General features: G+C 40.6%; 2 protein-coding genes across 9 annotated transcripts; both read right to left on the bottom strand.

Annotated features, from left to right (window-relative positions):
• Positions 1–203: 203 nt before the first annotated feature.
• On the bottom strand, positions 204–38,216 carry aldh8a1 (aldehyde dehydrogenase 8 family, member A1). 2 transcript variants are annotated; one of them, XM_048531822.2, is made up of 7 exons: positions 38,015–38,216; positions 17,351–17,498; positions 13,171–13,326; positions 8,433–8,582; positions 7,705–7,961; positions 4,223–4,384; positions 204–1,169 (listed from the first exon to the last, which is right to left on the bottom strand). In XM_048531822.2, the coding sequence occupies exons 1-7, from the start codon at positions 38,159–38,161 to the stop codon at positions 717–719; spliced, it is 1,473 nt and encodes a 490-aa protein (XP_048387779.1). In that variant the 5' UTR covers positions 38,162–38,216; the 3' UTR covers positions 204–716. The 2 variants fall into 2 exon arrangements, with proteins under 2 accessions (XP_048387779.1, XP_048387780.1); XM_048531823.2 differs by lacking the exon at positions 13,171–13,326.
• A 28,998-nt stretch (positions 38,217–67,214) lies between these two features.
• hbs1l (HBS1-like translational GTPase) lies at positions 67,215–234,283 on the bottom strand. Of its 7 annotated transcripts, XM_059645309.1 has the most exons (20): positions 234,135–234,283; positions 219,668–219,733; positions 213,345–213,488; positions 202,944–203,138; positions 195,381–195,692; positions 177,724–177,735; positions 106,635–106,737; positions 102,110–102,354; positions 97,388–97,553; positions 89,315–89,432; positions 86,163–86,309; positions 85,970–86,044; positions 85,106–85,223; positions 84,907–84,975; positions 82,924–83,028; positions 78,628–78,718; positions 72,769–72,877; positions 71,561–71,661; positions 69,270–69,414; positions 67,215–67,913 (listed from the first exon to the last, which is right to left on the bottom strand). In XM_059645309.1, exons 1-20 carry the CDS (start codon positions 234,175–234,177, stop codon positions 67,902–67,904), a joined length of 2,376 nt encoding a protein of 791 aa, XP_059501292.1. In that variant the 5' UTR covers positions 234,178–234,283; the 3' UTR covers positions 67,215–67,901. The 7 variants fall into 7 exon arrangements, with proteins under 7 accessions (XP_059501292.1, XP_048386830.1, XP_048386829.1 ...); XM_048530873.2 differs by lacking the exons at positions 177,724–177,735; positions 195,381–195,692 and adding an exon at positions 214,865–214,962 and having other exon boundaries at positions 234,135–234,166; XM_048530872.2 differs by lacking the exons at positions 177,724–177,735; positions 195,381–195,692.
• Between the last annotated feature and the right edge of the window lie 54,075 nt (positions 234,284–288,358).

The raw sequence follows: 288,358 nt of genomic DNA on the forward strand, positions 1-288,358 counted from the left end.
GTGTACAGAATCATATATGATTTCATTGCCAGCAAAGAGATAAGTTTCATCAAGTTATCTATCATAACAGCAAAGAAGAGAAATGCTGTATGTCACTTCTTTTTAGATAACTGACTGGACCCTCAAATTAAAAAAAAAGCCAGGAGACTTTAATTCATAATTTATTTTATTTTTCAAATTTACATTTTATATATTAACATATTCAGATTACTTAGGTGTTCAGCTGATACACAATTTAATATACACTTAAGGCTTTGCCTCTGTTACAATGTACGGACGATACTGCAGATAAAGTACCACATGATCAGAAGGCTCGATTTGTTCCTGAACAATCACATAACATCATGCTGATAAACTACTACTACTACTAGTTAGGAACTTTTGTTTCAAGGAATTTGAATCCCTAACCTTTGACTACCTTTCTGTCTCCTTCAGGTGGCTCAGAGGGCAAGATGTCAGCTTATTTTCTTGATGGCTTATACCTCTCAAAATTTTGATATAAGTAAACATATCTGAGTTCCACGCACTGAAGCAGTGGCATTTCTGTGCCCGTCGCCTGGTGTGAAGCATGTTACCATCATCAAACACACTGGGTAGCACTTCATTCTATATAATTATAATTGATGAACAGAATTCAAAGAACATTTCCCAATGTTTTGTCAACCAAAACAATAAGTTTGTGTTTTTTAATGTACTACTCCGTGTGTAGTGAAGAGTCAGTGTTTTATTGTAATAGTTTTGACCTCTGTGAAAAACTCAAATGAATCTTTACCACCTTCCCTGCCAACTCCAGAGGCTTTCATGCCACCAAATGGCAAATTCAGGTCACGAATAAGCCAGCAATTGGTCCATACCATTCCGGTATGAAGTTTCTTGGCAACCCGGTGTATCCGGCCCACATCACGTGACCACACAGTAGAGGCCAAACCATACTTCACATTATTTGCTCGTTGAATGACCTCCTCCTCCGTTTCAAAGGGAACTACACAGGTCACTGGGCCAAAGATTTCCTCTTGCATACAGCGTGAACTGTCCTTTACTTCTGTGATTACTGTGGGCAATAAAAAATAGCCCATTTTGTTTTTATCAGGAATTTCCAGGGAATCAATTCCTTCACCACAGAGGATTTTAGCTCCTTCATTCTTGGCTAGGTTGATGTAGCCCTTTACCTGTTCATAGAAACAATCGATTTATTATTGTCGAAAGGATTCATTTCATTATTGATATACAATTGATCTACTGAAGCCTACCATTTTATTTGCAAGTATATAGTGCCCTCACCACAGTAAAATGTTCTGCCAGTATTTCACAAGAGCAAGAATGCTTGCTGTGTACTTATACTTTTCGTGGAAGGGACCGAAGACATGGCCGAAGAAGTGCGTTTCTGGGAAGCTTCTGGAGGGATGGAGAGATGGCAAAGCAGAAGGGTTTGGGGGAGAGGTCCAGTGTATGTGACAGAAATGACTGACAGCTTAGTCAACAAAAGGTGGAGTGGAGTGGAGGGAGGAGTACAAAAGAGGGCATAGCTGGAATAAAGGTTACAGTGGTGTCAGGTTCAAATGAGGGGAGACATTTATGAAAAGGATTGTTATGGATTTTGTACCAGTAATAGAGCCTGGGTTGAGTAAAGCAAGACTTGAAGCCAGAGCTACTGCCTCAGACAGGATGCCACCTACTAAGCTACAAGCTGCCCAGTGAATGCTGAACCCCAAGCATTGGTCTTTTATGGACAAGATTAAATACTTCCTTTCAGTTCAAGTACATTATCCCTACTCTTTGCCTTCTACTGCTAACTATCTTCCCTTCTACTTCTTCTCTAGATAACATGCTTGGTTGTGAAAGGGATGCCAAAATATGGCTGATGCAATGATTTTACTGGTAGTAAGGTGAGGAAGAATGCTCTAAATCCACCTCAGCTGTAACAGGAAGCAAACCACCCTCTGGCCATCTAGCTAACCGTACCCCCAGCTGCCAACCTGCCAACCAGCTCAGCAATTCTATTGATTCCTAGACTTTTGAACCAATTGGCTCTTGTTTCGGAGGCATAAGGCCCTCATCCACTGATGCAACAACCTTGTTTGAGTGGTTCCATCTCGGAAAAAAAAACAATGTGCAATCATCTAAGAAACGGAGGATCCAGGTCAGAGACTTTTCCAAGGATCCTGCTGCAGGTCCAACAGCTGGACAGGAAGTAAGCTGCAAGGTTCCAGGAAATTCGGGAGGGTCCTTGTTTTTAACAAACAAAATCAGCTTGAATCCAAAGCATTTTAAAATGTTGTTGAACATCAAAGGAATGATCAAAAGTAGGAAATTAAATTCTTCAAAAATAGTGGGAACTGCAGATGTGGAGAATCCAAGGTAACAAAGTGTGGATAATAAAGTGTGTAGCTGGATGAACACAGCAGGCCAAGCAGCATCTCAGGAGCACAAAAGCTGACGTTTCGGGCCTAGACCCTTTATCAGAGAGGGGGATGGGGTGAGGGTTCTGGAATAAATAGGGAGAGGGGGAGGCAGAACGAAGATGGAGAGAAAAGAAGATAGGTGGAGAGGAGAGTATAGGTGGGGAGGTAGGGAGGGGATAGGTCAGTCCAGGGAAGGCAGACAGGTCAAGGAGATGGGATGAGGTTAGTAGGTAGGAAATGGAGGTGCGGCTTCGGGTAGGAGGAAGGGATGGGAGAGAGGAAGAACAGGTTAGGGAGGCAGAGACAGACTGGGCTGGTTTTGGGATGCAGTGGGTGGAGGGGAAGAGCTGGGCTGGTTGTGTGATGCAGTGGGGGGAGGGGGACGAACTGGGCTGGTTTTGGGATGCGGTTGGGGAAGGGGAGATTTTGAAGCTGGTGAAGTCCACATTGATACCATTGGGCTGCAGGGTTCCCAAGCGGAATACGAGTTGCTGTTCCTGCAACCTTCGGGTGGCATCATTGTGACACTGCAGGAGGCCTATGATGGACATGTCATCTAAAAGAATGGGAGGGGGAGTGGAAATGGTTCATGGCTGGGAGGGCAGTTGTTTATTGTGGGCCGAGCGGAGGTGTTCTGCAAAGCGGTCCCCAAGCCTCCACTCGGTTTCCCCAGTGTAGAGGATGCACACCGGGTACAATGGATACAGTATAGCACATTAAGCAGAGGTTCACCTGCACATCTGCCAATGTGGAAAGTCATCTTGGGGCCTGGGATAGGGGTGAGGGAGGAGGTGTGGGGGCAAGTGTAGCACTTCCTGCGGTTGCAGGGGAAGGTGCCAGGTGTGGTTGGTTTGGAGGACAGTGTGGAGCGAACAAGGGAGTCACGGAGAGAGTGGTCTCTCCGGAAAGCAGACAAGGGTGGGGATGGAAAAATGTCTTGGGTGGTGGGGTCGGATTGTAGATGACAGAAGTGTCGGAGGGTGATGCGTTGTATCCGGAGGTTGGTGGGGTGGTGTGTGAGAATGAGGGGGATCCTCTTTGGGCGGTTGTGGCGGGGGCTGGGTGTGAGGGATGTGTTGCGGGAAATGCGGTCAAGGGCGTTCTCGACCACTGCGGGGGGGAAAGTTGTGGTCCTTGAAGAACTTGGACATCTAGGATGTGCGGGAGTGGAATGCCTCATCCTGGGAGCACGTGTGGCGGAGGCGGAGGAATTGGGAATAGGGGATGGAATTTTTGCAGGAGGGTGGGTGGGAGGAGGTGTATTCTAGGTAGCTGTGGGAGTCAGTGGGCTTGAAATGGACATCAGTTTCTAGCTGGTTACCTGAGATGGAGACTGAGAGGTCCAGGAAGGTGAGGGATGTGTTGGAGATGGCCCAGGTGAACTTGAGGTTGGGGTGGAAGGTTTTGGTGAAGTGGATGAACTGTTCGAGCTCCTCTGGGGAGCACGAGGCGGCGCCGATACAGTCATCAATGTAACGGAGGAAGAGGTAGGGTTTGGGGCCTGTGTAGGTGCGGAAGAGGGACTGTTCCACGTAACCTACAGAGAGGCAGGCATAGCTTGGGCCCATGCGGGTACCCATGGCCACCCCCTTTGTCTGTAGGAAGTGGGAGGAATCGAAAGAGAAGTTGTTGAAGGTGAGGACAAGTTAGGCTAGGCAAATGAGGGTGTCGGTGGAGGGTGACTGGTCACGCCTGTGGGGCAGAAAGAAGCAGAGGACCTTGAGGCCATCTGCATGAGGAATTAACTTCTTCAAGTTTTTTTTGTTTAAATTCACATTTCTGTTTGATGGAAGCCCCAATGTACAAAGACGTTTACAAACCTTTTCAAGATGTTCTTTACTAATAAGAGCACCCATGTTGGCAGTTGGGTCCGAGGGAATGCCAACCTTCCATTTCCTGGCATTCTCTACAAACTTCTCCAAAAACTCGGTGTAAATGCCCTTTTGTACAAAAATCCTGCTTGTACACAGGCAGACTTCACCCTGTCAAAAAGGAGAAAATAATCAATCAGCTATATCCCAATTCAGGGAGGGAAAGTGGGAGGTAAAAAAGAAAGAAACAGAGTAATTTTAATCCGCTGAAAACTGCATTAAGCACAGCTTGGCTTATCCATGATCATTGTGAGAGGAAGTCAGGTGCAAACTAACAATCGTGTCTCTGCAGAAACATTTCATGTGGTGGTACAGAATCACAGTGGACTGGTACCATATGATCAGAGGTAATCAGTCATTAAGTTTTATTGCTTACATTGGCAATGCTAGGTATTACGAATAATTAATATCTTTTAAATGTTTAAATATCTGAAGACAGAAGAAGTGCATAGGGAACTATGTTGCACACAATGCACCACAACTAAAGGTGCAGAGAAAATGCGACCATAAATTATCTGTCTCCAGTTTAAACTTGTCTTGAGTATCTTATCCTCTTATTTGAGTTTGCTCATCTCCAGTGACACTCTGGTGGCATCACTTTGAGAGAGGAGCTGACACTATCTTCCCAGGGGAAAACTGAAAGCCAGTCTGGAATCTCCTGACTGCAGAAACAAATTGGCTGGTCCAATCAAGCTGGTGCAAAGCAGTGTTCCTGTTTAAAATGAATGCATGCATTCATCAATTCATGTTTGCCTTTATAATCCATGCTCGCTGATACTATTAGTGACAATTCGTCCCTACCTGCTGTGTGCAAAGACACGTGGAGGTTACAGGGCGTGGGTGCGGTGTCTACTCCACTTCCCAAAGCTAGCAAGATGGCAATAAGCTCTGGAAAACCATGGAAATTTCCCTGAGGTAGTGCCTGCCCTCATTATACAAGCATACAAGGGTCACATGTCGACTCCCTCCAATTTCAATCCTGCAGATTTCACTCTGCCATTTCCAGGGGTCCAAAAAAAACAGCTGTGAATGCCTGATTTCTTCTTCACACGCAGCAGTAGTAGTTCCTGTGTAACCCCATCCCATATAGATAGTAACTGGCCTGCTTGATAATGGAAATCTCACAGGAAGGCTAGTACAGTTACACTGGGCCAAACGTCCTCTTTCTCCACTGTAAAAATTCTTTGAATCTGGAAAATTTGTTATGCACTGAAAATAACTCGGGGAACTGGGTTAGGGTGGTTGTAGAATTATAACAGAGGGCAGAAGTCTAACCCCCCGTGAATCTGTACTGACTGAAGTGAATCCAAACCAGGCAAGTTTCCTGCTCAATAATATTACATCTGGTTGGGCATCCAAAGTGAGGAAATATGACATTTTAGGTTATTTTCAAGATTTCCTTTCAATTAAGCATTGCAGGAGTAACATGAATAATTCACATGTGTTGGTGGAATTATGGAGGGAGCTGAGCAACATGGGCCGTGGAGAGAAACATGGCAAAATATTCCAACAGGTCCACCAAATCCTTTCTTAATACAATAAGCTCACTGTATATTTTAACAATGTTTCAGGTGTTGAGATGAGATTCTCACTAGACAGCGGCAAGTTGCCTATTAAGAGTGATCAGTGCTTGTTAACTACTGTATTAATATGAATTTTCCTATCCTTATAGACCAGCTAGCCTGGCTTGGTCATTGTTGAGATTTCAGAGTTCATTATTAAGTTTGAGATTATGGAGTATGTAGAGAGCACGATAAACATAGGGCTGAGCCAGCACGGCTTTGTCAAGGGGTGGGCATTCCTGACAAATCTGTTAGAATTTTTTGAGGAGGTAATCACCAACTTATTAGACAAAGGAGATCCAGAAATCTTTTGACAGTGTGCCGCACAGGAAGATAAGAGCCCATGCTGTTAGGGGCAAAGTATTGGCATGGACAGAGGATTGGCTGACTGGCAAAAGGCAGTGAGTGAGGAGAAAGGGGTCTTTTTCAGGACGGTACCCAGTGACTAGTGGAGTTCAGCAAAGATCAGTGTTGGGACCACAACTATTCACAATAACCATCAATGATCTGGGTGAAAGAAATTAGCATTGTTGCTAAGTTTGCAGATGGCACAAAGATAGGTGCGGGGGAAATAGAATTGAGGAACTAGGGACTTGAGCAGTTCAGGACAGAGGGCAAAGAAAAGATAGATGGATTACTATGTGGGAAAGTGAGAGGTTATGCAATTTGGTTGGAAGAAATGAGACACACTACTTTCTAAATGGGGGACGGCTTTGGAAGTCTAAAGCACAAAGACACTTGGGAATCATAGTTCAAGATTCTCTGAAGGTTAACATGCAGGGTCAAGGAAGGTAAATGCAATTTTGGCATTCATGTCAAGATGGCTAGAATGGAACAGATGGATATACTGCTGAGATCGTATAAGGCTCTAGCCAGACCACATTTGGAATATTGTGAGCAGTATTGGGTTCCCTGTCTAACAAAAAATGTGCTGGCCTTGTAGAAATTCCAGAGAAGGTTTACAAGAATGATCCTGGGAATGAAGGTTCTGTCATATAAGGAGCAATGAGTACAGACCCAAGGTGCTCAATGGAGTTTTGAAAGATAAGGGGAGATCTCATTGAAACTTACAGAATACAGAGAGACCTGATAGAGTAGACAAGAAGATGATTCCAGTAAGAAAGACTAGGATCAAAGGGACAACCTCAGAGTGAAGGGATGACTCTTCAAAACTGAGATGAGGAATTGCAGTCAATAGATGGTTAATCTGTGAAACTCATTGCTGGAGAAGGCCATGGAGGCCAAGTCACTGTGTGTATTAAGAGAGAGATAGTTAGTTCTTGTTTAGAAGGGGAACAAGGGTTATGGGAAAAATGCAGGAGAATGGATTTGAGAAACATATCAGTCATGATGAAATAGTAGAGCAGACTCGCTGGGCTAAATGGCCTAGTTCCACTCCTGTATCTCATGGTCTTGTGGACAGAACCAGGTAAGAGGATACCACAGGGCTGGGTAGTAGCTAAAGAGGTGAGTTTGGTAATATACAGTGAAAGATCTTGCCAGGTCATCTGGTGAAAATCCCTCCAAAAAAGCAAAACTGAGACTTGGGCAGAAAAAAAGAGGATTAAGATTTCAAACTGTACTTCATATTTTAATGCTCCCCGAATTAGCCTAGCAGGCCACTCAGGAATTGGGGTAACTAGAAAGGTGTGTATATGCAATAAATATGGTCTTGACTACATCGTCAGAATAAATTCAAGCAAAAATAAAGATACAAATGAAAAGTAGCATTAAACTTCCCTCTGTGGAGTAAAATCTGGGAATGGTCCGAACTCATTCAGAACAAGAGCATTTCACAAACGTTTAATCTTGAAACATTGCTGTTGTGTAGAGGATGAATTGGTACCTGAATTCCAATAAATTTCTTACCTGGTTAGTAAAGCTGGATCGCACGGTGGTGGGAATGCATTCGTCAAGGTTGGCATCATCAAAGATGATGGCTGGATTTTTCCCTCCAAGCTCCAGAGAGAGTTTCTTACAGAATGGAGCACTCTTCTCTCGGATGTGCTGGGCAGTGACTGTGCTCCCAGTAAAGGATATTAGCGGCACATCAGGGTGAGAGACAATTGCCTCCCCAGCCTTTGGGCCAGTACCAAACACTATGTTCACAACTCCAGGTGGAACACCTAGGAGATCAGTGAGAAATGATTTCTAAATAGCAATAAATTATAGAACAGAATGATTTACTTTGAAACATTGCAAAGATATGATGCTTCATATTTGTATAAGGGAAATTACATCCAAACAATGATGCCCAACATTTGCATGAAATCAATAATATCAAGATAAACTTTATAAAAGGAACAATTCCCAACGTCATCATGTTCACCAGAAATCCATCAGCCTTTGACAAATACGAAAGACAAAGTCAGCAATTCTGACCACAGTCGTAGCAAAATGTAATTTGTGCAAAGAATGGGCAAACACTTGAACATCAGCACGAAGCAAATTGTTCTTCATAAGAAATGTTGGGAGAAAACAGTTCTCACAAAGACATTCTGCATCTGTCACCTTGAAGAAGTCATATTTTGGCCTGGAAACATTAAAGCTGTTTCTCCCTCCATAGGTGCTACATCCATCAGTTGGCATCACTCTACCTGCTTCATCGAAGAGCTTGCACATCATCCAGGCAGTGACTGATGTCATTTCACTGGGTTTGGCAACCACAGTGTTGCCTGTGGCAATGGCTGGAGCTATCTTCCAGGTCAATAGATACAATGGTAAATTCCAAGGACTGATCAGGCCAGCTAAAGAGATACAGTAAGAAATTTGCATTAGTCACTCCACATTATGTGGAACTATAGCAAGATAAAAGAAAAAAAAAGTCCTTCCCATAGCTACAGTACAGATCTCAAACACACACAAAATTGTTTATATACAATCTTTTTTTCTCCTTTCCTACATTACTCATGACTCATGTCATTGAGCAAACTCAGAATCTGGCTCTCAGCTTTCTTCTATTTTCTATGTAGTTACAAGGGGAGCTACAGAGACAGCTTGGAATAACTTTCCTTGCAATGTTCATTCCTGTTTGGTGGAATTGTTTTTATTCCAAACTTTCTGTAATGGCTTTCTGGAGACTGGAAAGGGAAGAGGTGCTGCATACGGCTTCACACAGCAGTGTACAGAACCAACCTGCTACATTTCTTGACTTTCCGTACCACTGTAAGTTCATGATTCCTTCAATTGTGCTATTGACAGGAGTTAGGAGAATAAAAGTAGTCTATTCAGCCCATCGAGCCTTTTCCACCATTCAATGAGATCATGGCTGATCTGTGGCCTAACTCTGAATGCCTGCTTTCAGCCCATATCCTTTAACATATTTACTTAACAAAAATTCATGCATCTCAGATTTAAAACTAACGATTGAAACAGCATCCACTGCCATTTTTGCACAGTCTGGCCCTAATTCTTAGGCTATTTTGACATTGTTAACCATCAGAGAATAGAATATACTCCTTAAAGTTTTGAAGCAGGCCATTCAGCCCATCCAGTCAATAGTGACCCTCCAAACAGCAGCCCACCCAGACCCATCTCCCTACCCTATCCCTGTTACTCTGCACTTCCCACGGCTAATCCACCCAGCCTGCACATTCACGGACATGATTAGCAACTTAGCATGGCCAATTCACCTAAACTATATATCTGTGGACTGTGGGTGGAAACCCATGCAGACACAGGGAGAATGTGCAAACTCCACACAGACAGATGCCTAAGGCTGGAATCGAACCTGCGTCTCTGGAGCTGTGAGGCAGCAGTGCTAACTACTGAGTCACCATTAAACATATCAGGAAATCAATAACTTGATATAATGATATCAATGAAATCAATAATGATATACACAAACTAGATGATTATATTAATCAATAAAGTACTAATATGGGAACCATGCAAAAATTGTCACCTCACTCCTTTTTGCTGGATTTCCTGAAGGACTTGCGTCCACTCCCTCACTATTCAACATCGATGTTTACCTGAAGTGAGTTACCTGAAACAGTTTCACAATTCATTTACAGTGATGGCATGCTGGCCAACATCCCAATACAAAGTAAAAAACTACTATCTTCACACAGCTGAAGTTATTGTCCAAATACATTCAGTTCCAACAGCTCTTCCCCATGCCTCCTGAACCTCAGTTATAGCCTTCTACCTAAATAACAAAATTGCCAATGAACAACATTGATATCACACTTTCACTTAGATCCAAGATGAGCACGCTCTTTGGAAGGGTCTAGGACCGAAACGTCAGCTTTTGTGTTCCTAAGATGCGTGCTTGGCCTGCTAGTTTCATCCAGCTCCACACTTTGTTATATTTAATTGTAAGCTTGGACAGACATGTGATTTTTAAAATTCATCTGGGAAAGACTGTGTGAAAAGGAAAAATAAGCAGTGTTGACATATTCCTATTAATCCATACCGTCTTCAAAATCTGGTGACTGGTTCTCTCTGCTGTTTTAGTCATCAGTGTTGAGAGCTGATGATAGGTTTTCTTCCTGAACTCTTACTCCTTTGCATCTGATTTTTCTCCAAGCCTTTGTCAATACATAACAAAGGCAGATAAAGTGAGATGGCAGGACATCTTGCAAAGGGTGTGATGAGCCACTAGTGAAAACCAATGTTCAGAAGGGTCTGAGATAATGGGAACAGCAGATGCTGGAGAATCCAAGATAACAAAGTGTGGAGCTGGATGAACACAGCAGGCCAAGCAACATCTTAGGAGCACAAAAGCTGACATTTCGGGCCGGGACCCTTCATCAGAAAATGGGCCATGCTCATAATGGACTATGTGATGTACTGTTTAATTGCTGTGCATAAAAGGCTATGTGGTGGGTTGTGTAATGAACTATGCAATAGGATATGTAATGGTTTCTGTGTAAATAGCAGTCCATTACGTTGTGCGATGAGCTATGTCATGGATTGTATAGCAGACTCTAAAATGGGTTGTGTATTAGTCTGCGTGATGGATCGCGTAATTGGAAGGTGTAATAGGCTGTGCGTTGAACTGTGTGCAGAGCTGTGTTTTGGGTTGTAGGAAAGGCTATATGATTGGCTTGTCATTGTCCACTCCAAATATCTTGACATAAAATCTCAGCATTCAATACTCAATTCTTGGAGTGAAATAACAGTTAAAGGGATTTTGTAAAACTGCATGAAGCAATTGTGTCTCACAAAATTCCAAACGTTTGTGTGCATTTGTTTTGTGCTACACCTCATTCTTGTTCAAGGATAAAGGTAGGAACGTACCCCAATTCTAAATCTCTCTGAATGACTGTCTAACACTACATACTGCACTAGACAGCACGGTGAGAACGGTGACCACATATGTATTAATTGCCACCAAACAGTACCACAGTACCACACTCTGGTGTGCCAACAGATGAGCTTTTGATCTTTGTTTTGTAGCTAAATTTATACTGGTTCCCTGAAATTACGCTTGTTCTGTGCAACATGAAGAAACCATCCCTCAGTGCCTCACAGGGAGTGTCTGACATCCTGTTCACTCTGAGAGCCTGCTCTGAGAGAGCTGGATCAGTGGCAAGGACTCAAATAAAAGCTGACTTGATGATGGGACACTGGCCTGTGTGGAGCTATTTCAGCAAGCAGCTATTTTTTCATAACCCCTGAAAATTACCACTTGCTTTATCTTTAGTCAGCACCAGCGTAAGATAAGGATCTAATTTGTCAAAGGACCTGTCAAAATGAAAGTAGCAGAGAGACCTGCATTTACATGTTCCCACGACTAGGGCCATGTTCCCATCACTAGGTTAGAGTCCATTCAACAGTGTGATAACAGCCGGAAAGAAGCTGTTCCTGAACCTGTATGTGTGTGTGTGTTCAGGCTTCTGTATCTTCTGCCTGACAGAAGAGGTTATAGGAGGTCATTACCAGGGTGCGGTGGGTCTTTGATGATGTTGGCCACCTTTCTGTAGCAGTGAGCCATGTAAATGTAGTCCATGGATGGAAGGTTGGCTTCGCTGATGGTGTGGGCCATGCACACCACCTTCTGTAATTTCTTAACAGTCCTGGGCAGAGCAGTTGCCATACCAGGCCCATACCTACCTGGACAGAATGCTTTCAATGGTGCATCTGTAGAAGTTGGTGATTACTTTATGGACATGCCAAATTTCCTGAGCTGTCTGAACAAGAACAGGCATTGCTGTGCCTTCTTCTGGGACAGGTCATCAGGTATCATCACTCCGAGGAATTTGATGCTCTTCACCAGCCTCCACCACTTCCTCTGGCAGCTTGTTCCATACACACACCACCCTCTGCATGAAAATGTTGCTCTTTAGGTTCCTTTTATAGCTTTCCCCTCTCACCTTAACCCTATGCCCTCTAGTTTTAGTCCTCCTCAACCACATTTACTGTATCCACACTCCTCATGATCTTATAAACCTCTAAGGTCAGCCCTCAACCTCCGATACTCCAGGGAAAATAGCCCCAGCCTATTCAGCCTCTTCCAATAGCTCAAACTTTCCAACCATGGCAACATCCTTGTAAATCTTTTCCGAACCCTTTCAAGTTTCACATCCTCTCTCTAGCAGGGAGGCCAGAAATGCACTGCAGTATTTCCAATAGTGGCTCAACCGCTGTCCTGTACAGCCGTAACATGACCTCCCAACTACTAGACTCGATGCACTAACCAATAAAGGCAAGCTTACCAAACACCTTCATCACCATCCTATCTACCTGCAACTCCACTTTCAGGGAACTACGCACCTGCACTCCAAGATCTCTTTGTTCAGCAAGACATCCAATAACCTTACCATTAAGTATATAAGTCCTGCCCTGATTTGCCTTTCCAAAACTTCCATGAACTCGGAGATTGAGTGTCTGTCCATCACACATCCACCTCTTCATCATCCACAAAAACGTAACCACAAAGCAGGTCGGAAGAAGAGGAAAGCCAAGGCTGACAAGTAACCAAATTCCAACTCCCACTTCCATGTGAATTCTGAGGCCAGCAAACAGTGCGCATCACCAGAGGTGAACTAAGCACAATGTTAGTTAACCCCAACTCCTTAGATCAGCCTCAGTCTTGCCTGGTGACCAGGACCTGGGGCACAGTCTGTCTTAAAGATTTGATTAGTTAGCCTATTGCTTTGCACTTTTAATGGCTATGTTTATTAATTATTCATTTATTTAAATTAGCAAGTTATTTCTTTATGATTACTTTTCCTAAAACTTATGTTTATTGTTGTGCCAAAAGTTACCTTCTGAAATTTGCTCACTAGCCCCTTGACTGAAAGAAAAGTTGAAGTGCAGCCCCCCCTCAATTTGAAAAGGTTTGACAACCCCGTTATAAACCTTCAATACTGACATCTGTTGCCTCACCTACTCCCACTGGAGTCCTCGTGGTGAAGTTTGTGCATCCCATATGGTCCATCTCTGCACATTGTGTTGTGTAATGGAGGATAATTGAGGCAAAGAAACGGAAGTTATAAACCGCTCGAGGTATTTCCATGCTTCGGGCCGCAGTTATTGTTTTACCTGAAATTTGAAAACGTAAAAGGTAGAACCTGAGAAATTATTTAATTGGGCCTGTTTGTGAAACTATATTCACAGCTTAGAAATCTGTCTACATCTGTCCCTAAATTGGTTAGCATGACACATTGAAAATGTCCAAAACTTCACTATTCTATTCATACACAATTTGTTTCATTGATGAAAATATGCTAACTGTGTACTGAAAACCAGCATGTGAGCATGCTAGGCACTCTACTGATGGGCTGTCAGAACATCCATTATTTAAAAAAAAATCACTGTTTACTTTCTAATCAACAAATATCTGATAAAGAAAGATGTCCAGCCAAATCCTATTGATTGGGAAATGAGGGATAGAGAAGAATACAATCCTCTAATATTTCTAAAATACACCACAAATACTTGGTCTTTTTTGAGGCACATGTCTTGAAATACATTTACAATACAAACTATTTACATTGCTATAATGTCATAATCTTGTAAGTTGTCTAGGTTCTGTGGTTACTGATGATACTGAGCATTATATACCTGACTGAATGCACTACACTGACTCCATTATATGGAAACAGTGACTGAAAGGAACCTTTTATATGAGATGTCATATCTGTAATGCTATTAAACTATCCGAAATGTGCTTTATATGTCTGGTCTGGAATCTGGGAATATCACTGAGAGACATAACCTGTTAGTCTGCTGATCCTTGGCTTCAATCTCTGAAATTCCTTCAGGTCAACCCCCAAGGGAACAAGGATGTTAAGTCCATAGAGATTTAGTCCAGGGACAATGGGCTAACTGGCCTTCTGTTATGCTGCAGCCATTCTGTGATTCTCTGATTTCCTCTATTGAAAGGAAAATTGGATGCAAGTGCAAGACTTTTTTCAATTTTCACTGCTGCATGCATATATTTGCATAGTAGGGTGCAGATGGAGGCTTGTCTGCAGATAAATAGTGAACTCTGATCAAACACTGACAATGTTGTAAATGCAAAAATATTTGAGAATGTAGTATGATGGCAATAATAGGCTAAGCCAATGTTTTGGCATGACCTAACACCTACGCTTAGTGGTCAGTTCTGCTAGAAAACAGTACTAAGGCAAAAAGAAGGTAATAAAAATAAAAACACAACAGGAGTAAAGTTCTTCCTGTCTAGCAATCCTAGTTTTTTGTATAATTTTACCATTTCTCTCCACATTTGGCTTTCCTCTTCTGTCGATTTCATATTTGAAAAGTCCTCTCTGAACTATCATCTTATTTGTTAACTTTTCTACCTCATTGATCCAGATCTTTTTATCTCAATGAATTTTCTTCAACTTTTTTTAGTTGAACACTTTTATCTTTAGCCATCCATTATGGTAAACTTAAGTTGAACCTACAACTGTTGTGACTATTCTTTCCTGACTGTATTCCCACTTTCACATCAGCTGCTTGTCAGAAACAGATTAAGCAAAGCCTCCTTGCTCAAAATCAGTCTTCAATTTGTTATGGATCTTAACCGATCTGTCTCATCATCTCAGGAAATGTTTTTAAAAATTTTCCCAAAACCATAAACAAATGAATTGAAATAACCAAGTTTTCAAATCGAGCTCGTTAACATTTGGCTTTTAGGTGTTTAGCTGGTTTTAGGCTTCGGAGGCAAATCAGCACAAGACTCTCGTGTCTACGTGAAACTGGAAGACATCTTTAAAGTGGGTTTTGTACTACCGGCATCTGCAAACATGGTACCTAAAGCCTGTTCATGCCTCTACTCCACATTTGCCTGGACAGAGCTGCCAACTCTAACCATTGTGTAAATCAAACAGTCAAACATTTATCATTATCACTGTTGCTCCTCGACCCCAACTCTGCCACCCAGGCCCAGAGCCACAAGTCTGATCTCCTTCCCAACTGTAGGCCAAGCAGCATCTCCTGAGATGCTGCTTGGCCTGCTGTGTTCATCCAGCTCCACACTTTGTTATCTTGGATTCTCCAGCATCTGCAGTTCCCATTATCACTCCTTCCCAACTGGGTTACTTGACCCTCAATTTCTCAGTTTTGATCAGCCAACCACTCCTCCAAGTCTCCTGCTCTACCCTGTACCCATTTCTCATCTGTCTCCTTGTCACTCCCTTTCCCCCACCTCAGTGGTCCTGATTTCAAGCCATGATCCAGCCTTCCTGATCCAAGGGCTGGATTTAATCAGCTTGATGGGGACCTTGCCAAGCAGCCAGAGAATTGGCAGGGGCCTTCAGGCCACCATTGGGTCTTCAGGATCCCAGCGAAGGTAGTTCATAAATGTTCAGAGGTGCTGACCAAGTAAAAGGTGGCAGCCTCTCTTGCCGTCAGTACCCCCAGGGAGCAGTGGCAGGTATCTGCACCCATTAAGGGACTCACTGCTTGTAGAGGTGTTATTGGCAGGAACGCTCACAATATTTAATTATTATTTAGATGTGCACTTGCAACGCCAAAGCTAATAAGGCTATGAGCCAGGTGCTGGAAAATGGGATTAGAATAGTTAGGTGGTTGATTTTGCCCAGCGCAGACATGATGGGCTGAAGGGCTTCTTTCTGTGCTGCAGATCCTACTCCACTTTACTGCCCACTTTCTATATCCCTTTATTCTTGGAGATCAAAAATCTTTCTATCTCAAATACATTCAACACTGGAGAACTCACAAACCTGGAGGATGGAGCCTTCTAAAGACTCTCAACATTCTGAGTGAAGAAATTTCTCATCTCACTCCTAAATTAACGATCCATAATTCTGAGGTTGTACACGAAGTTCTAGATTCCTCAATAATGACAAACAACCTCTAAGTTTTTACGATCTGCTGAATACATTCATGCTGCACTCCATTGATGTTACAATGTTCGCGTGTAATTCAATTAAGGTGTTTAAGATGATGAAAGGAATCAATAGGGTAAACTGAGAGAAACTATTCCCCACATTGGACATTTCAGAAAAAGGGCACATTATTTATACAAGATAATAAAATGTGAGGCTGGATGAACACAGCAGGCCAAGCAGCATCTCAGGAGCACAAAAGCTGACGTTTCGGGCCTAGACCCTTCATCAGAGATATTTATACATACAACTAGGCCAATAAGCAGCAATGTCAGCAGTTACTTCTTGACACAGAAGAGTTATGGAAATCTGCAAATCTGTCCCGGTAAAAGGAATGGGGGCCAAAGTCAGCAGAATATTTTAAAACTCATAGAACATAGAACATGGAACATTACAGCGCAGTACAGGCCCTTCGGCAGATTAATAGCAATTTGGTAATGCACAGCTATAGATATTAAATGTTTTGAAACTAAGGGTGGCCAATGTTGGAATTATGACACAGATCAGGGTGATCTAACTGAATGCAGATAATAGGTTTGAGGGTCTGAAGGTCCTATTCATATGATTCTGATAGTTGGATAGCAGACCTACGATCCACTCTGATATCAGTAACTTGTAGCAGCACCTCTGCAGTCCCTCACCACAGTGCAATCTGTCTCGCAATAAGGACCGAATCCCAAAATCCAAAGTACCCCAGATCTGTGCATGTCTGTGAGAGAGTGTGTGTGTGTGTGTGTGTGTGTGTGTGTGTGTGTGTGTGTGTGTGTGTGTGTGTGTGTGTGTGTGTGTGTGTGTGTGTGTATCTGTGAGAGTGTGCATGTGTGTGTGCGCGCGCGCGCGAGTGAGTGAGAGAGACAGAGAACATGGTGGAAGAATATGAGGCCAGGAATTGCCGTCCACCCCAGCAGTGTCAGTGCACAATTTAAATCACTGTGGTCTCGTTCAAGTTTCATATGTTCTTGGCTTCAAAGAATTCACAGAATCAAACAAGTGCTCAGGGTTGCATACAAGTTGAAGGGTGCAAGGCAAATAGGAGTGTTTTTACAACAACATTCCAATTTAAGAGACAAGTACACTGTGCCATCAAGTGATTTCTTGATCAGAGTATCCCATCAGTTCACCTGTGATTGTACAGATGCTATGGGATAGGTCCCAGCCACATCTCCAACACTTTCAACATGCTCACAAGAACAATCAGCTACTTTGATTACCCTGATCCTTCGATTCTGCTTGAGCAAATTCCTCCAGGTGGGCCTCTATCAGATCTGCCAGTTTATGAAGTACTTGGGAACGTTGCAAAGGACTTTTCGCTGACCATGTAGGGTAGGCATCTTTGGCAGCATTTACAGCAGCATCCACCTTCAGAAAAAGAAAGTTTAAAACCAACAAGATCACAATATTGCAAATGTTTTCCATTTCTTCCACAGACTTATTCCACAATCTTCAATTAGTCAGTGGTTTTATTCTGTTTGATTGCAGCTGGATCAATGCAATCCTGCTTTTCTGAACAATGTGTGTGCACGATCAACTGGTTAATGAAAAGCACATTCTTTTGACACTTGAAAACTCAGTGTGCCCATTTCACTGAGATGTGTCGATGACAAATTGCACTACATTTACTTGTGAATCAGGCAAACGCAATTTAAACACGGTAATGTGCTGGAAATCTGAAAGAAACACAGAAAATGCAGGAAATACACAGCAGGTCAGGGAGCATATATGACGTGAGATACACAGATTATCATTCAAGTCAAAGGTCTTTCATTAGAGCTGGGAGAAGTTAGAGAATATAATGGGGTTTGAGCGAGGGATAAGTGGGACAAGGAAAAAAAGAAATTACGTGACAGGTTGGAAGACAGGAGAGATTAAATGTCTGAAAAGTTAACTTCTAGAGCCAAAGGGAATTTGGAGTCAGGCTCTCTGCCACATTTGGCTCGAACTGAACATTTGCTGACTCCAAAAGTCTTCATCCCTGTGTAGATTGATATATAAGTAGATTTTCTATAACGCGACAGTTGCATTCTTGTGTCACCTCACGCAATAGAAAATCGCCGTAGAAAGGCACGTTATAGGGATACCACTACACATTAAAAATAAAATTGCTGTACCTATACAGCAGAAAGTTTGCATTATCGAAACAGCGTCCACTATTCATCAATCGCGTTCCAGCCAATTAATGTTAACAAACATGGATTATAGTGAAACTAACCGTACATTAGTAAATGCCACTATTACATTATTGGTGATAATAGGAACTGCAGATCTGGAGAATCCGAGATAACAAGGTGTGGAGCTGGATGAACACAGCAGGCCAAGCAGCATCTTAGGAACAGGAAAGCTGACAATTCAGGCCTGGACCCTTCATCTGTTGAAGGGGCTAGGCCCAAAACATCAGCTTTCCTGCTAAGATGCTGCTCGGTCTGGTCTGTTCATCCAGCTCCATACCTTGTTATCTTATTTTACATTATTGGTACAGTTTTTCACATGACCTGCTGATTTAGTGTTTCCTTTGTTTCTGAAACCAGACTATCGGATCATTGCTGCTTTTCATACTAAAAATATAAACTTTCCTCCAGACACTGAACTCTAGGGCACTTCATGTGGTGCAGCCTTTTTTCTACTCCTGAAGAAAATAAGACATTCCGCTGTAAGCCTTTCTCATATCTTTCCAAATTTAAGCTTTACTCATTATCTAGGTCTGTTGGTAGTTTATGCAGTGCTGAAGAAATTTATTGAAGAAGAGAATATGTCTCGCAAGCATGCTGTACCCAGCCAGCAATTTCCAGGCAGACACCCACATATTTGAAAAACAGAAATATTGAGATTGGGAAAATGTTACACTAATGTAAACAGACCTCGAGCCAGCTTCACATACAAACAAGGCATATCTAGCAATATTAAATGTCACAGTTGTATTTGGCTTTGTGTGTTAGAATTATTTCAAGGTGCAGGTGTAAGTGAAATATACATGCGGATGTGGGATGCGTGTCACGATTGCATTGTTTGCTCAAGTCATCTAGTTTGTTTGTTTCCACGCTGAATACCAATTGTAGCCCAAGTAGATGTGTACTCAAAGGAAATTAGGGATGGGCGATTGCTGTCAACCTTTCCAGCACTGCTCAAATGCCATGAAGGAATAAAGAAAAGTTACACGATTTACAAAATGACAATCTTCCCTAAGTATGTAAGGCTCCACAGTATGGCACTATTATCCATCAATACTCAAGAGCTCAAAAGGCGACAATTCAGAACTAAACATGCCCTAATCTATTTTACTACACAGCTGTTGAATTAAGTTTTCGCAGCTTACGGGTCAAAGAAGAGCAATGAATTCAACTCAAACACAAAAATCGGATTTGTTCATGGCTATATTTGATTGAAAGCTCATTTTAAACTCAACAGACCTTTAATGAATGATATGCTTGAACTCTGTATAAATAAAAGGTCAACAGATGTTACCTGAGTGTTGCCAATGTTTTCTGGTTATGTTTAGATTTTCAGCTGTAGTTGACTTTTAGGTCCTTTCTTTGATCTAGGTTAAATGTCTTTGGAAAGCATTTCTTATTCTGGCTGATGCAAACTGATCAGATTTATTGAATTCTTTGGAGTGGCTTCATATTTCCGGGATAGCAAGTAAAGAAGCTGACGTGTAGGAATATATCATGGTCAACAGTAGACATGACTGTTAATTCCTACTTACTTGATTAAAAATATAAGAGATTATTAACAACGCCAAAATCTATTGTGTTACTGTCATTCATTCATCCTTTACTGTTTTGGCATTTGTAGCTGAAATCACAGTCAATTGTAGAGTCACTCTGCCACCTTCTGGAATCGAGGAATTGCATGAAAGCTTCATACAGGCAATAATATTTACCCAGATTTCTGGGAAAGTGGAACCCTTATCTGAGACACAAAGCAAAAGCTAATTTAACTGACAGCCCAAAACAGATCCAAAGTATAAAGAAGGATGGGCACGGTGTTAAAAATCTCAAACACAATCTCTACCCATTCAATCTCCAGCACTCGCTTGACCTTTGAATCCTCCACAATCTCCAGCCCCCATCAGCTCCCTGGTTTTGGGCAGCCTACCAGACCCCGCCACCTCACAACCCCAACCAATCACCATTCCATTCTCTCTGCCTCCTTCAAACTCCAGCTCCACACCCTAATTACTTGCCTGATCTGCTTTCTCTGACACTGTCTTGACTAGTCACTTATATATGAGCCAGGAGGATGTCAGCTCTCATTACAATTGCCTCCTGCTCTTGTATCTCCCAGCACACACCTCCCACCATCCGACTCTTACCCCCAAATTAACCAAAAGGGGGAAGTGATGGCCGGTCTAGAAATCCTGAGCTCCACGTACCCAGCTTGTCCCTGCCTCACTAACCGGTCCTTCCCCCTACCTATCCCCTCCTCGCACTTCAAGCCCCACCCTCATCTCCTACCTACGAGCCTCATCTCGCCTGCTTGACCTGTCCATCCTCCCTGGACTGACCTATCCCCTCCCTAACACCCCACCTACACTCACCTTTACTGGCTCCATCCCTGCCTCTTTGACCTGTCTGTCTCCTCTTCACCTATCTTCTCTTCTATCCATCTTCCATCTGCCTCTCCCTATTTATTTCAGAACCCCCTTCCCCTCCCCCATTTCTGAAGAAGGGTCTCGGCCTGAAATATCAGCCTTCCTGCTCCTCTGATGCTGCTTGGCCTGCTGTGTTTATCCAGCTCTACACCTTGTTGTCTCCTGCGTTCTGGGGATCTGTGTTTGAATCCCGCTATGGCAGATGGTGGAACTTGAATTCAATTGTGAAGAAAATCTAGAATTAAAACCCTAATGGTGACCATGAAACAATTGTCGAGTGTCAGGAAAAACCCATCTCGTTCAATGATGATCTTCAGTGGACATTAGGACCTTAAAAAATATTACCTGGTCTAGTTTGCAGCAACATGGTTGACCCTTGAATTGCCCTCTGAAATGGTCTGGCATGACACTCACTTGTACCAACCGCTTAAAAGTCTCAAACAAGGAATGAAATTGGATGGACCACTTGGCATCGACCAGAAATAACAACAGCAAAAACAGCCCCATGAATCCTGCAAAGACCTCCTTACTAATATCTGGGGGCTAGTGCCAAAGTTGGGGTAGCTGTCTCACAGACTAGTCAGGCAACAGCATGTGCATGAAATCATACATGACATACAACATCCCAGACATCACCAATGCCTGCCCCACTGGCAGGACAGGCCTAACAGAGTTAGTGGCACAGTGGTATTCAGTCAGGAAGGAGCTGCCCTGGGAGTCCTCAACATTGACTCCAGACCCCTTGAAGCTTGAGGTATCAGGTAAAACATGGGCAAAGAATCCTGCTGCTGATTAGCATGTACTGCCCTGTCTCGGCTGATGATTTTGTGCTCCTCCTTATTGAGCAACACTTGAAGGAAGCACTGAAGGTGGATTACACTCTGAGAGGGGGATTTCACTGTCCATCATTGACAGTGGCTCAGCAACAGCACTTCTGATTGAGCTGGTCAGGTCCTAAAAGGACATGGCTAGAGACCGAGTCTGCAGCAGATGGTGAGGGCACCAACAAGAGCGATAAACATATCTGACCTCACCCTTGCCAATCTGCTGGCTGTAGATGCATCTGTCCATCACACTATCAGTAAGAGCGACCTCTGCACACACTTCCGCATTCATACTGAAAATACCTTACTGCGTGCCGAATCACACTATCACCCCGCTAAACAGGACTGTCTTTGAACAGATCTAGTAACTCAAGGCTGGGTATCCATGAGGCACTGTGGGTTACCAGCAATAGCAGAATCATACTCCAAGCAAACTGCACTCTCATGGCCCAGCATATTCCCCACACTACCATTACCATCTAGCCAGAGGATCAAACACAGAGAATGTCGGGGAAGCTCAGCAGGTCTGGCAGCATCTATCGAGACAGAAACAGAAACAGAGCTAATATTTCAAGCCTTGTATGACTCTTCTTCAGAAGTGATTTTCCGAGTTTCATCAGCAGTTTCTGTGTTTATTTCAGATTTCCAGCATCAGCACTATTTTTCTCTTGATTAAGCCAGGGAATCAATCCTGGTTCAATAGAGGGTGCAGGAGGGCCCACCAGGAGCAGCACCAGCTATATCTAGATATGAAGTATCCCCGACCTACAGACGCCACCGAACAGAATTACTTTCATGCCAAACAACATAAGCTACAAGTGATAGACAGAGCTGAGCAATCCCACAAACAACGGATTAGATGTAAGTTCTGCTGTTTTGCTGCATCTAGTTGTTAATGGTGATGGACAATTAAACAACTCACTGGAGAAGAAGTCTCTACACATATCTCCATCCTCAATATTGTAACATCCCAAATGTCGGCGGAAAAGATAAGGCTGAGCATTTGCAACAATCTTCAACCAGATGTGCCATGTGGATGATCCATCTTGGGCTCCCCCAGAAGTCCACAGCATCACAGATACCTGTCTTCAAGCAATTTCATTCACTCCACATGATATGAAAAAACAGTTGGAAGCACTAGATGTGGAAAAGGCTTTGGGCCCTGACTTCATTCTGGCAAAAGTACTGAAGATTTGAGCTCCAGATCTTACCACATCCTTTGCCAAGATATTCTAGTACAGCTATAAAACTTGCATCGACCCAACAATGTGGAAAATTTTTACACGCTATATAACTCCTTCAGTGTTCACTCCCTCCACTTTGACATACAGTGGTAGCAGAGTGTAAAGTCCTACTGGACCATAGGTCTGCACTCCCGTTAGACAGTCAGGAATGACTGGTCATTGTTTAATCTGAGGGTGACCACACCTCAGGCATGGGGAGAATTTTATAAGGGGAATCCTTCATGGTAACTTCAGCCAATGCAGGAACTGAACCCAAGCTGTTTGCTTCACACTGCATCACACCAGCCATATCACCAGTAGTTACAGTGAAAAATCTTCCTAAGACTCTATACACAGCACGTGACAAAGCTGCAACCCCTACCACCTAGGACAACAAGGGCTGCAGTTACTTGGAAACATCACCATTCCAAAGCATGGACAACCCTGATTTGGAATGGAATCTACAACTGTTCCTACTACATTGCTCGATCTTACTTCCGAAATTCCCTCTTTAATAGCTCTGTTTGTCTATCCACAGCACATGGACTGCAGCAGCTGAAGAAGGCAGCTCACCAACTGCTTCTTCAGGGCACATAAGAATGGGAAAAGAAAGTGGGACCAGCGAGTGATGCCCACATCCTGTGAATGAATTTCTTTTAAAAACGCGATGCTTGGTGCTGGTGACCATTCACTTTGGACCTGGCTGCCTTGTGTAGTGCCCTAGAATAACATTTCTGTCCAGCACCTCAACCTCAGTATGTACATTTACTCCTCCAGATATGATCAACTCCTGTTTTAACTACTTGTCTTCATATACTATAGGTTTATCTTCTGTATAAAACCAAGCTTTTCCTGTAAAAAAAAGACTTCGAGTTTTCGAGATAACAAGGTGTAGAGCTGGATGAACACAGCAGGCCGAGCAGCAAGGCTGACGTTTTGGGCCTAGGCCCTTCTTCAGAAATGGGAGGAGAGAGGGGGAGGTGCATAGAAGATGGATAGAGGAGAAGATAGGTGGAGAAGAGACAGACTGGTCAAAGGGGTGGGGATGGAGCCAGTAAAGGCGAGTGTAGGTAGGGAGTTAGGGAGGGGGTAGGTCAGTCCAGGGAGGACGGACAGGTCAAGGGGGCGGGATGAGGTTAGTAGGTAGGAAATGGGGTGGGGATTGAGGTGGGAGGAGGGGATAGGTGAGAGGAAGGACAGGTTAGGGAGGTGGGGATAGGCTGGGCTGGTTTTGGGACTTCGAGTTTTCATGTTTTTCATGCTGTCATTGTTGGGATAAGATTAATACGACTGTGAACAGATTAGTCCATGCTGCAGTTTGCGATTGTATTTAGCTCTATAAAGGTAAAGCTACTATAGTGCCAGTGGACTTCTAAGGCTACTTTTGTTTCTCTCTAATAAGACAGCGACGACTCTCTGGAGTTTAACCTGAGGATCACCATTCCTTAGGTGGAGGGGCAAAGTTGAGAAGATGGTACCTTTATGGTAATCTCATCTAGTGTAGAAATTGAACCTGAGCTGTTGGCATTACTCTGCGTTGCCAACCAGCAGACCAGCCAGCTGAGCTAACTGAACCCTATAAACTAGGCCTATAGGCGGAAAAATATAACTTGTTACATTTATAAAGACACATTATATTCAGAATTATATTTTGAGGCAATAGAAATTTTTAAAATCTCAACTGGACAATACTCACTTGCAATTTAGGGGCTCCTTAACTCTCAGCTCCTGACAGTTAATTTTTGGTCACGATCCTAAACTATTACTCTTCTATCTCAGGGGCTAAGTTATAGCACAGCCTATGTGCAGATAGAAATAATGGTCAGTAGCTTCAGGCTTTCCACCTTAATCTGTGCTGGTGCTGAATTCTCAAGTTGCTGTCAGATTCAGATAAACATTCGCAGTAACCCACATTGGCCACAATGAACACAACAAACACAGTGACACAGATATGAAACATTCATTCGTGATAGTCACTGTTGTGACATTATCAGGAATTTAACTTTTAAGACTTGCTCACAGTGGGGTAGCTGGCAGTGGATCAGGATTCACGGACATCAGTATTGTGCTTTTAGATTTTCCTGATTGATTTGAGCAATGGGTGTGATCATGACATACACCTACCTACTGAAGCTCCCTTAAATTAAAGATGACAGACAGAGTGGTACCATCCTACAACTGGCAGGGTGTAGAGACAAGTGGGTGAAACAGAGAGAACAAGGAGCAGCAGGTGGTTATTTGCAACTCAGGCTTGCTCTGGTATCCAATAACGCCACGTCCATTCCGATTGTAATCACAAATCCACATTCCCATCTGTAGTGATTGGAACCAGGTGGACCTTGTTGACTATGAGGTTCTTGGTTGGGGTTGTTAACCTGGGCCAATCAGAAAGCCTTGGCTGACCAATATAACCAGGTGATTAGCATCTCCTCAGAGGAGGGCTAATTTTGAGCTGGCTTGCCACAGCCAGTATACTGTGACCTAGTAAATAAAAGGGGAGGGGAAAAAACTTGGTGATGGGAACTGGCCTCTGTGTGGTTATTTCATATTTATTCTGTCACTACTTAAGAGTTTTCCACTAAGTGAGAAACAAATTCCAATTTTGTCTTTCATTTCCACTGCAGTAGGGAGAAGAAAATTGCACAGCCATTTGGACTCACCCAGTAACTCAAAGTTGCACATAGTTTTATTTTCAATTCCTCCAGAAAAAGAAGATAAATATAGCTAGGATTAGAATCTCCTCAGTTAAGGACTGACTCCGAGCTGGCTGGCCACAGTCAGTGTGCAGTACACCAGTAAATAAAGGGGAACTTGGTTGTGGGATATCAGCCTCCATGCAGTTACTTCAGTAGTGACAAGAGTGGGATTGGTTGAGAATGATTCTCCTAGATTGGCTCAACATTTCTCCATTGGAAAATAGTTGTCTTAGTGAAGTCCAAGCGAAATAACCAGGAATTTTTCAAGAAGGGTTTGAGACCATCAAAAGGGGCCAAAACCAATTGACACATTGACCAGTGAGTAATTCCAAGATTTTGGCACTGGGCGGGCCTTGCGTTTTCCTTGTGGGTAAAAGTAGAGGCAGAAATCAGGAGGCTGGAGAGTGAAGGAATCATCAAATCAGTGCAGTTTGCGGAATGGGCAGCTTGGGTCCTACTGACTGTGAAGTCTGATGGCTTGGTTTGCCATTGTGGTGAGTTTAAACAAATGGTAACCTGCTTCTCACAGATGGATAAATACCCCATCCCTCACATAGAGGGAAAGCTGGTGGGGGGAGGTGGTCCCTTAGGAAGCTGGGCATGAGCAACACCTACCTGAAATTGCGACTGGATGAAGAGCCCCAGAACTGTGCTCCAATTAACACCCATAACTGTTTATATCAATATACAGACTGTCATTTGGGGCATCGTCATCCAATGGTATTTTGCACATAAGGACAGCTTAAAGCAGCAGCCTACAGCGTCAACTAATACCAAACTGTCCTGGTTCCTGTTCAATTATAGGAACATCCCGCACACATTAACAGGGACAGCTCCAGCAGCATTGTTGATGGGCAGAAGACTCCGTACCATGTTAAACCTGATAATTCAAGGCCTGGCAGGGTGGGGGACAGCAGCAGGAATGCCAATGGCGGCCAAGTGCCTCCTCTAGGTGAGACAGACAATTCTATTCAGGGGATGCGGTTTGATGCTGGAACCATGGAAAAGGGCCCTGAAGGATTTCAGGTGAGGTTGACACCAGGTCAGGTCCCACATGTTACAAAGTTCGGGTGGGTGATACGGTCCTGAACAAACACGTAAATCACCTGAAAGCTGTTATCCCGCAAATGGGGCAGCAGCAAAACATACCTGGCCCCTTAGAACAACCAATTTCCTTAAGTGTCAAGGAAACATTGGAGTCTGAAATGGATGCAGCCTTAATACCACTTCCATTGGAAGAGGAGGTGGAAATTCTCCCGAGATATTCCAGATGCAAGAGACTGGCCACGGTCCAGTACACCCGCCCATGTCTGAGTCCGAGTCAGAGGAACCGGACGTGGTGTGAAAACGTCACAAGAGAAGCTAGAAGCGAAAGACCAGGCCTACATCACTGTCTTTGGCAGGGGAGGGGAGTTGTTAACAATCCCAATCAGGAAAGCCTTAGCAGACAAATATAACCAGGGGACTAGACTCTCCTCAGTTGAGGGATGACTCTGAATGACGGCCAATGTACTGTGCCAAAGTAAATAAAGGACAATGTGGTGAAAGGAACTGGCGTCTGTGCAGTTATTTCACCATCTCACCCTGATAATCTTCCACCCGTTCTTCACCAAGTATCGACCAACCTCTATCTTAAAAATATTCCATCATCTTCTCAAGGAAAGTGTATCAAAAGACTCACAATCCTTCTGGAGAATCAATTTTGCTTCAGTGAGGGAAGGGTGCCCCTGTGGTTCTTTGAGACATCCTTGAGGCTTTGCGACATGATCCACAAAAATATTTTGTTCCCCACGCTTGGCAGAAACAGCTTGCCCCCAAATTGATGCACAGATAGTAAGAACTGCCGATGGTGGAGTCGGAGATAACACAGCGTGGAGCTGAAGCGGCACAGCATCAGGGGAGCAGAAAGTTGACGTTCTTCAAAGGGTCCCGACCCGATACGTCAACTTTCCTGCTTCTCTTATGCTGCCTGGCCTGCTGTGTTTCTTCAGCTCCACCCTGCGTTATCTCCAAATTGAAGCAGACTTGTCTGGAAATAGCCATAAAGCTGCAAAGCGAGAGCGTGCCCTCTCCAAATTGGGTGCAATGCTGCAAGAGCTCCAAATAATTTTATCAGGAAAGGTGCATGACATGGTACATTTAATTGTTAATCCCTATGCTCTGATTGACCTGGACTTCTCCTGCACAGCACTCAAATGACCAACACATACTTGCACCTCCCACCTATTTCCCTTTGTTGAGGCTCTGCCTCACTTCTGACCCCTGAGCAGACCACAATTAACCTCATTCTCACACCTACTCCCTCTCTACAAATGGTGTCATTCTATTTGTCACACTCTGAATGCTCCTCTTTCTCTCCTTGCAGCAGAAATCACAAGAGGCAGAGAACCACTGAACCATTCATAGCCACCTTGGCCAAGCAGATGACAGTGCGCTGGTGACAAGCAGAGTCTCAGCAATGCATGGACATTGATATCGGAGATAAGCATTTCACACCAGCCCACTAGCAGAATTAGATCATGCAGCCACATGCACAGAATGCTCCCTCACGTAGACATGATGTTAACAACCAAATGTTGATCTGCACAGGTTGATTTTGAACCTCTCAATTTTGTCTGTTTTAATTTATGATTTTCATCACTCTCAGAAACTGTGACCATTGATATGGAAGTGGTGTCAGAGACAACACAGACCCCTCAGGCATCCTGAAGAAGCACCATCACAAAACTCACGTGTATTTCCCAATGGCCCAGATGCACATATCAAAGCAGAACCTCCAACACAGAGAGCTGCATTGTTACTGGGAAGCCATGCACTATAGGTGAATAGGAAAATGTATAAGAGACCAGGACTGCAGAGGACAATCCCCTGGAAGAACACAGAAATCTCCAAGCTCTGTTCACCTGAATGCAGACACTAAGTTGCAGGAGGGCCCAATGATGAAGAGGAATATTCAGAGCCACAGAAGAAAATGTGTGGGCTTCTGTCAGCATTTCCATAGACACCGTACATCTGTGGAGAGGGACTGCATGAGTTTGCTTCGAACACGAGTGCCAGGATGACTTGGACTACTGTGTTAACATCTACCTCGCTAGAAAGTCAGTATTAGGCAGGGGCTAGGGAGTGTTAAATTGGGAGGGGCTGTTATCACGCAAGTCCACTCTTGACACTTCAGAACTGTTTAAAGACCTACTGGGGAGAGTTTGAGACTGGCATGTTCCAGTAAGGAGGAAGGATAAGCGATGGCAAGGACTCTTGGATAGCGAGGGCAGTTGTGAATTTAGTCAAAAGGCAAAAAGAAGCATATGTAAGGTTTAGGAAGCTAAAATCCATCAGGGCCCATGAGGAATATAAAGTACTCAAGCAGGAAATTAGGAGAGCAAGAAGGGGCCATGAAATGACCTTGGCAAATAGGGTTAAAGAGAATCCCAAGACATTCTATAGATACATTAAAAACAAGAGGCTAACTATGGCGAAGGTAAGACGACTCTAAAACAAAGGAGGGAACTTGTGCTTGGAGGTGGTGAATGTGGGTGAAATCCTAAATGAGTTCTGTGCATTGGTATTAACCCAGGAGAAGGATATAGAGGATAGTGAGATTTGTGTGGAGCACGCTAATATGCTGGAAGAAGAAGTGGTTTTGGCTCTTTTAAAGAGTATTAAGTGACTATGTCCCCAGGGCCCAACAGTATCTACCCCAGGTTGGCAGAGACAAAGAGGAGATTGCTGGAGCCTTGATCAAGATCTTTGTATCCTCGTTAGGCACTGGACAGGTCCCGGAGGACTGGTGAGTCGCTAATGCTGTTCCTCTGTTCAACAAGGGAAACAGGGATAATCCAGGAAACTACAGACCAGCGAGCCTCATGTTGGCGGCTGGGAAGGCGTATAGCATGCTTGCCATTATTGGTCGGAAAATTGAGTACAAGAGTCTGGATGTCATGTTGGAGGTTTATATGACTTTGGCTAGGTCACATTTAGAGTAACGTGCTCAATTCTGGATGCCACATTACAAAGAAACAACAAAGAAACAAAGAAACCTACAGCACAGGAACAGGCCCTTCGGCCCCCCAGGCCTGCGCCGATCAAGATCCTCTGTCTAACCTGTCATCTATCTTCTAACGGTCTGTGTCCATTTGCTCCCGGCCCATCCATGTACCTGTCCAAATATATCTTAAAAGACGCTAACGTGTCTGCGTCTACCATCTCTGCTGGCAACACGTGTGTAAAGAACTTTCCACGCATATCTCCCCTAAACTTTCCTCCTCTCACTTTGAACTCATGACCCCTAGTAATTGAGTCCCCCACTCTGGGAAAAAGCTGCTTGCTATCCACCCTGTCTATACCCCTCATGATTTTGCAGACCTCAATCAGGTCCCCCCTCAATCTCCATCTTTCTAATGAAAATAATCCTAATCTATTCAACCTCTCTTCATAGTTAGCACCCTCCATACCAGGCAACATCCTGGTGAACCTCCTCTGCACCCTCTCCAAAGCATCCACATCCTTTTGGTAATGTGGCGACCAGAACTGTACACAGTACTCAAAATGTGGTCAAACCAAAGTCCTATACAACTGCAACATGACCTGCCAAATCTTGTACTCAATACCCCGCCCAATGAAGGAAAGCATGCCATATGCCTTCTTGACCACTCTTATTACAGGAAGGATGTGGAAACTGTGGAGAAGGTGCAGAAGAGGTTTACCAGACTGCTGCCTAGATTAGAAAGTATGAGCTATAAGCAGAGGCTAGAAACACTCAGATTGCTTTCTTTTGAGTGGTGCAGGCTGAGGAATGGCAGGATATGGAACAAGGGCAAACAGAAGGGACACTTCATTGCGGTCCAACTATTCCAAAGCTTTTTACAACAAGACAAACTGCATGACAGTATAAATTCTCACTAATCCAACACATTTGTATTGATAGGGATCTGTAAGGTGGTGGGGAGGAAGGACAGAATTGTTAGTGGCGCAATCTTTGGAGAAGCACAGAATCAATAGAAACTTCCAGATTCCAGTAACATTCTGCGCATGTGCAGATCCCAAAAGTTGTTGTCAGGGTCACTAGAGTAGGGGTCACAAACATTGACAGTTCTGTTGCCAAAATGCAAATCTATTTTCAAGTGCTTGTCAGCAACTCTCATTTCATCAGGCTTAAATGACTACTTCTATTTAAAAATAATTTCTCACTTCTACCGAACAATCACATTTACTGAAATCGGAAAAGAGAAGATCTTTGTACCATGACACAACTTTGTAATGAATCATTACCTCAGGATTCACAGTTAAATACACATGGTCAGTCCAAAGTGCGATGCATTATTGATAAAGCTGCCAAAAAATTTTGAGATTGCATACAGTATCGAACTAAGTGATTTACTTTGATGTCACAACAGGTTCAGAGGCCGTATTCTGGCCGATTGTAGATCATTTCATGAAATTTTTGTTATGTTTTACACTCAAATATATTGAACAGTGGGTTATGTTTAAAATATACATTTAAAGTTACCACTCACTCAGAATTCATAGCCCTATTACTTACATTGTAGTTTTATTTTTCATTTGAACAGGTTAGCTGGAGTAAGCGAAGGAAAGAATAATAAAACTCTTATTTTGACACAATTCATAATCTACAAAGTTGGTAGCTGATATAGAATTGTAAGTTGACTGGGTAAAGAGGGGGCTTCTCTAGCATCTTCTGGAGATAACTGGTGAGGTCTTTCTCCACTATCAACTGCATCTTTAAATTTCTCCTCATTCTCTTTCACCCTCACCTCCAACAAGTGTGAAGAGTTAACAAATTTCTTATCACTATATTTCAGACTCTGTCTGAGCTCAGCTCATCCGTGAGACCTACCTCTTGGTTCCCTTGAACCTATTCCCACTGAACCTCTTCCTATGCTAGCTGACATTTCAAAAACTGCCTCTCTTCAGGTAATGTCTCTCAAAATTCAAAGCCACTGTCGTCAATGCCCTCCTCAAAACAAATTCAATGTTGACTCTCTGTCTCTGTAAACTAGTGCTGCAGATCCCAACTGCCTGTGCAATCTAAAGTTCATGAACATATTACTACTTCATTAATATGCACTTAAATTCCCTGCAAATCTATATTTGCATCTTTTCATGTGTTTGTGCCTGTGGAGCATTTTCTCTCCTTACTCTCTTTGCAGGCACTTTGACACATTCAACCTCTCTTCCTCCTTCAAAGTTTCTCCCACCTGGTCAAGCTCAATGAGACTGTCACGACCATTATCAACCCACCTGTAGCCAGAACTATTTTTCCCATTTGATGCCACTAAAAATTGTCACGCCTCACTGGGATAGCACATATAGATCAAGCCCAACTATTTCCACAGTCGTCACAGAAGTTAAAAATTTTATCAAAGTCCCTCATTTACCCAAATTATCAGAAAACACAGATCAGGTTTCTGCACTTCATAAAGGACTACTTTTATAATTAAATACTACTAAACAACTATGATTTGTTAACATATAACTCCCTAGTTGAAACTCTAAGTTCTTTATTAAGCTACTCTGCACAGGCAGACAAACGGAGTGTTATGGGTGAAAGGGGAACAATAGTGGGGAGTCAGTTCAAAGGTCCCAAACCATAGGGTTTGCTGAGAAGAATTCACCAGGATTTTATGTTCCTCAATCTCTGTTTTCCAGATTATTTATGCTGCTTTGTAGGAAGCATAGACGGTCAGTGATATAACTGCAATGCCTTTTGGTTACTAGTTAAAGACGACAGCTTACAGCAACTTGTGATGGAAAATAAATTGGCTTTCTTCAGGCTTCAGATATTTTGACGGAGAGAAAAACTCACCATCTGCCCTTTGCCATAGTCCTAAGGCTGCTGCCAGTATCATTCACAGCCAAAAGCTGTAGAGATACCCAGGAGCTAATTGGATAGTCATTGTCCAGCAGGTGGCCTTTGGTATCCACATCTGGTCAGAACTGTACAAACCAATCAGCAACCTGTTGCCAGGTGAATCTCGCTTTGTCCACACCCCTCGTGCGGGATCACATGCAAGCAGTCCCCCTCAAGGCTTGAGCAAAACAATAGTATGGGCATGATTTACAATGAGTTTCAGCACTCTGTTTTAAAAGTGCAGCAATCACTTCCACAATCCTTGGTTTTCAAAGTAATTTTTGAATTTCAGTCCACAATCAATAATACCGAAAAATAAGATACAGTGTTTTCAAAGTTGAGCCTTCCAAGAATGTATCTCCATTTCTGATCAACATTATGGTTCTAAAAGATTACTTGAAGTGAAATAAGCTTTGAGTTGCACGCTGATAGTATCCAAATCTATCGCTTCACTATCCATTTCAACCACACCACCTAATCTGTGCTGTCAGACTGCTTATCTGGCCTCGTCTCAGATAAGCCACAATTTTCTTGAATTAAGTACTGAGGAAAACAAAAACTCTCACAATGAGGTCCATGTCCTAACCATTACTTTTATTTCTATTCCCAACCATCAACTTGTCTTACATCTTGAGCAGAACTTCCAACACCGTATCCTCTCCATCATCAAGGCCATCTCTATAAACACCTCTGTAAACACTGGAGTAGTCGGGTGTGGAGACACAAAACTCTTGGATTCAACAGCATATTAACTGAAGTTCTATTCATTGCCTACTATCCTCCTCACTCTGTAAACTTTAGCTCATCCAGGTTATATATTAAATTACACCAAGTTAAGGTCTCCGAGTATACTTATTCCTGTAGGTTTGCATTGGCTCCAAGTCCAATGCCTCAGTTTTCAAAGTCACATCATATTTGAAAAAATAAAAGATTCCTTCATTCCAGCACACTATTTGTAGCTTCCTCCTGCCTTACAAGCAACCTCGCCTCACTGCACTCTTGCATGTACAGTTCCTAGAACTCTGGTTTCTAGTATGCTTTTAATCCTTCTATTCCATCACTCATGGTCACACCTTTTCCCATTTAAGCTCAATGTGATTCTAAACCACTAACACCTCCTTGCCATCTCCTCTTAAAGACCTCCTTAAAATACAACTTTCTCACCAACCATTTGGTTTGTCCTCCTCATATTTTTCTTTGGCTCAGTATCTATCTTTGTTTAAATATGCCTGTATCCTGAATATTTTGAAATATGTTCTACATTAAAAGATATTTTATAAATGCAATGTTGTTGTAAATTGCACTGAAATTGTGCAAAGACAACAAGGTGTAAAGCTGGATGAACACAGATGGCCAAGCAGCATCACAGGAGCAGAAAAGCTAATGTTTCGGGCCTAGACCCTTCTTAATTTCTGATGAAGTATCTACGCCCGAAACGTCAGCCTTCCTGCTCCTGTGATGCTGCTTGACCTGCTGTGTTCATCCAGCTCTACACCTTGTTATCTCAGATTCTCCAGCATCTGCAGTTCCTACTATCTCTGAAATTGTGCAGGTAGTTTTCGACACTACAACTTGATTTTGGAGCGTGTGTCAGGCATGAGATTTATCCTGCCAGCTAAAACTACTCTCCAGTCAACGGAGCACAAATTTGCGTTCCTGTGTACAATCCTGTATTCACAACCACTGACTGACCATAACTTTAAAAGACAGTAATGGGAAAGCCAACTATTTTCTGATATTGAACATTTGACTGTGAATCAGTGGACCTCTGGGGTCCTTTTGTGCTTCAACTTTAAAGTTATCGTGAACTCTCACTGACTTTTATTTTACCACAATTGTGACAAAGCTCAAGTTTCCAGACCTATCTTCATCTGGTGCCTCCTTACTCAGTGCCAAATGCTGATCTAACATTAATACTGCTGCTTCCACATCAAGACCCATCATTACAGAAATGACTGTAATACTTGTGAGATGTGTGGCATAATTTGGACAGTTAGGACTTGAAATCCCTGGCCAACACTGCAGATATCTCACATCCTGGCTGAAATGTATTTGGTAATCTTTTCTTTCTTTGAACTGAAAAAGATTTGTCCGTATTCTTCCCCACATCATCAACAACGTCTGTGCAAAATTTACTATTGGGAAAATAAGATAACCAATTAGTATTTAGGAGCAATAATTCACAATGATCACCAAAACCACTAGAATTAAATACTTAACATAGATAAATTGCAACTTTTCTCCCCCATGCAATTACTACAACAGATAAAATGACTTCTATGACAGATACAGTGTTGGAACCTGTAGTCTCTTTAATGGACTTTATGTCTTTTCATGGAATAATCTACACTGAGTAGCAAGGTACATTCCTGGATATGAAAAACTATAGCTATCATTGACTGTAGCTATTCTGATGTTTAATGGAGAGGCGATGACCTAGTGGTATAATCACTGGACTGTTAATCTATAGACCTAGATAATGTTCTGGGGACCTGGGTTTGAATCCCTCCATGGCAGATGGTAGGATTGGAATTCAATAAATATCTGGAATTAGGAGTATAATGATGACCATGAATCCACTGTTGATTGTTTGAAAAGCCCATCACTAATGTCCGTTAGGGAAGGAAACTGCCATCCTTACCTGGTCCGGCCTACATGTGACTCCACAGCAATGTGGTTGACTCTCAATTGCCCTCTGGGCAATTAGGGATGGTCAATAAATGCTGACGAGCCAGCGACGCCCTCATCCCGCGAATGAATAGAGAAAAGAAAGCACCGGAAACATCAAAAAAATTTCAAAAACCAGCTGAAAGATTACAAACTGTAAAAAAAAATGCATTAAATGATACACAGTGCAGTACCACGCAAAAACGGTTACTAAAACAACTACAATTCAACACAATGATATGCAAAAGTGGATCAAGTCATCCCAAAAAAGGTGTCTAAAGTATTATGAAATGTAAAACTCATAGATCCTCTAATTCAGTGACTTGTAGGGCTTTGAGCCTAGTGCAGGAAGGAGGCATCATACTGGGTAGCTCTTCATTGACCAACAAGAATATAATGGGCTGAATGGTTTTCTTCTTTGTCATGCGCTTCCTGAGTTTCTGTGAAATAATACACACATCCATATACGCGCACAACACCTTTAAAATATATTTAAATGTTTTTGTTCTTAAATCAGTTTTAAAATCTGCAAAATTTAAACAGTCAATTTTCTTAAGTTCAATGTTACTGCAAAATCTTATTGTATATAGTTCTTGATTATGATTCGCACAGCTAAACAAAATCTACAATAAGAGATAACAAGGTGTAGAGCTGGATGAACACAGCAGGCCAAGCAGCAGGAAGCAGGAAGGCTGACGTTTCACGCCTAGACCATGCTTCAGAAAAAAACAAAATTTACAGTTTCCCAGATGATCCTTCCATATTCAAAACCTTAAGTCAAGGCAACAATAACATCTGAAAACATAGAGGACTCTGACAAGTGCAAGAATAGCTTCCTTGGTCAAGGCAGTTGTGGTGGCTGAACATATTGGGAGTTTACTGTCATGCGGAGCAATGCAGTCTCTGCTATGAAGGCATCCTCCCCAAGATGTCCATCTCATTCCAAATGTTGCCTAATCCCCAAGGAGAGTTAACACTGAGAAATATTGAAGCCCTAATACACTCTGAAGCTTGGTTTTGGTGTAACAGGTACATTGTAACCAGTCTAACAGTACTGTAAAACCTGCTCATTAGGTCATGTATTTTCTTGCCAATGTAATCCACAAACCAGAGTTGAAATTTTTAAATCTTCTGACACCACCAGGATGTTATCAATCTATCTCCATGCAGTCACTTTTAAGCTTCCATTCGGTGTTAATGCAGAAGACTATCCTGACCCAATGAATGGCATCTTCATTAAGTATTTCTCCAAAAGTCAAGCAAATAATGCAGGTACATTGTGTGCCTGCCATTCAAGTGGTAGCATTTAACTCCCTCACTATTAGCATTACAGCTACATACATAGAGCTCAAACCCCATGTTAATCTCTGAGACAGTCATATGTTGTATCTCAAGATTTAAAAATAATTTCATCATCATGATCAAGATGATGTTTAGCATGTAAATGCTGTTTTACCTGCCAGAACAGTTTTGTTGTTGTTTGGAATTAGAAGTTTTGTGTTAATCACTTCTAGACCTTCTCATTCTTGAGGTCATGATATTTTTCATCCTTCAGTTTGTGCAAAAGCTAAATATAAATTCCACATTGGCAGCAAAGACAGTGTAAGTTTCTAGAATGGTTTATCCTATATATCCTGCTTTCTTTTAAATACCAATGCAGCATATATTTCATGTCATGTACCGTTTCACAGACTAAAACATTATTTGTGTAAATCCTCTCAAATTATGACCCAAGCAACAAAATTGCATGACAACCTGTGGTAATTTCCTAACTGTAGGTGCATTGGCCAGTAAAAAATAGTGTTAGCATGCAGGCTGCATAATACTTGCAATTGGCAATGTACTGGTGGACACATAACTAAGTCGAAGAGCTGAATGACTTACTCCTGCTCCTATTTTCTACGTTTCTTTGTTGCCTAATAACTCAGTGACTACAATGCAGCAAGTGTTGCAGTATTTTCTGACCAAATATTTTAACTAATAACAAAAGAGTTTATAATTCCCTTATTCTACATCTCACCACCAGTAGGAATTTCTGATCTAACTGTTTTGGGTCCAATCACTTTTTTTCCTATATTGCATTGAATGTAACTTTATTTTATCCCTAACACTGCTTTCTGAATGAAATATGAGTCACTCTTTATTCGTTGTTGGCTTCAATGTTGTACTGCCTTTCTACAATGCCAGGTGAGTCTTTGCAGCAAGCTGACTTAGAATGCTGAAAACCACCAAAGCTATGTTGTGGATTTATGGCCCTGGGTTACAGATTAATCTCAATGGTGTCAATCTACAATATCTCTAGTTACACTAGAGCTGGTAGACAGTGAAACAGTTATCAATGTCATTGGCAACATTTCAGAAAACATGTGTGAACACTGAGATAAGAGATCTCACCCACCAACTCATATTCTTCGTCCCCACCTTTCATATCATTAAGATTGACAACACTCAACTATAATACCAACAACTGTTTGGGTTGAACAACATCTCAGGCGTCTGATGATATCATCAGAATCAGGCTGACATCTTACCTTTTGTTGGTTAACATTTAATTTGCAATTTATACTCACACAATATAACATGCTTGATAAGCTTTTCAGTACAAACTAACATATGGCCGGACCTCTAAGTCACTGTTTTGCATACACGATTTAGATATATAAAAGCAAATTAGGCTAAAATATAAAAATGACACCATCTTCTATTGGGTCTCCTGAATACTAAGGAAAGCATGATGTTTGGTTCATATTCACCATCTCATGCTATGAGCTGTAACAATTTGCATGAGAAGGAGGAAGAATAAATATATTTCTTTTTATATTACAAAATCAATAACTAAATTCAACCCTGGTCTACATCTCAGCGGACAGAGGAGCAAGCTGCCATCATTTTGAAAACAGCTACCGCGGCTATATATTGTAATTGCCAATACTGTTCAATAATAACTGAATAATTTTAATGCAACAATCTAGGAGCTAACAGACATTGTAGAGGCTGGACTAGTCTCACCTCCTCCTTTCCACTGTCTGGCACCCTGCAGTATATATCTCCTGAGGAAGGATCGTAGGAATCGAGATGCCTGGAGCACGGCACGAATTTCCCACCGATGTAATTCTCCAGCATTAAATGTGTTCTCTGGTGGGCCATTTTCGGCATGTTTCTTCCAGCTTCACAAACAGCTGAGACACAGCAACAGCAGCGGCCACCGCCCCCTTTGGCCAAGGAACAGCTGTGTGACATCTGCTCGAGCCAATCAACGCGCCGCGCAGCCCAACTCCGGCTGTCAATCAAGGTCCATCTTCACCAATAGGCGGGGCGAGGAGGCGGGATATGGGCGGCCCGGGCCGCTCGGCCCTTTCACTGGGGGGCTAGGTTTTTTCTGTCGTTTGATTGGGTCTTGCAGGGGGCGAGGGCAAGGCACGGTCAATGAGTTCAAAGGCCGAGCGGAGATGTATTATCGAAAACCTCCTGATAAAAGAGATGCAGTTCCAATTGAGCAGTACTCACATTTTCAGGACATTTCTTTTTATTCCGTCTCTCTCGGTAGCGGCTGAGATTAATGTCAGCAACTAGTTCCAAATTGGAAAAATGCGAGGAATGAGTTCATGGCCATGGGCTGGGGGGGTGGGGGTGGTGGTGAGAGCAAGTGCTTTTGAATGGATGTAAAGGTGACTTTCGAGAGATACAAGTCAATGACGTTTTCCTTCAGAGTAAAATCAGTGTACTTTGTCGGCAGCAATGAAGTAGAAACTATTGCCAGGGTCCTGTTAGAGGTGGGATCTGGGTATGCTATCCCCTTTCTACCTGTCCTACACACTGTGAGCTTATGGAGGTAAGAGACACCAAATTGTACCTTGATCAAATGGTAGGGCCTGCATGTCCCTTCCTGCTGGCTTTACCCATTTACCAAGTCCTGCATTACTTGCCAAGAGGCACAGAACCGGCCATGACACACCCAATAGAGTTCGCTGTCAGTCAACTTGCAAAGTCATTCTCAGTTCCATGCTGAGACTGTGACCTTCAGCCAGAACTGGTTGGCTGTACTCTGCAGCAAGAATGTGTGGTCATGCCTTGTTTGCTTGTGTACCTTACCGTGTGCTGTGTGTATGCATTGTCATCAGTTAGTCTATCTGTGTGTCTGCAAGCTGCCTGGTCAAAAATCAGTTGGCCACTGTAATGTCTGCTTCATAATTTGGAATGTGTTTTGTTGTTTTAAATAAACTGCCCCACAAAACAAATCATTCCCTGATGATTAATTAGTTGTTAGCCCATCACCATTAACATGGTATGCTTTTTTTGGTGTAAGATGGCTGTTGAGTAGGACGCTCCAGCCAGAGCTTGTCCTCTCTGCCGATTTTCCTTCTCTTTGTCATCCTCAGTGCTTTTTCTCTTTTTTGCTTTCTTGACTCCCGACATTGGTGTGGCAACCTCTTGGTCTCCTATAGGGTCCTCCCAGCGTGATATAGCAATGTTCCAGCCTCCCACAGCGGCATCCTGACACAGCATGTCACCGGCACAGAGATAATGGGAACTGCAGATGCTGGAGAATCCGAGATAACAAATTGTGGAGCTGGATGAACACAGCAGGCCAAGCAGCATCTCAGGAGCACAAAAGCTGACGTTTCGGGCCTAGACCCTTCATCAGAAAATGGGGATGGGGAGAGGGTTCTGAAATAAATAGGGAGGGAGGGGAGTCGGACTGAAGATGGATAGAGTAGAAGATAGGTGGAGAGAAGAGTATAGGTGGGCAGGTAGGGAGGGGATAGGTCAGTCTGGGGAGGACAGACAGGTCAAGGATTTGGGATGAGGTTAGTAGGTAGGAAATGGAGGTGTGGCTTGAGGTGGGAGGAGGGGATAGGTGAGAGGAAGAACAGGTTAGGGAGGCAGGGATAACCCAAGCACCCACTCTCCTGCAAAGATTCCATCCCCTATTCCCAATTCCTTCACCTCTGCCGCATCTGCTCCCAGGATGAGGCATTTCACTCCCGCACATCCCAGATGTCCACGTTCTTCAAGGACTGCAACTTCCCCCCCGCAGTGGTCGAGAACGCCCTCGACTGTGTCTCCCGCATTTCCCGCCACACATCCCTCACACCCCACCCCTGCAATAACCGCCTGAAGAGAATCCTCCTGGTCCTCACATACCACCCCACCAATCTCTGGATACAATGCATCATCCTCTGACACATCCGCCATCTACAATCCGACCCCACCACCCAAGGCATTTTTCCATCCCCACCCTTGTCTGCCTTCCGGAGAGATCACTGTCTTCGGGACTCCCTTGTCCGCTCCACACTCCCCTCCAACCTCACCACACCTGGCACCTTCATCTGCAACCACAGGAAGTGCTACACTTGCCCTCACACCTCCTCCCTCACCCCTATTCCAGGCTCCAAGATGACTTTCCATATCAAGCAGATGTTCACCTGCACATCTGCCAATGTGGTATACTGCATCCACTGTACCCGTTGTGGCCTCCTCTACATTGAGGAAACCAAGCGGAGGCTTGGGGACCGCTTTGCAGAAAGCTTACGCTCGGTTCGCAATTAACAACTGCACCTCCCATTCCTCAGACGACATGTCCATCCTGGGCCTCCTGCAGTGCCATAATGATGCCACCCGAAGGTTGCAGGAACAGCAACTCATATTCTGCTTGGGAAGCCTGCAGCCCAATGGTATCAATGTGGACTTCACAAGCTTCAAAATCTCCCCTTCCCCCGCTGCATCCCAAAACCAGCCCAGCTCGTCCCCTCCCCCCACTGCATCCCAAAACCAGCCCAGCTCGTCCCCCCTCCCTAACCTGTTCTTCCCCTCACCTATCCCCTCCTCCCACCTCAAGCCGCACCTCCATTTCCTACCTATTAACCTCATGCCGCCTCCTTGACCTGTCCGTCCTCCCCGGACTGACCTATCCCCTCCCTACCTCCCCACCTATACTCTCCTCTCCACCTACCTATTAACTTTTCACCACACATTGAGTATATGTGACAGTAAAGGCTATTCTATTCTATTTTATGATAAACTTTACTGTTTCCGAGGGTTCACTATGACAGAACACACACTCACACTTAGTGAGTTAGAGTTGGTTAGTTTTGTGACCTGGTGTTTCACAATTCACAAGTGAACTCAGACATAATGTTTAAGGATTATGTGAAATTGGGCGTAGAGAACAATGCTGCTTCTGTTCTTAGGCAGTCTCTTAGGAAGTTGAGAGTACTGATGATGGCTGATATATTCATTGCGGGATCTGCGGACTGCCAAATGTGGCGAGAAGGGTTGGGTAGATGGTTTGCTCAGAGGTGTGTTTATGCCTCCAATGTCTCAACTTCACCTCTGCAGGTTTCAGCTGAAGTCTTTTACTTCGGGTGGCAATGTCAATGTTGAGGTGCCTGAGTTCCAGAGCTGTGATGACAGTGTAGGACAGTCAGTATCCAGGTTTCATTGTTTGCCTGTTGATGATTTCACTGCTACATTCCAGGAGATGAGTACAATATGAAGAATGTTCCCAAACCAGTGTAATTGGCAGAATCTCACAGTTTTGACCTGGATCTGATATTGGTAACTTGAGTCTTGAACCAGAGAAAAAAAAATGCATAAAACATGAGCATAAGTAGTTTTTGGTCTGGATTACATTTCATAAGGTTGTGATCTTTCACACTGATTTGGATAATTTTGCATGATTCACCCATAACTAAAAGTGATCTCATTAAAGCATACAAGATTTTGAAAGAGATTTTGGAGAATCTGAAATAAGAAGGTAGAGAGCTGGAGGAACACTGCAGGCCAAGCAGCATCAGAGGAGCAGGAAAGCTGACGTTTCGGGTCGAGACCCTTCCTCTGAGGAAGCGTCTTGACCCGAAATGTCAGCTTTCCTGCTCCTCTGATTCTGCTTGGCCTGGTGTGTTCGTCCAGCTCTACACCTTGTTATCTAACATTTTGAAAGGGGCTCTTTATAGATTTATAGTCTTTATATACTGGAAATGGTTAACTTTTCATCAGGTCTGTCCACTTGGGAACAGTTCCTTATCCTCTGATGGTTGGCTCGACTTGGCTACAATGATATTCTTTCATATCAGTTTGTGCCTTTGGCCTGCAAGGTATTTTTGTTTATTAGCATCACAACTGCTAATTCTCAAGGTCTCTTCCTTCATTTCAAATACACATTTTCAACTCTAAACACAATGGCTTTATTCAGTTTGATAACATTATCTGGGATGATCTGATAGAATAACACCAGCATGTTCATAAACATTAGCAGTTCTCTCATTGAACGGTCCGTAACTTTCAAAGTGTGATGGCAATTTGGTCAAGATGATTTAGGCAATAACTTGTTACTATGAACCTTACCTTCTTACAAGGCAAATGGGGCTGTGGGTGAACGTTTCATTCGAAAGAATGACAATGCAGCAATGCCCAGTACTACACTGAAGCCTGACCCTGAATGATATGCTTGGAAAGGATTTTGATTTCATAACTTGCTGCCTGAGAGGTAAGACTACTGCTATTGAGGCCAGCTAATCCTTCAGGAACAGCAATCTCAGGCTTCACCTCACCTTGGAGAAAGGCTATGGTAGACAGAATCATTTTACACAAGTTGTTTCTATTATCATTTGACCATCATTATTGAAAGTGCTAAGGCAAAGTGATAACAAGTATACATCCAAAACTTTACAGCATGAAAAAAATGTTAGAAATGAAATGTGGCCTTGAATTTATCAAAAATTGTGCAGAACTTTAGCTGTATGTGTTATGACATTAATTAATGTTTGTTTTCCCATAAGGTATCAGTTGCTGACAGGGCTGTATTAAGAGTGGTCACATGTTTGTGTGAGCAGAAGATAAATGCCACTTCTGAAAACTGCAACACTATCATCAAGGTACAGTTCACTGCAAAGGATCTTGATTACAGTCACAAAAGCAAAGGCGGCTTAGGAGAGAAAAATAACAGCTTCATTCTATTCACTGAAAGATGGATGCATAGGATTAAAAATAGGCAATAGCATTGTGGCAATTCTTTTTCTTTATTCATTCATGGGATGAGGGCATTGCTGGCTAGGCAGCATTTACTGCCCATTCCTAATTGCCCAGGGAACAGTTAAGAGTCAACCACATTGCTATGGGTCTGGAGTCACAAATAGGCCAGACTAGCAGTTTCCTTTCGTAAACTTTATTAGTGAACCAGATGGTTTATCCCCTGACAATTGATTCATGGTTATCATTAGACACTTAATTCCAGATATTTATTGAATTTGAATTCCATCAACTGCAGTGGCAGGATTTGAACCCAGGTCCCGAGCACATTATCTGGGTCCCTGGATTAACTGTCCAGCGGTAATACAACTACTCCATTTCCTCCCCTAGTAATGTTGTTGGATTAATAACCTAGAAGCCTAGATCCATAATCCAGTTTACCAAACTAATAACCTAGAGGCCCAGACCTATGCTCTGGAGACCAAGGTTCAATTTGCCCCATGTCGGCTGGAATTGAAAGCTATTGTTGATAACCATTGTTGTAAAAATCCATCTGCTTCACAAATGTCTTTTAGGGAAGGAAATTTGATCTTTTGTTAAATTCATCCACTGAACATGAGAGTCACTGACTTGGCCAGATTTATTGCCCATCCCTAATTGCCATTAAGAAGCAGTAGCGTGAGCCTTCTTCAACAGCTGCAGTCCATGTAGTGTAAGCGGCCAACAGAGCTATTAAGAAGGGAATTTCAGGAATTAGACTCCAGCAACAGTGTGGGGCTGTTGTAGATACAGGTCCAAGTCAGGGTTTTATGTGATTTGGAATGGCGATGTTCCCATGCATCGATTGCTCTTGTCCTCCTAGATGGTAGGGAGTCATGGATTTGTAAGATGCCATTGTAAAGTGCCTTAGGAAGATTTTGCAGTGTAACTTGTAGGCAATATGACTGGTTTGTGATGTATGGATTCAATTTCCTGCACTAGTTGTTCTCAACGTCTCCCCTTGCCTGAGGTGTGGCGACTCTCAGGTTAAACCACCACCAGTCATTTCTGTCTAATGGGAGAGCAGCCCTGTGGTCTGGTAGGACTGTGGCGACTTCACCTTTACACCCTGCTGCCACTACGTGTTAAAGGCGCAGGAAGCCAATATTGAATAAGTTAGATGGGATGCTATTCGAGCGGGTGGTTTGACCTGGATGGCATAAAGCTTCTTGAATGTTGCTGGAGTTACACCCATCCAAGCAAGTGGGGAATATTCTATCAGAATCCTGACATATGCCTTGTAGATGGTGGAACAATTCAGGGAGTCAGGAGGTGAGTTGCTTGCTGCTGTACTCCTTGTGTCTGACCTGCTCTTGTAGCACTGTATTTATATGGCTTGTCCAGTTCAGTCTCTTATCAATGATGAAGCCCAGGGTTTTGTGAGTGGGTATTCAGCAATGGTATTACCATTAATTACAAGCAGAGATGTTTGGATTCTGTCTTGTTGGAGATGGTCATTGTTAGGCACGCTGTAGCACAAATTTACGTACCATGAATCAGCCCAATTTTTTTTTGTTCATTCATGGAATGTGGGCTTCACTGGCTAGACTGATGTTGATTACTTATCCCTAGTTACCTTTGAAAAGACGGTGGTTTCTTGAATGACTGCAGTGCATTTGCTGCAGATACACCCACAATGTTATGAGGGAAGGAATTCTAGGATTTTGACCCAGCAGTACTGAAGGAACAGTGATATATTTCTAAGTGAGGATCATGGGTGGCTTTCTGGAGAACCTGCATGTGTTGACGTTCGGTGTGTGTGCTTCCCTTGTCCTTCTAGATGTTAGTGGCTATGGGTTTGAAAGGTGCATCTGAGGAGTCTTGGTGAATGTAGCATAGGACTTGCTGCACTCGGACAGGACTGCTTCAGCTTCAAAGCAGTTGGGTACGGTAAATTATAACAAAGAACCGCAGATGCCGGAACTCTAAAACAAAAACAGAAATTGCTGGAGAAACTCAGCAGGTCTGGCAGCATCTGTGGAAATATGCTTAATGTTTCAGTTCTAGTGATCCTTCTTCAGAACAAAAGGCAGATATGGACATTGTGCAACCATCAATGAACATCCCCACTTTGATTTATGATGGAAGGAAGGGAATGGAGCAGGAGCTGAAGATTGCTAACTCTAGGAAACTATGCTGAGGCACTCCTGCAGGGATATCGTGGAGCTGAGATGATTAGATCTAATAAGCACAACCATCTTCCTTTATGCAAGGAATGATCCTAACAGTAGAGAATTTTTCTCATTGCCATTGACTCTAGCTTTGCTAGGGCTGCTTGAATACAAACTTGGTCTATTATTGCCTCGATATCAAGGGCAGTCAGTTTTATCCTAAAGCAGCTCCTTTTCCATATTTGGACCAAAGCTGTCATGGGAATCAGGCCGGACAAGACCCAAACTCCACATTAATAAACAGGGATTTCATTAGTAAGAGTCACTTGATATCACTATTGAAAACTCTTTCCAACATTTTGCTGATGACTAAATGTAGACTGAAAGGTTAGATTGGATGTGTCCTTTCTTTTGAAACCATGTTGTTCTTATTCATTTGTGGAATACAGGCATTGCTGGCTGGGCCTAGTTGAGCAGGTGATGGTGAGCCGTCATTTTGAATCATTACAGTCCATGTGCTGTTGACACACAAAATCCGTTGTGCTGAAGGAATGATGATGTATTTCCAAGTCAGGATGGTGAATGGCTTAGAGAGGAATTTGCAGGCGGTGGTGTTCCCATGTATCCCTTTGTCCTTCTAGGTGGTAGTGGTCGTGGGTTTGGAAAGTACTGGCTAAGAAGCCTTGATAAATTTCTGCAGTGCATCTTGTTGAAAGTACACATTGCTGCTACTGAGTGTCGGTGGTGGAGGGAGTGCATTTTTGTGGATATGGTTCAATCAAAGGGGAAGCTTTGTCCTGGATGGTGTCAAGCTTCTTGAGTGTTGCTAGAGCTGCACTCATTCAGTCAAGTGGGTGGTATTCCATCACAATCCTGACTTGTGACTTATTGTGGCAGATAGACTTTGGGAAGTCAGGAAGTGAGTTACTTGCTACAGTTTTCCTAGCCTCTGACCTGCTCTTATAGCCACTGTATTTATACAGCTGGTCCAGTTCTGATCAAAGGTAACCCGCAGGATTTTGATAGTAGGAGATTCAATGTTCGTAATGCCATTGAATGTCAAGGGACAATGGTTAGATTCTCTGTTATAGGCAATTGTCATTGTATGGCATTTGTGTGGCATGAATATTACTTCATATTTATCAGCTCAAACCTGAATATTGTCTACACCTTGCTGCATTTGGACATGGACTGTTTCAGTATGTAAGGAATTCTGAATGGTGCTGAACATTATACAATCTTCAGCAAATACCTCCAAATCTGATCTTAGAACAGAGGGAAGGTCATTGATGAAGCAACCGAAAGTGGTTGGGCCTACGACAATATTAGAATCATACAGTACAGATAAGGACTTTCAACCCATCAAGTCTATGTGCCAAAAATATACTAATGGCACTAGTCCTACTTAATCGCACTGGGCCCATAATCTTGAATGTTATGACACTTCAAGTACTCATCCAAATAATTTTAAACATCATAAGCTTTCTTGCCTTAACTGCCCACCCAGACAGTACTTTTCAAACCCCCACTACCCTCTGGGTGAAAAGTTTTTTCTCAAATCCCCTTTCATTTTACAATTATGCCTTCTTGTTATTGACTCTGAGGAACTTCTGCAGAGATGGCCTGGAGCTGAGATGTCTGACTTCCGACAATCACAACCATCTTAATTTATACTAGATTTGTCTCTAACCAAGAGAGTGTTCTCTCCGATTCCCATTAACTCTAATTTGCTAGCACTCCTTGATGCCACACTCAAATACAATCTTGTTGCCAAAGGCAGTCACTCTCACCTCTTCTCTGAAATTCAGCTCTTTATCCATGTTTGAATTAAGGCTGTATTGAGGTATGAAATCAAACGGCCTGAATCCAATGTGGGCATCACTGAGCAGGTTATTGCTGAACAAGTGCTGCTTGATTGTGCTCTTGATGATGCCTTCCATCACTTTACTGGTGATTGAGAGTAAACTGATGGGGCAGTAATTGGTCAAGCTAGATTTGTCTTGCTTTTTGTGTACAGGACATATTTGAGAAACTTTCCACATTGTTGGGTAGATGCTAGTGTTGTAGCTTGGCTAGGGGAGCAACAATTTTCATGGGCCCATAGTCGTTGCAGCATCTAGTATCTGCAGCCATTTTTTGATTTCATGTAGTATGAATTGAATTGGCTAAAGATTGGTGTCCATTATGCTGGTGTCCACTGGAAAAGGCTGAGATCAATCATTTACTTGACCCTTATGACTGAAGATTGTTGCAAATATTTCAGCCTTATCTATTGTACTGATGTTCTGGCTCCCTCATCATGGAGGATGGGGATATTTGTGGAGTGTCCTCCTCCTGTTAGTGAGCTGATTGTTCACATTTAACTATACCCTCCAAACCCTCACTATCTACCATCTAGAAGGGCAAGGCCAAGAAACATATGGGAACACCACCAGCTGCAAGCTTTCTTTCGTGTCCCCAACAATCTTGTCTTGGAAATATGTCACTTTTTCTTCACTGTCACGGAATCAAAATCCTCGACTTTGACGACAGCATTATGGGGGTCACTGCACCGAGATTGCAGTAGTTCAAGAAGGCACCATCTTCTCCAGGGCACCTTGCAATGGGCAATTAATGCTGGCCTAGCCTTAATGAATAAATTAATGTTAAAAATACTGTAAGGGCTGAGTCCAAAGCTAGAAATTCACGCAGTATTTCCAAAAGAAAACTATCATACAAGGTGGAGAGGATTGCTCTACATAATTTTAGGGAGCATTGTTAAATGCCTTACGACTGGCAGGTTTTGATTAATAGCTCAAGTCAACTGTCAGTTAAGGCTCTTGAATACCCTTATCTAGCTGGTACTATAATGTTAAGATCCTGGGAAATTTGCTGGTATTTTCAATATTTTGTATATAATGATTTTGAATTTCTTCTATTATGTTTTCACCGATTCCCAGTTTGACTTCAATTTCTTCCGAAGGCAAAATCTGACTTAACTCCTCAATAGTGCAGCGGACATTTATATATATGTTATGCTGTCGATGAAAAGCAAGAAGTATCATAACTTCTGAATAATTTTTCAGATTTAGAACTAAATAATGGAAGAGAATCTGTGCAGCTAGTAAGCGTATCAGAGAGAAGTAGCATACTATAGTGGGTGTGGTTACAGCTATTAAAACAACAATAATAATGGTGGCATTACAGACCACTGACAAGTGGCTAGATAAAGTGGTTGGATGTGGGTGTGAGCTGGTAATCAGACAATTTCTAATCTAAGCCACATCTATGCAGAAAGCATGAATGAAGATCATACTTCTTCACAGGGAGAAAGTGAGATTGTGTAGAATTATACTAGACAGGGCCTTAAAAAGAAAGGAGCTGGTGAGATTGCTGATGCATAGGTTTGGAGGATAGAAGATGTAATTCCTTCATTCAGAGTGGAAGGGAGATAAAGTAGGAAACTACACTCCATGGCTTAACATCGTTCATGGGGAAAATGTTGTTATTAAAGAAGTTATAGCAGGACCTGTAGATAAGTTCAAAGTAATCAGGCAAAGTCAAAATGGATTTGTGAGAAGGAAATCCTATTTAACTAATCAATTGGAGTTCTCTGAAGAAGTAACATGTGCTATACGTTAGGGAAAGCTGATATGCTGTAATTAGATTTCTAGAAGGTCTTGAGAAAGTGCTACGACAATTGCGAAAGAAATTTACAGTTTATGGTGTAAGGGGTAACATAGTTACAAGATTGACTGGAAGCAGAGTCAATGCTTCCAAAAGCATCATCCAAGGTATCTTGAACTTCTGAAACATTTAGGTCCCCAGGATTCTTGACAGCGTGCATGTGGACAGGATGTCTCCACTTATAGCAGAATCTAGAGCTAGAGCTAGGTGTCGCTGTTTAAAGATCAGGTGTTGTCCATTTAAAACAGAAATTAGGCAAAAACCTTTCCCTCAGAAATTCAAGATACCTTGGATGATGCTTTTTGAAAAGGTGGTGGAAGCAGAGTCTTCCAATATTTTTAAGGCATAGGTGGAAATATTTCTGTTTCAAATGGCAGTGAATGGTTGTCAGGACTGGAAGGTAATTCAGACTCTCTTTTACAATCGGACCAGCCATCATCTTATTAAATGGACATGTAGGCTCTTAAGAGCTGAACGACCGCTGCTGCCTCTTGTTCATGTGCTCGAAAACCATACTCCATATTGCAAACTATTCTCTGTGCAATTTTTTTATCTCCTAAAAAAAAGTACAGTTGTGGGGAATCTAATCTACTTTCCTATAGAATTTGCTAGTGACTCTGTTAAATTTCTTGGCCCATGGTTCTGGTCTCCCCACAAGTGGAAGCAATTTTTCCACATCTACCCTATCAGACTCTTTCATAATCAGAAAGTTTTCTAACAGATTTCCCCTCAAATCTGGAGGAGAGTTGCACTGCCAAGATCTGATATTATCTGTGGAAATCCAACTTGCTCCTTCTCCAATGCCTCTGTATAAGAAAAGATGTTTGATCAGGAGCAGGACATATGCTCTGCAAACAGCTGCTCTAACATTGAACATGATCATGCCTGACCTTCAAAGTCAACTCCACTTCCCCAATTCCATGATTTACAGAATCCATCTCAGCAATTTGTATTCAATGATGGAATATCTACAACCTTCTGTGGTAGAGAATTCCAAAGATTCATCATTTTTGACAAAATAAATTTCTCTTCCTTTGAGTTGTAAATAATCAATGACCCCGAGATTGTGCCCTTGTGTTCTAGGTTCCACAACCTGACGAAACAATCTCTCGCTGTCTGCTCCTTCAGAATCTGATATGTTTTCAATGAAAAACCCCTCATTCTTTTAAACTCCAGTGAACAAATGAATCTTTTAATATGGAGACCAGAACTATACAAGTATAGTCCAAACCAAAATTCAATACAAGTTTTAACGAATATCCCGGTTTTAAATGCAGTTTCTCCAGAAATTAACCATTTTTGTTGCATATTTTTCAGCCTTGTTAAGTTTCATTGCTATTCTTCATGATTCATGAATGTTCATCCCTCAATCCCTTTACTCCTCAATCCTTATATAATATTTAAGCCCTTATTTTCCAAGCACTATGTGGCTTCTAAAACGCACTACCTTACAATTATCTAGATAGAGAATAATCTGCCATTTATACACCTGTACTGTAAGGTTCATTTTTTTCATTCATGTGATGAGGGCATCACTGGCTGGATCAGCATTTATTGCCCATCACCAATTTCCCAGAGGGCAGTTGAGACTTAACCACATTATTGTAAGTCTGGAGTCACATGCAGGCCAGAATAGGTAAAAATCAAAGTTTCCTTCCCGTAAGGATATTTGTGAACCAGATGAGTTTTTCCTGACAAATGATCCACAGACATCATTAGATTCTTGATTTTTTTTTGTAAAAAAAACTTCAAATTCTACATCTGCTTTGGCAGGATTTGAATATTATCTCAGTCTGTAGATAATAGCACTAGCCTTCCCATTATTAGTGATCTCAAACTTGTCCATCTCACTAACCTACAAACCAGATTGCTGATTTATAGATAATAAAATGTGAGGCTGGATGAACACAGCAGGCCAAGCAGCATCTCAGGAGCACAGTGCTCCTGAGATGCTGCTTGGCCTGCTGTGTTCATCCAGCCTCACATTTTATTATCTTGGAATTCTCCAGCATCTGCAGTTCCCATTATCTCTTATTGCTGATTTATAGCTTTGTTTCCTGTCCATTCTGCATCTTGTTCCCTGATTTCACATCTTCTAGTCTTAATCATGAGTCTGCAATGAATTGTCAAAGACATCTTGAAAATCCAAGTTTGTTACATTATCTTGTCTTCTCTTTCTGAGACATCTCCAAATAACTCAATCAGCTTGACGAAACATGACCTTCCCTTTTGATATCTGTAATGACTATTCTTATATTTCCATTTTATAGATGTATTTCTATTTCATTCCTGAGTACAGATTGATAATCCTTCCTGCTTACTAGGTGTTAAACTAACTGGTCTGTAATACCCTGAACATGTCCTATGAAGGCCATCAGTTTAACTGGGACAAGGTAACCAAAGTAGCCCAAGCCAAACATAGACTCACACAGGAATTCCTAAAGGCATGGTTCTCCATCCATGGTGCTATCATCAAACATACAGAATTGGGCCCCATATATAAACCCAAATAGATCAAAAGCGGAAATGACAGTACTCACTGTAATGGACCAGACAGTATAAATTCCAAGTGGAGTAGAATAACATCGCTTCATTGGAGGCCTCACTGATTATGTCACCTAGCATGGTGAAAAACGTCTGAATGATAACAGTGAGCAAGTCAACAACCTCATCCACAACCCGAGCGACAGATCTTTGTCAAAACTTTAAATGTTCTTTTTCTTTTTTCACAAATAGCTATGATACTAGCTGTCCTCCCCTCATCTGGTACAATACTGCTCTGTAATGAGATCATATAAATATAGAATAATGCTTCTAGTAACTGCTCAAGATGATTTCAGTATATGCTGATGTAATATATCCAGACTAGAATTTCTGTCCAGTGTTATCAATCTTCTCCCCTACAACATCCCCACCTCACACACATCCACTTCTTTTTAAAGACATTTAATTCTTTTGCATTTCTTTTTCTAATATCAAGTACACCCCCTTAGTCCGACTAATGAATGCTGAGGTAGTTATTCAGTATCTCTGCCATTCCTTTATCATTCCCTGTGATTTTCTATTGCGCATCCTAGTCTTTCTTCTTACAGCGGAATTTATTTCTCCTGAAATCTACTGAGCACTAAATAGGAAGAATCATTGTTGACCTGCTCTGATTTGACTTTTAGTGAATGATTTCTACATAGATTGAGCCTGCAGAGCAGCTTGGAAAATCTAGTTGGAAGCACAGACTGATAATATACACTTGGAAACCCATTGCAGCAAGACCTATCTTACCTTTGGCACCTAGGTCTAGAGACTTCATTTTAAGTCAAAGAATGGTTCATGACCTGGCACTTGAAGAAAAAAATTGTACATCAAATGCAGGTGAACAGCAAATTAAATAGACCTTAAAATCAAACTTTTAATAACAGCTGAGAGATTCCAGGAGGTTAAATTGGATAACCTAAAAGTGGGCAGAAAGATTACTTGCACCTATTGATTGCTGTGTCAACAACATGCCAACTTTATGCTGTTGACTTATTTCAGTTATTTTTGCAGTCTCTACCCCCTATGTTGTTTATTAGTTACATATTTCAGGAGAAGGCCTGATGTTATTCATACCTAACACTACTTAAAGCTATGTTGCGTCTCTTAAAGGCTGTTCATGGCATTCTAGTTATGAACTGGAAGAATCAATGAAGGGCTGACCATGAGAGAGAGAGAGAGAGAGAAAATGTACCCTTGTTTTTCATTGCTGTACTGGAGATCTTGATGTCAAAGATGTAAATGGTTTAGAGCTGTCTTAAATATTTTCCAGGATCAAATGCTACGGGTATCACACATATGCCCAGGATCAGTGAACATATTCTTCAAGGTAACATCCTATTCCTGCACCATTAGCCCCACACACTGATCAAGTGACTACAATCTATTTACTTCTCATCAGTCTTAATGAATCGGGACCCATATCTAATGTTCACATTCTTAGTCTTACTCTCACCAACTTAGCACTGCTGCAGTCCTCACATCTACATCTCACAGCTTGCACACGCTGGAGGGAAGCCATGTCAGAATGTCACCGCTGTGGAAGTGGTCGCTGCTGCTGCTGGCTTTCCCTTATCCCAGGTCGCTCTTATCTCATCATCTCTTACTGAGCAGCTGTAGTCAATGTAAACCTGACATCTTATTGACCATTCTCCCTACTTCTTCCTAAATTTTAGATACTCAAGAATGGAAACTGCCCAATCTACAGAGGGGGACTGCAATGGTAGTGAAGATCAGAGGTCACATTACATTTCAATTGTAGGCACCAGCTGAACTCCTAGCACAAGGCCAATTTGCCAGAGGACATACTGACACATGATATCTGCTGCAGGGGATTTGAATGAGGACTTGTGAGAGCCAAGCTACAGAGAAAGGCTGATGGATGTTTTCCACCAATGTTCTTGGAGAAGTGGAATCTCTGCTGAACAAACTAAGCTCAATGTTGAGGAGTATGGAAGAATCCAGCAGCAGTTTGACACCAGGCTTTGCACGGACATGGAATACTTTAAAAATTCATTTATAGAATGGGAATACGCTGCTAGGTTTGTGTGTATTGCTCATATCTTGTTCCCCTTCAAATGATGATGAACTGGTGGACTGCCGCCTTTACCTATTGCAGTCTATTTGTAGTAGGTAGCCCACAATGGTGTTGGGGACAGAGTTCGAGGATTTTGACCCAGCAATACTTGAGGATTGATGATATACTTCCAAGTCTGGATGTTAAATGGCTTGGAGGGGATCTTGAAGATGGTGGTGTTCCTCTGTTTCTGCTGCCCCTGTCCTTCTAGATGACAGCGGTCGTGGGACTGGAAAGTGCAGTCTAAGGATTGTTGGAGAATTTCTGCAGTGCAACTTGTAGATGGTAGCTGAGACAATTGACCTCAAACAACCAGAACCATCTTCCTTTCTTCTTTGTATGACTCCAACGAGCAAAGCATTTTTCCTTCACTTCCCATTGACTCAGTGATTTCCAGAATGGAACTGGTGGCCATGTCAATTAACAGGCCTACAGACCCAAAAATTATGTAGTGTGGCCAATGTTTCAGCTACCATTATAGCCTCAAGCACTGCCTAGCACTCACCTGACTGCTGCAGAGGAAGCCCAGCCAACTAGTATAGAAGCTCACATTGCTGGCAGTGTAGGTCTGTATACAAATGTGCAAATGGACCTCCTGTCATCTGCGCTCAAACAGATCTATTGCCTAAAATCCCCCTCTGGATTTGGTCTCCACGTGAGAGTCACTCTGTACAGCTTGTCTTGCACCATGCAGCATCTGTCAATTGCCCACTCGAGCTCCTTTTCAGGAGGAAAGCTCACTAGTGTGCCATGTCTAGGCACAAATGGCTTATGCACAAGATAAAGTCCTACCGGTCAACAGGGCTTCTGTCTCATTACAGATAGAGAGGGAGAGACACAATTTGGTGGTGGAATTAACCTGTGGGTCATGACGCCTAGATGAGGGGAGAGGTTGAGAAGGATAGCCCTTCATGGTAATCTCAGCCAGTGTGGCAATTGAACCACTTGCTGAAGAATATTGAGACATCTAGCAAGTATAAAGAGTCACTCAAAACGTGTAGAATTCCAGCAACAAATGGAAGAAATAATCCAGCAACTATTTTGTAAATACTTACAATAGAACTGACTGGGTGAGGATTTAAGTGGCTCTTTGTGCCATGTAAACTGTACAAATTAAGACAGCATCTAAACTGTTTGTACATAAATTAACACCATGATCTGTCTGATATAGAGGTGAGCACTAGTCACTTTGTACCTAGGATGGTGTCATGTGGGATGACATTGTAAACTTTTAAATGCACTCCTGTACATAAGTACACATGACAACAAACCTAATTCTAATATGAATTCTATATAAAGATGGCATCAGGTACAATTCCCGTTGGAAATGTAGACCTGGATCACAGAAGCCATAGAACTATGCAGGATGGAAGAGGCCCTATGGCCTGTTGAGACTGCACTGACAAAACTACTCTAAATCTACACTAGTGCCAATTCCCAGCAGTTGCTATCACATTGTAATGTTATTTTTAAAGTTTGCTTTCTGCCTTAATTACTGTTTGTAGTGGTGCATTTTAAATTCCCAGCATCCTCTGGGTGAAAAATATTTTCCCCAAACTCCCTCTAATTCTCCTGCCTTTTGGTTTAAAATTATGTCCCCTTGTTATTGACCCTTCAACTAAGGATCCCCTTAAAACCTCTTACACCTCAATCAGGATTTCTCTCTGCACGTTCTCTTCTAAGAAAAACCTGAGCTTATCCAGCCTCTCTTCATAGCTAAACTGCTCCATCCCAAACATCTTAGTGAATCACATCCTTCCTATTATGTGTTGACCAGAACCTCAGTGTGGCTGAAGTAAGGTTTTGCTTAACTCCAGCATAATCACCCTGTTCTTATAATCTATGCCACAACTGATAAAGGCAAGATTAATTAAGGAGTATTGCTTCTTAACTAACCTATTAACCTGTCCTCCCACCTTCAGGGATCTGTGGACAAGCACCCCAAGATTCCTCTACTCCTCTGAGCTTCCTGGTGTCCTGTCATTCATTGTCACTCCCTTGTCTTATTACTTTATTCGAAGTGCATCAGCTCACACTTTTCAGGTCTAAATTCCATCTGACCCATCTTTCTCACAAACGTACTTATCATCTTCCCTACGTTTTCTTCTATATTTTGTGTTGGTCTTGACTAGAAAGGTTGCAAGTCAGGAAAAAAAAGAGGGAGGAACTCAAGCGAATTACAATTAACAGGCAAGTAGTACTGAGTAAATTGCTGGAACTGCGCCTTTACAAGTCCCCAGGTCTTGACAGCGTTCATTTTAAGTTATTAAAAAAGGTAACTTTTGAGAGAGACCATGTATTGGTTTTCATTTTCCAAAACTCATTTGCTTCCTTTAGATTGGAAAATAGTTAATGTAAACTCCTTTATTAAAAAAGGCAGAAAGCAGGAAACCACAGGGCAGTTATTGTAACATCTTTCATAGGGGAAAATGTTAGAATATATTATTAAAGATGTTATAACAGGGGCACTAGTGTTTTTGGTGATGATGTAATCATTCCAAAAATTTGAGATGGCCCATTACAGATAAGGTCTATAAGGTCGCGCTGCATGAGAAAAATGAACGCTGCATAAACAAGCTCAAGTTCCCTCCCCATGTCTTCCTCTTCCAATACTACTGTAAGAGTATTAATGTTTTCTTAACCTGTCTAGAGACAGCAGTCAAATATAATAATAAAATGTGAGGCTGGATGAACACAGCAGGCCAAGCAGCATCTCAGGAGCACAAAAGCTGACGTTTCGGGCCTAGACCCTTCATCAGAGAGGGGGATGGGGGGAGGGAACTGGAATAAATAGGGAGAGAGGGGGAGGCGGACCGAAGATGGAGAGCAAAGAAGATAGGTGGAGAGGGTGTAGGTGGGGAGGTAGGGAGGGGATAGGTCAGTCCAGGGAAGACGGACAGGTCAAGGAGGTGGGATGAGGTTAGTAGGTAGCTGGGGGTGCGGCTGGGGTGCGACTTCACCAGTTTCAAACCCTGCAGCCATATGGTATCAATGTGGACTTCACCAGTTTCAACCTCCTGCACTGCCACAATGATGCCACCCGAAGGTTGCAGGAACAGCAACTCATATTCCGCCTGGGAACCCTGCAGCCATATGGTATCAATGTGGACTTCACCAGTTTCAAAATCTCCCCTTCCCCCACTGCATCCCTAAACCAGCCCAGTTCATCCCCTCCCCCCACTGCACCACACAACCAGCCCAGCTCTTCCCCCCCACCCACTGCATCCCAAAACCAGTCCAACCTGTCTCTGCCTCCCTAACCGGTTCTTCCTCTCACCCATCCCTTCCTCCCACCCCCAGCCGCACCCCCAGCTACCTACTAACCTCATCCCACCTCCTTGACCTGTCCGTCTTCCCTGGACTGACCTATCCCCTCCCTACCTCCCCACCTACACCCTCTCCACCTATCTTCTTTGCTCTCCATCTTCGGTCCGCCTCCCCCTCTCTCCCTATTTATTCCAGTTCCCTCCCCCCATCCCCCTCTCTGATGAAGGGTCTAGGCCCGAAACGTCAGCTTTTGTGCTCCTGAGATGCTGCTTGGCCTGCTGTGTTCATCCAGCCTCACATTTTATTATCTTGGAATCTCCAGCATCTGCAGTTCCCATTATCTCAGTCAAATATAATATCTCCCTTTCTATCCACTGGGGGGTGCAAGAGGGCTGAAAATCAATATACAACCAAAAATCTCAGAATTATGTTTGTTAGGTGCTATTAATCACAGAATCCCTACACTTTGTCAAAGGAGGCCAATCGATCCATTGAGTCCACACCAACCTTCCAAACAGTATCCTATCCAGATCCAGCACCCTACCCTATTCCTGTAACCCTACATTTACCATGGCTAACATCCTTTGACACTACGGGCAATTTAGCATGGCCAATCCACCTAACCAGCACATCTTGGGATTTTGATCTCAAGATGCCTGTTGAAAGAGATAAGTTTAAGAACAATTACAAATGATACCCTATATTAACTAATGTATCCTTGAAACTCAACAAGATTTTCCCTTTGAAGGGAGACTGAAATTTCTGAAAGACTAAGTTCTTACTCAGAGCCTGTCCACAGTGAATAGCTATGCCTCATAATATTTGGTATCACTGGTGTTACACAAAGTAGCATAAATGGTCAGTAAATCAGGAAGTTCTGTTCAGTGGGAATATATGATGTGGGATGAAAAACAAGGTTATGATTAAATTGATTCTATGCAGTATTAGACAAAAGGAAGTAATTAACAAAGAATAATTAATAATCTTGTACAACTTGGTAAGGAAAAGGTTGTTTGTGTTTATATTTATTGAATCTTTAGGCATTAAATCATGTCACTATTTTCTTTAACCCAAAAAAAGGGAAGAGACTTAAATTTCTCAAGTCAAAGAAGTAAAACTTTTTAAAAATAGTGACCTACACGGCTAGACTGCTTTTTGTTACTACTACTTTCATTAATATTTATCATACCCAAGATAGTTTTCAACCAGCAGCTGGTGATCTACAACACACCAGAAATAAAAATATCCATTGATATTAAAATACATTTCTGACTGTGTGTCATGGATAAAGAAAGGTAATAGGTCACATTCTCCATCCATGTCAAGATGCTGCAGTCAATATTAAATAAACCTAAATAAGGTAAAGTTACTGCTGGTGGATCATATGAGTAAAGGACTGGAGGGTAATTGACAACATATATCATGAAAGTATTACCAATATTCAAATCGACACTCTAAGGTCTAGAACTGCATGCTGAGGGACACACTAAAACTTGGGCCAGCTGCTGCCAAGATGTGGTGGAGAAAGATCACTGTCTGAGGTCTTCCTGCTGAAGTTAAATGGGGTTCGTTCAGTTATCGGACCCTCTTGGTGCCTCAAACACAAGTAAATACAGTCTTGTTCAAGTAAGAGATGCCCTTGGTTTATTTGTACAGAGTCAAACTCCAATGTTGGTTTGTTTCTTTGGTATGACACTGTACTATGCACGTATATTGTAATAAAAATATCTAAGTATATTTTCAAAATTTAAAAAAAGCATATTCAGATCCTTTGTGATACTTCTCCTTACTTCTGTTATTTCTATTACTCTGTAGGCAGCATAAAAATGAACCACAGTAAATACAAATATTGCTTATCGGGTTCATCGGGAAAAGATTAGAAGAGCTTAATCCATAATTGAAACTTTTAAGATTGTTAAAGGGATTGACAACACTGGTGCAGACAAATTGTTCATCAGAGCTAATGATTCATAGGCCAATAAATGCAAATTCATGAATGGGAATAAAAAGTGTAATTAATAAATTAAACATGAATAAATTTGTAAGATAATTTACCATGCATGGCATCGAAAAGCATGGTAACATGTTAAAAAGAATGAACAATTAAGTGCCTTTCTTGAGAAGAAAGGATATGTTGATAAGCTAAGATTTATAAAATTTCTTGTAAAATTCACACCCTTGGGGGATTTTGCAATGGCCTGACATTCCCGATGCTGTAATTAGATACATGCACTACATATGCTGTTACTTTATCTAAGTTTTCACATGATTACAACTGAAACTTAGAGGTCCGACAGAGAGCACAGGAGGCAAATGTAATCACAAAGTGGGGAATGCCTCACAGTCATGAATTGTGCTGTCAGCTAACAATGCCACCTTTATGGGTGGGCCTTTAAAGAACCACCAGGTCAAACAAGGAGCACTTCCAGCCTTACCACAATGTTTCTGCCCAAATCCATGTACATTGACAGAAGACTTGAGACCAGAAAGACGTATGCCATTTGTAAATATTTCGTATTACATTCATTTCACTTTATTTATGTGTACCAAGTTGTTGAGCCCAGCTTAGTCAGAAAACTAAATGCACTGGCAGACCTAATGGTCAGCACACATTAATAATTACAGAGGAATCAGCGACAATCCCTGCACAGTGGGAAAAACAATGTTGGGCTTTTTCATTCTCTGCTTATTGAACATTGATATGGGCGTTCACTTTTACTTATCACTGGGTGAACTTAACAGGTTCAGCTGGCCATTGCTTCCATGCATTGTTAAAAACTTTGATGAATTTATCTCCCAGTGGGTATAACTGAAATGCCAGAGTTGAATCTAAACCACTGTAAAGACTCTACTATCCAGCACCAAGATGGACACACATTTGCACAATACTGACATCACATCCACAGCTCTTCATCTTTTTACCTCACCGTGCCCACTATCCATCCACCCACAGCATCCAGATTGCCAAGCTTTTCCTGCTTCGTTCTTCCATTACCCAACACCATCCTTTATCCTTTCCTGGATTCCTCTTTCATTTGCCCATGCCCCCAGTTCTACTAGGCTTACCACATGAGTCCTGAATCCTGACTTGCCCTGGCTGGTCTTCAGCCTCCATCCGTTTTTTGCCATCTTTGTAATGCAGCATTTAACAAGAAAAACTGCTGATCTTACAGACAAATCAGCTATGCCAATTAGTGCAAACCACCTTTAAACAAATGTGAAATGCGTACCAAAAGGTCCCTGTGTTACTAACTTTATCTTGTAAGGTCATAATTTTTAAAAATTCACTAATGTGTATTCACATCATGCAAACTTACTAAAATACCAACCTCAGCTACCTTCTTGAATCATCACAGTCCATTTGATGTAGCAGCACCTACAGTGCTGTTAGGAGGGGAAGGCCAGGATTTTGACCAAGAGATGGTAAAGAAATGGCGATATAATTTCAAGTCAGGATGATGTATGGCTGGTGGTTTCATGCATTTTCTGCCCTTGCTATTCTTTACAGTAGAGCATTGTGGCACTTTGGAGGTTCTGCTGAAGGAGCCTTGGTATACTACTGATGTATATCCTATAGGTAGTACATAATTCTGTCAATGTGTATTGGTGCTAATGGGAGCAAATGTTAAAAGTGGTGGTTGTACGCTTAGATCCCTGACCTAGCTGGCCTCAACGTGGTACAAATATGAATATAGCAAAACCAATGTAATATGAAATACTTACAAGTGAAATTTATTTATGAAAAGTCCATACACATTTGCGCTCTCAAGCCTTCTGTTAATGTAAATAGAGTTGGTGCCAATCAAGTGAGCTGCTTTGTCCTCAATGGTGTCGAGCTTGAGTGTTATTGGAACTCCACCCATCCAGGCAACTGGGGAGGATTCCATCACACTCCTGACTAGCGTCTTGTAGACCGTTGACAGGCTTTGGGGAGTGACAAGATACTCATTGCAAGATTTCTAGCCTCTAACCTGTTCCTGTAACTGTGCTATCAGTACACATCATAAGTATTTACTATGTACCTAGTCCACTTCAGTTGCTGGTCAATGGTAACTCCTGAATGTTGGGCATAGGAGATTCACTGATGGGAATGTCAAGGAATAATAGTTACATTATCTCTTACTGCAGATGTTCATTGCCTGGCATTTGTATGGCATGAATATTACCTGCCACTTGTCAATTCAAACTGGATATTAGTCTTGCTACAGATTGGCATGGGCTTCTTCACTACTTGAGGAGTCGCAAATGGTGTTTAATATTGAGCAATCACGAGCAATCATCCCCAATTCTGACCTTATGATGAGTGAATTTCATTGATGAAGCAGCTGAAAATGATAAGAGCCAATGATGTTATCCCGATGAACTGTACGATTCTTGTAGGGTGGTGATGGTATCCCTAACTAAGCCAGGGATCCAGGTTCAAGTCCCTCATGATCCAGAAATGTGTAATAACATCCCTGAACAGGCTAATTAAAAATAACCATTCTGAAGAAATTCTATTCAGATGTGCTGGAACCAAAGTGATTGACTTCTAATGACAACAACCATCTTCCTTTGGGACAGTGGTCAGTTTTAGCTCAGCAGGATACGATGCATACCTACACCAAAACGAAATTAAACTCCTATCTATCCCTTAGCTCCATGACTTGTATAGGCCATTGAGGTTCTAAACAGGAGCACTGGCCTTCTATATCAAAGCTAACCTGCTAACACTAGCAGATAGGCTTCAGGCGAGTACTATTTAGGTCTCACTAATTCGCCAATGTCAGCAGAAATCAACGTGACAGATACCAAAGTCAGGACCAAACTGTTTCCATTTTATGTGTTATTACCTCATTTCCAGCTTCCCTTTCACCCCCAGTCCTCAAACTTGTCCTGACTTGCAAATCTATTTTCCTCAAGCTGAAGCCTTGAAAAGTGAATGCTTCCAATTAGAGTGTTGTACCTGTCACAGCACCAAAACAGGTCTTATCAAGTCATGAATGGTATCTCATCAATGTGACAAAGGAAAACGATCAATCATCATCCTTCTTGATCCATTAATTGTTTTCAACACTGTTAATCTCACCAACATTTTTCAAAATTTTTCTTCTGTTGACCAGCTGAATGGGACTACCATCAACATTCTGAGCTATCCAGTCATAGCCAAAGAACCATTACAAATCTTATCTCCTTCTGCTTCTGCCCATTACCTCTGGGGACTTCACAAAGTTCAGTGCTGGGTTCTCTTGTATCTGCATGCAGATCCTTGATGACATCAACTGAAAGAACATTCCATATATATATATGACATGCAGACCTGTCTGATGACTACTTCTCTCAACTCTTCCAGTACGTCTGGTTTGTCAGGATGATTCCTGGACATCCAGTTTTGGCTAATCTTTCTACAGTTAAACATTGGACACTCAAAAGACAATGAGTTTGTTCTCCATCACAAGCCCTGGTGCCTGGAAACTGACTCCATCCTTTCCTCCAGCCACTGCCAGAGACACACTGTCTGCATTGGTACTGTATTTCGTACTGGGCTGAGCTTTCACCCTCCAATCGCGCCCATTCTAGGTTTGTAATCTTCCTCAGCTCACCCATCATTGAAACATCTTCCATGCCCCTGTTATCTCTAAATTTAATTCTTTCAATACTTCCCTATGCACTTGGCCACCTCACACCCTTCATTAACTTTAGTCCATCCAAACTTCAGCTGCCTATTTTCTAACAGAGACAAAGTCCTTTTTGGTCCCACCAGCATCCACATCCAGATGATCATCAGACGCCATTTCTGCCACCTCCAGCAAGATGCCACCACCAGACACATATTCTGTCCCTTGTCCACCTTTCACAGGGACCGTTCCATCCAGCTCATCCTGGTCCACACTTCCTTCACCCCCAACACCACCCCACAGCCCATGGCATCTTCCTCTGTAACCGATGAGGGTGCAACATCTGCCTACTTACCTCCTCCCTCCGCACTATCCAAGGGATCAAACATACTTTCCAGGTGAAGCAACACTTCACCTGCACTTCCCAGAATCTAATCTACTGCATTTGCTGCTCACAATGTAGTCTCCTCAACATTGGGGAAATGAAGCATAGACTGGGTGAGTGCTGTGCAGAACATCTACATTCTGCTTGCAAAAAAGAGACTGAGCTACCTGTTGCCTGCCACTTTAATGGACCACCCTGTTCCCTGGCCAACATCTCTGTCTCTAGCCTTCTGCAGTGTTCCAGCAAAGCTCAATGCAAACTGGAAGAACAACACCTCATTTCCTGCCTGGGGACCCTGCAGCCCTCTGGACTCAATATAGTATCAAGTTCAACAATTTTAGGGTAGGGCCTAAACTCTCCCATGTCCCAGCCCTTGTTACCACATAGCCTGCCATTATACACTACCTATTGTTAGTCACTAACAGCCCCCATTAACAACCATTCACCCTCCCAGCCTAATTGTTAGCAACTCCTTTGTCTATGCAACTGCTCCTCTCACTCTTTGGGTTCTATCCTATCGTTTACTCCCCACCCCATCTCCCTCCCTATTTTCTGCAAACATTTTCCCAACTACCATCAGTTCTGAGGAAGGATCACCAGACCTGAAACGTTAACTCTGAAGGAAAAAAAAATCACTGATGCTGCCAGATCTGCTGAGCTTTACCAACAACTTCTGTTTTTGTTTCTGATTTGCAGAATCCGCAGTTATTTTGGTTTTTATTCACAAAGGCATAACTGGGACCTGTGCGCATAACCATTGTAAAGCACGTTAAAATTCTTTGCTTAGAATTTTTCATGTAAGTGCCTGACAATTTTTCTTTGTAGGGGTAGCAATGAGTGCTCTGCATTACTTTTGCCATGACTGTATTCAAACAATGTTTTACAGTGCAATCTACAACAAGGGGCCTTCCCCCAAATTGATAAATAAAAGTAATATAACTATGGCAAACGATATCATAAAGACAAGACTTTCTTAACTTGAGTATACTGAAACTCAGTTATGGTGAACTGTCAGTTTAAATTTCATTTCAAGTACTGTAACCCAAAAAAGGTGTTGAAATTTCTACACAACAAATTGTGGCGCTGACCTGAAACTGGATGCATTTTTGCAAAGGACTGCCATTCATAGGCTGTTTCCTGTGGCTGAACTGTAATATATGTCTGTTTTGAAAGTGCACATTTAAGAGAAGTCAGTCAAAACACCTAATTTGCCATTACTTCTCCGAGCCTTTGAACTATATATTGGGAGGTGATGGCAAAGCGGTAATGTCACTGGACTAATAATCGAGGGCTCCAGGTTAATGCTTTTTGAGACACAAGCCTAAATTCTATCATGGCAAACTGCACTAGTATACATTAAATAGATGAACATAGGCATCATTCACAATTGTCATTTTAACTACATCAAATACAACAAAGTGTCCTACTGTTGTGTTGTATTTCCAACCAAGAGAACCTCTTATCGATGAAAGACCTTCTAGTTCTAGTGCTTAGTGCTAAACTATCACACCACACAAAGTGGAAAGTTCAGTCTTGAACAAAAATGAAGTGATGATTGCAATTTAACACTTGGAAAGACTCACTTCGAGCACTTTGGACTGTTTCCAGAGCTGATAAATCAAGTGACAGATTATAATTAAATTCCTAAAATATTTTAATAATGTTTTTCAGGCAAGACTTCTACTTAAATTGGTAGTTACATGGTTTCAAGTCAAAGTTAGGCCAGTGCTCCTGATGTTGCTTAGGACCTGCCTGTGTTTTTCAGCTGATGATTCAATATCCCTCAATATTAAACACCATTTGGAGGATGCACTGAGGTTAGCAAGGACACAAAATGTATTCTGGGTGGGTGACATGCAGTATACGGATCACAAAGACAGGTCACAACCGCCTTCTCAAAGGCCGTAAATGGTGCTTTTTGTAGGTAATGTTTGCATCCCATTAACAAACGCATAAAGAAAATATATTAGTTCTAGTGAAAATTGCACAAAGGGTGGATTTTATGGAGGTTCTTTGTTCATTGTAGACAGATGTCCATTTAAGTGTGTGGGCATTGTTAGCTAGGCCAGCATTTATTACCCATCCCTAATTGCCCAGATTACAGTTGAGTCAACCACATTAGAACATAGAACAGTACAGCACAGAACAGGCCCTTCAGCCCACGATGTTGTCCCGACCATTGATCCTCAAGTATGCACCCTCAAATTTCTGTGACCGTATGCATGTCCAGCAGTCTTTTAAATGTCCCCAGTGACCTTGCTTCCACAACTGCTGCTGGCAACGCATTCCATGCTCACACAACTCTCTGTGTAAAGAACCCGCCTCTGACATCCCCTCTATACTTTCCTCCAACCAGCTTAAAACTATGACCCCTTGTGTTAGCCATTTCTGCCCTGGGAAATAGTTTCTGGCTATCAACTCTATCTATGCCTCTCATTATCTTGTATACCTCAATTAGGTCCCCTCTCCTCCTCCTCTTCTCCAATGAAAAAAGTCCAAGCTCAGTCAACCTCTCTTCATAAGATAAGCCCTCCAGTCCAGGCAGCATCCTGGTAAACCTCCTCTGAACCCTCTCCAAAGCATCCACATCTTTCCTATAATAGGGCGACCAGAACTGGACGCAGTATTCCAAGTGCGGTCTAACCAAAGTTTTATAGAGCTGCAACAAGATCTCACGACTCTTAAACTCAATCCCCCTGCTAATGAAAGCCAAAACACCATATGCTTTCTTAACAACCCTGTCCACTTGGGTGGCCATTTTAAGGGATCTGTGTATCTGCACACCAAGATCCCTCTGTTCCTCCACACTGCCAAGAATCCTATCGTTAATCCTGTACTCAGCTTTCAAATTCGACCTTTCAAAATGCATCACCTCGCATTTATCCAGGTTGACCTCCATCTGCCACCTCTCAGCCCATCTCTGCATCCTGTCAATGTTCCGCTGCAGCCTATAACAGCCCTCTATACTGTCAACGACACCTCCAACCTTCGTGTCATCTGCAAACTTGCTGACCCATCCTTCAATCCCCTCATCCAAGTCATTAATAAAAATTACAAACAGTAGAGGCCCAAGGACAGAGCCCTGTGGAACACCACTCACTTCCAGGCAGAATATTTTCCTTCTACTGCCACTCGCTGTCTTCTGTTGGCCAGCCAATTCTGTATCCAGACAGCTAAGTTCCCCTGTATCCCATTCCTCCTGACCTTCTGAATGAGCCTACCATGGGGAACCTTATCAAATGCCTTGCTAAAGTCCATATACACCACATCCACAGCTCGACCCTCATCAACTTTTCTAGTCACATCCTCAAAGAACTCGATAAGGTTTGTGAGGCATGACCTGCCCCTCACAAAGCCGTGTTGACTGCATTTAATCAAGCCATGCTCTTCCAGATGGTCATAAATCTTATTCCTCAGAATCTTTTCTAACACCTTGCAGATGACAGACGTGAGACTTACTGGTCTGTAATTGCTGGGGATTTCCCTATTTCCTTTCTTGAAGAGAGGAATTACATTTGCCTCTCTCCAGTCCTCAGGTATGACTCCAGTGGAGAGCGAAGGTGCAAAGATCTTCGCAAGTGGCGAAGCAATTGCATTTCTCGTTTCCCAAAGCAGCAGAGGACAAATCTGGCCCAGGCCTGGCGACTTGTCAATCTTAATGTTTGACAAAATTTTCAGCACATCAGCTGTGGGTCTGGCGTCACGTGTAGGCCAAACCAGGTGAGGATGGCAGTTCCTTCCCTAAAGGTATTTGTGAATCCAGATGGATGTTTTCCTATAGTTGGCAATGGATTCATGGTCATTTATCAACATAATATGGTAAATAATTACTAAGTAGATGCTTCTATCTGAAAGTCTTGTCAGAAGTGTTCTATTTTCCAAAAATTCCAGTCACAGTCATTTTTTCCCCTCCTTAAGTTTGGCAGTGATTGTAGACAAGATATTACAGCCAAGCCTAGTCTTACTTTCAAAGTAACATCCACACAAATTTATGTAACCAGAAGTGGAAACTGACCAATTTTTCTCTTATTCACAAAAGTAAATAATCCAAAAAAGGATTTCCAAGGTCTAACGCACATCCTCTTGTATCACACCAACAGACTGGGGGATCAAATCTGACATTTTCCTGCTTTGTGTGATTCACCTATTAAATAAATTTGATGAGACATCTGTGGAGAAGGGAGAGCCAAAACACTTTTTTTTTTAAAATGTTCCAGCTTTGCACCTTGCATCATGTAAAAAAAATTGAGAAACCAGTATGCAAAGTGACAACTTACAAGGCTGCTTCAAAGTTTGAAAGTCCTTGGTTGGTCAATTCAAAATCTGTAGAGAAGCCTATAGTACCAGACTAGAACAACAAACTACAAGAATGACTTGTCTGCTAGTTAGAATCAGCACTGTTATCGAGAAGAAACATATGCATCAAAATGAAACTACACTATGTAAAGAAATTCTAAGCCTCTTGCAGCTAGAATTAATATTTTTAAAGCTGCAAAGTGAGACAATTGGAATCTTCAGTTAAAAATATAAATTAAACAATAGAAGACAAAGGGTTGGAGCAATGCCATGCTTTAACTAGATTTTATTCAATACCAGCTTTAATTACTGGCACCTTGATAAATATTTTTGGAATACTTCCCGTTGATGTGAAAGTTAAGAGTATTACATCTGATCACCTGATGTACTGCAAATCATTTTCTTTGAAAGAGCATTCTAAGTACTTTTGTTACTTGTTATCACCAATCTGTGTCAGCAGATCAACACAAATATGTTAGTAAATCATGGCACACTAATAGAAGAACAAATAGGAGGCAGGCAAACCAAAGAAGTATTTGTTATCAAATTTCCCACTAAATGTGTAATTCAGCTGGGGCACTCATCGTGCACCCAACAATTTCCTTTTTTAAATTTTGTTGATGTGTGCTATGCATCAGTCTGCAGGGTGCCGATAAAAATCACTAGAACTAATCGTGTACAGAGATTCTTCTCAGACACAGTGCAACTTTGCTTATGGAGGTATTACTGGCAGTATGACTCAATAAATTTAAAAGAAAACCATTCTGTCAGTTGCTTTCTTCAACACAGTATTGCAAAGGAGAATTCACATTCATTGAGGTTCCATTTTGGGTTATTATAAATTGCACTTCGTTTTGCCGACCACAATTGTTACATCACTCAAGTGGAATATTGTCGAGTTGGCTTGTGTTTCTTAAGTTTGAAGAAAGGTGTAAAATTAGGAAACCCATCTCCATAATTATTCTTTTATCTGTAAAACAATAAAAAAGTAACATTACTCTGTACTTCAACAATCCAGTAAAGCACTTGACAATTAACTGAGTTATGTAATCAATGCATTTCACTTTAAATTTATTACATAACATAAAACAATGCATATATTAGCAGTACATGTATCATCAGATTGGTTACATGGTAAATCACACTAATAAATTAGTAACAAACATGAGAAGACAAGCCTACTTCAATTTCCAAATACACTCATAAGGAATAAAGAACAATTCAAGGCCTCTTCAATTTATAAAATCAAAGAAAAATGCCTGAAATCATCTGGAGAAAGTTTTATGTCATATATGTATTTTGCACTTTTAAGCAAAAAAGCAAAGCACTGTGAAAAATGCTATCAGACCTTGGCATCTAACACCTGATGCCTCAAGGCAAACACAAAGAACCATGACTTAAGTAAAGTATCACAAGGTTATTAAAACTTGTAGGTCAGCTTGAGACACTGCCTTCTTTAGGAGGAAGAAATTAAAAGAAAAAATTAACAAATTTCTATTAAACATGTGATTCTGTCTTTTTTTCATTTAATTGTGATTCATGCATTTTAGAGGCAAGCAAACAAATTTTGGAAAAATCTTAAAAGCAGTGATTCTGCTGAGACTAGCAAATGTACCTTCCCCAATTAGGCAAGATGTATTAAACAGCAAAAACATACAGTTCTCCAAATCTAGTGTTCCATTCAGTGTTGGTGCAAACAGAAGAGTGCCAAGATAACAGAATGAACATCTTAAATTCCGAAAGCCAGTAGCAGTTCTCAAGTTAAGTGTCAAATCGGAAGAAAAGTTCTCATCACCATCATAGGTTCTTGATGAGCATGGGAGTGAAAGATTATTTGGGATTGTGGAAATATGGAGTTGGGATACAATCAAATCAACCATGATCATATTGAGCACCAAAGCAGGTTTGAGGAGCTGAGTGGTCTACTTCTGCTCCTAATTCATACATTTGCATACGTCAGCCACAGTGCTCATGTGAGCTTGATCAACTGTGACCAATCCAGAGGTACTTTCACTATGTGGGCGTGCAGCTGCTGAGGCTACTCACTCACTTACCACATGCAAAGACAGCCAAAATTTTCATCCATTAATTTGGTATAGATCCAACAGTATGGATACCGCAGGAGAAAGGTAGAATTATAACTCACCTGTCAGGCATTCTTATTTTAAATAAAGTGGGGAAGTCCCCTAGCTATTAAGAATGGAATCAATTTCAGTTAAAAAGAAGGCTACAACTTAAGGATGTGGTTTCTTACGTTAAATCTTAAATGCATTACTGTCTCATTCAGTGGAAAACAAACAGATCTTAGGCTTCAAACAATAGTTACCTCTGTGACTACTCCTGCTGCTATGCTGGATCCACTATAACGTAACATAAAACGACCCAGTTCCTTGAAGTCTTTGTAAAGTTCCAGAGGGACAGGTCTCTGAGTTTGCAGCTCTATCAAGGCATTCTGGCCTTTAGTCAAACATCTGAAAATTATAAATAAAGTACGAAAGCAAGGAGAAATCAGATAAACAATCTCCTGGCTCATTCAGTTCAAGGACAATTAGGAATAGGGAATACATGTTTGGTCCAACTTGCAACGTCCATATCCCATTAACGAATAACAAAAAAGCCCAAGAATCAAAATGTTTCAGAAACATCTCTGTCCTATCATTTTGAGTTTTGATAAACAGTAATTGGGTGGTATATGATTTCAAGAATATTAATATTAATATCTTGGAAACAACCTTTACTTACCCAAAAGCAAAATATCATTTCCTGTAATAATTTGCCCTTAATCATTGTTTTCATTTGTCAATTTGTCCCAATGTCAGTCTCATTCCAGTGAGGTACTCATTAGTACTATGGCACTCTGGTAGCCATTGTCTATCAACTAATTAGAAAAATACTGAAGGAACAACTTATGAACATATGATCTTTAGACTGTACATACTCATTTAACAGGAATCTCCTTTCAGCTGATTTTGTATTTTATGGAATAATTTAGGATAATACTTCATTAGGTTTTAAATCTGAGAGATAGGAAAATGCTACATAAAGGATTAGAAATGGAGCATCACCTTGAAATCTGACGATGATTTTAGGTAAGTTGAACCCCCAGTGCCTGTCATATGTCAGGAGGGAATTTCTTTGTTTGCTACATAATGAAACTCCCTGACAATGCGCGAGTTCATTAAACACACATATTCATTCTGCTTCATATTTACCCACAGCTACAAAGCATATTATTGTGGTCTGATTTCTGAGCCTACGACCCACCTAAGTGCTTGATCAAAGTCTAAATTTAGGCATTCCAAAACTGCCTGCTCACATCTTTCAGAATATTTTATCTTTTTTTTCTAAATAAATGACATATAATACTTGTATACATTTACTGTACTTGTCATGAATTGTTTAAAGGGATATTTCAATCTGTATTTAAAATGTATTTTAGTCAATGACCAATGACAATTAGGTATGAATCACCAAATAATTCTGATTCACAAAATTAGCTTACACATTATTCAAGCAAAGCTACCTTAGAAAAGACATGCTTTGCGAGTTAAATGATATGAACAGCACTGACTTAAATGGCTGATGTAATCAAAGCGTTCACAAAAACGACAGTATATCATTATAAAAGAAAATAATTAATTTTTCAGACTGTCTTGCATTGTGCATCATCGTGAAAATTTATTTGAGGACCACGGAATCATTTTGGAGACTAACGAAATAAAGTTGTCAAATCACCTTCATTGTCACTATTTTGGCTAGAAATTACCTTGTCCTAAACGAAAAAGCACTTACTACCACAACTCATCAATGTATTAGTTCAACTGGTCTCAAGGCCAAAAAAGTACATGATAAAGCCAAACAAATTGTTTTAAAACAAAACTGTTATTTTTTTTTACATTTCTTACTCAAAGAGAATGATGCAATTGAACAAGGTTCTACTGCAATTATTTCTTGTGGTATCCAAGGCAGTGTTACATAACTCAAACATCCTATTAGTTAATTCATGGGCATTGTTTGTAGTTCAAAGTGGAAAACAGTTTAAAATTTTAGACAGTTTGAGATGGCCAAACCAAATACTGAATTGCATTGATCCATATACTGTATCCTAACAGGCAAGTAAAGTTCATGAGTGTGGCACAATACTCAAAATTCAAGGCACACATCAGCTGGCGCCAGCAGGATTACCCGAGGTAGATAAGTATAAACTTCATTGCAACTGTTACCTTTGCACTTCTCTGAATGATAAATTAGATTAATAATTTAGGTCATTCAGCACTGGTCTGAAGGTTTATTCCAGCTTAGAATTTCAATTGTAAAAGGGTCCAACCTTAGTCATATTATTAGGAAAGATGCCCAAAAAGTCTTCATACTTTACACAAAATGATAAAAGACTGTTTGGTGACTTTCAGATCTGAATCAGTTCATGAGTGATGTGGGAGTGTACTGGCAGGAAGTTTTTTGTTTGTCTGATAAGAGGTGCATGTAACAGGAGTTATCAAAAAACACTTTGAAAATTGACATCTAATTTGCTGGGTTCAAGCTGACCAAAATTAAATTTTGAATTTCACTTTGCAAGTATAACTATAAAGAATTAACAGAATTTTAAGTAATGCTTACTTGGGCTTTTTCTTGAGAATCTCTCCTGTACTCTTGTGCAGAACACTCACTAGCCTTCTGATTGTACATGGTTCACTTAAAGTTTGGTAGTGTAATAAAACCTGTTAATAAATAGGCAATCAATGCTTTAAACATTAAAGTGCAACTGTCCACAGTATTCAAAATAAACAAGTGTAATGCATTCCTTATTTTGATTAAACATTTTTTTTAGTCAATTTTATATCCTCAAAGTTTACTCAATGTCTTTTCAGAGTTTGAAACAAAATGAGAATGCACAATTTCAAATTCAATCATTACAAATAAACCAAACTTCCCAGGGTATGTTTTGAGGTACTTGAAGGAGCAGCATGATAACTAAAGCGAGGGTTTAGTTACTGGTGAAGACGGGTGTGAGAATGAAGCCAATTTAAATTCTCTGTCTAAATGCAATTATGGATTAGCACAATGTCCTGCAGGACACATACAATGTGGTCGACACATACAATGATTCTATTTTTACCTAAACATTTAAAGATAGCACTATTATATTAATTTTAGTTATATTTCAACAATTTTACAAATAAACATCTCAAGTTTATTGTTCCACAGATTTCTAACAGAATAGATTCAGGACATCCTAATATTTCTAATCTGAAAGTTCAAACATATTTATTAATTATTTGCACAAGGAAAATTTTGTTAAATAGTACCCAAAGGATTGAAGGAGGCACAAATTGCCAAAAGAGTGAAAGTAAAGGTAATATGATGTAGGTGCTTCTATAGTATTTTGCGTAGTAATGCACTGTCTGCATTTACTAAACAAACTAAAATGTTTTGTCCATTATAAGAGTTTACTGGTTATGTTATTGCTTCACTGGAATAGCTGAAGTGTAGAAATCTGATTTTAACTTCCACATTTCAGGGTAAGATATATTAGCATTCAATCAAGTGGCATTATTGTGTCAGCTGCATGTGAACATAGCAATCCAATGTTTCTGCCCAAAAGAGCATCAATTCCAGTTTACCAGAAACAAAATTCAAAATCATAATTTATCATCATCTTTATAAGTATATAGAGGGAGCAGAAAAAAAGGTAACATTCATTTAAGACAAGATAAATTAATGTAGGACTGCAACAGAAAGGTTGGATTTCCAAGAACAATCTTACTTTTAACCTCAATTCACATTTACTGAATTCCAAATAAATACAGAAAAAAAAGTGCACTTACTGGCAAACCTTGTGTGATTGGAATATCAATACTGAAAATAAGAACTCTAGCTCTAAATCTCATGCATGTTTTTATAGGTGCTTTCTGATCACAAAAAATACACCCGACACTGTAGGAACAGAAATAAAAGAAAAAAAAAACAGCAGAACTGGTTAAAAATAGACAGTGAGAAGTTCAACAACTTCTGTATATTAAGTGATTTGCTTTCACAAAATCCTTATTTTAATTATCATGTTAAATTGTGATTGTGTGTGATGGAATATGATTACATATAGCAAAACATGAGTAATTGTAATGAGCTCAACTGTCACAACTTAATAGTTAATCTTAACAGTCAAAATGAACACATTGGTGCATTTTATAAGAGAAGACAATGACCCTCAACTAAATGAGGCATTGTGCTCAATTTATTGAGCCCTGTAGAATACTTGCAGGCAGGAAGACCAGCAGTGGGATAGCTCCCTATTGCATTTCCAATGCAGAGGCTTCCCAGGAGCAGCTTAGAAAATGGGTTGGTCGTATGCTGAATTTGTGTTGCTGTGGTTCTGGATTTGTTGGTGTCTGATTGTGCCAGCATTATCAGGAGCCAACTTGGATATAGTATACCGACCAAAGCCTCAAAATTTACCTAAACATAGCACAACACAGTGCTGGTTGGCTGTCTCACTGCTGCTTAATTCCCAACGGTCAATGGAACACAAAAGGTTTAGAAGTGATCACCCCAAGTTACTAAGTGTAAAATCACAATGACTGAAAAACATTTATTCAGCAACAATAACAAGGTCCACATGTCCACTGCACAAAGCAGGGCCTGTTTCCTAGAGAAGCAACAATCTTGAACACTGAAAAATGTTCCAAACTCTGCTCAATCATCCTGGAAGCGGGTTTCTGAGGTTCTTTCTAGCTTTTCACACTGATGCATTGGCCTGTTGTGATGTCACGGATGGGTCTCATTGTCAATGTCCTCATCTCTGTCCTCAGAAAATGACTGCTGTCCCCCATGCATTCATGATATCACAGCATTGTTGGTTCCACTCTGAAGGGCATACCATTAATGATGCGACATACTCACCCTGGGCTCTAATGCAAGACTCTGCCAAAACAGTCTGACCGTCAAAACCTCATTTTAAAGGAGGCTTATAGTCTCTTCCATTACGGGCCAGTGGAAGCACGAGCAGCAGTTTGATTGAATTGACTTTCAATCTGAGATAGCAAGTGACCAAATTAATGTCCTCGTAAGTGAATTCCAGATTCCACTTCAGCCATACCTTTTCTCTTTGCTAGCTTGAGGGGATCAAGGTGGTGTTAGGGACTATGGTGAGAGCAGGTTCTCCTCATCTCACAGCATTCATCCCAAAGCAGGGATAGATAGATAGAAGGCAGGAATCTGAGAGTTTGCCATATGCAAGAGACATGGGAGCCCCCAGTGGTCACATATAATTTTTACATTGATGGAGTAGAAGCCATTTCTTAATGAGCTCTGTAGATCGAGAATAGGGTGTCCTCAAAACAATATAGGTGGAGTCATTAGCAGCATGCACAGGGAAGCCAGCAGTAGTGGAGAATCCCACTGTCTAGGCTGCTTGACTCACCTCATCCTTATCAACTTACTCTGGCTTTTAGACATTTGAGAAAGATGACAGTGAGGCCTGTAAATGTGGGACCTGATCTTGTTCCTCCATCCCCTTGGGAGAATCTTAAGTTGCACCCTTCTCCAGCTTGAGGCTGTGTTGCAGCTATGAGAGGTCACTTTCCTTGCTGGGATTATTGAGAACATTGTAATTCCTGTTTTTGATTTTGAAACAAGGCAACAAGGACTCCAGGTGCAACAATGTTCACATCAGATATCTGAGCAGGTTATCTGTGGGGATTGTCAGAAAGATAGCGGAATCTTATTGAAAAAAAAAATTTGATCCATGACACAATAAGGAAGAAAAAAAGCTGTGCACAATGTCATGATTGCTTGAGGCCAGAATACTTAATTTGAATTCTTGGACAATGAATGTTCTGCCAGTAGGACCAACCTCCAAGCTGACTATGGCCAAATCCCGGGATCGGATGAGTCCGTTGATGGTGTGCGACCATTTTATCTGAATGACTTTGAGACTGCTTAACCACACTAATGAATGCTCGCCTTTAATTTTTCAGAAGTGGCCCTTTGCATGGTGCATATCCAGGTTCTTTGCAATAAGCTTAAGCTTGCAATAAGCTGCTACATGTCCAACCCCTTGGCTGTTCAGTACCTTGCCTCATTACAAGCTGCCTCCAGCTTTGTGCTAAAAGAAATAATGCACGCCAAAGCTGATGGCATGGACTGAGTGAATGAGCGCTAAGAAAGCAAGATAACAGTCACAAGATACATCCTGCGCAGATGCATGTGTGGCCATCTGCCATGGGGAGATTAAAACCCATGTCCCCAGAATATTGGCTTGGGGTTCAAGATTACTAACCCAGAGGCATTACCACTTATGCCACTGCCACCCTGATAAGGCAATACACTTGGGAGGCTTGCCCAGATGACATAATTTTATTCTGCCTTAATATTTTAACTCAAATATATGGTGCAACTCTGTAATCAAGGTCAGTATGACCTCACAGCAAAATATTATGTTCATAGCTTTGAGATACTAAACACAATTTAAAAGAATAGTCTCTGATTTTCTAAAGAGTATAATCTGTAAGAGTGATAGTAACATTTAGAGAATGCAGGGTAGTTTGATCTTAGAGTAGGATAATAGGTTGGCACAATATCATGGGCTGAAGGGCCTGTACTGTGCTATGTCCTTTGGATCGCACAGTGAAGCACATGGTCATTATAACTCAAGGATCAGAATTTAAATTAAGCTTAGAATGATTGGGCAGAAAGCCTGTTCACTTGACTATATGCATCCATTCTGTGCAAAATGAGCATGACGCAATTTAGTTCCTCAGAAGGTGCAGTATCCATGAAAAGTTAGCCCATAACAGGTTATCAGACTCACTGCCCGTGCGGATTACTGTTATGGAAAGTGACAATTATAACTGATGCAGTATAAACTTCCAGTAATGTCCCTTGGTCTGAATTAACAGAACTGTATAGAAAATGTGTGGTTCAGCATTTGTCTGCAGATTGTCAAAGACCCAGCAGTAATTTTGCAACTTCACACAGGGGTGGAGTCAGTATTTCTAAGCAACCAACACAGACATGTTATGCTACTTATCCAGTGTACACAGGCTTGAATATGAATCTCCTGACCCAAGGGTAGGGACACTACCACTGCTCTACAAGGTCCCTATAAATAAGCGGTACATAAGTTTTTGTTCTCAAATCGACTTCCTCAGATATGGTATTACATATGTCTAGGACAGGTGGGACTTGAGTGCAGACCTTCTGACACACAGTTAGGGACACTACCACTGCAGCACAAAATCCCAGCAGAAACACTGTGGGAACAGATAATATGTGCAGGAGGAGGCACGGATGAAATGCAAACACTACCACATATCAAACAGCCCACGTTGTTTCTGTGCAATAGGTGTTGCAGAGTTAGACAGTCATAGAGTAATACAGCATTGAAACAGGCCCTTCCGCCCAAAGTGGTCCATGCTGACCGTGGTGCCTGTTCCACTAGTACCAATTGCCTACATTTGGTCCATATCTATTTAATCCCTTCCAATCGATGTACCTATCCAAAAGTTACAGTTGGAATTTAAATTGATAATGTAGAAGCAGTTTTTATTTGACCTTAATATTCTACATCAAAAACAGGGTGCAACTTTCTAATCAAGGCCAGTATGATCTCATAGCGGTGTAAACAGAAGTGTTGGGACAAGCAACTTAGAGCCAGCACACTCCCCATCCCAATCAGCGAGAAAGCTCGCCTGATGAAGGACAAATTAGGTAGTTAAGACAAACAAAAGCAAATTACTGTGTATGTTTGAAATCTAAAGCAAACATAAATGATAATAGAGAAACGCAGCAGGTCTGGCAGCATCTGTGGAGAGAAAGATAGAATTAACATTACATGTCCAACATGATTCTTCTTTAATTCTGTGGTTTCACTGTTGTGCAAAGCGGGGCAGCAGGGTGGGGCTGGGTCCTGGGGAAAGACCTCTACTGCTTTTACCTGACAGGAAGACAGGGAATTTGTGTCACCGGTTGGTTAAGGCCCTTTAGTGGCCATTGGTTGAGGCCTTAACTGGTAGTAGTCCCTCTCACATAGATTTTTAAATCAGAAGAACACAATTCAGAACTTGATTCCAATTCTTAATGCCTTCCTCTCAGGCTTGCTGCAGTCCCAGCATTAGCCATCACTCATATTGGCGCTACTGGACCACAAAAGCTGTCCCTCCACTTCAAATTATTTTAAGGCTGAATAAAAACTGAAAGAACTGCTGATGCTGTAAATCAGGAACAAAAACAAAGTTGCTGGAAAAGCTCAGCAGGTTTGGCAGCGTCTGTGAAGGAAAAGGCAAATGAGGAAGGGTCACTGGACCTGAAACGTTAACTCTGTTTTTTTCCTTCACATATGCAGCCAAGTTTGCTGAGCTTTTCCAGAAACTTTGTATGAGTGTGTATTTAAAGGCTGAAGGCTGAACCAGCCAATCGGAGGCATGTACATACCTGAGCATTGCTTGAGAGGCAGAGCTATTGCACCCCTATTGTAAAATTCCAAGTGTTTTAAACAAGCTCAATACAACTTGTCTACTTTTGAATTCTATGCTTTATAAGGTAACCCATGTGTGTTGTTTACACACTTCAAGTTTTCAAATTTGCATTGGTATTATTAATCTTTTGTGAATGCATTTTCCATGATCCCTTTGCTGCTGTACTCCTTCAAAATTCTTATTTTCCAAATAAATGGCCTCCTTCTCCTACCAAAACAGACCATCTCAATTATCTGCACTGAAATTAGATTCAATGGGCTGCCAAGCTCGCAAATGTGTTAATGTCTTAACTTTGCCATGGTCCCCCTCATGATAAACTACATGCTACCGTGTCACAAACTTTGAAACTGTATTTCCACACCAATATTCTTTATTACATTTAGTTTCTCAATGCCTTTCTACTATACCTTTGAGAAAAGATTCGAGATTTGTTCCTCTCACTGACTGAGAAAATTTATATAATTCTCTGAACAGTATTTATTGCCCATCAACTCTTTTCCATAATCCGCATCACTGGCTGACTGGCATTTATTGTCTGTCCCTAGTTACCCTTGAGAACATGGTGAACTATATAATTATTTAATTCAACACATTTTTTCATACTTCTACTTTCTGTTTCCTGGTTTAAGTAAATGTTTATCTAATCCAGCCATACCATGGGTTATACCTTTCCTACGTTAAATTAGTTTCATCAATTACTTCCATCTCTTCTATGTTAAAAGGCATTATTTTTTTTGTGGTATCTTCTCCAAACACCACATGCAACAATTAGTCTCAGGTAAAGACCGAAGCAAAATAATTTCTATTGCTACCACTCAATTGTCGTTACATCAGAGTTTATCTTGTACATTGCATTGTGGCTCTACCCTTATATTTCTTTTATGTATAGAATATTCTACAATTTTTTTATATTTTCTGATAATTTCATTTCACAATTCTACTTTGCCACTCTAATTTTAAAGAGAAATTATTTCCCAAGTTCTTTTCATTTCCTTTTATCATTCTCTTTTATTTCCTATGTACTAAAGAGCATGCCTATCTCTAGATTCAATTTTATCCATATATCTTTTTATTAGTGGAATATACTTAAGAAAACAGTTTAAAATATATCTCTCTCATTTTTAGCTACAGAGAGCTGGCATGTCTGTCCTTATGCATGGGGCCATGGAAAACAACACTTCTAAAGAAGATGACAAAAAAACAAAAACTTACTTTATTTTTATAATGTCCACACCAGTCACTGTGAGAGTGACGTGATCTCCTGCTGCGGCCCAATCGAGTGGCTCATCATGTAAGGCAATTCCTGGAAATGAGTAAATTTGTAACCCCATAGTCAGCTTTCTGGGTTATGATAGTGAAATGTGCATCTAAAATGTTTTTAACTTTGGCTGACACTAATCTGAGTCATAACTTCTCAACATGAATGCGCAGTATTTTAACGACCATTACACAGCATCCTGCTTGTGCTGATATATACGTGAGAAAACTGCATCGGATTTGCAAATGTTGCATAATGTCTCCAATTTGTATTTGAAAGTGGTCAAATTCATTAACAAAGTTTAAACAGTTCACAAACCACTTTTTGTTCGTTACTCTGTTTTTCACATTTCACTAGTACTTACGCAGCATTTCCTGACTGATATTTAAAAAGAATTTTCTGTTATGTTTTTCATCAAATATCACTGTTTGGCAGCAAGTAACTGCATACCATCATGTTAAAAAAATACCACTGATTGTTTTAATAGCTAATGCCCGTTTATGGAGTTAAGGTATAAATGAGTAAGCCCAAAGAAAGCTTACCACTTTTAATATGAAGTGAATGTGCACAATACCACACCTGATACCACAAACCTCACACCATTTATCACTAAACCAGCATCAAACCTCTTTAGAACCTCTTGCAGTCCAAAGTTTTTCAAATCTAAATAGTTAAGAATTGAACAAAAATCCTGGATGTAACTTTTTCCTTTACACGTTTCTGAAACCTGGAAGGTTTCGTTTTTGGAGAATTACAATTTCATTACTGGTAGTGGAGCATCTAAAAGATATCTAAAAGACATTAAACTATCTTCAGTTAATTAACTTGAGCTTGGTGATGAATAGTCTAATGATGACACATGGGCATCAAACACAACAATATACAAGTCATTCAATACACAATTAAAACTCTCAAAACTGATACATAAGCATCCTGCTGATTAAATTAATCAGCAGTAACTGACTCCAGGGATCTTGAAAAACTACTGTCAGATTATAAAGATTTGTCCTTGTTCAATCATTCCCTCCATCTGACCAGGGGAACAGCTGAAATCAATCCGCTATTTCACGTGTTTTTGAAATGGTCAACTACCTCTTCTATGCAGTGAGGTAAACATTTGGAACATGCAGTTTATAATCATTTCAAACATATTCACAGAGCAATTTGTCCTAACAAATGTAAGTTTCTTATTCAAATAAGTTCAATCCTCACATTTTATTTTATGGACAGTTTAATTTTCTGGTCATTAAACAATTTTTGGACATTTTGAGCCATTGCTGTGTAACTTCAACGGCATAAAGCTTCATTACGAGGTAAGTCTGGGTGAGATCATTAACTTAAAGACTAAAATGTGCCAGCATTCAGAAACTTCCTTTCTCAATTAGTTTTGCTAATTCTTCACAAAAGTACTACCACATACTAAGTTAATACCGGCATTAAAAATACTCAATAAACATTTTCTCAAATCAGTTGAAGTATTGAGAATCTTTCAGGAAGATTTAGTTCCAAAACAGCCCATGAAAATCAGCTCCAAAAATTCAGTTATAATGCCGCAATACTAGCTGTTTTAAGGTTGTGGATCAATTTTTACTGTTGCTGCTATAATTGTCATTATTCACATGCTCACTAATTATGGTTACAAAGCAAGCTGCCATGGTAGGCATTACGGAATGGTAAAATCCAGCTTTGACTGTACAAAATTTACTTCAACTATTGCTAGTAACTAAACAGCAATCGAAAGTCCAATAGACAGAGGGACATTATCAGACAGTCTTGTACTATCTCAGTCTGGATTAAAAAGTAGCACACATGGAATCCTAAGAAAAGATAACTGCAAGAAATACACGTCCACAGGATGGAGAGGAGCGGAGTAGTAGGTTGAAGTGAAATGAACCAAAGATAGTGCATGCCGATGAGAAATGCAAACATCCTTAGAGTGCTAGCCGGCTGGCCACTCTTTAAGAAATTCTCATTGACTGATATTAAATTTGTGGCACAGTTATTCTAATGTCTGGTATCTACGATCAGAATCAACAGTGAGATTTAACTGACACAGAAATACACCAATTAAGGTAATAATGAAAACTGATTAAACATTGTGATACCACTAGAGTGTGAGTTAATGTCAATCAGCTCAACAGATTCCTCAATCACCACCTAAACCCATTCAAACACAATACCTGCCTCTAAAAAACACCTATTGTTTATAAAGGGTTTGAAATAATAAATTTTAAAATCAATTTTTGACTCTAAAAGTGTCCAAGACCAGAGGTTTCCTGTCACATTATCAGTAAGTTCTGTGTGTCATAACAGTGAGAACAGAACATGTTGAAATAACACACATTGTGGCTCATTTGCCTCTACACTACCATTCACACTAGTCCCATGCTCCTGCAGTAGGCCATAGCTTTGAATATTATGATATTTCAAGTAATCATCCAACTAATTTTTAGAAGTTGTGAGATTATCTACCTCAACTACTCTCCCAGGCAGTGCATTCCAGCTTCCACAGCAACACCAATCCTCTCAGTGAAAATCTTTTGTCAAATTCCTTTAAACCTCCTGATTTTCACTTTAGAAGTATGCTCCTTTTTTTTTGACCCTTTGGTTAAGAGAAATGACTCTTTCTATTTGCTCTGTCCATGACCCTCATAACCTTATACATCTCAATTAGGTCTTGCCCGCTTCCCCCCAATCAAACCTTCTCTCTTCCCAAGCTTATCCATCGTCTCTTCATAGTTGAAACGTTCCAACCCAGGCAAAATCTTAGTGCAGATGCTGATATTTGACATTGACAACCCTTACATTTACTAATTTCCTTTGTAAATAAGATTGAGCAGGAGATGTCCTTACATACTTAATGATTCAGCGCAAGCACATCAGTACTAAAGTCAAAAACAAACTTTAAAGATAGGACTCCTCCGTGTGGTCAGCTGGGTACAACTCAATCATGCAGCCAGGAATTGGCTGGGATGAACTGATCAGAATTCCTATCATAAATCATTGGCCCATGCTGAAAATTTCATCCAAGTGACGGCTGATAGTTGGGATCAAGATAAATGGACTAATAACATTGATTGCCAAAGTTCACGTGAGACTAATTATTTGGACAACCAACAAAAGGGCAACTAGTGCCTAAATAATGTGTCTTGGGGATGAGTGTTCATGGCAGTCTCTTCAGCGTCTGCTATGACTTTGGTGAAAGAATCTAAGGTACCCGGTAAAACAGTGTAATTAGTATTTTTGCACCCCTTGTCTCAAAAGTACAAGTAATAAAAAGGGAAACCCAAAGGTACATTCAATTTTTCTGAAGAAGGGTCTAGGCCCGAAATGTCAGCTTTCCTGCTTCTCTGAAGCTGCTTGGCCTGTTGTGTTCATCCAGCTCTACACCTTGTTATCCTATGGTACATTCAATTTCTGTATCTTTACAAAATGGCAGGGAAAATTAACTTGATACAAGGACAGATATATATTCACAATATTCACAAAGTTGACACCTGAACAAGCTGGCTGATACATGTAAAATAGTTACAAACAAACAATACAGTGCTAAAAACAATCAATACACGATTTGGAGAATTGCTCCACATTATGACTAAGACATAGATGAAACAGTTGTACCAACTGTGAGAAAAGAAATGAAATAGGAATTCTTAATTTTTTTTGTCTTTAAAAATGTAGTGCATAATTACAAAACCCATGATATTCTTCAACACAATTCAAGTTCTAAATTAGATCGGTTATCATACACAAATCTGTACCTCAGTGTCAATTTTAACAATTTGCCTTTCACTTTAATTTATTTTAAGCATTTTACACCTGCTAATGAATATTTTGTCACATTATGAGAGCAGCTGTGTTTTTATTTTGTTCATTTAGTATGTGGGCATTTATTATTCTCATCAAGCCTTGAAAAGTTCTAAACTATAAAGCTTAGCTGCACATAATTTTTGGGATCCAACCAGCTGCTGAATTTGAACAAAGAAAATGCCCAAGCCAATGTCTCAGGTCACCATTAATCATTGAGTATGGATTTATCTTAACAGCTTTCAAAATATGTGTATCAATATTCTAAAGTAAAATTAAGAGCTTCTATGTAATCACACATGATTTAATATATAATTTATTTCTTCTATTAAGCTAAGAACTGTAATCTTGTTCTATTTAATATTGGCATTAACTGCACTCTTGTTGATCTCTACTCGCATAAAGGTTTATGATGCAACATAACAATAATCAGATTTACCTACCCTTAATAGTGCAAGCTTCATTGGGAGGCATAACCAGCAATCGATCTCCTGTTTGAACATATCCTGCTTCAATTTTACCAGTAACACTGAACCCTGACCCTTGATCTGCAAAACGGAAATGATTCAACAAATTATTATTGATCAAATAAATTTAGCAATTGGGTATTTAGGAGGGATTTGTCTGAGGAAAGAAAACAGCTGTGCACCTGTAATTCCGACCAAAGAAACTTCTGCAGCAGCTTGTACTTTTATGTTGCATTATTTAACATAATTAATGTGCACCTTATCCAAACCTGGTATTTCAGTGTACCAAATGTATCACGCAAAATTCCAGATTCATGTATGAGTGCACTATGGAAAAGAATGAGGTCTATATATTAAAATGTATCACCGTGAAACGCTAGAGACACAGACAAACACCAAGCTCTGAGAAGAATTTAAGAAACAGGAGCAGAATTAGTCTATTCAGCTCTTTGATCCCACTCTGCCAATCAATAAAATCTACTTCAACACCATTTTCCTACACTGGTCCATATCCCTTGTTGTCTTAATATGTGAAAATTTATCAAGGATCTCTAATGTTGAAAGTGGGGGATCCTTCAGATGACTGTAAAGTTGATGAGGGTAAACTATTGCAATAAGTTTGTTTCAACTAGTTATTGTATAGTGTAAATATAATTCTTTATTTACTTTTGTGCATAATAAACCTTGATTTTCTTTTGATAAAAGTACATTGGCAACCTCTTGTAAATATGTTCAGAGACTAACTACTGTAATGAACAAAATGCAAGAACAAAATTATGGCTTACGATATCATTGTATGTGGAGGCAGTGGCATAGTGGCAACATCACTGGTAGAGCGATGCTCTAGGAACACAGGCTTTAATGCCGCCATGGCTGATGGTGAAAGATGGTGAAATCTAAATTCAATAAATACCCGGAAAAAAACCCTAGCCTAATGGCAACAACATAACTATGGTCGATTGTTGTCATCACCCATCCGGTTCACTAATGCCCTTTAGGGAAGAAAATCTGTCTTCATTACCTGCTCTGGCCACATGACTGCAGATCCACAGCAATGTTGTTGATTCTTCACACAACAAGCCACTAGCTGGCCTAGCTAGTGATATATATCTCAGTAACAAATAAAAAAAGCCAGGTTTAACTCTGGGGCTTGACTTGCCCAATATTATCATCAGGTGGATCGTAATAATAGTCAATGACTGAGCCCTCTAAAACAGGGAATTTTAACGCATCACCATCATCTGACTGAAGAAATTCTCCCTCATCTTAGTATGTGCTATTCTTGTCACTACAAACTGGCCTTTTTCTGTGCCAAGAGAAATAATCAAATTCAACCTTACTGTAAAACGAAAAATGAACTAAAACAGGTTAGAAGATTCCTCTGGAGCAAAGAGGGAAATTCTGAAACAATGTACATGTCGGTTCTCATTTTGACAAGTAAAACTGATATAGAAGATAAGCCTGTTACCACAGAAATGAACTCACTATGTTTTTGCAACTCCAAACATGCATTTTAATTAATATTTGCAAGGCATATGAAATGATGTTGAAAGTTTAAGGAGGTAGGAATGGAATTATTTGATTGCATGAATACAGCATCAAACTAAGTGAATTGAAATATATGTTGCACACCAAAAGATAGATGTTATGAAAGATGTTAGTGTCTGACCCTCCTTTTTTTGTTGTGATGTCTTGATAGCAAGGCCTGTTCCCACGTTTTACGGTCAAAAAGTAAATCTGAAGCAGCTACTGCATAAGTAAGATCAGACCAATACTTTATTTAAGATATGCCAATATTAAAATATCTGGTTGCTTGGAACACAATGGTATTTAATACTTCTATCATCAATGAAATCCATGAGGATTGTCTCAATATCAACATCTCAAGAAATGTACTCAACATATTCAAAAGTACAAAACTAATGGGACAAATCAAACATTACACTAATAAACACAAACCTTTAAATACATCAGCCACACACAAACGAAATGGTTTTTCCACTGGTCTTTGTGGTGGCTTGAAAGAATCTAAAAGAAAAAAATCATATCGAAGTAAGTGCATTCATTTTGGTCCCCACTGAGACTGTCGAGTATATTTATCAATAAATATAACTAAAATAAGATGAAGGAAGTCATAAGCCAATCACATAATACTAACCAATTTGCTCTAACAAGCAAGGTCCATTGTACCAGGCTTTGAGTTCAGGTATTTGACTTCTTGTGGTTAGATTCTCGCCATTCAGTCCAGTTGTAGGGATGTAAGCAACGTCAGAATCCTAGTAAACGCAGAAACACAAATATTACAGTGTTGATATTAACACCTTTAGAGCACTGTTTCTTCCTTATGGCCCCTGTGACAAAAAGGAGTATTTCTTGTCCAATTTGCTTTATCCTAATTCATTGGAAAAAAAATGAGAAAAGTAGGCATATCTAAAGAGAATACAATATTCAGTGTTCATTTTATAAAATCCAAAAACAAATCAAATATAAAATGATTCATTTGGTTAATTGCCAAATTGTACCAAAGGATAGCATGTAGTGAAGATTTCCTGCTTCTTTGGGGAGTAAAGACGGGAAATAATGCAAAGGAATATATTGCAAGGCAGTACTGCATATGATGGGTTGTCATTCTGTTTATCATAAAAACACACAAGCCATATGAGAAGCACTTCAGAAGTGAGTAAACCTTCGAAATACTTACTAAATATTTCGAAGTTATATTGAAAAACCTTTCTTTTCTATGTTTTTGGATATTTTCAACATCATTCATCTCTTGTTTTCACTCCCGCAACAGAAACTGAATTTTGCTGTCAGCTCTCTCACATGACTCAAAGAATGAGCTTTTATAATGTAACGTTGATTTAAGATTTATAATGAAAGCGCTAGTTGGCAGCCCTTTTAAAATGTGAGGCGTTTCATTTTATTGTTTATAAATTGAGTATCTGTTTGTATGACAAATTACTTAGTATTACAAAGATAATCAAGTGGTATGCAGCAACCTCATAATATATGGCCATCTTACCTTAAAACCTGCTTGCTTCAGGAAATGTCCAAGTTTATTAGAAATTTCTTTAAATCTTTCAGGTTGCCAATTCACCTGCAATGCCAACCAAAAACTGTCACCGTTAGAAACAAGCCATTTTCTCATGAGACAGGAAACTGTGGTACAAACTGAATTGAGGTAACGTGCTAGACACTGACTCATTAAGAGTTACCTGATCCATCTTATTAACAACAACAGCCAACTGTGTTACACCAAGAGAACGAACTAGCAATGCATGCTCTCTAGTCTGTCCACCAGCCTCAAATCCAGCCTCAAACTCTCCTCGGCTTGCATCTACAACAAGAATTGCTACATCAGCCTGAAGAGGAGGAAGAAAATTGAAAATAAAAATTCACCACAATATTAACTTCAGTATATTTTCAGGCAGAGCAAATATATTTAATTTTTTTAAGCATCTTAGGGACACTTATTTATTCAGCAACTTTTGTTTTTACGGTACTTTCAATTTTATTTTACCGTGTTCTACAATGCTAATTTGACAGGAGGAAAGCAGTACAAGAAGACATAACCTGACTCAATATTTATTCTGTAAGCTAGAGAAAAGAATTGATTAAATTTAGTATTTACATTTAGTATGGACAGAGGAGAAAAAGGGTGCCAGCATGTCATCCTAATGATTTTTGATGACCTTTCAGAGAGCGCTACAGAACCATAAACAGGGCAAAGAAATGATCTTGGTCTCCCAAACATGTTTCCTAACAGGACACGGCACACATGAGATACAGATGCATATAAAAATAACATTTTTAATGTTGCTACAGCTTTTGATAAGTATCTGGAAAACAGGCAAGTGAGACTGGCTAAACAGCTTAGGCCTCTATTTATTAGTACTCAGAAGAATGAGGAATGATCTGACTGAAACTTGCAGATTCTGAGATGACTTGACAGGTAGATGTTGAGAAGGTATAGAATGGTTGACAATGAGAAATATCAAACTCAGGGACAGAGAGAATACGGAAGGCAAAGAAATTTCTTCTCTTATATGTAATGAATGCCTGAGATTTTCTACCTTAATGAGTTGTGGAAGGCTGATCACAAAGTATTTTAAAAATATAGATAGCTGTCAACTCCTTGAAACTTCAAAAATCTATGATGAGCTGGCACAAAAGAAGAATAGAGGCCTGCAGCAGAACAACCAAGATTTTGCTGAATGTTGGAGCAGGCTTCAGGTACCGAATGACCTATTCCTATTTCTTATGTTATATAGTAATTAAAATATTTAATTGAATTTAAAAAGTTAATCAATAATATTATTTTAAATTAAACTATGAATAGAACTTAAGTTAAAATTGTAAATTGCAAATTTAGAATTAATTGTAGGAAATGGTTCTCTGTACAGAATAATGGATCATTGAAACAAAAGCAAGGACAAAAGCCTGAGTTATCTTAATAAGTCATTGATACAAGATGGTGGCTTCAAAGCCTTACTGTTTGGGAATGAGGAAAAGAAGTTGAGCGCCCATCTGAATAACTGGCAGTCATTAACTTGCAGAATAAATTAGTGCATCATTGCTGTGATGTTTATGATAATTTCAAGAAATATTTTACAATTAATACCAGACATCATAGTAAACAAATATGCTTTACAATATACATACTTCATGCATTTCTAATCATTGAAGTTTTTGTATTGCAAATCTTTAAACCATGATGTGAATTTGAAGAACCATGTCTTCAACAGTCCTTGAAATCACTGATTTGTTTGAACAAAGCTAAGTTTTATGGGAAACATATGATTGGTATACACTGCTGCTATGCTGACAACAAAATTTCAAACTAACTGTGGCAACATGGTTGAGATCTACTCCCACACTTTGTTACTGAGAAGCTGCAATCGATCAGGCCAAGATGAGGCTTAGTATAGAATTGAACATTTCACTTCACTTCTTTCATTTTTCACTTCTGTTATGTTCAGTACTCACGGTTTTTATATTTGTTAACTGGTACTTTCAACACCCTTAATGATACTAATGCAGTTTTATCTTTTCATTTGAAAATAAGACTGCATGGGATCAGACAACAATTCTACACTGAAAACAAAGATCAGACTATAAATAAGAGGGATGAACAATAAAGATATTAACACACTTGGAATTCAGGGAACAAATATACCTTTGAACTGAAATACATTTCCTCTTACATACTGAACTGATCCCTTAAAAAAACAGTTGCTTTATTTCAAAAAGAAATCATAGATAAACTGCTGGTAATTAACATTGCAAAGTTGCAATATTACTCAAGATTATCCTTTTGCCTATTAAGATTGAAATACTTCCTTCCACTGGTGGCTACCCTTCTAATCCCACGCTCCTGCACTTCCACAAAAATCTTTTTAGAATTTTACTCTTTTAAATATCTGTTTAATTATCTGTTAAATTAGTTGCTGTGAATGGATCATTTTAGCCCTGCTGAAAGCACTGAGTATTAAAATATGTATCATTCATATGAAATTTAGAAAATGCAGTTTACAAATAAACGGTCACCCATTTAAGATAGAGGAGGAGGAGGGAGTTTTTTCAAAGGCTTGATAATCTTTGGAATTGTCTTCCACAAACAGCAGTTGAGATTGGGTCATTAAATCTATTCAAGGCTAAGTTAGACAGATTTTTGATTGATTATGGTTATTGGGGTTGACAGAAAAGTGGAATTAAGAAGATAATCAGATCAGTCATGATCTTATTGAATTGCAGGGAAGGCTTGATGAGTTGAATGGTCTAACTTCCTGACTCTCTCGCTTATATTTTGTAACCCTTCCTGTCACATTTTGATTACTATTCGTCCCTTAACCATCTTGTGCTTGTTTCTTGATTCCTTAAACTTTCCTTCAACTGAACCCTCCCCAACCATGAATTAATTTCAAATCTGATGTACAACTACAGTTGTATGATTTGTCATGGTAAGGATCCCAGCCTCGATCAAATGAAGCCCAACCCAATTGAACAGTTCTTTCTTTCCCTCATACTGTTACAATGCCCCATACACCAAAATCCATTTACCCCACACCTATTTTTCAATTACGCATTTACTTCTCTCAACTTTTTAATTACCCGAAACCAATTTGCATGTAATTCGGGTAGTAAACCTTGTGGTCTGCTTTCTAATTTAGCCCTGATCTGTACAGCAGAATCTCTTTCCTAGTCCTACATTTGTCTCTGGTATTAAAATAAGAGGCAAGTAAAATAGATGAAACACTGTGTGCAACATTTTGCAAGCTTGATTTCATCTCTAAAAATCCAGCTTTCATTTTAATATTTTGTGCCTAGCAATATGTGAGAACACGATCAGAAAAATTTTTCTCCTTACCTGGGCAGCACCTGTAATCATGTTTGGAATGAAGTCTTTGTGACCTGGTGCATCCATTAGCGTGATCACTTTGGTCTTTGTCTCAAATGTTGTCATTCCAACATCCATTGTTACACCTCTGAAAATATCAAAATGGGCATTTTAATCTTTTGATATTGAAATATCACTGAAGAGAACACATTTAAATTGCACCCAAAATGTATAAACTCCTTCTCTTCTGTTGTCCTACTAGGCTGGCTAGTTTGTTCGCTGACTGCTACCACAGCTTCTCAGACATCATTGCTCAACCTTAAGATTTAAGGCATATGAATACATATCTATATTTTAACATTTATTATAGAGTTTAGACTTTGAACAAGTGGCATTTGGGTTTTGGTTTGTGTGTATGAGGAGGTTGAATGATGAACTTATCAGTACTTCTGGAGCCATGAATTTGTTTAAGGACAGGACAGTGTAAGGACAGAATCCATGGGGCAATAGTGACAGCTTGTTTATACTGGGAGAGTTGTACAACCAGACAGAGTAAACATTAAGGAGCATTAGGAAAAATTATAGTTTCAGTTCTCAGAAGTCCTGATTGAAGTTGGATGTTTGAAGAAGTTTCTCCTCAAGAAAGAAGGAAATATAGGTTACTTCAATATAAGCATTTCAGTCTGAAAGTTCCAGGCCAGAGACATTTCGTCAGAAACAGGAAAAGGTTATTTGACGTGGAGAAAATCTAGGAACAGTTGTGAGACTAATCAAGGAGAGCTACCATTCTCTGAAAATTGTGAACTGAAGGAAGCAGTTGAGTCAAACCAATAGGTATGAGACAGATGTGTTTTTCTCTGGTGTTTGAGTAGATGTGATTGTATTATTGTTGCTTTTCGAAAAACTTCAAGCTACAGTATTTATAAATAGCTTGGCATTATTCTATGTTGTTGTTTTGTTTGTGCAATAAACTTTGGATTTATTGCTATAAATGAATTTTCAGCATTCGGTACTTGCATTTCAGTCAAAGACCACTTTATTAAATAAATGAAGAAAAGCTATCAAACCAGATTTCCATCGGGTTCTGACCTGTCCAGTAATGATGTGGAGGTGCTGGTGTTGGACTGGGTGGATAAGGCCAGGAGTCACACTACACCAGGTTATAGTCCAACAGGTTTATTTGAAATCGCAAGCTTTCAAAGCGCTGCCCCTTCATCAGGTGAAACATAAAGAGGCACATAGGCACAGAACTGATAGCAAAGACATCAAAAGATCATACAAATGGTGTAAGTGGAGTGTTGACAAGTCAAATAACAAGTCTCTGCAGGTGACCAAAAGTGTTAGACTGTGTGAGTAAAGCGTCAACAGCTGAATAACAAGTGAAGGGATGACCTATCATCCGCTTAATTGAGGCAGAGAGATAATTACAAAAATAAAGGTGGTGTGGGAGTCAAAGTAAATGGCTGGAATAACATGATAGGAATAAGAGTCACATGCCAAGGGTCTAACCAAACTAATAAGTAATCCAAAACTGTGCAAACTAATTAAGGTAGAAAGATCCTAAGTTATCAAAGTGATGGTGTCAAAACAGGACAGTGAGGAAGATTTTATGGATACAGAACGGTACAACAGTGTTACGTGTAATGTGGCATGAACCCAAGATCATGGTTGAAGCCATCTACATGCGTAAGGAACTTGGCTACCAGTTTCTGCTCCACAATTCTGTGCTGTTCTGTATCTCAAAGGCCGCCTTGGAGGATGCTTACCCAAAGATTGGAGGCTGAATGTCCTTGACGCTGAAATGTTCCCCGATTGGGAGGGAACATTCCTGTCTGGTGTTTATTGTGCAGTGTCCATTCATGTGTTGATGTAGAGTCTGCATGGTCTCACCAATATACCATGCCTCGGGCTTGCCTGCAGCATATGAGGTAGTCAACATTGGCCGAGTCACACAGTGTCAAGATGCGGCACTTCTCTAGCTTCCACCCTGAACATACTAAAGAATCCATCCCCTACAGCCAAGCTCTGCGGATACACAGAATCTGGTCAGAAGAGGAGGAGAATGACAGATACATAAAGATGCTGAAAGACGCCCTCTTAAAAACGGGATACAATGTTCAATTCATTGATCACCAGTTCCGATGTGCCAGTGAAAAACCGCAACAGCCTCCTCAGAAGACTGACACAGGACACGACTGATGGAGTACCCTTTGTTGTCCAGTACTTCCCCAGAGCAGTAAAACTACACCATGTTCTCCACAGCCCTCAACATGTCATCGATGACCAACATTTCGCCAAGATCATCCCTACACCTCCACTTCTCGCCTTCCAACAACCACCAAACCTTAAACAGACGATCAGTCACAGCAAACTACCCAGCATTCAGGACAACAATTGACCACAACACCACACATCCCTGTCATGGCAACCTCTGTAAGACATGCCAGATCATCAAGATGGATGCTACCATCACATGTGGGAACATCACCCACCATGGACAGGGCAGATATTCGTGTGACTCGGCCAATGTTGTCTACTTCATACGCTGAAGGCAAGGATGCCCCGAGATACGGTATGGCGGTGAGACCATGCAAACTCTATGACAAAGGACGAACGAACACCGCGCAACAATCACCAGACAGGAATGTTCCCTCACAGTCAGTGAACACTTCAGCAGTCAAGGATACTCAGCATCCAGTTTTTGGGTAAGTGTCCTCCAAGGCAGCCTTTGAGAATATACATCAATGCAGAATCACTGAACAGACAGTTCCATACTCATGAAGACAGCCTCAAACATGATCTTGGATTCATGTCACACTACATGTGACGCCACCACACTTCTGTATCTGTAAAATCTTCCTGACTGCCCTGTTTTGATACCATCACCTTGTTATGATCTCGCTACCTTAATTAGTTTGTACGGTTTTGGATTACTTATTTCTTTGGTCAGACCTTCGGCACGCAACTCTTATACCCATCATATTATTGCAGCCATTTGCTTTGTCTTCAGCACCTTACTTTTAACTTTCTGTAATTATCTCTCTGTCATAATTAATTGGATTATGGTATTTCCTTTTTTTCAGATACTCTTTTGTGAGATGTGGCTGTCGCTGGCTGGCTAGCCAGCATTTATTGCCTGCCTCTAGTTGCCTTTGAGAAGGTTGTGGTGACCTGTCATCTTGAGCCGCTGCAGGCCTCCTGCTGTGGGTTGACTCTGAATGCCATTAGGGAGGCAATTCCAGGATTTTGACCCAGATACAGTATGTCAATATATTTTCAAGTTAGGATGGTGTGTGGCCTGGAGGGGAACTTGGAGGTGGTGGTGTTCCCATATATCTGCTGCCTTTGTCCGTCTAGATGGAAGTAGTTGTGGGTTTGGAAGGTACTGTCTGAGCATCTTTGGTGAATTTCTGCAGTGCATCTTGTAGATAGTACACACTGCTGCTACTGAGCATCAATGGAGGAGAGAGTGGATGCTTGTGAATTTAGTATCAATCAAGCAAGCTGCTTTGGCCTGGCTGGTGTCAAGCTTTGAGTTTTGCTGGAGCTGTACTCATCCAGCCAAATGGGGAGAATTCTGTTACACTCCTGATTTGTGTCTTGTAAATACTGCACAGGCTTTGAGGAGCCAGGAGATGAGTTACTCGCCACAGTATTCCTAGCTCCTGACCTACTCATGTAGCCACTGTGTTAACGTGGTGAGTCCAGTTGAGATTCTGGTCAATGGTAACTGCCAGGATGTTGATAGTGGGAAATTCAGTGATGGTAACACCGTTAAATGCCAAGGAGTGGTGGTTAAATTGTCTCTTATTCGTGATTGTCATTGCCTGGCATTTGTGTGGACATAGAACAGTCCCATCAGCCCATGATGTTGTGCCGAACATGATACCAAATTAAACTCATCCCTTCTGCCTGCCTATGGTCCATATCCCTCCATTCCTTACACATTCATGTGCTTATCTAGAAGTCCCTTAAATGCTCTTATTGTATCTGCCTCCATCACCAACCTGGCAGTGTTTTCCAGGCTCGTACCACTCTCTATGTAAAAAAAAAAACTTGCCTTTGACATCTCCGTTGAACTTTACCCTTCTAATCTTAAATGAATGTGCCCTAGTATTAGACATTTCAATTCTGGGAAAAAGATTTTGACTGTCAACCCTATTTATGCATTTCAATTTTATAGACATCTATCAAGTCTCCCCTCAGCCTGCTCTGCCCAAGAGAAAACAACTCGAGTTTTTCTAGTCTTTCTTAATAGCCCATACCCTCTAATCCAGACAACATCCTGGTAAACCTCTTCTGCACCATCTCCAAAGCTTCCACATTCCACCATGGGTAACCAGAATTGAACACAATACTCCAAGTCTGGCCAAACCCCAGCCTGTCTAGTCTCTCTTCACAACTGAATTGCTCCACCCCAGGCAACATCCCAGTGAGTCTCCTCTCCAACCGCTTCAGTTCAATAGCACCCTTCCTGTAGTGTGGCAACCAGAAGTGACTGCATACAATACTCCAGGTACAGCCTAACGAATGTCAATACAGCTCTATCATAACGTTTTCGCTCTTGCATTTAATGCCTAGACTAAGAAAGACAAGAATCCTATATGTCTTCACTAACAACTTATCTGCCTGTTTTTGTTGCTTTTGAGAAAGAATCTACAGACTAGCACACCTGGGTCCCCTTAATCCTCTGTACTTCCTAGGATCCTACCATTCAATGTGCATTCCCTTGTCTTGTTAGTGCTCCCAAAATGCATTATATCACGTTAAATATTAAATTCCATCTGACCAGCTCATCTATATCATACTGCAGTCTAGGGCTTTCCTCACCACTGACCATGCCATCAATTTTCATGTAACCTGCAAACTTGCCTATCATACACCCACATTCATGTGTAGATCTCTACAGTACATGACAAGCAACAAGAAATCCAGCACTGATCCCTGTAGTATGCTGCTGGACACAAGCTTCCAGTCACAAAAACATCTTTCAACCATCACCTTCAGCTTATTGCCACCAAGCTAGCTTTAAATCCAGAGATAATGGGAACTGCAGATGCTGGAGAATCCGAGACAACAAAGTGTGGGGCAGGATGAACACAGCTGGCCAAGCAGCATCTTAGGAGCACAAAAGCTGACGTATCAGGCCTAGACACTTCATCACAAAAGGGGGATGGGGAGAAGATTCTGAAATAAATAGGGAGAGGGAGAGGCGGATAGAAGATGGATAGAGGAAAAGATAGGTGGAGAGGAGACAGGCAAGTTAAAGAGGCGGAGATGGAGCTGGTAAAGGTGAATGTAGGTGGCAAGATAGGGAGTGGATAGGTCAGTCCGGGGAGGACCGACAGGTCATGGGGGCAGAATGAGGTTAGTAGGAAGGAGATGGGGGTGCAGTTTGAGGTGGGAGGAGAGGAAAGGTGGGAGGAAGAACAGGTTATGGAGGCGGGGATGAGCTGGGCTGGTTTTGGGATGCGGTAGGGGGAGGGGAGATTTTGAAGCTTGCGAAATCCACATTGATACCATTGGGCTGCAGGGTTCCCAAGCGGAATATGAGTTGCTGTTCCTGCAACCTTCGGGTGGCATCGTTGTGGCACTGCAGGAGGGCACAGGATGGACATGTCGTCTGAGGAATGGGAGGGGGAGTTAAAATGGTTCACGACTGGGAGGTGCAGTTGTTTACTGCAAACTGTTTTCCAAATTTCCCAAGATTCTATCAGTCCTTAGCTTCTTAAACAGTCAGCCAGCAGTAGCTCAAACACCTCACTGAAGTCCATATAGATTATATAAACTGCATACTCTCATCTACACACTTATTTGACTTCTTGAAAAATTCAAAGTTGTTAGAATGATCTCCCTTTAACAAAGGCATTCAGACTATCTTTGATTAATCCTTGCCTCTCCAAAGTACAGATTACTTCTGTCATGTCGAATTTTTTTCTACTTATTTCCCTACCACAAACATTACACTCCTAGATTATCCTTTCTAATTGTTTTGAATAATGGTATCACATTAGCTGTCTTCCAGGCCTGTGGCACCCCTCCATACGCCACAGAGGCTTTGAACATTAATGTCAGAATTCCTACAATCTCCTCCATTGCATCTTGCAGAATGGGATATATCTTATTTGGGTCTGTCAAAAAGTGCTTGCCTGAAACACAGGTCCTTTAGGCTTTACAGTGTCTGTCTTCATTTTATTTTTCTCTAGATAATCTGCAGGTAATATCTGTCCCAATATGGAGAATTTTGGTTGTTCAGGAAGCATTATGTACCATTTACAAGATGCACTGCGGAAATTCAACAAACATCCTTGGACAGCACCTTCCAAAGCCGTGGCCACTTCAATCTAAAAGGACAAGGGCAGCAGAAACATGGGAACATTGTCCACTGAAAGTTCCCCTCCAAGCCACTCACCATCCTGACATGAAAATATATCACCATTCCCTCAGCTTCACTGGATCACAATCCTGGAATTCTTGGCATAATTGCATTATGGATCTACCTACATCACATGGATTGCAAAATGGCAGCTCACCATCACCTTCTCAAATCAACTAGGAATGGGAAATAAATGCTGACACAGCCAACACTGCCCACATTTTTCAAATTACTTTAAAAATTCCAAGGGGGAAATACATCTTTGTGCCTGATTTCAGTCATTTTGATAAGATGTTGATTCTATTTCAGAGACATTCTTGTTTATTGAAGTTTTAATGAGCTTGACTCAGGTGGGTCAGATCATTGAATTACAGAAGTGTTATGATACAGGAAGTGGTCACTTGGACCATAATACCTGCACTAGAAAGTCAGTGCTTTTAGTAGATGAAAGAATTCAGGTACTACAATCAGATGATGATAGTCAAAAAGTGATGGCCCATTTTTCCTATTATCATGACAGGTAGTACAAAATATCAAAAAGCAATAACTTTTAATTGCCTTCTTCCTCTGTCATCTAAAAGCTAGAGTCCGTAATTGAGTATCAGTGACTCTCCCCAAAGAGCTTCTAACATATTTAACATCGCAGATTCTGCTGACCTGGCTACCTAACTTATTGAGGGGGGACTGGCCCATTTGGAGTAGGAAATGTCAATTCCAATCTGTTCTGATTGAATTAATCCTAAATCATAGAAAAGTACTTCAACAGACTTCAGCATCCTTGATAAGGGTGGGAAAAAATTGGCCAAGATTCCTTTTCCTCATTACAAGCTTCGATACGTTCATCAGATCAGGATCAATCTTGAGGTATGCCATAACAGTTAAATAATGGGCTCTTGGACAAGGAACCAAGAAGCTGCGCCCCCTGTAACACTATAGGGACTTTTGGCTTGTGAATGTATTTAGCCTGAACCCTCTTACATAACTGTTTCCCAAAAATTGTGTGTAGCTGCACTGAAAAATAATTATAAAGGAATATAGCAAATGGGTAACCAGTGCCTATAGAACCTTACTCTGTAAAAACCTCAAGCGCATGGAACCTTCACATTAAACCATAGCTTGGGTGAATTTAATCTCTTAAAGGATATTTGTCTCCATTAGGAGACGATGACCTCCTGATATTATGGGGAGGTGATGGCCTCATGCTATTATTGTTGGACTGTTAATCCAGAGACCCGGACAACCTTCTGGGGACTCAGGTTCGAATCCCGCCACGGCAGATGGTGGAATTTGAATTCAATAAAATTTCTGGAATTAAGAATCTAATGATGACCATGAAACCACTGTCAATTGTCAGAAAAACCCATCTGGTTCATTCTTCTCCTTCAGGGAAGGAAACCAGCATTCTTCTGGCCTTCATGTGACTCCGGACCCACTGCAATGTGGCTGACTCTTCATTAGATTGCCCTCTAGGCAATTAGGGATGGGCAATAAATGCTGCCTGGCCAGCGATGCCCTCATCCCGTTGATGAATTTTTAAAAAATCCACAAAAAGTATAGCAGGAAATGAGAAGTCCTGTTAGACGAGGAATACTTTTTGAGCTCTCTGAAATTCTGTGGTGCTTAACCAAAGCATAAAGTTAATGATTAGAAAGAAAGTTCCAAACATACTTTTAACATAGAAAATATATTTCTACACATTTGAAAGATGATTTAGGAAAATCATTTACCTTTTCCTTTCTTCACCTGTCTCATCCAAAACCCAAGCAAAGGCAAAGGAGGCTTTTCCTGCTTTTTTTGATTCTTGTTCATATTTGTGCATTATACGTTTGTTTACCTTTCCCAGAAGGTAAAGTAGATGACCCATTAAAGTACTTTTGCCAGCGTCAACATGGCCTAATATGAAAAAAAAAGAAAAATTATGCTTACATTAATAAATCACATTCTGCTTATTTAATTGATAACTATTTTACACTTGCGTAAGGAATCCATGCCACCTATATTTTGTTAAGTAAATAAAGATAAATTAGGAAGAAATTTGCAGATGTAAAATTTAGAATCTCAGACACGCAGTGGATAGACATCCATCACTGTTACAATGATTTTTGTCCCTCTAATCTAGCATGACATTTGCTGTCATATATTCATCAAAGCTTCAGCTAAAAGCTGCTTATACACCATAAACTAAGGTCCAAATTGCATTCTTCCTTGCCTGTATGGCTTAAACTATATAGCAAAATGTATTGGCCAATATTTCTCCAGGTTCAGACACTAGGAGAAGGAGAAGGCGATGGCTAATTTGAATTCCTGGTTTTTGAGACAGGCCATTTTCAGTCCATTTTTCTCAGTGAAATTCAGTCTCTCAAAAAAGTGGGGGATAAGGGTAATTCTGCCTATCCTATTGTGAGAAAATTATACAGCATAAATCGTTTCATATTAAATTAGACTGCTTAAAAAGAAATAACTGTTGAAACCTCTTCTAAATTGATAAATATGAATCTATGTATCAATAATAAGAGATTAAACCAATGAACATGACACAATTACTAGAAATACTACTAACACAAACATTGTGATGCATTGTACTCTGGGAATTTTTTTCATATATAATGTAGCATGTGAAAGGAAGAGGATACAAAAATAGTACCTGAAACCATAAGTTTCATTTGAATCAGAGTTTCCATTACCAGCAAAAGCAAACTACTATTTAAGTTATCAGCAGATGCAACTTGATACAGATACGTCTGCTAAATTGACTGAACACCAGAAGCATTTTCCAAAACTTTGTACACATCGAGCATTTCAATTGTGGAAAACTTATTTTAATTTGTTTTTGTTTTTGCTTTTCTATGCCATTTACTACTACCACTACTTACTACAAAATAATCTAACAAGCTTTCCATATAAATACTTCTACTAATATCAGAATAGCTATGAATGAATCAAATAAAAAGGTTGATTTAGAATCCATACTCTCTGGGGCCATTCTGATTAAAATCTGCAGAGTATGGGAAATACCAAGTTCACAGGCATGATCCAAGGCAGCTTTCACTTGTCAATAATGTGTAATGGCAGTTGAGTTGAACTGAGGTGAAATGCCTTCTGATACCAGTATTTCAAATTTGTCCATTTGGCAACATGACAGCTTGGATGGCTGACATCTGCTATGTGTGACAGCGTTTAAAAATACATAATCACGGCTTTGATTTGGACTGTCTTGAGATGATAAATTCAAAAAGTATATGCCACCCACTTCCTGAATTCCTGCCATCATTCCAGGCCTTTCCCCAATTTTCACTGGCATGGGATAACGGTCCAGGTAGCAAGACCACAGCCTGCAATTGCAACCTTGCCTGCTCCATTGCAAGGGGTAGGCAAGTTCTGTGGGCTGAACAATCCCAAAATAAATTCAAAAAGTCTTGTACCTCTGCCCCCCATGCCAATTCAATGCCAACTCATACCCCTTCTTTCACCACACAAGTGTGCACTATACATACATGTAAGCAATTAACCATATGAAAACAATGCCAAGAGTGGAACTAGTGAAGAAAAACACTCATTCAAGAATCTTCTTTTAACAAGGATGTCTCCTTAAGAAGAAAAGATATGAAGTTCTTCAAACGTCTTTTTCTAATATTTTAATGTTACGATGGCAATTTTGAGTAATTTTTGAGCAGCAGCTTTTTCCCAGAAGATGATTTGTGAACGGATGTTTTTTCTCTCAACAAAGAGGCAAGAGCTTTCATGAACAAGGAGAATATGGGATCAGTTGGGAGGCATGAGTTAACATGGACAATGGGGGTGTAAGGGTAAGACCTTATTATATTTGATACAATCCAGAGAACTGAGATGGGCTTTGCAACCACTCCACCTCAACAGTCATCCTGTAACCAACTAGGTTCTGCTTCGAGTTTGTTAGGCCAAACTCATTCCATACCTACTTCCATTCACAGAGTGAAGATTGTGTACAAAGAGGCACTTTAATCCACAGAAAGGGGGTTCTGCTGAGTCACAAACTTCCCAACTTGTGTTACTTGTCCCAGTAATAAAACTACGTCTTTGACCACGTAATGACTGGGTCTTATTGACTAACCAGCTGGGTCTTATTGACTACGAGATCCTTGACTGAGGTTGTTAACCTGAAAAGACCTAACTAACCAACGTAACCAGAAGATTTAGAATCTCCTCAGTTCAGGTGACTGACTCCAAGCTAGTTGGCCACAACCAGTGTACTGTGCACAAGTAAATATAGGTGACTTGGTGACAGGATACCGAACTCTACACAGTTAATTCAGATCACAAGCAAACCTGTTGTCCTAATGTGGAAACCCCACATGTAACTGACAATCCCAGAGGTAGAAGAACTCAATCTATGAAGAAAGATGCACAGCTGTCACACAGATTCTATGGACCATACCAACCCCTATGTGAATCCAAAAGATGTAGCCAATGTTGTATTTGTTTGTCAGTTTGCATTGAGAAGGGAGTATTAAGTAAATGTTGTATAACATGCTGATACAGTTTTTTTTGTTAGTCTTTCATTTTAATAAATCTGTGCATCAGTCATGGCCTAAGCTACACTTGGATAGTATTTATTGAACAAATTCAAGTTTTCCATAAGCATGTAAGATGAACGTTTTAGTCAAAATTAAGTAGGTCAACAAGTAACATTTTGGAGATATTGAAATCCATTCTTTCCCGTCACTTCCCTAATGCTGAGTTGCTAGAAGTAATGCAAAACAAGCCAGAATTGTGAGTGCAGACACCAAGAGCAAAATAACCACCAACAATACTGTGAATCACAGAATCCCTACAATGTGGAAGCAGGCCATTTGGCCATTGGGTTCACAGTGAGTCTCTGAAGACCATCCCACCGAGACCCACCCCCTTATTCTATCCCTATAACCCTGCATTTTCCATGGCTAATCCACCATCCCTGGGCACTATAAGTAATTTTGTATGGCCAATTCATCTAATCTGTACACCTTTGGACAGTGGAGGAAATCCACACAGTTACAGAGAATGTGCAAACCCCACACAGACAGTTGCCCAAGGGTGGAATCAAACCCGGGTCCCTGGCACTGTGAGGCAGCAGTTCTAATGACTGTGCCACTGTGCCGGTGAGAGCTTGACTTGCAGCAAAAGACTGCTAAGTACGAACTGTTTGGATTTTTAAAGCTAAAAGCTAGTGATCATATACACAAGATATATGAAAAGTGATTTTTTTTGACAAAAGTGCAATGTTGGCTCATATATAAAGCCACCAATTACTCATGTACACACAGTTTCCAACTTTGCGTTTTGAGATGAAGGAAAACACAAGGGTTTCTCATATCCCCACTACGCTCAATACAGTGACAGCTTTTTTTCTTGTGAACATTACATCAGAAGTGGCATACAAGGGTGAACTCTGGTTTGCAGTGAATGGAGGTAACCTGTCACTGTTCTAAACATGAAGATATTTGAGTAAAAAACTCAAATGCTTGATACACATGAGCAAGAATAAAAAAAAACTTTGTTGAAATAAACATACATGATTAATGTAAACTATACCAGAAAACTGTGGGTATTTGTAACAAGGAGGACAACCTTATGGATCTAAAGCTTTACTATCAGAGATTAATTTTACTAGCTTCACATTAATATTTTTATGGTCCATCATTCCCTGGTCTTGCTCTTCCCTATCATTGCAAACTCTTTTAGCCCTACAATGCTCCAGGATCTATGCACTCCTCAATTCTCACAATTTGCAAGAACCTCAATTTTAATCAAAAACAAAATTTTGGAAAAGCTTAGCAGGTCTGGCAGCACCTGTGGAAAGAAATCAGTGTTAACATTTTGGGTCAAGTGATCAATTTTAACCACTTTATTACAGGTGACCATACCTTTAGCTTTCTAAATCCTTTAAGTTCTGGAATTTCCTCCCCACAACTCTCTGGCATTTATGCTTTCAGATAGTTTTTAAACATTTAACTCTTACTAATCCGGTCTAGAAGTTTCTGACAAGGATTGCTGGCTTTCCTTTTGAAAACAAAACAGTCCTAGGAAGTGTCTTAGCTTGATTTTAACAATCAATGTTATCGAAACAAACAATTTCATGGTGAAATCTTAAAAAAAAAATCTTTTTATTAATTTAGCTGCTGTCACAAGACAAGGGGTCAACAAGTAACTGACCATCTTTTATTGTTGGCATTAGAACATGTCTTAGGAAAATATAGAGAATTGTATGAATTTGATGCTTCCCTCTTACCACATTAAGCAAATTCATGCCGTTGCTAGAGATCTGTCAGTGTTTTATAGTGCCTTAAATGGAGTGTAGGCACATTTCTATCCTACTATCCTGTTCAACCTGGAAACTGCTGTGGTGACCTTCTGGCTGACTGGAATGACCCAGGTCTAATAAGACAATGATAACTATGTATATTTTAACTGCAGTAGTAATTATCCCTTACCTATCACAACAAGATTGAGCAGCTGCTTCCCTGCTTGCCTTTTTTCAAGCTCTGCCTTCACATCAATCTGCTGTCTTGCTTTGACAGAGCCCTTACTGGGAGTCTGAATCACTGTTGTTTCTTCAGATAAAGGGGCAACATGAGCTGTAGAATTCGACTTGGATGAAGGCTCCAGCACCGGAGGTGGAGAAACCTCTTCAGAGACTGCACCTTTTCGCAAGGGGTCGTTCTCATCAACATTTGTGCTAAAGCCAATAGAGTAAACATGTTTAGTGCAGCATGCTTTCAAGTAAATTTGTAATGCAAGAACATCTTTTTTCCTAGTGTGTATGATAGAAACCAAAGTCCTAAATATCCTATGCTTGTAAACAATATTTTTATTCATTAGAGGAGGCACACTTTGAAAACTGTAAAATCTACAAGACACACAAGTGAATAATTGATTACATTTAAAAAGAAAAATAGTAGTGCTTTTATGAATGTTCATTGTGGACCTTAGACATAGGGCATCTGGGATGCATATGGGTGTGCTGTCCACAATTACCCATCCATTATTAAGTTCATTGATTTTGCAGGCCAAGCTAGGAACAGGAATTAGCAAGCGGTTGGGAATTGGCCTGGGGATTTTCCAGAAATATTCATAATTGACAATGCTCCGATTCTTCACCAAATTCCTCATGTCATTGTTTGCTTACATTTTAAATTTCCACTGCATGTGAAAACCATACATCACCACTGTCAACAGAGGCATGCAATGAGAGAAAAGTGGAGAGGAACACACAAACATGCCATTCTTTCAGGATAAATACAACGTACGTATTCCCAGGCTAGATTTAAGAAAATACAAGATAGACAACACATTCTGTTACTTGATTCATATCCCAGATCTCTATCTACTCAGTGATATGATGGTAGCTGGGGAATTTAAACTCAGCTAATTAGATAGAATTCGGAACAAACAAAGCATGAAACATCATGATCATGAAACTTCTAGACTGTCTCTAAAAAAAAACTCTCTGATTCACTGAAGTCCTCAATCCGCTATCCTTTCCTGGTCGGGCCTATACGAGAGCACAGACTTATAGCAATGCGGTTAACTTTTACATATCCTTTAAAATGATAAGTAACGCTATCAGTTGAAATCAAGGTGAAAACTCACCACCATGGTCTAAGGGCAATTAAGGACGAGCAATGTATGTTGGTCTTGTCAGCAATAATATTGAATAATATAAAATTTGCGTCAATTCAGTTGGTAGCCCTCACACTCCAAATCTGAAGGTTTAGGTTTTTTTTTATTCATTTATAGCGATTCTGGCTTGGCCAGCACTGATTGCCTAACCTTGGTTGCCCTCGAGAAGGTGTTAGAGAGCTGCCTTTTTGAACCGGTGCAGTCCATTTGGTCTATTGGGGGGTGTGGTTCCAGAATTTTGACGCAGAGACAGAGGAGGAACAGTGATATATTCTCACATCAGAACGTCAAGTAGCTTGAGGGGTACATACTAGTGTTAGTGTTGCCATGTATCTGCTGCCCTCATCCTTCTAGTTGATAATACTCATAGGTTAAAAAGGTGCTGTCAAAGAAACCTTAAATTTCTGCAGTACATGGTTCACATTGTTGCTACTGCCTTTCGATGGTGGAGGAACTTAATGTCTATGAATGTAGTGCCAATCAGGCAGGATGCTTTGTTCTGGATGATGTCAAACCTGGAGTGTTACTGGAGCTGCTCTCATCCAGGCAAGTGGGGAGTATTCCATCACACTTTTGACTTTATACCTTGTAGGTGCTGGACAGGCTTTGGAAAATCAGGAGGGGAGTTACTCGCTGCAAAATCCCTAGGTCTCTGAGTAACTCTTGTAGACACAATATTTATATGGTTAATCCAGTTTTTCTTGACAATGGTAGCCCTTAATATGTTGATTGTGAAGGATTCAGTGGTGCCATTGAACATGAAGAGGAAATGGTCAGATTCTCTCTTTTTGGAGATGGTCATTGCTGGCATTTGTGGAGTGTGAATGTTACTTGCCACTTGTCAGCCTAAACCTGGATATTGTCCAGGTCTTGCTGCTTTTGGACACAGATTTCACTGAGGTGTGAATGGTGTATTGAACATTATGCAATCACCTCCCCACACCTAACTTTTAGGATGGAACAAAGGACGTTTGTGAAGCAACTGTGGATTGATGGGCCTAGGGCACTATCTTAAGGAAATCATACAAACATGTCCTGGAGTTGAGATGACTGACCTCCAACAGCTACACCAACTTCCTTCTGTGCTGGGTATGATTCCAGCCAGTGGAGCGTTTTCCCAAATCTCATTTATTTCAGTTTCATAAGGGCGTCCTGATGTCACATTGAGTCAAATTGGCCTTGATGTCAAGGGCTATTACTCCACGTCATCCTTGGAGCTCAGTTCTTTTGTCCATGTTTGAATCAAAGCTGTAATGGACCCAAATTGACCATCAGCGTGCAGACTGTGGCTATGTAAGTGCTGTTAACAGCTCTATTGATAATCCCTTTCATCACATTACTAATTATTTAAAGTAAATTGATGGGTGGTAATTGGCCAGGTTGGAATTGTTTTGTGTACAGAACATACCTGGAAAATGTCCCTCATTGTCAGGTAAATGTCAGTTCAAAGTTTGGCTTGGAGTATGGCAAGTCCTGGAGCATGTCTTCAGTGCTATTGCTGGTATGTTGTCAGTGCCCATAGCCTTTGCAGTATCCTGTGACTTGTGTATTTTTTAAAATACCCCGGGGGTGAAGATTGGCATTTTTGCGGTGCTGGGGACCACCACTCAGCACTGGATCATCCACTCAGCACTTCTGGCTAAGGACTATTTCAGATTGTTCCATTTTTCGCACTGATGTGCTTTTTAAGCCCCACTTTAGCATTTGAGCTTAAATGTAAAGACTAATGCTCCATGCAGTACTCCAAAGTGCTGCACTGTGACAGATGTTACCTTTTAGATGAGATGTTAAAACTCTGCCTTTCACATGAGGATGTATAAGATCCCATGAAGCTATTTCAAGCAAGAACAAGGGAGTTCTCCCACAGTGGGCAATATTGATCTTTCAATCAACAGTACAAAGGCAGAAGATTTGGTTATTATCACACTGCTGTTTGTCAGAACTATCTGTATGCAAATTGACTGCCATGTTTTCTACATTACAACAGTGAGCAATTCAGAAGTATTTTATTGATGGCTAATCACTTTCAGGTGTCTGATGGAAAGTACAAGAATTGGCAATAATGAAAAAGTTTTCCAGCACTCTAGTGTTGTTGGTTGTGCGTGCTTTCAATCATGATGATAAACCATCACCCTGTCTCTAGAGGGCATGAAAGATCTCATGGCACAATTTTGAAGAGCTGGGAATTCACTCCAATGCCCTGGCCATCATTTATCCATCAGCCAACAGATCAAAATAGATAACTTGGGTTATCATTTAAATTGTTTTTGCAGTGCATAAATTAGGGGTCATCTTTCCAGCATTACAACAGTGACAATGCTTCAAAATGCTTTAATTGGCTGCAAAGTGGTTTGGGATGTTGTCATTATGAAAGATGTTAATATAACTATAGGTATTTCTTTCAGAGATAACGTGGTAATGCAAAAACAACTAGTGCACTACTGGTCTTCCATTTCATGAAAAAAATCTTTTTATTTGTTCTGAAAATATAAGCTTGCTTAGCCATGCCAAAATCATTGCATTGAGATAGATTATACTTTTCTTACAATTACACATCACCTCTAAAAGCAGGGCAATCTATGCACCAACATGAATATGAGTGTTGTACCAAACTGAAAAGTTTTAATACAAAAATTAGGTCAATATAAAACCAAATCCATTTTAAGTAGGAAGATAGTAATGGTAACAGTTTCTCAATATTACTCACAATTCTGAAGCTTTACATTGTGCTTCAATTGCACTTAAGTGATTAGTAAGAATGGTACCTTATTCGGCCATGCAGCCAACACATATAGTATCAGTTACCAAACTCAAAAAAATCCCTGAAATAGTTTCTGCGGACATGAGAGAACATTGAGAATCATATGATCTTTGAACTGCAAGAAACTTTATTAACCAAACAAAATTTAATGCAATTAATGAATTTAATTCATTTCATATTTCTCTCAATGCCCTCCAAATGAGTTCTCCTCCACATTTCATGAATTTTTGTGACATTTTGCTATCTTCGGATTGCTTTTTTTTAAATAAGAAAAGGTCAGACTGCAGTCTGAACATTTTCATTTGTTTGTCCGTTTCCACTAAAATACCTCTTCCCACACCATTTTAGCAAAAACAAAAGTGAAATGTGAACTCTTACAGCATGACAGTTCAGCTTTAAAAAACACGCTCTGAAATACAATTAAGAAATGCTTATCTCTGAAAACTACCTTCACTGTGTTGTACTTCTCAGGATACTTTTTGGCAAAAACATTTAATATTAAAAACAATTGACTACTCAGGCATGTAATGCAAATAAAACATTTAGCCAATACAAGAGAAATGAAAGAGAACTACCTTGGTATATTAAAGCCTGTTATCTGTTTTCCAGATACAGTCATTTTTGCTACTTTTGGCACGATATCAGCATCAACTCTTGCAGATTGCTCCTTTGCTTTGCCTGAGGTATAATTGGAATAAGATCAGAAAGATACAATATCCGCAGAAAAACTGAACACTTTTTAATTCAATGCAAAGCAGTTTAGCAATACAAAAGATGGCCAAATAACTTTAGAATTAGGTCAGACCTCAAAATGCTCCATAGCTAATCAATGTGATATTCCCTGGAAAGATTGCCTCATGCCATTTGGCCTTAGTAGTGTGCATGGTATAAAAATGGATTTAACAATTTTCAGCTAACTCACACATAAGAACACACTAATTCTATCACATATGTTAACATCCTATTGTGTTCTCATTAGTAAGATTTTACTTGCCACTGAACTGACCTCTATGTGCAGAACCTTTTTTTTGCTGGGGACAGATGAAGCCATAAATTCTACAATGTTTTGCATAAGGACACAAGCATAAAATACAACTAAATTGCAACAAATGACCATACTTCGCTTTTGGATATCCCAAACAAATAGAATCAGAATTGTTGTGGCATAGAAGCCTGAACTTCTAAAGCATTTCCTGGCTCAATGTGCATTCCTACGTATGGAAGATCACTGGCCAGAAAGACTAACTTTGTTTCTTTGCCACAGATGCTGCATAACTTGCTGAGCAATTTCACCATTTTCTGTATTTATTTCTGGTTTCCAGCATTCACAGTTTTCGCTTTTGCATTGCTATACGGCTTGCCTTTGGGCCAGCATAGATTCATACACAAATACTGAAAGTAACTAAATATTGTGTTCCTCTTTTAGGGAAGAGTTCAGTCTAGCCTAATCACAAATGAGTTCTTCATTTTCATTTGAATCTGATGGTTACATTATTTTCTGCATGTATCACAGTGCAGCACTTTAATAGTGTTATTAATGGAAATAACTTGTTTTCTTAGACTAAGACTTCCAATAAAGCACAACACCAAAACAGCTCATGAAACAGGCCATCTTAAAAGGAATAGTTTAGCATAAAAGACCTTCAAGCTAGAGAACCAATTTCACAGCTGTGCTTCAAATTTAGCTTTGGACACCCATATTAATTTAGTTAAATGATACAGTACTGATCTTTTTTATAACTGTGGTATGCATCAATGCTGTTTCACATTTGCACCCCCAGACCAGGAGTAAGACGTCTGTCTATACCTAAGACATTGGATTAAACTTTACTTCCTACACTTAAATCGATTAACTATCACAGACTGCTGATTAAATCAGATCTCAATGCTGGTGTAGAATTATAGAACCTCTACAGTTTGGAAAAAGAGGCCACTTCGCCCATTAAGTCTGCAATGACCCCGCTGAAGAAGATCCCACTCAAACCCAGCCTCCCCACCCTACCCCCATATTCCACATTTATCACAGCTGATCCACCTAGCCTGCACATTAAGGGGCAATTTTGCCTATCGAATCAACCTAACCTGCACATCTTTGGACTGTGGGAGGAAACTGCAACATGCAGAGGAAACCCACGCAGACTTGGGGAGAATATGAAAACTCTGCACTGACAGTCAATCAAGGCTGGACTTGAATCCAGGTCCCTGACACTGCTCACCACTGAGCCAACAGGCCATCAATTCCAATACTTCCAAGGAAGGCAACCACTTTTCATCCTTCTTTAACTTGAGCTCAACCAAAGCTCTACATTCTGTATCATAATTCAGACCAAACCCTGCTCACCTATTGCTATTGAGCTCACTGGTCTATGTCGGCTCCCATCTGATAATGCCTTTATTTTTACAAGTCTCATCTTTGTGTTCAAATTCTTCCGCAATGGCCCCAATCACTTTACCTTCTCTGTAACCGTCTTTGCAGCCTCCTCTAGTCTTACAAACCTCCAAATATTTGCTGACCCAGTATTATTTTATGTATCTCTGATTTTCTTCACTTTCCTACTATGACCATGCTTTTAGCTGCAGAGGTGCTAACCTCTAGAATTCCCACCCTCTACCAATATTTCCCCCCTCCAAATTATCCCTTGAAATCTAGCTCCTGAAACAAGCTGTTGATAACGCATCCACTTTGCTTTGTGTGGTTTGGTGTCAAATTTTGTCTGATAATGTTCCAGTCCTTACATTGAAGACATACGCAAGTGCCTGAATGACTCAGTGTCACACAACAACAAAAAAGCAAAATAATGCATATATTGAAAATCTTAAAAAAAAAAGCTAAAGAAACTCAGCAGATCTGGTAATGTCTGCGGAGAGAGAAACAGAGCTAATGTTTCAAGTCTGTTATGACTCTACTTTTCTGTACTTTAAATGTTAATTTTGCTTCTCTCTCCACTGATGCTGCCAAAGTTGCCAAGCTTCTTCAGCACTCTGTTTTTATTATTATTGACTCAGCGCCACGCTAGACAGCTCATCTGTCCTTCCATGAAGTGTTGTATGTAGCCTTGCAAATATTCAGATGTCTCTGATCGTGTTTTTGGGATCCTTAAGGGGGAGGGGGAGCAGCCCCAAGTCATGGTCCACATTGGCACCAACGACATAGGTAGGAAGAGAGATGGGGATTTAAGGCAGAAATTCAAGGAGCTAGGATGGAAGCTGAGAGCTAGGACGAACAGAGTTATCATCTCTGGTTTGTTGCCCGTGCCACATGCTAGTGAGGCGAGGAATAGGGAGAGAGAGGAGTTGAACACATGGCTACAGGGATGGTGCAGGAGGGAGGGTTTTGGATTCTTGGATAATTGGGGCTCTTTCTGGGGTAGGTGGGACCTCTACAAGCAGGATGGTCTTCACCTGAACCAGAGGGGTACCGATATCCTGGGGGGGAAATTTGCTAAGGCTATTCGGGTGGGTTTAAACTAATTCAGCAGGGGGATGGGCACCAAAATTGTAGTTTGACTACAGAAAAGGTTGAGAGTAGGGTGGTCCGAAATAAAGTTTCAGGGAAGCAAGATGGCACCAGCAAGCAAGAAGTTGGTTTGAAGTGTGTCTATTTCAATGCCAGGAGCATCCGGAATAAGGTGGGTGAACATGCAGCATGGGTTAGTACCTGGGACTTCGATGTTGTGGCCATTTCGGAGACATGGATAGAGCAGGGACAGGAATGGTTGTTGCAAGTTCCGGGATTTAGATGTTTCAGTAAGAGCAGAGATGATGGTAAAAGGGGCGGAGGTGTGGCATTGTTGGTCAAGGACAGTATTACAGTTGCAGAAAGGATGTTTGGGGACTCGTCAACTGAGGTAGTATGGGCTGAGGTTAGAAACAGGAAAGGAGAGGTCACCCTGTTGGGATTTTTCTATAGGCCTCCGAATAGTTCCAGAGATGTAGAGGAAAGGATAGCAAAGATGATTCTTGATAGGAGTGAGAGAGACAGGGTAGTTGTCATGGGGGACTTCAACTTTCCAAATATTGACTGGGAACACTATAGTTCGAGTACTATAGATGGGTCAGTTTTTGTCCAGTGTGTGCAGGAGGGCTTCCTGACACAGTATGTAGATAGGCCAACAAAGGGCGAAGCCACATTAGATTTGGTACTGGGTATTGAGCCTGGCCAGGTGTTAGATTTGGAAGTAGGTGAGCACTTTGGTGATAGCGATCACAATTCTGTTATGTTTACTTTAGTGATGGAAAGGGATAGGTGTATACCACTGGACAAGAGTTATAGCTGGGGGAAAGGCAATTACGATGAGATTAGGCAAGATTTAGGGAGCATAGGATGGGGAAGGAAACTGCAGGGGATGGGCACATTAGAAATGTGGAGCTTATTCAAGGAAAAGCTCCTGTGTGTCCTAGATAAGTATGTACCTGTCAGGCAGGGAGGAAGCTGTAGAGCATGGGAAGCCGTGGTTTACGAAGGAGGTGGAATCTCTGGTCAAGAGGAAAAAGAAGGCTTATGTTAGATGAGATGTGAACGCTCAGTTAGGGCACTTGAGGGCTACGAGGTAGCCAGGAAAGACCTAAAGAGAGAGCTCAGAGGAGCCAGGAGGAGACATGAGAAGTTGTTGGCGGATAGGATCAGGGTAAACCCTAAGGCTTTCTTTTATTCTTTAAATACCTATAGAATGACGAAAGTAAGATTAGGCCGAATCAAGGATAGTAGTGGTAAGTTGTGTGTGGAGTCAGAGGAGATAGGGGAAGCGCTAAATGAATATTTTTCAACAGTATTCACTCTAGAAAACAACAATGTTGTCGAGGAGAATACTGAGATACAGCCTACTAGACTAGGTGGGATTGAGGTTCACAAGGAAGAGGTATTAGAAATCCTTCAGAGGGTGAAGATAGATAAGTCCCCTGGGCCGGATGGGATTTATCCTCGGATCCTCTGGGAAGCCAGGGAGGAGATTGCCGAGCCTTTGGCATTGATCTTTAACTCGTCATTGTCTACAGGAATAGTGCCAGATGACTGGAGGAAAGCAAATGTGGTTCCCCTGTTCAAGAAGGGGAGTAGAGACAACCCTGGTAATTATAGACCAGTTAGCCTTACCTCAGTTGCTGGTAAAGTGTTGGAAAAGGATATAAGGGATAGGATTTATCATCATCTAGAAAAGAATAAATTGATTAAGGATAGTCAGCACGGTTTTGTGAAGGGAAGGTCGTGCCTCACCAACCTTATTGAGTTCTTTGAGAAGGTGACCAAACAGGTAGATGAGAGTAAACCGGTTTATGTGGTGTATATGAATTTCAGCAAGGTGTTCGATAAGGTTCCCCACAATAGGCTATTGTACAAAATGCGGAGGAATGGAATTGTGGGAGATATAGCAGTTTGGATCGGAAATTGCTGTTAAGGCGGCATACAGTGTTTTAGCTTTTATTAATAGAGGGATCGAGTTCTGGAACCAAGAGGTTACGGTGAAGCTGTACAAAACTCTGGTGCGGCCGCACTTGGAGTATTGTGTACAGTTCTGGTCACCGCATTATAAGAAGGATGTGGAAGTTTTGGAAAGGGTGCAGAGGAGATTTACTAGGATGTTGCCTGATATGGAGGGAAGGCTGAGGGACTTGAGGCTGTTTTCATTAGAGAGAGGAAGGTTGAGAGGTGACTTAATTGAAACATATAAATTAATCAGGGGGTTAGATAGGGTGGATAGGGAGAGCCTTTTTCCTACGATGGTGACGGCGAGCACGAGGGGGCATAGCTTTAAATTGAGGGGTGAAAGATATAGGACAGATGTCAGAGGTAGTTTCTTTACTCAGAGAGTAGTAAAGGAATGGAACGCTTTGCCTGCAACGGTAGTAGATTCACCAACTTTAGGTACATTTAAGTCATCATTGGATAAGCATATGGACGTACATGGAATAGTGTAGGTTAGATGGGCTTGAGATCGGTATGACAGGTCGGCACAACATCAAGGGCCGAACGGCCTGTACTGTGCTGTTGTGTTCTATGTTCTATGTTTTCTTTCAGGTAATTGCCCAATTCCTTTTGAAAGCCCCAGTTTACCTTGTCGGTACTATACTCTCAGGCAGTGCATTCCAAATCTTTACCAGTCACTGTGAAAGTGTTCAAGATAATAAAGCTGATGAACACAGCAGGCCAAGCAGCATCTCAGGAGCACAAAAGCTGACGTTTCGGGCCTAGACCCTTCATCAGAGATGAAGGGTCTCTGATGAAGGGTCTAGGCCCGAAACGTCAGCTTTTGTGCTCCTGAGATGCTGCTTGGCCTGCTGTGTTCATCCAGCTTCACACTTTATTATCATGGATTCTCCAGCATCTGCAGTTCCCATTATCACTGTGAAAGTGTTGTTTCCTCATATTACCATTGCTTCTTTTGGCATTTACATTAAATCTACGAAAGACTCAAGGAAGGTAGGAGGCCCTTTTTTTTCTTGATCCATATTGATGATTCAGATTTGGATGTACAAGTCACGGATTTAAAATTTGCATGTGACACAAAACTTAGAAGTATTGTGAATTATGAGGACAGTAGTGACAAACTTCAAGAGAACAAACAAGATTGTGCAATGAATGGCCAAATGTCAGATCAACAAAGCAGAGATGTGTGACATGGCATATTGATAGAAAGAACAAAGAGGAGACAGCGGATTAAGAACATTTCTAAAAGTTTCAAGCGTATTTTTAAAGGTGAGATTCAGAAGCCAGAAATTATTGTACCCATTGATAGGATGATACTTTCAGGGAAAAGATTAAAGCAGTACAGAGTGAATTTAAGGGGTTAGGTAAAAGATTAAAAAATAAAGCTTTAGAAGTAGTAACTTCTGGTTTATTCCTAATGCCAAACTCAAATGAAGGAAGGAACAAAAGGCTAAAGGAGACAAGTCAATAGCTGAAGATTGGTCAGGGATTCAGGTTTTTGGACAATTGGAATGTATTTTGGGAAAGAAAATACCTGCTCAAATAGGATGGGTCTAACCTAAACTGGAAAGGGACCAATATCTTAGGAGAGAGATTTGTTCATTCTATTAAGAGAGACTTTATACTGATACAGAAGGCAAATGGAGGAATTCCGAGTAACAATGTAAATGGAAGAATTGATGGCATAGGTTCAGAATGTGAGGGGAGTATGTCAATTAGATGGGAGAGTCAGAGTATGTAGTAATTCTGAAAACCTAAACTGCATTGATTTCAATGAAAGTGGTCTTACATGAACGGCTGATGAACTCAGGGCATATTTAAGAAGATGGGATTGGGATGTCATAGCTATTACAGAAACCTGGCTGAGAGATGGACAAGACTGGAAGCTCAATGTTACGGGTTTTAGATGACGTAGGAAGGACGGAAAAGGAGATATGAAAGGGGAAGGGGTGACATTTTTGATTAAGGAATACATTATTACTGTAACTACCGAAGTTGTTTCTGAAAAATTATCGGTGAAAATATATGGGTAGAAATGACAAACAAGAAAGAAAAGGTCACTTTGATGGGATTGTACTGTAGGCCTCTCAGCAGTAAGACAGAAATTGGGGGATTTTAATTTTCCAAACATTGGCTGAGACTACCACAGCGTTAAAAGTTTGGTTGGTGAAGAAGTTGTCAAATGTGCTCAAGAAAATTTTCTTTATCATTATGTGGATGCTCCTACTAGAGGAGGAGTAAAACTAGGCTCTCTTTTGGACAGTAAGGTGGGGCAGGTGACTGAAGTAAGAGATGGGGAACACTTTGGTCCAGCGATCATAATTCTATTAGCTTCAAAATGGTTATGGAAGAGGATGAGCCTTCCGTAAAAGTTCAAGCTATTAATTGGAGTAAGGCAAATTTTAATGGTATGAGACAAGAACTTTCATAAAAGTTGATTGGAGTAGACTGTTCGCAGGTAGAAGGACCTATGGCAAGTGGGAGGTGTTCAAGAGTGTGATGACAAGTTCAGAGGCATTTTGTTCCTGCTAGAGTGAAGGGTGAGGTTGGGTAAGATTAAGGAACAATGGACGAATAAAGATATTGAGGTTCTAGTCAAGAGTAAAAAATGTTTCTTTTTAAAAATAGACAACTTAGTTCAATTGGATCTCAATCAATATAAAGAATGTTGGGGCATTCTTAAGAAAGACATCAGGAAGGTAAAGAGGGGATAGGAGATAGTATTGAAGATAAGGTTAAGGATAATCCAAAGAGATTCTACAAATACATTAAGAGCAAGAGGGTAAGGCCTCTTAAGGATCAAGGAGGCCATCTTTGTGTTGAACCTCAGGAGATACTAAATAAATATTTCACGACAGTTTTTACTGTGGAGCTAGAAATGGCATCTAGAGAACACAGAGAAATAAACTTTGCTGTTTTAAAACAGTTGACATTACAGAAGAGGAAGTTTCGGAGGTCATAGAGATTATAAAGGTGGATAAATCTCTGGGATCTGATCTAATATATCCCAGAATGTTGTGGGAAGTAAGGGAGGAAATTATGAAACTCCTGGCAGAAATATTTGCACCAATGACTACAGGTGAAGTGCCTGATGACTGGACGGTGGCTAATGCTGTACCTTTCTTTAAGAAAGATTGTAAGGAAAAAAATGGGGAACTACAAACCTGTAAGTCTGATTTCAGTTGTGAGTAAATTGTTGGAGGTGATTAAAAAAGGTAGGATTTATAGGCATTTAGAAAAGCAAAAATTTAATACAAATAGTCAGCATGGTTTTGTGTGAGGACAATCGTGTCTCTCAAGCTTGATTGGGCTTTTTAATGAAGTAACCAAAAAGATTGACGATGACAAAGCAGCAAGTGTTGTTTATTTGGATTTTAGTAAAGCCTTTGGCAAGGTTCCACATAGTAAGCTAATTAATAAAGTTGGATCACATGGGATGCAGGGTAAGATTGCCAATTGGATACATAATTAGCTTAACGGCAGGAGACACAGAGTAATGTTGGAGGGTTGCTTTTCAAACTGGAGGTCTGTGACCAGCAGTGATCTATAGGGATAAATTCTAGTTCCCCTTTTGTTTATCGTTTATAATAAATGATTTTGATGAGAATGTCGAAGGCCCGGTTACTAAGTTTGGAGGCGACATCAAAATTGATGGCACAGTAGACAGTGAAGGTTTACTAAGATTACATAGGGATCTTGATCAAATGGGTCAATGGGTTGAAAAATGGCAAATGGAATTCAATCTGGATAAATGCAAGATGTTGCATTTTGGTACAACAAACAGGGATAGGGGTAATACAATTATTGGTTGGGTAGTGCTGCAGAACAGAAGGACCTAAAGGTGAATGTACATAAATCTTTGAGATGTGTGTCACATACAGACAGGGTAGTTAAAAAGGCATTTGGCACTCTTGCCTTTGTTGCTCAGTCCTTTGAGTATAGGAACTGGGGTGTAATGTTGAGGTTGTACAGGATACTACTAGTGAGGCTTCTTCTAGAATACGGTGTCCGGTTCTGGTCACCCAAATATCAGAAGGACATTATTAAGCCAGACAGGGCTCAGAAGAGATTTACCAGGATGTTGCCGAGTATGGAAGGCTTGAGTTATAAAGAAAGGCTGGGATGTGTTTCACTGCACTGTAGGAGGTTGACCTGACGGAAGTTTATAAAATAATAAAAGGTATAGACAGAGTTGATGGTAGTTGTCTTTTCCCTAAGGTGGGGAATTTCAGGGCTCGGAGGCAGATTTTTAAGATGAGAGGAGAACGGTTTAAACAAGCAAATTTCTTAAACAGAGTGAGAGTCATGTGTGGAATGAACTTCCTGAGGAAGTGGTAGAATTGGGTACAATTACAGGGTTTAAAAGACATCTGGACGGATAAATAAATAGGAAAGGTTTGGAGAGATATGGGCCAGGAGCAGGCAGGTGGGACTAGGTTAGTCTGGGATGAAGTTCAACATGGACTGGTTAGACTGGAGGGTCTGTTTCCATGCTGTATGACTGTATAAGGATGTAATTCTAAGGGTGCAGGAACAGGGAGACCAGATATGCACAAATCATTTGAGTTGGTGGAATGAAAAGGCATGGCTAAAAAGGCACAAGTGATTCTGAACTTTATAACAGAAACACAAAGTACTAAAGCAACATAGTTACAAACAATCTTTGTTAAATACTGCTTTGGTCTCAACTGGGGTACTTTATCCAACTCTGGCTGCTAAACTTAAAAATTTGAAGGATTAGGGATCTAGAGAGGACACAGCAAAATATAAGAGAATTGAACCTTGGATGAGAAACTCCAGTTATATGAACAAACTGGAAATACGCCGTTTGTTCCTAGTTTTGATAGAGGAGTTTAAAATCATGGGGTCTCCAACCAAAGTGAATAGAAATAAACTGCTCCCATTGGTAGAGGGATCAGGAAACAGAGAGCACAGATTTAAAATGCCTGGCAAAAGATCTAAAGGTCCATGGAAGAATAGGTTTTAATCAGAGAGTGCCTACAGTCTGGAATGCACTGACTGAAAGGTAGCAGAGGCAGATTCAATCATGACTGAGGAATGGGAATTGATAAGTACCTTTAGGTAAAAATATTGCAGGGCGACACTGAAGGGGCCAAGATCTGACTGGCTTGGATTTGACAAGCAAAACGGCCTCTTTCCGTATTATGCTCCTTTGCTTCTAATACTCTAAAAATGTTTTTAAAACTTTACAGGTAATGATCTGATGAATCTCACATTCCTGTTCTTTGATCTTGCTGTTAAACATCAGAAAAAGCACACAACCCTGAGGTAATGCAAGGCTGTCTTTCTATACTTCACAGATATACTCATCAGTTTCTTCGCCTTACATGCCACAAACAACAATAAATCCTTTTTCTCAGAAAGGAGAGACACATTTTGCCTTGAATGTAAACGATCAAAAATGTTCTCCAATTAGACAGAGAGACTGAAGCCATTGTTTTGGCCCACACTCCAATTCTCTTGCCCAAGCTACTGATTCCATTCCTCTCCCTGGCAATTGAGCTGAAATTAGCAAATTCACAACATTCTCACCTTGTATATGCCATCATGAAGACCACCTACTCCCACATGTGCAACATCATTCCTGTCCCAGCTCATTAGGTGCTGTAACTCTAATTACTTCATTACCTGAAGCTTTAACTATTCCAATTCATTCCTGGCTATCTCCCACATTCTCTTTGTAAACTTGAGACAATCTGATACCTTCCTGGTTCTGAGGCAGAATCAGCGGACCCGAAACATTAACTCTGTTTTTTCCTTCACAGATGCTGCCACACCTGCTGAGCTACTCCAGCAACTTTGTTTTTGTTCCTAAAACCTCGATGTCTGTTTCTTAACTCATATCAAGTCCCATTCTCCTCATGTCCCTCTGTTCGCTCGCCAATACTAGCTCTTAGTCATGCACTGCCTTAACCTTAAAACACTCACCCTGGTTTCAAATCTCTCCATGGTCTTGTTCCTCCCTGTCTCTATTACCTCCTTCAGCATTGCTGTCATCTAAAACATCTATGCTCCTCTGGTCCTGGTATTGTGCACATCCGTGAATCTAATTGTTCAAACATTGTGGCTGTGTCTTCAGCTGCCTAGGCCCTAAGCTCTGGAATATCTTCGTTGCACCTCTCCACAGCAATTTTCTCCTCAAAAGCACTTTTTAAAATTTAACTGTTTGACAAAGCTTTTGTTAATCTGCCTCAAAATCTTCTTAAGTAGCTTGCCATTATACACTTATACATTATGTCTCTTACAATGGTCCTGTGAAGTGTCTTGGAATGTTTTATCCAATTTAAGTGGCTATATAAATATATATTGCTGTTGTAATCATTGCCTATAATACTTTGTCAGGCTAGTCAGAACTGCAATTCGAACTTGGCACAATGGACAATGGCAGATCTTTCCTCTGACAGAAAAAGAACATCTCACTTTCACATAATACTTCCCCATCTAGCAATCCAGCTGGGAGCAGAAATGCAAGTTTCTATTTTGGCATGAACCTGCAACTCTCTGGTCAGCGGTCTTCTGATATTAAATTTAGAAACAGTTGAACATATCATATGTTTTAATCCCTTTTACCTACTAAAGGCCTCTTAGGATGTTGAGAACTTCCAAGTTGAATTCATACATTAATATAAAATATCAATTATTCCTGACTGGTTAAATACTTAGAATATTAAAGGACTAAGTTGTTTACTCGCAGTAAATTTTTCTTCCTTGATAGTCCAGCAACCTCAATATCAGCATATCGGAGTCAGTGGATGCATTTTCCACTTCATGTAAACTTGCACACCTTCTCAAATCTGCAGTCATCTCAACAGGTCTCAATTACTTGAAATGCAGCACCGAAAACCCAGAATCATGTTGTGTAGCAGGTAACAGAGTGGTGTCCTGGCCCACGAGCGCCACTTGTTTTTATTTCTTGAATAAAACTTAGTGTTAACTATAGGTTGTTTTGATGCCTATATGCTAAGTGGGAACGGGCTTATATTACAAAAAAAAACCTTCATACTGGCAATGTCAATCAGAGACAAAAGACTAAGTGGTAGAATACAATTGTGCTGCAAACAACGCCTTTCAAAGGCAGACATTTGGATGCGTTGCCACTCTACACATTGCATATCTACAGAGTGTATGTCTGCAAGGAGCAGACTGATCCAGTTGATGACAGAATTCTGATTCTGACACTGGATGCCTAAAATTTGGAAGTGTTTCATCTCAAGTCATTTGATAAGCTAAACCCAATTTGTTGTTAATATGCAAAACAGAGGAAAGTTCTGAAGAAAGATTACAAGACCCAAAACATTAACACTGATTTTTACTGATGCTGCCAGACCTGCTGAGCTTTTCCAGCAACTTTGTTTTTTGTTCTTAATTTACAGCATCCACAGTTCTTTCGGTTTTCATTGTTAGTATGTACAGATTAGGTGAAAAAGTTATCATTTATAACCATCAAATAATCTGTCACCTGAGTATGTCTACAGTTCTCCAGTGAATATACACCCCATTTCACTCATCCAAATGACAGATCAACAGCAAACTCTAAGTAACCCATTTTTAAAAAAGTTTTATTTGTTCTTGGATGCACACAGCAATGGAAGGACCCCGATTATTTCCAGCATCTAGCTGCCATGAGAAGATGCTGATGAATTTATTGTTTATGCAGTCTTACAAAGTGGCATGCAGCAATGAAGAAGAGGCATAAACATTAGTCATATTTTCAATTTTTTTCATAATGAACAAAACCTAAGCATTCTTCAGTGATAGTCATTTAAGTTGTGGTCCAATTACACTTGGGATTGCTACTATTGCTCATATTTGACACAAAGGAAGAAGGCAGTGGTGTTGCAGGTCAGTCATCTGAATGCCACAACATCTCACTAGGTGTTCCTCAGGATAGTATCCAAGGTCCAACTGTCTTCAGCAGCTTCTAAGTGACCTTCCTTCCATCATAAGGTCAGATGTGGGGATGTTTAAAGATAACTGAACAATGATCAGCATCATTCATGGCTCCTCACAAATGATAAGATCATCAGACATATGAGCAGAAGTATTATGCCTGATTTGATAACCCTCAACTCCATTCCTCTGCCTTTTCCCTATAATCTTGATTCCACCATTGATTAAAAATCTCTTTATCCCAGCCTTGAATATGGTTAATGAATCAACCTGGACAGTCCTCTATGGTAAAGAATTCTACTAACCTGAGAAGAAACCCCTCCTTATTTCTGTCTTAAAAGTGCAGTCTTAAAACCCTACAAGACAACAAAGTATTTATATGTTTTGGAGTAGTCAGGTTTCATCCTTCCATATTCCAATGAGTACAGACCCAACTTATTTAACCGTTCCGCATAAGACAGTCTCCATAACTGGTATTAACCGAATGAACTTCCTCTAGACCATCTCCAATAGGGATAGTGGCAAAACCTCACTACCCGTATATTCTGTTCCCTTACACAACGTGCCAACATTCCATTTGCCTTCCATATTATCCACTGAACTTGGATACATTTTTTACATGGACAAACACTTCGAATTCTCTGTCCCATAGCCTTCTACAGCCCTTCTCTATTTAAATAAATTAGCTCCTCTACTCTTCCTCCCAAAGTGCATAACCTCAAATTTCCCATTTCCTATTCCATCTGCCAAGTTTCTACGCACTCGTCTAAACTGTCTACATCACTCTGCAGAATCTTTGTGTCATCCTCATCATCTACCTTCCCACCTATTTTTGTGTCATCCACTAACCTGGCTTTAGTACATTCACTTTCTACAGTCAGGTTGTTAATATATACTGCAAATAATTGTGCCACCAATGATCCCTGTAGAACTCCACTAGTTACAAGTGCTATCCTGAAAATGCACGCATATCCCAACTCTCTGTCTTTTCATTAGCTAATTCTTTACGCATGCTAATGTACTACTTCCAACACCTTGTCTCATCTTAAGTAGGTTAATGTTTGGTACCTCATCAAGTGCCTTTCGAAAATCCAAATATATTATACCCATTGCTTCTCTTTTATGTATCCTGCTTGACACCTCCTCAAAGAACTCAAGTAAATTTTCAAGCATAACATCTCCTTCATGAAGTCATGCTAACTCTGCTTGGTCATATTTTCAATTTCTGAATGCTCTGCTGTTAAATTCTTTATAAAAATACTCAAATGTTTTCCCAATATCAGATATTAAACAAAGTGGGCTATAGTTAGCTGAAGCTCTACTCAAGGAGTCATGTTCAAAAGTAGCAAGACCCCGTCAATAGACAAGTGGCATATAATATTCAAGCTACAAATGCCAGGCAATAATCATCTCCAACAAGAGACAATTTAACCATTCCCCTTGACATTCAATGGCATCGCTGTCACAGAATCCCCCACTGTTGACACCCTGAGGGTTATCATTGACCAGAAACTGAACTGGGCTAGCCATACAAGTCTCTTGGCTACGAAAGCAGTTCAGAGGCTAGGAATCTTGCACCGACTAACTCCACAAAACCTCTGCATCATCTACAAGGTACACACACATTCAGTCTCTTCACCACTGACACTCAGTAGCTGCAGTGTGTGCTATCTTCAAAATGTACTGTAGAAATTCTCCAAAGCTCCTTAGATAGCACTTTCCATACCACTGACCACTACCATCCCAAAGGACAAGGAAAATAGTTTCATGGGACCACCACGACCTGCATTCCCCTCCAAAACACACACCATCCTGACTTGGAAATGTATCTCCATTCCTATAGTATTGCGGGTCTACCCGCACCAAATGGACTGCAATAGCTCAAGGCGGCAGATCTCCACCAGCTTCTCAAGGGCAACTAGAGATGAGCAATAAAGGCTGGCCGAGCCAGCAATGTGCACATTCCATGAATGAACAAACAATATTTGCCACATTGAGCAGAAACTTTCGGACTTCAAAATGGAAAAAAAAGTACAGTTTTTTCTAAAGAAAAGTCAAATGCTTTGGAACTTTGCCCACTAAGGAAACTAAAACACAGACAGACCTAGGAGGGACAAAATGTCATCAGTTCAGACATAACGTGTACTATTGACGTTCTTACACCCCCTCCAAACTTTTCTGAACTGCATTCACTGCAGAACATCAATAAACTAGAACCAAAATATCGTCTAATAAACAGGTAAGCTTAGAGGCTTTAATTGCAGAAAACATCAGCCTTAAAATGTTGAGTCTGACTATGTTTTTTATTAAACCAAAATTATTACTGAGATGTCTTGTATGCACCTTGTCAGGAAGGAGCTGTTGTCTGAACCAAACCCAAATGGTGATGAGGTTCATAAAAATCTACCATACACCTTGCAAACCACAACAGCAACCACTGCACAGGTTCGGGTTGTGGTCAAAGTTGTTAAAGATATACTTCAGGTGGGGGAAATTAAATACCACAGAGTCCCTTGCAACACTGAAATCTTACTGTCTGTGCAACATCTAAGATGAGGTTTATATTCAGAGCAAAGGTAACATATGTGTACTGTTAAGAGTCTTGGATTCAGCAATCAGGTTTAAGCAGAACATTTTAGAGGTTGTTGGCGGATTCTTTGTTTATGTCTGTCCATTTATCATATTTCACACAAATGAACCTCAGCACTGCAAACCACAAAGTGTCATTCTGAAGACGGTTTGTGCACAAGTGGAGTTATTTTCATTGTGTTATCAGTCTATCATCTATTTAAAAATACACAATAATATTCTCATATTCTTTAACCTATTTTAAAAATAATTTTAACAAAGTTCAAGCTGTATTCAAATTCAAAAGTAAGTGTTTCATTTCGGTGGAACGTGCTAATTTGTGTTAAATTTAAAACACAGCCCGACAAACTTTAAAATCCATGTTATTCTGCACGTGCTCACATGGAGGTGCTATTTCATTAAAACTGCACCATCAGTTTTACAGTACTGTTTATACATCAAGTAATCTGGACACTTGGTTCAAAATCATTCAAGCAAAATACAGCTATATTACTAAAAATCTACATAAACGTAAAACAACCGCTTGTCAATAACATTTAGAAGGCTAACAAACCTGCTCTTAATCAAGATAATTTCTAAAAATGACAATACATAACTTTCTATTAGCATAAACTGTACATCCTGAGTGTACTTCTCATCTGAAACTAATGTTGAAGAATAAGACTGTGATTTTTTTCTTAGCTCTTTTCTGTTAAATGTAAATTACTATACAATAAACAAATCATTTCAATTTTGAAAGTCACAAAATTTCAACTAGATATAGCTTTGATAAATTAAACATAAAATATTTGAACATAAATTTCAATGAAAACGTAAATAATCCATCTCAACTGGATATCACATCTTAAAAAAGTGATCATTTCAAGTCATCTTGAATTTTTGTTAATCAGTCTCTGTGGAGACCGCGATCTTAAGTATGTAAAAACTGCTATCCAGTAAAATGTCATTAGGGCAACAGATGGAAAACAGATTATTTGCTTTGAAATGTATGGTTTACAAATAATTTGATTCATAAAAAAACTCAACATTTTTCATGCAGCAATATTTCACAAAACTACATTACAAAATTGCATTGTTCCATTCTTCAGGTTAGGCTTGGTTTAACCTTGTAATGAAACTGACCCCTCTGCCCCTCCCACTCTTCTCATACCCAAAGAAAATACTGGGAACATTGGTTGTTCATAAACACAATTGTTTCTTGCAAATAAAAATATAACTAAGGGGATTTCCAACTATCTACGTCTTGGCCAATTACATCTTCAGATGCTAGGTGAAAATGAATAATGCAGCACTAAACTGTGAAACATACCAAAATTTAATCAAATTTAGTCCACTGATAAGCAAATCATATAACTAGTTAAAGATCAGTTGACAAACTACAAAAGGAAGTAATGCTTAAAAAGGATTTTCTCCTCGATAATTGATGTCACTGGAAAAATAAGTTGTGCTTTTGACTACTTGTTCTCATTTAGTCACTTAATATAAGAAATACAGCATGAGTCATTATCACAAGGAGTACATGGTAAAAAGGTACAATTTGGTGGAGGCTGTTTTGGTGACAACAGGTGGCATAAAACAAAAACAAAAAATCCAGAGCATACTTTGCAAAACCAACAGAGATGGAGAGAGACTGTTTTGGTGACAACAGGTGGCATAAAACAAAACAATACAATCATCACCATGCAAAATTCACAAATAAATTTTACTTTTTTACACCAAAGCAATTTCATGACTATTTTGTAATGGAATGCCATTTCCTCTACAGTATATATTTGTAATTAGTGAAACCAACATGAAAAATCATGATTTAAATCAAGTCATAAATTTTGACTGTTTGGACAGGTTTTATTCAGTAGTCTTAATAATGATGAATATGGGAGATTCTCTTATGACGTGAAATAATATCTGTAAATATACCATCAAGTTCACTTTGGGATTTTCTAAAATCTAGCTGCTTACCAGGACTCTTCTTTATACTCTATCCCCTCTTGTAAATAGGCCAATGGTACTTGCCGACTCCCCACCCACTTAGTTCTTAGGCTGATTTTTCTTCTTTTCTACTGCCAGAGGTAATATCCTCATCTCATTTTTTACAGTAATTTGATAAAGCATAGCTCCTCAGTGAGGCAAACTAAACATGTGTGATTAGAATGCATTGTTAGCACTTTAAGAAGCTGTTTAGTTACAATGCCACAGTGCAATTATATGTTAGTACGACATTAAAACTGCTTATACATTGCACAGTACGTAGGTTGCAACAATGCTTGGTCCTTTTGATAAAATTTTGAAAATTAGCAAATAGAGGATGCAAGTTAGCTTGACCCCAGGCACAAAGAAGCAGATAGTGACGAATTACTTCATGCCACACAAGGTTGCCAGTCGAAGGACATCTCCAACAAGAGGGAAGCTATTGTCCCCACTTGACATTTCATGAGATAACCACTACTGAAGCCCCACTAGCAGCATTGTGGAGACTACTGACGACAAAAAGCTTAAATGGGTCAGTCGCATAAATAATTATCACTACAACAAGAAATCAGAGTTTGATTAGATTCCCTACAGTGTGGAAACAGGCCCTTCGGCCCAACAAGTCCACACCACCCTTTGGAGCATACCACCCAAACCCATCCCCCTATAACCCACACCCCCTGAACACTACTGGCAATTTAGCATGGCCAATCTATCTAGCCTGCACATCTTTGGATGGTGGGAGGAAACCGGAGTACCCGGAGAAAACCCACGCAGACACAAGGAGAATGTGCAAACTCCACACAGTTACCTGAGGCTGGAATCGAATCGAGGTTCCTGGCGCTGTGAGGCTGCAGTGCTAACCAGTGAGCCAAGGTTTGGTCAAAGTCTGACCACCATCACTATGCCACAAGTCAGGAATGTAATGGAATACTCTCTAATTGCCCAGATAAGTGCAACTCCAACAAGAAGATTAACATCATCCAGGACATAGCAGCCACTTGATTGATATCCCATCCACCAGAAAGGGGAGGCGATGATCTAATGGTATTATTGCTGGACTTGTTAATCTAGAGAACCAGGTAATGTCCTGGGGACTAGGCTTCAAATCCCACCACAGCAGGAAATTGAATTCAATAAAACATCCAAAATTAAGAGTTCAAAGATGACCATGAATCCATTGTCAATTGTTGAAAAAATCCATCTGGTTCACTAATGTCCTTTCGAGAAGGAAACTGCTGTCCTTACCAGGTCTGGCCTACATGTGACTCCAGGCCCACAGCAATGTGGTTGACTCTTAATCGACTTCTTGGCAATTAGGGAAGGGGACTAAATGCTGTCCTAGCCAGCCAGGCCCTCAACCTGCGAATTAATAACATAAAGAACATATTTGCATCATCTAGAACTACACGTAAGGTACCTGATGACAGGAGGGTGGCTAATATTGTACCTTTATTTAAGAAAGGTTGTAAGGGAAAACCGGGGAACTATAGACTTGAGGGTCTGATTTAGGTTATGGGTAAATTGTTGAAAAAGATTGAGGAGGGCAGAGCAATAGATGCTGTTTACTTGGACTTTAGTAAAGCCTTCGACAAGGGTCCACATGGTAGACTAACATCAGATTAGGGTGAGCTTGCCAACTGGCTACATAACTGGCTTCACAACAGGAGACAGAGGAATGGTGGAGGATTGCTTTTCTGACTGGAGGCTTGTCACCAGTGGTGTTCCACAGAGATCAGTTCAGGGTACTCTTTTGTTTATCATTTATATAAATGATTTGGATGAGAATATAGAAGGCATGGTTTGTAAGTTTGTGGACGATACCAAAATTGGTGGCATAGTAGAAAGTTTTCTATGATTACAAAGGGATCTTGATCATATGAGTCAATGGCCTGAAAAATGGTGGATGGAGTTCAACTTGATTAAGGTTTTGCATTTTGATACAACAAACAAAAGTAGGGCTTGTACAATTAATGGTAGGGCCTTGGGTACTGTTGGAGAACAGAGAGGCCTAGAAGTGCACGTACATAATTCTTTGAAGTTTGTGTCACATATAGAAAGGATGGTTAACAAGGAGTTAGGCATGCTTGCCTTCAGTGCTCAGTCCTTTAAGTGTAAGAGTTGGGACGTTTTGTCGAGGTTGTACAGGACATTGGTGAGGTCTCTTCTGGAATACTGTGCCCAGTTCTGGGGGCTCAGTTATAGGAAGGTTATTAAGCTGGAGAGGATTCAGAACAGATTTACCAGGATGTTGCAGGTATGGAAGGTTTAAGTTATAAAGAAAGGCTGGATAGGCTAGAATTTTTGTTTTATTAGTGTGTAGGAGGTCGAGAGGCAACCTTATAGAAGTTTATAAAATCATGAGGGATTTAGATGGAGTTAATGGCAGTTGCCTTTATCCTCGAATGGAGGATTTCAGGATTGGGGGCACATTAAGGTGAGAGGAGGAAGATTTAAGAAAGACATGAAGGGCAATTTTTTTTAAAACAGTGGGTGGTTTGTATGTGGAATGAACTTCCAGAGGAAGTGGTGAATGTGGATGCAATTACAATGTTTAAAAGACATTTGGATAAGTATGTGAATGGGAAAGGATTGGAGTGGTACGGGCCAGGAGCAGGCAGGTGGGACTAGTTTGGTTTGGGATTATGTTTGGCATGCGCTGGTTGGACCAAAGGGTCTGTTTCTGTGCTGTATGATTCTATTCACTCCAATATCAATGCCTAATGGCAGTAGTGTCTACCATCCACATGATGCACTGCAGCAACTCGCTAAGCCGCCTCCTCAGCACTTTACAAACCTGTGGCCTCTATCAACTAAAGGACAATTAGCAGATTACACATAACACCTTCACCTAACAGATCATCTTCTCCCATCCTGACTTGGTTTATTACACCTTTCCTTCACGAATGCTGGGTCAAAACCCTGGATCTCTCCTCTTAACAGCACTGTGGGCATACCTACACTGAAACTCTCTGCCACATACTCAACATGCCCACAGCTTTAATCTTACTTTTTAAAAAATTAGCCAATGTGGAAAAACATCTGGAATGTACCAACATTTCTCAAGCAGAACTTATTTATTACTTACACTTCAGAAATCACCATTCTTGACAACTTGAAGGTTACTCATCTACAATAGCTGCAGTGCTACTACAATGAACAAGCCAGCGATTATACTTATCAGTATCTTTCTTCCATTCAATAACTAGGTGATATCCAAATATTTAGCACATTGCCAAATGTAACTTTCAATGCAATCTTTTATTTCTCAATGCCAGGGTCTTTCGACTACAGTTTCATATCTAGTTCCTTGCACGGCTTTTGTGGAACAATAGCGGTGTATCCAACACTTAGCCAGGAAGCACAGGTTCAAGTCCCACCTGCCCCAAAGGTGTACAACAGCATCTCTGAACAGCTTGATTCAAAACCTATCTATTGCCCTCATGGAAAATCTATAATCAACTTCCATTTTTCATACTGAAGGGCTAAAATTATGAAACTCAATGTCAGAAATAAGCCTTTTCATCTTCACAAAGTCTTTACAGTTTTTTTAGTTCAACTAATGCATTCAGCCTCCTGACCTTTGGATTTCTATCAGTAAGTTAACTTGCATTTCTCGAGAAGCATGAAAATGTTTACTCTTTACTGATTTCTTCTGTCAGATAGGACATTTCATCTTGGTCAAAGTATGTCCGCCTTTCCAATGATTCAAAACTTCTTTCCATCACATCCCACATTTTGGTCAATCAGGAAGATGGTTCTCCTCTCAACTCTGATGTCTTCATGTTTTCTACAGCTTTTCTTTCATTTCTCTATTGCATTGATGATAACAATCCTCCTGCAAACCTTCCTCTCTTTTTCCTTCTGCAAACATAATTCAACAAGCTTCCCCATCCCTCTATGACCCCACCACTGTAAATACACATCACATTGAAATAGGCATTTTCAAATCTGCTTTAACTTATCTTTTCCCAGAAAGCATATAGTTGTTTACCTCCCACATTTCAGGTTTTTAAAACTCAAGTTTGGTATTACTAAGCACTGCTCTCTTATTTATCTCATTATCTTTCATTCTGATTCTGGAAGACATATTACAAAATGGCCCTTCACCTTGGTTTTCAACTACAAAACAGAACCAATTTCACTAAGAACACAAAACTGCTGGCCTACTCAATGAACAAAACAGGGGAACTGTTTACTGTCAACATTAAACATTGGAGCACATATCAGTCAGACGTTTTGTCAATTCAAAATTAAACAAAAGCTGTCCGGGGTGAAAAAAATGACACTATGACCGCTAAGAAACCAATTTGCACATTACACTGATATTTGTTACAAGTGGCGTTTTTCAGCACCTTCAAGCCAAAAATCAGAGTTAGCAGTAATCATCTCAAGTACAAAAATTTAATTACAAGTTCAACACTTCAAACTTCTGTTTAACAATCACTTTGCAATTTGGGGTCACGAATTATACGAAGAAAAAGACATTAAATTATAAAGCACTCACAGACATAAGGGGTAAAAACTGGCTACAGCCTGTTTGAGCACATAACTAATAGATCGCTCAGAATGCCACACCCAACAGGAGATCTGAGGATTAGGGACACCATTTGTTTAATTTGGGCAAGCAGCCAACTACCACTGTACATTGCTATGCAGCTCACTGAAAAATATAAGGCCACGTGCTCAGGCCCAGAGGCAAGTTCTAGAACAGAGGCAGAAGCTTGTGGCTGGAAGAACAAGGCAGCTAATAGGTAATACTGTGAAACTGAGAAGCTCCTTTGCTCTTCCTGTCTACACTGTAGCATTTTGGAAAAAAATTATTAAACTGACATTTTTTTGTCGGCAATTGTTGCTTAAGGTGTAGCAACCATTGGAGAATCATGGAACATACATTCTTGAAGCCTTCCTCAGTCATCGCAGACCAATTTTTGGTGAAGTGGGACTAAAACATTCATTAAACCCATCATCTACTAAAGGAAGGAATTTAACCTGCTTGAGGTAGTTCTCAGGAATTGAAAAGTGGGTCAATCCAATTTCTAGTCATATATCTTTCAAATAGGCTATACAGTGACACTGTACCAGATACTCAGGTTTGATTCCAGCCTTGTGTGGAGCTTGCATGTTTTTCCTGTGTCTACTTGGGTTTCTGTCAAGTGCTCCAGTTTCCTTCCTCAGTCCAAAGATTTGCAAGTTAGGTCGAGTGGCCATGTTAAATTGCCCCATAGTGTCCAGGAATGTGCATGCTAGGATTACCCAAGGGGTTAGAGGGTTAGGGCAGAAGTTTGGGTCTGGATGGGATGCTCTTCAGAGGTCAGTACAGACCCAATAGGCAGACTGGCCTTTTTCTGCACTGTAGGGGTTCTGTAATTCTGTGAAATAACATTTTGGAACAGGATATGGAATCTCAAAATTGGACCTAAAATTTTGAGTATTTTTTTCAAGGTGAACTGTGTTTTTGAATTTTTGTGCAAAGGTGAAATATCCAACATTCCCCACTTAATTTTAATGAGGAGAGAAATATTTCCAAATGCTTCAAGACAACCCATCCTCTAAGTGGAACATAACATCTGATGATTGAGAGAGACATTCCTCAGAAATTTTACGATTTGAGTTTTTGTATGAGTTCAGCCAAGATTTTTTTAGTTTATTATCAAATTAACTTGCCAAGTAAAAATAATGCGAAAATACACGTTTTCCAACAACCTATTTGCACTTTAGAGTCTGTTTGATGGAAGATGCAAATTTAGTCTAACGACTGAAGTAACCACACTCCAGTGTAAGGTTAACTGATACAGGACATGGTTGTGTGTTTCACTCCCAAGATTACTTGTTACTGGAACATGAAACTAATTGTTGCACACTATTTAACCTGTTCTCAGACAGGTAATGAGCAAAAAAATTAAAGCAAATTAAGGAGAAAAATTAACATTTGCACTCTAATCTAATCACTGCATCTTGCCTCTCAATGATGCACAAATCATTGCTGGTATACAAGTCAATGAAAGCCCTCACTTATTCACTATTCTCACAATAACAGGTACAAGAAACTTTCTCAAAGAGGAAAACCTTACACTTACATAATATGTCTGTCATTCCCAGAGTGACCCCAAAGTAAGCCCATGGTCAATATATTTATAATTTCTGACATGCAGTAACTACAGCAGATGATGCTCAGAATCGTGACTGCCTGAGAACGTCACAGACACAGATTTGATCATGATTTTGAAAAAGAAATTGGGATAATATCTGAAGAACAAAAAATGGCGTAGTTATGGGAAAAGGGAAGAGGAGTGGGAAGAGCAGAGTTGCTTTGCAGTGAACCTGGATGGGCATAATGGCTCACAAGGCCTCATTCTGTGAGGTAACCAAACTGTATTCATTCATCTAAGTATCTGCAATAGACCTTGAACGTATGATTCGGAGACACAGGACTGGAATTCCAATAAGTCATTTATTCTCCACTTAACGAGAAATTTCAAGAGTCTGGTAGTGGACTTAGTCTAATAATGGAGGATAAAGGAACTAGTGAGGATCTTGGAAGAAAATAGCCTTTGGAGAAATCGAGAAATATCCACAAGCTGCTCAACTACAAAGTAGGCACATTAAACACCTGCTCAGTATGTGATAGCATGACAGACCTTACATAATAGTAGAAACAAAAGCTGGAGTGGACAAACCACATAGCACTCAGAGGGTTTCTGTTTGATCACTACACCTGTTTAATTAGTTCCTCAAAAAGAATTTCAGTTCCTAAAAAGATACATCCCTGCTATATACATAGAACCCACATTTTCTTCTAGACAATTTAATAGTTCCACGAAGCAGTTTTTATAATCAACATGTAGCGATGCATTGCAACAGTATATTCATGGTGAAAATTACATTCTTAAAGAGTTGAAGCTTTCTTCTTCTGCAGTAGCTACCTCTCTGATGGAGCCCCTCACTGCCTCTAAGGTCCAGACACTATTCTGGTAGGCAGCAACATTAAACATATAAAGATAACCATCTCCTGTTACCATAGAAATCAAAGCTGCTGCTTAAGTTGCATTAGCTGGGGAACTGTTTAGAGCAGTTTAATAAGTACTTACCTTGAACACCCAATGAAATGAAAACAGAAATTGCTGAAGCAGCTCAGAACTTTGAGGAAGCGTCATTGGACCTGAAACGTTAACTCTGATTTCTCTTCACAAATGCTGTGGCCTGGCAGCATCTGTGAAGAGAAATCGGAGTTAACGTTTCAGGTCCAGTGACCCTTCCTCAAAAAGATGTGAGCTTTTCCAGCAATTTTTGTTTCTATTTCTAATTTCTAGCATCCGCAATTATAGAGTGTCAGAACAGTACAGCATGGAAGCAGACCCTTTGGTCCAACTCATCCATTTCCACCAGATAACCTAAATTAATCTAGTCCCATCCGCCACCATTTGGCCCATATCCGTCTAAATTCTTCTTATTCATATAGCCATCCAGGTGCCTTTTAAATGTTCTAACTGTACCAGCCTCCACCACTTTCTCTGGCAGCTCATTCCATACATGCACCACACTCTGCATGAAAAGTTGTTCCTTAGGTTCTTTTTACATATTTCCCCTCCTACCTTAAATCTAAACCCAATAGTTTTGGACTCCCCCACTACAGGGAAAAGACCATGGCTATTCACCCTATCCATGCCCCTCATGATTTTATAAACCTCTAAGTTCACTCCTCAGCCTCCGACATTGAGGGAAAATAGCCCCAGTCTATTCAGCCTCTCTCTGTAGCTCAAACCCTCCAAACTTGGAAACATTCTTGTAAATCTTTGCTGAATTCTTTCAAGTTTCATAACATCCTTCCTCTAGCAAGGGGACCACAAGTGAACACCGTATTCCAAAATTGACCGAACCAATGTCTTATACAGCCACAACATAACCTCCCAACTCTTGTACTCAATGCGCTGATCAATAAATGCAAGTATACCAAATGCCTTCTTCACTATTCTGTCCACCTGTGACTCCACTTCCAAGGAATTATGAACTTGCACTCCAAGGTCTCTTTGTTCAGCAACACTCCCAAGGACCTTATTATTAGGTTTAAGTGTCCTGCCCTGATTTGCCTTTCCAAAATGCAGCACCACACATTTATCTAAATTAAACTCTATCTACCACTCCTCGGATCATTGGCCCATCTGATCAAGGTTCCGTTGTACCCCGATGTAGCTTTCGACGCTGTCCACCACACCTCCAATTTTGCCGTCATCTGCAAATTTACTAAACATATCTCCAATGTTCACATTCAAATGATTTACATAAATAACGAAATGCAGTGGACCCAGCACCGATCCTTGCAGCTCACCGCTGGTCACAGGCCTCCAGTCTCAAAAGCAACCTTCCACCACCACCCTCTGTCTTTAACCTTTGAGCCAGTTCTGTATGCAAATAGCTAGTTCTTACTCTATTCCACGTGATACAACCTTGTTAACCAGTCTACCATGCAGAAGCTTGTCAAACACCTTACTGAAGTCCATATAGATCACGTCCATCAGCCGGCCCTCAATCCTCTTAGTTACTTTTTCAAAAAACTCAATCAAGTTAGGTGAGGCATGATTTCCCACATACAAAGCCATGTTGACTATCCATAATCAGTCCTTGCCTTTCCAAATAATTGTAAATCCTGTCCCTCAGGATTCCCTCCAAAAAACCTGCCCACCGCTGACGTCAGGTTCACTGACCTATAGTTCCCTGGCTTTTCCTCACCAGCTTTCTTAAATAGTGGCACCACATTAGCCAACCCTCCAGACTTTCAGCCCACACATGCAGCTATCAATGATATATATATCTCAGCAAGGGGTTTCATGATCACTTCCCTAGTTTTCCTCAGAGTTGTAGGGTACACTGATCAGGAAGAGGGCATTTTAAAATGTCCAGCACCACCTCTTCTGTAATATGGGCATTTTTCAAGACGTCGCTATTTATTTCCCTATGTTCTCTATCTTCCATATCCTTCGCCACAGTAAACACCAATGCAAAATATTCATTTAGTATCTCCCCCATCTCCTACAGTTCCACACATAGGTAGTCTTGCTGATCTTTAAGGGGTCCTATTCTCTCCCTTGTTACTCTTTTGTCCTTAATATATTTGAGGAATCCCTTTAGAATCTCCTTAACCCTCGTTGCCAAACCTATCCCATGTCCCCTTTTAGCCCTCCTGATTTCCCTCTTAAGTATGCTCCTACTGCCTTTTCTTTCAAATTAAAACACTGTTCTGATCTCAGCCTCTTGTCAAATTGCTAAGCAGTTTCAGTTAAAACAGGGAGTTGAGATTTCCGGGTTAATAGTGTCAACAAAAAATTGCTTACTTTTCCATTTTACCATCCATCATGTATAGTGGGAAAATATTAACACTAACACACCACTAAGTGATAAGGAACTATACAAATTACCAAGTAGAAAGGGCTTTCGATCCCTTACCCTAGGAAAGGCATACTGGCATTTGAGGCAGTCCAGAGAAGGTTAACTAGGCTGATCCCAGGTATCAAGGGGTTACATTATGAGGAAAGGTTGAGTAAGTTGTGTTGGTACTTGCTTCAGTTTAGAAGAATGAGGGACAACCCTCTCAAAACATACAAAATTCTTACAGAAACTGACGTAAGATAGAGAAATATTGTTTCTCCTAGCAGGAGATCTAGGACCAGAGGGCATAATCTCAGAATAGGGGAGTTGCCCTTTTCCAATTAAGATCAAGAATAATTTCTTCTCACAGATGGTAGTGAACTTGTGGAATTCTGTACCACAGAAAGCTGTAGAGGATCAGTCATTAAGCATATTCAAAGCTGAGATATGCAGATTTTTTTCATTTGTAAGGGAATCCAAGTTGTTTATCCTTCACAAAAGTATAGTCCTAATTCCATGCATCTACTTTATTATTTAAGCCCTTTCTCCCTCCCTTAGATAAAATTAGAATATGCATATCTATCCGCTGTCTGTTTGTATTCAGTGTTGTTCTCACACTTTGCCTCTGATACAAGGTGCATAATTGTGGATGGGAAACAAACAACTAGAGGAGTTGTCAGAGCTTTAAACTAAATATTGGAGGAAAAGGATCAAATTTGAGAAGATTTGGCCAATTAAAAAGTAGAGAAGTGGCAAGAGAGGAAGGTATCAAATATAACAAATCATAAACAAGCTGTGACAGGAAGGGATAGGCAGCACAAATCTAAGGATGAATTACCAGATAAAGAGGTTACAAAAATAACAAGAGGACAAAAGTTTCTTTATTAATGAGTGCACAGGCTATTGGAAATAACATATGGGAAGATTGGAATTATTCATTTTTATTTGTCCTATCTGAAAGCCATTAGAAAGACATGGATGCAGGATGACATAGATTGGGGCCTCAATATTGCAGGATACATGCTGGTTTGGAAAGACAGGAAGCTACGAAATGTTAGAGGGGTGGTTTGAGTAATTAATTATGGCAGTAGTACAATAGAGTTCAGGAATCCAGGATATAGACATTTGAGGAGAAACAAGAAAAGCAAGAACTTGGCATGTGGGAGTGTGGTACAGGCCCTACAACACTAAACATGCAGGAAGAAATAATTGGAGATTGTCAGAAAGGCACAACAATAACTGGAAGTTTTAAATTTCATAGGTACTGGAAAAGTCTGAATGGGCAAAACTCCTAGGAGTTCATAGAACCTTTTCAACATAGTTTATTAGAAAAGTTTGTGTGAAAACCAACCAGGCAGCAAGTTATTCCAGACCTTGCACTTTGCAATGAGATAATATTAACAATTAACTCATGGTGAAGATGCCCTTTGGTAGCAGCAATTTCAAGGGCATTTAAGGATGGGCATAAATGCTTGTCTAGCCAGCAATGCCCAGAACCCACTTACATCTAGTTTGAATGAGAAAGTACCAAGTCCAGGACTTGTAATTTAAACATTAATAAATGTAATATGAGACCAAGAAAGCAGCATGATCTGAAAAAATGGGTTAAGCGATAGGTCAATAGAGATGCAGAGGGAGGTGTTTAAAGATATATTTCAGAATACACAGAGTAGTTGCATTCCAAATGAGAAAGCAAAATTTCAAGGGGAAATCCATCATCTACAGTTAGTTTGACATCATCATAGGTAAAATGTTAGAGCTATTATTAAAGTCATTATAACAGGACTCTTTGAAAAATTCAAAGTAACCAGGTTGTCAATGTGAGTTTGTGAAAGGGTGGAAAGTGTCATCCAGAGCGCCTTGCTTACTTATGCCCGGTTTGGGTTCCACCAGGACCACTCAGTTCCTGATATTTTTACAGTCCTTGGTTCAAATTTGGACAAAACAGGCAAATTCCAGGAGATGAGGCAAGAGTGGTTGTGCTTGACATCATGGTCATATTTGACTGAGTTCAGCATCAAGAATCCTTAGCAAAATTAGAGTCAATGGAATTCAGGGAGATCCCTGGTGACTGGAGTAATACCTGGCTCGAAGGAGGATTGTTGAAGTTCAGTCATCTCAGCTTCAGAACATCTCTGCAGGACTTCCTCAGGATAGATATTTTCTCATCAACCTGTTCAGAGATGCTATGACATGCCTGTGGGGAAGATGGGACTTCAAAATCAGGCCTACTGGCTCACCACTGCACCATAAGAGCCCCTAATTCCTCAGGACAATGTGCTAGGCTCAACCACCTTGAACTGCTCCATCAATGACGTTCCCTCCGTCATTAGGTCAGAAGTAGGGATGCTTGTTGGATGACTATACAACATTCAGTTCTATTTGCCACCACTCAAACACTGAATTACTCCATTCCCAAATACAGCATTGCTGCAACATATTCCAGGTTTTGGCTGATAAAAAAATAACATCTGTACCACACAAGTGCCAGGCATTGGTCAGTTCCATCAATAGAGAATCTAAAGTGTGCCTCTTGAATTTAATAGCTTTAACATCACTCTGTGGAGTCACATGTAAGCCAGGCTGGATAACGAAGACAAATTTCCTTCCCTAAACAACAAGAGTGAATCTGATGAGTTTTTCCGACAATCAACAATAGTTTTATGGCCATAAAACCTGAATTCCAGATTTCAATTGAATTCAAATTTCTCAATCTGTCATACTCAGAACATTACCTGGGTCTCTAAATTAATAATCTAGCACCAACACCACTGACTCCCCACACTTTTCCTGATTACAAGCATTCTGGGGGTTACTATCAATCAGAAACTGAACTGGGGTAGACATGCAAATAAGTGGCTGCAAGAAGTCAGAGGCTCGTAATCCTGCAGCATGTAATTCACTTCTCAACTCCCAAAGTCTGTCTACCATTTACAAGGCACAAATTAGTGTGATAAAATACTCAAATAAAAGTAAAATATGGCAGATAGCGAAAGTCAGAAATAAAAATATGAAATACTGGAGAAATTCAGCAGGTCTAGCAACATCTAGAAACAGAGCTAAAGTTTCAAGTCTGATATGGCTCTTTAGAGCAGAAAAGGCTGAAAAACAGTGGAGTTTGTGTTTTGGGCAGAGCAGAAGCATGAAGATGCCCACAGTAAAAGACAAAGTCTAAAAATGGTAAAGAAGATATGGAGATGTAATGATAGGTGTGAAAAGGAGAAAATGGGTCTACTGTGTTGACAGCATGTGATGGAAAACTTCACTTTTGTTCGGATGAATGCAGTTTCAAATAGTTTGATACAATCCAAGAGAAATCATCACCACAGATAATAGCATTAAGCAACTAATTGAGAATTCCTAGATGGTGGAATAGACAAAGATGAAGAAGAAAATATGTGCTCGAGAGATGCCAGATGGGTAATATGACAAACAGCCAGACTGAATACAAAAAGTTCAGAAAGGAAGTGAAAAACCAAATGAGAAAAGTCAAAAGGTGAGTATGAAAGGAGAGTGGGATCTAAGGCAAAATTCCAAAATCTTCTATAGGTATTTAAACAGTAAAACAGTGGTGACAATGAAGGGCCAAAAATGAGAAGGCTGGGGATGCAGCCAAAGTAGTAAAAATTGATACTTTACATCTGTCTTTACAAAAGGAAGACGCTACACACACCATGGTGAGAAAGGAGGTAATTCAGATATTTGAAGGGGTTAAAATTGATAAGGATGTGGAGTACGGCACAAGTTGACTGCACTTCAGATTACCGGTAAACCAAGACAGGATGAGATGCATCCAAGGATGCTGAGGGACGTGAGAGTGCAAATAGCAGAGGCACTCTTCCTAAGTATCTTTTCTTTGTCTTCGTAGGTTTTTAGCATGAGTAATTCGTACATGTAGTAAATTGCGTTTTTTTTTTCCATTACGTGTCATTAGTTTTGTACTTATATGTAACTCTTGACAAACTTTCAGCAGGGGATTGACAAAAAGTGAGTTAAAAAGCAACATGACAAAAGAAATTACAATGGGCAACTGTGAGATTACTACTTAGCTGGACATGAGTTAGAATGAAATGTTTTTGTGCTTTAAACACTTGCAAGAACTTGTGGTTTTCCTACAGGATCCCACAAGTAATGGGACTATTTACCTTTAAGAAGGCCTCATATGATAGGTGTAATAAACTAAATTTTTTTTTCTAGTAAAGATAGAATCCTTACAAAGTGTGCAAAAACCAGCTTAAAGTGGGAGAAAGCCACAAGATTGTCTGGGGAATTGGTGAATTCAAGTGCCAGGCAACCTCAGATGAGATGGGAATGGATAAATATTTGTGCCAATATTATGTGTCATCCCGAAGGGAGTGTAAGAATTAGCATGAGTAATAAACTTCATGAAAAATATAAGGAGCTTGAGGGGTTAGCACATTCATGAGGTCAGACTAATCTCAGTGAATCACTGAAATCATAAAGAAAGGCCAATTGCTGGCATTGTTCATATATCTGTAATGACTATATAGACACCCAATAAAGAAGGCCAGAACTTGTACAATGCAACCCAGGCAAAGAATGGGGCTTTACACACAGGCCATAATTTTCCAGCTTTCCTTAGGTTCCGACATGGTGCCATGGGCCTGCAGAACTGTATGTGTTATACCCTTTGTTTAGTAAGAGGGTGTTAAGTACAGCAAGTACAGATCAGTCCATTTAACCTCAGTGGTGAGCAAGTTTCCAGAAATGATAATTTAGGGCAAAATAGACAGACACCAGAGTCTATAAAGGAAAGTCAGCATGGGGTTGTTAAAGGCAAAATAGGTTTAATAGACTTAAAGATTTCAGAGGCAGTAACACAGTGAAATGGTGTACATGGGTTTCCAAAAGACAAATTGTCCCACTGACAGGAAAAAAGTTAAAGAATATCTTCTGGGCTACAGGAAGATTTGTAGTTGAGTTCACCAGGGTCAGCACTAGGATGCATGTCTTTGCTAATAATATATTAATAACTTGGATCTTGGTGTTGTAAGCATCATTTCTTTTGTCATTAAAAACTATGGACTTCAATGAGAAAGAATTGTAAAACAGGGATTTGCCAGAATGGCTGCATGAATTCACAGCAAGGCATTTGATTCCTGATGTGTACTTTGTTTTGTGGTTATGGGCTCCCGCAATGTGTCGACGAACAGGAGCCGAGGAGATTTTTGCTAGTGAGTCAGAAACAGAAATTGCTGGAAAAACTCAGCAGGTCAGGTAGCATCTGTGGGGAGAAAGCAGAGTTCACATTTTGAGCCAAGAGACCCTTTTTGGAACCTCACAAGTATTTGTTAGTGAAGCTGACTGTAATTCAAAACAGGTTACAGACACACAAAAGAATAGAGCGACAGAAAGGTGTGCAGTTATTTTCTCCAACAGAAGCCTCACGCTCTCTACAGTAAAAAACCCAGAAGGAAATCAAGGATCTTTCCTGTAGCAGTTGTTGTGAGCTGTGACTTCTGAATTGATAAATCAGACACATTTGCTCGTGAATTGGTCACTGTGCACTTCTTACAAACCAGCAGAATCTTTCAGAAAAAAGACGACTGAACACTAACAGCCCCACTAGCCAAAGTAGAATCATCTCAACATTGAAATCAGGAAGCAAAGACCACTGAACAGACTTTCTGCTTTTTTTTTAAACCTCAGCCAATCATCTGTTTTCCCTATTTGTCTGGATGTGCATGTGTGCAAGGGAAGGTTTATGAGGGAATTTGTGTTTTAGTTAATAGTGTTATGTGCCAACAATTTAATCTGTTTGCTTGTAGCTACAGTCTAATACTTAAAATAAATAATATTTTTTGCTAAGTACACAAATATGGCCCATCCTTTCTATCAATCTTGGTCTGAAAGTCTGGTAAATTGAGTACTATTCATACATTGTAAAAACAACTTCAATATTTGGTATGACTCCAGGAATAACAGGGCTCAATTTATGGCACACTACCCCAATGAGTCATTACAATGGCAAAATTTCAATATTTGTGAATGATACGAAACTAGGAAATACTGAAACTTCAAAATGACAATATCAAGTTGGTAGAATGATCTCAAATGACATATGAAATTTAATGCAGAGACTGTGAAGTGATTACTTTTAGTAGGAACAGCAGACAAAGTGAATAGTAGATGAATGGTGCAACTCTAGAGAAAGTATAGGAGCTGATCAGGCTGGATACATATGCACATTTGTCATTGAAGATGAAACTACAGGTTTAGAGAGTGATTAGTTAACATATAGCATCCTAGGTAAAATTCAAAATCCATGAGGGCGCCAGGCAGCCCTGAAACCCCCAACTCGGTCTTGGAGATTCAGTCACAGGACCATCAACTGGAGAAAAGTCATCTTCATAAATAGAATGGAGAGAATGGCAAGGAATAGGTTGGCAGCACATGTGGGAGAAAACCAGCCACTGATTAGAGGAGCAAGGTGAGTGACAGCAGTTAATAAAGTTGATAGTAGTATGATAGGGGGTGCAAAACAAGGTCAGGGAGTGAGGCCAGAAGCAAACCTGAAAAGAAAGAAAGGGGCTGCAAAAAGGAAAGGGGGATTACTGCTAAAATGAGAGGGGGCTACAGAAAGTGGAGAGAGGATACTACAGAAGGGAGAGAGAGGGGCTACAAAATGGGGAGAGAGGAGCCAAAAGAAGTGGGAAAAGAGGGGCTGCAAAAGGGAGAGGTAGGAAGCTGCAACACGGTGGAAGATTGAAAGAGGCCACCACAGGGCCACAGTGAAAGAGTTGGGGTGGAGCGAAAAGAGGTGAGTGTGGAGAGGACGTGACTGCAATGGGCAGAGCTGCACCAGGGTGGGGGGTGTTGCAAAAGGTACAGGGGGACTGCAAGAAGGACAAAGGGACCGAAAAGGTGAGGAAACAATTACAGGCTTTCTAAACAAAGGAACACCCACCCAACTGGTAACCAGGAAGCTGGAACAATTAACTTCTTGCAAGTAAATATGGAGTGTCTACAGTAAAACTACAAGATTTCAGAAGCCACTAATGGAGGAAAATGTAGAAGATGCTATGTAATGGACACTTGTCAACTGTATAATTTATTATTGAACAGTTTTATTTAATAAAGATTTGCATTTTTATGTCATCACCTCTCAAGATTTTCTGAAGAAGTGTCCAGACCCAAAATGTCAACTTTCCTGCTCCTCCAATGGCCTGCTGTGTTCCTCCAGCACCACACTGTATTATCTCAAGTCATCTTACATACTATTAATTACCTGAGGTGCAGTGGTTGTATTAGCTGTTTAGCTGCCACCTCACCAAACCTCAGTCCAGGAAGCTTGGTTAAGGCAATGGCTTTTCCTATACAGAAATGTATTCTTTCTCTAAAAAAAGCATTTGTTGGCAAGTTACACTTGTTGTCATATATTAATTTAAAACTGTGCTGCTTAGGAAATTGCAGATTTAAGTTTAATACAGCAGTGATGGTTATTGAGAATATCGATGAATTCTTCTAATTCTACTCTTTTATAAGTCCAAATGATCCAAATACCACCACAAATACAGAATGTATTGTTAGTAAGCGACTGTACTACCCAATGAAAGAGTAAGTGACACTGAAAGTGACATTGATGGACAAAGACGAAAATGGTCCTAAAGGAAGAGTGCTGAATTAGAGAAAGGCCAATGATAGCAAACTTCGGCAGGAGCGGGGGAATGTGGATTGGGAGCCGTTTGAGGGCAAATCCACATTTGATAGGTGGGAGACTTTTAAAGAGAGGTTGATTAGAATGGATGAAGACATGTCCCTGTGAAAATGAGGGACAGAAAGGGCAAGATTAGGGAACCATGGATGACAGGTGAAATTGTGAGACTAGCAAAGAGGAAAAAGGAAGCATACCTAAGGTCTAAGATAATGAAATGTGAAGCTGGATGAACACAGCAGGCCTAGCAGCATCTCAGGAGCACAAAAACTGACGTTTCAGGCCTAGACCCTTCATCAGAGAGCTACCTAACCCTATCGCAGCTCCTGACATGCTGCTGGGCCTGCTGTGTTCATCCAGCCTCACATTTCATTATCTTGGATTCTCCAGCATCTGCAGTTCCCATTATCACTCATACCTAAGGTCTAGGCAACAGAAAACAGACGATAAACAACAAATTATTTTGATGCATCACCTTAGGCTTTACTAACAGGGGCACAGAGTGCTAAGATCTCAGTGGAAACTAGCAACCTTTAAAAACAAGTTTTAACCGAACATATTATGCCAGAAGATTTCATGTATTATACAGAAACGTCTATTGCTCAATGGGTTAAACAAAGCAAGTATTAACTTAGCACCATATTTCATAAACACATATTACATGCTCAAAATCTCAACTGAACACTTCTTGTTCTACTTTTTATCCACTCTAGAGTTCTTCTCTACTTCTCAGGATCTTGAGGGTTCCTTCACTTCACCTGGGACCAGGCCACATTCTCTTCAGTAATCTCACTATCCTCTTGGGTATGATATTTTTGGGGTTCTTCTTCTAGCATCTAGCTAGGCAACCGTGCGATTCTCCAACACCTCACATATGTGGACTTTCTAAATCAAGCACGGGCTTCACTGTTTTCTTGGTAATTGACTCCAAATCAGAAAATATTTTTGGTTTCTGACAGCTCTGGACAGATTTTCTGTCTGCTCATTTCAAAGTGGAGCCCAAGCTTCAACTCAGAGATAATGGGAACTGCAGATGCTGGAGAATCCAAGATAACAAAGTGTGAAGCTGGATGAACACAGCAGGCCAAGCAGCATCTCAGGAGCACAAAACCTGGCGTTTCGGGCCTAGATCCTTCATCAGAGATGAAGGGTCTCTGATGAAGGGTCTAGGCCTGAAACGTCAGCTTTTGTGCTCCTGAGATGCTGCTTGGCCTGCTGTGTTCATCCAGCTTCACACTTTGTTACCCAAGCTTCAACTGGCTGTTTCTATGAGAAACCACACAGGCAAACCCAAAGCCAAAAAAAAACTCACTACAATTTATCACCACCACAACATGACACAACTCGAAGATCCAAGAGAGAGATTTAAGATAATTTTTGCCAATTCTCAAATCTCCCTTTTGTTCTGTGAAACCATCTGCATAATTTAAATTTTTCCTTAAAATAGCTGTAGGTATCCAGTCTCCATCATGAAATCCAGAAAGAGCTCAGCCATTGCTTAATAGTTACCCATTTCCAATTCTGACCTTACTAAATAAGCATAGGCCTCTCCGTTTTCAATTACTCTTGGTTTCTTTATGGACTTTCTCAAAATAAGAGCTTTAAGTTATCTTGCGTTTTAAAAAGTTACTCTTGTAAAATGTACAATTCATAAAATTTGATATTTGTAAATAGAAGCACAAAAGAAGGAAAGATGCAATGAACTATATCCAGCTCTGAGTGCCAAACTTTAGAAAAATATGAAAGCATTAGACAGACTGCAGACAAGATTGGCGAATATTGTTCCAACGAGAAATAGCATCAATTTTGCAGATTAGAGATGAGATTTGAGATAGTTTTCCTTGGAGACGATGAAGAAGAGAAGATTCAATCGGATTATGCAGAATCACAAACAGGCCTTGACAATGCAGATAGGGAAACAGTGTTCCCAATGATCGAAGAATCAGAAACAAAAGGGCACAGATTTAAGGCAGCTAGCAAAAGAAGCAGTGGATATCTGAAGAAACATGTTTTCACACCACAAGTGTTTAGGATCTGTAATGCACTGAGAGCTGTGTGAAAACAGGTTCAATCAAGGCTTTTAAAAGTAATTTGATTATTAACTGAAAAGGAAGAATGTGCAGAAGACTGACTTGCACTTGGTAAATTGCTTTTGCAGACACGCAGCAGAGAATGGTCTCTTTTTGTGCTATAATCATTCTGTAAATCAATTCAACCTGAAATTGGATGATTTCCAATCATTCCTGTTATAAAGCCAGAGAGTCATCCAACATGGAAACAGACCCTTCAGTCCAACTAGTCCATATCAACATGTTCCCAAACTAAACTTGTCCCATTTGCCTGCATTTGGTCTGTATCCCTCTAAACTTTTCTTATCTATGTACCTGACCAAATATCTTTTAAATGTTGCAACTGTACCTGCATCTACCACTTCCTCTGGTAGGCTTGTAAGCCCTGCTAAATGAAAAGATGCACATGTAGACTCTGAATTGTTTCTGCATGTCATTAAAGCCAGTACACCAAAACTGGGAGATTATTTATCATTAACAGAAACTCAGTTTAGAAAAAATGATTGTGGGCTCCTTGTGTTTTAAAAGGACAAGCAAATCACAAGATTGTTACCCTCTATTAATCTGTAATATCATTATTTCACACAAATAAATCTGTGCCCAAATTCCTAAGCCCTGACTGCACACACTCTGCAGTGCCAAGCAACTTTGAACAATGTAATTCTGGAATCAAGTGCATTTCTGATTAGTACTTGAAAACGACTGCAAACTACGTTGTTGTATGAACAGTTAATATATTCACTTCCAATTCCCCTTTGATGGAAGGAGACCAACTACTCATTTGAAAATAGGACTCTCAGTGGGTTACAGGTGTACAAGGATCTATGGAAAGAAATTCATAAATTATTAAATGTAACAACAGAAGTTAACAAAGTCATAAAAAGCACAAAGTACCAAGGTTTATACCTTGTCAAATTTAATTTGGTTAGAGACATCAGATACTGCAAAGGCTACAGAACCCGACAACATTGCAGCATTAGGGCTGAAGGCTATTGTTCCACAACTTGCCACACCCCTAGCCAAGCTCTCCCAGGACAGTCATAACACTGGCATCTACCCGACAATGTGGAAAATTGCCTAAGTATGTCCTGTACACAAAAAGGTCAAATCCAACCCAGCCAATTACCACCCCATGAGTCTCCTCTTGACCATCAGTAAAGTAATGGAAGGTGCCATTAACAGTGCTATCAAGCAGCACCTGCTCAGCAACATCCAGTTTGGGGTTCACCAGGGCCACTCAGCTCCTGACTCCATTACAGTTTTGGTTCCAACATGGAGAAAAGAGCTGAATTGTAGAGCTGGGTGAGAGTGATAGCCTTTGACATCAAGGCTGCATTTCAGCAACTGTGGCATCAAGGAGCCCCAGCAAAACTGGAATCAATAAGTATCAGGGGAAAACTCTCCAGTGATTGGAATCATATCTGGCACATAGGAAGATGGCCATGGCTGTTGGCAGTCAGTCATCTCAGCACCAGCACATCTCTGCAGGAGTTCCTCAGGGTAGCATCATAGGCCCAACAACTTCAGCTGCTTCATCAATGACTTTCCATCGTTCATAAGATCAGAAGTAGGGATGTTTGCTGATGATTGCGAAATGTTCAGCATCAGTCATGATTCCTCAGATACTGAAGCAGTCCATGTTCAAATGCAACAAGACAATATCCAGACTTGGGATGACAAGTGGCAACTAACATTTGTGCCACGCAAATGCCAGGCTATGACCATCATGACTAAGAAACAATCTAACCACCATCCCTTGACATTCAATGGCATTACCATCACTGAAACCCCACTATCAACATCCTGAGGGTTATCATGGGCCACAAACTCAACCACAAACACAGTAGCTGCAAGAGCGAGCCAGAGGCTAGGAATACTGCAGCGATTAACTCGCCTCCTGACTCCCCAAAGCTTGTCCACCAAATACAACGCACAAGTCAGTAGCATGATAGAATACTCCCCACTTGCCTGGATGAGTACAGCTCCAACAAAACCTGCTTGATTGGCACCACACCCACAAACATCTACTCCGTTCACCATCAAAGCCAAGTAGCAGCAGTGTGTACCATCTACAAGGTGCACTGCAGAAATTCATCAAAGATCCTCAGACAGTACATTACAAACTCTCAGCCACATCCGTCTTGAAGGACAACAGCAGCAGATACATGGCAATGTCACCACCTTCAAGTTTCCTTCCAAGCCACTCTCCATCCTGACTTGGAAATATAATGGCATTTCTTCACTGTCCCTGGTTCAAAATTCTGGAATACCCTCCCCAATAGCACTGTGGGTCAACCCACAGCAGGTGGACTGCAGCGGTTCAAGAAGGCAGCTCACCACCATCTTCTCAAAGGCAACTAAGGGTGGGCAATAAACGCTGGCAAGCTAGTAATGCCTACATCACAAAAATAATTTTTCTGCTTTTTAAAAAAAAATCATGTTAATCATGTGCACAACTCTGGTTGAACCATACATAGACGTCTGGGGCACATTTCTGGCCTCCCAACTAAAATATGACATAGAAATACTGGCAAAAGTGCAAAAAAGATTCACAAGACCAATACCAGACCTAATAGTGCACACTATCAGAGAAGTCTGAAGAACTAGGGACTTGCGTCTGTAAAGAAAATTCTGAGATGAGCTTGTATAGATCTGTGATATCATTAAGAGGCTTGATGATAATACGTAGACTAGACGTTTCCACTGTCACGTATATTGTTCCTTAATTCAACACAGTGCTTTTAACACAATAAAATATTCCAAGACGCTTCAATTAGCTTTCTCAAACAGTATTTGAAATCAAGCCAAGATATTAAAACAGGAAATAAAAATAAAATTGTGCAGAGGTAGTTTTTAGGTAGCACCTCAAAGGAGGAGAGAGAAATATAGAGAGTTAGGAAGGGAATTCCACAATCTCCATCTAGACAGCTGAAGACATTGTTGCCAACTGTGCAGTGATTGTGATCAAGAATATACAAGAGACCAGAGGGCTTTTTTGTTGGGAGTGAGGGGGGGGTGTGGTTGTAGAAGAGATTGTGGGTCTACAGGAGGCTGAAACTAGGGAGGGGGTAAAACCATACAGGGATCTGAAAATATGGATGCCAGACTGAGAACAAGAGCATGCCAGTAACCACAGTGATAGTGGAATGAACAGGATGTAAGGTCCAAACTAGGCTATAGGCAGAGATTTGGATGATGTAATGAAGATCAGAAGGCACACAGCATGGTTGGAGCTAATGCATTTAAAAACAAAGTCATATCTTAAGGTAACAATGCCAAAGAGGAAGATTTTAAATCGCAGATCAACTGAGACAATGTGGGTAACATTACAGAGGTGGGAGTAGACAGTCTTGATGGAGCTAGGTGTATTTAAAAGTTTATCTCAGGATGAAATTTGGCACTAAGCTTGCGCACAGTTTGATTCAGTCTTGCAAAAATCTGCCGAGCAAAGGGATAGACTGAGTGACCAGGGATCAAAATAACAAGGAGCAAAATAGATGGCTTTGGTTTTCATAATATTTAGTTGGATGTTCATTCAGAATTGGACATCAGACAAGCACATGTGACAAATCAGGAACAGTGGAGGGGTGGGATATAATCTAGGGTTTGTGTAAATGGGAACATAGGAGGTCATTCAGTTACTCGAGTCTACTCATTCTCAGATCATCTCGTTTAACACCATTTTCCAGTGCTATCTGCTATCCCTTAAGGTGACTAATATTTACAAGCCTACTCATGTCTATCTTGAAAGCACTCCATAACATGTACCCAAGAAAGACAGTGCTATTACATCTCCCGGGGTAGAGAATTCCAAAGACTCACAATCCTGCATGAAGAAATTCCTTCTCATCTAAGTCATAGATAGCTTGTCCCTCTTTCTGACACTTATCTTCGACTCACTTCCAAGTAGGGGAGAATTGTTTCTGTATCTATTCTGTCTAGACTTTAAGTGTTTAAACATTTACTAGGATGACTTCTCATTCATCTAGAGAATACAGGCCTACCCTCCTCAATTGCTCCTCAGCCCTGCCATCCCAGGAATTAGTCTGGTAAAGCTTAGTTGTGTTTCCTCTATGGAAATTACAACTTTCCTCAGTTAAGGGGAGCAAACTTCACACATACTCCAGATGCAATCTCAACAAGATTCTATGTATTTGAAGTAATACATCTTTCTCCAGTACTCAAACCTTCTTGTGATAAAGATCAACATATCATTTGCCTTCCTAATTCCTGCATGTTAGCTTTCAGTGATTTATGAAAAAGGACACTCAGGTCTTTTGACATCGACACTTCCCAGACTCTCATATTTGAAGAAAATTCACTTAGCCACTTCAAATCTTTCATCCTCAGTACACACAGTTTTGTGCTATCCTCAAACTCATAAATATTACAGCTTGGTCTCTATATCCAAATCATTTGTGTGAATAGCTGACCCCTGCAGTGCTTCATCATTCACGGCATATCGACTTGAGCATGCCCTAATTATTTCTTCTACCCAGTTTTCTGTCAGTTAACCAATTTTTAACCATGTCAGCATATTACCCTATCCTGTGTCCTCTATTTTGTTTTACTAATCTGATGTGTGGGACCTTATCAAAGCATTCTAAAAATTCAAATATACCATATTGACAGGTTTCCCCTGATCTACTCTGCGAGAAACATCCTCAAAGACTCAAGGAGGTTTATCAAACCTGATTTCTTTCTGATGTATCCATTCTTATTCTGCCTAATCAGATCATTACTACTTACATCAAAATACCAGATCTGTAGTTGCCTGCTCTCTCTCTCCCTCCTTACTTCAACAGTTAGATTACACTTGCAATGTTCCAATGCAAGTTATGTTCTGTAGGCGCCCTATCAGAACCTGAAGCCACCTATTTCAATACTCTGAGATGTTCATCTTTCAATCCCTTTGATTTCTCCAATATAATGCCTTAATAACATTTATTTCTTTCAGGTCTTCATGGTCCCTAGTCCTTTGGATCTCTTTTGTCTTCGGGAAATTGCTTGTACGATCCTATGCGAGATAGACACAAAGTAATTGTTTAGGTTCTCTACCATTCCCCTATTTCCCAATTTAAATTCCTTTGCCTCTTCTTGCATGGAACTTATAATAACCTAAAGAATGCGAGTTAATTCCTACCATGACAGGTTAAGAATCTGCATCCAGTATTATAAAATCAGGAAATTAAGAGCTGGTATCCGTTAAAAAAATGGCCATGTTGTTGCTAGATGGTCACGAAAGCCAACAATTTCATTATGTGTTTTTTCAGAAGGTAGAATACAATTTCCATTGTTGACACAAAGAGGGTTAGTCTTATAAAATCAAACATTAATTAACAAACTTGAGGTTACATGACCATATCCACATTCCAAAACAAATCCTGTACCTTTGGTTATTAGTTTAGTCTTTAATCTGCCGTTGAGGCTTATAATCCTGACCACAAAGTCAAAGAAATACAGAATTGGATTTCCACGTTCACCATCAAAAGAGGAAACTATTAAGTTTTATGCAGAAAACCAGTAGTATGTAAGAGAGTGCGCCAAGAAAAAGCAACACATACTTAAAGCCTAAAAGCAGGTTTATACTCAAAGTAACGATTTATTTTCTTTGTTCCTTCATGATGTTTAAGTGTTACTGACACAAGCGGCATCTGTAGCCCATCCCTAATCACCCTTGGAAGAAGTGGCTTGCTAGGAATTTCAAAGAACAATTAAGAGTTGACCGTAATTCTGTGGGTCTGAAGTCCAAGCAGGTCAGACTAAATGAAGATGGCAGATTTCATTTCCCATGGACATTCATGAACCAGATAGATTTTTACAAAAATCAGTTCTGGTCACCTGGCTTTATATTCCAGAGTTATTAACTGAATTTAAATTCCATCTGGTGCCATCGTGGGACTTGAACCCTTCGCCTCACAGCATTCACCCAGGCCTCAGGATTAACAGTCCAATGACATCATAATTACCTCACCATCACTAGTAGAATGTTTGACTTTCAGTAAGTAAATTGCTGTCAACTTCTGCTGATGTAAGGAATGAAATCACATCTTTCATAAAACATCTGTGACCTATATTTGGAACGCTATGCCACGTGCCAGTGTCCTGAAGTGTGTATTATGCACAACCCTCAAGATTCAATATTGATCTTATTATAACGTAATGATTTTTCAAGCATTTTCTTTTCTCAGCTTAGACACAAATACAAACTTGGAAAATGTGCTGATTTAAGAAAAACAAAGCTAGTTGGAAATGATTCAAGAAGTTCCACAGGAAGCAAAAATCACATGATGGCAGCACTTAGCTAGATAGATAACACAGTGGAGAGCTGGATGAACACAGCAGGCCAAGCAGCATCAGAGGAGCAGGAAAGCTGATGTTTCAGGCATAGACCCTTCTTCAAAAATGTGGGAGGGGAAGGGGGTTCCAAAATAAATAGGGAGAGAGAGGGAGGCAAATAGAAGATGGATAAAGGAGAAGATAGGTGGAGAAACAGATATCCTACATTATTCACACTAGTATTTAAGATTATGTAGACAAGGAGCGAAGAAAAACCTTTGATAATGGGAACTGCAGATGCTGGAGAATCCAAGATAATAAAGTGTGAAGCTGGATGAACACAACAGGCCAACCAGCATCTCAGGAGCACAAAAGCTGGCGTTTCGGGTCTAGACCCCTCATCAGAGAGGGGGTTGGGGTGAGGGTTCTGGAATAAATAGGGAGAGAGGGGGAGGCCGACCGAAGATGGAGAGAAAAGAAGATAGGTGGAGAGGAGAGTACAGATGGGGAGGTAGGGAGGGGATAGGTCAGTCCAGGGAAGACAAACAGGTCAAGGAGTTGGGATGAGGTTAGTAGGTAGGAAATGGAGGTGCGGCTTGAGGTGGGAGGAAGGGATGGGTTAGAGGAAGAACAGGTTAGGGAGGCAGAGACAGGCTGGGCTGGTTTTGGGATGCAGTGGGGGGAGGGGAAGAGCTGGGCTGGTTGTGTGGTGCAGTGGGGGGAGGGGACGAACTGCCTGTCTCTGCCTCCCTAACCTTTTCTTCCTCTCACCCATCCCTTCCTCCCACCCCAAGCCACACCTCCATTTCCTACCTACTAACCTCATACCACCTCCTTGACCTGTCCGTCTTCCCTGGACTGACCTATCCCCTCCCTACCTCCCCACCTATCTTCTTTTCTCTCCATCTTCGGTCTGCCTCCCTCTCTCTCCCTATTTATTCCAGAACCCTCACCCCATCCGCCTCTCTGATGAAGGGTCTCGGCCCGAAACGAAAGCTTTTATGCTCCCGAGAAGAAAAACCTTTGGTCGCTCCTCTGCTATTTGAAAGGATTGAGATCTCAAGACAGATATTTTTCTAATCAACCTGGTCAGACATGTTACTACACATCACTGGAGCAGGCTTTTCAGGTCAGAGATAGGGAGATTACCAATATGCCACAGGAGCCCATTCAGATGTCAAGGCAAGCTGCTGGCTTGTAGTACTATCATGTTGAATAAATTATGTCACATGTACCTCAGAATGCATGCTTGCATCAAATATCAGCACCGAAACATTCGAATTTTTTCCTAAAGCCTACTTTTGTCTTGACTGAATGACTCACTATACACACAGGTATTTCTCCTCTAATGCGATAGTTGCATTTTTGTGTGACCTCACGCTTTAGAAAATCGTATTATTGGAAAATCACTGTAGAAAATCGCTATACCTGCACAGTAGAAAACTTGCGTTATCCAAGACAAGTTGTTAAGGGAGAAGTTGTTAACGGAACTTAACAACTTCTCTTTCAATTCTTCCCACTTCCTACAGACAAAGGGGACGGCCATGGGTGCCCACATGGGCCCAAGTTATGCCTGCCTCTTTGTAAGTTACGTGGAACAATCCCTCTTCCATAGGTACACTGGCTCTAAATCCCACCTCTTCCTCCGTTACATCAATGACTGTATCGGCACCGCCTCGTGCTCCCACGAGGAGCTCAAACAGTTCATCCACTTAACACCTTCTACCCAACCTTTAGTTCACCTGGATCATCTCTGATACCTCTCTCTCCTTCCTGGACCCCTCTGTCTCCATCTCTGGCAACCACCTGGAAACCGATATCCATTTCAAGCCCACCAACTCCCACAGCTGCCTAGAATTCACCTCCTCCAACCCACCTTGCTGCAAAAATGCCATCTCCTATTCCCAATTCCTTCGCCTCCACTGCATCTGCTCCCTGGATGAGGCATTCCACTCCTGAACATCTCAGATGTCCTCGTTTTTCAAGGACCACAACTTCCCCTCCACAGTCGAGAATGCATTGACCATGTCTCCCGCAACTCATCCCTCACATCCCCTCCCCACAATAACAAACAAAACAGAATTCCCTTCATCCTCATGTATCACCCCACCAACCTCCAGATCCAACGCATCATCCTCCGATACTTTCGCCATCTGCGATCCGAACCCATCACCAAAGGCATTTTTCTCTCCCCACCATTATCTGCTTTCCAGAGGGACCACTCTCTTCGTGACTCCCTTGTCCACTGCACACTCCCCTCCAGCCCCACCACACCCGGCACTTTTCCCTGCAGCTGCAGGAAATGCTACACCTGCCCCTACACCACCACCCTCACCCCCATCCCAGGCCCCAAGAAGACCTTCCACATCAAGCAGATGTTCACCTGCGCATCTGCTAATGTGGTATACTATATCTGCTGTTCCAGATGTGGCCTCCTCTACATCAGGAAAACCAAGAGGAGGCTTGGGGATCACGTTGCGGAACACCTACACTTAATTCGCAAAACACAACTACACCTCCCAGTCGCAAACCATTTCAACTCCCCCTCCCACATCTTAGGTGACATATCCATCCTGGGCCTCCTGCAGTGCCACAATGATACCACCCGAAGGCTGCAGGAACAGAACCTCATATTTTGCTTCGGAACCCTGCAGCCCAATGGTATCAATGTGGACTTCACAAGCTTCAAAATCTCCCCTTCCCCTACCGCATCCCAAAACCAGCCCAGCTTGTCCCCGCATCCCTAACCTGTCCTTCCTCCCACCTATCCCTTCCTCACACCTGAAGCCCCACCCCCATCTCCTACCTACTAGCCTTATCCTGACCCCTTGACCATTACATCCTCCCTGAACTGGCCTATCCCCTCCCTAACTCCCCAGGTACACTCACCTTTCCTGGCTCCACCCCCGCCTCTTCGACCTGTCCGTCTCCTCACCACCTATCTTCTACTTTATCCATCTTCTATCTGCCTCCCCCTCTCTCCCTATTTATTTCAGAACCCCCTTACCCTCCTCCATTTCTGAAGGTCTCGGCCCAAAACATCAGCTTTCCTGGTCCTCTGATGCTGCTTGGCCTGCTGTGCTCATCCAGGTCTCTGCCTTGTTATCACAGATTCTCCAGCATCTGCAGTTCCTACTATCTCTATAACAGACAGATATATTCCACCTGCACAACTGCTCAGAAATACTGAAAACAGTAGTAATTTTTCAGTAAATTCAAGTTTAGCCCGAAGCATTAGTGTTATACTTTTGCAGTGACTGACAGATTTCTCATATTTAAACCAGTCTTACAACAGGCTACAATGAATCTATTTGATCAATGAATAACTAACTATAACAAATGGCTGACTGAGCACAAGCCAGGTTACCTGTTAAAATTGCAGAGAGTGTCACCAGCAACCTACTTTCCATTTTATGCAACACAGAACCTCAAGGTAATATTTTGGGATGTTAAGCAATCCAAAGTTTGGTACTTCATTCTGTAAAATTTATAATTCTCAATCCCCTGTCTAACAATATAAAAGGTGTTGCCATGAAAAGAATTTTGATATGTTACAATTACGATGTCCACTTCTGGAACAACTCTACACATCTTAGTTCTGTTTAGAAAAGGTCACTTCCCACATTATGCTCAGAGGGCAAAATATGACACTGAGCTAAAAACAACGGGGCGGCAGCTCTAAAACAGGGTCTACACAAGAACCACTCAATCTTTTGCTCACAATAGACATTGATTGATTTTGAGTTTGTTTCAGAGTGAAGAGGCTCGAAGTTTAACTCCTAATTTATATATATCCAGACTTTTTAGCAAAAACAAAAATAGGGCACAGTAAAGGATTAAAATTTGATTTATTGCTGAAGTGGAGTTGGATAATAGGATCAAGAACAAGAAACGCTCTTCCTGCTGACAGCTATTATTAAAAAGCCCCTCCTAAAATGCAGAACTGAAGCAAGTGTTTTCATTCAACAGTACTGACTTAATTGTTGATGAGTCTTCTGAAATTCATATGCACATCGAGGAGGACTATCTGTAGCTGCCAGAGGATTGAAATTCAGCATTAAATCACCAGCCAGGCAGGCGCAAGGCTGGAAGAAAAAGTAACTGGCTGAAATAAAGAATAGATAATCTATTCAGTTCGGAATCTGGTGCATTCCTGTGATGGACACATTATGTTACCTCGAAACCCAGTAATGAAAAATAGGTAAATTTAATACATAATGTTAGCTCATCGATTGATCATAACACAAAAAAATGAACTTACAGTGAACCAACTCTGATCAGAAAAATAGTCTAGACAAAATACAAACTGCCTTAAAGAAAACAGAACTGCAGATGGTGGAGATCAGAAACTAAAACAGAAAATGCTGCAGAAAGTCAGCAGGTCTGGCAGCATCAGAACCCATTCTAACGAAGAGTTACTGAACATGAAGCATTAACTTTGCTTTCTTCCCACAGATGCAGCCAAACCTGCTGAGCTTCTCCAGCAATTTCTGTTTTCGCTTTAACTTGCTTTGTTAGCATAACACATGTGCCAATTTGCAGCTAACATTCACAAAAACAATTAAAAACAGAAACTTGTTTAATTTGTCATTATTTTACTGCAGTAAATGCTAAATCACACAAAGGTTGCATGCTTAAACAAAATACTCATGAGGTTTTAAATATTACTTTTAACAGATCATATCTTATAGGGGAATTATTCTGCTCCCCAGACTTTGAGTGAAAACTAAATTGTCTGCAACCACAGGGTACAGATCAAGATCAATTCAGTTTTAAGAAATTCAATGGCATAGCTCCAATATAACAAAAAATAAACTTTGCATTAGGATTCAAAACACCACGAACCATGTCTGCGTCAGAGCTGTTTCTTTTTTTCCAAAAATAGCTAAAATTAGTACTACTTTTTTTCCTATGTAGGTGTAAAAAAAAGTAGTGACAATGTGTTAATGGCATACTTCTTTTCTGTGAATCTGTAGAACCACTTCCTGAAGAACCCACACAATTTGAACACTTAGCATTCAATTAGTTCCATTACTTTGTACCACCCCACTGAGTCAGACTATTGCCCAGGACCTCAATAGAGTTAGCAATTTAAAAATTGAAGTATTCCCAACAAAGTGGTGACTGAACATTCCAAGACTCAGATGCTGATTCAGAAAATACAAATTCAGTATCAGGTTTGCAAAAGAAATTTGTCAACAAACCCCCTGGACAGGATGGTATACTTTAAAAGCGAAGGCCACAAATATAGGTGTATTGTATTTTGTTTTCCAAAATTCTTGGATTTAAAGTAGCAAAAGAAGTGCTGTCCAGTTAAAACAAAAACGGAAAACATGGGGAACTCTTGGAAATAAATTATCCCGACATTAATAGGGAAATTGCTTGAATCTATAATTAGGAATGGATGAAATTGATACATAAAACATCATAATATGACTGGGTAACGTCAACATAAATTCATAAGAAATCCTCTTGATGATTTTATGAGTTTGTAACTGACAGGAAAGATCAAATAAATCAATGGATGTATAATTGCATTTTTAAAAATCAGTTATTGCACAAAATCTGGGCTAATGGTTTGGAGACAATACGTTAGCCTATGTTGAGAATTGGTTAATGGACTGAAATAGACAGTAGGAATCAATGAGTCACTTGCAGGTTAGCAGTTTGTAACTAAAAACCGAAAGAGCTGCTGATGCTGTAAATCGGGAACAAAAACAAAATTGCAGGAAAAGCTCAGCAGATTTGGCAATATCTGTGAACAAAACAAAAGAGTTAACGTTTTGGATACGGTGACCCTTACTTCAAACTGAGGTTGTAAAAAGCTGGGTACAGCAAGATCAACGCTCGAGCCTTAGCTGTTAACAAATGAGATTATTTATTTAGTTCAGAAGACTGATGTAATGCACCCAAGTTTCATAATACAAAATAGGTAGAAAAGTAAGTTGCGAGGACACAAAGCTTGCAAAGGGATTTAGACAAGTGATTAGGTAAGAGTATAGCAGTGCATTATAATGTGGAAAAGCATAAAGATAAACATTTTGGTAAGTAAAATAAAAAAAACAGAATATTTCAAAATGTGAAAAACCGGGTACGATTAGAATTCATAAGGGACGTAAATGCTCTTAAATACAAATCACTGAAGGTTAGCTTGCAGATACAGAGGGCAATTAGGGAAACAAAATATTGTATTTTAAACCATTATTGTTGAGGGATTGAAGTACAAGAGTAAAATTGTCTTACAACAAATATCTTCGTAAGAAGACATCTAGAGAAGTAACCTAAGTGGTAAGGAAGAATTAACTTGCCTTAGAGGGAGTCAGCAAAGTTAAACCAGAGGTATTCCTGTGACGAAAGGATTACCCTATGAGGAGAGATTCTGAAGGTACACCAGACCTACATTCCTTAAAATTTAGAAGAATTAAAGGTGACACATGGCTTTATTAGAGCTGAATGAACATATTGCACATTTCAGCAGCAGAAGAACCAAGCTAAGGATCGTGAACCATACTCAAGGTCCTTGTTGATCTTTTAGCAACAGCTCAGAATATTCACCAGCACATATCAAAAATAATCTAAATGTCGATGACAGTGTTTAAAATTAGATTTTCACTAGGCTTTCCAAGTCAGATTGCAGAACCAGAAGCCACTGTTCATTCAGAAAAATCATGGCCTGAAATAGTCAATCAATTGCATCCAAATCCAAGACGAAGATTGTAGCATATTGTCATCATGGTGGTTTCTTAACCAATCCACTATATGTTCCTAAAAATAAATATTGCTCCACAATCCATAATAATCTCCAGTTACTATCTGACCCTATCTATCTATCTATGATTGGAAGAGGGTCAACAAGATTAAACAGATAAATGCATGGCTACAAGACTATAGAATCACGTGGGAGAAGTGGGTTCAAATTAATTGGACATTAGCACCAATACTTGAGAAGGAGGAACTCATTGTGATGTTGGCGGTGGTGGATAGGGTTGGGGTGTTTGGGATAGGGGTGTATCGACTGCATGGAAAATTAGAAAATCAAAGGTAAAGGAGAGGGGAGCATTGCAGATTAGAGGTGGGGCTGATTGTCACCAGATAATAAAACAAATTGAATATATTGATATCATTTGCACCATAGAAACATAGGAAGTATAGGGAAATTTGATGGTAGAACAATCTTAAAGGTTTCATACTTCAGTGCATGAAGCATTTGGAATAAGGTAGATGGACAGATGGTGCAAATTGAAGTAAACGAATATGACCTCATAGCTATTACTCAAACATGGTTACAAGGAAATCCAAACTGGGAACTTAACATTCAGGGATATTTTGCAAAGACAGGAGGGATGAAAAAGATGGTGGGGTAGCAATATTAGTAAGAAATACAATGAGGACAGTTGTGACAGATGATCTAGACTCGGATGATGTACAGTTCATTTGGGCAGAATTATAAAACAATAAGGGAAAAAGATAATTGGTAGCAGTGTACAGAACCCCAAACAGTCACCTCTTTGTAGAAAAAGCTATATATCAACAAATGATAGGAGCATGTAAGAAGAACAGAGAAATAATTATGGGTTACTTTAATCTTCATGTTAATTAGGTTACTCCAAGTGTAAAGGATAACTACAATAACAAACTCAGAAGGGGTAATTTACCAGACAACAGATCATCTTGGACCTGAGCATGAGTAATGAAACATTACTGTATTATAAATAACCTCAACAGTAAAATATCCCTAAGGAAGTAATGGCCATAACATTTAATTCAAGAGTGAAAATCTTAGTTCAGGAATAACTGTCTTTAACTTAAATAAAGGGAATTACATGAAACAAGGATACAGTGAGCTAAAGTGAACTGGGTGAACAGATTAGCAGAAACGACAGTAAGCAAGCAGTGGCAGACATTTAAGGAGGTAGTTCATGTCTCTCAACAAAAATACACCCCATTCCAAGATTCTAAGAGAGCGTGCAGGCAGTAAAGCGAAAGTCCACTTGGCTGATCTTGGGTATGGAGGTATTGTCTTTGACAAAAGGTTGTGCAGATTGGGCCTACGCTCTTTGGAATTTAGAAGAATGAGAGACAACCTTATTGAAACCAAACAGATTCTCAACAGATGTAATAGGGTAATGGCAGAAGGTTGTTACCACTTGTGGAAGAGTCTAGGACCACAGGGCACAACATTAGTAAGGGATCACCCAGTTAGGGTAGTGGTAAGGAGGCTTTTCTCTGAGATAGTGAATCTGGAATTGTTTGCTACACAGGACTGTCAAGACAAGGTCATTAAGTACATTCAAGGCTGAGAGAGAGATTTTTAATCAGGAAGAGAATCAAGGGTTATGGAGAAATGGCAGGGAAGTGGAGTTGAGGTTTATTGGATCAACCATGATCTCACTGAATGGTCGAATAGACTCGATGGACTCAATGGTCTACTTCTGCTCCTACATCTTATGGTCTTATAGATAAACCAACCATGGCTAACTGAGGAAGTTAAAGAGAGTATTAAGTTGAAAGGAAAAAGGTCAGGATGCCAAGGTCATAAACCCAAAAACTGGGATAAATTTAGAATCTAGCAAAGGAGGACTAAAATGATAATAAAGTGAGAGAAAATAAATGAGGGCAAACTAATGGTGAATATCAAAACTAATATTCAGAGCTTCTCTAAATATATGAAAAGGAAGAGAAAGGTTAAAGTAAACTTTAGGCCCTGAGAAAATGGATCTAGGGAAACAGTTACTGGGAATAAGGAAATGGCAGAGGACTTAAACAGATATTTTAAATATCTGTCTTTAAACATACTTCAAACATCCCATTACTACCAAAGAATAGGGAGAAGACTTAAGTATAATTATCATTATTAAAGAAGTAGAATTAGACAAAATAATGGGGCTAAAAGCAGATAAGTTCCCTGGCCCTGATGACTGACATCCTAGGACCCTAAAAGGGATAGCTTCAGAGATAGTGTATGCACTGGTTGTAATTTTCCAAAACTCCTTGGATTCTGGAGACATATGAGAGGACTGGAAAACTGGCAATGTGACACATTCAAAAGGGGACACAGGCAAAAACTGGGTTACTATAGGTTGATTAGCTTAACAATTGAGGAAGGGTCACCAGACACGAAACCTTAACACTGATTTTTCTTCATAGATGCCACCAAACCTGCTCAGCTTTTTCCAGAAACTTCTGTTTTTGTTCCTCATTTACAGCATTTGCAGTTCTTTTGGTTTTTATTTAGGATTCTTAAGGGACTTAACAGGGTATATGTTGAGAGGATGTTTTCCCTCATGCGGGAATCCAGGACCTAAGGGTATTGTCTCAGAATTAAGGAATACCAGTTTAAAACTGAGATAAAGAGGAGTTTCTTCTCAGAGAGGTTTAAGAGTCTGTGAAACTCCTTGCCACAGAGAGCTATGGAGGCAATCTTTATGTACATTTAAGGCTGAGATAGATAAGATTCTTAATCAGCAGGGGAATCAAGCGTTAAGGTGAAAGGCAGGAAAGCCAATATGAGAAGTATCAGATCAACCTTGATCCTACCAAATACTAGAGGAGCTTGAGGAGCTGTATGGCCTGCTCCTTTCTTATTTCTTATAGTCCTGATCAGCAAGTCAAATTGATCCTTTAAAAAATGAATCCAATTAACTTTCCATTCCACCTTTCAAATCTCCTTTATCATTAAATATAACAATTGATACAACACTTCCTTGTTTATTCTTCCAGATGTTCATCATTTAAAGGGTTTGGTAAGGTTTCGATGGGTACATAGCTGATGGGTACAGCTGAATATGCCCTGGAGATTCTGCTGCAAATAGAACAGGCTATTGCAGGCAATCATGTTTTGAATGAATTGTTGCACAGGATTTCTTTTTATTGCATTTTATTTCTGCCTGTCACTTGTCCTTGCTTTTGAAACATACTGTTTCTTAATCTGGTTCAACATGGTGCAGCATTTGTTCTATACTTCGCCAAGGGCTCAAAGATGATGGAAAAATTTCTAAGTGAAGCCTTGTACCCTTCTAGTGCCCTTGTAGATCTTCCATTGACCATTGTGAGGGTGAACCCAATACTAAAGTTCTCTCTAAAATAATCACTTTGCTCGTTGAGTGTCAGGCATTCCGGCAACATGACAACCCGACTCAGCTGTGACTGACTCTTAGTGGTGTGATGTTGGCACACTAATTTGGGTAGGCACTTTACTGTTTCATCCCACTATCTGATCTTCAGAAATTTCCTAAGAAAGGTAACACCATAGTGGTTGAGCTTCATGGTATGACATTCATACACAATCCAAGTCTCTCTCATGCAGAACAGAGTGGACAGAACCATTATTGTATATGCCGTCACCATTGTGGGAGGAACTGCTCCTTTTCATTCTAAGCTGAACTGCCGATACAACTCTTCCTTGTTCATCTCGATACAACTACACTAATAGACATAACATGGCACATAAAACCGACCTCCACTCCAAACACCTGTAATTAGAACAAAGCCAAGTACAGCAAATTTATTCACTCAACTGGCACCAGCATCAAATGCACCACCATATCCTCCTTTATCCCTTCACATTTCTGCTCCCCATGATTTGGCACACCCACAAGCCACTCACAGATAAGGCTCTAATCACCCAAGCTGAGAAGTAGACAATCTAAGTAAAATAGGTAAACAATTCAATTATTTTGACATCTGTTCAAATTTGCAAAGATAGTAATCCTTTTTTCTCCTGTTGCATTAAATTAGTGAAGGTGAACAGCAAAAATACAAAGTGAATCTAGAAACATGAAAATTAAAAACAGCATTTACCATTACCACTTCAGTTTCACAGGTCACATTGACCTGCACTTATTTGATTAAAAGTGCTAAAGCTAGTCTAAAACGCATAAAGTCAACAAACGTGGCTGGGGGGTGGGGGGGAGAGCAGTTGGAAGTGGCAAGAGGGAAATTAATCTGGATTTTCAAGTCACAGGCATTGAAGGAAAGTTTGCAAGAGCAAGGTTGAAAGCAAAAAAGCAGAAGTTGAAAAGAACAGGAAAGAAGGAATTAATGACTAGGAGAAAAGCAGACAAGCAATTACAAAAAGAGAAAGAGATTTTATAACTTCTGTGCATGAATGATGATATACCAAGTTAAAGTGTGCATATATACATCTCAGTCATAGAACATAAATTTAAAATTCTCCTGTGGCTGCCTCACATCCTTGAATGAATAATCCATTGATTGATATCAATCTCATCTTTTCATCAGTCAAGGAATATAATTTTATAATTTATATTCCACCTCAATACATGCACCAAGATTATCAATGTGATCATGACATGAGAATTGAGCAGCCCAGCCTGCAGACACCTGCATGCTGTGTGTTAGTAGCAGCATTTCCTGTACAATCCATGACACCAAAGCTGCAAGTGGCATGTCCTTATCGTTTTCTTACATGTAAATTTCTGTTGAGGTAGGGATTTTAGCTTTTGGTTCCAAGTTAAGGGCCCATGAAACAAATGTTCTACTTTGTAACAGAGTAAAATGATTTGGTGTGCAAAATGCCTCAGTTAAGAACTGGCAGCACAAGAATTGTACAGCATTGGCAACCATATAGACCTAAGCACACTAATGTTAAAAGCACTGAAAATATCATATGAAAAAGTATTCTTTGTTGCATAAAAAGGATATGACTGGATAGAAAAGGAGGGATGGTGTTTTGGTTAGGAGAGCAATACTGGACAAAGATGATGTTCCAGGGCTCAAGGAACAAAACTTGTAATTACGGTCTAAACTACAGATTACCCACTAGTAGGAAGGAAGTAGACATATAAATCTATAAGACGATTACTGATAGCTTCAAACATCATACAGTAGTGAGTGGCTTTAATTATCTTAATATACACTGGGATATGGTTATACAAAGGGCAGCAATAGGCATTTGTCCTTAACTGTGTTCATGTTTTTATTAGACTCTTTTCAGAGTTTCCTGTAGCAGTGTCTGTCCATTCAACAAGAAAGGAGGCACTGCTAGATCTGGCTCTGAGGAATGAAGTGGGCCAAATGGCTCAATTATCAATGGAGAAGCATCTATGAGGTAGCAATCATTATATCATCAGGTTTAGGCTGTTGGTGGAAAATGAGTGTGAAGGATCCAGAGAAAGAGTAAACCACTGGTAGAAACTTGCTGACTACCTTAGAAGAGGAGCTAGTTCGGACACAGTCAAGGTGTATTCCCTCAAAAGCAAAAGATAGGACAAACAAACCCAGAGCTCCCTGGATGAAAAAGGGAATAGAAATTAAACCAAAGAAGAAGAAGTGTGTTCGTGGCATGTGACAGACAGAAAATACATTTGAGAATTAAGCCGAATACAGAAGATTTGGAAGGAAAAAACAATGAGAGAATGGGTTACAAAAGAAGACTGCCAGCTAAAAAGGGGAAATCCCAAAGAGCTCTGCAGGCACCCCAATAGTAAACAGATGCTAAATGATGTAGGGCTAATTAGGGACCAAAATGCAGAGGCAGGAGGCATGGCAGAGGTTTTAAATGAATATTTTGCAAGGTGGATGCTGCTCAAGACATGAAGACAGAGGAGAAACTCAGTCACTAGAAGGAGTTAAAATAATTAAAAAGACAGCATAAGCTGTCAATGCTTAAAGTTGATAAGGAACCAGACAAGCTGTACACAAGGCTATAGGAGGAGGTAAGAGTGTAAATTGCAGAGGAACTGACAAGAATCTTTCTCTATCTTCCGTGGACTTGGGTGGTGCCAGAGGATAGAAGAATCGCAAATCTTATCCTCTTGTTCAATAAAGTTGTAAGGCTAAGCCCAGCAATTACACACCAGTCAGTTTACCTTTGGTGATGGTGAAACTTCTGGAAACAATTACTTAGGATAAGATTAAGAGTTACATGGAAAATTTTGGGTTAATATAGAACAACCAGCAAAGACTTATTAAGGTAAAATGGTGGGCAAATAATTGCTGGAGGATTTTTTTATGGTGGTAACGGAGAGGGTTGATTAGGACAATACTGTTGATGAGATCTACATGAACTTCCAAAAGACACGGATAGGATGCCACACAAAAGACTTTTGAGAAAAGTTATAGCTCATGGAATAAAAGGAACAGTAACCATGGATACAAAATTTGCTTAGAGATAAGCAACAGCAAGTAAATGGTTTATGAATATTCTTCAGGTTGGAAGAAGGTATTTAGTATGGTTCCTCATGGATCAGAATTGTGTCCTTAAGTTTTTCTGATATACTGAGATGATCTAGATCTTGCTGTAAAGGAAACAATTTCAAAGTTTGCAGATGATGCAAAATGTGTTAGCATTGTGAACTGACAGGGCAGTGTAGTACTTCAAAAGGACATAGACAAGCTGGTGGGGTGAACAGATAGGTAGCAGGTGACACTGAATGGAGAAAAGTGAGACTTGACACGCTTTAGTATAAAGAACATGGAGCGACAGTACAAAATAAAAGGATCGACAAGACCGGAGAGACCTGCTTTTATATGTGAATATGTCATTATGGTATAACAGCCAGAGAGAGCAGTTGATAAAGCATACTACATTCTAGGCTATATTAATAGGGGCTAGAATAAGGGGGTTATACTGAATTTATATAGGACACTAGTAAGACTAAAGTATTTTGTAGAGTTCTAGACACCATATTATAGGAAGGGCACTGAAGAGAGTGCAGAAGGGTTATACAAGAATGGTTCCAAAGACAATAATCTTCAGTCATGAGGACAGACTGGAGAAATTAGGACTGTTTGGCTTGTGAAGAAGTAAGTTAAGGGGAAATCTGATAAAAACTTTCAAAATTACTAGGGGTCAGAATGAATAGATAGGGAGAATATGTTCCCCCTGACTGAGGAGCAGTGGGTACAGATTCAGAGTGTTTTGCAAAAGAACCAATTGCAATGTAAGAGAGAATGTTTTCAAATAGTAAGTGATTAGGATCTAGGGGATCAGTTAGCTCAGATGTTTGGATGGCTGGTTTGCAATGTAGGGTGACACCAACAGCATGCATTCAATTCCTGCACTGGCTGAGGTTACCGAGAAGGACGCTCCTTCTCAAGCTCTCCCCTCGCCCGAGACATGATGTGCCTCAGCTTAAACCACCACTAGTTGTCTTTCTCTGATGACAGCACAGCCCTACAGTCCAATGGAACTATGGCAACTTGGCTTAGGGTCTAGAATGCACTGTCTGAAAGTGTGGTGCAGGCAGGTTCAATCAAGGCATTCAAGAAGTCATTAGATGACTATTTAAATGGAAACAACAGGCACGATTACAAGGAAAAATGCAGCAGATTGACACTAACTCAAAATGCTCAGAAACATGATGCAGACTCAATGTGCTAAGAAAAACGTCTTTCTGCACCATAATAATTCCATGATTCTGCAATAGTGTACAATTTTCAAGATGCACTTCAGTAACACACCTAAGCCTCCTTCAACAGCACCTTTGAAACTCACGATTACTATCATACAGAAGGACAACCAACAGTAATAGATGCATGGAACACTGCTACTTGCTAGTACCCCTTCAAGGCACACAACATCCTAACATGTAGCTAAGTTACCATATATTCACTGCCTCATGGTCAAAGCCTGGAACTCATTTCTTAACAGCACTGTGAATATGCCTGCACTAGATGGACTACAGCGTTCAAGAAAGCAGCTCACCATCAACTTCTCAACGGTGATCACAATGGGCAACCAATATTGATTTTGCATGCATGCAATTTTCATATCTCATGAAAGACTAAAAATTAAGACAAAGGACAGGATATAGATGAGTAACAAAGTTAAAACAAAATATATTATCTATTGATATTTTGCATGAAATAAAAACAGCAAATTTTTAAAAAATATCTTATAGCTAGACAAAGAAAACATGAAGGAGTCAGACATGCTATATTACAAAAGAAGTTCAAATCTAGTTCACTGCACTACCTCAGACTATATTTGTAGCCAAATAAATAGATATTTCAGCTGCCGTATGGTGTTGTGCAGGTGTAAGCTGTTAATGTAGGCACCACAACAGAATAGACATGGCAAAAAAATCATAACTACATATGCAGTGCCCATAAAATTCTACTATTTCAGGTATCTGGAAAGGGATTCAAACTTTAATGAAATTTAAGATATTAACCAAGTGATTTTAATGACAGCTTAAAAGGTTATTTATAATTATTGTTGCATGATGGTGAAAATGGATGCAGATAGAACAATTTAAAGTGCCGTGAATCAACACTGTCACACTAATATTTACTTGTTCATTCCCTAAAAGTCAGTATCTTTATAACTTCAGCATGATGAATATGGCTCAAATGCTGTAAAATGCTTAGGAAATTTGGTACTTGAAGAGTTAACAATATACATTAAATTGTCAGAGGAGGTGAAAGTGATTTTAGTACTTTGATAAATGCATTGTAACAATGCATAAAATTTCCAGGTGTTTTCACACCTTTTAAAGAACACCAAGTGTGGTGTTCCCATACTGATAAACGACTCAAGTTTCTTTCCATTGTATGCAATGCACAGCTGTGTTTTATGAGACTGAACTCTCAGATAATATCTTCAATCTGCAAAAGTAATATGTAATTGGATTAAGTATTATTTTCAGACCATCCAATTACAATAATAAAGTAAATTCAAGTAGTTTACAGCTCCTGCTATTTAAAAAATGTTGCTATAACTTCTCTTACCAAAGCTAATTCTTAAAAGTTCTTTACATTTCAATTGGTTAAGAAAAACATATTTTAGGTAAAAATGAAGATGATTGTTAGATTATCCACTCGAAACATCATTGCTCTATCAATCCATATTACAAATCTATTTCTTTATGATTCACAGCACTTTAGACTGTTCTATCTGTATCTATTATAATTATTGTTAAAGCATAAATAAGGGTATAAAACAGCCCAACAGCAATGTGCCCTGTAAACTACCACATGCTTGGCCATGCATCAGCTAAAAAAAACCTCAGCTTGCTCCATTGCCGTGTACCATACAATCTCCGCATTCGTTTAAGTATACTGCTCAAACTATACAGAGGGCCACGCAGGCAACACAACAATTAAAAGGAAAATTGCCCAAGGGCTATTTGAAAGTTAAGCTCTAATCTAGAATAAAAACTACACTATGACGTTTTACTGAGGAATAGCTGATGTTAGACTTCAGGATGTCACTATTGGAAAAACTCAATATTCTGACACCAAAGTTTGACTTCTAGCCTTTTAAAATATTTTGGCATTACTTAAATGAAAAAAGTAGTACATAGTATTTTTACATTTTATTTTTCAATTTACACAATATTTTAGATATTAATACTTCATAATTACAGACAGAAATAATGCACAATTTCTGAGGCTTATTTATTCAATTTCTCTTCTGCCTTTACCATATGTACCAAAAAGGGATGGTATAGTATTCGGTATGGTACAGTAGACCAGGTAAAAAGTATTAGAAAAATAAATAAAGATATCTACTGCTTTTGACCATACTGCATTTTACTTGGTTTTAACATCACAACTTTAAGTATTTCAAATACGGCTTCAACTTAATTTTCATAAGTTTAGATTTATTTTGTTTTGCATTATTTAAAATTTTCAGTATTTTCTTTCTATTAACAAACTTGTTTAATGATGCTCATTAAGAGCTATTGTATGACGCCTCTCTATAGCAATATACTGGTTATGTTACCACTTTTATTAATCCAAAGCCAGGACTATTGCAGCTTGGAGATTTAAATTTAATTAGGCTAAAAAATTTGGATCAAAAAGCTTGTGTAACTGATGAATTGCCATAAAACCTTCTAATTTATTTATTTTTAGTGAAGGAAATCTGCCATCCTTATCTGGTCTGGTTACATGGGACTCCAGGGCCAAAGGAATGTGAGCAGTTCGAAGCTGGTCTGAAAAGGTCCAACAACCCACTCGGTTCTGTGACACCATTGCGAAACTGCAACAACAGAAAACTGCATGGAATGTCCTCTGGGGCTTTCGCAGGCACTGAAAACAGCAAAAGGACAACCAGCCCAGTTAACTTTGCAAAGTCTGACTCACTAACAAACAAGGGCAAGACTTTTACAATTAAAAGTAGAACCTTCGTGTTGTAGAACAGAGAGAGTGAGGGGCAAATTACTACAGATTCTGGAATTTGTACTGAAAATGAAAAATGCTGGAAATCACAGCTGGTCAGGCAACATCCATGGAGAGACAGTAACCTATCATGTTAAGTCCAGAAGGCTCTTCATTAGAGGTGACATGAAGTGTGGAGGGGACAGCATTAATGCAAAAGCTGGGCAGGAGGGGAATAAGGGGTGAGTGCTAGAATTGCAGATAAAGTAACCTGAATGCTCTGATGAAGAGTCATCTAGACAAAATGTTAGCTTGCTCTCTCTCTATGGATGCTGTCTGATGGCTGTGATTTCCAGTACTTTTTTTGTTTTCAAACAGACCTAGGGATTCAGATCCATAATTTTTTGAAGTTTGCATCGCATATAGATAGGGTGTTTGGGAAGACGTTTAGCACATTTGCCTTTGTTGCTCAGATCTTTGTGTGCAGAAGTTGGGACATCAAGTTGAGGTTGTACAGGACACCGGTGAGGCCTCTTCTGGTGTACTGTGTCCAGTTCTGGTCACCCTGTTATTGGAAGGATATTAAACTGAAGATGATTCAGAAGAGATTTACCAGGACATGGCTGGGAATGGAGGATTTGATTATAAAAATACGCTGGACAGACTTTGACGTTATCCACTGGAGAACAAAAGGTTGAGAGATGATCTTAGAGGTTTATAACATAATGAAGAATATAATGTGAATGGCAGGTGTCTTTTCCCTAGGGTTGCAGATTTCAAGACTGGGGGACATATTTTTAAGGTGAAACAAGAGAAGATTTAACTTTTGTTTTCGCACAGAGTGGCTCATACATGGAATGAACTTCCACAGGAAGTAACGGATGCAGGTACAGTTACGATGCTTAAAAGACATTAGTTAAGTACATAAATCAGAAACAGTTGGAAGAACATGAGCCATGCGCAGGCAGGTGGGACTAGTTTAGTTTGAAATCATGGTTGGCATGGGCTGAAGGGTCTGTTTCCGTGCTGCATGACTCTATAACGTCTTTACTTGGATTTGGACAGATGTCCCACAGACAAACTGAGCAACAGCCTGACTATTAGTCATACCTTACATCCAATGTCACAAACACAAACGTCAACATTTTTGTTCTGTTTTACTGGCAGGGCAGAACCACCAGAAATGATGGCACAATGAGATGCAGTTGAGATTGCATGATTTGCGAGTCCTCAACATCATCGCTGGAATTCATGGAGTCACACAGCACATAAGAACACCTCCTGGGGATTATCACTTAGTATCCACCTAACGATCTCATCAGGCAGACTGAGTTTGTAGTAGTCAGTGAGAGCACTAACATAAAGAAAAAATCTGCTCCAAATCATCCTTAGAGACATACCTGTCAGAAGTGTGGCCTGCATAACAGTCTAGATAATTCTGGTAAGAGTGACCACTGCACAGTCCTTGTGGAGACAAAGTCCAATCTTTACACAGAGCTTATTACATGATATAGCATTATCCACATTACACTGCATTTGCCATGTATTTGCCGCTCATCTATCTACTCACTTAGCCTGTCCAAATCAAGCTGCAATATCTCTGTATTCTCAAAGCTCACCCTTCCACCTAGCTTTGTGTCATCTGCAAATTTTGAGATGTTACATGTTTAGATGTTCCCTCATCTAAATTGTTAACTCATTGTGAATTTTTGTGGTCCTAGTACCAATTCCTGTGGTACCCCACTAGTTACTACCTGCCACTCAGAAAAATACCCATTTATTCTCATTCTTTGCTTCCTATTTGCTAACTAATTTTCTATTCATCTTAATACAGGAGGCCAATCCTGTGCATTAACTTTACACGCTGATCTCTGATGTGGGAATTTGTCGAAAGCCTTGTAAAAATCCAAATAAACAATGTCCTCTGTCTCCCCCAACCCCTGTTCAACTCTGCTAGTTACATCCTCAAAGAATTCCAATAGATTTGTCAAGCATGATTCCCTCTTTGTAAATCCATATTAGTTGTGTCTGATTCTACCAGTTAAGTGCTCTGTTATAAAACCTTTGATAATGGACTCTAACATCTTCCCTAGTCACAACATCGGACTCGGTTCTGAGGAAGGGTAACTGGACACAAAACAATAACTCTTTTTTCCTTCACAGATGCCACCAGACCTGCTGGGCTTTTCCAGCAACTTTGTTTTTGTTCCAATATCAGACTCACTGGTCTATAATTCTGTGTTTTTCTCTACTTCCCTTTTTAAATAGTGGGGTTACATTAGCTATCCTCTACTGTGTAGGTTCTGTTCCAGAGTCTAAAGAATCCTGGAAGATGACCACCAAAGCGATGTCATTCATCCCAGACTACTTCACTTAGATGCCAACTGCAAAGGCACTCCTTACAGACTGTTTCAAAGTGATGGTGTCTGCAAGGACACTGTCCAAGACTTGCCAATCCTCAGTGTGGGTTCTGGAATCACTCATCTCCGAACCTAATGCAGCCTTGGTTTGAACATGCTAATACAAACTGAATTCCAAAGATAAGGACAGAGGGACTGTCCATGACAATAGGGCAGCACATGATTAAGCATGACATCAAGAAGCCCTACATAACTAAAATCAATGAGAAATGGGGGCAACACTCCATTTTTCTTTAGTTTGTTGATGGGGTTTTGGCGTTGTTGGCTGGGTCAGCATTTATTGCCTGTCCTAACTGCTCCTGAGGAGCAGGTAGCAAGCAGCTTCTTGAAGTCGGTGGGACCTGCACCCACAATGCTGTTAGGATGGGAGTTCTGGATTTTGATCCAATGACAACTGACTGGAGTCACACCAAGCATCAGCAAGCATGGTTGCAGTTTTTCCAAGTTTTTTCCCACCTCAGTCCCTGGATATTATTGCAGGTGTTCAATAGATTAAGTTTCCTGAGCTCAACCAGCTTCAAATATTTCATCAATGACAGTCCCTGCCCTCAAAGTAAGACTGGGGATGTTCACTGATGATAGAACAATATTCATTTCCATTCACAATTCTTCATATAACGAAGTAGTCTGTGCCCACATGCAGCAAGATCCATGCAACATTCAGGCGGCACTGCTAAGTGGCAAGTAACATTTACACAACACGAGTATCAGGAAATGATCATTTCAGAGTTTAAATACCTCTCCTTGAAACTCACCAGCATTGTCATCAACAAATTCCCCACTATCAACCATCCTGGTGGGCTTCTATTGGCCAGAAAATTAATTAGGCCAGCCACAAAAACATGTTGCTAAAGAAGCAGGTCACATGTTGAGTGTTCTGCAGCAAGTGACATAGTCCTTTCTCCCCAGTACCTTTCCATCATTTAAAGGGCAGAAACCAGAAGGACAATGGGACGGCCTCCATTTGCCAGCAAGTCTAACAGACAAAACAATCAGCAAAATCCAGGACAAAGCAATCTGTGTGCGTAGATCTTAAACGGTCATCATCCAACACTGCTGAGTATCGCTAGATACAATGCAGCAACGTTGCTGAAATCTCCCCAACACCATGATCTCTACCACCTGAAGGAATAATAGTAACAGGAAATAGCAAGAACATCTCCAAGATATAAATTATCCTACTTGGATCAAAATAATTTGTCAGTCCTTTGCTGCAGTCAGGTCAAATTCTTGTGGGACTACTTTTTCAATATGGACTTCAGACTATCAAGACGGCAGAACGTCACCATCTATGCAACAGCAACTAGTAATGGGCATTAAGTACAAGGTCAGTTGACAACAAATAAATTCCATTAATGAATAATAAAATCAATTGTATTATTCCAGAAATAAAACCTACTGCTCATTCTCCTATTACCACAACAATTATGACAGGAGGATAATACTTATTGGGGCCAACTAAGTCATTCATGTTGGAGGGTGGATAGCAAGTTAAAGGCTGTCCACTGGTCTTCCTGATGGGGTATTACAAGTCTACTAACAAAAATACTTTTCAATACAGAACAGAGTCAACATGTGAAACATTATTCACAAGTTTGCAGCATCCAAAGATCAACAATAGTTTGACAGAGACAAAGTGAAAGTCCAATAGAATGAAATATCTTGCTCTGGGCATACAGCAGCAGAATAAAATCCCTGTTCACTAAAAAAAAGTCTGCGACTCAATTTCCTTGCAAATCAGATATAAGCATTTTCATTTCCTGCTTTTTTTTTTGAAACAGGAACTCAACTGCCTATCGCAAGAAGTTTGCACCTATTCACAATTCACCTGCACTTCACAATCAGCATGCATTGTGAGTGACGCTTTTTGATCATCTACAATGTTTCAGTGCATACCTAAAGACACGTGCTCTGGTCAATTATACTTCAATGTTTGGAAGCCACAGACTATGAAACAGAATGAGAGTTACACGCAGGTTTGGAAAATTTGTGATTAATATGCTTCAGGGCTAACTTCACTTTGTGATATACAATTATAAAATTGATTCATTTCACATGATTTATGGAAAAAATGTGAAGCTCTATAAAAGCAGAATTCTTTATGAAAAGCATCCTAAAAATATCGAAATATGGCTTCTAGATGAAGTCTTTTTTTTCTGATGAAGGGTCCTGACCCAAAACGTCAACTTTTCTATTCCTCTGATGTTGCCTGAACTGCTGTGTTCCTCCAGCTCCACACTGTGCTAGTGATAGCTTTGAAACTGGGCTCAGAGTGTTAATCATTAGACTAAGACTGGGAGATGAACAAAAAATGCAGATGCGCAACACTGTCACTATCCAAACTGTGCAAATAACTGCCCGAATAAAGTGACTTTTGTTAAAAATAGATTGCATTTCTGTGCTATTCACTGCTTTGACATACCATTCAAGTCAGAAAAAACTGCAGTTTTTAATGAAAGTCCAAAGGGCGCCACAGCATTGCTCACTAACCAATAAAAATGATCATTCTTAACCATCTAAACACTGTGACAGAAGAAAAGCCTACTTTGGTACGATAATGTGATTTTCCAAGATACAGTGAGCATTATCCAAATACAATGTTTAATCATGACAGACAGGATAATCTGAATAACAATGGTATGTGTGTAAGCAGGTGCGTCATGTTTGAAAAGAACTGTTCCACTGCTTAAGCTATAAATATATCCACAGGTGCCACAAACACCTTTTCTACAAAATAAAGCTCAAACTTTTATTCTGCCATGATCCGGTTTACAGAAGAATTTGGTCCTGTTAGTGTCTATGTCAGGATGCTTCAAGAAATTAGAGATCCAGAGGTAAATGCTGTTAAGATCCAGGTACAAACCACACCACTACAGTTGTTGAAATTTAAATCTGAATTAATTAAATCTAGAATATAAAACTAATCTCAGTGATAGTGACCATGAAACTATCATCAATTGATGTTTTAAAAAAGTCTAGTTCATCAATTTTCTTTAGGGAAGGAAATCTGCCAACTTTGTCCAGTCTGCCTACATGTGACACCAAATCCTATATGTCACTGACGCTTAAACACTATCTGAAATGACCTAGCAAGTCACTCAATTCAAAGGCAATTGGGGATGAGCAACAAATGCTGGATTTGCCAGGAATGCCCACATTCCATGAAAGGACAAAGGACCCGCTGAGATCATATGTGCAAGATGAGGTCTATAAAATACCCTAACATTGTTGGGTCCATGGTAGGATATTTGAATTTAAAAGCTTCTTGGATTTTGCAGTCCTTGGCTCCTCTATTTTGGGAGGGGCATGGTTCTATAAAGAGCAGCAAGTAGATTCTGATTATCCTTCAGCGATTACAATATATCCTTGAGCTTTTTGTTTCATTATATAAGCAAATAAATGCAATAAAATTTTTGAAACGTTCTTGAAGACTTCAGTAAAATTCATGTTATGATTGCATAAGTAAAACTGCAAAGCCTAATATTTTAGTAGAATTTCACACTAAATAGCTATTTCTGTTACAAAATTCAATGAATCAAAAGATTAGGAATAAGCACATAGGAGCCAAGCAGAAACCTAGGGCAATCAGAATTAAGGCAGCTTAATTACTTGTGCTTTTAAAATTCTCAGATTTTACAGCATAAGCAGTCTGACCAGGGAGCCATTTCAAGTTGAATCAGTCTTTTGCAAGTACTATTCGTTCTGATAGAATTAGTTGCTGAAATTTTCCTACCATTTTCAACATTATGCTTACTGAAGTACAATACCTTTTGGAGACATCCAAGTTGAATGGTTGGGGCCATATTAAAGGAAATCATTTTGGACAGCTACAAGTTAGGAGTAGACTACTTGGGTTTCGAACTTGCTTTACCATTCCATACGTTCATGGCTAACCTAATTGTGGCTTCAACTTGAGTGAGTGGAGAAATGCATGGAAGATTGAGTATAATTCAGAGAAATATGAGGTTATCCACTTCGGTAGCAAAACAGGAAGACAGCTTACTATGTGAATGGTGATAAGTTGGCAAGATGGAGGTACAACAGCAGCAGTCAGTGTAAGTAAGCATGCACGTGCAGCAAGCAGTGAAGATGACAAATGGTATGATTCCCTTCACAACAACAGTTTGGGGGTAGGGGTAGGGATAAAGTCATAGAGGTCTTCAGCACAGAAAAGGGTCCTTTGGCCCAGTAAGTTTGTAGCAGTCAAAAACATTCATCTAACAATTTTAATCCCATTTCAATATTCTTGTATACCTCGGAATTGCAAGTGCACCTCTAAATACATCTTTTCCACCTTTACAGGCAGTGAATTCCAGAATCTCTCCAATTTCTGGGAGAACAAAAATTTCTTCACATCCCCCATTAAATTTCTTGCCTATAACCTTAAATCTTTGCCCCAGTCATTGTTCCCTCCATCAAGGGGAAAAGATTCTAATCATCTACAATGTCAATGGCCTTCATAACTTTATACATCTCAATCATGCCCCTGCACCATGTCCTCTACTCTAAGGAAAACACCCTCAGTTTATTCAATCTCTCTTTGTAATTAAAACTCTCCAGTCCAGGCAACGTCTTGGTGAATCTACTCTGCACCCTCTCTAGTGCAATCACATCCCTCCTGTAATGCAGCTTCCAGAACTGTGTACAATGCTCTAGCTATGGCCCAACCAATACTTGATACGGATTCAGCATCACTTTCCTCATTTTAAACCCTATGCGTCAGCCAATACACACAGGTATACCATTTGTCTTTGTAGCTACTACCCACTGGACTTGCACGTGTCCCTCTGATCCTCAGTGTCTCCCAACGTTTTACTGTTCATCACTGTCTTACTTCATTTGTCCTGCCCAAATACATCACCTCACACTTATCCAGGCTGAATTCCATTTGCCACTGAGCAGCGCATCTAACCGGCCTGTCTACATCCTGTTGTATTCTATCCTCTATCCTCCAGCTGTAAGTAATCTGACGTTCTTTAGTTTAACTAAATTGTAGCCAATGGCTCATTAATTAACTGAATTTCCATTTACAACTTAGGTAAATCCAAGTAAAAATGAAATTACTGAGGAGTGTGAGTTTAGATGATGCTTCTCCTGATCTCAGATCCTAGCGACCTGCCTCAATGTCTTCATACACTCGATATCATATGCACTGTTTGTCTGATGATCTGATTTTCTTAAGTGTCACAAAAGTGAAGTAATCATTTGCAAATCAGTTTCACATATTAACAGGCAAATCAAACTATTGAATTTTTAATTAACTTCTTGAAATAGTAAATGCTATCCAGAGTTGGAAAGTGTATCACGAGAGGGCTGTTCAATTGTCATAGCAGCAATAATCCAAGTAAAATTGTCAATCAAAATACTTAATTTTCACAACCTTAGTATCTTATTTGATCCCAAAATGAACTTCTACCTTAATATTCATGACTATTCCTAACACCATCTATTTCCACCTCCCTAATACTATTTGACTTTAACGCATTCTCAGCTCATCTACTGCTGAATGCCACATTCATGTCTTTTTTATTTACCTCTAGACTTTATTCAAACACTCTTCTGCCTGGGCTGCGGCATTTGAGACCCTGTAAACATGGGGTCAACTGAAGTTCAAATGCTCATTGAGCTTCAAGGTCATATTCCCATATTACTCATGCTCATCAGCCGATATGAACTTTTTGTCAAGCAAAATCTTGATTTCAGAATACCCATTCTTGCTTTTCTAATCCCTCTATGGGCTGAACCCTCTCTATCTATGTAATCTTCTCAGTCCCAAAACACTTCCACATTATCTCTCCTTTAATTCCACCCTCTTGAATATCCCCACTTTTAGTCACTCAACCGTAACTAGCTGCCTCAAGTCCCTGAGACTCAAGATCTGGAATTTCTGTGGTGCATTACTCTGCATATTTACCTCCCCTTCCTCCTTAAAACCTCCTTCATTTACGAAGCTTATGGACCTCTAAACTAATATTATGTCATGTTGCTTATTTTAATTTGCTTCAAAATGCTCATGTAAAACATCCTGAATGTTTCACTAAGTTAAAGCTGCTTGCAAGTGTTGAAGAGGCAAGCAAAAGAGCAGGGGAACTAGGGACAAGGACGCAGTTGGAAGCAAGCCTAACAGAGAAAGAAATGACTGACAGACATGCAGAAAGACAGGTACAAGTTCAATCTTTTTGATCAATGTTGTTGGCTGTTCAGAAGGGTAATGAATCATTATTTTAAAATAATACAATGATTCTAACTTCAAACAATTCTGCAAATTGAAACTGATAAAGAGGCAGAGAAACAACACAGAAGAAGGGTCCCGATCCGAAACATCAACTTGCTTGCCCCTCTGATGCTACCTGACCTGCCGTGTTCCTCCAAATCCATACCATGTTGTCAGAGAAGCAACACCTGCTGTCATGCTAACATTTTCTGCACTAGGCCTGCTCCAGCATAGCCCTATGCAAGTTTGAGGAACAGCATTTTATTTTCTGATTTGGCACTTTATAGACTTCAGGGCTCAATACTGGCTTCAGCAACTTCAGACCATGAACACTGTTCTCTATTCTCATTTCACGCTCCTCCCTACCATTAATATCCATTTTTCACTTACATCTCTCCTCTTCTACCATTAGCACTCACTTTGCCTTTTGCTCTGGGCACCCTTTTCATCTGTTTCACTTCTGTCAATATCATCATTTTCCTGCCTCTTCCATTTCAAAGAACAATCATGTTGAGCTTGAAACATATACTGTTTCTCTCTTCACATATACTGCTAGATCTGTTCAATTTCGCTTTTACTGAGAGTCAGGATTCTTTATTCATTTGTTTGATTTTTTGAAAAAAGTTACAAGCTGAATTTCAATAAAATAACAAAATCTGAGAGGCAAACAGATTGGGAGTGCTGAGGAAGGAGGACATGGGTTTTAAAGGCAAATATTTTCCTAGTCACAATGTTTTCACAGCATAATGTTAAACTTTTACCTCGTATACTGCAAACCATTTTGGCCCTGAACCACAAGCTACAATATTTTGTGGCTTAAGGTCCAAAGGTAACTGAAATGGAAATACTGAGCAGATATCACTGAATGGCATAGGAACAAATTACTGCAAATGCTGGAATCTGTCCTGTAAATAACAAATGCTGGAGATCACAGTAGGTCAGACTGCATCTATGGAGAGAGTACTAAAACTGAATGGTAAACAGATTTGAAAGGTTAGACAGTCGCATCTTGTTCCTATGTAACTGTAGATTACTGGCTTATTTTGCATCATGTTAAGACACCATACCTAGTCCTCTCAAACTAGACAGATGAACTGTATATCAGTAACCTTTCCCAAAAGGGAGAGATAGGTGATTTGACAAAATTAAGAATTTTTATTTGTCAGGTGATTTTTTTCTCCCTAATCATGACTTAGAAAGGGTTAAATTTAAGGCTTACAAACTGATTTAACCAAAAGCATGGATTTGTGAATGGTTACTTGCTTGTTATTGACCAATCAGTATCAACAAGATTGAACTTGTAATTATGATTGGAAATTTTCCCTCAGATAGCAACACACTTAACAATTTATTGAAAATATTGTCAACAGATCACTGGATCAAGTCAACAAATTTATAGCCAAATGTGGCGCATATACCATGTTTGGGCAGATGTTATTTTGGAACATACAAATGGATAACTATATAAATATAATTATGAGCAATATGGCTTTGTGTCCTTTGTTGTAGTATATCTTGTAAATAATTTGGAAATCTATCTTGGATGACATTAAAACTTCAAGGACAGCAGTTAGCTTGAACAAATTCTCACAACTTCACACCTATACAAGACGAATGTGATTGTATTTCAAAGGTTTTGTGCCAAAGATTAGCCCAGAAGTAATGATGCTATTTTGATTAAGAAGAAATAAGCGGAATCTACATTAAATGTATATCTACCGTATCCCATGTTGCAGCATATGAGACAGCCACAAAGAGTGGATCATGGTAGTGTCGAAACATAAAATATTCAAACACAAGTAGGTCATCCAGCCCTTCATGCCTGCTCCATTTTTCAAATCAGCTGATCATTCAACTCAGCACACTGTTTCCTCTTTCTCCCCAATTCCTTTAGTCCTAAAAGCTATATTCACACCTTTCTTCAAAGTCTTCACTGTTTTGGCCTCAACAGTTTCCTTTGGCTAAGAAGTCCACAAGCTCAGCATTCAGCTCATCCTTGTCATAAAAGGCCTATCTATAGACTCTCACCCCACAAGTGACATGGTGGCAGATATGGCAATGGTAAAGGCATGGGAGGAGGGAGTATATGGAGAGGAAGAAAATGGAGAGTTTCAGGATAAAGGAAAATGGGACGGGGCAGAGGAAAAGGAGGATTCAGATGCAAAGCGTAAAGAAATATCTAGGATTAAGATGATCATGGTGTTGTGGGAGGTGGAGGGAAGTTGCAGGCAGGCAGCAAAGGCAGGAAAATTATGGCAGGAGTGTCAAATTGAACAAGTTGGGTAAATTATGTAAGATTGCAAATGGGGTGGCCTAGAGCTAGCAAGCTTCAAGTTGGGGCATATTAGTTGCTTTGCTCAAGAACATTTCTTACCTATGGGCAAGTGAATTGCTACATCAGCTCAGTCAACTATTACAACTGTGTTGTTACATTCTTACATGGATGCCTATGGATAAGAATCGACAATTTTAAACAAGACGACCATTAAGTCCTTACAATGCAGCTTCAGGAAAACAAAAAAAAAAGAGATGAGTTTTCAATGCATTTTGGCATGAAACACTTGCAAAAATTTGAATACATTAGTTACTGAACAAATTTATCCAATGGTTTACAGCTCCTCTGAATTTATTTAGATGTGTGACACATCGTAGTTAGCAGTGCAGTGATAAGTTATTGGTTCAACCAGTATGTTTTACTAATTATAGTCAGATAAGGTCAGATAAAAGGCACACTATGGTACCCTTGTAATAGGTTAACTTCTGAACGTTCCTCGTGGCATTGGAAGCCGAAGAAATATCAAACAATGAGAAGGTAAAACTGTAACAATAGGTCTGAAACCTATACAAACTAAACGTGATGAAACTAGTGCAATATTTCTACTCCCTCATCCGGTGCTGCATTGTGCTACTGTAAGATTGTTCACCTTTCCTTAATCTCCAGCAACTAAAAATTATTCCACTCTCCAATGAGGTACCCAAAGAAATGCCATTTTGATTACAAACCAACCTACTTATTCAGTAAATTAACTGTTAACTGTACAGTGAAAATTTATTATTACCACTTGAATATATATTCCAGAAGATAAATACCGTTTGTCTTAATTTTAGCACTCTCAATCAGTACATCCCAAATTTGTTCCCCACTATCATCTGATTTTGAGGCTTGAAAATTGTCATAACTCCTTAATATGAGTTCTGACACCCACATTGGTAAGTCCTGCTCTAGATGGGGACAAATACATTTGAAACTTTCACCCAAGTTAATGTGAAAGCACTCTACATGCCCTGATCCTCGTAAGATTAAAACTAAAAAAAAAACCTGGCCACATTTCAAAAAAATCCCCCAGTAAAAGATGATTGTGAAAGATTATTCAAAAAGCAATGCTGATACTGTTAAAACTGAGCACGCAAGAACCTGACATGAAACTAGAAGATTGCCTACATTTAACACAATGTAGTAATCTTTTTTTAAAAAACACAGAGAAATGCTTCAGATAACTGTGCAGCATAATCTAAAAGCATGCCTCATCTCAATTGGAGCAGCCAAAGCCTTGTGCCTATGCTTCCTGGAATCTCAGTTCTGATTACCAGAGAAAAGAACAAAAGGAAAGTACTTAATCTGAAAAAATATCATAATCACATCATATTCAGTCATCTTCCAACTGCAGTGATTGAGACTAATAAACACAGGAAAAACCTAATATATTGCCTGATGAACAAGACATATCGGAGTCAGACTTAGCATTTTCTACATACACTTGTAGACCTAACTGTGTAGTTACAACTATTTAAATACTATTCAGGGAAGGAGTACAATTCCCCTCAAAGACAATAGTGAGCCAGCTGGATTTTTACCATAGCATTTTTCACAATCGTTTATCTTGTGCTACTCTACAAATAACCAAATTTTTCTCTGATCTTCCTATGATGTGATTAGAACTTCCAACACCTCAGTTTCTAGTTCAGTGTCATTGCCGCGCAACACGCATTTTCTCTTTATTGATGTTATTCAGTTGATAACCGAGTCAGCAGGTTGTGATTCAAACCTGTCTATGTCCCTTGGCAAACAATTCAGAGAATCTGTTCCGTTGATAGAGCAGTCAAGAAGCAGATGTCATCAATCTAAGTTAACCGGCAAAAGAATCAAAGGCAACATGCAGAAAAATCTTCTTATGCAGCAACCAACTGGGTTCTGAAACACACTGTCAAAGTTTGATAAAAACAACTGTCACTTTTGAATGGGAACTGGATAATTGCTGATGAGAAACAAGGCTTACAGGGAGAGGGCATGGTAGTGAGACTAGCTGAATTGCTCTTGCAGAGAACTGGTAACGACATGAGGGGCCTTCTATGCTATTCTATATTCTTGTGACTTCAGTACAGAATTCACAGGTTACTACATTTCCAAATCTACCATCTGTGATCTAAGACAAAAACCAAAGTCCCCTCTACTTGCTTCAGTCGACATGAAAGATCCCCAAACACTACCTTATGAGAAGCAGGGGATTTTCCGGCAATACTTGACACTCAATAAATAAAAAATTGCTTGGTCATTCATTGGTAGTAGGAACTGCCATGGATGGAGAATCTGAGATAACAAGGTGTAGAGCTAGATGAACACAGCTGGCCAAGCAGCATCAGAGGAGCAGGAAAGCTGACATTTCAGATCTGGACTCATTTCTGTAAAAGGCCTTCTTCTGATGCTGCTTGGCCTGCTGTGTTCATCCAGCTCTACCCCTTGTTAGTTTGATCATTCATTAACTTGCTGTACATAGAGGTTGGTGGCTACAAAATGACAGCCATTTTTGCTTATATAAGTGACTGAAATACAAAAGCATTGCCTTGGCTGCAAAGGACTTCTGCATGTTCTGAATATCTAATAAGGTCTAATCAATTAGAATGTTTGTCAGCTTTTTGTAAATTCATTCATGTGATATGGGCATCACTGGCTAGCCAACATTTATTGCCCATCCTTCGTTGTCTTTTAGAAGGTGGTGGTGAACTACCACGTGAACATGCTGGAGGTTGATTCAATGCCTTTATGGAGAGAATTCCAGGACTTGGATTTCAGTCAATAAAGGAATGGCGATATACTTCCAAGTAAGGATGGTAAGTCTCTGGAGGGGAATTGAAGGTTGAGGTATTCCCCTGTATCTACTGCTGGAAGTGGTCACAGAGTTAGAAGATTGCTGTCTCAGCATCTTTGGTGCATTTATGCACTGTATCTTGTAAGTAGTACATACTGCTGCTATTGAGTGTTGCAAATGGAGGGAGTGGATGCTTGTGGATGTGGTTCCAATAAAGTGGGCTGATTTGTCCTGGATGGTGTCAAGCTTCCTGACTGTTTTTGAAGCTGCACCTATCCAGTCAAGTGGGAAGTATTCTATTACACTCCTGGCTTGTGCCTTGTAGATTACGGAAAGGCTTTGGAGAGTCAGGAGGTGAGCTACTCTCTGCAGTTTTCATCATCTCTGACCTGCTCTTATAGCCACTATTTATTTGGTGAGTCCAGTTAAGTGCCTGGTCAATGCTGACCTCCAGGATATGGGGTATTCAGTGATGCTAATACCAATAAATGTCAAGGGATGGTGATTAGATTGTCTCTTACTGGTGACAGTCATTGCCTGGCATTGGTGTGGCATGAATGTTAATTGCCACTTATCAACTCAAGCCTGGATACTGTCCAGATATTGCTGCATATGAACATGGATTGTTTCAGTATCTGACATGTCATGAACTGAACATTGTGCAGCCATCAGCGATAATCCCCACTTCTGACCTTATGATGGAGTCAAGGTCATGATAAAACTGAAAATGGATGGGCCTCGGACACTATCCTGAGGAACTCATGCAGAAATGCGTTGGAGCTGAGATGACTGATCTTCAACAAACATGACCATTTTCCAATGTGCCAAGAATGAGTCTAACTAGCAGAGAGTTTGTCTCTGATACTAATGATTCCAGTTTTACTTGGGTTCCTTGATACCACACTCAGTTGAATGTGGCCTTGGTGTCAAAAGACTATCACACACATCTGACCACTGGAATTCAGTACTTTTTCCCATGTTTGAACCAAGGCTGTAATGGAGGTCAGGAACTGAACGCCCCTGATAGAATCTAAACTGGATGACATTGAGCAGGTTACTGCTGAGCAGGTGCTGTTTGATAGCACTACTAATGACACCTTTTATCACTTTACTGATAATTGAGAGGATACCGACGGGGTGGTAATTGGCTGGGTTGGATTTGTCCTGCTTTTAGACATATCTGGCAATTTTCCACATTGTCGGACAGATGCCAGTGTTGTATCTGTACTTGAAGTGCTTGGCTCAGGGAACGGAAAGATTTGGAGCACAATTCTTAAGTACTATTGCTACATGTTGTCAGGGCCCATAGCCTATCTCATGCCTCAAACCATGTCACCTGAATTGAATTAGCTGAAGACTGGCATGGCTCGGTTGGGAGTACCTTCATCTCTGAATGACAAAGTTCCAAGCTTAAATTCCATCCCAAGACTTGATCACAAAATCAAGGTTAAAGTTACAGTCCAACACTTGTGTAATTCTATACTGTTGAAGGTGTCTTCTTTCAGATGAGATTGGAAGTGATGGTCCATCTGGCTGCTTAGATGAGTGTGAAAGATCACACAATGGCACAAATCTGAAAAGGAAGGATTGTGCCTAGTACTTGATTAATATTAAATCCTCAGTCAAAAACAGATTATCTGATCATCACCTCGTTGCTGATTGTCAGAGTTTGCTGTGTGGTCTATATTGCAGCTGTGCCTACACTTCAAAAATACATGTGACTGTAAATGATTTGAAACATTTAGTAGTCAGAGGAAAGGGCTCCATAAATGCAAAAATTCTGTTCAAGATATGCTCCAGAATGCATATTAAAATTTTCCAATGAGGAACTTCTATTTTAAAGTTAAAATAATAACATAAATACTGTTGCTAAATTCCTCTTATCAGTGTCCCAGTAGAACTTCCCTCACAAATTCATTGGTGTTACCATTACTGAATCCCCATATCCTGCAGGTCAACATTGACCAGGCACTTAACTGGGCTTGCCAAATAAACAGTGACTACAAGAGCAGGTCTGAATACCGCAACGAGTAACTCACCTCCTGACTCTCCAAAGCACTTCCATCGTCTACAAGGTGCAAGCCAGGAATGTAATGGAATACTCCGCACCTGCCTGGATGGGTGCAGCTCCATCAATACATTAGAAGTAGATGCACATCTGTGCGCAATCAAAAAGATTATAGAGATGGTTGAGCCCCACTATCCCGACCACTGCAAAGTCGATCAATCTGAAAAGCCCAATGCTGTCCTAGCTAGCCTGGGTCTATAGAGGGATGCCGATCCTTTAGTTGGAGCATCAAGTCAGTGCAACAGAGCGAGACCTTGGAAAAAGACAAAAATGACACATAGTCCACAGCAACCTCCAGGTTCTCCAATGTAGCATGGATGGCTCTGGTGCATGAGATGGCCAATAGAAAGGTTATCTATCAACAGACCAGGAGACCATCCAGACAGACACTGAAGAACTATAGCATACAGTCTCTAGAATCTAGTGACGCAAGAAATTCACTGACCTCACACAAATAACCAGCATCAACCAACGTGTCACCACATCTAACCAACTGTACCACTAGGCGCTCATGCTGCCCAATTTACAAAGACCTTCACTCACATACCAATAATTTTTACAAACAACAGAACATATTTCACATTCGTAGCTTCACCTCACCCTAACATAATTAGCATTGCTATTCAACCATGAAAAGTATATCATCCAGATCGCATCACACGCACTGACACACTTTCCTCTCCCCTTTGCAGGAAAAGGCATCCCACAGACACAAGACAGGCACCCAACCAGAGGGGGCAGTGCGACTGTACATCCTCACCCAATGAAGGAGACTGTGCTCACCACCAGTACAGCAGCCATGAGACACACACCGATCAACGGCAGGGCTCATACAAAGATGACAATATTCTAATAAGTATCAGAGGGGAGGCGATGGCCTAGTGGTAGTATTACTGGACTGTTAATCTAGAGACACAGATAATGTTCTGGGGAACCTGGGTTCAAATCTTGCCACGGCAGATAGAGGAATTTTAATTCAATTAGAATATCTGGAATTAAGAAACTAATGACAACCATGAATCCATTGTGAATTGTCCAATAAAGCCATCTGGTTCACTAATGTCCTTCAGGGAAGGAAACAGCCTTCCTTACTTGGTCTAGCCTATATGTGAATGCAGACCCACGGCAATGTGGTTGACTCTGATCTGCCCCCTGGGCAATTAGGGATGGGCAATAAGTGCTGCCTAGCCAGCGATGTCCTAATCTCATTATTGAAAAAAAGAGGAAAATAATTCTCACTTTGCCCCTCAACTTAATCTTTTCTAAGATACAAACTGAAGATAGCTTGAAATCCTTGTTTTCAATTCCCTACTCAGGTGCAAACCTATCCTAGTGCCTTTCTACTTTCAGATATACAAGAACTACAACTTAGCCAAGCAATGATGCAGGAGTAAGAAACAGAAGAAGCTGATAAAGAAGAAGCACTGTTAGTTGTGCAATTCATTGCAAAGATCTGCTCGGATACTGACAATATGCACTTGAGAAGATAGCATACAGGAAGAATCTGCACACAATACAACAAAGAAAACAAGGCTTGCATCCATGGCAGGAAGAAAGTGTAGCATAGGTGTTAAGTTATTACAGTGCAACATCTCATCGGCTCTGCCACAGAGCACTCAGATGCAGACCTTAACAGGGCAGCACTCAGAAAAATACCGATCGATATTCACATCTAAATGCTTCTGAAGAATTGAACAGCCTGCCAAAAATCTTGCAGCCACTTCAAGGGGCTTGGAGGTATTCAGTACCAATCTTACAAATGTCAAAATCATCCTTCCTAGCATGGAAGTGGTGGCCAACTCCATCTCAACATGTGGACTCAACCATACTGCACTGTTTGATGACTATGTCTCAACAAGTTGCAGAACAAGCAACCAGGAATGACTAATAAAGGCTGGTCAGCCACTGACATCTATGTCCCACAAGAAAATGCTTTTCTTAAAAAAAAGATGAGTACTGCAGCACAAGCTCAAACAAAGTCATACAAGTGCAACCTGTTGCCATCTGGCTGTGGATACCATTCAGTAAAGGAGCTTACAGGGTCCCATAACAATTCTTCAACACATTTCTAAACTTGCTGAGCTGCTGCCCCATCTCGAGATGCCAACATCCCTCATCCCACACTGCCCACCAGGCAGCCTCTTCAGACTACAGCTGCGCATTTTGAGGTCTTCCCTGCCCAGAGATGTTTAAAATAGTCTTTCAAGGTGGTTTTTGCTTTCTATCAGACATGCTGCCTTCACTAGGACAAACACACAAAAACAGATGGAAGAAAGGCAATACTGGACTGCAAAAGGATGATGAGAGGAAATGTTGTATGAAACATTAATTTTTTTTATTTATAAATTTGGTTTGGAATGTTGTCTGGAGTAGCTTACATTGGAGCATTGCAGTCAAGAGGATGCTGTAACGGTCACTAGTCGTTGCCAGAGGGAAAATGAGGTGCTTTTGACTGGGGAGGTGGTGTTATATTCACAGCCAGAACAACCTGTCATGTACTGCAAGCCATGGTTTTTGGTAACCCATTCATTCCTCTCCCTCAGTTGTCATAAACCTAGTGGCGAGGGTTGTGCCCTCATGGTGAGTTATACAGGATTCAGTTACACCACAAAAAAAACACAGGATTCCTCAACGGCACTCTAGACAGTTCGCCAAGAATCCAAATGGTGCTGCACAACTCTTATTATAATGCCTCTAGTTCATAAGCACAGTTATGCACCAGAGTCACGAACCAGGTAGTCAGAGGGTAGTTTGTATCATATAATAGCCACAAAGGACTGCTGTAGCATAAACACATAATGATTGCTGGCAACACCAGGCACTGATCTGCAGAATGTGCTGAATATAGTTACAAAGTGGCTTTGCATTTAGGGAATGGAACCCCTTCCAGGTGCATACAGAACAAGGCTGAAATTGCAAGTAGCATCTAAAAAGTGATGTACAGACTCAAGAGGATCTTGCAACATGGGAAGCCTGCTCTCCTAGCAAAATTATATCTTTACTCCACACACTTCTCTGTGCCAGAAACAAACATTCCAATTTCCTTACCATACACAGCCTCATTAACCTTTGTTACACAGTAGTAGACAGCAAACTGTGTGGTATTAGAAATATCACTTACACCGGCCAAAAAGCCCAACATGAAAACTATTCATGGCAATGGTCGTCTTCACTACCACTAGCAATATTATTCTCACCACACTCGAGACTGCACAGCTTCCAGCAATTGTTCAGAGATTTTAACAAGAATGACTTTAGCGAAATGCAGATGTCACACATGGTGCTCCTTACTGAAGTTAAACAGAATTGTTTCCAAAGACAGTGGATAGATATAGCCTCCTAAGAATCCTTTATCTATCGTCCTTTTGTATGAATTGTCCAATTTTGGGTTACCTTTGTTTATTGTCCCCATCACAATGCAGACCAGGAAAAATAAACCAATGCATCCATGGATAGGAAGCAAATTATCTCAGCAGAAACCCTGAAGCAAAAACCAAGTCCTTCACATATTTCAAAATGCTCCCCATAAATGTTATCAAATTTAAATGCTGGGAACCTCTTAATACTTTTACAAATCAGCATAGCCAGCAGATGTCAATGAGTAAGTACAGTGGAAGTGGTTACTGATCCTTCTAAACGGACCACCGGGGCGATCTTTCTTGTTGCAGAACATGTGCAGCTGGGCAAGTTTAAAGGAGGTCATCTTTTCACAAATGGCATTGTTAGAGTCAAATCAGAGTCAGGATGTCAACTCTGTATACTTGCACTGCACAGTCCCAAGCAGCTGCACTAAACAACCCACCCAAAATGATATCACCACAATCTGCACCAAAAATATGCAGTCTCAGCACGATACATTTTTGACCCAAAACAAAACCTGTACTGCTGAAAAGAAAAACATTGAAAATTCATTTTGCAGCACCTTTGGGACAGTACAGACGTGAGTTTTTTTTATTGATCCATTCTATTCTACATTTAACCCAGGAACACTTAATGGTCAGTGGATTCCCATATTTTAAACATACTACATTTCACTTGAAGGGAATTCAAGTATTCTCAAAAATATAGCAAAGTCATCTACTGGGTAAAAATTTTAAAATTATTTTCCCAACTCCACTCTACTTAATCTCCTGTTTCAATGATTATAAGTCTCTTTACAGAGTTATGGGGATACAGTAGGGGGCTGAGTCTGGTTGGGATGCTCTTTAGAGGTTTGGTGCAGATTCGAGGGCTAAATGGCTTCTTTCAGCACTGTCGGATTCTGTGGTTCTTAATCAGAAACTCTGTGATCAGGTTGAAGAGGTTGGAACTGTTCTCCATGGAGGGAAAGCAGCTGAAAGGAGGTTTGATAGAGGTTTTCAAAATCATGAGCTGAGCAGAACAAACAGGGAGAAGCTATGCCTGCTCATAAAACAAAAAAAAGACGATTTAAAGATTTAATTTGATGTGCAAACAAAGATTAAGATTCGATTTAAAGTGATGTGCAAACAAAGCAACAACGATAAGAGGAGAAAAACTTTTTCACTTAGTAGCAATGCACTGCCTGGAAATGTGGCGGAGGCAGGTTCAAATGAAGCATTCAACAGGGTAATGGATGATTATTTGGTTAGAAATGATGCACAGGGGTATGAAGGAAAAGGCAGGTACTACATAATAGAACCAGCACATGCACAATGGACTGATTGGCTTCCTGCTGTGTCACATCAATTCTGTGTTTATGACAGTGCACAAGGTGAAACACTCAGACAAAATGTGTCATTTTTCAGCAATACTCACTTATCTGTTTAATATCTCTGACAATCGTTTCAATTTTCAATTTCATGTAAGGCTTCAGTATTTTGTTGAGTTTGGAACATTATACTTGTTACATTTTCAATAACCAATGAAACCGACGATTTGCATATAAACAGACAATTAACCTGTACACAACTCTCACTTTTTCTCCATTCTATGTGTGATCAGAAGCTTGTGTTCAAATGCTGAATGAAATATAATAATTATAAAAACCAAGATTTACAACAGGACTGCCCTGATAGACCTATTTCAGCCTGTTCCTGCCCCATGAACTTATTTTTCCTGTCGTGACTCTTGTTTTTCTCACGATCCAATTTATTCCCACCTTTCTCACAACCCTTTTGACACATGACCTCATTTCAACAATGTCTAGCTTATTAGCCCTGACTCCTCCCTAGTATGAATGTCCAATCTCGACATCTCTGGGCTCCCCACTTCATTCTTGAACAGAGGCAGAATGGGTTTTCACCACTATCTCCATACACCTGGCTGAACCCATTCCCATATTGAACTATTTCTTCTGTAACTTCTTCCACCTCCTCGAAATGGTCTTACTATGGGTATTCATATACATCAAAGTTATGCCTGTCTTTTTGTAGGATATGTGAAACATTCTTTGTTCCAGGTCTATTCATGACTCCCCAGCTATTTTTCCAGTCCATTCGTAGCTGGACCAGTGCTGTCTTCTGGTGTTACCCTGAACTGGAAAACTTCCCTAACTTTGCTTCCAATTTCCACTCTCGAATAACCTTCAAAACGTGCATCTCCAACAGGTCCCATCTTCAATTTCTCTGAGCCCACTATCTTCCACAGCCTGCCTCCCACAAGGATTCTATACCATTTTCCCAGTTTCACCAGCTGTCTCCTGTTTTGACAATACAACCTTCCACAACGGTGTTTCTGAAGTGTCTTTCTTTGCCCTGAACTGAGTTAATCTCTTCTCTTCCCCCATCCAACTCTTCCCCTGGATTGATAGGGTCCGCAGCAACATTGCCTGTGTTTCAGAACCTTCCCATGTAATCAAAGAAGATGTAAACACTTGCCTTTTTGCTCACGGTCCATGACCCTAAAGTTTCTTGCAAGTGAGGCAGCTAGTTATTGATGGTTCTTCCGCCTGAGCCTACTGTATTCCCTACTCACAATGTGAGCTACGTTGGTGAAACATAGAACATAGAACAGTACAGCACAGAACAGGCCCTTCAGCCCACGATGTTGTGCCGACCATTGATCCTCATGTATGCACCCTCAAATTTCTGTGACCATATGCATGTCCAGCAGTCTTTTAAATGTCCCCAGTGACCTTGCTTCCACAACTGCTGCTGGCAACGCATTCCATGCTCTCCCAACTCTCTGCGTAAAGAACCCGCCTCTGACATCCCCTCTATACTTTCCTCCAACCAGCTTAAAACTATGACCCCTTGTGTTAGCCATTTCTGCCCTGGGAAATAGTCTCTGCCTATCAACTCTATCTATGCCTCTCATTATCTTGTATACCTCAATTAGGTCCCCTCTCCTCCTCCTCTTCTCCAATGGAAAAAGTCCAAGCTCAGTCAACCTCTCTTCATAAGATAAGCCCTCCAGTCCAGGCAGCATCCTGGTAAACCTCCTCTGAACCCTCTCCAAAGCATCCACATCTTTCCTATAATAGGGCGACCAGAACTGGACGCAGTATTCCAAGTGCGGTCTAACCAAAGTTTTATAGAGCTGCAACAAGATCTCACGACTCTTAAACTCAATTCCCCTGCTAATGAAAGCCAAAACACCATATGCTTTCTTAACAACCCTGTCCACTTGGGTGGCCATTTTAAGGGATCTGTGTATCTGCACACCAAGATCCCTCTGTTCCTCCACACTGCCAAGAATCCTATCGTTAATCCTGTACTCAGCTTTCAAATTCGACCTTCCAAAATGCAGCACCTCGCATTTATCCAGGTTGACCTCCATCTGCCACCTCTCAGCCCATCTCTGCATCCTGTCAATGTCCCGCTGCAGCCTACAACAGCCCTCTATATTGTCAACGACACCTCTAACCTTCGTGTCGTCTGCAAACTTGCTGACCCATCCTTCAATCCCCTCATCCAAGTCATTAATAAAAATTACAAACAGTAGAGGCCCAAGGACAGAGCCCTGTGAAACACCACTCACCACTGACTTCCAGGTAGAATATTTTCCTTCTACTACCACTCGCTGTCTTCTGTTGGCCAGCCAATTCTGTATCCAGACAGCTAAGTTCCCCTGTATCCCATTCCTCCTGACCTTCTGAATGAGCCTACCATGGGGAACCTTTTCAAATGCCTTGCTGAAGTCCATATACACCACATCCACAGCTTGACCCTCATCAACTTTTCTAGTCACATCCTCAAAGAACTCGATAAGGTTTGTGAGGTATGACCTGCCCCTCTCAAAGCCGTGTTGACTGCATTTAATCAAGCCATGATCTTCCAGATGGTCATAAATCTTATCCCTCAGAATCATTTCTAATACCTTGCAGACGACAGACGTGAGACTTACTGGTCTGTAACTGCCGGGGATTTCCCTATTTCCTTTCTTGAAGAGAGGAATTACATTTGCCTCTCTCCAGTCCTCAGGTATGACTCCAGTGGAGAGCGAGGATGTAAAGATCTTCGCAAGTGGCGAAGCAATTGCATTTCTCGTTTCCCAAAGCAGCTGAGGACAAATCTGGTCCGGGCCTGGCGATTTGTCAACCTTAATGTTTGACAAAATTTTCAGCACATCAGCTTCCTCTATTTCTAACCATTCCAGCATGCACACCTGCTCTTCAAAGGTTTCATTCACTACAAAGTTCGTTTCTTTCGTAAATACAGAAGCAAAAAACTCATTTAGGGCTTCCCCTACCTCCTCAGACTCCACACACAAGTTCCCTATGCTATCCCTGATCGGCCCTACTATTTCTTTGACCATTCTCTTATTCCTCACATAAGTGTAAAATGCCTTTGTGTTCTCCCTAATCCGTTCTGCCAAGCCTTTCTTGTGCCCCCTCCTGGCTCTCCTCAGACCATTTTTGAGCTCCTTCCTTGCCTGCCTGTAATCCTCTAGAGCTGAGCTTGACCCTAGCTTTCTCCACCTTATGTAAGCTACCTTCTCCCTTTTGACGAGGAGCTCCACCGCTCTCGTCATCCAAGGTTCCTTTATCTTACCCCTTCTTGCCTGTCTCAGAGGGACATATTTATTCATCACTCGCAACTGTTCCTTAAACAGTCGCCACACATCTCTAACGAAATAGATTGAATGAGTTCCTTGTGAAACACTGCCACTCAGTACACAAGAATGAACCCAAACATCCGGTTGATAGCCAGTTTAATATACCACTTTGTTTCCCTGCTTTTGTTTTTCTTGCAGTGTTCCAGTGAAACTCAGCGCAAGCTCAAGGAACAGGACCTCATCTTCCAACTTCAATCCTACAGGTTCACAGACTTCAACAATCTCAGACCATTAACCCTGTGCCCAGTTTGATTCTGACTTCGAGTCATGTGCTAATTTGAGTCTTATTTTTCATGTTTATGCTTTTGGACAAAGCTGTTCATTGAACTGACAAATCACACTCACTTGGGAAAAATACTTTGTACAATTACTTTAACGACTGCAATGGACTGTGTTTTTTGTTCCACAACATCTTGAGCATTTTAGTCTCTACCCTAGCCCAGGGCTTCCATTTTGTTCTTCTCTTTTCATTCTCTCAGATGACATAATACCCAAACTATTTCTACATTCCTTCAGTTCTGAACATCATATTTGACATTAAACATTCATTCTGTTTCTCCATCCAGAGGTGTTACTTGATCTAATTGTATCTAGTACTGTCTGTTTCAACTTCAGATTTCAAGTATTGACAAAGTTTTCCTTTTATTGAAAAAAAACACTATATACCTTTCAGGATTAAAAACAAAACTGCAATACTGGAAATCCACTAAACTTGAGACAGGCCAATATTTTAATGCAGAAGATCTAAAGTTAGAACTTTTCGTTTAACAGTTGCTTATACACATATCTAAGATTACTGATTTTTAAAAATTTAGTCTTGGGATATAGGCTTTGCTAGTAAGGTCTGCTTTTATAGTCCACTCACAAATATCCTAGAAAAGCTGGTGTTGGGACCGCAACCTGAACTTCTTACACTATGCACATAGATAATAAGTCATAATGACGTCATGATGATCCAAATGTGCTACATAAATGTAAATTCTTCCTTTCGGCTTCAGTTTAGCACCCAACGTGTGTAGTGCCATTTAAAATCTACAAATGTTTCTTAACTGGGAAACAAAGTTCTCAAAACTGAAAAACGGCAGATTTTGCAGAAAGCAGATAAGGAACAGCATTTGCCATTCGCTGCAGTCTCAACTGCCCACAGAAGGCTTTTGAGCAGACATATTGTCACCCACTATGTTATCCAGCACAGCACCTTTTTCGGGGAAATCTGTGACATTCGAGTGGCTCAAGAAACAGTGAAAGGAAAGGTTAAAAAAATTCTCACAACATAGTTCTTAAACAAGGAAGCATAAAGTAGAAATTAGATTTAAACAATGTACAGTAAGCAAAATGAAAATTAGGAATGCAAGATTAATAACAGAGAAAGACAAAGGTGTAGGCACTGAAAATTTAAATGTGCGTTTTTAAAATTCACCAATACCATACCAATTTTCCCAGGAGTGACACTCTGCACTCGGAAACTTCCATTTTTGGGGCCACCGAGATCGTTAGTATAACTGCTAAGCATTTAGTTATTCCTAAAGCACCAGTCCTAAATTTTCTGTTTTAATATGACAGGAGAGATTAACTACTGCAACTTCACATCCTTACAATCATCCTCATATTGAGCCTGTCAGCAAGGCACAGGCAGTCCATGAATTGCAAAAGGGTTCCATTCGCAAGTCAATTTATTTGTAAGTCAGAACACAATGCAGGATCATATAAAGAGCTGCCTGTAAGTATGGAAATAAGATCTTTAAAATTGTACCTCTGAGATTGTGTTCGAAAGTCAAACATTCATAAGTCAAGGACCCATTGTAATACTATAGTGCAATCTTGTGATGTAGCAGGATAAATCAGACTATACCTTCTGAATTTCCTGGTTTAACTGCAACCACATGATCTGTAGGCTGCTGTCATTTTACTTACTATAGTTAATTTGCTAATGTTAGTCTCACCATTATTCTCATTGCACAATCCAGTCAATAGCCATTTTTTTTAAAATTCAATTTATTTATGCAGTTCAGAATCCGTAAGACCATTTTCAATGACATTACAACTTCAAAATCTCAATATTTAAATAATACTATAAAATCTAAGTTCAGTGATTTAACTTTTATATAAAAATATATATTGGCCAGTAAATTAACTTATTTGAAATGTTTACAAGTTTTAAAATATTGGCTTATGAATAGTTCGATCAAATAATTTTAATCTTCAAATTTTTGTTAAAATCTTTTACTACTTTTAAATATATAACATGAAGCATCAACAATAAAACTTGCCAATATCAATTACAGTGACAAACACAGTAAGTCCAAATTCTCCAGAGATTAAATTTCAATGGCAGTTCACTCCACAACTTTCAGCTGATGAAATTGCAACTGTATTAGGCACATCATGTCACGCACCACAATGAATGTGAACATACAGCTATTCAATCTTAATCTATTTATAATTTGACTTTTATTATCAAGCTATTTTTAACTGCCAATTTGCAAGTTGGAGGATGAGATTGGGTCATCATACAAAAAGTAGGGGCAGCAAGTGCAATACTAGTGGAAAAAGGTCCTACAATTTAACAGCTTAACCTACTTGATCTGTAACTTCACCATTTCTGCAGAGGAGACAAATAAAGTTTGATCATAATAGCTAATAAGGGGACCAGCCTTGGGTGTGAAATTAGTCTACTCCAACAGCACGAGAAGCACATCATAAATTGGCTCTAAGTTTTATACTAATTGTCCTTCAACTGAAGTTCACAGAACCATTGTTCACCCTTTTTGGAAGCTTGTTTCCTGGTTTTTATGTTGCTTTCACTTAATTTGAAGTGAAAGAAATTTGGCAACATTTTCAAAGTCAGTGGAAAATGGAAACAGACACAATGACAACACTGTATCCAATTTACTGCAAGACAGTTTTGCATTGCTGGAAGAGAAACTTTACCCCAACTATACTATATTTGATTTACATATCAGCTATGACATAGTAAAATGAAAATGTCTGCTTACATTTCATAACTAGCCCACATGGAACAATAGTGGAAAATACTAATTCACAACACAATCTTTACGTCCTTGTCATTGATGAATTGCTCAGTACAAGAAGTATAACACCGATATTTTATGATTGAACTTTTGTGCACTAATTGTTTAAGCGATCTTAAAATTGACTGTTCTGGCCTCTCATACAACTTACATACTTCCAGTGAAATTACTGTTTTGCATGGTCATCATCGCTGATATAAATATTGAACTTGGATATGCAATTTGAACAACTGCAGAGAATAGTACTGAAAAAGCAACCAGTTCCATATCAACACCAAAAACACATCATGTTGCACCTTTTAGGATATTGTGTTTTAAAAAATGTTATTTCTTGCATTATGGTCTTCTATAATATTATTCACTTGACACTAAAAACAAATGCAAAGATTTTTTTGTTAAATGCCAAACTTCAGCTTTGGCGATGAAGCAAGAAATTCTTGCAAATTGGAAAGCTGCTTTTCGCTATTAGAACCATAGAAAAATTACAAATATACCTAAGTAGTACATCTATAAAACGTATTCAAGAATATTATAAAAATTAAAAGTAAAAATCCAAAATTTTCATGAAGATTGGTCCAAAAAAAGTCATCTTAATACAACATATGAAGAATGAAGATTTGTATATACATTACTTTTAGACAGAGGTAAAGTTCAGCATTGCATCACGATGGATAGTACCCAGTGACTGAACTAAATTAAGTGTGGAAAGTTTGCCAATAACCTTCCTTTTTTTTAAATATGCACCAACAGCCTGAAACAATGCCTATACATGTGAACTAATTGAACAATTTCCCCAAAAGTTCAAATGAAGGTCCAGTCCAAAACATTTCTAACTAGACAAAAAACAATTCCCCCCAGTATTAAACAAAGGAAGGCAGCATCATATTAGCCTTAGTCTCTAATAAAAGCTTTCTTCTGGCTAGCCTTTATAATATCATCTGGAGAAGGTGTACTGAAGTCAAATGGTTTTATTTCAAATAAAGGGACCTGATCTTCTCCTTTTGTTTCTGGAACTTGTCTGCTGTATAAAAACGTTGTGTGAATATTAAGTAAAGGTTTTTTCTTTTTCCTCACAGGATTCTGAAAACACATCGCAAGAGCAAAACAAGATGGTTCAGCACAACAATGTTTTGTCCAAGATGTGGTCCTCGTTCGCTTTGGAAGCTTGTGATTATGAATACTTGTATTCCTATTAAATGCTTTGTAATTCACTGTTTTTGTATTTTGAAGAACAGATTTTTGAATATACATGTTTAGAAGGTCAGTGTCCAGTGCTGATGTATTTTGTTCTGTCAGCACATTCAAATCAGTAGATAGCTGCCCTATGGTTTTTCCTGAAGAATGCTGATTTTCACTTGTAACAAAATGAGCATCCTTTGCTTTTGAATTTTCAGGCATTTGCTGAGTATTTTCTGTGATCAAATCAAACAGTGACATATTTCCCATTTCAGAAATATGCATTGGCTTGGATGTTATTAACGATGACAACGATCCTATGACTGTATCAGCTGTTGTCTTAGTCTGGCATTCGCTGGCTAACTGTGCCAAAGATAAAGACTCTAAAGGCAATATTGCACTATGCGTTGATGTTACTGACTGAAACCTAGAAGGGACAGAGGAGGAATCTGAGCTGCTGGGACTATGTTTTTTATGTTCCTCAATAAGATCAGCCAGTGATGGACTTCCATATTGATGAAAGGACAAACTATTTTCTCTTGTTATGGCTACTGGACTGCTTTGGGCATTTGTAACCTGTGTATTATTGAGTCTATTACTTTTCTGCTGGTGTTGGTTCAGTTGATCAACAAGACTCAAAGCCCCAAGTGATGATGTTAAGCACTCAGGATCTTGTGCTAGCACACTGGAAGAATTAGACGGAGTGTGATTGGTGTTCAATACTGAAAAAGGCAGTTTTGACAGGGGCGTAAGGGAGGGTTGCGAAATTCCTTCAGTATTATCTCGTGTTAATAAAGACAACCTTGATATGTTTGATGCAGGCCTGACAAACTGTTCAAAATTCATTACTGTCGGCAATTCCGATACATCACAGAGAGGTAGCATAGTTGGATTCAAATCTTGGCAGTCACTATGTTCACTGGCTTTAATCAGATCAGCAAGATTTAAGTCTTCAACTGAACTTATTGTAGCCTGGTCAATCAACGGGCAATTTAATGCCTTCGCATCTGTCTGTGCCACGTTTGGGGTTTCTTTGATCATTTCCAACAACGATATACACTGTGCTGAGGTCTCCTCTCCCTCATTTGCACATTCATTATTAACAGATTCACAGGCTGCCATGGGAGCAAACACAGAACTTAACTCAGATTTGTTCGACAGTAGAATACTCAAATCAAAAGCTGAAGAATTATCTGTGTCATCTAATAACATTACTGGTAAACATGAATCTGTGGGTTTAGAATCTACTAATCTGGATGAATAAAATATATCTCCTTACCTTACGATAGCCAGAAATGGTCAGATGACGAACAAGAAAACAAATAGGATTTCAGAAATCCAATGGCAATCCCCAATTTTGTCAGATTGGAAGAAGACAGGGCCACAAAAGAATGAAAGGAAAAAAAGGCATTTGTTATTAAAACAACTTTTCAAAAATATAAAATTATCCAAACTAATTAAATTAAATAGATAGAAGTAAACTCCTCTGGATGCTATAGTCCAAAATAAGAATACTATATGCAGCAAATAATCAGTAGGCCAGGCAACATCTATAGAGAGAAAATCAAAGGAAAGGTTTTAGGTCAAAAGACAGACCGAAAAGAAAATCATGGACATAAGCCATGGATTCTCTCTCTCTCTGCCAATGCTACTTGCCTAGCACATTATTTGGGGTGGAGAAACATATCAGCCATGATCAAATGGCAGAGTACACTCGATGGTTAGAATTCCCAGTTCCACTCCTATATCTTGCCGTAGAATTACAGAATCTTTACAGTATGGAAAGAGGCCATTTTGCCCCTCGAATCTGCACAGACTCTCATAAAAGCATCCTAGGCCGCAACCACGCTATCCTGATAACCCCGCATTTACCATGGCAAGCCCACTTGTGCATTCCTGGACACTACGGACAATTTACCATGACCAATCCACCTAACCTGCCCGACTTTGGACTGCAGGTGGAAACACACACAGGCAGCAGGGAGACGTGGAAACTCCACACAGACAGTCACCCAAGGCTGGAATCAAACCTGGATCTCTGGCACAGAAAGGAAATGTTAATCACTGCGCCACCATGATGCCCATGATCTTACTATTTCAAGGTTACATCTTATTACTTTAAACTTAGAATATTCCAGTTCATATATGCTACAATACAAGAAATCAAGGCCATAAAACCACAAGACATAGGGGCAGAAATTAGGCCATTTGACCCACCGAGTCTGCTCCACCATTCAATCATGACTGATAAGTTCCTTAACCCCATTCTCCCGCTTTCTCCCTGTAACCCTTGATCCCCTTGATAATCAAGAACCTGTCTATCTCAGTCTTAAATGTATTCAATGACCTGGCCTGCACAGCCTTCTGGGGCAGTGAATTCCATAGGTTCACCACTCTCTGGCTGAAGTAGTTTCTCCTTATCTCCATTCTAAAAGGTCTTCCCTTTACTCTAAGGCTGTGCCCTCGGGTCCTAGACTCTCCTACCAATGTAAGCATCTTCCCAACATTCACTCTGTCCAGGCCATTCAGTATTCTGTAAGCTTCAATTAGATCCTCCTCAGCCTTCTAAACGTCAATGAGTATAGTCTCAGAGTCCTCAAACGTTCCTGGGCCCATTCTCATGAACCTCCTTTGAACCCGCTCCAGGGCCATCGCATCCTTCCTGAGATATGGGGCAAAAAACTGGAGGCAATACTCCAACTGCGGCCTGACCAGAGCCTTATAAAGCCTCAGTAGCACATCATGCTTTTATATTCAAGACCTCTCCAAATAAATGCCAACACTGCATTTGCCGTCCTGACTACGACTCAACCTGCAAGTTTACCTTGAGAGAATCCTGGGCGAGAACTCCCAAGTCTCTTTGCATTTCTGAATTTTCTCCCCATTTAGAAAATATCCATGCTTTTATTCTTCTTGCCAAAGTGCATGACATCACACTTTCCTACCCTGTACTACATCTGCCACTTCTTTGCTTACTCTCCTAGTCTGTCCATGTCCATCTGCAGCCTTGCCACCTCCTCAATACTACCTGTCCTTCCACTTATCTTTGTATCATCTGCAATCTTAGCCAGAATGTTCACAGTTCCTTCATCTAGATCATTAATGCATAAAGTGAAAAGTTGTGGTCCCTGCACTGACCCTTGCAGATCACCACTTGTCACTGGCTGCCATCCTGAGAAAGACCGCTTTCTCCCTACTCTCTGCTTTCTGCCAGACAGCCAATCTTCTACCCATGCTAGCAGCTTGTCTCTAACACCATGGGCCCCTATCTTAGCAGCAGCCTCCTACATGGCATCTTATAAAATTAGAGTCACTCACGGAACTTAGAATGGAAGCATTAATTACATCCTGGTTATAAATCATTTAATCATGTTGGGATATGTAAATTTACATTTTTTTTAACTGGGCAGGAAGATTCACAGAAAGATGGCATTCACTGAAGCCTAAAACTATCGTTGTCTCAAATGAAAATATTAAGAAATCCACAAATAAAATTTTGGGATATTCAGTAGGGTCATCTGATAATAAGGACCTACTCAAATGAACCAGGAAGCAAGTGGTCAGACTGTTGGAGGCTGCCTTAGATGTAGCCACAAGTTAACAACTGATATGCAGTCAGCTAAAAATGCATAAATTATTGTCCCACAATACAAACAAATTTCCTGCTTGCTGTCCACTTAGAAGCACTTTACCAGTTTGCTTGAAAGGTTTTCTGACCAAGTCCCAGATTCTGTGATGGTTCTGCCTTTTAAGGGTGCTTTATTAAGCACACAGCAAACCGTATTTTGCTTGAACTGTATCCTAAATTCCTACCTGGACTCCAGGGCCACTAATGTCATATACCTGTTAGGATCTACTACTTTTGTAGGATACTGTTCTGTAATTCTACCATTCTAACATCTACATGCTTCTGTTTAGGTATTTCCTGCCTTCTCTCCTGAATCACCTGACTCTTATTCTTGTTTTAAGATAATATCCATTTGTTCCAGACAGTTTCACTAGTGTAAAAAGTTCCCCTCAAACAAACTATCACTTCCTTTCAAAATCCTAAATTCCAAAACACTGTTGTATTCTAAGTATCTCCTCAAGTTAAATCTTGCTGCCCTAAAGCATTCTGGGTCAACGTCACTATCGAGGGAATCACAGGATTATAAATGTAACCTTTGTTACTCTACTACACTTGTTAAATCATCAAACGCCTTACCTTACACCCACATCTGGATGTGTTGTAATTTGTTACAATTAAATAGTATGAACACTGAAGACGATGTCCTCATTGTCTGCACCAAATTCCATGCCTTAGCTATCAAAATGCCATCCCTCTTCCTGGAAGCAGGATGAAATCAAACGAATCTTGATGTCTCCACTACTCCTATCTCTTCAATGTTTAAAAAAAAATTGAACTTATTCTTTTTCCCGGTCAAGTAATGGGTTATCTTACACTGACCTACGTCAAAATTCGTCTGCCAGTTTTGCCCATTCAATCTATCAATGTAGCTGGAATTTTATGCTCCCATTTCTACGTTTACTGTACTCTGACCTCTAAAACATTCACAACTTGCTCATTTGTCAATTGATAAGCCTAGGTATAAGCCTTACAAATACGCAAAAATCAGAAAATTTCTGAGCAGCATGGCATGCAGTTCAACAGAGAGGCTTGGTTTGGTAAATTTCAAGAAACATTCGTAGTAGACCATCTTGCACAAGACAGCCAACAATTTCCCCCATTAGCTTTAGCTCAAGGCTGTATAATTTCAATAATTACTATACAGGGAAAATTGTGGTGGATCCGTTTATAATGAGCACTGCATCAACTGTTAAATTTAACCTTGAGACTGACAAAGGTGCCATACAAAGAGGAATATCTGTCAGGTTAAAATTTCCCAACTTTGTGTAGAAGTGTATGGAAAAACGTTTGGCTATGATCTCACCAAATATAAAGAAAGTGTGTTTACAATGATGGTTTTTTGTATGTAGAAGTGTCTGTCAGTTATTTTGTAGAAAAATTTTGGTAACCTATGCCTTTTGTCTTGTATCAACTTAAATAGTGTGCAGGATATTAATGCTTTCCTTATGGGATGTGGCTTTAAGTTTAGAAAAGACTGATAATTTGTAAAGATACTGATGAATTGTCTGAATTCTGCTTCAGTGCAAGTCCAAATATACCATAAGTCACTACTGGCACAGGAGGTATTTTTGCGGCATAATTGTCTCACCAAATAAATGAATTAGACTGAAAAAAGAATCTTGGAAATCACAAAAGGAACACCAGAAAATCAAAAAGTAGCCCTCGAGCAAATCTCAAAAACAGTCTTGGGGGAAGAAAATATTTTGTGCTCTGAGGGCAGCAGATGCATGGTAACACCACCGGCTGCAGCACACACAAAAAAAAAATTAGTTGGAAAAACACAACAGGTCTAGCAGCATCTGCAGGCAGAAAATAGAGTTAATGTCTCAGGTCCAGTGATCTTTCTTCGGAACAATTTTGAAAAATATCTGGAATCACTGCTCACCATTGATTGTCAGAAAAACCCATCTGGTTCACTAATATCCGTCAGGGAAGAAAATCTGTCTGTCTTCATCTGGTCTGGCCTACATGTGACTCAACAGCCACAGCAATGCAAGTGACTATCAACTGACTTCTGAAATGGCCAGCAAGCCACTTGTTTGTAACAACTGCTGTGAAACTTCTCAACAAGGAAAGAGAGCTGGACGGACCACGCGATATTCACCTAGGCACCAAAAACAACAATGGCAAAAACTACTCTGTCAACTCTGCAAAATCCTCCTTACTAACGTCTGGGGGATTAGTGCCAAAATTGGGAGAGCTGTCTCCCGCACAACATGAAGCGACAGCCTGACTCACGGATTTATACACTGCAGACAACTTCCCAGACCCAACATCACTACCCCTGGAAAAATCCTGTCCCCCAGCAACACAGACCCAGGAGAGGTGACAGCACAGTGGCAAACAATCGGGATGAAGCTGCCCCAGCAGTCCTCAACAATGACTCTGGTCCCCATTAAGGAAACCTGGGTGAGGAAAGTGTCCGATGATTACCCATGCATTGTCCTCCCTCGGCTGTTGAATCAGGAGGAACCACTAAGGATGGCAAGGGTGCAAAATGTGCTCTTGGTTAGGAATTTCAATGTTCATCACTGATTGCCCTGGCCAGGTCCTAACCGAAATCACTGCTAGACTGGTTCTGCAGCAGGTGATGATGTCACCAACATGAGGGAAGAACATATTTAACCTCACCCTTACCTATATGCTGGCTGCAGATGTACCTGCCCACAACTGTACAGTTAAGAGTGACCACTATACAATCTTTGGGGAGACGAAGTCCCGCTTCCACAATGAGAATACCCTCCACCATGTTACGTGGTACTATCACGCTAAATGGGTCAGACTTTGAACAGATTTAGCAACTCAGGACTGAGTGTTCATGAGGCACTTTGGGCCACCAACAACTGTAGATTCATACTCCAAAACCATCTGCAACCTCATGGCCTAGCCTATTCCCCACTCAACCATTACCTTCAAGCCAAGGGATCAACCCTGTTTCAATAGCGAGTGCGGCAGGGTATACCAGGAGCAGCACCAGGCATACCTGAAAATGAGGTATCAACCTGGTGAAGCTACCAAACTGGACTAAGTACATGCCAAACAGCATAAGCAACAAGTACAGACAGAGCTAAGCAATCCCACAAACAGATGATCAGATCCGGGCTCTGTCATCCTGCCACATTCAGTCATGAATGGTAGTGGACAATTAAACAACTCACTCGGGGAGGTGGCTCCTCAAATATTCTCATCCTTGATGATGGAACAGCTCCGCACATCAGTGCAAAGGATAAGGTTGAAGTATGCGCAGCAATCTTCAGCCAGACATGCCAAATGGATGATCCATCTTGGCCACCTCAAGTGGTCCAAAGCAGCACAGATGATAAAGTGCCAGTAGTATAACTGTAGTGTGGGATTACTCAAAATAAAATTCACAAACTGTTGTGCTGCAGAAAAGTAGGTATTAATTAAACACAAAAGTCAGGAAGATATACCTATCTATTCATCTGGCAGGCTAAAACTCACACCTGGGTTTTATAATTTCTGCACTACCATGCAGTGTCACAGTTTCATATGCATGGTGAAATCCAACATGAAAAAAAATGCCAACCTACTGAATTAGCCAAGTTTCATCTTTGCCCACAGAATCTTCACTCAGTTTTAGAGTTACATGATGGCTCAGATCATCAGAAATCTCATTATGGGCCCCTTTTTAGAACTCAGAATAGTATAGCACAGGAACAGGCCCTTTGGCCCATGATATTGTGCCGAACATGATGCCAAATGCAACTAATCCTTCCTGCTTGTCCATGGTCCATATACTTCCATTCCTTGCATATTCATGTGCTTGTCTAAAATCCCTCAAATGCCCTTATCTGTGGCTCCACAACAAACCCGGCTGAGCATTCCATTCACCTAACACTGTGTAAAAACCTTGGCCCTCACGCCTCAAATGCATGTCCCCTAGTATTAGATATTTCAACTCTTTGGAAAAGATTTTCACTATCAACCCTACCAATGCATCTCATAATTTAATACACTTCTATCATATCTTCCTTCAACCTGTGCCACACCAGAGAAAACAAGTGGCATATTTTTTGAGCCTCTCCTTATAGCTCATACCCTCTAATCCAGGGAGCATTCTGGTAAATATCTTCTGCACCCTCTCCAAAGCTGCAAATGAGGTGACCAGAATTGAATGCAATACTCTGAGTGTGGACAAATCAAAGTCTTGTAAAGCTGCAACATGGCATCCCGAGTTTTATACTCAATTCCCCGGCCAATAAAGACAGGCATGCCATACTCCACCTTTACCACCCTGCCTGCTTGTGTAGACACTTTCAGGGAACTATGGACTTGAACCCCTTTTTCTGAATGACATTCTGATGTGGGATCCTTCAGAACGGACTCGGCACGGGAATCCTCAGAGGAGCACAAAATCCACATAGAAACTACTTTTTTTATAGCACTAGCTGCAGTTTTCTGGTAAGCAAAGAGTTTAAACATGCCAAATGTTCTGCGAAAAGCCACAGTCAAGTCGGGGGGGGGGTTACACTAATAGTAAGCAGTTGGGTCATTGGGTCTGCTTGGGGCATTTAAGGGTTTCAATTATACAGTTACCCAAGAGAAGAGCAGGGTTTTTGCTGTCTAACACTTCCTGGGTAACTATCTTGGTTAGGTAGGTCAGACCTGTCCAACATCACAGACTCCAACTGAGATTCTTTCTCGTAGGATACCAGGAAATAGGGGAACTGTTCATCATAAGCTTAACCTCCCAAGTAATTCCTAGGGAATCCATGCTTTGGGACTTTGAAACAGTACTAGGGCACAACTTCAGGTGTTTGTCTGGTCTCTCACCATCTGGAGACCAAAACATCTGGACTAATACTTTGCTGTTTCCTTTAATAAATGAGGCAATTAAAACACATGCAACCTAAAATAACCTAAAAGATTCACATACCTACTATGGATTTCCGTGTAGGGACTGTATTCTGAATCTTTCTTTTTGTTTTTTGATGGGAGTCCTCAGATAGCACAAGGTCCAGGGCTTTACGTGCATCATACTGACTATTCAGCACAGCATTGACCATGACTTGATCTGATACAGATTCCCTCAAGACTTCTCGCATTTTATCTAGACAGGATTGAAGACGAGCTGAAACATAAAAAGTCTATTCAGTTAGGTTCCGAGTAAACATACGGCAAGAAAATCAATCACTAATATGGGAAAAAAAATTCATTTGAATGGGTGAATATTTATTCAATTCTTTTTCTAACTTTTTCTTCACCCAAATCCTTAAAAAGCCAATTCTTCAGATGGCTTACTTATGCAACACACTAGCACACTGATGCACAGCACTTGGAAATCATTCTTCCCCCTTAAAAAGTTAAATTCCTCATAAAGCCATTTGGGATAAATTCCATTATCAAAATATTCCACGTGAAAGCAGGGCACTTCATGCAGACAGAGATTTTCTCAGCCAAATTCATTATCATTCACATCTCAGCTGTATAACAGTGCCATTGCAGCTTTATATAATGTTCCTTAACTAGGGGCAGAATTCTAGCTTCTTGACAAGTAAGGCACCATCAGGGAAATCTCCAATGGCCTAAGATCTATAATGCTAGCGAGTTTTGAGAAGATTTGTAGCTCAGGTTGAGTTTCTGGATGTGAGTTTGCTCGCTGAGCTGGAAGGTTAGTTTTCAGACGTTTCGTCACCATTCTAGGTAACATCATCAGTGAGCCTCCGACGAAGCGTTGGTGTTATGTCCCGCTTTCTATTTATCTGTTTAGGTTTCCTTGGGTTGCTGATGTCATTTCCTGTCCCAAAACAGGAAATGACATCACCAATGTAGGAAATGACATCACCAACCCAAGGAAACCTAAACAGATAAATAGAAAGCGGGACATAACACCAGCGCTTCGTCGGAGGCTCACTGATGATGTTACCTAGAATGGTGACGAAACATCTGAAAACTAACCTTCCAGCTCAGCGAGCAAACTCACATCCGTTTATGATTCTGTTAATTTAGAAAGTTACTTTTATTTAATTCACTTTTTTTGGTTCCCGTCGTTGGCAAAAAAATTTTCCATACTTGACAAATTGAAGATCTGCTCGAGTTGCAGCCAATTATCATTATGAGCCCATGCGCAAGAACGTGCAAAAAAGCAGTTTGAGAAAAAAAAATGTATTTTTATAGCAACTTCAGCACTATAAAACTTGTCAGGATGCACGATAAAAAAAAGATGCCAAATCACTCAACAAGATATCAGGGGAGATTATCAAAAGCTGGTTTAAAGACTTGGGCCCTCTTTTAGTGAGGTGGTAGAGTCCCTACTACTGGACTGGGGGGCATGGGTTCAAGTCCCACTTGTTGCAGAGCTTGTAATAACATTTATGAACAGGTCGATTAGAAATATAGTTCAAATCTTTAGAAAGTAACTTAAAAATAAGGAAAGGATGCTGGAGTGACTTGGGGAAGGAATTTCAGACCTTAAGATCTAGCACAACCACCTAATGAAAGTAATCAAAATCAGTCCCACTCAACAGGCTGGATTAGAAAAGGAGTGCAGAATTCTGAGAGGGTCAGATTAGATTAAAGAAATTTAGAAGAGTGAAATCACAAATGTATTTGGAAACAAGGATGAACATTTTAAAATCAAGGCATTGCTTAACTTGAAGGTAACGTAGCTCGACTGGTACAGAAGTGAAGGGTGACTGGAATTTAGTGTGAATCCAGTCAAAAGGCAGGATTTTGGACGACTTTATCTTTATGGAAGTTAAAATATAGAGACTAACCAAAAAATTATTACAAGAATCAACTCTACAAACAAAGATATGGATGAGGTTTCTGGCAGACTCCAGAAGTATTATGAAATATCTGTGGAAACAGATACAGTCGCAAGCTGAATTTGGGATCAAATATAACAAAGTTTACAAACAGCCAAGTACAGCTTCAAAATGTTGCCAGGGAAAGGTATGAATTCAATGATCAGGGAACAGAGACGGTGCTGGGTCCAAACACAATGCTTTCAGGCTTCACATTATTAACTGAGCATGAATTTGCTGCATCTACTACCAGAAGTTGAATAAGTAGTCTGACAATACAGAGACAGCCAAGGAGGAGAAAGAAGTGTTGTGACGTTGTCATCACTGACATACATCCAAAAGGTAATGTGTTAAATAGATGCAAATGGGCCTTGTAGTTCTCACTAGTGTGATTCTCGTCGCACTGTTCAACACTTGGTTGGAGAATTAGACTGACCTGTCTTGATACCAAGAATCCCATTTTGGCTGATCTCATCCAATTTTCTCAACTGACTAATGAGATCCTTACAGGTAGCATGGTGACTGAATGGTTAGCACTGCTGCCTCACAGCACTGGGGATCTCTGTTCAAATCCAGCTTCAGGCAACTGCGTAGAATTTGCACATTTTCCCAGTGTCTGTATGGGTTTCTTCTAGGCACTCTGGTTTCCTCTCATAGTCCAAAGGTGAGGTGGATTAACCATGCTAAATTGCCCGTAATGTGCAGGCTAGGTGGATTAGCCACAGGAAATTCAGGGTTACAGAGATAGAGTAGGGGGTTGAATCTGGGTAGGATGTTCTTCAGAGAGTTCATGTGGACAGATTTAAGGCTTGTTTTCTGAGAAGCAGCAATGACAACAGATTTAAATGAGATATCAGAGGAGAGAAAATCATCAACAACATGGGAAAGTTGGACAGTCAGTAGTTTGGCAAGTCAGGTAGAAAAAATTTGAAGTCAGTCTCTCTTAGACAAGATGAACTTGGAGAGGGAACAGGATAGAAATCAGGCAAAGGCAGAATTTTACAATAGGTTTAGCCTGGTAGTTAGGGGGAAGGGAGATAAATGGCAGAAGCAATAGATCAAATGGTCTGAGACTTCGTGTCAAAGAAGTCCATGAGATATTTACTTTGCTGTTGGATATAAAATTGGAGGAGTTGGGAGAGAGATGTTTAATGCCCCTGTTGATAACTAACCTCTGCTCTGTGCCCTCCAGAATAGCTCACTCAAATCACAAACACATCACGTGGGTCAGAAAGCATGCAAGAGAAAAGCCTCTAGCTTCGAACTTACAAAATTCATTAAGAGGTAAGAGACAGAAAGTAGGGACAACAGTAAAGAACCCTAATTGCCATAATGCTATTATCAGTATCCCCAAGGATTTAATTATACCCCGGGAGATCAGAGGAACAGAGTTGCATACACAAATTTGCTGAGGCCAAGTTAGGTGACACAGTAAACAGCACAAATGAAAGCAGCAAGTTTCTACTGAGCTCAATTGCTTAAATTAATCAAAATCTATGGCAAATGAAGTTCAATTTTGTCAAGTATGTGATTATCCATTTTGGGAAAGAGGAAGTCTCACTATTTCGAAATGGCAAGCCAACAACCAACAAGGAGCAGAGAAAAGAGACTGAGTGTAAAAATCAGAAGCACTTATTCAAAAGGCATAGAACGGTTCCTGAATGTTGAATTTTATTCCATTGTGAATGGAAATTATACTAGTTAAGTAATACTCTAGTCAGACTTTAAAAAGAACACTGCACCCAATACAAAGCACCAAACATCAAAAAGAACATAATAAAAACAAAACAGGATGTTTCAAAACATCTGAAATAAAAACAGAAGGTTCTGGAAAACCTCTGCAGGTCTGACGGTATTTGAGGACAGAGAAACAGAGTTAACATTTCAAGTTCAATGTCTCTTGTGCAGAACAGATCTACCCCGAGGAAGATTATATTTGGTACAGAACGGCATAACCCAAAGTACTCTTCTTTAATTCAACTATTTTAGCACCAGTATGAGGAAATATTGCTCAGTTTGGGTTTTTGCTCCTTTGATCATGGAAAATTAAAGGATGATCCAGTTGAGGTGTTTAAGATGTTGACAGGAAAGACAGGAACTACTTCCTTTCATAGAAGAATCCAGAACAAGGGAACATATTCTTAAAAACAGAGCCCGGTGTTCAGGTGCAATGTCAGGAAGCACTTCCTTATTACAGTGAGCTGTAGGAATGTGGAAGTCTCCATCAAAATCCTGGTTGAGGCTAGGTCATAGGATCAACAAAATTCAGAATTCAGATAAATAGATTTTTTGCTCGATAAGGCAATTAGGGTTATAGATCCAAGGTAGGTTGGTGCAATGAAAATATGAGTCGTCCATTGTCTAAATAAATGGTGGTATCACCATGTTATGCTGTTATAAGTAGGTCATAGAGTCCATTGAGTTTGCTCCACCATCTAATGAGATCACAATTGATTTGATACTCCTCAATTCCACTTCCTTTTCCCCCATAATCGTTGATTCCTTTACAGATTAAAAGTCTACCTCAGGCTTGAATACACTTAATGACACAGCCTCCACAATAAAGAGTTCCACAGATTCACTAGTCAGGAGAGAAGAAATTCCTTACCAGTTTCAAATGGGAGAACCCTTTTTCTGGGTTAAAGCCCTCTGATTCTGCACCACCCCACAAGGTAAAATAACCTCTCCTGCATCTAATCTGTATAGCTCTCTAAGAATCTTATATATTTCAATCCGGTCACCTCTCATTCATTTAAATTCCAATTAACAAAATCCCCAACCTACTCAGGTTCAACTCGTAAAACAGTAACTCCATGCCTGAGCTCATTTGACAGCAATAAAAATGATGGAGCAACATAGGACTTCAAAGCAGAAGTCACTTAGTCTTTCAAAACCTGCTCCACCATTCGATAAGATCTTGACTGATCTGGTTGGAGTTTCAACTCAGCCTTTCCATCTGCCCCCTCTCCATAACTTTCAACTTCTTTGTCAAACAAAAATCTACCTCAAATAAATTTGAAGACCCAGCTTCCATTATCTTCTGGAGGAGAGAATTCCACATTCTAACAACCTTATGGAGAGAAAAATAATTCTCATCTGTCTTAAAAGGCATATCTTTTATTCTTAAGTATATTCCCTCATTTAAGCTTCCTCCACGAAAGGAAACATTGTCTGCGTAACCATGCTACCCAATGCATTCCAGATCTTTTACGTTTCAATAATATCACCTCATCATTTTAAAATCCAATGGTCACAGTCCTAACCTATTTAATCTTTCTTCACAAAACATGTACTTTATCTCATGAATAAATTGAGTGTTCCTTCTTTGATTTTCTTTTAAACCAATTACATTCTTTTTTAGATGATGAAACCAAAACCGTACATATATTCCAAACGTGGTTTCAACAATACATTGTATCTTTGCAGCAAAAATACCTATTTTCACATTCTATTCCACATGGCATAAACATCAATATTGTTTGCCTTCCTAATCACTTGCTGCACCAACCTATTAACATTGTGATTCATCTACCAAGACACCCAAATCCCTCAATCACCAAGTTCTGCAATGTCTCTCCATTTAAATAGTATACTGCCTATCTATTCTTCCTTCTTAAGTAGCTCAGCTGACATTTACCCATCGTATCCCAAAGATCTTGAGGCAACAAAAGAAAAGGGTGGATGGTATATTTTGGTTGAATTCTTTAAGTGAAGATTAGGTCAAAACAGCAAGTTAACAGGGGAGATGAAGAGGGAAGCAAGACTGGCAGAGACAAAGTGGAATAGAACGGCAGTTAACATAAAAGTGATCCCAAAAAATCTTCTACTGGCGTGAATAATAATGGTATAAAGAGATGAAGTGGGTCCTACTAGGGACAAAAAGAGGAGCTGGGAAAGGCAAGAATGCTCGGTATATACACTTTAAGTTTTACCAAGGAACAGAATGCTCATAGAATCTTGGCAGTAGAGATAAATGGAGAGAGTGAAAATAAGAGGAACGATGTACTGCAAAGACTAGCAATGCAGGATAAGATACCTGGTCCAGATGATTTGTATCTGGGGGGTAAAAAGTCTGGAATTAAGAATCTACTGATCACTATGAAATCATTGCCGATTGTCAGAAAAACCCATATGGTTTACTAATGTCCTTCAGGGAAGGAAATCTGCCACCTTCACCTGGTCTGGCCTACATGTGACTCTAGACCCACAGCAATGTAGTTGACTCTTAAATACCCTCTGAAATGGCCTAGCAAATACTCCGTTGTACCAGTCACTCCAAAGTCTCAAAGAAATGAAACTGCACAGATCACCCGACATTGAACCAGACACTGAAAAAGACAACAGCAGAAACAGCCCTATTGACCCTGCAAAGTGCACCTCACTAACATCTGGAAGGTCAGTGTCAAAACTGGGGGACCTATCTCACAGATTAGTTAAGCAACAGCGTGACATACTCTCAGAACTGTACCTTCCAGACCATGTCCCAGACACCACCAACACCATCCATGGATATGCCTTGTCTCACCGGCAGGTCAGGCCCAGAAAGGTGGTGTACAGAGGGATACAGTCAGGAGGGCAGTGTTCTAGGAGTCCTCAACATTGACTCCAGACTCCATAAAGTCTCATGGCTTCAGGTCAAACACAAGCAAGGAAACCTCCTGCTGATTACCACATACCATCCTCCCTCAGCTGATGAATCAGTACTCCCCAATGTTGGACAACACTTAGAGGAAGCACTGAGGTTGGCAAGGGCGCAAAATGTACTCTGGGTGGAGGTGCTTCAATGTCCACCACCAAGAGTGGCTCCGCAGCAGTACAATTGATCAAGTTGATCAGGTCCTAAAGGACATAGCTTGGTCTGCAGCAGGTGGTGAAGGAATAACATACCTGAGATCATCCTTACTAATCTGTCAGTTGCAGCTGCATCTGTCCATGACAGTATCGGTACGAGAGACTATTGCACAGTCCTTGCGGAGACGAAATCCCGCCTTCACACTGAAAATAACTTTCATCGTGTTGCGTGGCACGATCGCCATGCTAAATGGGACAGACTTCGCACGGTTCTAGCAACTCAAGACCGGGCATCCACGAGGCGCTGTGGGCCATCAGCCGCAGCATAATTATACTTCAGCACAATCTGTAACCTCATGGCCCTGCATATCCCCCACTCAACCATTACCATCAAGCCAGGGGATCAACCCTGATTCATTGCAGAGTGCAGGACAGCATGCCAGGAGCAGCACCAGGCATACCTGAAGATGAAGCATCAACCTGGTAAAGGCACCAAACAGGACTACTTGCATGCCAAACAGCGAAAGCAGTAACTGATAGACAGAGCTAAGCGATCTCACAACCAACAAATCAGATCAAAGTTCTGCAGTCCTGCCACATCCAGTCATGAACAATTAAACAACTCGCTGGAGGTGACGGCTCCACAAATATCCCTATCTCAATGATGAAAGAGCCCAGCACATCAGTGCAAAAGATAAAGCTGAAACATTGGCAACAATCTTCAGCCAGAAGTACCGAGTAGATGATCCATCTGTCTCCTCCAGTAGTCCCCTGAATTACAGTTACCAAATTTCAGCCAATTCGATTCACTCCACGTGATATCAAGAAGTGGGTAGAGATACAAAGGCTACGGGCCCTGACAACATTCCAGTAATACTACTGAAGACTTGAGCTCCAGAACTTGCTGCTCCCTCACCAAGCTGTTCCAATACAGTTACAACACTGGTACCTACCCGATAATGTGCAAAGTTGCCCAATATGTCCTGTACACAAAAGGAAAGGCGAATCCAACCCGACCAATTACTGATCATCAGTAAAGTGAGGGAAGATGTCATCAATAGTGCTATCAAGCAACACCTGCTCAGAAATAACCTGCTCAGTGATGCCCAGTTTGGGTTCTGCCAGGGCCACTCAGGTCCTGACCTCATTCCAGTTTTGGTTCGAACACAGACAAAAGAGCTGAATTCCAGAGGTGAGGCGAGAGTGACAGGCCTTGATATCAAGGCTGCATCAAGGAGCCCTAGCAAAATTGGAATCAATGGGTATCAGGGGGCAAATGCTCCAGTAGTTGGAGTCATATGTGACACATAGAAAGATGGTCATGGTTGTCAGAGGTCAATCATCTCAACTCTAGGGCATTTCTGCAGGACTTCCTCACAGTCGCATCCTAGGCTCAACCATCTTCAACTGTTTCATCAAGACCTGGCTTCATCATAAGGTCAGAAGTAGGGATGTTTGCCGATGATTGCACAATGTTCAGCACCATTTGTGACTCCTCAGATACTGAAGCAGTTCATATTCAAATGCAACAAGATCTAGACAATATCAAGGCTTGGGCTGACATGTGGCAAGTGACACTTGCACCACACAAATGCCAACTACGACCATCACCAATAACAGACAATCTAACCACTGTCCCTTGACATTCAATGGCGTTACCATCACTAAATCCCCCACTATCGACATCCTGGGCATTATCATTGACCAGAAACACAACTGGACTCACCACATTAACACAGTGGCTACAAGAACAAGGCCAGAAGCTTGGAGTACTGCAGCAAGTAACTCACCTCCTGACTCCCAAAAGCCTGTCCACCATTTACAAGGCACAAGTCAGGAGTGTGACGGAATACTCCCCACTTTCCCAGGTGAGTGCAGCCCCAACAACATTCAAGAAACTTGGCACCTTCCAGGCAAAGCCGCCCGCTTCACTGGCACTATTTCCACAAGCATTCACTCCCTCCACCACCAACTCTCACTATCAGCAGTGCGTACCATCTTAAAGATGCACAGCAGAAATTCATCACAGATCATCAGACAGCACCTTCCAAACCCACAAGCATTTCCACCTAGAAAGACAAGAGCATCAGACATATGGAAACATCGCCTCCAAGTTCCACACCATCCTGACTTGGAAATATATCGCCATTCCTTCACTGTCACTGGGTCAAAATCCTGGAAATCTCTCCCCAGTAGCATTTTGGGTCAACACACAGCAGTTCAATTCGGCAGCTCACCACCACATTCTCAAGGGCAACTAGGGATTGGCAAGAAATGCTGGCCAGCCAGCAACGCCACGTCCCACAAATGAATAAAGACAAACTGCATTTAAGGTTGCTATAGGACGTAAAAATGGAAATAGGTGAAGAGGTTGCCATAATCCTCCGATCTTTTCATATAGTGGGGGATTTGCCATAGGCTGGAGACTTGAAAGTATGGCCCCTTCTTGAAGAAAAGGGTAGTCTTAGAAATACAGGCTAGTTACTCTGACAACAGTGCTGGCTAAGGTTTCAGCAACAGAAGTCACGGGAGGGAAAGAAATCAGCAAGCACCTAGAAAGATTCAAGTCATTTAAGGATGGCCAGCATGAATCTGTAAAATGAAAATCATACATGATTAATCTCACTGAATTCTTCTAATAACGTAACACTGAAGGACGATAAAAGAAATGCAGTAGATGCTGCATTCTGTTATCAGGAAAATGTCAGAAACTAATATTAAAGATGGTACAACAGGGCACTTACGCAATTGCAAGGTTATCAGGATGTCAACAACGGTTTTATGAAAGGGAACTCACATTTGATCAATCTACTGGAGTCCTCCAAGAAGATAACATGTGCTATAGATAAAAGAAAACCAGCAGATGTACTTCAATTTCCAGAAAGTGCCATATCAAAGGTTACTGCAGAAAATAAAAACTCACAGTGCAGTGGGTAACATAACAGTATGCATATCTGGCTGGCTATCAGATAATATTTTTAAGACAAAGATAGATCAATTATTAGTAAGCAAGGTGATGGAAACGTTATTAGGGATAAGCAGAAATATGGTTTTGAGGTTATAATCATACCAGACATGATCTTATTGAATAGCACAGCTGCTTGAGGGGCTGAATGACCTACTCTCATTCCTTGTTCACGTAGTGCCAGACTCAACGGCTAAATTGAATACTGCTTTTGTAAACTTAATCCTTACAAGCTTGAAGACTGATCTAATCAACTGCATTAAAATAACAATGGGATTTGATAAGTGTAAATAAACAATCATTTGAAAGCAGAGATTGGCAGGAAAAAAGCAGCATAAATTTTAAAATCAGAGCCAGGCCAGGAGTGAAATCAGAAAACTACATTTTTTTTCCATAAGGATAGTGCAGTTCTCTTTCCTGAAAATCTGTAGATAAGAAGGTCTGGTCAAGGCTGTAATGGCTTTATTTTAAAGGGCAGTAGGCACAGATAATACAAAACAGGATTTTCATTTCTGTATTTTTTCTTGGAACATGGCCATCACTGGCAAGGCCAGCATTTACTGGTCATTGCCAGTTACCTTTTAGAGGTGTCGCAGTCCACTTTGTGCAGGCATACCTTTGACACAATTAATGTAAGTTACAATTTTCACTCACTTACTTTGCATTATATATTTAATAGAACATTGTAAAATATATCTGGCAATTGAAAAATGAAAGCCATATTTCAATTGCGTAAAATTGAACTTGCACTGGATGGTACTGTAATTTAGTGTACCTTGATCAACTTCACTTAGTAATGGCTGATTACTGTGGAAAGGCTCCTCCACTTTATCTTCTGCATATTCATCACCTTCTTCCAGAGGTTCCTGTGCAAAGGCTCTTCTGTTGTAATCATCTCGTTTATAAATGAACTGAGCAGCTGCAATGTTAAAGACATACAGATAATCACATAGTTTTCAATGACACTGGGCAACTGTGTGAATAAATAGCTTAATTTGTATAACTACATAAAACCTGTAAATGAGTTATACAGATTTTAATTAAAACCACATGGTCATTCAAAACTAGAAAATATATCTGCTGACTACTCAGTAATTCACTCGCAGCATCCTGTGGTTAAATATTTATTAACATCAGTAGAAATTGCATAAAATCTAAAAATCCATATTAAGTAACTCCTAATAAGATTTGGTAGCAATCAAGAAATATCCTGAAAAACAGAAAACAGTTTGTAAATAAAATGATCTATGCAGTACTTCACACAAGACAGGGATTAAAGGGAAGCCAATGAAGAATGGATTTGTTGAAAGAGGATACTAAAGTGTAAATGGGAAATCATAAACTCATTAGCTTAGCTGCAGTTATTAGAAAATTATTAGAACAGACCACTGGAGGTAACCCACGTTACCAGCCACAATAAGCCAGATATAGGGGACTCACAACATGGCTCTGGCAAAGAAATGCATGTAATATCAATTTTGTTTATTGATTGAGATAACTAATTTTGTTTTAATCATTCCTGAGCTGAGAACACCACTGGGTAGGCCAGCATTTATTGCCAAACCCTATTTGCCCTGAAGAAGATAGTGGTGGACTACACTAATAGGTTACTATGATAAGCTTTTTGTCTTTTGATCTGTTCTTTCATATGATGTGGACATTGCTGGAAAGACTTGTTTTTTTGCCCATCCCTATCTGACTTGAACTGATTGGTGTGTTCGGCCACTTCAGTGGAGTCTAGAATCAACCATTATGCCTTAGGTCTGCAGTCATATGTAGACCAGACAAGGTAAGAGTGATAGATTTCGTTCCCTGAAGAAAATTAGCAAACTAGTTTTATGTTGAAACAGCAAATGATAGTTTTCACAGTCATCATTCCTAAGACTAGCTTCCAAATTTAGATTTTAATAATTGCATTAAATTTCATCATCCGCCACATAGCTAAGGTATTTTGCACTTTTGGATTTTGAGAAGATTTTGAAAAGCTGCAGAACAACGTGAAGAGCAGTTAATAAGCAAATCTATCTTAATGTTCTCAATAAACTGTCTGCAAGTTTACAAATGACAAAGAAAATCTGTTACTGTTAAGATGATCAACATGAAAAACAGATTATAATCCAAATAGATAAAATATATTTTAGACAAAATGGGGCAATGAAATCTAGCAGGTGTAATTTCACACAGATAAAAGTAGCATCATGTACACTGATAGGTCTAATGTCAAGCATGCCCATTGCTGGTCTAGAACAGAAGTTTATCAAGTGGGAAAGTACGCAAATTTCGAAGGTACTCAACCTGCAATGTGGTTATCAGGGTTGCAGTCAAAACTCATAAGCATTTCCACACTACGTGCTTGGATGCACATTGTATCGTGATCAATTTGGACTCCTGGACTGTTTGGTAAAACAAAGTGAATCATAAAAGTGTTATATATGCAATTTATAAAATTATATTCCAAATTGTTCTAATTGTAAGTTCAATTTTACCAGTAATGAGCTTACAGAATACTCTGTTTTTCCCGCTTGTCTAATTTTCTTGCATTCATGGTAGGAAGACCAAAAGAAACCATAAGACATCAGAGCAGATATCAGACCATTTGGTCTGTCGAATCTGGTCTGCCATTCAATCGTAGCTGATAAGTTCCTCAACCCAATTCTCCCGCTTTCTCCTTGTAACCCTTGATCATCAAGAACGTATCTATCTCAGTCTTAAATGAATTCAATGACCTGACCTGCACAGCCTTCTGGGGCAGTGAATTCCATAGATTCACCACTCTCTGGCTGAAGTAGTTTCTCCTTATCTCCATTCTAAAAGGTCTTCCCTTTACTCTAAGGCTGTGCCCTCGGGTCCTAGACTATCCTACCAATGGAAGCATATTCCCAACATTCACTCTGTCCAGGCCATTCAGTATCTGTAAGTTTCAATTAGATCCTCCCTCATCCTTCTAAACTTCATTGAGTATAGTCCCAGACATGCCTCGTCTGTGAAGCTTTTCATTACTGGGACCATTCACATAAACATTCTCTGAACCCACTCCAGGGCCTGTCCATCCTTCCCGAGATATGGGGCCCAAAACTGCACACAATACTCCAAATGTGGCCTGACCAGATCCTTATAAAGCCTCAGGAGTACATCTCTGCTTTTATATTCAAGTCCTCTCAAAATAAATGTCAACATTGCATTTGCCTCCTGACTACTGACATAACCTGCAAGTTTACCTTGAGAGAATCCTGACCTAGAACTCCCAAGTCTCTTTGCACTTCAGACTTCTGAATTTTCTCCCCATTTAGAAAATAGTCCATGCTTTTATTCTTCTTACCAAAGTGCATGACTTCACACATCGGTCCAGAAGCAGTGTCTGCCGATTGGGCTCAACCATGATATCACTCATCCTAACACACATTTTCAGCAGCAGTCCACAGAAATTAGGTGAGAGCAATCTAGATAATGATTTACTTCATGGCCATCAGCTCATTGAAGCCAGTTGTGGTATCAAAGGTTAAGTCAACTGCCTTCTTTTATTCCCAAGCATAATCAATGATGTACATTTGTTAACTGAGTTAGCAAGGAACTCCACGACAAGCAAAATACTTTTGGTGAACTAACATCTTGAAAGCTGTTTATGTTTTTGTAAATTTATTTTATACTTTTTCCTACATTTTTCTGCTTTTGGCTTGGGAGCTTTGACAATTCAGGTGCTTAACTGATATCTAGGAGGATTACAAATATTCCCAAGATTATTACCCCATTCCTCCCAGAGTGATCACCTGACTTACTTATTTTCTCCACAAGATCAGTTCTCAAAAGAAAATACCTCTTTGTAGGAGGAAAGGATTATAAGCTTCATGGGAGTGCCAGACCATGAAAAGAAGTGAAACTGGAAGCTCACAGTCACTCTGGCATTCATAGGATTTGCTGATGGAAACTCATAATATATAACTATTTTTGAGAAAGTGGCTTCTAAAATGGAGGAAAAATGGACTTTCATTTTCAGTTCTGAGATGGTCTGACCTTTTTCCCTAGGTTTAGGGAGTTTTAAACTACAGGACATATTTTTTAAAATGAAAGGAGAAAGTTTTAAAAAGGACATGATGGGCAACTTTTTTTTAAACACAGAGTGGTTCATGTGTGGAATAAACTGCCAGAGGTAATAGTGGATGCAGGTACAGTTACAACATTTGAAAGACATTTGGACAAGTACATGAATACGAAAGGTTTGAAGGGATATGGGCCAAACGCAGGCAGATGAGGCTACTTTAGTTTGGGAACATGTCCAGAGTGGACGAGGTGGACCGAAGGATCTATGCCGTATGATTCTATGACTCTTGAAGGTGAAGTTAATGAAGAGTACCCAAGACATTGAGAATAGTAGAGTATAAAACAAAAAGAATAAGAGCCTGTTTACCTCTCACCTAGAATACTATGTCCAGTGCTTAAGCTTCTTCACACTGTGAGCAATATACAAGATAAAGGAACAAGTAAGGTCACCAAAGGCATCAGTTTTAAATCCCTTATTTATCACAACAAGCTGGGACAGCAGCATCTTTTTACACTAAAATGTTACAGATTTTAATACTTGAACTGATGAAAGAACCAGATCACTTTGAATGACAATCTGAACTGCATGGATTAGAAGAATCAAGGGACTGCACACAGAATTATGCATGCGTGAAACTTAGTTAGATGTTAGGAAGTTTGTCTTTTTGCAGAGTGTGACTGCCAGTAAGTCACCAGCTTCTGTAGCAAATGTGAATTTCTTTGGATATAGAGTTAGAGATATACGGCATCTGATGTACAGGGGTTGGCAAAGTGGCTCAATAGTTAGCACTGCAGCCTCACAGCGCCAGGGACCTAGGTTCGATTCCACCCTTGGCCAACTGTCTGTGTGGAGTTTGCACATTCTCCCCGTGTCTGCGTGGGTTTCCTCCAGGTGCTCCAGTTTTCTCCCACAGTCCAAAGATGTGCAGGCTAGGTGGATTGGCCATGCTAAATTGCCTGTAGTTTTCAGGGATGTATAGATTAGGTGAGTTGCAGGTGGATGGATCTGGGTGGGTTGCTCTGAAGTTTGGTGTGGACTTGTTGGGCCGAAGGGCCTGTTTCCATACTGTAGGGATTCCATGATTCACCAGCATAGAAACAGGCCTTTCGCTACAACTCAATCATGCCGAACAGAAATCCTAAATTAATCCAGTCCCATTTGCCAGCATTTGACCCATGTTCCCCTCAACCCTTCCTGTTCATATACCCATCAGGATGCCTTCTAAATGCTTTAATTGCACCAGCCCCCACCACTTCCTCTGGCAGCTCATTCCATATATGCACCAACCTCATCATGAAAAAGTTGCTCCTTAGGTCTCTTTTAAGTCTTTCCCCTCTAACCTTGAAACTATGCCCTCTAGTTTAGAATTCCTCCATCCTGAGGAAAAGATCTTGTCTACTCATCCTATCTATATCCCTCATTATTTTATAAACCTTTACAAAGTCAGCCCTCAGCCTTCAATGCTGCAGGGAAAACAGCCCTAGTCTATTCAAGCTCTCCTATAGCTCAAACACTCTAGCCCTGGCAACATCCTTGTAAATCTTTTCTGAACCCTTTCAAGTTTCACAACATCCTTTCTATAGCAAGGAGTCCAGAAGTGCATGCAGTATTCCAAAAGTGACCTAACTGATGCCCTGAGATAACAAGGTGTAGAGCTGGATGAACACAGCAGGCCAAGCAGCATCAGAGGAGCAGGAAGGCTGATGTTTCAGGCCTAAAAACGTCAATATTCCTGCTCCTCTGATGCTACTTGGTCTGCTGTGTTCATCCAGCTCTACATCTTGTCAACTCAGATTCTCCAGCATCTGCAGTTCCGACTATCTCCCTAACTGATGCCCTCTACAGCCGCAACATGACCTCCCAATTCCTATATTCAATGTACTTTTACCAATAAAAGCAAGTGTGTCAAATGCCTTCTTCACTATTCTTCCTACCTGGGACTCCATTTCAAGGAACTATGAACTTGCACTCCAAGGTCCTCTTGTTCAGCAACACTCCCCAGGACCTTATCATTAAGTGTATCAGCCCTGCCCTACCCTGACGTGCCTTTCCAAAGTGCAGCACCTCACATTTATCTAAATTAGGGGCGGCACGTTGGCTCAGTGGTTAGTACTGTAGCCTCACAGCACCAGGGACCTGAGTTCGATTCCAGCCTCGGATGACTGTCTGTGTGGAGTTTGCACATTCTCCCTGTGTCTGCGTGGTTTGTCTGCGTGGTTTTCCTCCGGGTGCTCCGGTTTCCTCCCACAGTCCAAAGATGTGCAGGTTAAGTGGATTGGCCATGCTAAATTGCCCGTGGTGTTCAGGAGTGTGTGGGTTATAGGGGAATGGGACTGGGTGGGATGCTTCAAGGGCCAGTGTGGACTTGTTGGGCCGAAGGGCCTGTTTCCACACTGTAGGGAATCTAACCTAATCTAAATTAAACTCCATTTACCCCTCCACGGCCAAACGGCCCATCCGATGAAGATCCTGCTGTACTTTGAGGTAATTGCTCTTTGTTATGACTAATATCCCTGTGCAACATTGATGGGATATTTAGCATAATGGTCACTGATCTCATGATAATATTATCATCACTTTAAGGAACTCCCTAATTTTACTTCTTCCAAGAAGCTGCATGACTGTTGGTGGACAGGAGCACAAAGACTGCTGAGCATAATAATTGGGACTCTTTGGACCATTTACTCTTTCTTTCATCCATAAGGCTTGCTTTTTAATACAGTTTTTTAATTGAATTCAAATTTCACCATCCGCCATGGTCAGATTTGAACTTACGTCCCCAGAACATTAGCTTCAGGTTAAGGATTAATAGTCTAATGACATTACCACTATACCATCAACTCCCATTGGAAATGCTTCTGGAGTTAAAAATGTTTCCAAAAATTCTATTCAAAATCTGTGCATCAGAGCCATTCTAAGTAATTTGTAAAAATAAGAATTTTGATACAAAGAAAAGTCAGTGATGTGCAAAGTCGCCTTCCTCAAATTTTAATGAAAAGGTTACTCATAAGGCTGAGCTTATATAGAAATTGCAAAGAAATAAGCAAACATTAACAAACCTGTTGCTGGAGAAATGCAGTAGTCATCCTCTACAGATTGGCCATAGACATCATCATCTTCAAAGTCTAAAAATAAACACCATTGAGCAACTTTTAGAAATTTTCAAATGATCTGCACAAATACTATAAATAACAGATCACTCCAAAAATTAAACCAACTATTGATTTCCTATATTTTGAAATAATATCAAATTGTCTGTTCAGATCCACTTTACTCTCTAGTGATTCCCATCTGCAGATTTAATTTTTTTTTGAAAAAATGAAATAAAGGATAATTATAGATAAAAACAATACTAGAAAAGCCTTGCCCTCGGCATCTTGTCAGGATGTATAGTAATGAGCAATAAATGTGCTCGACATCCTCATCCATTTCCCATTAACAAATAAAATGTGTTGCTGAATGCAAATTTGGAAGGTCTGGAACTGGAAAAGATGCTACCGTTGCGAGAAGCAGAATCAAAGGATGCCAACGAATGTGTTAAGTAAGTTTGGCCATTTGGTATCTACGAATACTCATGAAAACTAAGGCGCACACAAAAAAACTGGCTGTGTTGGAACAACTGAAATAATGTTTTCACAGAAGATAAATATCTGCCTACAATCTTAGCAGAAATTTTCCCAAATTAATTACCAAACTAAAAAGTGAGGTCACATAAGCTGATCTGGAAATTGTGGTACAAGTTGATCTGACACTATAACCTGCTTTAACAACATCAATAGAGAATTCTTTGTGCCAACATTCATTCCTTTTGCATGGAAGTATTGTATATACTGAGATACATTTCAAGGTGATAGCCCTCAAAGTGCCTCATCTACCAATAAAGAAGTTAGAATATCAATCAAAAGGCATCAGTGAAGACTGATTTTACGCGAACACCCCACCTGCAAGCGTACTTAAAAGCAAAGGATGAAGACCAAGAGCATATATCTTGAAATGCATTTCTACCAAGCCTAGTGACACTGAAGTATTGTTGCCGCACTACAGATCTGCCAACTCAGCAGCAAATGAGCATTAATCAAGACCTTCAGGTCTCCACTGATCCAATAACAAAGCAACCTGGATTTTGCAACAAAAGCAGAAAGTGTTGGAAAAACTCAGTAGGTCTTGTAGCATTTGCAGACAGAAAAACATGAGATAATGTCTCGAGTCCAGTGACCCTTTGTCAAAACTGAAAATCATACTGATGACAGGATTGAGGGTTGAAGGGTGGGGATGGGGGTGGGATGGCAGTGAATAGAATTCAAGGAGACAGCAAATAGAATACAAAAAGACAGAAAGAAGGAAAAGGGACAGACAAAAAGAGATGTTTGATGGTAAGCTGGCAGAAGAGGGAGATAAGTGCTGGGGGCAGTGCGAACTAGAAATGCAAATGGATGTAAATGAGTTTGGTGTGTTGGAAGCAACCCTTACAAAACAGGGTCAAGGGGTGTGAGGGGAGGGTGCTCACATTCTGAAGTTAAACTCAATGTTTAGTCCTAAAGGCTGTTAAGTAAGCTGGTGGAAAAAGAGGATACTGTTAGGGTTAGGATTAGGATTAGGATTCCTGCAGCCTATGTTAAGCCTCACTTAAGCACTGCTGCAGACCCAGGAGAGAAACATTAGCAAAGAAGCTCAGGTTGATTTTTACTGCAAAAGCATAGGTGTCAGGCAAAGTTGCGATCCAGTCTGCATTTCATCTCCCCTGTGTATAGTCACAAATGAAACAAACTTATTCATCATCCATTATGATTACAGCTGCCCACAGACACTTTATGGTTTTTTGAGCAGCAATTAATCCTCTACAAGGGATCAGAAACTGAAGTTCAGCTGTCAGCTGGGGCTCACTTGCCAACAGTCTGAGTTGAGTCAATCTGCTGTGTGTTTATTCCAGAGATCAATTGAAAAAGACCACAGAAAGCAAAAAGCACTTGAGGATTTGGGGGTCCTCACGCAAAACTCACAAAAAGCTAGCATATAAATTCAGCAATGTAATAAGGAAGGTACATAGAATGTTTATTTCAAAGGGACTAGAATATAGCTAAAACCATACAAGGCATTAGTCAGACTGTTTTGATCCCCTTATCCAAGGAAAGACACACTGGCATTAGAGACAGTCCACAAAAGATTTACTAAGTTGACCCGAGGTATGAGGGGAGTGTCTTAGGAGCAGCAGTTAAGGACATTACCCCTGTACTCACTGGCACTTATAGAAGAATGGATGACACAAAATTTTCAGAGGACTTGACAGGGCAGCTGTGAGAGAGGCTGTTTCTCCTTTTGGGGAAGCTTGAGACCTTGAGTCTTGGAAAAGAGGTCATAATCTCAGAGGAAGGAGTGGCCCATTAGAACAGAGTTGAGTTTCCTTCATTGTTCAGACCTTTGAGTGTAGGAGATGGGGCATCTTGATCAGGACGCTGGTGCGGCCTCTTCTGGAGCACTGCGTGCAATTCTGGTCGCCCCACTATAGGAAGGATATAATTAAATCGGAGGGGATTCAGAAAATATTTACCAGGATATTGCCAGAAATGGAGGGTCTGAGTTATAAAAATAAGCTGTATAAGGCTAGGACAGTTTTCCACTGAAGCATAGGAAGTCGAAGGATGACTTTATTCTGGTCCATAAAAACATGAGGGGCATAGTCAAGTTGAACAGGAAGGGCCTCTTCCTTAAGGTAGTTGAGTTCAAAATTAGGGGTCAATTTTTAAGGTGAAAGGAAAAGTTTTAAAAAGGACATGACAGGCAACCCTTTTTTGACAGAGTGTGGTACGTGTGTGGAATTAACTGCCAGAGAAAGTGGTGGATGCAGGTATAGTTACAACAATTAAAAGACATTTGGATAGGTACGTAAATAGGGAAGATTTGGAAGGATTTAGGCCAAAACCAGGCAAGTGGGAATGGTTTAATTTCAGAACATGGTCAGCGCAGACTAGTGGATCAAATGGTCTGTTTCCATGCTGTATGACTATAATTTTTTTCTGAGGGTTGACACTGAATCTGCGAAATTCTTTAACACCAAGGCCCGTCAAGGCTGGGTCATTCAAGTAGATTCAAGACTGAGACACAGGTTTTTAATCAGTAAGAGAATCAAGGATTACAGGGATAAATAGGAAAACGAAGTTCAGGATTTTTGGATTAGCCATGATCCCAGTGCATAGTGGAGCAGACTCAACAGATTGAATGCTAGGCTTGACCTTTTCAAATTGTGAACGAGAATGTAACAACTACTTTGGCATCATCCAGTATCTACAAATAAGTGGAAGATACTGGCCAGTTCTTCAGCGACCTGAGAGGCATCCCATCTGCACCAAGTGACTAACTCAATTTAAATACTCAAGACATTTTCCTTTATCTATTTGTAAAATTAAGCATTGTCCTGACAATCTCTGCCATCTCCATAGCTTTAGCTAAGTCTTACTGCTTGGTAAACATTGACATAAAGTAGTCATTTCATACATCAGCATGCCTCTTCATTCACCATCAGATCTCCATTGCAGCTCCTAATCAGCCACGCTACTTCTTGGAGAGTCCTTTTATTGTTCATGATTGTACAGACCATCTTTAGTTTTTCTTTCTATGTAGCTGTCAATCTACTTTGGCATTGTGTATTTGCCTCTCATTTCCTCTCTCACTTCTCTGTGCTTTTTATATTCAGTCCACTTCGTCCATGTATCACCAAGCCAACATCTGTTAAACATAACTTTTCTGCTTTATCCTATTCTTTAATACATCAACCTCAGAACTGCGGGTTTGGTTTCGCCTCCCAATGTTCCCTATTGATATTTACAGTAGAGGAAATGTCAGCATGCAGATATCATACAGAACGTACAATAGATCACATTGTATAAGTCAACCTTTGACTCATCCAAAATCCCAAATAAAACAAGGGTCAACTTACACAGTATAAATTGAGAACTATCAGTCCAGATAGTCACCATTCTGAAATGAACATTAACTGTTGCATGACTGAATTTAATTAAACACAAAATCAAGTTTCAGCCATATAAAGTTTGCTTAGATCACAGCTTGAGTACCATGAGTAGCTTTATCACCATTGTTTAGGCACAATATATTGGCTTTAGAAGGAGCGCAGTATAAGTTTAGAAAGAAAGTACATGAATTTCAAGGGTAAAACTGCAAGGAGAGATTAAATAAACCAGGGCTATTTTCTCTACAATTAGGAAGATTTGGAGACAAATTGAATAAAGCTGGCAAGGTGGTAAAGGGAGGGAAAAAGAGCACATTGGAAGAATTGGGATTAACTAATTCTGCCAATTGGAGATTTGATTTGATTTATTTTATTTATTTATTGTCATGCGTATTTTCTTAGAAAATACAGTGAAAAGTGTTGCATAGTGTTGCCACTGTCCGGCACCATATTAAAACACAGACGAGCAATCCAAAACATGTAATATAGAAGCAGAAAAGTAAAGAAATAAAGGTGTTCAACTTTACAATCCTGTTTAAGTGCTCCACCATGGGCCTAGTGGACAGGCACGAATCTTCTTTGCCACGCCACTGCCACTGGAACAAAAGTCGTCACTCTTTGGCCATCTCACCTTCCCCAACACCCTCGAAATCTACGACTTGTGTTACAATAAATATTGAGACAAATAACTTCTGAAAAGATAACTGAATTTCCTGTGACAGACTGAAATGATCAAATGACAAGATTTCAGGTTTTAAGTCTTTTTACTGTTAAAAAAATTGACCACTTTTTTGTATGCAGGTTACACCACAGAAGCTACAAGAAAGAAACATTTAGTATGACTGAAGATCCTCAGCTATGGTTAGATAGTACTTTACACTGTCCTTTCAGAAAGCACTTCATTCATCCAGTCTAAACCATTCTACACTCCAGATGTCGCTTTCCCAGCCATGTGGCCTATAATCCCAGAAGTGGCTTCCACTTCATATGTTATAGTCCGAACTAGGCAAATCCTCTGGATCCTGACAAACCCTATCTCTCAATACAACTGCAAGGTCCCACCTTCCGTCTGGTAGACAACAGTCAGCAGAACTGAGAGCTGTTACTTTCCCTTTTTTTCCACCCCTCTATCTCTGTCAAATTTCCAGCAGACTAACTTCATGTTGAGATATTCAGGGATCTGATAGAAATGCCAGAATCTCAATACTACACTGGCTTTCTATAAAGTCTTCCATCTTTAATCTCAGAGACAACATGAATCAGGTGGGCCTTGTATCAAAGTATAAATTGCTAATTAAACAAGTCAAGACCTCCAATTTCATTCTATCTTGGAATAAAATATGTAGTTTCAAATAAATCATTTACAAATCCTGGCATTCCCATCATCTTGCTGAGACACCTGGAGAGTAACTGTCTATCCAGTCAGCACAGATGTTCTTCCCATTATCCACACGTCTGAAATTCTTGGGCTTTCTCAGCAAGTCTCTCATCATAACCCTTCATCACCATAGCTACCAATGCACCGCAGGTTTGCTGTCATTCGGAATCCAGCAAGTCACATGAACTCCTCCGCACATCCATTCTACCTTAAAGTGAAAGAGACAGTCTCAAAGCATCATTTTATAAACTTCACATTTGCAACATCTGTATGTTAGTCAATTTGAGCCAAACCTTTCAGGCAAACACCTCCAAACGGAAAGATAGTAGTAGAAGTTTGAAATTCTTTATTGCAAATGGTAAGTGATGCTACATCAATCATTGGTTTTAAAATGGAGACTGACAGAGCATTAGTCAAGGTCATTAACTGACATGGATCAAAGGCAGGTATTATGGAGTCTGATCACTTTTAAACTATTGGCAAAAATCTGTAGCTCAGGTTGTAGATGACGTTGCTGACTTGCACACCAAGCCAGCTTGTTATTGTTCATACAAGCCAGCTCACCGATCAAGTCAATAACCTCTGATCACTTTTCAAAGAGATGATGAAACATGATGGAGGTCTTCGTTTAATCCTGCTCCTAAATTATGGAATGCATCTGAATCTACTGAAAGGCCATCTTTCTCTCTTCTGTCTGCTATTTACTCCAGTTTACGCTGGCCAGATATTTCCTCAAATCACCAAAATCAGCCCACCTCCAGTTAACACTTTTATTCTAGATTGCACTTTGTCCTTCTCCATTTGAATCTAAACCTTATGATACCATAATCATTATTCCCATATTGCTCCCTCAATGACTTATTTCATTCTCCAATCCTTGCTTCATCATTTGAAAGTCTTGCTAACATCATCCCTTTAGCCATGTATTATCCTGCAATATCCAATTTCTACTTTCACTAAGAATAATTGAGTGATTGCTATCTTCAACAGCCTGCTTCTAAATTTCTCTCCAACAACAGAACACTAATTCTCTTTGTCCCTATATTGTTGACCCCAACATAAACTATGGCTTCTGGCTTTCCCCAAGAATATTCTGTAACTTCTTCTAGTACCAGAGAAGCAGCAAACATGAGAGACTTAAATGAGTGAAATTCCAAATACCTGTATCAAAGATTCTTCGAAGCCTACTATTAAAAAATTTTTGCCATCTTCTGATCAAATCTAACAATCACTTCCAGTGGAAGAGTCCCTTAGGTTTTCTTTAAATAGTTCAAAATCTATTCTTACAGTAAGGCAATTACACCACAACCAAACCATGTATAACCGTAGATAATAAAATGTGAGGCTGGATGAACACAGCAGGCCAAGCAGCATCTCAGGAGCACAAAAGCTGACGTTTCGGGCCTAGACCCTTCATCAGAGAGCTCTCTGATGAAGGGTCTAGGCCCGAAACGTCAGCTTTTGTGCTCCTGAGATGCTGCTTGGCCTGCTGTGTTCATCCAGCCTCACATTTTATTATCTTGGAATCTCCAGCATCTGCAGTTCCCATTATCTCATGTATAACCGTACTCAAGTTTAATCTACAACTGCTTTTGGGTAGAGTGTCTTTTCCAACTAATGTCTATAAAACCCAGCAACACTAAAAAAAAACTAATTTTACAAACAAATATGTTACAGAGCACTCAGTGTTCAACCAATTCACAAATGTAATGAAATGAAGAATTCAAACCCAGGTGCCATTAGCAGAAAGAGGCATTCATGTTTTGTCTCCACAAAATGCAGAATAAATCACCTTCTTACCACAATACAATAAGCAAAATATCAAAGAAATTTGGAAACAGTACAAAAAGCAGCACTAAAAAATAAATATATTAATAACTTCATTATCAACCTGTTCTGACGTGTTATGATATACTTTTGTGGCCATCATTTCTTTAGGTGGAATACCATTCCTGTGCTACACGACATCTTGAATCAATATGTACACCAAGGAAATGAACCACTTCACTTAAATTCAACACAATCGCCTGGTGCTCAGAAAACCAGTTCTCTGATAAGAGTGCAGCTTATCAACAAATAAGATGATGATAAAAGATCAAATATGTAAAACAGCTCTTTGGAGAAAATAAGAAAATGGTTGCTCAAATATAAAATCGATCCAACTAACTTCTGGAACTGGGTGAGAAATGATTTTTTACTGATTATCAGTCAAATTCTTTCATCCAAAAGGAAAAACCTCTGATTCTCCCAACAGCCATGTTGTGTTGGTTCAAGAAGTTTAGTGGCCTATTGTCACAGATATTTGATGCTGTATTCTCATAAATTCTACATAGATTTCAATTTAAAGCTCCAATCTTGATGTGCAGAAGAGTTGGCCATTTGGCATTAAGCTTGCTCTGCCATTCAGATTTTGGCTGATTTGATTGTGGTCTCATTTCCACTTTCATGTCTGCCCCTACCTTAACCTTCGCCTTTTTGTTATTTAAGAATTAACCTCAACATTGAACAAATTTAATCACCCATCTTCCTCTGCTTTCTGAGGAAGAAAACTCCAGACTAATGACGCTCAAGACAAAATAAATTCTCATCCGCTTTCAAGGGGAGGTGTCTTACTTTTAAAACATTGACTTCTAGCTCTAGGCTCCACTACAAATCAGACACTAGATGGAAGTCTCCTGTTGCTTTTTTTTGCTTCAATATTATCATCTCATTTTTCTAAACAGCAACGGGTAAAGGCCTAGCCTGTTCAACTTTTCTTCTTAAGACAAGTGCTTCATCCCAGGATTGAGCCAAGTGAACATTCTCTGAACTGTTTCCAATGCAATTGCTATGTTTTTTAAATAAGGCAACCAAAACTGTACATACTGCTCCATTTCTAGCATATCAAGATCCTATACACCTGTTGCAAAATGTTTCTACTCATGGATTCCATTTTATTTGTAAAAAAGGACTATATTTGTTCTGCCTTCCTAATGAAGTTGAACATTTCGAGATTCATGCAGTAAAATACCCAGATCTCTCTGCATTAAGCAGCCCTGGAACCACTCTCCAAGCAAATAATTTCTTTTTAAATCTTCCTCTCCAAATGGACAAGTTCACATTTTCCCAACATTATATTCTATCTGCCAAACTTTGTTCACTCACAATGTAAATCCCTTTGAAGGACTCTCCTTCTTCTTTACAATTTAATTTCTAAGCTGTCTTCACGCTATCTGCAAATTTAGCTACCATACATCTACTACTTATTGCTTGCCAATCTGTAAATCACACAATTATTCCTCTGTTTCCTGCTAGTTTACGAATCCTTTATCCAGGCTTTTACTCCTGTCCCAAGAGGTGTTATTTCATGCAGCAAACCTTGATACAGCACCTTTTTTAAAATGCCTTTGGAAATTCAAGCACACCAAATTTAAAGATTCCCATTTATCTATGATGCTTTTTAATTTCTCAAATCAAATAAATTAAATATAATCCCCCTTTCAGAAAATCAAGTTGACATTGATTCTATTATAATTTTTCAAATGTTACACTATAACTTCCTAAATAACATATCTCAGCAAATGCCCTGTGAAAGCTGTCAGGCTAACTGGTCTATTGTTTCCTGTTACTTTTTCTCCCTCCTTTCCAAAGTAAAAGTAAAGATATTAAATTTGCTATTCTGTACTCTTCTGGGACCCTTCCAGAATCTGCAAGAATTTTGGAGGATTATGAGCAATGCCTCCAACATCTTTGTAGCCACGTTTTTTAAGATGCTAGAATGGGGGTGGGACTCATCAAGCTTCAAGTTAAATAGTTTTCCCAGTATGCTTTCCCTCACTTCCATCTCTGAATTTTCAAATATCTTGGGAAGTTTTCCAAGTCTTCTACAGTGAAGGCAGACCATTAAAAGATGGACTAATAATACATCAAGTTATAGATCTAATCATACTCAACTGCATGATCATCCCTCCTTAAGATCAGAAGAGATGATGATTACACAGTGCTCAGTTCCATTTCTGACTCCTCAGATAATCAAACAGCACCAGCCTGTATACAGACAGATCTGGGCGATGTTCAGGATTGAGCTACTAAATGGCAAGCAACATTCATGCTATACAAGTGTCAGGCAATAACCATCTCCAAAAAGACATAACCTAACCATTTCATCTTGACAATAAAAGGCATTACCATTGCTAAATCCCTGACCAGCGCCATCCAGGGCCACCAGTAATGAGCCAAACAAATACTACAGCTACAACAGCAGGCCAGAGACTAGGAATTCTGTAACTGATTACAGTCTTCAAAGCTTTTCCATCATGTGTAGACAAGTCAGGTTTGCAATGAAATACTATCAGAGATAATGGGAACTGAAGATGCTGGAGAATCTGAGATAACAAAGTGTGGAGCCGGATGAACACAGCAGGCCAAGCAGCATCTTAGGAGCACCAAAGCTGACATTTTGGGCCTAGACCCTTCATCAGAAAACTAGGCCCAAAACGTCAGCTTTTGTGCTCCTAACATACTGCTTGGCCTGCTGTGTTCATCCAGCTCCACACTTTGTTATCTTACAATGAAATACAACCTGTTTGCACGAGTAAGTGTGACAATGGCAACACAAAAGGCTCAACACTACCCTGCACAAACCAGGCCAACCAACCAACACACCATCATCAGTAGATCATGGCTACAGTGCATATGATCTACAACAAACACCGCAGCAACTTGAAGGTTCTTCCAAGCCACTGGCCTCTATCAACTAGAAATAAAATAAAAGGGAAAATAGCACATGATCACTACCAACAAGAAGTACTCCTCAAACTCTCACACCGTACTAAAGGTGGAAGTGTATACAGTAGATGTTTACTGTCACTTGGTCAAAATCCTGCAACTGATTTTACTGAATAATGGACCAGGCTCAAAGTATTGAATGGTTTGTACATCCTCCTTAAGTCACAAACATAAGGTGGCACTGGATGATTATTTTAATAGAAATTAATGCAACGATATGGGGAAAAGGCAGGCAAATGACACTAGTCATAAAATCAACACAGTGTGGAGCTGCAGGAACACAGCTGGTTAGGCACATCAGAGGAGCAGGAGAGTTGATGTTTCAGGCCTAGAACCTTCAGGCCTGAAATGTCGACTCTCCTGCTCCTCTGATGCCGCCTGACCTGCTGTGTTCCTCCAGCTCCACACTGTAACGACTCTGACTCCAGCATCTGTAGTTCTTGCTATCTAGCAGTCATAATATCATTGGAGAGAGATAATGGGAACTCCAGATGCTGGAGAATCCTAGATAATCCTAGATCATTAGACGAAGGGTCTAGGCCTGAAACATCAGCTTTTGTGCTCCTAAGGTGCTGCTTGGCCTGCTGTGTTCATCCAGCTCCACACTTTGTTATCAATAATATCATTAGAGAGCTGGTTTCCTGGTGTATTATATATATGTTTAGAGAAAAGAGGAAACACAAGCCCTTCTCCTGAAAGATTCTCCACCTAAAAGCAGTTGCTGACCCTTGATATGCAAGCACTTCTGCCATCATCACTGAAAATTTCCTGGTTCCACCTACAACTATGACTCATCAATAAGAATCAAACTTTTTCATGAGACACCTTGAAATAGGGCAAAATGTTGAAAATTTAAATATCTAATTGACCCATGAAAACAATCCAGCAGTAAAATTATAGATTTTAGCTTGTCAATTTTGGCTTGTTTGCAAAGTGATCATTCCACGCTGTGAATAACTGAAGGAGTACTTGTTGTTTAGAAGGTAACGTTTGCAACGCACAAAAGTGCCAGGCAACAACTATCACCAACAACAGAACCTTACCATCACCGCTTCAGATTCAAAGGAACTGCCAGAGAATTCCTCGCTACCAACACTGAGGTTAACTCAGAGCAAAAACTGAACTGGACTAGCCATATAGTCATAAAGAGGTACAGCACGGAAATAGTCTCTCTGGCCTGAATCGTTCATGCCGCCCAGATATCCTAGATTAACCTAGTCCCATTTGCCGCCATTTGACCCATATCCCTCTAAATGCTTCCTATTCACATATCTATCCAGATGCCTTTTTAATTCTGCAATTGTACGAGTCTCTATCACTTCCTCTGGCAACTCATTCCGTACATACAGCACACTCTGCATGAAAAAGGTGCCGCTTAGTTCCCTTTTAAATCTTTCTCCTCTCACCTTAAACCCATGCCCTTTAGTTGTTGCTTCTCCCATCCTGGGGAAAAGACCTTGTCTGCTTACCCTGACCATGCCCCTCATGATTTTATAAACCTCTAAGGTCACCCCTCAGCCTTCGACACTAGAGAAAACAGCCCTAGCCTATTCAGCCTGTCCCCATAGCTCAAACCATCCAACTCAGGCAACATTCTTGTAAAGTTTTTTCTGAACCCTTTCAAATTTCACAACAACATTCCTATAACAGGAAACCAAAACTGCATGCAGTATTCCAGAAGTGGCCTAACCAATGTCCTGTACAGCTGCAACATGACCTCCTAAATTCTACACTCAATATACTGATCAAAGCACACCAAATGCCTTCTTCACTACTTACAACTCCACTTTCAAAGAACTATGATTCTGTACTCCAAGGTCAATTTGTTTAGCAACGCTCCCCACGACCTTACCATTAAGTGTATAAGACCTGCCCTGACTTGCCTTTCAAAAATGCTATACCTCACATTTACCTAAATTAAATTCCATTTGCCACATAACGGCCATTGGCGCATCTGATCAAGATTCCATTGTACTCCGAGTTAACCCTTTTCACTGTCCATTACACCTCCAATTTCAGTATCATCTGCACACTCACTAGCCATACCTCCTACGTTCACATCCAAACCATTTATGTAAACGATGGAAAGCAACGGACCCAGCATTGATCCTCATGGAACACCACTGGTCATAGGCCTCCAGTCTGAAAATCAACACTTCACCACCACCCTCTGTCTTCTACCTTTGAGCCGGTTCTGTATCCAAATGGTTGTTTCTACCTGTATTTCCCATGATCTAACCTGGATAACCAGTCTACCATTAGAACCTTGTCAATCAGCTCAATGAAGTCCATCTCGATCACGTCCACTGATCTGCCCTCATTAATTCTCTTAGTTACTTCTTCAAAAAAACTAATCAAATTCATGAAAGACAATTTCACACGCACAAAGCCGTACTGACTATCCTTAAATCAGTCCTCGCGTTTCAAAATACAAGGACAGGATTCCTTCCAACAAACTGCCCACCACAAATATCAGGCTCACAATCTGTAGTTCCCTAGATTTTCCTTACCATCTTTCTTAAACAGTGGCACCATGTTTGCCAACCTCCAGTCTTCCAGCACCTCATCTGTGGCTATCATGATTACAAGAGCAAGACAGTGCCTTCAAATTATGCAGAGCAATTTCATTCCTCTCTCCCCAGTGCTTGGCTACATCACAAGGTATAAGTCACCTACAAGCATGAGGGAACATTCCACCCGCCTGAATTGGTACAGCTCTTAACAACAATCAAGAAGTTCAACATCATCCACAACAAACCAGCCTATTTAATCCACATTGCATCCAATATCAAAGCACACGTGACACAGTGGCTCACTGGTTAGCACTGCTGCCTCTCAGCGCTAGGGACCCAGGTTTGATCCCAACATTGGGTGAGTGTCGATGTGGAGCTTGTACATTCTCCCTGTGTCTGCATAGATTTCCTCTGGGTGCTCTTGGCTTCCTCCCATAGTTCAAAGAGGTGCAAGTTAGGTAGCTTGCTTATGCTAAACTGCCCACAGTGTCCAGGATGCGCAAGCTACATGGATTAGCCAATGATAAATTCAGAGTTACAGGAAGAGGGTAGAGGAGTGGGTCTGGTTGGGTTGCTCTTCAGAGGGGTGGTCTGGACTCAATGGGCCAAATAGCCTGCTTCCACACTGTAGGGCTTCTATAAAAAAGCAATGTCAGCAGTGTATCATCAACAAAATGCAGTGAAATAAGTCACCAGGGCTCATTTCACAGCACTTTATCAACCTGCAGCATTTACCACCTATAAAAGCAAGACAGCAGATACAAAGGAAACCTACATTCTGCACATTCCCCTCCAAGCCACACTTCATACTGATTTAGAACTCTACTGTCTTTTCATTACTGCCACCACATCAAAATTCTGGAATTCTCTCTCTAGAAACACTATGGATGCCCCTACTCACAAAGAACTACAGCAGTTCAAGAAGGCAGCTCACTACCACCTTTTCCATAGCAATTAGGTACTCGTCAGTGACAGCCATACCACAAAGATTCTTTTTAAATTAAGGAGTACTTTTGATCTTTGCTTTGTCAAGTCTTTGCAGCAGTAATACAATAGTTGTGATTATTATTAGTTATTTCATGCAGCACATCAGCACCATACATGAAATTGGCTTGGTAGTAACACAAGACTTTTCTGTCAAGTATTACTGAATTTCAAAATGGCTTATCTCTGTTTGAACCTTGTCTAATTTAAGCTTTATTTGAAATTATGCACAAGTGAATGTAGTCTACGTAACTTGAGTACAGTAAGTTGTGACTGAAAAGCTGTAAAATTTCTACATGGCATCTTTGAAACACCACAGCATATTAACACAATTTGTTTTTCTTCCAATTAGAAATACTATGAAAAATTGTAAAATGTGTTATCCACTCTGTAGTACTGTTGTTGACAACACCTCGCTGAATCTGCAAAGCTAAGTGTAATGTTGTTTTGTTGAAATATGCTTCATAAACAAGGCTGTGCTGTGTTGAAAGTCTGCTAAATCTTTTATTCTGGTTGCTACGTCATAATTAGTTAAGAAATTAGTAAATTTAAGCCATATCCTCAAAACTGTACTTGGGGTGTCACTACATCAGCTTAGGGAAAAAAAACACGTTTATCCTAACTTCATCTAGGGAATGTGTATACAGCAACTACTTGACTGGATTCGCACAAAAATCAACAGCGGTTCGGATGATCAATTGTCAATCACCAATAATAAATATGATTCCAGCGAACTCTACCACGACCAAGTTTGTTCTTCAGTTAAACCGAGAGTGAGTGAGAGGCCCAGAGCTGAGCTTGCCCTCTTACTGCAGACAGTGCGGGTTTACAGGCCCGAACGGCCACCGCACTCTACCGACTCAGGGCAGCGGCACAACCTGAGAACAAATCAGCACCCGGTGAGGCTGGTGCTCAAGTACCTTCGTCATACTTCAGTCCGCGAACATTCCTGTGCCTGGCCATGCTGCTCACGGCTCATCCGCGCCTTGTGTTTGCGCTTTACTCGGCGTGACAAATTTTTTTCAGTCAACCACCGTCGCCATGTCCCCGGACCGCGCATGCGTACTGACAATACCCGCCCCTTGCGCCGTCGCCCTCCGCGCACGCGTGCTTTGGAATGGAAAGTCGGACTGCTGGATCCCTTGCGCCCCGGTGTGAGTGACAGCCACCAGGCCCGCCCTGACAGCAATGCAATGTTGTGGCGGGCTACGTCTGTTTGTCTGTGCGTGTGTGTGCAACGTGGCAGGTTGCAATGTGTTTATAATCAAATCAATACGTTCTTGTTTCTTTTCTATCATGGAATGAAAATCTGATACTCTTTCCCCCGCCACCCGTTCCCCCCACCTCCACCAATTCCACATCGGCAGGGAGCAGATTGGACCTGAACCCGGGCCTCCTGGGCCAGAAGTACCGCTGCCACTGCGCTGCACGAGCCCTCGACCGCGCCTGTTGGTTTGGCATTCAGCGCACCGAACTAAGCTGAGACATTGGGATGTATGAGTGCATGTGCCTAATATACCTCCTGCATCTTTACAAATCAATCATTGATTAACATCAGAATGATGCAACGCAATAGGAGCTGCCATTCAGCCCTCGATGGCTGAGCCGGACATTTGTTCACTGCACCCTTAGATGCCTACAGCATCTTCATTTGTAAAGCCCTGCCTGTCTCATTCCTTCAGGTATTTATCCAGCACCCTTCTACGTTTGAATCAGCTACCACTATTCTATAAGTCATTGTTCTAGTTGATGAAGACTCACTACTACATTGTGTTATTTGTTCCCGGTGCCTCGACAAAGCTGAAGATCCCAATTTTTTTTTAACAAGCCATTTCACTTGAAGAATATAGAGTCATACGGCACAGAAACAGACCCTTCAATCTAACTTGTCTTTATGACCTGACATCCCAAACAGAGTTAGTCCCATTTGCCAGCAGTCGGCCCATATATCTCTAAACCCTTCCTGTAATATGGATGTGCAGGTGTTGGACTGGGTTGGACAAGGTCAAAAATCACATGACATCAGATACCAGTCCAACCGGGTTATTTTGAAAACACTAGCTTTTGGAGCTCTGCTCTTTCCTCCGGTGTAATGTGGAAGAGGACCCTGACCAACACAGAATTTATAAGTGGAAAGGTAACACCCAAAAAATGACTCGCTGACCATCTCCTGTTGACTCTTTAATTGCTTAGAAATGAGACACAATTTTCTGTTGACTAAAATGCAAATCCCAGAATTTTTTTCAAGTCTTTGCCCCAAGATAATTAAATGTCAGCGTACACAAGAGGGGATACCTCAGGTAAGACATTGCGTTTATTAAGAATCTTGTTTAGAATCTGTTGGTGTTTTAACCTGGAGCCAGGCTGTTTATTTTTGAACAAAATAGCAACTACACAAACATGTTGGATGAAATAATTCATCCCATAGATTTATATGTGTATGCGTGTGAGAGAGAGAATGTGTGTATGTGTGTGTGAGAGTGAGAGAGTGCATGTGTGCTTAAGAGAGAGCATATGTGAGAGAGAAAGAGAGTCTGTGTGATTGTATGTGTGTGAGTGTGAGACTATATAGTATGGCGGAGTCACCTGTAGTATGACATGAACCCAAGATCATGGCTGAGGTCGTTCTTATGGGTATGGAACTTGGCTACCAGCCTCTGCTCAGAGATTTTGCATTGTTGTGTACCTCAGAGTTTGCCTTGGAGGATGCTTACCTGAAGATCAGAGGCTGAATGTCCTTGACTGCTGAAGTGTTCCCCAACTGGTAGGGAACATCCCTGCCTGGCGATTGTTGCGCAGTGTCCATTCATCCGTTGTTGTAGTGTCTGCATGGTCTCACCAATATACCATGCCTTGGGACATCCTTGCCTGCAGTGTCTGAGATAGACAACATTGGCTGAGTCACATGAGTATCTGTGGTGCACATCATGGGCTGGTATTCCCACATGAGATGGTAGTGTCCATGTTGAAGATCTGACATGGCTTGCAGAGGTTGCCATGGCAGGGCTGTGTGGTGTTGTGGTTAATATTGTCCTGAAGGCTGGGTAGTTTGCTGTGAACAGTGGTCTGTTAAGGTTTGGCAGTTGTTTGAAGGTGAGAAGTGGAGGCATTGCGAAAATCGTCGTGAGGTGCTCATTGTCATCAATAATGTACTAAAGGCTGTGAAGAACATGGCATAGTTTCTCCATTCCCAGGAAGTATACTGGATGACGAAGAGTATCCTATCGATCATATCCCATGTCTGTCTTCTGAGGAGGTCATTACGGTTTGTCGCTGTGGCATGTTGGAACTGGTGATTGATGAGTTGAGCATTGTAACCCGTTCTTATAGTGTCCTTCTGATATCCATTGCATTCCCCCTCATCTGAGCAAATCCTGTGTACATGTAGAACTTGTCCATAGGGGATGGCTTTTTTAATATGTAGCGGGTGGTAGCATCGAAGGTTATCCATTGGCTTGTGGTAGAGTATAGCCAAGCTCCACACCCATGAGGATGGCCTAAATCATGATCTTGGGTTCATGTCAGTCTGCCAGAGATGCCACCACACCATATACTCACACACGTGCACACGCAATGTCTCACACAAACACACTCACATACACACCCTCATACACACTCTCACACACACACACACTCGCTCTCACAGACACACACACACTCCCTCACACTCACACGCTTGCCAACAAGCAAATACACACTCTCTGTCTTGCACACACACGCTGTATCTCACACACACTCATTCTCTCTTTCTCTTTCTCTCTCTTACACATGCATATACAGATATATATAAATCAGTTCGGTGAATTATTTCATCCAAGATGTTTATGTAATTGCAGATACATTCCATTTTATTCAAAACAAAACCCCAGCCCAATTCCAGGTTAGAACACAGACAGATGTTAGGCAAGACCACATACCTAAAATGAACTATCTGACCTGAGATGTCACCTTTAGTACACAGTAATAAAAACTTTAATTATCCCGAGGCAGTGACTTGAAAGAAATTCTGGGATTTTCATTTTAATCAATGGAAACCTGTGTCTTCTTTCTAACTGACTAAAGATTCAACAGGAGGCAGTCTGCGAGCCATTTTCAGGGTTGTTACCTTCCTGCTTTTAAGTTCTGTGTTGGTGTACCTCCTCTTCCACATATACTCGAGGAAGGAGCAGAGCTGATGTAGCTAGTGTTTTCAAATAAGCCTTCTGGACTATAACCTGGTGCTGTGTGATTTTTTACCTTAACTCTTCCTATTCAACTACCCATCCAGGTGCCTTTTAAATGTTGTAATTGTACCCGCCTCCACCACTTCCTCTGGCAGCTTATTCCTCTGCTTGAAAAAGTTGCCCCTCAGGTCCTTCTAGACAAGGGAGGATTAATCACAGATAGTCTGCACAGCTTTGTAAGGCGAAAGTCATGTCTAACAAATTTGATTGAAACTTTTTGATGATATAGATGAGGGTAGTGCAGTTGATGTAATTTACATGGATTTCAATAAGGCTTTTTGACAAAGTCTCGGATGGCAAGCTGGGTGGGAAATTTGGGATCCAGGGCAATTTGGCAAATTGGATCTAAAATTAAATTAGTGACAGGAAGTTGTAGGTAATGGTCAAAGAACGTTTTTTGTGACTGGAAGCCTGTATTCACAGGCATATCACATGGTGTGGTGCTGGGTCCTTTGCTGATTGTTGTATGTCTTAAAACAGGAGACATGAATGTATGAAGTCTGATCACTAAATTCACAGAGGACACAATAGTTGGTGGTGTAACTAGCAGGAACAAAAAGCCTTAGACTACAGGACGATACAGATTGACTGCTTGGATGCGCAGTACAGTGGCAAATGGAATTTAATATTGAAAATGGTGAGGTGATGCATTTTGGGAGGACTAACAAGGCAACAGAGTGCATTATGAATGGTAGGACCCTAAGAAGTACAGAGGATTAGAGGTACCCTGTTGTACATGTCCATATATCCTTGAAACCAGAAGGATAGGTAGATAACATGGCCACTACAGCAACTAGGATACTTGCTTTTATTAGTGAAGGAATTGAATATAAGAGCAATGAGGTTATGATGGAACCGTACATTACATTAGGCCATAGGTGGAGTACTGTGTGCAGATCTGTTACCCACACTATTGCAATGATGCAATTGGACTAGAGAGGTTGCAGAATAGATTTGCCAGGATAATGCTTGGGCTGGAACAATTCAGCTAAAGTGTACTATTAAGACTGTGGTTATTTTCATTAGAGTAGGAAAGGCTAAGGGTTGGGGGGGGATATCTCATTGAGGTGTACAAAGTTCTGAAGGACATAGGACATAGATAGAGAGAAACGCTTCCCTTTAATAGAGGAGTCAATAACTAGTGGACACAGTTTTAAGGTAAGGAGCACAGGGTTTAGACGGAATTTGAGGATTTTTTTTTACCCAGAGGACTCTCATTATTTGACTGATTGATTGATTTTTGTTTAAATTGTACCGAAATGAAGTAAAAAGCTTTGTTTTTGTGTAGTACAGGCAGATCACAGTAAGCGAAGGAGGCACAGATCAAAAAGATTTAGAGGCATACAGGTTACATTGCAGGTTACATTATTTGAGGCTAGAGCCCATTCAACAGTATGATAACAGCCAGAAAGTAGCGGTTCCTGAACCTGCTAATGCATGTGTTCTGGCTTCTATATCTTCTACCTGACGGAAGTGGTTGTAGGAGGTCATTACCAGGGTGCGATGGGTCTTTGATGATGTTGGCTGCCTTTCCACAGCAGCGAGCCATTTAAGTATAGTCATGGGTGGAAGGTTGGCTTCCGTGATGGTCTGGGTTGTGCACACCACCTTCTGTAATTTCTTATGGTCTTGGGCAGAGCAGTTGCCATACCAGGCCGTTATGCACCCAGATATTATGCTTTCAGTGGTGCATCTATAGAAGATGGTGAGAGACCTGATGGACATGCCAAATTTCCTGAGCCCCCGAGGAAGAAGAGGCATTGTTGTGCCTTCATGACAGTCGCATTAATATCGTAAGTCCAGGACAGATCATCAGTTATCATCACTCCGAGGACCATGATGCTCTTCACCCTCTCAACCTCAGTTCTGTTGATGTAGATGACGGTGTGTTCTCCTTTCTTTCTGAAGTCAATGAGCAGTTCTTTTGTTTTGTTGACATTGAGGGACACTGTTTCTGGATGTGAGTTTGTTCGCTAAGCTGGAAGGTTAGTTGTCAGACGTTTCGTCACCATTCTAGGTAACATCACCAGTGAGCCCCCGATGAAGCGCTGGTATTATGTCCCGCTTTCTATTTTTCTGTTTAGATAAATCTGTTAACACATTGGCTCCAAATCAATGTGTTAACAGATTTATCTAAACAGATAAATAGAAAGCGGGACATAACACCAGCGCTTCGTCGGAGGCTCACTGATGATGTTACCTAGAATGGTGACGAAATGTCTGAAAACTAATCTTCCAGCTCAGCGAGCAAACTCAAATCCAGAAACTCAACCTGAGCTACAAAACTCGCTGGGGACATTGTTTTCATTGCACCACGTCACCAAGCCCTCTATCTCCCTTCTGTACTTTGACTTATTGTTAGATATCCGTCCCACTACGCTGGTGTCATCAGCAAATTTGTGGATGGTATTCATTCGGAATTTGACAACACAGTCATGGGTGTACAAAGAGGACAGTACAGCACTGAGGATACATCCTTAGGGATGCCAATGTAGAGTGTTATTGTGGAGATGGTGCAGTCACCTATCCTCACTGATTGCAGCCTAAGGTTGAGAAAGCAGAGGATCCAGATGGTGGAGCCGAAACCAAGGTCACGGTTTGAGATCAGTCTGGGGGGCATAATAGTGTTAGAACTCATCGTCTAAAGCAGAAGCGAAAACAAAAAAGCAGATTACTACCTAAATGGCTGTAAATTGGGAGGGGGAGTGTGCAGCAGGACCTGGGTGTCCTTGCGCACCAATCACTGCTGAAGGTAAGCACGCAGGTGCAGCAGACAGCAAAGAAGGCAAATTGTGAGTTGGCCTTCATTGCAAGAGGTTTTGAGTACAGGAGCAGAGATGTGTTGTTGCAGTTATACAGGGCCTTGGTGAGGCTACACCAGGAACATTGTGTGCAGTTTTGGTCTCCTTTCCTGAGGAAGGATGCTCTTGCTCTCAAGGGAGTGCAGCGAAGGTTTACCAGGCTGATTCCGGGCAAGGTAGGTCTGATGTATGAGGAAAGATTGACTAGGATAGGATTGTTTTTGCTGGAATTCAGATGAACGGGGAGGGATCTCAAAGGGGCTTATAAAATTCTAACAGGACTGGACAGGGTAGATGCAGGCAGGATGTTCCTGATGGTGCGTGTGTCCAGAACCAGGAATCACAGCCTGAGGATTCGGGTAGACTATTTAGGATGGAGATGAGACATTTCTTCTCCAAAGAGTTGTGAACATGTGGAATTCATTACCATAGCAAGTAGTTGATGCCAAAACATTGAATGTATTCAAGAGACGGCTAGGTTTAACACTTGGGGCAAATGGGATCAAAGGTAATGGGGAGAAAGCAGGATTAGGCTATTGATTTGGACGATCAGCCATGATCGTAATGAATTTGGCTGGCACGGTGGCTCAGTGGTTAGCACTGCTGCCTCACAGCACCAAGGACCCAGGTTTGATTCCACCCTCGGGCAACTGTCTATGTGGAGTTTGCACATTCTCCCCGTGTCTGCGTGGGTTTCCTCCAGGCATTCTGGTTTCCTCCCACAGTCCAAAGATGTGCAGGCTAGGTGGATTGGCTGTGCTAAATTGCCCATAGTGTCCATGGATGTGGAGTTTAGGTGGGTTATGGGTTTTGTGGACTTGTTGGGCCGAAGGGCTTGTTTCTGCACTGTAGGGATTCTATAATCTTTGAATGGTGGAGCAGGTTCAAAGGGCCAAATGGCCTCCTCCTGCTCCAATCTTCTATGTTTTTCTCGGAAATATCAGCAGAAGTGGGAACCTTTAAACATTTGAGAATGATTTAGATGAAAATTTGAAATGCCATAGCATTCAAGACTGGGGGCCTACTCCTGGGAAGTGGGATTAGAAAACACTGAATGTTTGACGACCGGCATGGACACAATGATCTAAAAGGCTGTATATTAATCAAAACTGTGCCTCAGTTAGTATTGTCCTATTCACCGTCTCTTAATTCTTTCTGCCAATCTCACACTTTTCTGCATTAAATTTTATCCACCCATGCAGATTTATTGTGAGGGAAATTGAATACAAAAGAAATGAGGTAGTTATTACGGAGTATTGGTGAAACCAAGCCTTGAGTACTGCCAACAAATGTTTAAGGGTAGATCAGGAAATCTGTTTCTAGTCCAATTAGAAGGCTTTCTTTTGCCCAATAATGTACACTCTTAATCTTTACTTCAGATTGATTAAAAAAAATCAGAAAATACACATTCACATTGTGAATTGCATCTAAATTAGATAAGGTACATAATATTCAGCCATCAGAAATAACTACCAGTATGTCAGACCCAAGTGCCAAAAGTGTGATTGACCTTCCCACTAGAGTTGATCATTGAAAAACTGATTTAGATCTCATGAGGTTATTGGAAAAGAGATATCTAAACCATTGGTTCCCAATCTTTTCAGTAACAAGGCACACTTCAGTGAGACAAACAATTCCACAGAATACCCACTTTTTCAGCTGATTTGATACCCCATAAAAAACAAATGTACTTGTATTTACTATTGATTTAAGCAAACGTTGGGATGAATTTAAAGAAAAAGAAAGCTCACTTTTGCATAGCAGTTTTCATAACCTACTAAACCATTTTAAAGCCAATGCACTGGCTTTGAAAAATTGTCACTATTTTAATAGCTACTGGCTAGTTGAATGTACCCCGATGGTTCTCACACTGACATTTCTGATGCAGGCCTCCTGCAGTACTCCAGTAACTCAACACAAACCTCAGGAACAGAACCCCATTTTCCGCTAAGGCACTCTACAGCCATCAGGAATCGAAATTCAGTTCAACAACTTTAGAACATGAACACTGTCCAACTGTCCTGTGATGGTACAGGGGTTCAGTCGTTAGCCCTGATATCTCACAGTGCCAGGGACCTGGTTTGATTCCATTCTTGGGTGGCTGAGTTTGTTAAGGCCTTGGAGTTGTGGAGTTTTAGAGAAGGTGCTTGACAGGCAACTTTTTTTCAAATTCTTACTAATTCTTTCACTAATAGAGATTGTGATTTCTCAAGATTGTTCCATAGCACCTCCTATGGTCAATTGAAGAGAAGCTCTGACAAAAAAAACAAGCACAGAATGCTTTAGCAGCCAATTCACATGTATTTAGTGAGAAAAAAATCATGTTTGCTACTAAAGTTAGAATAAGCAAATTTCCAAATGAGTAATTTTCTATGGCAGCTCTGTCTCAAGTTAGAAAAAAAATCCCCCTCACCCTTCCTCACTTGCACCAAAGACTTGGCAGTAAAATTGTCTAAGAAAATTTTCAATAGTAAGCATTATCTACAAGTGGATTAACAATCCAAATATAACAAGGTTTACAACTATAGTAAAAGTTACAAAAGAAATTGTTTGAATGAAGTTCCTCCAAGGTGTCACTTATGCTGACAAGTCTACCATTAAATAAATAGTTGATCGTCTAGCAAATGCATTTCCAAGCTGGCATGGATCTAGTTACACTATTTTTAAGTCCATGCATAATATGCTGGTATGAATGTGTGAGGAAGTGAAAGTGAATAAAAGGACATATGAAAGTGAATGCAAAAAAAATGAGAAAGATTGTGCCTGAGAGAAGCACCAAAAAAGCTTTAAGGGTGATTTACACCCTGTGGGAAGAGTTTGCACATTTGAAACATTTCACAAAACAATTCACACCTTTTGGACTTTAACAGGTGATGCCCACCACCCAGGGAGTATGGGCCAAGAGTCAGCTTTTCTGATTGACTTGAAGAGCAGTGTATCAGGATGCTGGCCTTTTCTAGAAAGGCTGTTGTAGACCCTGTAGACCTCCCTCACCCCCATCCCAGGCCCCAAGATGACTTTCCATATTAAGCAGAGGTTCACCTGCACATCTGCCAATGTGGTATACTGTATCCATTGTACCCGGTGTGGCTTCCTCTACATTGGGGAAATCAAGCGGAGGCTTGGGGACCGCTTTGCAGGACACCTCTGCTGGGTTCGCAATAAACAACTGCACCTCCCAGTCGCGAACCATTTCCACTCCCCCTCCCATTCTTTAGACGACATCATGAGCCTCCTCCTGCAGTGCCACAATGATGCCACCCGAAGGTTGCAGGAACAGAAAGTCATATTCCGCTTGGGAACCCTGCAGCTCAATGGTATCAATGTGGACTTCACCAGCTTCAAAATCTCCCCTTCCCCCACCGCATCCCAAAACCAGGCCAGTTCGTCCCCTCCCCCCACTGCATCACACAACCAGCCCAGCCTGTCTCTGCCTCCCTAACCTGTTCTTGCTCTCACCCATCCCTTCCTCCCACCTCAAGCCGCATCTCCATTTCCTACCTACTAACCTCATCCCACCTCCTTGACCTGTCTGTCTTCCCTGGACTGACCTATCGCCTCCCTACCTCCCCACCTATACTCTCCTCTCCACCTATCTTCTTTTCTCTCCAACTTCAGTCCGCCTCCCCCTCTCTCCCTATTTATTCCAGAACCCTCACCCCATCCCCCTCTCTGATGAAGGGTCTAGGCCCGAAACGTCAGCTTTTGTGCTTCTGAGATGCTGGTTGGCCTGCTGTGTTCATCTGGCTTCATACTTTATTATCCTGTAGACCCTGTAAGCTGATCTGCCTGAACCCTGACATTGCACCTGAATGGTGCCAGCAGAGAGCCACAGTTACTAGGTATGCACTCTGATTTCTATGTTGAGATTTCTCAACATCTAGCTTGTTTGGTGCATTTGATGTAAAGTAGGAAGGTGAATATTATTGACATGAGTTGTGCCAATTACGAGATGTTTAACACAGTAAAATTCCCCTTACTTGGCAACTACTGTTGCCTAGCAAGAAACTCACCACGCCTCTCAGCAAAAGCTTGAAAGATGAGACAAGATGCGCCAGATGCACGAATCCCGTCATAGTCTATATCACTCACAACCCTATAGATTCCACGCACAATATTCGGCAGAGTGGCTTTGCAGTTCTATTCATTCTTCAACACCAAGATTGAGTAAATGTTTTTAGTATATATGGCAGAGGATTCTAAATTGATCCAGTCTTATCTAATGTATGTAAGAGTTATGATTTCCAGATTTAGTGTTTCCACCCATTTTTTGTCTCAGACTTAATACTCTACATAAGGTTATCTTGAGTCATATCTGCATCTGATACAGAAATAAACTGTTGAAAGGAGAGTGTAAGTACATCCAAGAGGAGAGGTCAGCTGTAATTGAGGTGCTTTCAAGTAGACTTTACAAACAACAATTGGGTCCTGGAAGAGGTGGAAGTGGTAGGTGGAGCTCTGATGAATAGTCATCTAGACTAAAAACGTTAGCTTGCTTTCTCTCCATGGATGCTGCCTGGCCAGATGTGATCTCCAGCATTTTTCATTTTCAGAAGTGGTAATCATTTTGGGTGACATGGGATTGTTTACAGCTAGCTGATGAAAGGACATAACCTGGCTGCGCCAATTTGTCTATCATTTTTCTGTTTTATTCCTTTATAAGATGTGGGTGTTACCAGCAAGGCCTGTATCTTTGCCCATCTCTCATAACCATAATCCATCCCAAAAGGGCATGAGTGAACCAGACAGGTTTTGTGACAATTGACAGCGGATTCATAGTTATCAGCAGACTATTCTCTTTTATTCAAATTTCAGACTTACGAAATTCAAATTTCACAATCTATTGCAGTGGGGTTCAAACCCATGATTCCAGAGCATTAAAGTGGGCCTCTCAATCTCTCACCCTGCCACAATATCATTACTGCTTCCCTTGTGGCATGGTCGGTCGACATAAACCAAATGGACCATAGTGGTTGGAGAAGGTAGCTCACCACCACCTTCCCGAGGACATCTTGATCTTGGCAATCCATGCTGGCCCAGCCGGCGATGCCTACATCCCATAAATGAATGAAAAAAATCACCACCACCTACCTATACCTTCTAATGCCATAGTGAGTTCATCAGACAAATTGCTTTCCTACCACAGTGCAAAGTTAAATTAAAGATTAATATTAGTAACTAAAAGACTGCAGAAATTAATAAGATTGAAAGCCAAAATATCCCCTGGCCCCACCCTTTGTCCTGTGGTTCTAAAAGAAGTGGCTGCAAAGATAGTTAATATATTCTGTTATTTTCTAAAGAAGGGTCCTGGCCCGAAACATCTGCTTTCCTGCACCTCTGATGCTGCTTGGCCTGCTGTGTTCCTCCAGCTCCACACTGTGTTATTCTCTAACTCCAACATCTGGAGTTCTTCCCATCCCTAATGTATTCACTGGTTGTGATCTTCCAGAATTCCCAAAATCTGGAACCATTCCAGTGCATTAGAAGTTAGAAAACGTAAAACAGTACTTCAAGGTGGGACAGAGAATGGAGGGAAATACAGCCAAGTAAACTTGATTCTAGCTGTCATGAAGATGTTGGAATCCATTATTAGAGTTCATAAAAAATAACAAACAGGGCACGTGCAAAGTACCAATGAATATTGTCATTTAGCTTCAAAGAAAAACTATCAGGGTGCCACATGAAACATTATTGCTCAAAAAATGAGTTCATGGAATTGGGGGTAATATATTAACATGGGTAGAGGATTGTTTAAAAATTAGAAAGCAGAGAGGAGGAATAAATAGACCATTTTCAGAAAGGCAGACTGTTATTAGTAGGATACTGCAAGGATCAGTGCTTGAGCTTTTGACAATACAAAACTAAATGAGAAACTAAACAATAAGGAGGACTCAAAAAGCCTGATTTTAAATTGATGTAAGAGGATTGACTTTGAGCACTACAAGTTACACCAAGGTTTGGTATCTTCCAGGCCTACTGCTTCATTTTGAAGGAAAGAAGCTTAATTAATCAGGAGCAAAAGTTCTATTTCAAGATGACAGATTAAACTTGTAGCTTTAATTTCTCAGAACTTTTCAAGCAGGTTGGCTTTCCCAGTGGGACTGTGAGATTTGTATTCTGATTTTCTTTACTTACTCACTCACAAGCACTCTTTGTTTACTATACCACAGTTCCATTCTCTCATTCGTAAAACCGCATTTTTGTCTAACATTTTACTCTTACAAGATAAACTAAATTAAACATCCCTTCCAACCCATTACTGTTTCTTTACGCTTTTCAATTCTTATCGGCCCCATGCTACAAGCAGCGCTTTGACCTGTTTCTGTATCAAAGGGGACCCCTGTTTAAGTGTTAATACTGCAGCCTACTCAGAACAATGCCAGCCCCGCCATTGTGTCTCCATAACTCACTCAAAACTATGGAAAGATTGTAATATTAATTAGCCCATAGTAACTGTCTCTCAGAACCTGAATAGCCTGTAGGACATCAAATAACTTTCTCCATTAGCATGTTCCTACAGTCTGCTGCTTTTTATCTCTTTGAAATTTCCTCGAACACTACCTATTTATATAACATTGTACTAGTTACTTCTAACATTTGTTTCGGACTACCATCTTTTACTAACATATGGATTAATATCTTTTAAATATACATTAAATAGGGCTGCTACCCTCTTTAGGAAACTTACTATCAAAACAACATTTCCATGAAACTGCATGAATGAATGTGTATGAACCGTCAAAACCAACAATAGAAGATGAACTCTCATGGCTTAGCTGCGGGAGATTAGTTTAGTGTCCTCAATATTTTAACTTAATACATGTATAATTTCTTACTTATTTAGATCAAGTAGGTCTAGTATTTTTACTAACATTACTAACTTTAAAGACAAAAGAACTAACACCTCTCAATTATACAAACTCAGACCGGACAGACATTCTAATCCCATCAGGAATAACAGCCAGCATTTAGCAAGTGCTCAAATCATCTCCTACTTCCCCAGGACAGAAGTCACACAAACCTGTGTACAGTAGATACAACTATGTGACACTATAGAGCTACAAATTTAGTATATCTAAAAACTGCATATAAAGTTGCTACTGTGAAACTACTTTGGATTCCATTGTTGCCTCGTACTGTGCTATTGTGGATGCTTAGTGAAGAGGCTAGTTTTGCCTCTCAGTGACCTCAGTCATTATTGAACACAATCCCACAACGTGGTATAGTCAACACGATCGAGGGACACTGTCAAAACTGACCAGTTACTGGCCATGCTCCAAAGATAAGAAATGGCCTTCTTAGAGCTGTGACCTAGTCCCTGAACACAATTCTGAGCCTCTCGTGAGTTGGCCATTTTTCAAATCTCCTCACACCCAGATCTCAAGCTCTAAATCGGCTGAATTAGTCCAGGGCAAGAAATTGCCGACTGCATGCGTATTTGGGTGACTATGGCTGACGCTAATAAGCTGCCTACGACCTCCAAAGTCCCTCCTTACATTACAGAGGAAGAAGTGCAACAACAGTTTCAAAACTACATTGAAGTACAGGTCTTGTTAGGTAAAACTCTAACCAAAATCAGGCAGAAATATAATATTCCCAAAGAACACCGGGCTCTAGGTGACTTAAAACAGGTCTCAGGAAAAACTACTTGACAGAAGGATACGGACAGAACTAAATAGTCCCTTGGATTAACGGTGCAAATGTGCCAAAGGAATTAAATCATGTCTTGATCAGCCCAAGATCGTGAATTAAACCATCTTAAAGAGCAATTAAAAGTATTGCACAAACAGCTGCAAAAGGAGAGATCAAAGCAAAAAAAAATTGAACGTAAAGATCAGGGACTTGAGAATGTAAATAAAAACTGAAGAATGGGATAACAGTCCCATCAGTTTCTTCCCCGATTTCCAAGCCCACACAGAATTTGTATCCAATTACCCGCGACATCTAGGAGTTGGTTCAGCAAAACCAAGCTGTCACCCCTGAGAAACAGAGGGACAAAAGTGATGGGTCCTCCAGCAGTGAAAGTGATGAGGACTGTATATCCCTGGCACCATTTTATAACTCCTTAAAAACAAGAAGGCAAATATAGAGAAAGTGGTAAGGCAAAGGTAAGAGGATGGCACTAAGATGGAACTTCTGGACAAATGGACTGGAAAACATACCGTGCAGAGACCTTCAACAGGCAGTTGAAAGAAATGCCTTACCCACAGAAGGATCTAGTGAAGACATGGGAAAGCTTAGATCAGTTGAGGAGAAAATATATGTGCCAACCCTTGGACAGCGTATAGATTCTGAATGTCATAGTCACCAAAAGAGAATGATGCCTTCTCCATGAGGCAGTCAAAGGTGCCCTTGGAGAGTATGAGCAGGAGATGCAAGCTGGCTGGACAGCAATAAAACATTGGTTACTGGCTATTGTCCTCCTAAGACCAATTAGGTAAAAGTGATAGCTTTCTGTCAATAGGAATCATTGAATGCCTACAGTGTGGAAACAGGCCCTTCGGCACAACAAGTCCATACCGACCCTGAAAGCATCCCACCCAGACCCATCCCCCTATAACCCACCTAATCTGCACATCCCTGAACACTATGGGCAATTTAACAAGGCCAATTCAGCTAGCCTGCACATTTTTAGACTGTGGAAGGAAACTGGAGCATCCAGAGGAACCCCATGCGACACGGGGAGAATATGCAAAGTCCACACAGACAGTTGCCTGAGGGTGGCATTGAACCCAGTTCTCTGGTGCTGTGAAGCAGCAGTGCTAACCACTGTGCCACCCCTAAAAGCTACAGAGAAAGTCCCAGAATACGAGGAAAGATTTAGGACGACCTGGAAAGTGTGTACAGGTGTCCCAAATGTGCACAACGATAGGGATTTTGAAGGTTCTGATTATGGCCTGCTGAAGTCTGCTTTTGTGGCCTGACTTAAGCCTGAGCTCACTAAGATGCTAAAGCTCGCCAAACCAGATTGGGACCGGCGGGGGGGGGACTAATTATAACGAACCGGTGTACAGGCCCACCAGTTCACCAGTTTGACCAAGATATTGGTATCAAATCACATGCCCTATCAACAGGACAAATGGGACAGACCCCCAATGACCCCGGAAAGACCCAAGACAAATGCCCAGGGAAATGTTATGTCTGAGGGAAGGAAGGCCAATGGGCTGGGCATGCTGGCAGAGGGAAAAAGGCCGAAGTCAACCAATGAACAATAAGGAAGAGGAGACCTGAAAACTGGGAGTAAGACCGAACTCCGAGAGCAGTGTAAACAGCTAAACACCCAGCAGCAGCAGGAGCTGCTGAAGATGACAACAATCTGAGAGAGCCTGCCCCTCTGTGCTCCTACAGGCTTTATGTCAGCAGAGGTGAGACGGACTGTACATGACCATGAGGCCGGGCAACCTGGACATTGAGTGCCTTTTGGACACAGGAGCACGGTTAACGTGTCTACCTCAGAAGTATGAGACCAAACCTCCGCTAAATGGGACAATCAGAGCAGTTTACGGAGCAGGAACTGACAGGATCGAAATTAAAAGGACTAAACCCATGCACATTGCATTTGGCCCCCACGAGTTAGTAACCTCTGTTAGGGTAGGACCTGTAGCCCAGCCACTCCTCAGAATGGGCATCCTCACCCAACTAAATTCATCCTTACATTTCGATGATGGACAAACAAAGTGGTCCATGAGAACCCTACAAAAGCAAGTATGAAAAGACCACCCCATCTAGGCTAAAGACAAGGGTGACTATGGGTTATTGCATATGGAAACTGTGACTTTTACAGGAACACCTCTACCTAAACAGTACCATATCAGCCCTACATCTATTGTAGGAATCCTCCTGACAATTCAGAGGTTAGAGGAGAAATGGATTTTGGTAAAAATCCACAGCACCTCTGACAGCCTATGTGAAAGACAAATAGGAAATGGAGATTAACTATGGATTACAGGAAAGCCAACCAATGCATCGCTTGAAAGGTGCCACTAGTAGCCAATTCCTCAGTTCCTTAACCATAGTGGTTCTCGGTCATAGATATGGCTAACAGCTTCTGGTCAGTATCCCTAGCACCTGAACTACAGCCATAGTTTGCCTTTGCTGTACGGCAACAACAGTACACATGGACCCAACTCCCACAGGGATTCCACAACATCCAACTGTAAACCATATGGCCTTACAAAAGCACCTCCGCAAAATGCTGCCAACAGAATTAGTTATTACTCAGTATGTGGAGGGTACTAATTGCTTCAGAAATGGAAAAGCAACATGAGATACACCTTAAGACACTCCTAAACTACCTGCTACAGAAGGGTCACGTGGCCAGTATTGAAAAGGTTCAGATCGGCAGAAAGAGGTAGTCTAAGAGAGAAAATCTCCCATGGGAAACGGGAGATCACCCAAAGTCAGGATCCAGCCATACAGGCTGCTAAACAGCCTATGACAATTCGAGAACTGAGGGCTTTGCTGGGTCTGTGTAACTTTAACAGTGCTGGGTTGATTCATACACCCAAGTAGCCCAGCCCCTGACAGTCATCCTGAAGGGGAAATGAGACTTGAAAGAACAAATTACATTGACAAAGGAACAGGAAGAAGCCTTCCAGGACCTAAAGAGAGCAATTTGGTCTGGATCCCCAATAACAGAAAACCCTATACGTTATTTGTCCACAGGAAGGAGGGTTATATGACAGTGGTGCTGGCCCATGAACATAGGAACAGGTTGAGGCCTGTTGGATGTTATTCAGGAAAATTGAACAGTGTAGCTCTGAGATGGGGGTGCTGTTTGAGAGTGGTGCGAGTTACATGCGTGGCAATGGAAGTCACTGTGAGTCTGATGTTGGGTCAGAGATTAGTAGTTAAATGCTTGCATGCAGTACACACTTTTCTCTCCTTGAACAGAGTATCCCAGGTAAATGCTGCCCAGTGGACCCAATGGACAGCAGTCCTAGAGGCCCCTAATCTACAAATAGTTTGTGTAAGCCCAGTCAATCCAGCCACACTATTACTGGTGCCTGCAGATAGGGAAGGAGATGACCATGATTGTGCTGGAATCCTGCAGGAATTCGAGCACAATAACCAAATGATGAATGAAGCTTTGCAAAATCCAGACATCATACTTTACACTGACGGACTGTCTTTCGTGGAAAATGGCATGAGGAAAGCCAGATGGGCTGCGCCAACACTCCACACTGTTAAAGGTACAAGTGGAGGCACCTTTTCTGTGCACTGGTATCCTGAGGTTATCATCCTCATCATGTCCTGTAATGACACCTATTTCATCTCTCACCATACACCATACCCATGGCTCTCCACCTATTGGCGAGGTTCATGCTACCTCAGGTATGTAGACCCATATACATATCATTCTGCAAAAACTGCCCAACTGGAAATACAAGAAAGCCAACTCTGAAACTCAGCATTCATTTCCTTTCTATGGTGTGGCTGGCCAGAGAAGCTATAACCCTGGCTTCGGTTCTGGAAAAGGTGAGAAATGATGCATTCTCTGCCCTTAGTAGAATAAATGATGAAATGATCGCTTTTCGCATGGTAGCGCTCCAGAACTGAATGGCCCTTGATTTTGTTTTAGCCAAGAGAGGTGGCACCTGTGCTCTGATTAGCTCTGAAAGTTGCAACTATATCCCAGATAACTCTGACGTATTACTAATCTGGCCAATCCTATTAGGAAAGATGTCGAAAAGATCCGAACACCTTCTCTCTCAACCCTGTGGAGTTGGGCTGCAGAATGGCTGAGATCCTTAGGGACCTCCATCGCACAGGGAGTCTCATTGTTTATTATTGTTATTCTAGCTGTGTATGTTGTTTTTGCTTTTATAAAGTGCAGTTGCCAACAATCTATTAGAAATATGAACTATTCCCAACGATGATCCGTGTCGCCGCAAGTCCCTCCAATATCTGAAAGACTCAAGTTGTACATATGAGTTATGAAAAGAATTGAGTGATTCTCTTCAAAGGGTCTCAGTAGAATGAAAAGGAGGTACTGTGAGATGTTGCATTCTGATTCTGTTTCCTAACTCACTCACAAGCACTCTATGTTTACTGCACCATTGTTCCATTCACTCATTCGTAAAACTGTGTTTTTGTAGAACATTTTACTCTTACAAGATAAATTAAACATCCCTTCCAACCCATTACTGTTTCTTTACACAGTTCAATTCTTCACAGCCCCATGCTTCAAGCAGCATTTAGACCTGTTTCTAAATCAAAGGCTACCCCTGAATAAGTGTTAATACTGTAACCTACTCAGAACAATGCCAGCCCCGCCACCGTGTCTCCATAACTCACTCAAAACTATGGAAAGAATATAATATTAATTAGCCCAGTCTGTCAGAACCTGAATGGCCTATAGGACATCAAACACTTACCTCCACTAGCATGTTCCTAGAATCTGCTGCCTCTTATGTCCTTCAAATTGCCTTACACACTACCTATTTCCATAAAACTGTACCACCTATTTCTAACTTTTATTGAGGACTACCATCTTGTACGAAACATAGGGATTTATACCTTTTAAATACACATTAAACTGGGCTGCTACCCCCTTTAGGAAACTTACTATCAAAATAACATTTCCATGAAAGTGCATGAATGAATGTGTATGAACTGTCAAAACCAACAATAGAAGATGAACTCTCATGACCTAGCTGCGGGAGATTAGTTTAATATTGTCTATACCTTAATTTAATACATGTATAATTTCTTACTTATTTAGATCAAATAGGTCTAATATTTTTATAAATATTACTAACTTTAAAGACAAAAGGACTAACACCTCTTAATTATACAAACTCAGACCGGACAGATATTCTAATCCCATCAGGAATAACAGCCAGCATTTAGCAAGTGCTCAAACCATCTCCTGCTTCCCCAGGACAGAAGTCAGGTAAACTTGTGTACAATAGATACAACTATGTGACACCATAGGGCTAAAATTTTAGTATACGTAAAAACTGTGTATAAAAGAGGCTACTGTAAAACCGTACTTTGGATTCCATTGCCACCTTGAACTGTGCTATTGTGGATGCTCAGTAAAGAGGCTGTTTTTGCCTCTCAGAGATCTCCATCATTATCGAATGTTACATTCATTAATGCTGTGAATTATGAATCCTATGAATACTTATTAATACACCAACCTGCTGGAATTGCATTCATGGGCACAATGCTATTGCCCAAATACAGAAAACATATGTGTAAACAAACTCAACCTGATTTACATGAGGCATCTGCCTGTGCATTAGGATCTGGAGTCAAATGTGTACCAGCCCAGGTAAGAATGGCAGTTTCCTCCCCTAAAGGACGCTAGTAAACCAGATGAGTTTTTCCTGATAATTCGCAACAGTTTCTTCAATCCAGATTTCACTGCATTCAAATTCCACCATCTACCATGGCAGATTTGAGACCAGGTCCCCAGAACATTATTTAGGTCTCTGGATTAATATTCTAACAATAACACCATTTTACCAATCCCATTTGGAGTGACCGTTATACAGTTTTCTCAGGACTTAAGAACCACTTGGAGAGGGAGGGGAGGTACCAGTAGCCATTGTCCAATGACATTGTTTGGACTAGAAAAGTAAATGTGCTGAAAGTCTTTGAGCAGTTTGGGACAAAATTAGAAAACAGCACCTCCAAAATAATAATCTCTGGATTAATACCTGAGCCATGGGCAAACTGGCAAAAAGTAAATAAAGTCAAAGTGTTAAATGTCTGGCTCAAAAGATTGGTGTGTGTGGAATGGCTTCGAGTTCTTGGGACATTGGCACCAGTACTGGGGTAGAATAAAACCGTTCTGTGAAATGAGCTTCATTTGAACCGTAATAGTGACTAACGTCCCGGTGAATTGTACAGAGGGCTTTAAACATAACCGGCACGGTGGCTCAGTGGTTGGCACTGCAGCCTTACAGCGCCAGGGACCCGGGTTCAATCCCAGCCTCAGGCGACTGTCTGTGTGGAGTTTGCACATTCTCCCCGTGTCTGCGTGGGTTTCCTCCGGGTGCTCCGGTTTCCTCCCACAGTCCAAAGATGTGCAGGTTAGGTGGATCGGCCATGCTAAATTGCCCGTAGTGTTCAGGAGTGTGAGGGTTATAGGGGGATGGATCTGGGTGGGATCCTTCAAGGGACGGTGTGGACTTGTTGGATCGAAGGGCCTGTTTCCACACTGTAGGGAATCTAATAAAAATTACGGTGGTGGAGGGTTGTGGGAGAGGGAAATGTGGGCTTGCAAAGCAATCGGATATGGCAGCATTATGTGGCAGTTATTTGAGTAAAAATACCCAGAGTGGTGCAGGAAGGGGCAGAGCTTTCAAATATAGAAAATCAGTGTTAAATAGGGTCAAAAGGGGAAAAATGGTAAAAAGGCAAAATTGATGGTTCTTTTCTTGAATGCAGAATATTCAGAACAAAATAGGTTAATTAACTGATAAGGGTTTGATAACCCTTAGACCTGATTCTGTATCAAAGGCTACTCCTGAATAAGCGTTAATACTGCAACTTATCAGAACAATGCCAGCCCAGCCGTCATGTCTCCATAACTCACTCAAAACTATGGAAAAATTATAATTTAATTAGCCCAATCTCTCAGGACCTGAATAGCCTGTAGGACATCAAACAGTTTCCTCCACTTGCATGTTCCTACAATTAAGGGTTAATAGGTTTGATCTTCCAGCCATTATGGAGTGATGGTTATGAGGTGATCAAATCTGTAGGCTAAATACTCAGGGATATGTGCTTTTACAAAAGGACAGGCAGGAAGAAAAGACTGGGCATGGGGTAGCATTGTTTGTACAGGATGGAATAAGTACAATAGCAAGAAATTACCTTGAATTACCAGAAGGCTTAGAACCCATATGGGTCGAAGTAAGAAATAAAAAAAGGCAAGATGATATTGGCTGTAATAGTCTATAGGCCCCCCAACAGTAGCTATATGGTAGGACAGAGAATATATAAGAAGATATTGAGAATATGTCACAAAGATTGTACATTAATCATAGTGACTTTAATTTTTACCAACATTCAGATTGTCAGTTTGGCTGAAGTAGCCATGAGAAAGAATGCATGGAGTTTATTGGGACAATTTCTGAGAACAATATGGTGAGAATGACTCCGAGTCTGCAAATGCATATGGATAGGTTAAGTGAGAGGGCAAAAAATTGGCTTATGGAATATGTTGTGGGGAAATGTGAGGTAATGCATTTTTGCAGGAAGTATAGAAGAGCTGAATGCTATTTAAATGAAGAAAAATTGCAGAAAGCTACAAAACAGAGGACATTAGGAGTCCACATCCATAAATACGTGGATGAGTCTGGGTGGGATGCTCTGAGGGGCGATGCGGACTTGTTGGGCTGAAGGGCCTGTTTCCACACTGTAGGAATTCTATTAAATCTCTGATACTAGAGCAGAGTTTTTGAGGATTGCATCAGGGCAACACTTACATGGTACAAATCTTAACTTGTCAGGAATATTTGTGTCTCACTGAATTCAGATATTTTCCTGTGATGTAGATGGGCTAGCTATGCCGATTAACTCAAAGACCCCAAACTTCGAGCTTAAATGCTCACTTTCTCTTGGTTCTGTTCCTTTCAGAAGGCAGCAGTGAATGAGAGCTTCAGCGATCTTTGCACTGCTATATCTGATGTACATTCAAGCATCTGGGTAGTTGGTCACCCCTCAAGGTAGTCAAAAGAAAAATGCATCTAGTCAGAAACCCTCACATATTGAAATAGATCACAAAATTATTGTTTAGCATAGAGCATAGAACAATACAGCGCAGGACAGGCTCTTCGGCCCTCGATGTTGCGCCGACCTGTGAACAAATCTAAGCCCCTCCCCCTACACTATCCCATTAAAGAGATGATTATTAAAGAGAACATGCTGATTTCATTTCTTTTGATCCATCATACTAATATTGAACTTGACCAGTCAGCTTTTTTTTTGTTTGTCCACGTTCTGCAGTGCATGTTGAAAACACAGCACATTACTGTATCCCCACCAACTAGAAAACACCCTTTCTTTATCTAAGTTATCAATATGCATGCATTCTCGCACAGATCCTGGAGAACACCACTTGTCACATATCTTTTATATCTACTCTGGTGACATAGGTTGATAAGCTGGAAAATGGAAGCTATTTCTAATTCTGCTCTAATTTTTGGTAATAATCTTATCTTACTAAATGCCTTCTGGAAGTCCAAAGGGATACAGCTGCCATCCCTGCCCATGATAGAACATAGAACATAGAACAGTACAGCACAGAACAGGCCCTTCAGCCCACAATGTTGTGCCGACCATTGATCCTCATGTATGCACCCTCAAATTTCTGTGACCATATACATGTCCAGTAGTCTCTTAAATGACCCCAATGACCTTGCTTCCACAACTGCTGCTGGCAACGCATTCCATGCTCTCCCAACTCTCTGCGTAAAGAACCTGCCTCTGACATCCCCTCTATACTTTCCACCAACCAGCTTAAAACTATGACCCCTCGTGCTAGCCATTTCTGCCCTGGGAAATAGTCTCTGGCTATCAACTCTATCTATGCCTCTCATTATCTTGTATACCTCAATTAGGTCCCCTCTCCTCCTCCTTTTCTCCAATGAAAAGAGACCGAGCTCAGTCAACCTCTCTTCATAAGATAAGCCCTCCAGTCCAGGCAGCATCCTGGTAAACCTCCTCTGAACCCTCTCCAAAGCATCCACATCTTTCCTATAATAGGGCGCCCAGAACTGGACGCAGTATTCCAAGTGCGGTCTAACCAAAGTTTTATAGAGCTGCAACAAGATCTCACGACTCTTAAACTCAATCCCCCTGTTAATGAAAGCCAAAACACCATATGCTTTCTTAACAACCCTGTCCACTTGGGTGGCCATTTTAGGGGATCTATGTATCTGCACACCAAGATCCCTCTGTTCCTCCACGCTGCCAAGAATCCTATCCTTAATCCTGTACTCAGCTTTCAAATTCGACCTTCCAAAATGCATCACCTCGCATTTATCCAGGTTGAACTCCATCTGCCACCTCTCAGCCCATCTCTGCATCCTGTCAATGTCCCGCTGCAGCCTACAACAGCCCTCTACACTGTCAACGACACCTCCGACCTTTGTGTCGTCTGCAAACTTGCTGACCCATCCTTCAATTCCCTCGTCCAAGTCATTAATAAAAATTACAAACAGTAGAGGCCCAAGGACAGAGCCCTGTGGAACTCCACTCACCACTGATGTGACTGATCTTAAGCATTCAATTAGTCAGACGTGATCTACTGTTCCGACATCAACATAGGTCAGCATAGACTTGTTCAAGTGTTCAGTTCACTCTGTCCCTGATGATTTATTGCTGGAGTCTCTTGCCGAAAATTGACATTAAACAAGAGTGTTTTCATGAATTTGTGACAAAGCAGATGTTGTCTGTGTCAAATATAATTTTGCACAGAAGATTTACACCCAAAGTGATTTCAGTATTCTTTAATGTTTCCTTTCCAACAGCTACATCTTGATGCCATCTTAGCAGTTGTAGCTAAATTTGAGGAAGCCTGCCGACTTTATTTCTACCTTGTCTCAGATTACTTTGACAGGCATAATCTGGTGAACTAGCACTTAGACCCTTCCCAAACGGAGGAATTTGTTCCTTAACAGATAGGAAGGGATGCAACAGAGTGCCTCTGGAGTGTCCTGAGATGACAATCCTGGAAGTTTGGCTGTCACACTCACTCCCCCCCCACGCCCCACCTCCCCCTCACAGCACTCCCCTGATCTTCCCCGTTGGTGCACAATGTCATCTCACTCACCTCTTGAAGAAGGACAAGTTTTTGCCCCTGAATGAAAACATGGTTTGAATGATGGGGTGAAGGTCCCATGCATATCTGGCAGATACTAACTGTTTTTCTGGAGCTGGCTCACCACCTCCAGCCACCAACTGGTCAATGGAAGCAGCCACGTGCTTGAATGCCATGATATCATATTGAACTTAGACAGACCCCCCGGTCCTTCACTATATTCTCCATGATATCTAGCACCTCTGGCAGATGTTCCGCTGCTTACCTATGCATCTATGTTAGTTTGTTAATGGCTGCGTTCAAAGATTCAATATTTGTACATAATAAATAAAATAAAGAACTACAAATGCTAGAGGTCTGAAACACACAAAAACAGAAACTCCTGGAGAAACTCAGCAGTCTGGCAATATCTGTGGAGAGAAAACAAAACTCTGTTTTCTCTCCACAGATGCTACCAAACCTGCTGAGTTTCTCCAGCAATTTCTTGCTTTTCTCATTATCTATATTTGGCTCAGCAGGGGCCTGAGCCATGTTAGTGCTGTGCTCACCACAATGTGACTCCAACTTATTCTAAATTGATTTCCCACCGAGGTGAATATCTCTGTGCTGGTGAAAGGTGAGGTAGACTTTGAGACTCACGACCGTTCCTCCTCAGAAGGTTGTTGTAACCTGCTCGTGGAGATGCGCCTGAGTCCTGGGTCTCTCCTTTTGGTTCTGGCTTGGAAGTGGGGTCTGGAAGTTACGTAGTAAATCATAAAGATTTGTTAATGTCATAAACCAAATCCTTACCTTTAAGATTTTGTGCATAACTTACAGTTGGGATGAACTGTTTTGAGGTTTTCTCAACAGATAGCTGTTGACATCTGATTTCCCCTTCAGCACAGACATATTCGTCTTTTAGCCCTGTGAGCCTAGTGGTTAGTCCACAAAGTGTGGAGCCTTATGTTAGGCCCTGCTCTGCCCAAACCCCAGCATATCTGTCTTATCATACACACTGAGCTCTTGCATTAGGAGTGTACTATTAAGAGACATTAGCATGGACATATTAGCACAATGCCAGTATTAATAGATACTGATAAGAGATACCAATCCCCAGAGAAGTGATTGTTCATGCTCCATTGAAAGATCAATGCGGCATCGGAAAATCTAGGAGTTAGGTGAATCTGATTGAATGGTGGTGGTTCAGTGTCTTCAAAGAGCTAGAGCTGATGGAATTCAATAAGACTTCACATGGTGTATGCTTCTGATATTCCTGTGAGGTGTTTATCCCAAGACAAATTTTGCAGTAGTGTCCTTGACCAAAGCAAGACTTATGTGAAAAGTTATCATATGCACATGTTCTCCTCATTGTGATGGAAAGTCAATGAGTTGGAGATGCATGAGCTGCTGAGTGTTATTGCTCCTTTCATGTTTTAAATGTAAATGCAGGCAGATGTGTAAGAGCCAGTATCACTGTGGTGTGAGGACTGCTGCACTGCAATGAAATCCATTGGTTGCACATGAGACATATGATTAAAATGTTTGGCATCCAACCTTGTGTGTGACAATCCAAATGCAATGACAACTTTACAATACTAACTCACACTCTTAGAGAAATGAAACATTGAGTAGATGGTAGACTTATCTTGGCAGAGTGCCGCAGAGCATTCATCTTCCTATATCATTGGAACTGGGTCCTCCTGATTCACCCACAGGTGCATACTTCCATAACCACCTCTGTTTAGACTACCCTCACTCAATGAGATGACCTCTTCTTGTCATTGTTACGGAAAAGCACTTCCTTTCTCTCCTTATCAGCCTTCAGGAAGAAATCTCCAAACCATGGCATTAGGTTTTTTTGCCTGGCCTCTCCTATCTCCAGCCGCAGATAGTTATGATGAGCAGTCTTTGAGTGATGTCCGGAGTTTCAGAAAATGAAGTGGTCTTTGGGGTTCTTTTTAAATTTGGTGTGTGGAAATTTGAGCCCAGGATGTCCAGTTGGTTGGGCAAAACATCCTGCCTAGGAACCATGAAATACCAAGGTGTAGAGCTGGATGAACACAGCAGGCCAAGCAGCATCAGAGGCTGACGTTTCAGGCCTAGACCCTTCTTTCTGAAGGAGCCTTCCTGCTCCTCTGATGCTGCTTGGCCAACTGTGTTCATCCAGCTCTATACTTTGTTGTCGCAGATTCTCCAGCATTTGCAGCTCCTACTGTGCCTAGAAAATATGTTGTTTTATCCACACACGTTCATCAAATTGAAAATTAAGTCATCACATGAGAAAGCCTGATCACACTAATGCAGAAGTATTTCCTGCTTTTAAGCCAGCCTCCACATTTAAATTTTAAATAAACAAGAAACTGTCCAAGAAGTCTGCAAAAGAAAATGGCAAGTTAAGAGATTGGACAAGAAGTTGGCAAATGGAATACATATGGAGCAGCAAAAAGCCATCTTCTTTTGTATGAAAAATAGCAACCCTTCTTGATCACTTATTAGAAAGAGATGTTGATGGAGATGAAATTTTTAGGTTTGTTCCATAGGACATAGGTAGCACTGGCAAGGTTAACATTTGTTGCCCACCCCTAATTGTCCTTGAACTTTGTGGCTTGCTCAGCCGATTCAGAAGGCAGTTCAGAAATCATATTGTTGTGGGTCTATAGATGAATTTCCTTCCCAAAATGGCATTCATGACCCAGATCATCTTTTATGATAATCAATAATGGTTTCATGGTCACCATTATCAGTATTAGCTTTCGATGCCAGATTTTATTGATGGAGTTTAAAACCTAAGACCTCCATGGTGAGACTTGAGCCAATATCCCATACGCCTTGGTCTCTGGATTATTGTAGAGTCATAAAGTCAAGGAGCTCAGAATCAGACCTTTTGTTCCAACTCATCCATGCCAAACAAGTTTCTTAAACTAAATTAGTCCTATTTGCCTGTTTTTGGCCCATATCCATCTAACAATTTCCTATTCTTCCCCTGTCCAAGCATCTCTTCAATGTTATAACTTTACTTGCATTAATCATTTCCTCAGGCGCAGATCATTCCACACATGAACCACCATCTGTGTAAAAAGGTTGTCCCTCAGGTCCCTTTTAAATCTTTTCCCTCTCACCTTAAAAATCTGCCCTCTAGTTTTGAACTCCTTTATCCTAGGGAAATGTCCTTTGCTATTCAACTTATCGCTGCCCGTCATGATTTCACAATCCTCTATAATGTCACCCTTCAAACTTCATGTTCCAATGAAAAAAAATCACAGCCTATCCAGCCTCTCTTTATAATTCAAATTCTCCAGTCCTGGCAACATCCTTGTAAATCTTTTCTGAACCCTCTTCAATTTAATAATATCCTTCCTGTAGTAAGGTGACCAGCAGTGTACACAGTACTCCAAAACTGGCCTCACAAACATCCTGTGCAACAGCAATCTGACATCCCAACTCCTATACTCAATGGTCTGAGCAATGAAGGCAAGCATGCTAAATACCTTATTAACAACCCTGCCTACTTGTGCATTGAAATTACCACTACACCACCCACTCTCCATATTTTGTGAGGTTCAAGTGAATTTCCGTTAAACATCACCAACTTTGTTGCCTTAATGTACATTTATGGTTTGTACAGAGAAATTATGGCAGAAAGATGGAGGAAATTTTGAGGAAATTCAACCCTGTTTATTGTTAATAAAATGTGAGGCTGGATGAACACAGCAGGCCAAGCAGCATCTCAGGAGCACAAAAGCTGACGTTTCGGGCCTAGACCCTTCATCAGAGAGGGGGATGGGGGGAGGGAACTGGAATAAATAGGGAGAGAGGGGGAGGCGGACCGAAGATGGAGAGTAAAGAAGATAGGTGGAGAGAGTGTAGGTGGGAAGGTAGGGAGGGGATAGGTCAGTCCAGAGAAGACGGACAGGTCAAGGAGGTGGGATGAGGTTAGTAGGTAGCGGGGGGTGCGGCTTGGGGTGGGAGGAAGGGATGGGTGAGAGGAAGAACCGGTTAGGGAGGCAGAGACAGGTTGGACTGGTTTTGGGATGCAGTGGGTGGGGGGGAAGAGCTGGGCTGGTTGTGTGGTGCAGTGGGGGGAGGGGACGAACTGGGCTGGTTGAGGGATGCAGTAGGGGAAGGGGAGATTTTGAAACTGGTGAAGTCCACATTGATACCATATGGCTGCAGGGTTCCCAGGCGGAATATGAGTTGCTGTTCCTGCAACCTTCGGGTGGCATCATTGTGGCAGTGCAGGAGGCCCATGATGGACATGTCATCAAGAGAATGGGAGGGGGAGTGGAAATGGTTTGCGACTGGGAGGTGCAGTTGTTTGTTGCGAACTGAGCGGAGGTGTTCTGCAAAGCGGTCCCCAAGCCTCCGCTTGGTTTCCCCAATGTAGAGGAAGCCGCACCGGGTACAGTGGATGCAGTATACCACATTGGCAGATGTGCAGGTGAATGCCAATGTGGTATACTGCATCCACTGTACCCGGTGCGGCTTCCTCTACATTGGGGAAACCAAGCGGAGGCTTGGGGACCGCTTTGCAGAACACCTCCGCTCAGTTCGCAAAAAACAACTGCACCTCCCAGTCGCCAACCATTTCCACTCCCCCTCCCATTCTCTTGATGACATGTCCATCATGGTCCTCCTGCACTGCCACAATGATGCCACCCGAAGGTTGCAGGAACAGCAACTCATATTCCGCCTGGGAACCCTGCAGCCATATGGTATCAATGTGGACTTCACCAGTTTCAAAATCTCCCCTTCCCCTACTGCATCCCTCAACCAGCCCAGTTCGTCCCCTCCCCCCACTGCACCACACAACCAGCCCAGCTCTTCCCCCCCACCCACTGCATCCCAAAACCAGTCCAACCTGTCTCTGCCTCCCTAACCGGTTCTTCCTCTCACCCATCCCTTCCTCCCACCCCAAGCCGCACCCCCCGCTACCTACTAACCTCATCCCACCTCCTTGACCTGTCCGTCTTCCCTGGACTGACCTATCCCCTCCCTACCTTCCCACCTACACTCTCTCCACCTATCTTCTTTACTCTCCATCTTCGGTCCGCCTCCCCCTCTCTCCCTATTTATTCCAGTTCCCTCCCCCCATCCCCCTCTCTGATGAAGGGTCTAGGCCCGAAACGTCAGCTTTTGTGCTCCTGAGATGCTGCTTGGCCTGCTGTGTTCATCCAGCCTCACATTTTATTATCTTGGAATCTCCAGCATCTGCAGTTCCCATTATCCCTGTTTATTGTTTCTGACTTTAAATGGATAATTTGCTGTTTGGTATCATTTTAATATAAACTAAACTGGAACTGTAGAAAAAGTGAGTTCCTCTGTTTCATTGTCCTAAAGGATGAGTGGAGAAACTGCAAAGCAGAATGCAGCATGCTTCCAGACAAAGAGCGAATAAACTAATTATTACGATCAATAGTTCTTTCTACATAACTTCCCAGATGTTGCCCTGAACTGCATTGTCTCTCATGAGGAGACCAGGTCACGATGCATTGTGTCCTGAATCTGCTGGTTTGGGGATTTTTGTGTTTCATATTTTCCACTAATTTTCATTGTGGGGTCTGGTCAGGAATGAAGAGGCAAGTTTCCAGAAGTCTCTCAATTTGAGAAGGGATCATCCACTCACAGCTTCTGATCTCCTTGTAACTCTTTTTTTGATAGCTTGATCTGTTCACCGTTCTGAAAGGCTTTCTGAATTCTTCCCTTCCTCTGCCACTGGTGTTGATTTGAGCAAAACACCAAAAGCTGGAAAGGGTATTTCCCCAAATCTCTAGCACCTTCTCTTGTGCCACTAGAATTCACTGGAATGAAAGTTCATGAAAAAAATCCAGAGCAGCAGTATTCATTCAATCTGTTGAGCCTTCTTCACTGATCAATAAGAACATGGCTGATTGGATTTTGGCCTTAACTCCACTTCCCTACCTACTGGCCAACAATCCTTGAATCCTTGTACATCAAAAGTGTGCCTGATTATGCCTTGAATCAATTCAATTATCTATTGCTCTCTGGGAAAGAACATTGTTAAAGTTTAAAAAGTTGAAGTTAATAAAAGTCAATGACCCTTTAAGAAAAGAATTCTTCCTCATCTCCATTTTAATAGGAGCAAGTAGATTGCTGTCTTTTGAGTATGTGTTAAGTCATACTGCTTACGTGCAAGTTGGTGTTCACCATTTCTTGTAGCTCAACAATGTGGTGGGTGCTGTGCGATGGGAAAGTGTCACCTTGCCCTGAAGAATACTAGGATGTTAGGCGTAAATATCCTTTTTTGATTTTCTGATAGTAACTGAACTTAGAAACTATATGTGGGTTATTTGAAGTTCGCATCACTTTGAATTTACCGGCTCCTAAGCAATGCAAAATGTCATTATTTTCTGACCTTGGAGCCCTGTTATAACAATGTTTCCAAAATCACTTATCTTAGATAGATAGCACATTGTTAGCTCTTAAATGTATTTAGATTTCAGTAATGCAGTGGAAAGTATATTTATGACAGTATCTTCATGAACTATTTAACAGCAGTAGCATAACGAAATTATCTAAACAATACAGTTGTGTTAACTTCCAGTATAGATGAAGATCTCTTGCTTTACATTAATTTAATCTAGTTTTTAAAACAGCTTTTGAAAAGAATATCAGACACACTATACAGGTCATATTTCATCATGCATTTCTACAGGATGTGACAAAACCAAACAGTGAACTTTAGCGACAACAAATCCTCCCACATAGGAAAAAGTTATGTGTACACAGCATTTCAGTAGAGAACTGCAATGTTTATATCAAAGTAAAGACAAAATGTTTTATTACTTTCTTTTATTATTACAGCACACTCCCACACAAAGCTGCAAGACACTTGAACTCACTTAGGGGTGAGGTCCTTTGTCTATTTTCATTTGGTTTTGCGACATGGAACACAGAATAGATGTGAGGTGATTTACATAAATTAAGCTGGAAGCGGTCAGGTTGAGTTGGTCACAGGGCAGCATTAACAATGTTAAGAACTTCATGATCCAAGATGATCTGCCTATTGGAGAAATATAGGAAGCCAAATTCGCTACTTTCAAAATTAAAACAATGAACAAATTTTGTAACAGCAGCTCCTTCATCTGAATTGATTAAAATTGAATGATTTGAGTTTACTATGACCTAATCATTATTTGCATGCAGTTTTAGGATGCCAAACTCAGTAAAGTAGACTTTCAACTTAACTCATTTGGTAAAAATATTCAACTTGGAGAATGAGGGGAGGCATCCATTACTTGTCACCCATGTTGATGCCAATGACACAGATAGGACTGGAAAGGATGTTCTGCTGAAAGATATTGAACAGTTAGGAGTTAAATTAAAAATGCAAACTTTCGTGGTAATGAACTCCAAATTACTACCTGACCCATGGGAAAAGTGGTATACAGTAAATAAAATCAAGGAGCTAAATCCATGGCCCACAGATTAGTATGGGTGGAAGAGACTCTTATTCATGGGAAAATGACACCAGTACTTGCGTAAAAGGGAGCTGTTCGGGAAGGAAGAGCAATTCTGACAAATTGAATACTTAGGTTCATAGTGAGGGGTTTAAACTGATTGGAGAGGGGGACGATTTGGGGGAGGGCAACCTCTTGGATAGCAAAACCCAGAGTGGTACACAAAGGGACAGTGCTTACAAACATAGAAATACAACTGTAAATTGGGTCAAAGATGGGGGTGCGGATGAGGTAAAAAGGGCAAAATTAATGGCATTTGACTGGAATGCACAAAGTATTCAGAACAAAATAAATGAATTAATGGCCAAATATGCGTTAATAGGTATGATCGTACATCTATTACGAGACATGGTTAGAAGGAGATCAAAACTAGAAATTAAATATTGAGAGGTATGTGAACTTTCAAAAGAACAGGCAGGAAGTGATTGGTAGTGTGATACCATTGTTGGTAGGGGATGAAATAAGTATGATACAAAGAAGTAATCTAGGATCAGAAGATGTATAATACATTTGTTTGGAATTAAGAAATAAAAAGGGGAAGAAGACAGTGGGAGGAGTAGTTACATGTCCCCAGATAGTAGTGATATGGCAGGATAGAGAATAAATCAGGAATTAATGAGGGCCTGTAAAAATGAAAAACATTAATCATGAGTAGCTTTAATCTTCAGAAAGATTATTCTGAGTGGCAGAGTTAACCATGGGGAAAAATTCATAGTATCAGAGATAATGGGAACTGCAGATGCTGGAGAATTCCAAGATAATAAAATGTGAGGCTGGATGAACACAGCAGGCCCAGCACCATCTCAGGAGCGCTCCTGAGATGCTGCTGGGCCTGCTGTGTTCATCCAGCCTCACATTTTATTATCTTGAAAAATTCATAGAGTGTGTTTGTATCATTTTCCTACAACAGTATGTTATAGATCCAACTAGGGATCAGGCTATTTTGGATCTGGTGGTGTGTAATAAGGCTGGATTAATTAATCATGTCAGAGTAAAAGATTCCCTCGCATGGTGGCTAAGTAGTAGCACTGCTGCCTCACCGTGCAGGAGATGAGGGTTCGATTCCAGAGTTTGCACATTCTCTCCGTGTCTGCATGGGTTTCCTCCAGGTGCTGCAATTTTCTCCCACTGTCCAAACATATGCAGTTTAGGTGAAATAGCCATGCTGAATTGCCCATTGTATCCAGGGACGTGTAGACTAGAAGGATTAGCCATGGGAAATGCAGGGTTACAGGGCTAGGATTAGTGGTTTTGGGGGTTGTTCTTCAGAGCGTCTGTGTAGACTCAATGGGCTGAATGGCCTGTTTCCACACTGTAGGGATTCTATGAAAATCAATGACCATAATATAGTAGATTTTAGCATTCAGTTTGAAACAGAGGACGCTTGATCAGAAACAACTATTGGACACAACAAAGAACTCTCCTTAATATCGGTACACTCAGAAAATGAAGGCTATCAGTTTAAATGGGACAAGGTAACCATAGTAGCACAAGCCAAACATAGGCATGCACAGGAATTCCTACAGGCATAGTTTTCCACCCGTGATGCAATCAACAAACATATAGAATTGGGCCCATATACAACCCCATATAGATCAAAACTAGAAATGACAGTACTCACCATATTGGACTAGACAGTATGAATTCCAAGTGGAGTAGAATAACATTGCTTCATTGGAGGGTCCACTGATGATCTCACCTTAGCATGGTGATGAAACATCTGAGAACAAGTCAGTTCAGCGAGCAAGTCAACCACCTCACCCACAACCTGAGCTATAGATCTTTGCCAAAAGTTTGAACAACACAGGGATTTTGGATTACATATGTGTAAATCACAAGAAACTTCCATCCAAGTTCAACAGTAAATAGAGAAGGCAAATGGAATATTGGCTTATTTAAAAGGGAAGAGGGTGTAAAAATAGAGCAGCTTTGCTAAAATGATACCAGACACTAGTCAGTCCCACAACTGAAATTCGGTGAACAGCTTTGGGTTTCCTTATCTAAGGTAAGATATATTGGTATTGTAGGTAGTCCAGACAAGGTTCACTAGGTTGATCTGGGGTATGGAGAGACTGTCTTGTAAGGAGAGATTGAGATGATTGGGCAAGTAGTCATTGGAGTTTAGAAGAATGAGAGGTTATTTTTAAACCTATAAGATCTTTAGCGGACTAGGCAAAGTTTTCCCTGTGGGAGAGCCTAGGACCTGAGGACATAATCTCAGAATAAGGGTCACCCATTTAAGACAGAGATGAAGAGGAATTTTTTTCTCTCGGAGAGTTGTGGAATTCTTTACTGCAAAGGGCTGTAGAGAATGGGTTATTCAAGGCTGAGATGGAGAGATTTTTAATCAGTTAGGGGGGAACCATGGGTTATAGGGAAAATGCAGGAAAGTGGAGTTGAAGTTTACCAGCTCAGACATGATCTCATTGAATCACAAGCAGCTGTGACAATTTTTAAAATAAAAACATCTTACCCATCCTTCTATATCTCCTGTTGTATCTTCAAATCAGCAGTTACCAGCACTGAGTGCTTGAGGGCTTCCAACAGAATATCCCTAACTGAGCAGCCAATCTGCCCTGAACCATTCAATGGCCATTCCTTAAAAATAATGCAGGGTCAGAACTGAGAACCAAACTCCATGTAAGGTTACCACCGCTAACCCATAATGAAAACTGAGCCTGTTACATCTATAACTAGTATCAAATGCATAGTCATTGGAACTTCTTGATCCCTGAAATGATAAGTTACAATGACCATGCTTCTTACTTTCACTGGCTTAACATTCAGCTATTACATCAGATCAGATAGTAAAGGACACACATTTAATTCTCCCAAAAGGAAAGAACCAGGGATATAAACATGAATGGTACAGATGAAAAACACAGGAAATTACTTGGCTTAACTTTACTTTTAATTTGGTTTTGGGTGTTCTCTGAAGAAAGATAATATTAAAGTAGCACACAATTGTGCATTTGTGGTATTTGAGCCATAGCTGTTTGCATTAAAGGAAAGGATGTTCACAAGTCACTGCACCTTTCCGAAAAGACATGAACACTTGCGTTTGGCTGAGTTCCAGTTAGAAATGGAAGTTAGAACATAGAACATAGAACAGTACAGCACAGAACACAGTTGTTAACCAGTGTTTGATGTTGAAGATATTCTGCTCCTATTGCCTTCATAATTTTGTTCCCATGACTTCCCTTTTACAATAGTCCAAGATTTTGATCTTGGAATTTTAGACCCTCTCCAGAGGAAAGATAATGCAAGTCTATGGGTGTCTAAATGGAGTGAAAACTTTGCATTTCTACAATTTGGATAGATACAGATTCGCCCAATTCTGGATTTTGACTTTTGGGAAACTTGTCAATTTTAAAAATGCTGTAACATCTTGTGCTGCTGCCTTTTTAGCATGAATGTAAAGAAAGCAAAGCCGGGAACTTTAGCCTGGAGGAATTTGTGGGTTTGGGTGTTGGCTGGGAGAGCTAAGTCCAGCACAAATATGAGCATGTCAGGAAGCAGCTGCCAACTTCCATGTTTAACTCAAGTGTATTAAACTGGTTGTATGCAACCCCTACAAGACAGCTGGTTGCCTGCAATGCTGGTTACTTAAATGGAGTGATATTTCAATACACGTTTATGTTTAACCTCACATTGTTGCACTTTCCAAGCTTCTTGAAATTCACCAGTGAATTAAAGGCAAGAACACTACTGCAATTGAGTGAGCTAAGGCTAATGGAAATGCTGCAATAAAGTGCTGCAAGAATTCTGAGGAAGGATCTGAAACATTAACTCTGTTTTCTCCTTCACAGATTCTGTTAGACTTGCTGAGCTTTTCCAGCAACTTTGTTTTTGTTCCTGATTTACAGTGTCCATGGTTCTTTGGGATTTCATGCTGCAATAAAATGCTGTGTTCACAGTTACTTTCTGACGTACTAGCTGGGAAAGAATGTGTCACGGTACTTATGCTGATTATTTACATTCTGTATTTGGAAGTTTTCTGAGAACCTATCAGGATAAGTATTTTGTTGTCCTAGGACCTCAGACAAGAAGCATCTTGCAAGAGACCTGCAGCTGGACAGTAGGAAGGTAAGCATTTTGCAGCTTGAAGTGGGTTATTGGTGGCTGAATTACCAAGACAGGTAATTATGTGAACTTTACCCGTCATTACCCCAATCAGAATGAACAGACACTCAAGAGCAGAACATCATCAGCTGTACATAGGCATTACTTTGTGTGCCTCCAGATCAACCAGGATGATCTCGTCCCCGCCTGCCTAACCTGTTCTTCCTCTCACCTATCCCCTCCTCCCACCTCAAGCCGCACCCCCATTTCCTATCTACTAACCTCATCCCACCCCCTTGATCTGTCTGTCTTCCCCAGACTTCCCCTCCCTAATCCTCCACCTATACTCTCCTCTCCACCTATCTTTTCCTCTATCTATCTTTAGTCCGCCTCCCACTGTCTCCCTATTTATTTCAGAATCCTCTCCCCATCCCCCTTTTCTGATGAAGGGTGTAGGCCCAAAACGTCAGCTTTTGTGCTCCTGAGATGCTGCTTGGCCTCCTGTGTTCATCCAGCCCCACACTTTGTTATCTATTCATGAACCCTGAAGGCTTCCACTCCACCAAGGTGTAACTAGTGTTCAATCAGAGCAAGATAATTCTGGAGGCTTGTACAAGATCCCAGGACAACATCTTGTGGCAGCCTAAGCTCCTTTACCTCTTCCTATCTGCAAACAATGTAAAGACTGACTGTTAAGAGATAGGGAAGACAAGACTGATGACAGTCACCAGAAAGGTGATAAGCCTAACAGCACCATAGTGAATGCAGGATGGCCATCAGATATGGATTGAATAAGTTATCATCCCTCACATGGGCTCGGCACACTTTGCTCCGTGACAACAGATTGCCATCGATCAGTGAGGCACTGTAAGGGCAGAGCAAATATGTTTGTCATACTATGTAAGGTGCTCGACATCCTGAGTCTGCATGGCTTGGCTGAAGACCCACATGGACTCATTTGATTGCTATGTTTAATGTTCATGGACATGGTTCATTGATTCATGCTAGGATACAATCGGGAAAGTAGTACTTACAATGGACTTGTCTAACTGGCAGGATGTGACAATTGGAGTTGTGTGGTGGCCTCAGCTTCTTACAATTTGTATCAATGACTTTGGCGAGGGGAGCAAAGGCATGGTAACTAAATTTTCAAATGACACAAGAGATGTTAGGAAAGAACCTTACAAATAGGATATAAGGAGTTTGCATACAGGCATGATCTATGAACCAAACTTCCTTGGATTCCATGGGACTTGGATCCCATGGGTTTTTGCCTTTGTTCTCAGTCTTTCATGTGGAACATTATCAAAAGCCTTGCTAAGGTCCACATCAGCTACATAAGAAGCATTGCCCTCATCTACACATGGTCATTTCCTTGGAAAATTCAATCAAGTTAGTCAGACACGACCTCCCTGTGACGAAAACATACTGCCTGTTCTTGATTAATCCCTGCCTCTCTAAATGCAGATGAATTCTATCCCTCAGAATTGCTTCCAAAAGTTTCCCCATTACTGAGGTTAGACTGGGCAGTAGTTTCCTGGTTTATCCCTTCATGATTTTTTCCAGCCCAGACCAACACTGGCACCTCCACATCATAATTTCCTTTTTAAGTTTCCCCTTGTATTTTACACTATTTGAGGGTTTCTGCTGTTTCGAGCCCTCGGTATCTGCCATTTGCTTCACTGTTTCACTTTATCCAATCCTGTGCAACTTTCAGTATCCAGGCTTTGCTGATTTTGATGGTCCCACCTTTTCTCTTTGCTGGAACATGTTAGCCCTCTACTCTCACTATTACCATCTAGAATGTGTCCCGCTGCTCTGACACAGGTTTACCTAAAAGTATCTGTTCCTGGTCTGCTCTGGCCAATTCAGATCTGATCTTATTAAAATCACTATTCTCCAGTTTGAAGCTTTGATTTCTGGCCCATCCTTGTCATTTTCCATAACAATCTTGAATCTGACAGAGTTGTGATCACTTTCTACAACATACTTTCCCACCAATACTTCAAGCACTTGGCCACATTCATTATATCTAAAATTAAATCCAGGACTGTCCCCTGCCTTATAGATCCTTCTACATACTGGTTTAAAAAGGTGTCCAGCTGCATTTTAAGAATTCTGCTCCTTCCAAACCTTTCACTCCATGAATACCCCAACTCATACTGGGGATATTGAAATCAATGTCCTATTACTTTTATACTTCTCTGAAATGTGCCTAAATTTGCTGTTCTATTTTCTCAGACTGTTAGGGGGCCTATAGTACACTCCCAATAATGTGATTGTTCCTTTTTGGTTTATAAGTTCTACCCTTATGGCTTCAATTTGAGAAACCCTGTAAGATGTCATCCTTACTCACTGCTGTGATAGATTCCCTGAAGAAAATTGTGACACTTCCTCGTGTTTTACATCCTTCCCGGTTTCACCTGAAGACCCTGTATCTTGGAATATTGAGCTGTCAGTCCTGCCCTTCCCAGTGACAACAGTGACATCATATCCCCATGTTTTAATTTCTGCCATCAACTGATCTGTCTTGTTCATCAGACTCCTGACATTAAAATAAGCACCACACAATCTTGCTAACTTCCCTTGTGTCTTAACTGTTATATAATGTCTATGCCTTCTTGACTCACTTGCTTTTCTCTTCTAATTTTGGCTGTTCATCTCCCCCTACTGAACTCTCTCTCTCTGGATCCCACCCTCCATGCCAAGTTAGTTTGAAATTTCAACACATGCAAACCTCCCAAAAGGATGCTCGTCCCATTCTGATTCACTTGTAACCTGTCTACCTTGTACAGGCCCCTCCACACCCCAAAGACAGTCCCAATGTCTCACTCTAGTCCCTGCAGCTGGGGGACTATAAGCTTGGAGTCTCTTCTAAGTAATTACAGAGGGTTGTGAACACAGCCCAGTCCATCATGAGAACAAATCTTCTTTCGATTGACCCCATCTCCACTTCCCACTGCCTTGGGAAAGCAGCCAACATAATCACTTCTACCCTGGCTATACTCTCTTCCACCCTCTTCCATCGGGCAGAAGATACAAAAGTTTGAAAATATATACCAAGATATTCAAGAACAGGTTCTACCCTGCTGTTATGAAAGGACCTCTCATATATTAAAACTGTTCTTTTTCTGCACCTTCTCTGTTGCTCCAAAGCTATATTCTGGATTTTGTTCTATTTCCCTGATGTACTTACGTAAGGTAAGATTTGTCTGGTTAGCATGCAAAACAGTACTTTTCACGGTATCTCAGTACATGTGACAATAATAAATCAATTCAAAATGAATCTCTTTAGCAGCTGCAGAAATACCTATCTGTTCTCCTTTTAACTGAATTCCCTACCACTGTAGCCCTGCCATTCATTTTCCTGCCCTCTTATGCAGCAGAACTAGCCATGTGCCATGAAGTTAGCTCCCATTGATTTCCCTCCCTTGTGTTCATAAATCTCTAGAATGCCTTAAAAAAAACAACTGTAGGACACACATTGCCTCCCTGGTGACAGAGTCAGAGATGTCACTGAATAGCTGCAAGGCATTCTAAAGAGGGAGGACACCTCCCCCCATCAATGCCCAACAATACTTTGGTTAAAAAATGGAATGACCACAGGGGACTCCTTCATTACCTGCCTTCCTCTGTTCTGCCTGGTGGTCAGCCTGTTTCTGGTTCTGCCCGTTCAATTTGTGACAACACTGTGACCACTTCACTGAATGTGCTATCCATGAATATGCTCAGCATCGTGGATGCTGAATTCACCTGCAGCTTGAGCACTGAAATGCAGTTCACCATTAGCTGTAGTTGGCTATACTTTCTGCACACATATTCATTAGGGACAACTGAAGCTTCCATGATTTGCCACATAGCAGAGTTGACAAACTGAATGGGCTATACCTATCTCCATGTGTTAGTACATCCACGATGCTGTTAGGAAGGAAGTCTAAGATTTTCATTCACACACTGCTGCTATTGTGGATCATTGGAGGATGGAATGAATATTTATAGATTTGATGCCAAACAAGCGGGCTGCTTTGTTCTGGATGGTGTCAAGATTCATGAGTGATTTTGGAGTTGCACTTATCCAGACACATGAAAAGTATTCCAACCTACTCCTGACTTGTTCTTTGTAGATGGTGGGTAGCATTTGGTGAGGCAAGAGATGAGCTACTCACTACAGGATTCCCAGCCTCTGCCCTGTTTTTGCAGCCACAGTATTTATATGACTACTCCAATTTAGTTTCTGGTCAATTGTATCCCACAGGATGGTGATAGTGAGGGATTCAGCGATGGTAATGCCACCGAATGTCAAAGGGTCATGGTTAGATTCTCTTTTGTTGAAGACAATCATTTCCTGACACTTGTTTGGCATGAATGTTTCTGCCAATTGTCAGCCAAAACCTGGATGTGTCCAAGTCTTACTGCATAGGGAGACATGGGCAGATTCAGTATCTATGGAGTCATGAGTAATGATGAACATTGTACAATTATCAGTGAATATTTCACTTCTGACCAAGCCCTGTGTTCAGGTTTTTTTGTGGTTTTCTCAACCTGTTATAATTTAACTTGAATCATACAACTCCTAAGTTTGCAATATTAATTTTGTGTACCCATTCTTTACATATATATGTTAATGCATTCTTGATTTTGAGTATGTTTTTCTTCCCATTTTTACACAGCCGACTATGCATGCCATTTTTCAGACTAAGAAAGTGGGGCAAGGGGATTTGCTCTGATAAACTGGACACAAGGAGCAACAAATTTAGAATGAATCAGAATAAGAATGCAGGAGGTGCATGCAATAGTTCAGGAATATTCAAGATCACTGACTTAAAGCACAATTTTATCTGAAACAGGACCTGTTTGTTTAGAAATATTAGAGGTGTGAAATACATTCAGCAGGAGTCAGGTGACACTGAATTAAAGCTAAAAATGAAAGCTGATAATAGTCAGTTTGTAGGATAAAGTTTCATCCTTGAGGGTATTAGCCATCAGTAGCCATAATAATGGGATCCAACACAATTCCCTCTTGGTATCCCATTCTCCACAGCACTTATTCCAGGGAGTAGGGGCAGAAGCTCCATCTGCTGCCACAAGACAGGAATGCACTCAGTTTATTAATTCTTATAACGTGGACACTGCTGGCAAGGACGCTTAATTACATATTTCCCTTACTTTTACAGGACATGTATGTTTATACGAATGCCATAGTGGTTGTGGGTACCACTGTTCCAATGGGCTCCAGAGCGTTTGAGCAGCTGAGAATTCCAGAGCTGAAGAAATACCGACTGATGCTGGAAATGCAAAACAAAAAGAGAAAATGCATGAAAAAGCTCAGGCAGCATTCGGGGGTCTGTGTCACACACCTAAAACATCGACTCTGTTTTGCTCTCTACAAAGATGCTACCTGATTTGCTGAGATTTTGTTTCAACAGTTTTTGTTTTTATTTATGTTTTCTAATGCCGCCACCAGGGGAATGCAAAAACTCAAAGAGCTTAAATATGCTTCCTCTCTTTCAATGATAGCATTTGTTCTCCTACCACCATCGCCCTTCCAGTCTGTTTGTTATGCCCAGGATGCTATTGCCCACGCTGATTGTGCAATCAAGAGCTAGATCTCCTAGTTCAAAAGTACCTGAGCTCATCCTGCAAGGCCACCTGCAGTGTCTTTCACAGAAAGCCTGCAGCCTTTCACCAATCATGATGCTGTGACTAGAGTAGCACTACCTAAGAGTAATAAGGTAGGCAAAGGCAGACAGAAGATCCCAGAGAATGCATGTGTGATTCTTTGACTTCTCTATGTAAAATGGCTTAGTTTGATCTAGCAATGTGATTTGGAATATTTGTTTTTGTGGTGACTTTCATTTTTGCCTGTGTTCAAGGGATAGCCTGTAACGGAGGGAAGGGAAGGTGTAAAATTATTGATGTGTGGGGTGTTGGGGTTTCCATCTCAAGTGTGGCAGTTGGACAAGTGAATCACAATCAGTCTGGCTTGAAAGGAACTGTGCCCTTTCTTTTAGAGATAGTAGGAATTGCTGATGTTGGAGAATCTGAGATAACAAGGTGTAGAGCTGGCTGAACACAGCAGGGCAAGCAGCATCAGAGGAGGAGGAAAGCTAATGTTTTGGGTCTGGACCTTTCTTCAGTAACTCCTTTCTTTTCTCCCCTTTTCTTCCTGTATCGAAAACAACTGGCATGAAGTAATCCTGCATTTCAATTCCCATGTCTACTTTCATGTGCAGTCCAATTATGAGGTTGCTATAAATTTAAATATCTGACTTCCTATGCTGGTTTAGGAACTAATAATCTCGAGTCCCATGTTATAACACTCAACTACTCCTGATGAGGTAAGTAGAATTATTCCTGAAGGAAACAGAATAATTTGACAGCTTCAAGGTGACCAGAGAAGTTCTAATGTTAAAGCATGTCCTTTCTTTCCTGATTTGTATGTATTCACGTTTAAGACCCTCCATTGATGCAATAAGTAGCAGAGAGCTGAAAGGTGACTTGCCCAATGCTTTGTCGGAGCAGCAACTGTGCAAAATTGAGAAGTTGTCATGTGGGAAATTCCAGGACTCAGTTTCTTCCAATTATAAGTTAATGTTTTGGAACTGTGTTTTTACATTGATGGTAAAATTAAAGGAGTCATATGATCTGTTCTGAAGTCTGCCTGATGGCAAGCTTGGGTAGTTTGATTGTTAGAAATCAAAAAGAGATTGTTTTACTGGGAAGTAAGTGCAGGATGTTCACAGTTGGTGACAATGGTAGCAGTCTCTCATTTCACAATGGATTGTCTCTGAGTCTCCCAAAGCCCCAGAATGGTATTAGAAGTATCTGTATGTAAACAGTTGTGTTGTAGACAATCCAATGACTTCTAAAACAAAAGACAGTTTTGTCAAAAAGCATTTCTACCTCTATGCAATGCGAGCATAATTCACATTGCCACACGGAAGAGTTGAGAGGAAGCCATTATTGAACTCAGGTTTCAGACTTGCCAACAAATCAATGTATATCACAGACAGACAAACTGACAGTAGCTTTGTGTGGTCAGCAGAGAAAAGCTGCTTGGCTTTACAAACTGCCACAGTCAGATGCAGAAAGTCATTGGTGCTTGTCCGGTAAAAGAGACATATCTCACAGCCCTATGAAGATTCTGGGAATTTTGCCCGGGCTTGGCTAGAGGTAAATGCTTTACTGCTGCTGTGGATTTTAGGAAAGTGTCCAAAAACAAAGGTAAACAGATGATTCAAAGCTACAACTTAGCAAAATGAGGAAATGTAACTCCACTAGAAGCTGGGAGTAACCGTGGACAATTTTCACCAGGAATTATTATTCTGTGGAGAGCACAATGTGTGATTAGTGTAAAAGGGGAACATTCCTTTCTGTAATTTAAAGTATAAATTGACCACAAAAAGAAAATAGTACCTTGTCAATTATGCTACTTGTCATTTATTGAAGTAAAGATCCTAAAACACAAAACTTTGTTGTGCTATCCGATTCAGCTAATGACTAAAAGTTCATATTTCTTCACAAACATGATTATTTACTATGGGGATTGCACCAGCTTTGTTGTTCCTTTTGCTCATTGCTAAATCACCTTTTTGGAGATTTCAGAGAGTTTCTGAGTATTATTTGCAGTAAATATTTTCTCAACATTTTCTTTATCCCGTCTTTTGTCCTCAATATGCTAGCCTCTTGCTTGAAGATTTCTGCTTTTGCTAGGCTTTGACCACAGGTTTCTTTACAGTCAAATGTACTATTCTGTAAGAAATTATAATCTTCTTTCTCCCCCACCCCTTTTCTGCTCCAAATACGGAATTGCATCCTGGGAAATAACAATGGTTCAAATATCTAGCAAACAAAGGTTTAAATTTTGGAAGTTTTTATTCTTATAATAGCTAGCAGTGATACATTTTTCTCAATAATTTTCAATGATGTAATGTTCAAATCTTATTAACATTCCCATTATTGGTAATCTTATAATAATCATATTGTTGCACTCATGGAAAACACCAAGGAGAGAAAATACATAGATTCAATTCCTCACACACCTCAGGTCTCAAAATAAGGATATTTTAGGCTGAAATTAATTTTTGTTGGGAATGAGAATGGAGACTAGCTGGACCTGGAATGCTAATTTCCAAATACATCTGGTGGCATCCGCTGGTGTAGGGCAGGCAAGGCTATCTACCCCAGTGCAATGGGGCAGATAAATAAGCTCAATTAGGGGATGTCAATAGAAATTTTTCAGTGAGCCTTCTGTATTCGGCACATCTAGAATTCCATTTATGCTTATTTAGAATTAATGCAAGGCTGAGTTAGATAGATTATCAACAGAGAAGAGCCATGTGTTATGGGGTCAGGTAGAAAGGTTGGATTGACCGCACTTATTGAATGGTGGAAAGCTTAACGGCTACTCGTTCTTCTAAATCCGGGATAGGTCCTATGAGGAACTACCTTCCCTCCACCCACCCGCACTACCACCACCGCTGCTGGTCACGTGAGTAACCCAAGGCTGCTGCTTAGAGATATACACACACTCACTCCCACCTTCTCCACTCCACAGTGATGGCCTAGCTGACACAAGTATCTTCTTACCTAAAGATTCAAAAGTGGTGTTCAGATAGCCTCCATATTTAAGAATCCTCTCAGTTACTTACCATCCATCACAGCCTTTTAAAAATATTTGTTCATGGCATGTGGGCGTTGCTGGATGGGCCAGCATTTATTTCTCATCCCTAGTTGCTCTTGAGAAGGTGGCCATGAGTTGCCTTCTTGAACATTTACAGTCCATTTGGCGTAGGTGCACCCATAATTGCATTAAGAGAGTTCCAGGATTTTAAGTCAGCAGCACAGAAGGAACAATGACATATTTCCAAATCAGAGTAGTAAGTAACTTGCAGATGGTAGTGTTCCCATATATCTGCTGCCCTTGTCCTTCAAGAATATATGAAATAAGGACAGGAAAAGGCAATTCAATGAGATCATGGCTGATTTGATAATCTTCAATTCTATTTTCCTGCCTTTTCCTTATAATCCTTGATTCCTTACTGATTAAAAATCTGTCTATCTTGGTTTTGAACATGCTTAATGACCCAGCCTTTAAAACCTTCTGCAGTTAAAAGAAAAATCTATAGATTGACTACCGTCAGAAAAAGAAATTCCTCCCTTATGTCTGAACTAATAGGTGATCCTTTAGTCTGACATTATGACTTCTGGTCCTCACCCTCAGAGGGAAAGAATCTCTCTGCACCTACCATGTCAAGCCTCCTAAAAAGTGGTCATGAGTTTGGAAGATACTGTCTGAGCAGTTTAGGTGGATTTCTGCAGTGAAACATACTGCTGTTACTGAACATCAGTGGTGGAGGGAGTGACTGTTTGAGGAGGTGGGCTAATTAAGCAGGCTGCTTTGTCATGGGTGGCATCAAGCTTCCTACGTGTTGTTGAAGCTACATTAATTCAAGCAAGCAGAGACCCTTCCATTGCACACTTCACTTGCGCTATGCAGATGGTGAATAGGCTATGAAGAATTTGCAGGTATGGTACTCATGATGGAATTCCACGCCTTTGACTTGTTGTTGTACAGCTTGTCTATCTCAGTTTCTGGTCAATGGTAACTCCTAAGATGTTGATGGTGGAGGATTCAGTGGTGGCAATGTCATTGAATTTCAAGGGCCAATAGCTAGATTCTCTTTTGCTGGAGAAGGACAGTGCCTGGCATTTGTGTAACATGCATTTACTTGCAGCTTGTCAGCCCAAGCCTAATTGTTGTCCAAGCCTTGCTGCATATTGTCCAGGTCGTGCTGCATTTGGACACAGACTGCTTCATCATCTGAGGAGGTGTGAATGGTGCTGAAGATTGTGCAATCATCAGCAAACATTCTCATTTCTGATCTTATGATGGAGGGAAGGTCATTGATGAAGCAGCTAAGGATGCTTGGCTGAGAACACTACCCTGAGGAACTCTTGCAGAGATGTCCTGGAGCTAGATTGACTAACCTTCAACCATTATAACAATCTTTGTGTCAAATGTGACTTTAGCCAACAGAGAATTTTCCCTGATTCTCATTAATTCTGGTTTTTCTAGGGCTCCTTGATGCTACACGTGGTCAAATATGGCCTTGATGTCAAGGATTCATTCTCGCCTCACTTCTGGAATTTAGTTCTTTGACTATGTCTGAACATAGGTTGTTATGAGGTCAAAAACTTAATAGACTGGGTTGGATTTGTTGTGTTTTTTATGTGCAAGATATATCTGGGCAATTTTCTATATTGCCAGATAGATGCCAGTGTTGAAACAATGTGGCTAAAGGTGCAATAAGTTATAGAACTCATGTCTTCAGCACTACTGCTGGAATGCTGTCAGGGCCCACAGTTTCTGTAGAATCCAGTGTTTCTAATCACTTCTTGATATCACCTGGAGTGAATCAAATTGGCTAAAGACTGGCCTCTGTTATGCTGGGGATTTCAGGATGAGGCTGAGATAGGTCATCCACCCAGCACGTCTGACTGAAAATTGTTGCAAATGCTTCCACTTTAGTTTTTGCACTGATATCTTAAGGTCACACATTAGTGAGGATGAAGATATTCGTGGAGCCTCCTTCTCCAGTCAGTTGCCCAATTTTCCACCAGTATCCACAACTGAAGTGCAGAGCTTAGACCCAATTTGTTGATTGTGATATCAGTGGCTGTGTCTATGTTGCTGCTAATGCTGTTTGCCATGGGTGTAGTTCTCTTTGGTAGTTTCATCAGGTTGATATGTCATTGTTGAGTATGCGTGGTGCTGTTCCTGGTATGCTCTCCTGTAGTGTCCATTGAACCAAGTTTGCTCCCCTGGCTTAATGGTAATGATAAAGTGGAGATAGGCTTGGCCATGAAGTTGCAATTTAGGTTTGACTACAAGTCTGCTGCTGCTGATGATTCACAGTGCCTCGTGGATGCTCCACAGTGCCTCATGGATGCCCAGTCCTTGCTTGCTAAATCTGTTTGAAGTCTGTCCCATTTAGCCCATTGATAGTGCCATACCACACAATGTTTCCATGCCAAGTAAGCTCACCCGCAGAGCCCACAAAAAGATCACACAGCAATGGCTGTTTTCTCGCAGAGGTACAGAACAATTGGGATCGAGATACTGTAGACAAGCTAGATGGAAAGTCCAGGCTTTTACATGGCAGACATCAAGCACAGACTAGGTGAGGAGAGTATATTCTACCAGGAACTATTGACTATCTTCTGGAAACAGCAGCACACTCAGAAACCTGGGAACACACTATTTATCCATCAACCTGAGAAGATGGAAAGCTCACAGTGGGGAATGCTGAACTGAAAAAAAATGGGCCAGGTAGGAAGGGTGGTGGCAGCTACATTTCCTTTCCAATGACATCCAGTCATTGTTTTATTACTACATAGGTCTAAAAACACTTTTGCTCAGCTTGGTATTTACAAATATCATGAAAAATTTTGGTTCATGGAAATGTTTCAGTTATTAGTATATACTGAAATATATTACAGATTACATGGGAGCAAAGTACACAATACAAGATACATGTTTCTATTCACCATACTGAGTAGAAAATGGAACATTTTAAGCTTCTTTTATTTTTGATGTGGTTCCAGAATGATACAGCAGCACTCAAACATTATCTGGATGCCTTCTCTGACCTTTTGAGTATGTCGTTTCATTGGACGTGGAATTCAAGATCAAGATGTGGAAAAGTAAGAACTAATTACACGAAAGAAACTATAACAGCAGTACTTCGTTACAGAGGACACATGCATATACCTTATGTGGAACTGGTCACTTAAATATAGGCACTTGAAATAAATTCAGCTTTGCAACACATAGTTGTTTGAGATAAACCATAGATCATGACATATAAGTCGACCTTTGAAACCTTGACAAAATCCTTCTAAAAACATGCCTTGGCTTGTGTGCTGAATGTAAAATGTGAAATGACAGTTTAGGTGTTGCTATTTTGAAAATAAAAATAACAACATTAATTCAAGTTAAATTAATGAAATTATTGAATGAATAAATTCTACAAAGCTACCTTTAACCACAATCAAAGTGTCTTCAATGCCCTGAAACTGATTGACTTTATCATCAACACAGAGTTCACCAAATTCATTCTAAATGCATCTTCATAAGGGTCCCAACTTGATCAGATTTAGTCTTCACTTTCAGAATTATTCCCCCACAAGAAACCATCTTCCTTCCATCCATTGAATTGGATACAGTCGGTTCTGCTCTCACGCATGTTCCGGCAACAAACAAGGGAACGCGAATTCTAAAATGCAAAGTTATGTTGGCCATAACACGACTCCACCAGTGTGCAGAGGAGTACACATCAACATCACATGATCGCTTTGTGGGCTTTGTCATGAATACATGTTAGCGCTGAAAGAATCTCCACGCTGGAGTCTACTTTAAGTCAAGCAAGAGAGGTTGGAAGACGGGGCAAATATTTTCTGACATAATGGTTGATGTTTTGGAAAATGTTTTTAGAAAGCATTGCAGGGAAAACAAAAATGGATTTCAAGATTCTCCTTATCCTGAATAATGCGCCAAGCTATTCTCCCACCATGGATGAGCTTTCTGAAAACATCATATGCTTTTTCAACTCCCAAACACAATCTGTCTCCTTCAACCCGTGGACCAGGGTGCAATAGTAGTTTTTAAAGCTTATTATTCAAGGTACACATTGAAGAGGCTGATTGCAGCCACTGACGGTAATAAGGACAGTGTTTTACAATTTTGAAAAGGCTTTAATATCAAGACTGCAATTGACATTATTGTGAAGGCCTGGGGTGATGTCAGTAAGAACTGCTTGCATGCAGCTTGGCAGAAGCTTCTCCCAGATTTTTTTCAAGATTTTAAAGGCTTTGATATGTCAGAGGACCTTCTGAGAATCAAAGAACATTGATCTTGCAAAGCAAGTTGGATTTGAAGAAGGGGAGAGTGAGGATGTTGAAGCGCTGCTTGAGTCCCACTGTGAAGACTTCTCCACAGCTGATCTACAACTACTTGTTGCCAAGGGGGAAGTGGAAGCTGGAGATGAAGAAGATGAAGTCCAGGATGCAGCACTGCGAGAGCTTTCTACTTCTGTTTTGTCTTTCATCCTGAGAAAATTGAGAGCAGTTGCAATTCTTAGAGGACAACGATTACAAGGCAGAATGCAGCGGGGGTGCAGTTTTTGGAAAAAGATCTTATTTAGCATCCTATGTACAGCTTCTTCATGAAAGAAGAAAAAGGGCAAAGCTGCAAAAATTGGATGTCTTTCTTAAGCCAACCCCCAAGAAACAGACAGAACACAACAAACCATAGCCATCCACTTCTGGATTAATTATTTCTCACTTTAACCCTGCAACCACAACAGCACCTGGAGGTGATGATATTGATGATGATGACCTTTAGCCCCTGTATTAACAACAGAGCAACTTCAAAACCTCCTCCTCCATTAAGTTACCTTGACATTGTTTCAAGGTACAGTATTAAATTTACATTCATTTCATTATTAGATATGAATTAAACATTTATTAAAATTGTGCTATCCTTTAGGTGTTTGAGCACTTTTGAGTGATTTTTTTGGCACTCTGCCCCAACCGTGCTTTTCCCATTGGCTGTGTTATTTCTATAGCACAATTTCCTATAACAGGCAAGAACACAACCATCATGTTATAGCAGAACCCCCTGTATTTTATAAGTTTGAATGACCAGTTTGTGCACTAGTATCTTTAGATTTGATGATAAAACTGCTCAGAACATTGAGCATGTAGGCATGCATAGTTTGCTCTTTAGAAATGGAATTTTTCTGCATCAGTCATTCACCTATTCCATCTTTTTATGAATGTGATCCTCAAATTGTTGAAGCATACATCAAAAGGTTGAACTATAAATATTAAATGCCTGTTATATAAAAACTGAACATGCCTCATCCTAATAAGTTTTATTCTTATTTAAAAAGAGAGGAAGGCATAGGCCAGGAAATTACAGGTCATTCGAGACTTCTCTCCACTAGACCTAGTAAAATTTCTCACTCTGCAATCACCTTATTAGCTCAGCACCACATGTCAATGACACCCCACACACCATATCTTCCCTCTTGCCACAGAAGGAAGCATTCACCTTTGTCGGGACTCCTGGGAATTCATGGCATCTTCATCATCTTTAACATCCAGCCACACCAGCCAGAAGTTGTCTTTCATCAGACATGTATTGGGAGATGAACCAAAAACAAACTCCTCTTAGGACACAGAAGTGACATTAAATTGCAAATACAAGTCTACATTTGTAAATCAGTTGCTTTTGAGAACCAAGCTATACACCTTATTCATCCTAGGATGCATTTCATCAAATTCCCTTTTTAAGAGAATGGATGCTCATTCCCGAATGCCCAATGTAGTCCAACATTCTCTCATTGTTCAATGTGGGACAACCACATATTGTAAAGCCTTCAAACAGTTGAAAACATTAACTTTTACTCAACAACAGACAAATCAAACAACAAACATTAAATGACAAAGTATGGAGCTGGAGGAACATAGCAGGCCAGGCAGCATCAGAGGAGCAGGAAAGTTGACATTTCCGGTCAGGACCCTTCTTCTCTGAAGAAGAATCCCAACCTGAAATATCAGCTTTCCTGCTCCTCCAATGCTGCCTGGCCTGCTATGTACCTCCAGCTCCACACTGTGTTAATTCTGACTCCAGCATCAGCAGTTCTTACTATCTCTGAACAAATACGAAATGTGTGATTTGTATATATTTTATTATAATTTATTTTAGAGTCTACATTTTGAACTAGGGGCAAGTAGGTTTTGATCTGTGTGCATGAGGAATCTTAATGATTGATTTCTCAATATTTCTGGTCATTTTTTAAAACCAGTATGAAATAGATATTACCTGGATTGCTAATGTAAATTTGTTTATCTGGGTGAGTTTAATAAGTGAACAAAATAAATTTCAAAGAACAATTACTTGCTTTCAGTTAGAAGGATCAGAAGTTGAGTTCCTCCCACCTCACTGACCAATCCCCACCTCTGCCTCCTGCACTCACCTATCACCATCCCACCTACCTTCCCCAGCCCCAACCCTCTTCTCTTGATTTATTTCAGAGCTCTGTTCCCCCTGCCCCATTTCTGAAGAAGGGTCCTGGCCTGAAACATCAGTTTTCCTGATCCTCTAATGCTACCTGGCCTGCTGTGTTCCTTCAACTCCACACTGTGTTATCTTTGACTCCAGCATCGGCAGTTCTTACTATCTCTGAAGGTGTTGAGCTTCTTCTATTTAGTGAAATGCCTGTAGCTTAGGAATCTTTTGGTTTACATTCACAGGCAATCTGGTCGAAGTTAAGTGTACGGATAGTTCTTCTGGAACAAGGACTTAATTCAGAAGAGTTGGAGACGGGTTACCTCAGTATATTGGTTTTAGTTTGAAAGTTCCAGAACAAAATTTTGTTTAGAAGCTGCGAAAGTCAAAGTTAGTTGTGCGAATACTCAAAGAAGAGGTTAACAGATTTTCAAAAGTGATCATTGAAAGAAACAGTTAAGTTAAGCCTATAGATATGATTGGAAAATTAACTCTGTCTAATGTTTGGCTGTTGTAAACATTTGATGTTGAGATAGATAAAATAATGTTCTTTTCAGTGTGTCTCAAAGTCATTCAAATTTGGTTATATGTAAATAGCTTAGTTTGTTCTCTGTGATCTTTTTCTCTTACGTGTAATAAACATTTTTTTTGTTAAAACCAGATCTGCAGCATTGCATGCTTGTGTTTCAGTGAAAGACTATCTTGTTAAATTTTATAAAAATGATCAAACTAAGGCTCTGACTTGTCCAGTAATACCATCAGCTACATTTGCCACTAGGAACTGACAGAGACTGCTTCCCTTTTGACCAGCAATAAATTTACAGACAGTGAGTGATCACTGCTTGGCCTGCTATGTTCATCCAGTTCCACACTTTGTTATCTCGGCAATTAAACCTTGTTTGGCTTGTTGTATTTAACACTGTTCTGTATTATCATGCATTCCTGCTACTCAATATCCTCATCTTCCTCTTCAGAACACTGTTGCCTCTTTCCTGTTCTTTAGAGCCCATCACATCCCTTGTTTACCTGCTACAGTTGAGCAGAATTAGGACTGTGGGCTACTTTATCTGGAGTGGACTGCAAGGCCCCCTCAGATCAACCTAAGGAATGGAACATCTTCGGCAGAGCCATTGTCTGCTCCTTGATGCTCCTGGTCAAAGAAAGGGCTGCATTGCATTTTTATTTGGCCTCAGTCAGGGAGTTGCATTATGGAGTCATCAGCCGCAGAAGGTAGCCATTGTATTCCAGTAACTATACATCTTGCTCTTGATAGTTTAGCATTCTCCTCCTTACAGTGTGTCAAGGAAAGCCATAGAATCGGTCCACATAAATACCTTATTCCAATGAATGGAGCATAAACCGTGTTGTGTCAGTATAGTAGGAGACTGCAGGTGCTGTATGATATCTTGTCTCCCACCCCACATATTACCCAAGAAAGGCAGCATTATGTGTGAGCATGTTGGTGAATACATTCAGTTTAAGAGGAAAAGAGAGGAAATGTGCTCTTGTGCGGCCTGAGACCTTTGATTGATTTTGTGAGTTGCTGCTTGCCAATGCTCGCTAATGCGATAACAAGGTATACAGCTGGATGCACTCAGCAGGTCAAGCAGCATCAGAGGAGCAGGAAGGCTGACATCTCAGGCGTAGACCCTTTAATTTAAGGTGACCTGTGATTACTTGTGCTTCACTGAGATCACTATCTTCAAGCTGCAATGACCAATGAAGTGGTTAAGACTGCTTGTAATCAGGATTTGTATCCAGACTACTGTATACTGAATGCACATCATATGCAGGTTCCTATGATTACAGATGAATTCAGCATGTACTTTGAAAGTAAAGTGCAGAGCAGCGGATGCCACAGATCTGAAACAAAAACAGAAATTGCTGGAGAAACTCAGCAGGTGTGGCAGTGGTGAACCATAGAACATAGAACATAGAACAGTACAGCACAGTATAGGTGCTTCGGCCCACAAAGTTGTGCCGAACCTTTACCCTAATCCTAAGCTCTATCTAACTTCCACACCTACCTTATATTATCATCCATATGCCTATCTAATAGCTGCTTAAATGCCCCTAATGAGACTGACCCCACTACCCTCTCCAGAAATGTATTCCACACCCTATCAGTCTCTGAGTAAAGAACCTACCTCTGACCTTCAGAGAAAAGGGTTAATGTTTCAAGTCAAGTGACCCCTCAGTGGGTGGCGGCTGGGGGGAAGTAGGGGTGGGGGAACTTTCTCCAGTAATTTCTGTATGTGAAACTAAACCTAATCCTAACCTTAGCTATACCCACCAATACTTTCTCATGTATGTTCTTCAGTCTACTGATTTCCTTTGTAAGTCCACCCTTCTATACTTTATACTCCTCTAGGGACAATGTATTGATCCCTCAGTATCTGCCATAAGGAGCTTCTTTTTCAGTCCTCACATTGTTATCCTTTAATATCCATGGTTCAACAGTCTTAATCCTACCTTTTATGAGAACATATTTGGCCAGTACTTTCACTATATCATCCCTGAATGCCTCCCACTGCTCTGACACAGAACAAATAGTTGCTCACAGCGGACTTGGGCCAAGCCACTTTTTATCTTAGGTTAATTAACCTTTCCCAGCTGAGAACTTCTATTACTTACTCATCTTATCCTTTTCCATAACTATGGTCACTTTCTCCAAAATGCTCCCCAACAGAATGACTTTCGACGTAAACGTGTTCCTTCCCAGGTGTTTGGTCTAAGATGACTCTAACTTGTTGGGCTTTCTGCATGCTTGCTAAGATGTTCCCTTGGATGCAATTTATGAATTTTCCTTTCTCCTTAAGGTTTCCTGTACTCTTTGTGGTTACGAAACAACACAGTTACTTAGAGGTCTGTACATGCTGATTGGTGTATGGGCACATTGACATCCAGTTCCAGAAGCCGCTGTTGTGTACAGACTTCAGAAACCTGTGCACTGGCATACTTTACAGAATGTAGCTCCCAACCTGACACACTCATAATATTCCAATTCATATTTGGATGGTTGAAGCCCCCCATTATTACTGCTTTATTACTCGGTGAGTTCTCTCTGAAATTTGAATGCATATGCGATCCTTTGTTTGGTGTTACAGTAAATTCATTGTCCCTTTTTTTTAACTTCTACCTATATGGCTTTAAGTAATGATGTTTCCAACATATTATCCCATCTCATTGCTATAATTGATTCCTTGATCTATTTTATGACTCCCTTCTATTCTATCCCTCGCTCTATCTCATGTGAATACCCTAACACCAAAAATGTTGAGCTGCTAATCCTGCCCACCTTTCAGCCAAGTTGTGTCATAGCAATGATATCATGCTCTCACATAATGATCTGTGCCCTCGATTCATCTGTCTCATTCGTAAGGTGAAGTACCTTAAAACATATTCCATTTAGCTTTCCTAAACTCATTCCTTACTTAGCTTGCCTGTGTTTCGTCTGCCTTCCAGACTAACTTACTAACAAGTTAACTTTTCATTCCATCTCAACCTCTCTCTCCTCTGAACTGCTGCTCAGTATCTCATCCCCCTACCAAACTAGTTTAAATCTGCCCAACAGCAGTAACAAACCTCGCAAGGTGATATTAGTGCCATACTGTTTGGAAATAACCTATTTCATTTGGATAGGTGTCACCTCCCCCAGAAATAGCCCCAGGACCTCAGGAATCTAAAGCCTTCCCTCCTACATCAGCCGTCCAGCCATGGTAAATTTTCCATCTGCTAAATTTTCC

This window comes from Stegostoma tigrinum, chromosome 4 (genome assembly GCF_030684315.1).
Source record: "Stegostoma tigrinum isolate sSteTig4 chromosome 4, sSteTig4.hap1, whole genome shotgun sequence".
Taxonomy (NCBI): Eukaryota; Metazoa; Chordata; class Chondrichthyes; order Orectolobiformes; family Stegostomatidae; genus Stegostoma; species Stegostoma tigrinum.

What these genes read in the sequence shown, in the direction of transcription:
- aldh8a1 (XM_048531822.2), bottom strand. Translation starts at nt 38,161, where the DNA reads ATGCCGAAAATGGCCCACCAGAGAACACATTTAATGCTGGAGAATTAC. An exon ending in GAGGACTCCAGTGGGAGTAG is followed by an intron (nt 8,583 to 13,170) that starts GTGAGGCAACAG and finishes GTATCTCTTTAG; the next exon opens with CTGGCCTGATCAGTCCTTGG. An exon ending in CAAGCTCTTCGATGAAGCAG is followed by an intron (nt 7,962 to 8,432) that starts GTAGAGTGATGC and finishes CTGATCTCCTAG; the next exon opens with GTGTTCCACCTGGAGTTGTG.
- hbs1l (XM_059645309.1), bottom strand. Translation starts at nt 234,177, where the DNA reads ATGGCCAGGCACAGGAATGTTCGCGGACTGAAGTATGACGAAG. An exon ending in ACAGGTGAAGAAAGGAAAAG is followed by an intron (nt 89,433 to 97,387) that starts GTAAATGATTTT and finishes TGATATTTTCAG; the next exon opens with AGGTGTAACAATGGATGTTG. An exon ending in GTGGACATTATAAAAATAAA is followed by an intron (nt 72,878 to 78,627) that starts GTAAGTTTTTGT and finishes CTGTTCCTACAG; the next exon opens with TGTCGGGTGTATTTTTTGTG.